The 288,358-nt window shown below is 43.2% G+C and overlaps 2 protein-coding genes across 3 annotated transcripts; one reads left to right on the top strand and one right to left on the bottom strand.

Moving 5' to 3' along the window:
- Positions 1 to 8,908: 8,908 nt before the first annotated feature.
- gjz1 (gap junction protein zeta 1) lies at positions 8,909 to 13,166 on the bottom strand. Its single transcript, XM_072269456.1, has 2 exons — positions 13,118 to 13,166; positions 8,909 to 12,046 (listed from the first exon to the last, which is right to left on the bottom strand). Exon 2 carries the CDS (start codon positions 12,044 to 12,046, stop codon positions 11,423 to 11,425), a length of 624 nt encoding a protein of 207 aa, XP_072125557.1. The 5' UTR covers positions 13,118 to 13,166; the 3' UTR covers positions 8,909 to 11,422.
- Positions 13,167 to 87,536: 74,370 nt separating this feature from the next.
- ndc80 (NDC80 kinetochore complex component) lies at positions 87,537 to 215,484 on the top strand. Of its 2 annotated transcripts, none has more exons than XM_072268277.1 (17): positions 87,537 to 87,633; positions 88,456 to 88,524; positions 89,897 to 89,962; positions 108,104 to 108,230; positions 118,235 to 118,407; positions 139,199 to 139,301; positions 140,991 to 141,089; positions 144,756 to 144,849; positions 151,359 to 151,465; positions 155,422 to 155,566; positions 169,244 to 169,449; positions 180,559 to 180,714; positions 185,049 to 185,138; positions 185,246 to 185,338; positions 206,142 to 206,281; positions 213,309 to 213,411; positions 215,017 to 215,484. In XM_072268277.1, exons 2-17 carry the CDS (start codon positions 88,469 to 88,471, stop codon positions 215,137 to 215,139), a joined length of 1,881 nt encoding a protein of 626 aa, XP_072124378.1. In that variant the 5' UTR covers positions 87,537 to 87,633; positions 88,456 to 88,468; the 3' UTR covers positions 215,140 to 215,484. The 2 variants fall into 2 exon arrangements, with proteins under 2 accessions (XP_072124378.1, XP_072124379.1); XM_072268278.1 differs by lacking the exon at positions 87,537 to 87,633 and adding an exon at positions 88,194 to 88,338.
- The last annotated feature ends 72,874 nt before the right edge of the window (positions 215,485 to 288,358 follow it).

Genomic DNA, 288,358 nt, shown 5'->3' with positions numbered 1-288,358 from the left:
AAGAGATTTTTTAAAGTGTATGGAGAGAGAAATTACCGTTTTTTTTGAAGAGAATATGTTAGAGGAGACTTCTAGTTTTATCAGATGGGATGCCTTCAAGGTGTATAATTAGAGGACAAATTATTTCTTGTACTGCAAGTATTAAGAGGAAAGCTAATAAAGAGAGAAGTGATTTAGCTAATCAGCTGAAACAGTTAGACCAAGAGTATGCCTTGGCTCCAGAACCTGCTTTATACAAAAGACGTTTTGAAATTAAAACTAAATATGATCTTCTTTTAACTTATCCAATTGAAACCCAACTCCTAAAAGATAAAAGTCAATTTTATATTCATGGAGATAAAGCAGGTAAACTATTGGCTGATCAAATTAAAACCTTTAGAGCTAAGCAACAGATTAAAGAAATATGCAAAGCTAATGGTGATAGGACAACTGATTATTTAGAAATAAATGATACTTTCAGAGAATTTTACTCTAAACTTTATAGTTCTGAATCTTCTAAGGATGATACTGTAATGAACAATATTTTTCTTTTTCAATCTTTTTATTAATTTCAGCATCATTAACATTACAGAAAATAGATACAGAGAAATTGGGATTACATTATTGATAAATAGTTTATACAAGTATGAACTCAATTGACACATAATTAATGAGCCTCCCAAAATCTTAAAAAGTACAAATATAATATAGGAAAATATAAAGTGAAAATATAAAAATATCATAAGAAAAGAAAAAATTATATGTACCCCAAAAGAAAAAAAAATCTAAACCAACTAGAAGAAAACTAAACTAAAGGAAAAAAAAAGAAAAAGAATGGGCTATTATGATACCTCAGTTAAAACCATTAGTGTCGTTAACTCTGCTCCTCTCCCCGTATATTGAAGTAGCAAAATAGAAGTGGAAAGGGCCAAATTACATCATGTGAAAGTATTGAATAAGTGGTCTCCAAATCTCTTCAAATTTAATAGAAGGGTCATAAATGACGCTTCTATTTTTTTCTAAATTTAAACAAGACATAGCTTGAGAAAACCATTGAAATGTAGTAGGAGGATTAATCTCTTTCCAATTCAATAATATAGATCTTCTAGCCATTAGTGTAACAAAAGCAATCATCCGACAAGCTGAGGAGATCAGATGACATTGTTCTATCACTGGTAAACCAAAGATTGCAGCAATAGGATGAGGTTGTAGATCAACATTCAAAACAGTTGAAATAATAGAAACATAGAAACATAGAAAATAGGTGCAGGAGTAGGCCATTCGGCCCTTCGAGCCTGCACCGCCATTTATTATGATCATGGCTGATCATCCAACTCAGAACCCCGCCCCAGCCTTCCCTCCATACCCCCTGACCCCCGTAGCCACAAGGGCCATATCTAACTCCCTCTTAAATATAGCCAATGAACTGGCCTCAACTGTTTCCTGTGGCAGAGAATTCCACAGATTCACCACTCTCTGTGTGAAGAAGTTTTTCCTAATCTCGGTCCTAAAAGGCCTCCCCTTTATCCTCAAACTGTGGCCCCTCGTTCTGGACTTCCCCAACATCGGGAACGATCTTCCTGCATCTAGCCTGTCCAATCCCTTTAGGATCTTATACGTTTCAATCAGATACCCCCTCAATCTTCTAAATTCCAACGAGCACAAGCCCAGTTCATCCAGTCTTTCTTCATATGAAAGTCCTGCCATCCCAGCAATCAATCTGGTGAACCTTCTTTGTACTCCCTCTATGGCAAGGATGTCTTTCCTCAGATTAGGGGACCAAAACTGCACACAATACTCCAGGTGTGGTCTCACCAAGGCCTTGTACAACTGCAGTAGTACCTCCCTGCTCCTGTACTTGAATCCTCTCGCTATAAATGCCAGCATACCATTCGCCTTTTTCACCGCCTGTTGTACCTGCATGCCCACTTTCAATGACTGGTGTATAATGACACCCAGGTCTCGTTGTACCTCCCCTTTTCCTAATCGGCCACCATTCAGATAATAATCTGTTTTCCTATTTTTGCCACCAAAGTGGATAACTTCACATTTATCCACATTAAATTATTTAAAATTAATATAAAAGATATCATCCCAGTATTTCTTCAGCAAAGGGCATGACCAAAACATATGAGTTAATGAAGCTGTCTCAGAATGACATCTATCACATACAGGATTCATATGAGAGTGATAACGAGCTAATTTATCCTTGGACATATCAGCCCTGTGTACTACTTTAAACTGTATCAATGCATGTTTAGCGCATATAAAGGAATAGTTAACTAACTGAAAGATTTTTTGCCATTTCTCTGTAGGTAAAATAAGTTTAAATTCCCTTTCCCAGTCGTTCTTAATTGAATTCGATACATCTGGATTTATTTTCATAATCATATTATAAATAATTGCTATTGAACCTTTCTGAAAAGGATTTAAATCTAGAATTCTTTCCATTATATATGATGAATATGAAATCAGAAAGGTAATAAGAACAGTATTTAAAAAGTCTGTAATCTGTAAGTATCTAAAGAAATGGGATCCAGGTAAATTATATTCATTAGATAATTGTTCAAAAGACATGAAACAATTATCCAAAAATAAATTAGAAAATCGTATTATAACTTTTGTTTTCCAGACTAGATAGGCTTGACCCAAAAAAGAGGGTTGAAAAAGAAAATTGGATAGAATAGGGCTTGCAAAAATAAACTGATTCAATCCAAAAAATTTTCAAAACTGAAACCATATTCGAAGAGTATATTTAACTATTGGGTTATCCATATGTTCATCCAATTTAGAAAAATCAAAGGGGAGTGGGGTCCCTAAAATAGAGCCCAATGAAAACACTGAAACAGATTTATATTCAAGATTAACCCATTGTGGACTTGAAACTGTGTCCCAGTTCCAATGGCCAGAATTTTAAATAACAAATATTATTTGCCCAGTAATAAAATCTAAAGTTCGGCAATGCTAAACCGCCCTCCTTTTTGTGCTTCTGTAAGTACCTTTTACCTAGTGTAGGATTTTAATTCTGCCATTTGTATGAAGAAATTTTTGAATCAACATTATCAGAAAAGGATTTTGGGATAAAAATTGGCAATGCTTGAAATAAATATAGAAACTTAGGTAAAATCATCATCTTGACAGCGTTGACCTGAACAATTAAAGACAACAGCATTGGTAACCATTTAGTAAACAAACATTTAATCTGATCAAATAAAGGAAAAAGAATTAGCCTTTAATAAATCCTTATGCTTCTTGGTGATTTTTACTCCTAAGTAAGTAATCAGTAACTAATCTAAATGGTAAGCATTTATAATTTGGAACCTGCATACTTAACAGAAAAATTTCACTCCTATTAAGATTTGGTTTGTAGCCAGAAAATTTACTAAACTTAGCCAACAAAGATAAAATTGCAGGAATGGATTTTTCTGGGTCAGAAATATATAGTAATAAATCATCTGCATATAATGATAACTTATGTATCTCATTCCCATGAATAATACCAAAAATATTTCATGAATCTTGGATAGCAATTGTTAAAGGTTCTAAAATGATTTCAAATAATAAAGGACTTAAAGGACAACCCTGTCTACTACCACAAAATAATTGAAAAAGGGAGATCTTTGATTATTAGTAAAAAACGAAGCTAGAGAAGTATGATATATCAATTTAATCCAAGATATAAATATCGGACTGAAATTAAACTTCTCAAGCATACTGAATAAATATGGCCATTCAACTCTGTCAAAGGCTTTCTCAGCATCTAATGAAATGACATATTTGGAGCTCTAAGTGAAGGAGTATAAACAATATTCATTAATCTCCTAATATTGAAAGATGAATAATGATTTTTAATAAATCCAGTTTGATCCTCAGAAATAATTTGAGGTAATACCTTTTCTAACATAGATGCTAATATTTTAGAAAAAAACCTTAGAATCTATGTTCAATAAGGATATCGGTCTATAATAGATTAGATTTAGATTAGATTAGATTCAACTTTATTGTCAATGTGCCGAGTACAGATACAAAGCCAATGAAATGCATTTAGCATCTGACCAGAAATGCAAAGAATAGTGTTATTTACAAAATAACTGCGAATAAAAAAAGTGCTACAGCACACAAATATAAAAGTACTGAGACAGTACAATATGGATGCAATACTGCTTAGCGATGTGATGTGAGGTTCAGTAGTGTCACAGCCTCAGGGAAGAAGCTCTTCCTGTGCCTGCTGGTGCGGGAGCAGAGGCTCCTGTAGCACCTACCGGATGGGAGGAGAGTAAAAAGTCCATGGTTAGGGTGAGATGCATCCCTGATAATGCTTTCCACCCTGCCCAGGCAGCATTTATGGTAGATGTTCTCAATGGTGGGCAATTGGGTGCTGATAATCCGCTGGGCAATTTTCACCACACGCTGGAGTGCTTTGTGGTCCGATGTGCGACAATTGCCATACCACACTGAGATGCAGCTGGTGAGTATGCTCTCAATGGTACAGCGGTAAAAGTCCGTCAGTATCCTGGGACAGAGGTGAGCTTTCTTCATGCTCCACAGGAAATAAAGGCGCTGTTGCACCTTTTTGATCAGGATGGAGGAGTTCAGGGACCAGTTCTAAATTAGCCCAATTGAAAAACAATCTAATAGTGAAGGTCCTCCTGCCCACCACCCAAAAAACCCCAGAACTAAGCCAAGAAAAGGCCAGAAAGCTAACTAACACTAAATCTACCCCCATTTCTCCAGAAGGGAGCTCACAAAATATAAGTTGGTAAGAAGACCACCTAAAATCCAAAACAGAAGAAAAGCTACACTACAACAACGAAAAAGACAAAAATTTAACAGATACAATAAAATAAAATACCTTCGCATTATATTTTCTGAAATAATAATAGAAAAGAGACACCAATACATATTATTAAATATTGAATATTTGTAAGGGAGAATAGTTAAATGAACAAGAAGGGTCATCAGGAAAAAGAAAAGTATTATGGGAAGAGGAACCCAAAAAGATGGCAGAATAAAAAAAAACAAAATGTACAGTATTGTGGGAAGAAGAAGACATCATGGTTATACGAAAGAAAGAAAAACACATGATATTCCCCCTCATAGAATAAAAGATTTAAAATTCAACTTATAACAACTGTTTCAGAGATCATAAATTTATAAATTAACAAATTAAAAGGAAAGAAGAAAAAAAATGAATCTGCTGATAAAGGAAAAATTACGTAAAATATGAAAAATACCAACGCTACCAATCAAAACCAGAAATCTTAAACTTATAAAGGTCAACCTTCATAAATGAATTCTCGGTTTTGAAAAAGATGAAAAATCAAAACCAATATTACAAGAGTCGTACATTAATTAGTTAATAATTCATCTCCTTCTACCTTAGGCCACAAACTTATCAATCACCCCACTGAGCTATTAACTTCAAACTTCCTGTGTAATCACTTAAAGAGTTAAACTGCATGTGCATGTAACGAAAGCTGTATAACTCATCTCCTTGTACCTTAGGCCATGAACTTATCAATCACCCCTGCTGCGGGCACTTTCTGGAGGTCCAAGATCCGTATGCTCTACGACCGCTGGACTAAGTGTGTAAATGTAGGAGGGGACTATGTTGAAAAATAAATATGCTAGGTTTTCTAAAATTGAGTCCTTCTACCTTAGGCCACAAACTTATCAATCACCCATCGTAGATAATTGGAGTTTGTGTTTTTCTGTCTCATCGAACAGGATCCGAAGCCTACAGTTTTAATGAAACAATAATTTTTGAATTATTCACATAACTCCAGAATACTCCCTAACATGCTCTCCTCTTGGGTTCTGGATGGAAATCTATCTCAGGAAGGCCAAATTTTAAGGAGGATCTAATTAAGTAGGGTAGAAAAAATGCCCTTCATTTCAGATTCTTCCTCAGTTACTAAATAATCATGTCTCTCTGTGTATCTACATCTACACTATCATCCCTAACTGGCTATTTACAAATCTAAGCAGGGATGGCAATAAAATGTTCCAGAAATGTGATCTCATTCTCTTCTTGACATGATTCTCACTGTCTCCTGTTCCTGCTTGAGGCTGCTGTCTCTGTGTGGACCATGTTGTCTGTTCTATGGATCATACATGTTCACTGTCCCTGTACTGCTTATATTATGTTTCCCTCTTCCTGAATCTCTGATAGGACATGCTCTACTCAGTGTGTCTATCCCCAGGCTGTTCCCTCACTGCTTGGACACACCCAGATATCTGCAGGAAGCTCCACTCCCTCAATCTCAAGAACCTTGGGCTCATTTCTCTCTGTCCTCGTTGTTTCACCCCCTGCACAGATAATGTAAGTCACCTCTCCAGTTGTGAGCAAGGGTAGATACAGATGTCCAATAACATATCACATTGCCGGCTTCCTAATAAACATCTTGCATACATCTGTACGTAATCACATATGCTCATCGAGATTGCCACCAGCCACTTGTATCACCTGGATGCTGTCCTCCTTAGCTCGATGATTCGGTTGACAGTCAAATCGAACAGAGAGAGTGTTGTCATTTTTACCTGTTCTGGTGAATAACTCTCACACCTTTTTCCCTTTTTAGAACACTGCCTCCAAATATGACCTGAGAGGCCACAGCTGTACTATATCATCTCCTTTCCCTTCTATGTCTATTCTGGCAGTTCCTTAATAGGTACCCTGTTTGTTGGCAAGCCCCGTGTCTTCACAGAAGCTACATCCACTACAAATACTTTATGACTTATCTTCCTCCTCTGGTCTATTTCACTGGCCCATGATACTACCACTGCTATCCCTAAATCTTAAACTGCCTGGTGGGCTGAGCTCAGGCCATCACTCAGCATTTTTAGAAAGACAGGATCATCCTTCTCTGGATTGTCCAATCCTGAGTACTCTTCATATGCTCAATATTTACACTTTATATAATCCATTGAAGGTTTAGCAGTTCTCTAAACCACTGATGTTAACATTCCCCAGTTATTCTTATCTCCCCCCAGTTGCTGCCTCATTTCCCCTTAAGGCAATGATATTTCTCTTCATTGCTGGCATTCCCACCATATATCATCCCACACTCCCTGTCTCACATATTCCTCGCGTATTTTACTTTTACCAACACATGTATATCTTTTGGCTGCATCTAGTGAATTTCTTCAAGCTTGCACCAGAATTCTGAATTGCCACAAGCAACTTTAAGCAAAAGCAGCTTTGAAAGAAAAGGCAAACAAGAGAAAATCTGCAGATGCTGGAGATCCAAGCAACATATACAAAATGCTGGAGGAAGTCAGCAGGCCAGGCAGCATCTATGGAAAAGAGTACAGTCAACATTTCGGGCTGAGACCCTTCAGCAGGACTGGTGAAAGAAAGATGAAGAGGAGAGTTAAAAGGTGGGGAGAGGGCAGGGGAAACACAAGATGATAGGTGAAACTGGGAGGGAGAGAGGTGAAGTAAAGAGCTGGGAATTTGATTGGTGAAAGAGATAATGGGTTGGAGAAGGGGGAATCTAATAGCAGAGGACTAAAGGCCATGGAAGAAAGAAAAGGGGGGAACGCCAAAGGGAGGCGATGGGCAGGAAAGGAGATAAGGTGAGAGAGGGAAAAGAGGATGGGGAATGGTGAAGGGTCAGGGGGTAGATTATTACTAGAAGTTCAAGAAATCGATTTTCATGCCATCAGGTTGGAGGCTACCCAGACGGAATATAAGGTATTGTTCCTCCAACATGAGTGTGGTCTCATCGCAACAGTAGAGGAGGTCATGGATAGACATATTGGAATAGGAATGGGAATTAAAATGGGTGGCCGCTGGGAGATCCCACTTTTTCTGGCAGATGGAGTGTAGGTGCTCAGCAAAGCGGTCTCCCAATCTACGTCGGGTCTCACCAAAATACAGAAGGTCACACCGGGAGCACCGAATAGAGTACTCCAACAGACTCCCAACAGTGTCATCTCACCTGGAAGGACTGTTTAGGGCCCTGAATGGTAGTGAGGTGGAGGCTAGGGGCAGGTGTAACACTTGTTCCACTTGCAAGGATAAGAGCCAGGAGGGAGATCAGTGGGGAGGGATGAATACACAAGAGATGCAGTTGAGGGCAGCGTTGCTGGTGGAGGGAGGGAAGCCCCTTACTTTGAATAAGGAAGACACCTTCTTCATTCTGGAATGAAAAGCTTCGTCCTAAGGGCAGATGCAGTGGAGGCGGAGGAATTGAGAGAAGTGGATGGCGTTTTACAAGTAACAGGGTGGGAAGAAGTATAGTCCAGATAGTTGTGAGAGTCTGTGGGTTTATAATAAACATCAGTAGATAAGCTGTTTCTGCTTCTACCTAGGGGTCAAGGGTTTCTGGGTGGTGGTAATGAATGCTAAGGGCTGGCTGGAGTTGTCAGGACTTTTAATCTGCTGTTGTCTGTCCTCAGAAGGTGTTATTCCAACAGATATACCTCTGTATAACCTCTCCATCAAATATTTCCACACTAATTCCCATATTAAGCAAAATATAAGGGATGACTAAAAAATAAACAGTACATACTTAAAACCACGGAGTACTTACTCAGAAATCTTCTACTTCTCTGTTGCTGAACTCATGATACCTGTTGTATATTAGTCTGTTACCCCAGAAGTTTAAAACTTACTCTTAAGACTCACAAGTATACTGCTCTCCATTATCCCAAATGAGAAATGTCTGGGACTTTATACACACGCACACACACACACACACACACACCACTTTTTTAATCTACCAGTTTAGCTCTCCACCATGTTCTTTGGTACTTCATGATCTGAACAGATCTAAGCGTGGTTGCTATTCTGAAAAAATACTGCTTAAGTCTCCTTAGGCTGCTTAAGTTGCTGGCCACACTGTGGGTCATCAATGTATCCCAGACAAGCCCCCAAATGTTGTGAGTATGGTTGAAGTCACTGGAGAGACACTGAAGCTGCTGATGTAGAAGTCTTTATTCATCACAACAAGCAGGCATTCTTCTAGAGACATTCATGGTAGAGTCTCACAAACTCAAAGTATGTTACATTTTTATACTCTTATGATCTATGTTAACAGTAGGTGATCCAATACAATTTCAATAGTTACAATGGCGTTGTTTACTTCAATACTTTGGGTTGACAATGCTTCCTTTGAGTTTCATATCTACAGTGAGAGAGCCCTCTGAATGTTCAAATAGCTTTGCTGGAACAAATTAATTGACACAGACATTATTAGTCTGGTCTGCAAGCTTCCTTGGACTTGTTTAGAAGGGTGCAAATTACTAATATTAAACCTATAGTTGCCTAGAGGAATGCAAGCCCATTAAGACTGCTGAACAGATCCTGACCCGGACCTCCAAATATCCAGACCTGCATCTCGTTTTTTTTGCACGACCTTACTTTCCATTTTTATATTTTCTATTTATGATTTATAATCTAAATTTTTAATATTTACTATCGATTTGTAACCCAGGGAGCGGGAAGCGCAGAATCAAATATTGCTATGATGATTTACGTTCTAGTATCAATGGTTTGACGACAATAAAGTATAAAGTATACAACCCCATTACCTTAACACCTAGCTCAGGGGTCCCCAACCTTTTTAAATATTTAACCGGTTCAATATTGATGATATTCTTGCGGACCGGCCAACGGGGGCGGGGAGTGTTCAAGTTCAACAGTGCGTGACAGGGAATGAGGAAAGGTGCAGCTGACTCATATCGTTTCATATCACCAAATCATATTGTTTCCTCGTGGCCCAGTAGCACATTATTGCAGCCCAGTGGTTGGGACCACTGACCTAGCTGATGCATATGCAAACATCCCACAGTCACCGTTTGCAAACCATATCTTTTTGTCTCCAGGTCAGCCTGTGCTTTTAACTTCAATTTACTGCTTGCAGTTTATAATAAGAACTGAAAACTGGTTCTTCCTTGAATTAATATCTGCTATGTTCACATAACTGCAGGATACTCCGTAACAATCCTTTCATTCCCGGGATCTTTCTCATGAACCTTCTCTGGACTCTCTCCAATGGCAGCAGATCCTTTCTTTGATAAAGGGCTCAAAACTGCTCACCATGCTCCAAGTACAGTCTAACCAATGCCTAATAACACCTCTGTGTTACTGTACTATATATCCTTGACTTCATATTCTAGCCTTCTCAAATAATGTTATTATTGTAGTTGCCTTCCGCACCACTGACGCAAACTGCAAGTTAGCCTTTAGGGAATTTCTCTTTCAGCAGACAATATCCCTGCTGACATTGGCAGAGCAACTTCTGTCAAAAATTCACAACCTCATTTCCCACATCCGGAAGGACATGTCAAGAGACACTAAAGATACCCGTAGCCACATTCAAATGGAGACTGTACTTAAGAGTCACCCTGCTTTGAGTTTCCACCCAGTGACAAAAGAAATACTCCACAAGGAGCAACGTGGTGCAAAACAGACAGAGAACACAAACTCTATGCTTATGATGTCGTATCAAATATACGTATTGATTGATTGTTGCCTTAGCAATAATGTTATATGCAATTCAGGCTATTTATTGGTGCTTTGTATCAATATCCAATCGATGCTACTGATTCGTTGTCAACTTTGTCCATGACACCATATCCAATGCTGATTGGTTGTCCGCCTTGCGCATGATGCAATATCCAAAGTCGTGCCGCCAACTCGTATTCACCCATTCTCCCCATGGAGTCCACTGATTGATAACTTCCTCAAGGACAGGTCACGTCGATCCCAAATTCGTTCGTGCAGGGCCTGTGAGCTGCTTGCAGAGGGGAATTGGGTGAAGACGATGGAAGGGGAGGGGGTGTGTGGGCTGGGAGGAGGTAGGAGAAGGAAATTGGTGAGTTAGGGATGGCAGAGGAGTGGGACAGGAGAAAGGAAATTGAGGGGGAGAGGAGGGGAGTAGGAGTAAATGAGAGGGAGAACTCAGAGAGGGAGGGGGTAGGAGGAAAAGATGCAAAGAAAATAGGAGAATGGAGGAAAAGATAGGACTGGGAGGGATAAAAGGAAGGAGGGAAACAAAGAGGAAAGTAGGGAGGGAAAGGGGCAGGATTAGGGAGGGAGCAAGAGGCAAAGAAAACGAGAGTGAGAGGGAGGGAGGGGTAGTAAAATGGAGAGAGAGGAAAAGAGGGAAAGAGATTGGGAAGGAGGGAGGACAGAAGGAGAGGGAAAGGGTGGGAGAGGAATTGGGAGGGTGGATTGAGGAAAGGAAAGGGAGGGCAAGGGGGAGAGGGAGAGGCATGGGTAGGGAAAGGCGGATAAGGAGAAGGAAGGCAGGGAAGAAAGGGGGAGAGCAAGATGGAGAGAGTGAGAGAGAGAGAGGTACAGAGAGAAGAAAGTTGGAGCAAGGGTGAGAGGAGGAGAGGGAGAGATTGAGGGTGAGGGAGGGACAGAGAGAGGGTGGGAAAGAGGGGTTGTGAGGGGGAGAAGGAGCAGAAGAACATCCCCAGCTCCCCTCCCTCAGGCCTGCCTCCCAGCCCGGCCCAGCAGCACAGCTCCAGCACAGAGCAGACCGGCCAGCAAGTTCAAGGCAGAGGTGAAGCCCAGGGCAGCCATGGCTCCCACCTTCTCAGCCCAGCCCTCCAGCCAGCAGTGGACAGCAGCATCAGAAGTGTTTATCCAGTCACAGATGGCAGGCAGCTGGCAATCCAGAGGCCAGGTCTGGGGCAACTGCACACCAGCCAGCAGGCCCAGCAGACTGGCCTCCACTAGGGCTAGCGCGAGGCTACAGCAGGCCAATGCTGCAGGAGGTGGAGAACCTCCATGGCCAAGAGAACTTCCCTCAATCGGTGGGGACAGCAGATAGAGACAGCCAACAGGGAGGACAACCAGCAGGAAGCCCAGGTCCCAAGCAGAGGCCATAGGGAAGGGAAAGTGGGCCTCAAAGCAGGCAGAGTTGCAGAAAGGGTCCAGTGTGACATTGCAGAGGAAGTGAGACCCGAAGTCAGTCCATGCACGGCCTGCCACTAGCAGGGAAGCGAGGCGCAAGCCCAGTAGGCCCAACCAGGGCGCCATCCCTTGCCGGGAGCCTAGCGAGGCCAGTGCGGCAGCTGCCAGCCGGCTGTAGGCCACGATAGCCACCATCTGAGAGGTGGTTGCGTGGGTGGGAGAGCGGGATGGAGGGATATCGGAAGGGAGAGAGGGGTAAGGGGGTGAGAGGGGTGGGGATGAAGAGTGGATAGGAAGAGGGAAAGAGACGAGGGGAAGGAGGTGAGGGAGGAACAGAGGGAAGATAAGAGAGATAGTGGTCAACAAGAAGGCTAACAGAACATTAGGCATAAAAGTCCCAGGCTGCATTTCAGACTTATGAGTAATGTAAAGGAAATGGAGTTTTCAGCTGAGGGAAAGAGACAGAGACGGGTTAGGAAGGAGGGTGCTGAGAGAGGTGCACAAGAGAGAGGGGAGACTAGAACCTCCCAACCTCGCCACAATAACAAAGCCCCAGGCTCTGTTTTGGGCCTACTTCCCAAGCTCAAGAGGTCTGAGAGTTGGAGATGAGGGAGGGGACAGGGGAAGGAGAGCAGGGCAGAGAAGATAGTGACCCGATGGCATTGATTGGGGAGGGAGGGAGTAAGTAGGGCCAGGGAGAGGGAGAGAGTGAACTCTGGGTAAGAGCAGACAGGGATACACAGACCCAGGCCCAGGGAGCAATGTGGGGCATTCGTGTTTTACGGGGAATAGGGAAGAGAGAGGGGTTGGAGAGAGACAAGGTTGGGGGGGTAAAGGAGAGAAGAGAGAAAAGGGGAAAGGGGTATGAGAGAGGAAGGGGAGGGAAAGTCATGGGGAAAGGGGGGCAAGGAGAGTTGGGGAGGAGGGAGGTGTGTGATAAGGAAAATAGGGAGGCACAGTCAGAGAGACTGGTACATGGTGAGAAGAAGGGGAGGGGAAGATGGGGATAGGCCAAAAATGAAATGAAAAGCAATGAGGGGGAGACAGGAATGGACAAGGAAGGAGAGATCACTGCCACTATACCCTATCACATTGAATCCTCTCACTTGCTCCTGCTGTTTGTACCCTTTCCCTCCCCCATCTCTCCCACACAACTCCCTCCATCTGCCCTCTCCACCCCTCCACCAGCCCTTCATTCAATCCCATCCCTGCTGCCGTCTGCACCCATGTTTTGCCCCAAGGCCTTCTCTTCACCCCCTGACTTACCTCTATCCAACTTCCCGATATTCTCCAGTCCTTGCTCTCATAGCCTGACCTCACTTCCTTCCTCTCTGATCTCCTCGCCTCAGCCCTTGGACCTAGACCACTTCTGCTCACTGTATAAACCACTTCCTTCTCCATAACCCTCACTCATCTGACTTACCCTGTCAGCCAGAGCTGGTCTGTCTGCTAGACTCTAGATCTTTCTCTTTCATTTCTCTCTCTCTCTCATCTCTCTCTCTCTTCAACCTCTACCCCTCTCTCACCCTCTTAATTTTCCCAACTCTCCCCTCTTGCTAACATTCTCCCTTTCTCACATCTCCTCTTTCTCAGTCCCCACTTGTGGTAAACCATGTATATATGTTGTAATTGGGTTACCTGTCTGGACACGCCGCTCTGCTGACTGCCCCTGTGGCTCCTCCCACAGACCCCTGAATAAAGGCAACTGGGCCTTGGGCCTCCTCTCAGTCCAGGGGCAGACACTCAGCATGCTGGCGGTCACATTTTACTGCGAATAAAAGCCTTTCAGTATTTACTTCCAGTCTTTTGGAGTTATTGATGGTGCATCAATTTTCACCTCTCCTTTTTTAAAAGAGTCCCGCGGGGTGAAGTGACTGACAATATTAACAACAAGTATATTTACAGGTCAAGTCTATCAGGCGGTCGAGTCCATCGCTGTGATCTACGTAGCACCGGTGGTGATTGCACCGGCGATGGCGGTTGTGCTGGCTCCGGCCTGACTTGAGGTGCCAGCACGTTAGGCGTTGGTAATCCCTCATGCATGTGCGTCGCACCCGGTATGGGAGTGTCGTGTGGTGTCTGTGTAGGGATTGGAGTGCGCGGTGTCTGGTAGGTATATACATCGGTGGATATGGAGTTAATAGTCACCATGCAGCCCGGAGCTCCTGCGGGCTCCAGGTCGCGGATGGAGACCGTGTCCTCCCGCCCATCAGGTAAAACCACGTAGGCATACTGGGGGTTCACATGAAGTAAGTGAACCCTCTCGACCATCGGGGAGTATTTATTGCTCCTCGCATGTTTCCAGAGCAGCACTGGCTCCGGGGACGTCAGCCAAGTTGGTAGGGTGGTCCCAGTGGTCGATTTTCTGGGAAAAGAAAAGAGCCGCTCATGAGGGGTGGCATTGGTGGCCATGCATAACAGGGAGCGGATGGAGTGGAGTGCCTCGGGAAGGACCTCCTGCCAGCGGGAGACCGGCAGTCCCTTTGACCTGAGGGCTAAGAGTGTGGCCTTCCACACTGTGCCATTCTCCTTCTCTACCTGTCCATTCCCCCGGGGATTATAGCTCATGGTCCTACTGGTTGCAATTCCCCTAGCCAGTAGATATTGGCGCAGCTCGTCACTCATAAACGAGGACCTTCTGTCACTGTGGATATAGCATGGGTATCCGAACAGAGTGAAGAGCTTGCGCAGGGCTTTTATAACTGATGTGGTAGTGGTGTCGGGGCAGGGGATGACGAAGGGGAACCGCAAGTACTCGTCGATAACGTTAAGAAAGTACACATTGTGGTCGGTGGAGGGAAGGAGGCCCTTAAAGTCAACACTCAGTCGCTCAAAGGGGCAGGTGGCCTTGATGAGTGGTGCCTTTTCAGGTCGGTAGAAGAGTGGTTTGCACTCTGCGCAGACTTGGCAGTCCCTGATCATCATCCTGATCTCCTCAAGGGAGTAAGGCAGGTTCTGGGCTTTCACGAAGTGGAAAAGCTGGGTGACCCCTGGGTGGCAAAGGTCTACATGTAGGGCATATAGCTGGTCGATCTGCGCACTGGCGCATGTTCCCCGGGGTAGGACATCGGAGGGCTCATTGAGCTTCCCAGGCCTGTACATGATGTCATAGTTGTAGGTGGAGAGTTCGATTCTCCACCTCAGAAATTTATCATTTTTGATTTTGCCCCGCTGCTGGTTACTAAATATGAATCCGACTGAGCACTGGTCAGTCAGCAGGAAGAACCTTTTGCCAGCGAGATAGTACCTCCAGTGCCTTATAGCTTCCACTATGGCCTGGGCCTCTTTCTCCACCGCAGAGTGCCGAATTTCAGGGCCTTGAAGAGTACGGGAGAAGAACGCCACTGGTCTTCCTGCCTGGTTGAGGGTAGCAGCCAGCGCGAAGTCGGAGGCATCACTCTCTACTTGGAAGGGAATGGCCTCATCCACCGCATGCATTGCTGCTTTGGCAATGTCCCCTCTTATGTGGCTGAAGGCCGCGCGGGCCTCGGCAGAGAGGGGGAATGTGGTGGAATTGACCAGGGGGCGGGCCTTGTCTGCGTAGTTAGAGACCCATTGCGCGTAATATGAAAAGAAGCCCAGGCACCTTTTGAGGTCTCTGAGCATGTTGGGAAGAGGGAGTTCCAACAGGGGGCACATACGGTCGGGGTCAGGGCCAATGACTCCGTTCTCCACGACACACCCAAGAATAGCAAGTCGGGTGGTTCTGAACACACACTTGTCCTTGTTATAGCTGAGATTGAAAGCTTTGGCTGCTTGGAGAAATTTTTGGAGGTTGTTGTCGTGATCCTGCCAATCGTGACCGCAGATGGTGATGTTATCCAGATATGGGACGAGGCCTTCAGTTGGCACTGGTCCACCATCCGGTCCATTGCCCTCTGGAAGGCAGATACAGCATTCATGACCCCGAAGGGGACGCGCAGGAAGTGATAAAGTCTGCCGTCCACCTCGAAGGCAGTGTAAGGGTGGTCCTCCCGGCGGATGGGGAGCTGATGGTAAGCGGATTTTAGGTCTATGGTCGAGTACACCTTGTACTGTGCTATCTGATTGACCATATCCGCGATACGGGGTAGAGGGTACGCGTCAAGCTGTGTGAACCTATTGATGGTCTGGCTATAGTCCACGACCATCCTATTTTTCTCCTCGTTCCGAACAACGACCACCTGCGTCCTCCAAGGACTTGTGCTTGCCTCAATGACCCCCTCCCTGAGCAGCCGCTGCACCTCCAACTTAATGAAGGCTCTGTCCCCCGCGCTGCACCTCCCGCTTTTAGTTGCCACAGGTTTACAGTTGGGGGTCAGGTTGGCGAATAGCAGTGGGGAGGGATCTTGAGGGTGGAGAGGCCGCAAGTGGTGTCGGTAGTGCGGCAGTTGGCATGGTGTTGGGTGGGATGTGCGGGTCGGTGTGTGTGTGTGGTCAGTAGCAGGGTATGTGACGTATCCCTACAAAACAGGGGATTTATGACAGTAATTGGTGGGAGGGCCCATCATACTTCATTGTCACGCTTTTCAGGTGGCTCTGGAAGTCGAGCCCCAATAGCACAGGGCACACAGTTGAGGCATGACCAGTAACGTAAAGCCTCGATATTCTGTGCCCTGCACCACGAGCGTCGCTACACAACCCCCCCCCGGATGTCTGTTGTATGCGACCCGGAAGCCATGGTGACCCTCTGACTTACCGGCCGTATCGCGAGTCCGCAATGCTGCACCGTGGCCGGGTGGATAAAACTCTCCGTGCTGCCTGTGTCAAACAGGCAGCTTGTCCTGCGCCCCTCCACCAGGATGTCCATCATTGACCTTGCGAGCTGGTGGGGAGCGCATTGGTCGAGGGTCACGGAGGCCAGGGTTGAGTCGCTGTCTTGGTCTGGCACGGTGGGATGCCCCGTGAGCACCCGTTGGTCGTAGGCGGTGGGAGGTGGCGCCGATCAAGATGGCTGCCCCATGTCTCGCACGTGGTGGTGGCGTGCAGGGAAGATGGCGGCAGGCAAGATGGCGACCCCCAATCTTGCACATGGTGGCGGCATGCAGGGAAGATGGCGGTAGGGAAGATAGCGACCCCCCCATGCCTCGCACACGGCGCTGCTCAATCCCGCTCGTGGTTTGGACTTACAGACCTTGGCGAAGTGGCCCTTCTTTCCGCAGCTGGAGCAGGTAGCTCCTCGGGCCGGGCAGCGTTTCCGGGGGTGCTCCTCGAGTCCGCAGAAGTAGCACTTCACGGACTCATGACTGGCAGCAGCCGAGGTCAATTCGCCGGCGGGTTGCGGGGTCTGTGGCACCCACGAGGCCATTGGAGGAATCGCGTGCCTGGAGAGCCTCGGAGTTGTACAGAGCGGCCTCCAGTGTGTCGGCCAGCTCGGTCGCCAAACATAAGGTAAGATCAGCTTTTTCCAGCAGCCGCTGCTGCACATACACTGACCTGGTCCCCGTGACGAAGGTGTCTCTCACTAGGAGCTCCGCATGCTGTTCTGCTGTCAGTTCTTGGCAGCCGCAGGTCCGCACAAGGGTCCGTAGTGCCCGGACAAACTCAGCACTCGATTCCCCAGGCCGCTGTTGCCGTGTCGCTAAGCGATGCCACACATAGACGGTGTTTACCAGCCGCAGGTATTGCCCTTTGAGTGCGCTCATCGCGCGTCATAGCTCGGCTGGTCTCTGATCATCGAGTAGACCCGAGGACTGACCTTGGAAAGGAGAACTCTGCGCTTCGCTGTGGAGTTGGTCACTTTAATCTCCTCTAGGTATGATTCGAAGCAAGCCAGCCAGAGTTCGAAAGCGTTTCCAGCTTCAGGTGTTTGTGGGTCAAGGTCTAAGTTGTTGGGACTCAAAGCATGTTCCATGCTTTAAAATTACTGCGACTAAAATTGATGCACCATCAATAACTCCAAAAGACTGGAAGTAGAGTAAATACTGAAAAGATTTTATTCGCAGTAAGATGTAACCTCCAGCATGCTGAGTATCTGCCCCTGGACTGAGAGGAGGAGCCAAGGCCCAATCGTCTTTATTCAGGGGTCTGTGGGAGGAGCCACACAGGCAGTCAGCAGAGCGGCATGTCCAAACAGTTAACCCAATTACAACATATATATATATAGTTTACCACACCACTCTCTATAATCCCCATTCTCTCACTCCCCCACCCTCTCAGGATCTCTAATTCCCCTCACTCTCTCAGCCCCCTGCCTCTCTCCCCATCCCTCTCTTTCATCCATCTCTCAACACACTTTACTCTTCCCTCCTATTTCTTATCTTCTCTCCTACTCACTCCCCCCCTTTTGTCTAATCTTCCCCACCCCACTCCCACAGTCTAGACCGAGAGGGTCTGGGTGTGTTCTTCATAAAGTGCAGGAGGCTGAGGGAGAAGCGAGATGAGACATAAACACTAGTGAGTGACCACCTGGAGAGAGGTGGGAACGAGCGGGTGGAGAGGGATGGAGGTAGGAGAAGGAAAGAAGGGAGGGAAGAGGGAGAGAGAGGGGAGTGGAGAGAAAAGGAGGGGGAGAGGGGGAGGGAGAAGGGAGGAGGGGCAAGGAGGGGAGAGAGGTGGTGAGAGGGGAGAGGGGGAGAGAGGGGGATGATAAGAGAGGGGGAGAGGAAAGAGGAGGAGGGGGAGAGGGGACAGGGGAGTGGGGGAAGGGGAGGAGGAGGGAGGAGCGGGGAGACAGGGAAAAGAGTGGGGAGGAAGAGGGGAGTAGAGGGAGGAGGGAGGGGAAGAGGGGGAGAGAGAAATGGAGAGAAAGGGGAGATAGTGGAGAGAAGGGAGAGAGGGGAGGGGTAGAGGAGAGAAGGGAGAGGAGAGAGGAGGAGGAGGGAAGGGGAGGGGAGGAGTGAAGAAAGGGAAGAGGGGGAGGTGGAGGGAGAGGGGGAGGGAGAGTGAGAGAAGGGGAAGAAGAGGGGGAGGGAGAGGGGAGGGTAAGAGGGGAAGAGAGGGGAGGGGAGGGGGAGAGGGGGAGGAGGGGATAGAGGTAGAGAGGGAAGGGAGGGAGGGAGAAGGGAAGGAGAAGGGAGGGGAGGGGAAGGAAGTAGAGAGAGGGGAGAAAGGGGGATAAAGGATGAGGTGGGGATGCGGTAGAGAGGAGAAGGGAGAGAGACAGGAGGGAGGAGAGGGGAAGGGAGAGGGGGAGAGGAGAGAGGGAGGGGGAGTGAGAGAGGGAAAGGGGAGAGGGAGGAACGGAGGGAGGTGGAGCGAGAGGAGAGACAGGAGGTGGGGGGAGAGAGAGAAGAGAGAGTTGGTGAGGGAAGGGGAAGGGGGAGACAGAGTAGAGAGAGGGAGAGAGAAGGGGAGAGGGGTGAGGGGGAGGGGGAGGGAGAGGAGAGAGGGAGGGGAGTGAGGGGGGGACGAAGGGAGGGAGGGGGAGAGAGAGGAGAGAGACAGGGTGAGGGGGAGAGAGACAAGAGAGAAGGGGTGAGGGGGAAGGGGGAAGGGGGAGACAGAGTAGAGAGAGGGAGAGAGAAGGGGAGAGGGGTGAGGGGGAGGGGGAGGGAGAGGAGAGAGGGAGGGAGAGGAGAGAGGGAGGGGAGTGAGAGAGGGAGAGGGATGAAGGGAGGGACGGGAGAGAGGGGAGAGTGACGGGGTGGTGAGGGGGAAGGGGGAAGGGGGAGACAGAGTAGAGAGGGAGAGAGAAGGGGAGAGGGGGTGAGGGGGAGGGAGTGGGAGAGAGTGGAGGGAAAGGGGAGGGAGGGGAGGGGTAGTGAGAGGGAGAGAGGGGGAAAGGGGGAGGGAGGTGGAGAGAAGGAGGGTAGGGAAGAGAGTGAGGGGAAGGAAGGAAGGGAGGGATGGACAGAGAGAGAGGGTGGGAGGGATGGAGATGGATGAAGGTGGGAGTAGGAAGAAGTGAATGAGGGAGGAAGCTATGCCTATCAGTTGTTGTTTAGGGGCAGAAGGAAGGGTTGTGGATTCTGAAACCACCCCATGCCCAGGAACTGACACCGTTGGGTGTAGGGTCAGCGGCTCCCTGACCAGTACGGTGAGTGTGAGTGAGAGTGTGAAGGGAAGGGAGGTGACCCATCGTGAGAGCCCACTCAGAGGAGGAGGTCAGGTTCTCACCTTGGAGGAGGCCTGAGATCCCAGCTCTGAGTATACGACCTGCCTCCCAGATCTCAGTCTGAATAAGGAGTGTGGGAGAGGACAAAGAGGATGGTAATACCTGACTCCTTCTGCCCCACCCCTCTATACTCTGTTCCTCTCACAAATAAGAAAATCTGCAATTGCTGGACATACTCTTTTCCATAGATGCTGTCTTGCCTTCTGAGTTCCTCCAGCATTGTGTATGTGTTCCTCTGTTGTCCGAGAGAAAAGTTCCAGCTTCGAACATGGGATGGAAATCAGGATTGAGGAGTGGTGTTGCTATTTAAAAGAAAACAGTTGTGGAAGGTCTCAGCCCGAAATATCGATCATTGAATCATTTCCATAGATGCTGCCTGGCCTGCTGAGTTCCTCCAGCATTTTGTGTCTGTTGCTGTGGAATTATTCGTTGCAATCTATTTGGTCCTAACCTGTTCAGATGGTGGTTGTACAATCTTTTTGGATGTAATCAGTTTGGCCGCGATCAACTTAATTGTTGGATCAATTTTTATGATTGTGATCTATTTGGTTGCCAGAGCAATCTATTTGGCTGTAATCTATCAATATTTTGAGATCGCGGTCAAAGTGATAATAGTAGCTATGAATTAAAATCAAATCAAAACAATGGCCAAAGTCAGGAAACTATGTGCAGAACCTCTGGTCACATGTGAACAGATAACTGGGGGTTTGAGCTCTGACCTAAATTAGATATTTAGATTTGATAATGTTAAAAAAATTCCAGAGGAAATACACCATCAATGTGAAGTGCCTCTTTGATGATATTGTGAAAGTATAGAGTGAGATCAGGAAACTGACTTCTGGTAAAACGAAGACCGCCAGGGGGTGGTAACTTTAATAACGCAGTTAAGAAAGTGCAAACGCACTGGCGGTAAATCAAATTCGTGAGTTTATGAAGCAAGTAAATAACTGAAATAGTCAATTAGGGAAAGAAAAAGAAATGCACATTAAGCTACAAAAACAGCATTTTGCGTTCAGTAAAAAGTCTAAAGAGCAATTTTCTGAACAGGTGAGAGAGCAACACAATAAACATAATGGACTCAAAGTGAAACGTGCGGAACTGAATCAATGGGACGGCAGAGCCAGGACCTTAAGTGGGCAGGCCTGACAGTGAACTTACTTAAGTCAGAACACTTATAAAGCAGAGAAAAGTACAGCAGAGAAGTGGGCCCTTCGGCCCATCTAGTCCGTGCCAAACCATTTAAACTGCCTACTCCCGTCGACTCGCACTAGGACCATAGCCCCCATACCCCTACGATCTATGTACCGATCAAAACTTCTTTTAAACATTCAAATGGAGCTCACCTGCGCTGACAGCTCATTCCACACTCTCACGACCCTCTGAGTGAAGAAGTTTCCCCTCATGTTCCTCTTCAACTTTTCACCTTTCACCCATAACTCATGACCTCTAGTTGTACTCCCACCCAACCTCAGTGGAAAAAGCCTGCTTGCATTTACACTATCTATAGCCCTCATAATTTTGTATACCTCTATCAAATGTCCTTTTAATCTTCTACACTCCAAGGAATAAAGACCAAACCTGTTCAATCTTTCCTTTTAAATCAAGTCTCCAGATCCAGCAAAATTCTTGTAAATTTTCTCTGTACTCTTTCAAGGTAGATGACCAAAACTGCACACAGTACTCCAAATTAGAGCTCACCAACGTCCTACACACCTTCAACATAACATCCCATCATGTGTACTCAATACTTCGAATGATGAAGGCCAATGTGCCAAAAGCCCTCTTAAAACTCTATGTACCTGTGACGCTACTACAACAAATTATGGACCTGCATTCCAAGATCTCTTTCTTCTACCACTCTCCTCAGTGCCCTACCATTCGCTGTGTAAGACCTGGTTGGTCTTACCAAAGTGCAACACCTCGCGCTTTTCTGAATTAAATTCTATCTGCCATTTTTCAGCCCATTTTCTCCAGCTGGTCTAGATCCCGGTGCAAGACATAATAGCCTTCCTCACTGTCCACTACACCCCCAATCTTGGTGTCATCAGCAAATCTGCTGATTCAGTTAACCACATTATCATCCAGATCTTTGATATAGACGACAAATAACAACGTGCCCAGCACCGATCCCTGTGGCACTCCACTAGTCACAAGCCTCCAGTCAGAGTGGCAATCATCTTCTACCACTCTCCGGTTTCTCCCACAAACCTAGTGTCCAATCTAGTTTACGATCTCATCTTGAATGTTGGTGGTGAATTTGTGGAATTTGTTGCCACATGCAACTGTGGAGGCCGGGTATTGGGTGTATTGAAGGCAGAGATTGATAGGTTCTTGATTGGACATGGCATCAAAGGTTACTGGGGTTGAGGAGGAGTTAAAAAAAGGATCAGTCATGATTGAATGGCGGAGCAGACTTGATGGGTCAGATGGCCTAATTCTGCTCCTATGTCTTATGGTCATATGGCCTTATGTTATTTTGCCTCAGTCTTCACTCTGAAAGACACTAGCAGTATAGTGGAAATTCCAGGTGTCGGGTATGAAGTGTGTGAAGTTACCATTACTAGGGAGAGTGCACTTGGGAAACTGAAAGATCTGAAGGTAAACAGAACCAGATGGTGTACACCCCGAAATTCTGAAAGAAGTGGCAGAAGAAATTGTGGAGGCATTAGTAATGATCCTTCAAGAATCACTAGGTTCTGGAATAGTCTGGAAGACTGGAAAATCGCAAATGTCATTCCACACTTCAAGAAGGGAGAGAACTCCTCCAGTTCCATACACACTTTTCCATTGTCACACTTGATTGGTCCTATTCTTTCACGTCTTATCCTCTTGCTCTTCACATACTTGTAGAATGCCTTAGGGTTTTCTTTAATCCTGCCCGCCAAGGCCTTCTCATGGCCCCTTCTGGTTCTCCTAGTTTCATTCTTAAGCACCTTCCTGCTAGCCTTATAATCTTCTAGATTCATATCATTACCTAGTTTTTTGAAGCTTTCATTAGCTCTCTTTTCTTCTTGACTAGATTTACAACAGCCTTTGTACACCACGGATCTTGTATCCTACCATCCTTTCCATGTCTCATTGCAACTTACCTACACAAATATCCCCTGAACATTTGTCACATTTCTTCTGTACATTTATGATGGACTGATTCATAAATTTGCAAATTACACAACTATTGGCAGAATTGTAGATTGTGAATAAAATAATTGAGTAGGAGAAGGATCATTTGGTGGAGAAGGAAATTGTAGATTGTGAATAAAATAATTGAGTAGGAGAAGGATCATTTGGTGGAGAAGGAAATTTTGGTGGAGAAATAACAGATGAAATTAAACCCCAACATGTCATTATCAGGCTTATTGCAAAATGCACAAGTACATGGGCTGAGTGGCTGAATTCTGCTCCTATATCTTATATCTTACATGTATATAGGCAGGTGCAATGAAAAATTTGAAGCAGCATCGTAGGCACATAGCATTAGATGAGCAGCAATACCTTCTAGTATGAGGGCTACTGCACAAGATTGAAGGGAGCAGGCGTAAGTGCTATTGCTATTACAAAGGAAAATGTGCTAGGCAAACTCAAAGGTCTTAAGGTGTATAAATCACCTGGGACAGATGGACTACTTCCCAGTGTCCTGAGAGAGGTTGCTGAAGAGATAACAGATGCATTGGTCATGATCTTTCAAGAATCACTTCATTCTAGCATGGTTCCAGATGGCTGGATGATTGCAAATGTCACTCCACTCTTTAAAAAGGGAGGAAGGAAAAAGAAAGGAAATTATAGGCCAGTTAGCCTAACCTCAGTGGTTGTGGAAGTGTTGGAGTCTATTATTAAGGATGAGGTTTTGGGGTACTGGGAGATCAATGATAAAGTAAGTCAAAGTCGACATGGTTTCTGCGAAGGGAAATCTTGCCTGAGAAATCTGTTAGAGTTCTTCGAGGAAGTAACAAACAGGGTGGACAAAGGAGAGTCAGTGGATGTCATTTACTTGAATTTTCAGGAGGCATTTGATAAGGTGCCCCACATGAAGCTGCTTAACAAGATAAAATCCTATAGCGTTACAGGAAAGATTCTGGCATGGACAGAGGAATGGCTCACAGGCAGGAGGCAGCAAGTGGGAATAAAAGGGGCCTTTTCTGGTTGGCTGTTAGTGACTAGTGGTGTTCCTCAGGGGTCAGTATTGGGACCACTACTTTTCACATTGTTTGTCAATGATTTGGATAAGTAAGTTGATAGCTTTGTGGCAAAGTTTGTGGATGATACAACGGTGGGTGGAGGGGTAGGTACTGGTGAGGAAGCAATGCGATTGCAGCAGGACATGGACAAATTGGAAGAGTGGGAAAAAAAGTGGCAGATGGAATACAGTGTTGGGAAATGTATGATAATGCATTTTGTTAAAAGAAACAATAGTGCAGACTATTATTAAATGGGGAGAAGGTTCAAACATCAGAGGTGCAGAGGGTCTTAGGAGTCCTCATGCAAGACTCCCAGAAAGTTAATTTACAGGTTGAGTCTGTGGTAAAGAAGGCAAATGCAATGTTGGCATTTATTTCAAGGGGAATAGAATATAAAAACAAGGAGATAAAGCTTAGGCTTTATAAGACACTAGTCAGGCTACGCTTGAAAGTATTGTCAACAGTTTTGGGCCCCATATCTCAGGAAGGATGTGTTATCATTGGAGAGAGTCCAGAGGATGATTCTGAAAATGAAGGTACTCAAATATGAGGAGTATTTGGCAGCTTTGGGCCTAAACTCACTGGAATTTAGAAGAATCCATGGGAATCTCATTGAAACCTACTGAATGTTGAAAGGCCTAGATAGGATGGATATGGAGAGGATATTTCCTGTGTTGAGTAATCCAGAACTAGAGGGCCCAGCCTCAAAATTGAGGGGTGACCTTTTGGAACAGAGGTAAAGAGGAGATTCTTTAGCCAGAGAGTAGTGAATCTGTGGAATGCTCTGCGGTGGTGGAGGTAAAGTTCATGGGTATATTTAAGGTGGAAGTTGATCATTTCCTGATCAGTCAGGGCATCAAAGGATATGGCAAGAAGGCAGGTGTATGGGGTGAGTTGATCCGGGATCGGCCGTGATGGAATGGCAGAGCAGACTCAATGGTCTGAATGGCCTAAATCTGCTCCTGTGTCTGATGGTCTCATGATCTTAAGTTGTAAAATTGGTCACGGGTACTAGCCTCCATAGTATCCAAGACATCTTCAAGGATGCTGCGCCGAACATGTGCTTACTTTAGAAATTACCATGCTGTAACATTACCTCTTGGCTCTTAAAGTCAATCCCACGGTAGATGAAGGCCAATGCACCATATGCCTTCTTAACCACAGTCTTACCATTAATACTATATTCTGCCATCATATTTCACCTACCAAAATGAACCAGCTCACACTTATCTCGGTTGAACTCCATCTGCCACTTCTCAGCCCAGTTTTGCATCCTATCAATGTCCCACTGTAACCTCTGACAGCCCTCCACACTATCCACAACCCCCCAACCTTTGTGTCATCAGCAAATTTACTAACCCATCCCTCCAATTCCTCATCCAGGTCATTTATAAAAATCACAAATAGTAGGGGTCCCAGAACAGATCCCTGAGGCACACCGCTGGTCACTGACCTCCATGCTGAATATGATCCATATACAACCACTCTTTGCCTTCTGTGGGCAGGTCAATTCCGGGTATTGATCCAAGGGTCAATACCCTTGGATCCCATGCCTCCTTACTTTCTCAATAAGCCTTGCGTGGGGTACCTTATCAAATGCATTGCTGAAATCCATATACACTGCATCTACTGCTCTTCCTTCATCGATGTGCTTAATCACATCCTCAAAAAATTCAATCAGGCTTGTAAGCACGACCTGCCTTTGACAAAGCCATGCTGACTATTCCTATAGTTATGCCTCTCTAAATGTTGATAAATCCTGCCTCTCAGGACCTTTTCCATCAACTTACCAACCACTGAAGTAAGACTCACTGGTGTATAATTTCCTAGGCTACCTCTACTCCCATACTTGAATAAGGGAACAACATCCACAACCCTCCAATCCTCTGGAAACTCTCCTGTTCCCATTGATGATGCAAAGATCATTGCCAGAGGCTCAGCAATCTCCTCCCTTGCCTCCCACCGTAGCCTGGGGTACATCTCGTCTGGTCCGAGAGAGTTATCCAACTTGATGCTTTCCAAAAGCTCCAGCACATCCTCTTTCTTAATGTCTATATGCTCAAGCTTTTCATTTCACTGTGTCATCCCTACAATCGCCAAGATCCTTTTCCTTAGTGAATACTGAACAAAGTATTCATTAATTATCTCCGCTAACTCCTCCAGTTCCATACACACTTTTCCACTGTCACACTTGATTGGTCCTATTCTCTCACGTCTTATCCTCTTGCTCTTCACATACTTGCAGAATGCCTTGGGGTTTTCCTTAATCCTGCTCGCCAAGGCCTTCTCATGGCCCTTTCTAGCTCTTCTAATTTCATTCTTAAGCTCCTTCCTGCTAGCCTTATAATCTTCTAGATCTCTAACATTACCTAGTTTTTTTAACCTTTCTTAGGCTTTTTCTTTCTTCTTGACTAGATTTTCAACAGCCTTTGTACACCATGGTTCCTGTACTCTACCATCCTCTTCCTGTCTCATTGGAACGTACCTATGCAGAACGCCATGCAAATATCTCCTGAATATTTGCTGCATTTCTGCTGTACATTTCCCTGAGACCATTTGTTCCCAATTTATGCTTCCAAGTTCCTGCCTGCTAGCTTCATATATCCCCTTACTCCACGGATTCTGTAACTTCTGCCCAATGGTAGCTGCAAAAAGTGCCATGTCCTGGGTGGTGGGGATTTTTGAAGATGGATGTTGCTTTCTTGAGGCTGCACTTCCTGTAGATACAACTGATGATGAGAAGGGAAGTGCCCCTGGTATACTCGGCATAGTTCACTACTATCTGCAGCTTCTTATGTTCCTGCCTCTTGGATTTGCTTACCAGACCATGATACAATCAGTTAAGTCATTGAGCGGGGTTGTGCTTGTGAGGCCAAATGAAAGGAAAATACGGCAGGACCCTTTGAGGCATCCATGTACAGAGGGATCTTGGGGGACCGGTCCATAGCTCCAGGAACGTGATGACACAAGTAGATAGGGTGGTGAATAAAGTGTTCTGCATGCAGTACTTGCCATCATCTGGCAGATATTGAAGTTGGCAAGTTGTGTTGCAGCAGTATAAATCTTTGGTTAGCGACACTTGGAGCTTTTTGTGCAGTTTTGGTCTCCGCAATACATGAAGGATGTGAAGTCTATGGAAAAATGCAGAAGAGGTTCACCAGGATGTTGCCTAGATTAGAAAGTATACACTGTCAGGAGGGGATGAATAAACCTGGACTGTTTACTGTGGAGTGTTGAATGCTGAAGGTAATCCTGATTAACTTGAGAAACCTGACAGTATAGGATGAGTCTTTTACTCAGGATGGGAATGCTAACTACTGGAGGACATAGGGTGAAGGAAAAAAAGGGAAAGTTTAAAGGAGATTCACTGAGCAAGTTTTTACATGGAGAGTGGTAGATGCTTAGAATGCACTGTCAGATGAAGGGGGTGGGAGGAAGCAAATGCAACAACGTATTGTAGGACATTCAGACAAAGTACATGAACAGATAATGGATCCAGGGATTATTGACTGTGATCATTTGGATTAGTTTAAATCAGCAACTGTCATGGTCCGCAATCCGGTTCACGGTCCAGTTCATGGACTAAGGACTCCAGGTCTTCCAGCTGTCCCTTGTTTGAGTTAATCATAGGCGCCTGATTCCCATCTTTGGGCTTGCAATATAAGTAGCCATGGGATTAAGTGTGGGTGGCTGGTTTGTCTTGTCAGTCCCCCTTGGAGTAACCTGCTGATGGAAGGCTAGAGAAACCATTTGTGATCTCTGGGCCTGGTTGGAGGACCACTGCTTCATGGAGCCTTATTGCCACTTGTTGGAGTAGTCTTTGTGGTATGGATTTGGCTGTTTCCTGGGCTTGCTGAGGGACTGCCAGCCACTCTGAGCTAGGTAGGGATCCGGCTGAGGTTGCTGGCTGAACTGAGACTTGGAGCTACCCTGGAGCAGAGATGGAACTGTCTGTTGTTCTTTAGAGTTTGTCTTTTCTTGTCCTTGCCTCTATGAGGTAAGTCAGGCTGTTTTGCCTTTGCCCTGTGGGGGGGTTCCTGTCTTGTCTTGTCTTGTCTTGTCTTGTCTTGTCTTGTCTTGTCCTTGGCTCTGTTGGGTAAGTCTGGCTGTTCTGTCGTTACCTGACGGAGAGACTTGTACCACCCTTGGTGTGCAGATGAAGTTGAGACCTGGCTTGTCTTAGGATAAGCCCTCGCTCTATGTTCATGTTCTGTCCTGTCTCATGTTAGTGTTGTGTTAAAGATGAATCCTGGCTTGTTGAAGAATAAGTCCTAGCTCTATGTTGATGTTCAGTTCCCAGTCTGTCTCTGAGTTTCAAGAACCCAAGCCTCGACGATCCCGCAGCCAGGCTCCAAGGAATCCTAGCCGCGACGATCCCGCAGCCAGGCTCCAGACCCAGGAACCCAAACCACGAGCCTTTAGACCCCAGCCACGTCCTGTCCTGAAGCCATGTCATGTCCTTGCCTGGTTCCGGGGTCCGAGCCTAAGGCAAGACCCAGGTTCTGGGTCCTTGTCCAGTCTCGGGCTCAGAGTCCAATCCTTGTTTCCTAGTCCATGGTTCCTAGTCCTGGACCTGCTTTCCAAGACCAAGTCTGCTTTCTTGTTCCTGCTCCTTGTCTATATCCTGTCACGTCCCTACTCTAGTCAAGTCCTGTTCTTTGTACTTCAGTGTCTGTGTTTTGCATTTGGGTCCGTTCCCAGCACCCCAATGTGACAGCAACATGGTTGGGATAGACCCGATGGGCCAAAAGCTCAATTCTTGTACCATCACAAACAAAAACACTTTTGCAGACGATGGAAATCCAAGTAGCGCACACAAAATGAAGGGTCTTGGCCTGAAACATCGACTGTTTATTTATTTCCTTAGGTGTTGCCTGGGCCTGCTGAGTTCCTCCAGCATTTTGTACTGTGCTACGTTCTGTCTCAAAGATCACTCATCAGAAATACCAAATAGAGAAAAGCATGTTGCAGTACAGAACAACCTAAAAGCCTTTCAAACACCACTATAATCTCTGCTTCCACCACCAGCCCTAGCAATGCATTCTAGGCTCCTAGCAGTCTGTTTAAAAACATGCCCTGTACCTCTCCTTTAATTGGGTGATCAGGTCTCTGGCACTGAGCCTGGTTCTGTGGTGCAGAAGGGAGAGAAGATGAAGAATGTGGAAATCATAGGGGATTCTATAGTGAGGGGAACAGACAGGAGGTTCTGTCAGCCTGACAGAGATACCCACATGGTGTGTTGCCTCCCTGCTGCCAGGGTACAGGATGTCTCGGATCTGGTGCAGAATATTCTGAAGAGAGAAGGTGAACAGCCAGAAGTCTTGATACACGTTGTTACCAATGACATGGGTAGAAAAAGGGAGGAGGTCCTGAAGAGAGAATTCAGGGAGTTGGATAGGAAGCTGACAAGCAGGACCTCCAGGGTAGTAATCTCAGGATTGCTGCCTGTGCCACGTGCTAACGAATGTAAGAATAGCATTATCAGGCATATTAATGTGTGGCTGAGACTGGTGTAGGCAGCAGGGCTTCAGGTTCCTGGATCATTGAGGCCTCTTCTGGGGGAGATATAACCTGTACAAAAAGAACAGGTTACACCTGAACCAAAAGGGGTTCAGTATCCTAGCAGACAGGTTTAATAGAGCTGTTAGGGAGGGTTTAAACTAACTTGGCAGGGGGTGGGAACCAGAGTGATAGGGCTAAGGAAGGGGAAAACAGAAATAAATCAAAGGTAGCGTGCAACAGAGATGATGGAAAGGACAGGTGGGATGAGGCATAATCACAACCGGTTACAGGGCTATAGGGGTGTGGTGCAGTTAAAACAGAAAGCAACAAATACTGGACAGAAAGTGTTATATTTGAATACATGCAGCATAAGAAATAAAATGGACAATCTTGAAATTCAGCTACAGATTGGCAAGTATGACCTTGTGGCCATCTCTGAAACTTGGCTAAAGGATGGCTGTCATTAGAATTTGAATGTGCAAGAATGTATGGTGTATCGGAAAGATAGGTTAGTAGGCAGAGGGAATGGTGTGTCTCTGTGTATAAGAAATAATATGAAATCATTAGAAAGAGATGACATGGGATCGTAAAGTGTAGAGTTAAGAAATGGCAAGGGTAAAAGGACCCTAATCACAGTTGTACACAGGCCTCCAAACAGCAGCTGAGATGTGGATTACAAATTACAGCAGGAGATTGAAAAGGCATGTCAGAAGGGCAATGTCATGATAATCATTGGGGATTTTAACATGAAAGTGGATTGGGAAAACCAGGCCAGTACTGGACCTCGAGAGAATTTGTACAATGTGTAAGGGATGGCTTTTTAGAACAGTTTGTTGTTGAGCCCACTAGGGGATCGGCTGTGCTGGATTGGGTGTTGTGCAATGATCCAGAGGTGATAAGAGAGCTTAAGGTTAAGGAACTCTGAGGGAACAGTGATCACAATATGATGGAGTTCACTTTGAAATTTGAGAAGGAGAAACTAAATTCCAATGTGTCGGTATTTCAGTGGAATAAAGGCAATTACAATGGCATGAGAGAGGAACTGGCCAAGGTTGACTGGAAAGGGACACTAGCAGGAAGTACAGCAGAGCAGAAATGGCTGGAGTTTCTACAAAAAATGAGCAAAGTGCAAGACAGATATATTCCAAATAAGAAGAAATTTTCAAATGGAAGAAGGACACTACCATAGCTGACAAGTGAAGTCAGAGCCGAAGTAAAAGCAAAAGACAGGGCATACAAGGAAGCCAAAGCTAGTGACAAGGTACAGGATTGGGAAGCTTTTAAAAACTTGCAGAAGGAAACTAAAAGTCATTAGGAAGGAAAAGATGGTTTATGAAAGGAAGCTGGCGACTAATATCAAAGAAGATATAAAAGCTTTTTTAAGTACAGAAAGGGTAAAAGAGTTGAGGGTAGATATAGGACCAATAGAAAATGATGATGGAGATGTAATGAGAGACGCAGAGATGGCAGGGGAACTAAATGCATACTTTGCATCAGTCTTCACAGTGGAAGACATCTGCAGTATACCGGACATTCAAGAGTGTCAGGGAAGTGAAGTATGTGCAGTGAAAATTATGACTGAGAAGGTGCTCAAGAAGGTTAATGGTCTGAGGGTGAATAAATCTCCTGCACCTGATGGAATTCACCCTTGGGTTATGAAGGAAGTAGCTGGAAAGATTGCGAGATATTAACAATGATCTTTCAAGAATCAATAGATCCTGGCATTGTACCGGATGACTGGAAAATTGCAAATGTTACTCCATTGTTTAAAGGGTGGAAGGCAGCAGAAAGGAAACTACAGATCTGTTGGCCTGACATCAATGGTTGGAAAGTTGCTGGAATCGATAGTTAGGGATGAGATTATGGAGTACTTTGAGGCACATAACAAGATAGGCCAAAGCCAGCATGGTTTCCTGAAAGAAAAATCCTGCCTGACTAACCTACTGCAATTTTTTAAGGAAATTATAAGCAGGATAGACAAAGGAGATGCAGTGGATGTGATGTACTTGGATTTTCAGAAGGCCTTTGACAAGGTGCCACACAGAAAACTGCTTAACAAGATGACAGCACATGGAATTGCAGGGAAGTTATTAGCATGGGTGGAGCATTGATTGATCGGCAGAAAGAACAGAATGGGAATAAAGGGATCCTATTCTGGCTGGCTGCTAGTTACCAGTGGAGTTCCACAGGGATCGGTGTTGGGACCACTACTTTTTATGATGTATGTCAACGATTTGGACTATGGGATTAATGGATTTGTGGCTAAATTTGCTGATGATACAAAGATAGGTGGAGGAGTGGGTAGTGTTGAGGAAACAGAGCCTGCAGAGGGACTTAGATAGTTTAGGAGAATGGACAAAAGTGGCAAATGAAACACAATGTTGGAAAGTGTATGGTCATGCACTTTGGTGGAAGGAATAAACGGGCAGACTATTATTCACATGGAGAGAGAATTCAAAATTCAGAGATGCCAAGGGACTTGGGAGTCCTTGTGCAGGATATTCTAAAGGTTAACATCCAGGTTGAGTCGGTGGTGAAAGGCAAATGCAATATTGGCATTCATTTCTAGAGGTATAGAATATAAGAGCAGGGAGGTGAATTGAGGCTCTATAAGGCACTCGTGAGACCACACTTGGAGTATTGTGTGCAGTTTTGGGCTCCTTATTTTAGAAAGGATAAACTGACATTGGAGAGGGTTCAGAGAAGATTCACAAGAATGATTCCAGGAATGAAAGGGTTACTGTATGAGGACCATCTGGCAACTCTTCTGCTGTATTCTCTGGAGTTCAGGAGAATGAGGGGGGATCTCATAGAAACATTCCGAATGTTAAAAGGCCTGAACAGATTAGATATGGCAAAGTTATTTCCCATGGTAAGCAAGTCTAGTACGAGAGCACGGCTTCAGGATTGAAGGATGTCCATTTAGAACAGATGTGGAGAAATTACTTCAGAGGGTGGTAAACCTGTGGAACTTGTTGCCATGAGCAGCTGTGGAAGCCAAGTCATTGGGTGCATTTAAGTCAGAGATAGATAGGTTGTTGATTAACCAGGGCTTTAAAGGGTATGGGGAGAAGGCAGGAGAGTTGGTATGACCGGAAGAATTAGATCAGCGATGATTAAATGGCAGAGCAGACTCAATGGGCTGAATGGCCTGCTTCTGCTTGTGTATCTTATGGTCTTATGGTCTTTACATAAGAACGTAAGAAATAGGAGCAGGAGTAGGCCATCCGGCCCATCGAGCCTGCCCCACCATTCAATAGATCATGGCTGATCTGTCCGTAAACTCAGCTCCATCTACCTGCCTTTTCCCCATAACCCTTAATTCCCCTACTATGTAAAAACCTATCTAACTGTTTCCTAAATATACTTAGTGAAGGAGCCTCAACTGCTTCCCTGGGCAGAGAATTCCACAGATTCACCACTCTCTGGGAAAAACAGTTTCTCCTCATCTGCGTCCTAAATCTTCTCCCCTGAATCTTGAGGCAATGTCCCCAAGTTCTAGTCTCGCCTACCAATGGAAACAACTTTCCTACTTCTATCTTATCTATCACTTTCAAAATTTCATATGTTTCTATAAGATCCCCTCTCATTCTTCTGAATTCCAGAGAGTATAGTCCCAGACAATTCAATCTCTCCTCATAGGTTAACCCCTTCATCTCTGGAATCAACCTGATGAACCTCCTCTGCACTGCCTCCAAAGCCAGTATATCCTTCCTCAAGTATGGAGACCAGAACTGTACACAGTACTCCAGGTGCGGCCTCACCAGTACCCTGTATAGTTGCAGCATGACCTCCCTGCTCTTGAATTCAATCCCTCTAGCAATGAAGGCCAACATTCCTTTTGCCTTAATAACCTGTTGTACCTGCAAGTCAACTTTTTGCGATTCATGAACAAGCACTCCCAAGTCCCTCTGCACAACAGCATGCTGCAATCTTTCATCATTTAAATAATAATCTGCTCTTCTATTATTCTTTCCAAAGTGGATGATCTTGCACTTGCCAACGTTGTATTCCATCTGCCAGACCTTGGCCCACTCACTTAACCTATCTGTATCCCTCTGCAGATTCTCCACATCTTCTGTACAATTTGCTTTTCCACTCAGTTTAGAGTCATCAGCAAATTTTGCTACGCTACACTCAGTCCCCTCTTCCAAATTATCAAAGTAAATGGTAAACAGCTGCGGGCCCAGCACCGACCCCTGCCGCACCCCACTGACCACTGACTGCCAACTGGAGAAACATCCATTTATACCAACCCTCTGCCTTCTATTGGTTAACCAATCCACTATCCATGCCAATACACTTCCTCCAACTCTATGCATCCGTACCTTATTTATAAGTCTCTTGTGCGGCACCTTATAGAACGCCTTCTGGAAATCCAAGTATATGACATCCACTTGTTCCTCTCTCTCCACTGCACTCATTATGCCCTCAAAGAACTCCAGTAAGTTTGTCAAACAGGACCTGCCCTTTCTGAGTCCATGCTGCATCTGTCTAACAAAACCACTCCTTTCTAAATGTTTTGCTATTTTTTCCTTAATGACAGCTTCAAGTATTTTCCTGACTACAGATGTTAAGCTAACTGGCCTGTAGTTGCCCATCTTTTGTCTACATCCTTTTTTAAAAAGTGGTGTGACATTTGCTGTCTTCCAATCCACTGGGACCTGCCCAGAGTCTAGAGAGTTTTGGTAAATAATTGCCAACGCATAACCTCCACCAATTCCCTCAGCACCCTAGGATGCATCCCATCAGGACCAGGGGACTTGTCTACCTTCAGGCCTTCTAGTTTGCTCATCATTATCTCTTTAGTGACAGTGATTTTATCGAGGTCCTCACCTCCCATTTTGTCCATAACATCATTCTTTGGCATATTAGATATGTTCTCTACCGTGAAGACCAACACAAAATAGTCATTCAATGCCTCAGCCATTTCCTTGTCACCCAATATCAATTTCCCCTTCTCGTCTTCCAAGGGACCTATATTGACTTTAGCCACCCCCTTGCACTTTATATATTTATAAAAACTTTTGCTATCTGTTTTTATATTTTGAGCTAATTTACTTTCATACTCTTTAATCTTTCTCCCTCTCATCTTAAAGCTCTCACCTCTAGTACTTTAAATTTCTGTCTTTCTACCCTATCTGTGCCTCTTACAATATTATAAATTTAAATCATCCCCCATCAGCATTCAACATTCCAGAGAGAAAAACCCAAGTCTAATCTGGACAGCATTCCAGTAAATCTCTTCTGCACCCTCTTCAAAGTCTCCACATCCTTCCTGTAATGTGGCAAACAGAGCTGCACAGAACATTCCAAATGCTATTTCACTGAAGGTTTATAGAGCTGCAATGTGACTTCTTGACTCTTATACTCGGTGACAAGACCTATCAAAAATGGTGCCAGACGTTCCCTGCAAATCTACTCATCACTTCTATTGCAATCATTCTACACCTTTACATCTAAATTCCTTGTCTCTAAGAATTTTGCACTGCACTTTATCTGTAGTTGTTACACTTAATTCTACATTGTTATTATTTCATCGTGTTCTACCTAAATACACTGTGTAATGATCTGATCTGTATGAACAGTTTGCAAGACAAGCTCTTCACTGTACCTTGGTACATGGGATAATAATAAACCAATTGTAATTCCAAGCGTGTAATCTATTTGTACTGTCTTTTTCAAATGCTGCTAAGAATTCAGTAAAAGTAAGAATGTCAAAAGGGGGCTTTAATATTAGAATCAGAATCAAGTTTAATATCATCGATATATGTCATGAAATTTGGTAACTTAGTGGCAGTAGTTCAATGCAATACATGAAAAAAAAAGTAGATTAGTTACTTCAGACTTCTGTACCTCCTTCCTGACAGTAACAATGAAAAGAGGGCATGTCCTGGGTGACGAGGGTCCTTAATAATGGATGCCAGCTTTCTGAAGCACCGCTCCTTGAAGATGTCTTGGATACTATGGAGGCTCGTACCAAAGATGGAGCTGACTAATTTAACAACTTTCTGTAGCTTCCTTCGATCCTGTGCAGTAGCTTCCCCCATATGAGACAGTGATGCAGTGTTACTTTATGCACTACACATACAAATTACACTGAACAAGAATGGCACTACATTTGGAAAAAGGATGGCAGCATTCAAAATTTTTCAGAAAATAAAATCAGATCAGTACATTGATTTGATTGATGGACTCAGTCAATTACTTACTATTGAAATTGCATTACAGCCTCAGAAATTATCTAATGCAGAATGATTGAAATGCAAGTTCACAGACAACTTGTAGAAATACAAATGCTCAGCTCCTACAGCCTCATGCTACAATTTGCTGTAAGTTTATTAACAAAATCAAGCATCATTATGCTATTAATGTGTCCCCATTGTTGTGTTCTTTGTACATACCATGGGTTACTAAGAACAAACCATATTCTGGAAGAATTAAAACTAGAACTTTTATTTACAGCAACCAAAACCAAACATGTTTTCACCATAGAGTTTCTAGATCATTCCTTCATTTCTGCGCATGCTCCGATCTCTGCCCAATCACGTTCTTACACGTGACACGTGATATCACCACAATTCACAATCTTCACTTCACAGTCACTGTTCTCTGCAACGAAAGGGCTTGGGGTTTGGAGAGGGTGTGCAAACTGTATGTGAAGCAAGTTGCAAGCAAGTGGAGGTTGGGACATTGCCTGAGGGAAATTGTTACATGCATTTCTGGTTGTTCCATTACAGAAAGGCTGTGGAGGTTTTGGAGAAGTTGCAGAAGAGGTTCACCAGGATGTTGCCTGAAACAGAGATTATGAACTATAAGGAGAGGTTGGATAAAATTGGGTATATTTTCTGGTGCATCAGAAGCTGAGGAGAGACCTGACTAAACGTTATGAAATTGTGAGGGGCACAGATAGACGGAATCTTTTTTTCCCCAGGGTTGAAATGCCAAATACTAGAGGACATTGCTTTATTGTGAGAAGGGAAATTTTAAAGGAGGTTTTCAGGAAATTTTTTTTTACACAGATTGGTGGGTGCACTGAATGGTGGGTACACAGAATGCACTGCTGGGGGTGATCGTAGAAACAGACATGATAGCAGCATTTAAGACAGGCAGTTGAACATCCAGAAAATGGAGGGATATCAATTACATTAGTTTAGTTTGCCTCCGTGTTCAGCTCAGACCTCATGGACTGAGAACATGTGGTTATGCTATACTGTTCTATGAATCTCTGGCAAAGAATACACGGACATATACATTCAGGAGCTCCAAGCACAGCTCCAACTCCACTGATTGTGAACGGGACAGTCAGCTACATAGGAAAGTTAGACTTTTTAAAGTATCTTCGAAAGGAAGAGAGGAGCACAATTTCATTAGGGGAAGATCCAGTCTGAATATAGAACAAGTTGATCAAATTGTTTTCAAAGAGGTAACAATCACTTATTGAAGAAAGTACTGCTGTTGATGGATTTCAGAAAGACCTTTGGTAAGAAACCAAATAGGAGACCCTTCCCAAAGGTTACATTCCAAAGATTCCTGTGCACATTGGCAAACTGGATCCATCATCAACTTGAAAATAGATGGCAGATGGTAATAATGAAGGGTTGTATTTATGATCGGAAGTCTGTGACCAGAGACATACCACAGGAGTCAGTCCTGGAATTGTTGACGCTTATTAACTGGATTCTGAAGACTTACACTCATTCCTCAATCATTTTTATTTACTTGTGGCCAAGGAGAACAGCATGGCCTCTGTCACCAGCCTGTTCTACAGTCTGAACACTGCTATTTTTATACAGAATAGACTAACAGTTACATATGTTGACCATTTGTCAGTTTCTATTGACTTTTAATGCCTGTATTGTAAATGAGCTTGCAAGTAAGGAACTTGAACATAAACAGTTTAACAAATGCCATCAAATACCATCTATAAATTTGCTAATGATACAATCATTGTTGGTAGAATCTCAGATGGAGACAAGAGAGTATACAGGAGTGAGATATGCCAACTAGTGGAGCGGTGTCGCAGCAACAACCTGGCACTCAACGTCAATAAGATGAAAGAGCTGCTTATGGACTTTAGGAAGGATAAAATGAAGGAATACAATAGGTACAGGAGTAGGCCATTTGGTCCTTTGAGCTAGCACCACCATTCACTGTGATCACGGCTGATCATCCACAATCAGTACCCTGCTCCTGCCTTCTCCCCATATCCTTTGACTCCGCTATCTTTAAGAGCTCTATCTAACTCCTTCTTGAAAAAATCCAGAGAATTGGCCTCCACTGCCTTCTGAGGCAGGGCATTCCACAGATCCACAACCCTCTGTATGGAAAAAGTTTTTCCTCAACTCCGTTCTAAATGGTCTACCCCTTATTCTTAAACTGTGGCCTCTGGTTCTGGACTCCCCCAACATCTGGAACATGTTTCCTGCCTCTAGCGTGTCCAATCCCTTAATAATCTTATATGTTTCAATCAGATCCCCTCTCATCCTTCTATATTCCAGTGTATACAACCCCAGTCGCTCCAATCTTTCAACATATGACATTCCCGCCATCCCTGGAATTAACCCAGTGAACCTACACTGTACTCCCTCAATAGCTAGAATGTCCTTCCTCAAATTTGGAGACCAAAACTGCACACAATCCATACCAATACATACCAATCCTCATAGAGGGATCAGAAGTGGAGAGAGTGAGCAGTTTCAAGTTCCTGGGTGTCAAGATCTCTGAGGACCTAACCTGGTCCCAACAGATCGATATAGTTATAAAGAAGGCAAGACAACGGCTATACTTCATTAGGAGTTTGAAGAGATTTGGTATGTCAACAAATACATTCAAAAACTTCTATAGATGTACTGTGGAGAGCATTCTGACAGGGTGCATCACTGTCTGTATGGGAGGGGGCTACTGCAGAGGGTTGTAAATTTAGTCAACTCCATCTTGGGTACTAGCCTACAAAATAGACACTCAGCAATTCAGAAACAGCTTCTTCCCCTTTGCCATCCGATTCCTAAGTGGACATTGAACCCATGAACACTACCTCACTTTTTTAATATATACTATTTCTGGCTTTTGCATGATTTTTAATCTATTCAATATGTGTATACTGTAATTGATTTGCTTACTTATTTATTATTAGTATTTTATTATTTTTTCTTCTATTTGATGTATTGCATTGAACTGCTGCTGCTAAGTTAACAAATTTCAGAACACCTGCTTGTGATAATAAACCTGATTCTGATTCTGCTTTGTAGAGTCTTTTGCCTTCAGTAGGACACTCTTAACAGTTTGCACTGTTCTTTCCACTTCACCCTTTGCCTGTGGGTACTGTGGACTGCTTGTGAACTTTGAACTTATCATCCCTAGTAAAGACTTTGAATTCTGAGCAGCTGAATTGTGAGCCATTGTGTGTCTTTGATTCCTTGCTTTGTCTGTGAGGGTGACAAGAGGGTGAGTCACATGGTTTAATCTGAGTCCAGTATTTCCACTGGCCACCTTGCTGGGTCTGCACACAAACACAGGTGTCATTTGTCTGGAGCACCACCAGGGACAGAACGCTGCCTTTTCAGATAGCTCCCTCACTATGGCTTAGTCTTCCAGCTGTGGGAGGACTATCTTCTCTCCCTCAGGCTCTCTCTCATCAGCAATATGTTGCTGCTGTATTGTTCAGTCCCTCTGTGTTAATGTAGTTACAATGGTCCTTCACACCTCCATATAATCTTACTAAATTGGCTCCAGTGGTTTCTCCCTGACACTTTCAGTTCCTATCTCCTCATGTTCTTCTGTTGTTGTCTTTGCTTCGTGATCTGCACACTCATTCTCTTTCTGAACTTTACTAGAAAACACCTGTTCTGTTGTTCTCCTCTTCATACTCTGTACACTCATTCCCTTTCTGCACTTTATTGGAAAGCACCTGTTCTGGTAAGCTTTTACTTTAATTGCTGCTACATCTGCAGGCAGCTCCACTACATTTAACATTTCTTGATTGCGTTTGGCTTCTACCCTTGGGACTACCTGACATGATTCACACAGATCATCCTGTGTCCTCTCCCTTCTTGGGTCTGATGTCTCTCTACCTTTTGTCTGTTGTTTTAGATCACCCATGGTTGCTGTCTCTGTCTTTTCTGTGTTATTTCTCCCTTTCCTGATAGCGCCTGTCTATCTCAAATACAGTTCCCTCATTGTTTGGGCACAACCAATTATCTGCAGGAAACTCCACTCCCTCACTCCCAAGAACCTGGGGCTCACTTCTCTGGGCTCTCATTGTTTCATCACCACACTGGTAATGTAAATCAGCACTGGTGAACAAGGGTAGATCTGTTATCAATACATGACCCTGTGTCCACTAACATAACACAATGCAGGCCCACTAATAACCCTTTTGTGTACATTTGTGAGTGACCAGTCCTGACCTGGATGCCACCTTCACTAGCTCTATAATCTGGTCACCAGTCAGATTGGATTGCTGTGGATTCTGCCCATTGTGGTGAGTGACACTCATGCTTTCCTCCCTTTTTAGGACACTGCCTCCTAATCTGGATCAATAGACCACAGCTGTAACATATTATTTCCTTTACCAAATCTATTCTGGTGCTCCCTTGTTATGTGTCCTAGTCTCTGGCACACAAAGTTAGTTGTCTGTTGTCTGTATCTTCACAACAGCTATATCCACTGTATGACTTCTCATCCTCCTCTGATCTATATCTCCGGCCCATGATATGCAATCGCAGGGAAGGTTGATCCCACAGCTATCCTCAAATCTAAAGCTACCTGGTGGGCTGAACTCCGGCCATCCCTCAGCATTTTCAGAAAGACAGGATCATCCCTCCCTAGATTGTCCTATCCTCAGTATTCTTCATAGGCTCAATTTTTAGAAACATAGAAAACCTACAGCACAATACAGGCCCTTTGGCCCACAAAGCTGTGCTGACCATGTCCTTCCCTTAGAAATTACCTAAGGTTACCCATAGCTCTCTAATTTTCTAAGCTCCATGTACCTATCCAGAAGTCTCTTTAAAGACCCTATCGTATCCACCTCCACCACCGTCACTGGCAGCCCATTCCATGCACTCACCACTCTCTGCGTAAAAAAAAAAAAAAAAACTTACCCCTGACATTTCCTCTGTACCTACTCCCAAGCACCTTAAAACTCTGTCCTCTCGTGCTAGCCATTTCAGCCCTAGGAAAAAGCCTCTGACTCTCCACATGATCGATGCCTCTCATCATCTTATACACCTCTATCAGGTCACCTCTCATCCTCCGTCGCTCCAAGGAGAAAAGGTCGATTTCACTCAACCTATTCTCATGAGGCATGATCTCCAATCCAGACAACATCCTTGTAAATCTCCTCTGCACCCTTTCTATGGCTTCCACATCCTTCCTGCAGTTTACACTCTATATAATCCATGGAAGGTTCATCAGTTTTCTAAACCAATGAAATTTTCATTCCCCAGTTACTCTTACCTTCTCCTAGTCACTAACTCACTTCCCGCTAACTCCCTTCACTGCTGCATTCCTGTCAGTTGGCCATATACCATTATACACTCCCTGGGCCATACCATCCCACATACTCCTCAGGTATTTTGCTTTTACCAGCACATGTACAGTGCCTATAAAAAGAATTCCCCCGCCCCCCAAAGTTTACATGTTTTATCGTTTTACAACATCGAATCATAGTGGATTTAATTTGGCTTTTTAACACTGATCAACAGAAAAAGACTCTTTTGTGTCAAAGTGAAAGCAGATCTCTACAAAGTGATGTAAATTAATTACAAATATAAAACACAAAATAATTGATTGCATAAGTATTCACTCCAAGTCAGTATTTAGCAGAAAGAGTCCTTTTTTTTAATTTAAAAAAAACAAATTAAATCCACTGTGATCCAATATTGTAAAACAATAAAGCATGGAATTTTCTAGTGGGATGGGGGGAGGTGAATCCTTTTAATGGGCACTGTATGTCCTTTGGGTGCATCTGGTGAATTTCAATAATTTCTTTGAGCTTGTGCCAAAATTCTGAACTGCCACAAGCAACTTTAAGCAGAATCAACTCTGACAAAATGCTACGCTTCTTCCCGAGGATGAAGGGTCTGCGCATGGTGGGAATCAGGGTTAAGGGCTGGCTGGAGTCGTCAGAATTCTCGACCTGCCATTGTCTGACCTCAGTTGGTGCTATCCCAACAGATACAGTTGTAAGGGCTTCTCTGTAATGTTAACTGCTGAGGTAATGGTTTCTCTGTAGCTGCAATGTTGGGGTTATGACCAGAGATAACGGGACTTTGATATTCAGTGGCTATCCAATGGGGAAAATGTTATTCTTTCTTGTGTATCTGAAAACTGTTGGTTTTGCGGACTTTTGCCAGAAGGCACGAGGGGAATGAAGAGAGGAGTTGCGACTTGAGAGAGTCGGTGGGCCGTCCAACCGGGTGGAATCTGGGCGGAAGTTCAGGGGTCGGCAACACTCAGAGGTGATTGAATGGTGGAAAGAAGACCTTGCTGAGTGATTTGTGCACAGACTGTTTAATAAGATTGGCGCCTTTTTCTTTTATATTTTGTTTCACTACTAACCACATAGTCAAAGTAAGAGTTATAAATCTTAATCATTTAACCGCCCAGAGCCCAGAAGAAGATGGAGAGATATTGTTATATTTTTTCCCTTTTTTTCCTTTCTCTCTCTTTTTTTCTGCTTCTGTCCCCCTCACTATAACTCTTTGCCTGCTCTCCACCTTCCTCTGGGCTCCCCTCCCCCGTTCTTTCTCCCTAGGCCTCCCATCCCATGATCCTCTCCCTTCTCCAGCCTTGTATTCCTTTTGCCAATCACCTGTCCAGCTCTTGGCTCCATCCCTCCCCCTCCTGTCTTCTCCTATGATTTCAGATCTCCCCCTCCCCCTCCCACTTTCAAATCTCTCACTATCTCTTCTTTCAGTTAGTCCTGACGAAGGGTCTTGGCCCAAAACATCGACTGTACCTCTTCCTAGAGATGCTGCCTGACCTGCTGCATTCCACCAGCATTTTGTGTGTGCTGAGAGAAGTCAGTGCAGGGGTTTTCTGGTAAAGGTGTACTTGGTAAGAGAGAGGTCTTCAAAAGTTAAATTTTGAGAGTACAAAGTTTGTATGTACTTGTCAGAATAAAAGGTAGGGGTAACAGGTTTAGGGAACTTTGGTTTTCAAGAGATATTGAGGCCCTAGTTGAGAAAAGGAGGAGGTATGTAGCAGTTAGGAACAAATGAAGCGCTTATGGAGTATAAGAAATGGAAGAGAAAGCTTAATGGGGATAAAAGAAGGCATGAGGGTGCCCTAGCAGACAAGGCGAAGGAGGATCCTGAGGGACTCTACCGATATGTTAAGAGCAAAAGGAATGCAAGTGACAAAATTGGTGCGCTCGAAGATCAGAATGATAATACAAGCATGGAGCTAAAAGAGATGGGGGAAATCTTAAATGAATTGTTTGCATTTGTATTTACTCAGAAGACGGACTCAGAGGCTATAGAAGTGAGGCAAAGCGGAATCAACTCATGGACCCAATACAGATTACAGAGGAGGAGGTGTTTGTTGTCTTCAGGTAAATTAGGGTGGATAAATCCCCAGGGCCTGACAAGAAATTGCCAGGGCCCAAACAGAATGGGTGAGGTACCGGAGAACTGGAGGACAGCAAATGTTGTTCTGCTGTTTAAGAATGGTTCTAAAATAAACCAGAAAATTATAGACGAATGAGTCTGACATCAGTAGTGGGAAAGTTAGTGGAAGGTGTTGTCGGGGACTGAATGTATGAGTCTTTGGATAGGCAGGAACTGAATTGGTATAGTCAGCATAGCTTCATTCCTAGCAGGTCGTGTCTGACCCAGCTTACAGAGTTTTTCAAGGAAGTTACCAGGAAAGTTGATGAAGGCAAAGCAGTGAATGTTATCTGTGTAAGGGTCTTTGCCCCACTGACCCCCTGTTGCCTAGGGTGAATAGCCGTCAACCCTGACAAACAGTGCAATTGCTTTGGTGCGGATAAGGTGTGAGTCGCCCAATGATCAGCCACGATACAAATATGAAACAATATACAAAGTGCGAGTAGAGAATTATACTTTATAGCAAATTTCTGGTGTTGGGTTAGTAGAAACAACTACAAGAAAAGGCACCACATAAGTAACTTATCAGTCTTGTACACATAACCTTCCGAGACTCCGGCCACCCTCTGAACCCCCGAGGTCCAGTGTCCACCGCCCTGGAACCGCCGTCCATTCCTCACATGTCTGTCCTCTCTGCTCGCCTCCCGAAAAGCCTGCGCTCCTCAACTCAGCACATATATACAAGATAACAGAACATGACTTCCATTGGCAAACAAATGAATACAATTTCCATTATCTCCCTGTATAACCCAAACATTGCAGTTACAGAGAACCCCCTTGCTCCGCAGTTAACATTTTCCAAGAAGCCATTTTAATATAACACTTCAGAGAAGCCATTTTGGTAATAAACAATCAACAGTTACAGTCCATCTAGTATACTGAGAGCCCTACTTCTGCATAGGCTTTAGCAAGGCATTTAACAAGTTCCCTTATGGGAGATTGGTCAAGAAGAGTCAGTTGTTTGGCATTCAAGAGGACATAGTAAATTGGATTAGAAGCTAGCTTTGTGGGAGAAGTCAGACAGTGGTAGTAGATGGTTGTCTCTCTGACTGGAGGCTGTGACTACTGGAGTAACACAGGGATCGGTGCTGGGTCATTGTTGTCTTGTCATCTATAATCAATGATCCGGTTGATAATGTGGTTAAATGGATCAGCAAATTTGCAGATGTCACCAAGATTGAGGATGTATCAAGCAGTGAGGAAGACTGTCATGGCATGCAGCAGGGTCTGGACCAACTGGAAAAATGGGTTAAAAACTGGCAGATAGAATTTAATGCAGACAAGTGTGAGGCGCTGCATTTCAGTAGGACCAACCAGGTTAGGTCTGACACAGTGGATGGTAGAGCACTGGGGAGTGAGGTTGAATAAAGGGATCTGTAAATTCCACTCCATGATTCATTGAAAGTAGTGTCCAAGAGAGATAGGGTTGTAAAGACAGCTTTTGGCACCTTGGCCTTCATAAATGAAAGTACTGAGTACAGGCGATGGGATGTTATGTTGAAGTTGTATAGGACATCGGTGAGGCCTAATTTGGAGTATTGTGTGTAGTTTTGGTCACCTACCTAAAGGAAGGATGTCAATAAGGTTGAAAGAGTCATCATCATCATCAGGTGCCATGCCCAGTTTGAGCTTTGACTGCCATGGCCCACACACTCCTGTTTCTGGTCAAATGGATCAATTCATTGGTATTCATTTTGAGTTCTCTGGCTGTAGTCTCCATCATCATTTGTCTTTGACTTCCTCTTGCTTTCTTCCCTTCAATCTTTCCCATAATTACCATGCATTCTAACTCCTCTTTCCTAATCACATGTCTAATGAAGTTACGTTGCCTTTTCAGGATCTCATACATTATTTCTCTTTTTGTGTTTACTCTGTTTATGATATCCTCTTTAGATATTCATTTCATCCATGATATTCTTTGCATCCTCCTCAAAAACCACATCTCTGCTGATTCAATTTGCTTTCTCATGTTACTAGATATTGTCCAACATTCTGAGCCATATAACATAACTGGATAAATGTAACGTTTCAGTACTCTGAGGCGGGTTGTCATGCCTAGTTTAGTATTAGTCAGTATATTCTTCATTCTCGTAAAGGTGTCTTTTGCCATCCCTATAATCTTTTGTTGTCCAAGTCACACCTGCCATCTGATGTCACCCAGCTTCCTAAATAGCAAAAGTTCTTTACTTGTTTCATGTCTTCCCCATTTATTCTCAGCCTTCAGATAGGATTCTCCTTCTTTTTGGATATCACCATACATTCTGTCTTTTTGCAGTTCATAGACCCATTTTTGCACTTTCTTCAACAATTATATCAACTAAGTTTTGTAGTTCTTCCTCCGTAATTGCAATGTAAGTGTTATCTGCATATCTGAAATTATTGATGTTTTCACCGCCAACTTTGATTCCCAAGATGTCTCATTTTTTGTAATATTGTCTCACTGTACATATTAAATAAATCAGGGGAGAAAACACACCCTTGTCTAACGCCTCTCTTGATTTTCGTAAACTGACTCACTTCACCATCTATTCTTACAGCGGCAGTTTGTTCCCAGTACAGATTTCTGATTAGGCAGAGGTCTTTCGAATCTAGATCTAGAGTTTTCTGTAATATTTCAAATAACTTATTGTGCTCTACTTTGTCATGTACCCTGTGATGGGTTAAAGAACCAGCAGAAATGGAAAACACCTTTGGAGTCTGGTATTGCTATTAACTAATGGTATTTATTAGTAACTATGCAATACAGTAATATAAAATCAGATAAATCAAATAGGTTAGTAATGATTGATTATATATATATATATGTGTGGAAATATGAAAACCAAGCTTGTTCAAGCCTAGGGGTAAATGGATACAGTCTTACGGTGATGAATAAAATTCAGTTCAGTTCATGGTATTGAGTTGAGTAGTGATGGAGAGAGAGAGAGGTGTTTGGTTCTTCAGGTGAGCTGATGCCGTCGATCTTCCCGTTGTCCTCCGAAACTTCCAAGTTAGTTAAACTTGACCAACTTAAGAGCACCGTCTTCAAGTGATAGTCTACCAACCCAGGCGAGGGTTAGACAAACTAGTAGACTCCACAGGGTCGCTCTTTCACTCACTAATAATCACAGATCGATCCCTCAGAATTGATCCTCAGTCCTACACTCGTAGGCACCTGAACAGGATAGTGGTAACTTCACCACACCCTTGTGCATCTGCGTGCCCGTGCCCTGTGAAACAAGCAATTACGCTGGTTTAAATACTGTTGCGCTGAACACCAGCTGTCCATCAAGTAGCTCCTCCCTTCTCTCTCTGTGTAGGAACTCAGGAGCTGGCAGTGTCCTTTCAAAAGTGTAAACACACTGCAGAGAAACCATAACACCATCTCCAAGCAAACTGTGAGCAGTCTTCGCCTCTCTCTTAATAAGAAGGTGTTTGTGTTGTACAACTCTCTCTCTCTCTCTCTCTTTTTAAAAGCACAGTTCATAGGGATAATTCAGGATCCCGTCACAACTTTATCAAATGCTTTTGTGTAGTCGATAAAACAAACAAACAAATCATTTTGCACTTGAATAGCTCGTTTTGATAGTATCCTCAACATCAATATTGCATTTCTTGTACCTTTGTCTTTCACAAAACCACATTGTTCTTTACCTATTTCAGCTTGTATCTTACTTTTAGTTCTTGTCATCAAAATCCTTAGAAGTATCTTGGTGATATGACTCATTAAACTTGGTCCTAAGTAATTCACATTCTATTGCTCCCGGTTTCTTAGGAAGAGTGATAAATACTGATTTTTTTCATCTATTCTGGTATTATTCCAGTCTCATAAATGTCATTGATTAAATCAGTAAGTTTTTCAATTCCATAATCTTCAAGGGTGATAATTTGTTCTTTTAGTAATTTATCAGGACCTGCTGCCTTTCCTTTCTTCATCTTATTTATTGCATTACGATCTTCAGATTTTAAAATACTTGGACCTTCAATGTTCTTAATTTCTGGTTTTTCACCTCGATCGTCTTCAAACAATTCCTGAATATACTAGGTCCATCTGTTCATAATCTCATCTTTTTCCATGATAATGGTACTGTCCTTTGCTTTCAAACATCCACGTGAAGAACAGAGGGGCTTTTTACCAGTGATATTCTTGATTCGTTGATGTAACCTTTTTGGATCAGTAATAGGGATTCTTTCTAGTTGCTCACATTCCTGGTTTAACCATTCTTCTTTGTCTTCTTGACATAACCTTTCAACTTTTTTATCTAAAGACTTATATTCTATAGGATTTGCTTTCCTCCATCTCCTTTCTTCCATTACATTTTTGATTTCATCTGTCATGCATTTATTCTTTGTGCTTTTTTCTTTTTTAGGAATGATTGACTTTGCTGATTCTACCAAGGCATCCTTTAGAGAGTTAAATTTCATTTCTGTATGATTGCTATCATCTTCAACAGATTCTATTTCTAGACTTTGAAATCTATTCCTTACTTCAATTGCAAATTTTTGTCTTAAGTTTTCTTCTTTAATTAATTGCAAGTAGTCAAGGGATTGTTCAGGTTTTGCTTCTTTAGTTTTTTAAGTTTTACTTTTACATGACATACTACTGGGTTATGGTCACTATTACAGTCTGCACCTAGATATGTTTTGCATTGAGTCACCAAGTTTCTAAATCTTTGGTTTACAGTAATAACGTCAATTTGATTTCTGGTGCTATCACCTGGGCTTTTCCAGGTCCACAAGTGTCTTGGATGGTCTTTAAAGTAGGTATTCATAATGACCTGATTATTCATCTTGCACCATTCTACCCATTTCTCGCCTCTTTCATTTCTTTCCCTGATTCCGAATTTTCCTATGGTATTTCCATCAGCACTTTGTCCTACTTTAGCATTTAGATCTCCCATGACAATAAATATATCTTGAGATTTGCATCTATTCTTTGCTTGTTCAAGCTTTTCATAGAATTTTTCTATATACTCATTTATTCCATCTGTTGTTGGTGCATATACCTGTATAATTGCTAAATCAAATGGTTGTCCTCTGAATCTAACAAGGAGCACTCTTTCTGATATTGCCCAATGTCCTAAAACACTTTTTGCCATGTTTTCATCCATAAGAATTCCTACTCCATTAGTATGGGATGTTCCACAAGAATAAACTAGTGTTTCACTTCTAATCTGACATGTTCCAGCACCTATCCAACGAATTTCACTAATTCCCATGATGTTAATCTTTAGTCTTTCCATTTCATTTATCACATTGTCCAATCTTCCTGCTTGATATAGGGTTCTTACATTCCAAGTGGCAATAATTTTATTTTGTGTTACTTGAATTTTATGAGCAGTAGCTTGATGGCGGTCCGGGATCCCCTGCTGACCAGAATCAATCCTACCGAGCGAAACATCTTCAGAATTGTCTTGAAGATCCTTTCGACTCTGTTGTTGTGTGATACATTTTGTGAGTTTGACCAAGGTTTTCTTAGCAAATAGCAACGCTAGTTTGCTATTGCCTACCATTGGGTGAGCTAAAGAAATCGCCATTTCTCTTCCCAAATGTTCATCCACCTATACTATAGCCTTTGACATTTGAGGTCGTAGCTCATTCGCCTTCTCTGTCATAAGTTCAGTTACTGAACCTGCTGGATCTGCCGCTGGCCTTCACTCGTATCCTGAGCAGGAACCCTTGCAGGTGCTACCGTTCTGGGTCAGAGTGGTCCTGGGAGCAATGAATGATGAAGGGTTAACTCCATTTCCCCCAAAGCTCTGAAGGTCCTCAATCAGAGCCTCATCACTGGTTGCAGTTTAGAGTCATACCCAGGACTGGTTGAAAGAGTGCAGAGAAAATTTACAAGGGTGATTTATAAGGAAAGATTTAATAGGTTAGGACTTTTTCCTTGGAACATAAAAGATTGAGGGGAGATTTGATAGAGGTATACAAAATTATGAGGGGTAAATGAAAGCAGGTTGGGTGGGACTATGACTAGAGGTCATGAGTTAAGGGTGAAAGGTGAAAAGTTTAAGGGGAACATGAGGAGAAGCCTGCACTCAGAGGGTTATGAGAGTGTGGAATGAGTTACCAGTGCAAGTGGTGCAAGCAAGCTCAATTTCAATGTTAAAGAGAAGTTTGGATTGGTACAAGGACAGTAGAGGTATGGAGAGATATGGTTCCAGTACAGGTCGATGGGAGAAATCAGTTTAAATTGTTCAGCATGGAATAGCTGGGCTGAAGGGCCTGTTTCTGCGCTGTATTCTCTATGACTCTATATGTTTGATAATAAATTTACTTTGAATTCTGAACATTACCATTGCTGCTCTTCCCACAGTGTTGGACAGATCAAAATACAGTATGCAAGGAGTGGATTTGATGAAGCAAGGACAAGGGAAGCAGACAAACCAGTGGTCAACGTTTCCTCCAATTTTGTGGACTCTGAACAGATTCTTGCTCTGGAATCATCTAATCAGAACAATTGAATGTGGGACAGGCTTCAGGTAATGACCTGCTAAACCTGAGACCATTTTTAGACAAGTAGCTATTTGTTATGAAAATACCGTGGATTCTGAACTGATTCTTGCTCTGGGACAATCTAATCAGAGCAACTGAATGTGGACGCAGGGAACTTCAGGTAATGACCTGCTAAATCTGAGGCTACGTCCACACTACGCTAGATAATTTTAAAAACGAAGCTTTTTCTCTTCGTTTTGACCCTCCATCCACATTGAAACGGCATTTTCATCCCCTGAAAATGGAGCTTTTCTAAAACACTCTCCAGAGTGTAAATTTGAAAACAATTGTTGCGCTTTGTAGTGTGGACGGGGTAAACGGAGAGATTTAAAAACACTGTCATGACAACACCACAACAATGCTTTTTCTGCTTCTGCTTGGTACCGCGCAAGCACTGCCGGACGGCTGTTATAACGCGCAGTCAGTGTGAACGGCGTGAGAGTGAAACTGTAAAGTGAGCTTTTTTGACTATTTACAAACGCTGTCATGACGTGCCGGAACAGATGGCCGCAGCACGGCATTTCGTTGTTTTCTTGAACGCACTCCCCCCCCCTGACACAACCTAACAATTTCAGAACAGACGGCAATGAGACTGAAGCCGGAAGAGTTAGAAATGTACTCACCAAATACTTTGACCCATAGCATACTGAATAAATAAGTATTCTCACTTTGCCCTGTTTTCTGTCCTTGCTTGTATGAAGGTGGTTTACCTACTTATGCAAGTACTTCTCTGGCAATAGATGTGTAACAGCCTAATACGTTATATGGAAATACAAGTTAACACTGATGCAGACATGTTTTATACATTTAACAAGGTGCTTTATTAATGCAACAGAGTTAGTCAATTTTTCAATGTTCATCGTCAGCCTGGTCATACTGTCCGTGAACTCCCTGTGGGTTGCCTCCATACACTCCAGTATTTGTTGTTTTTTTAGTTTTAAGTCCTGCTGCGCGAGAGCCAACAGCAATTCCTTTAAAGTTTTTCTAATCTATAACTGGACAAACGTGCACCAAGTATACCGTTTCCTTTTTGCTTGTTTTCTGTGTGTCCTGTACATGCCCAGTAGGAGGAGATTCGCCCAAATATCCGTTCTAATGTGGACGGAGATATTTTGAAAAACACTTGGCGTGGATGCCAAGAGACCATTCTCGGAAGATTAGCTACTTGTTATGTAAAATGCAAGACCTACCAAAGAAGCAATCTGTAATCTCGTTAGACTCTGGGTTGCCTCATTTAACTGGTTTGGACCAGTCAGAGTGTAAAGACACAAATACACAAGGCTGGGGTGGGCAGAGCCATGAAACAATGTTGGCTGTAGCCCTGTACAATGACCAGTAAGAAGGTGACCCAGGTAGGTCAAGTGACCTTAAGCCAGTGGGATAGTAATCCAACAGTTCAAATGATGAGGGACGGTATAAGGGTCAGGAGCTCCAAATACAGGTATGCAGTGACGATAACTCTCCAGTAACGATTGCGGATAAAGAGGTTCCCACAGACATGTGGAGATCGGGACTACGAGGAATGCCTCGCCAGCATAGAGTCCTTTCCCGGGTAATATCTTTTCTCTTTTTTGACTGTTCGTGGAGGGTCAGGGATTCCAGTAGGGTGCACACAGGTAGATAGTTTGTAAACCCACGTGCTTTTCAGTTGAAACAATAAAAGTTACTTGTCAGTAAATACAAATTCTCTGTGCTTCACTGATATTATTACAAGGGGTAATTCTTGTAACAACAGGTTCTTCTGCCAGCCCGTTTCCAGTAAAATAAACAAGTTCCATCACTTTTACAACAGGTAAATATCTGCCCCAGAACATTATTTAGTGTACATGAGTACTGTTTACTTATAAATACATGCAGGGCAATGATACACAGGTTAATGTATAGCCCATTGTATGCTTGTGAATGCTGGCATTTGTATTGCTGTGAATGTAAGTGTAAGACGGTATGTACATGACACCTTCGTCATTGTTAAGGAGTATTCTGGAGTTATGTAGTATAGCGGATATTAATTGAAACAAGAATCAATGTTCAGTTCTTATTGTAATTTGCAAGCAGTAAATTGAAGTTAAACTGACCCACAGACTAAAATATTGCATATGTAACAGCCAAATTTTAAAACAATGGGATTATGTTATCTGGCTTCCATTAGACCAGGCAACATGGGCTACGTTATTTACACCATTATGATTTGACTTGAGACCAGATGGATGGTGTCATTTGGCATAAGAATGGGCAGCCACTAGTTTTTGTGTACTTAGCCATTTTGTGTATTTAGAGATAGCGCTGCCTGCATTAATTTTGGGTGTCTGGCTCTCACGTCATCACATTTTTTTTAGAATATTAAGGCATCTGGGCCTTCAGAGGTATTTTATCAATTACAATATGGTTCCTCTACGTATCACAAATGAACCATTTGTCAATCAAAAATGTTGAAGTAAACAATGTCATTGTAACTATTGAAATTATATTGAATCACTTACTGTTACCTTTGATCTTAAAGGCATAAAAATGTGATGTACTTTTGGGTTTGTGAGCCTTTACCATGAGTGTCTCCATGAGACTGCCTGCTTGATGTGATGAATAAAGACTCCTATATCACAGCTTGTCTCTCCAGTGACCTCAAGGTTGCTAGAAGAAATTAAAAAAAGACTATTTTCTAACTGGAGAGAAAATTCAAAAATCTGAGAACTTGGGAGTCCTCATACAGGATTCCCTACGGGTTAATTGCAGCCTGAGTCAGTGGTGAAGAAGGCAAATGCAATGTTAGCATTCATTTCATAGGAGGACTAGAATATAAAAGCAAGGATGTAATGTTGAGGCTGTCTAAGACACTGGTGAGGCCTCAGAGTATTGTGAGCAGTTTTGGGCCCCTTGTCTAAGAAAGGATGTGCTGATATTGGAGGGAGTTCAAAGGAGGTTCACGAAAATTATTCTGGGATATGAGGAGTGTTTGATGGCTCTGGGCTTCTACTCATTCTTCTGAATTCCAGTGAGGGGAATCTCATTTGAAACCTATCAAATGGAGAAGAGGGGGGGTCTAGGACCAGAGGACAAGGTCTCAGAATAGAGGGCCATCCATTTAGAACAGAGATAAGGAAGAATTTCTTCAGTCAGTGGTATATCTGTGGAATTTCTTGCTACAGGCGGCTGTGGAGGCCAAGTAGTTGAGTACATATAAGGCAGAATTTAATAGATTCTTGATTAGTCAGGGTATGCAGGAATACAGGGAGAAGGCAGGAGATGGAGGCTGAGAGGGAAATGGATTAGCTATGATGAAACAATGGAGCACACTTGAAGGGCCAAATGGCCTAATTCTGCTCCTATATCTTATGGTGTGTGTCTGCCTGCCTGCCTGCCTGGCTGTCTGTCTGTCTATGGGTCTCTCATTGTGTGTTGTGATAGTATTGGTTTTCCTGTCTGCAAAGCTCCAAACTCAAAAGAAGATTTTAAGCCCTATCTGATATAGATATCTATGGATATTCCCACTTTATGGGGGTTATGCAATATAAATTTATTCTTGAAGGACTAGCTTGCTTCCATGTCTAGTCTCTGTGGCTGCAAATACCGACTGCTTAACTGATACACATACAAATTCAGACAACTAACTCTTAACACATATGTAACACTCGGAGGATTTCTAATTTATCGATTTCTGAATTGTAAAAGATTTACAAACTACAAAGTATTTCCAAACACAGGTACGATTCTTATGAACTAGAATAACATACTAACGAGTTGTGTGGACAAATGAGTCATCCGTCCACAAACTGAAAATTGAGGAAAGAATTAGAGCTCCAAGTCTGTTGGATGTGAAATTTGAAGGATGCCCAAGGCAAGATTCACCTTCAGAAACATTATTTGCTTTTGCTTCAGTGGGATCGAGAGATACTGTATTGACACGGGACCTTTCGTCCACTAGGTCTCTGACGACCTCATCCCAGCTTCCTGTACAGTTGCTTCAGAACCTTGAAAGCAATTAGGGATACACAGTTTCTTCTGAGGTGAACCCTCCGCCGCTGAAACCGGTTCTCCTCACCCAACCCACCACAAACATCGGAAGCTGAGCAATCAACTTCCTGTTTTCCTGGTGACTGTTCCACATGAGATGATGATGCTAGCAACATCACTATGGCACCCAATTTCAATCGGTACGGGTGGTGTTGGGGTCAGAGTGGGTGGGTAATGGAAATCGGGGTGATGTGAAGGAACCTGGGATGGGAAGTGGAGGACAGACAGAGGTACATGGGTAGATAGTATGAGCCCCTTTTGTGGCCGAAGACAATTGATGGACCTCACACACCACCTTCATACCCACTATATGACTCCATCGGTAGTAAAGACAGGAGGTGCTGCCTCAAAATTGCAACATTCATCATTAAGGATTCCCATCACCAGAGCCTCCCACCCTTTTTTATGCCATGGACCCCAGGTGGGGAACCCCTGCCCACCATCCCGACTCTTTTGCATTACGATCAAGCAGGAGGTACAGACGCCTGAAGTCCCACACTATCAGGTTCAAGAACAGCTACTTCTCTTCAACTATTCAGTTTATGAGCCTATTGGCACAACCTTAAACACAATAATTGAACAACATTTTGATCAAGTTATGTTGTTTCTAGGAAAGTAATGCATGTTTAAACATAGAACAGTACAGCATAGTACTGGTGAGGTCCACGACGTTTTTACAATGAACCTAATGCTTCCCTCACTCATACCATACATTTTTTTCTTTTATCATGTGTCAATCTAAGAATCTCTTAAGTATCTCTAATGTATCTGCCTCTACCACACTCTGTAAAAAAACAGTACCTGACACCCCCCCTTTTCTTTCCTCCAATAAAGTTAAAATTATGCCCTCTGGTATAGGCCATTCTCACCCTGGCAAAAAGCTGATGGATGTCCACTCTAATTCAGATTGCCTTGAAAAATTATTCAGCCCCCTCGACTACTTTCACTTTGCAAAGTGACATCTAGAAGATACCATGAAGGTGTGGAAGAAAGTCTTGTGATTAAAACTTAGTTGGCCTCAATACTAAATGTTACGATGGGTGTAAATCTAATACTGCACATCAGCCAGATTAAAGCATCAAATTCGGTCTGTGGTCAGGGACAAGAAGGTGTGACTATGAGTGAGGCAGGTAGTGGGATCCAAGAGACAGTACTAGAGGAGCCTCAGCCCTTGAACTTGTCCAACAGGTCTGAGATTCTTGCTCCCTGTGTGGATGAGAGTGGGGACTGTAGGAAGGATGAGCCGCCGTACTTCAAGGAGCCACTCAAGAGTGGGGGGAGATGAGAAATGTAGTGGTAATTGGGGATAGTATAGTCAGAGTTCTCTGTCGCAGGATGGGGCATCCCAAAGGCTATATTGCCTGCCTGGTGCCCGGGTTCAGGACATCTTACCTGACCTGCAGAGGAATTTGCAGTGGGAAGGGAAAGATCCAGTTGTCGTGGTCCATGTGGGTACCAATGATATAGGTAGAGTGAGAAAAGTGGTTCTGCTGAGGCAATTCAAGCAGCTAGGGACTAAATTAAAAAGCAGAATCAAAAGGGTGGTAATCTCTGGATTACTACCTGAACCACATGCAAATCAGCATAGGGTCAAGAAGATTAGAGAGTTTAATGTGTGGCTCAAGGACTGGTGTGGGAGAAGTGGGTTTGAATTCATGGGAAATTAGCACCAGGATTGGGGAAGGAGGGAGCTGTGCCATTAGGACCTGAACTGTGATGGGACCGGCATCCAAGTGAATTGCATAACTAGAGCTGTGGATAGGGCTTTAAACTAAATAGCGGGGTGGGGTGGGGGAGTTCAACAAATTGAAGTATTGATAAAGTAAAAAAAAGTGTGGATAAAGATAAAGTGAAAGCAAAAGATAAAAAAAGAAAAGTAGGAGTGGGGTAAAGAAATGTCAAATGCAAAAGAGTAAAAGATTACAAGATTTTAAAAGCATAATGAGTGTTAGTGCACTTCACTTGAATGCCTGTAATATTCGAAACAAAGTCAGTGAACTTGTGGCACAAATCAGAACAAAGAGGTATGATTTGGTGGCCATTATAGAGATATAGTTGCAGGGTGGAGAGGATTGGGAATTAAATACCCAAGGATATCAAGTAATATGGAGAGATAGGTGGGTAGCGCTTTTAATTAAGGATGAGATCAGGGTGATAGTGAAGGGAAAAAAATAACTGATGGGAGTTGTCGATTGGTCACCGAACAATAACATTACAGTGGCACAGGGAGTAAACAGAAATATCTGAGGCATGTAAGAATGGAACAGCAGTTATCATGGGAGACTTTAACTTGCACATAGATCGGGTGAATCAAGTTGGTCAAGGCAGTCTTGAGGAGGACTTCATAGAATGCATCCGTGAACAACATGTTACTGAACCTACAAGGGAATGTACCATCTTAGATCTGGTCCTATGCAATGAGACAGGTAAAATTAGTGATCTTGTAGATAGGGATCCTCTTGGAAAGAGTAGTCACAGTATGGTTGAGTTTCTCATACAAATGGAGGATGTATTAGTTCAATCTAAAACCAGAGTATGGAGACTACAGTGGAGACTACAATGGGATGAGGGAGGATTTGGCTAGTGTAGACTGGGAACACAGGCTACATGAGGAACATTGCAAGGCTTTCAAGGAGATTTTTCACACTGCTCAACAAGAGTATATTCCACTTAAAAGCAAGGGCAGTAGGGGTGGGGAGAGCCAGCCTTGTCATAACTAAAGAAATAAAAGAGGGCATCAAACTAAAAGCTCGTGCATACAAAGTCGCCAAGTGCAGTGGGAAACTGAAAGATTGGGAAAACTTTAAAAAGCATCAAAGAACTACTAAGTAAGCAATAAAGAAAGGGAAGCTAGGTTATAAAAATAAACTGGCTCAAAATATAAAAATGGATAGTAAAAGTTTTTATAATTATATAAAGTGGAAAAGGGTGGCTCGACTGAATGTAGGTCCCTTGGAGAATGAGAAGGGAGAACTGATATTGGGTAATAAGGAGATGGCAGAGGTTTTGAATGACTAGTTGGTTGCTCTTCACGGGGGAGGACACATCTAACATGCCAAAGATAGATGATATGGATGCATTGGAAGATAAGGACCTCGATACAATAGCTATCACTAATGAGGTGGTGCTGAGCAAACTTGTGGGCCTAAATATAGATAAGTCCCCTGGTCCCGATGGAATGCATCCCAGGCTACTGAAAGAAATGGCAGAAGTTATAGTAGAGGCTTTGGTGATAATTTACCAAAATTCTATGGACTCTGAGCAGGTCCTGGCAGATTGGAAAACAGCGGATGTCAAGCCGCTGGTCAAACAAGGATGTAGGCAAAAGGCAGGTTTATAGGCCAATTAGTTTAACATCTGTAGTTGGGAAAATTCTTGAAGCTATCACTAAGGAAGAAATAGCGAGACATATGGAAAGAAGTGGATCCATCAGCACACGCAACATGAATTCAGCAAAAGCAGATCCTGTTTGACCAACATACTGGAGTTCTTTGAGGATATAACAAGTGAATTGGATAGAGGGGAACTGATGGATATTATCTACTTGGATTTCCAGAAGGCATTCAATAAGGTGCCGCATAAAAGACTTATCCATAAGATAAGGATGCATAGTGCCTGCTGGTGACGTAGTGGCATCAGCGCTGGACTTCGGGTCGAAAGCTCCTGAGTTCGAATCCGGCTGACTCCCTTGCACTCTCTCCATCCGTGCTGGGTTGAGCGTTGAGCTAGCAACTTGACCTCGTAAAAGAAAAGCTGGAGAGGGAGGGGCTCTGCCAGGTTTCAGATGCCCAAGACACGCCGTACAATGAGCATACCAAAAAGATCGGTGTAAAAAGCTTGATATAATGGTGCCCTGATGACTCCATCAGGAGCTAAGGGTGCGCGCGCGTGCGCGCGCACACACACACACACACACAGTTGGGGGTGATGTATTAGCATGGACAGAGGATTGGTTAACCAATAGAAAGCAGAGAGCTGGGATACATGGGTGTTAAAATCAATGGTGAGTGGTGTGCCACAGGGGTCGGTGCTGAGCCCACAACTGTTCATGACATACATTTACGATTTGGAATAGGGGACCGAGTGTAGTGTATCTAAGTTTGATGATGATACTAAACTGAGTGGAAAAGCAAATTGTGCAGAAGATACATAGAGTCTGCAGAGAGATATAGATAGGTTAATTGAGTAGGCAAGGGTCTGGCAGATGGAGTACAATGTTGGTAAATGTGAGGTCATCCACTTTGAAAGGAAAAACGAAAGAGCAGATTATTATTTAAATGGTAAAGAATTGCAGCATGCTGTTGTGCAGAGGGACTTGGGAGTGCTTGTGCATGAATCACGAAAGGTTGGGGTGCAGGTGCAGCAGGCTATGGGAATGATTTTCAGCAGCAGTGACTAGAAATCTGGTCAGGATTGATGGGAAGCTAAATGTTGCTAAATACAGAGAGATCCTGGATAAAAACCTACTCGCTTCTGCCAAAAGCTTAAACTGGGAAGGAAGTTCATCTTTCAGCAGGACAACAACCCTGCCAAAGCAACCATGCAGTGGCTTCAAATGAAGAAAGTTGTTGTTCTTGAGCAGCCCAGACAGGGTCCTGACCTTAACCAGAATCAGAATCAGAATCAAGTTTATTATCACCAGCATGTGTCGTGAAATTTGTTAACTTAGCAGCAGCAGTTCAATATAGAAGAAGAAAAATATAGTAATAATAAATAAGTCAATTACAGTAGATGTATATTGAATAGATTAAAAATCATGCAAAAAAACAGAAATAATATATATTTAAAAAGTGAGGTAGTGTTCATGGGTTCAATGTCCATTTAGGAATCGGATGACAGAGCGGAAGAAGCTGTTCCTGAATCGATGAGTGTGTGCTTTCAGGCTTCTGTACCTCCTACCTGATGGTAACAGTGTGAAAAGGGCATGCCCTGGATGCTGGAGGTCCTTAATAATGGACACTGCCTTTCTGAGACACCACTCCTTGACGATGTCCTGCGTACTTTGTAGGATAGTCCCAAGAAGGAGCTGACTAAATTTACAATCCTCTGCAGCTTCTTTCGGTCCTTTGCAGTAGCCCCTCCATACCAGACAGTGATGCAGCCTGTCAGAATGCTCTCCACAGTACATCTATAGAAGTTTTTGAGTGTACTTGTTGACATACCAAATCTCTTCAAACTCCTAATGAAGTATAGTCGCTGTCTTGCCTTCTTTATAACTGCATTGATATGTTGGGACCAGGTTAGATCCTCAGAGATCTTGACACTCAGGAACTTGAAACTACTCACTCTCTCCACTTCTGATCCCTCAAGGAAGATTGGTATGTGTTCCTTCATCTTACCTTTCCTGAAGTCCACAATCAGCTCTTTCATCTTACTGATGTTGACTGTCAAGTTGTTGCTGCGACATCACTCCACTAGTTGGCATATCTCACTCCTGTACGCTCTCTCGTCACCATCTGAGATTCTAACAACAATGGTTATATCATCAGCAAATTTATAGCTGGCATTTGAGCTATGCCTAGCCACACAGTCATGAGTAGAGCAGTGGGCTAAGCACACACCCCTGAGGTGCACTGGTGTTGATTGTCAGCAAGGAGATGTTATCACCAATCTGCACAGATTGTGGTCTTCCAGTTAGGTAGTCGAGGATCCAGTTGCAGAGGGAGGTACAGAGGCCCAAGCTCTGTAACTTCTCATCAGGATTGTGGGAATCATGGTATTAAATGCTGAGATATAGTCGTTGAACAGTATCCTGACATAGATGTTTGTGACACCTTGTTGTCCAGGTGATCTAAAGCCATGTGAAGAGTCACTGAGATTTCATCTGCCGTTGACCTATTATGGTGATAGGTTCAACCTGATCCAACTTAGCTTTTTATGCTTGTCAATTTTCCCTGATTTTTTGGGTTCTACTGTGAAAAAAGGAGCAGGTAATTCACAAATAAAATTCTCAATTAAATTGATCAAAATCTCTGGTTGTAATACTCATTTATGTGAACAAAGGGTTGGGGTTTGGGGGTTTTACGTCATTATATGTTTTTCTTGTGATGGCTGCTCATTTAATGCTACGTGCCTGTGATGCTGCTGCAAATTTTTCATTGCACCTGTGAACATATGTGAGATATAAGACATAGGAGCAGAATTCGGCCATTCAGCCCATGAACTTGTGCATATTTTAATAAACTTGATGTTGATATGTCTGGTTTTAATTTCATGGGGGCGTGGCACTGTTGATCAGGGATAGTGTCACAGCTGCAGAAAAGGAGGAAGCCATACAGAGTCTCTGTGAGTGGAAGTTAGGAATAGGAAGGGGTCAATAACTCTACTGGGTGTTTTTTATAGACCACCCAATAGTAACAGGGACATCGAGGAGCAGATAGGGAGACAGATTCTGGAAAAGAGTAATAATAACAGGGTTGTTGTGGTGGGAGATTTTAATTTCTGAAATATTGATTGGCATCTCCCTAGAGTGAGGGGTTTTGATGGGATAGAGTTTGTTAGGTGTGTTCAGGAAGGTTTCTTCACACAATATGTAGATAAGCCTACAAGAGGAGAGGCTGTACTTGATCTGGTATTGGGAAATGAACCTGGTCAGGTGTCAGGTCTCTCAGTGAGAGAGCATTTAGGAGATAGTGATCACAATTCTATCTCCTTTACTATAGCATTGGAGAGGGATAGGAACAGACAAGTTAGGAAACCGCTTAATTGGAGTAAGGGGAAATATGAGGCTGTCAGGCAAGAACTTGGAAGCATAAATTGGAAACAGATGTTCTCAGGGAAACATACGGAAGAAATGTGGCAAATGTTCAGGGGATATTTGCCCAGGATTCTGAGTAGGTTCATCCCAATGAGACATGGAAAGGATGATAGGGTACAAGATCCATGGTGTACAAAGGCTGTTGTAAATCTAGTCAAGAAGAAAAGAAGAGTTTACGAGAGGTTCAAAAAACTAGGTAATGATAGGAATCTACAAGACTATAAGGCGAGCAGGAAGGAACTAAAGAATGAAATTAGGGGAACCAGAAGGGGCCATGAGAAGGTCTTGGCGGACAGGATTAAGGAAAACCCCAAGGTATTCTACAAGTATGTGAAGAGCAAAAGGATAAGACGTGAGAGAATAGGACCAATCAAGTGTGACAGTGGAAAAGTGTGTATGAATCTGGAGGAAATAGTGGAGGTACTTAATGATTACTTTGCTTCAGAATTCACTACGGAAAAGGATCTTGGTGATTGTAGGGATGACTTGCAGTGGACTGAAAAGCTTGAGAATGTAGATATTGTGACAAAAGACCGAGTTATCAGAAGATTGATGCCGATAAGAGAGACAATGGGGAAACATTCAAAATACTAATATGAGAGATGAGAGAGATTAATGAAAAGAGACACAGTTCCGAGTATTGTCAGACTGGTTGCTTTGAACCTGAACTGTTTGAAGTTTGATGGACAGGCGATACCCCAGCAGGGGGATAAAAGGAACAGGTTCGCTAAGGCAAGGGACACACCACGACACCATGAGATAACAAGACCCTGGAAGTATGGTGTGCCCCGCCACAAGTTGGTGGGAGTTTTGGAGGTTTGGTCGCGGGACCGACCATAGATGCACAGGGTGGAAAGGTACGATCAGCGGGAACCTGGTGTGTGTGTCCGCCCTTGCCTGGGTGCCGGGTTCACCGCAGAAGAACGATTGTATCCGGAACAGAGGGGTCACAGTCGGTGACCTCAGAAGACATTACAAAAGGCTCGCCCGAAAGCTAACTGCGAGGAATATCAAAGGTCTGTTTGAATCCGATTTGAATATCATTCGCTCGCTCTCTCTCTCTCTCTCTCTCTCTCTCTCTCTCTCCCCCCCCAACGGCACAACAGCGATTACTGCGAACTGAACTAAACTGAACTCTGCCTCACTTGAGACTGATCATTTTACCCCAAGACTGCGATAGAGCTTGATTGATCCTATTATCCTAGTTCTGTGTACATGTGTGTTTTATCCTTGCTAACCTGTTGCATTTATATCCTTACTATTAGAGTACCGTGTTACTTATTTCTTTAATAAAACTTTCTTAGTTCCAGTAATCCAGACTCCAACTAAGTGGTCCATTTCTGCTGGTTTGGCAACCCAGTTACGGGATACGTAACAATATTAAGAAAGAGGATGTGCTGGAGCTTTTGGAAAGCATCGAGTTGGATCAGTCACGGGGACGGGATGGGATGTACCCCAGGTTACTGTAGGAAGCTAGGGAAGAGATTGCTGAGCCTCTGGCAATGATCTTTGCATTATCAATGAGGATAGGAGAGGTTTCGGAGGATTAGAGGGTTGTGGATATTGTTCTCTTATTCAAGAAAGGGTAACTTTATAAATGTTTCGCACCTTCATTAATCCCTTGGTTCTGTAGGGTTTTTGAGGCTTCATTAAAACTTGGTAAACTTCCCGAATCTTTCAATAGAGCGTCAATCTCTCTAATATTAAAGAAGGATAAAGATCCTGCTCAATGTGCATCTTATAGACCAATATCTTTATTAAATGTTGATTCTAAAGTTTTTTCTAGGTTATTAGCAAATAGATTAGAAAAAGTACTTCCTTTTATTATTTCGGAAGACCAAACGGGTTTTATTAAAGGTCGTTACTCTTTTTATAATATTCGCACATTGTTAAATATTGTTTATACTCCCTCACAAAATGTTCCTGAGTGTGTTATCTCTTTAGATGCTGAGAAAGCTTTTGATAGAGTAGAATGGCCTTACTTATTTAAGGTGCTTGAAATGTTTAATTTTAGCTCGAAATTTATATCCTGGATTAAACTGTTATATCATTCTCCTGTGGCCTCGGTCCGTACTAACTCTCTAAGCTCACCTTTTTTCCCCTCTTTTTTGAGGTAATCGACAAGGGTGTCCTCTTAGTCCTTTATTATTTGATATTGCATTAGAACCTCTTGCAATTGCCATTCGAGAATCTCCAAATGTTACTGGGATAACTCGGGGCTTAAAGTCCCATAAAATATCACTCTATGCTAATGACTTACTTTTATATATTTCTAATCCCCAAAAATCCATCCCTGCTGTTTTAGAGCTATTAGCACAATTTGGTCTTTTTTCAGGTTATAAATTAAATCTTAGTAAGAGTGAACTTTTCCCGAATAATAAACAACTTTCCTTATATTATAACTTTCCATTTAAATTGATTAATAATTATTTTTCATATCTTGGGATTAAAATTACTTGTAAATACAAAGATTTATTTAAGATTAACTTTTTACCCTTAATTGACCATATTATTCAACTTTCATCTAAATGGTTTCCTTTATATTTAACTTTGATTGGTTGTATTAATGCAGTTAAGATGTTTTTTTTGCCAAAATTTTTATATATATTTCAGGCATTACCAATTTTTGTTCCAAAATCTTTTTTTGATAAAGTTGACTCCAAAATTTCTTCATTTATTTGGCAAAATAAAAACCCGAGACTGGGTAAAATACATTTACAGAAAGCTAAGAGAGATGGAGGTTTAGCATTACCTAATTTTAGATTTTATTATTCGGCAATTAATATTCGACATATGAAATTTTGGTTACTTGACCAGGATATACTATCCATTCCTAAATGGGTAGCATTGGAATTACAATCTGTTCAGGGTTATACACTTGGCTCTATTTTAGGTTCCTCTCTTCCTTTCGATTTGAAACGCCTTAAACAGGTATCTAACCCGATAGTTAAATATACCTTACGTATCTGGTTTCAATTCAGAAAATTTTTTGATCTTAACCAATTTGGGCTAGCGATTCCTATTTTAGGTAACATATTTTTTCCTCCCTCTTTTACGGATCGTGCTTTTCAAATTTGGAAGACTAAGGGTATTTCACGGTTTTTGGATTTATTTTTAGATGGTTCCCTTATGTCTTTTGAACAATTATCTAATAAATATAATTTATCAAGAATACATTTTTTTAGATATCTACAAGTTAGAAATTTCCTAAGTACTATACTTTCTTCCTTTCCAATGGTTCCTCCTACATACATTTTAGATACCATAATTAACCTTAATCCATGTCAGAAAGGTGCATCGGCTATGATTTATAATATTATTATGAAACTTAGGAAAGCTCCATTTGATAAGATTAGGGTAGATTGGGAACAGGAATTGGGGTCTATCATTTCCGTGGATGACTGGGGGCAGATTTTACAATTAGTCAATACTTCCTCTATCTGTGCTAAACATTCCCTAATTCAATTTAAAGTTGTTCATAGAGCACATATGTCCAAAGATAAATTAGCTCGCTTTTATTCTCATATTAATCCTTTTTGTGATAGATGTCCGGGGCAGATAGCCTCTTTAACTCATATGTTTTGGTTTTGTCCTACTCTGGAAACTTTTTGGAGAGACATTTTTAATATTATCTCCAAGGTATTGAATATAGATATCTCTCCTCACCCTATTACTGCTATCTTTGGACTACCTAAAATTTCCAGTAATCTTTCTCCTTCAGCCCGTAGAATGATTGCATTTCTTACTTTAATGGCGAAAAGATGTATCTTACAACATTGGAAAGAGCCTAACGCTCCAACTACCTTTTTTTGGTTTTCTCAGACGATATTATGCTTGAATTTGGAGAAAATTAGAAGCAATCTTTATGATTCCTCATTTAAATTTGAACAGACCTGGAGATCTTTTATTCAATATTTTCATTTAATGTAATACGTACCCTTCTTGTTTTTTTTTACTGTTTTTAATGGAGGTCGGGATTGAGGACGTGATTTTAAGTTTTTTAACTCTGTTTGGTTTCAAGTTAGCCCATTGCTTTGCTTTGCTTTTAGTTAGTTGCACGGTGGTTTTTTTTGGGGGGGGGGTTTGTTTCCTTTTCTCTATTGATATATATATATAAAAATTAGTATACTATTATGTTACCTTGGTACGTTATGTTTAAATTACATTGTTTGTGTCATTTTTTTTTGTATTAATATCTCCTGTAATTTTATTATATTCTAACAGTGTATTAATGCCTATATGGCTTACCTTTTTGTATACTTATTCAATAAAAAGATTTAAAAAGAAAGAAAGAGAGAAAGAAAGGGAGTAGGTATAGCCCAGGAAATTGTAGACCAGTGGGTCTTACTTCAGTGGTTGGTAAATTGATGAAGAAGATCCTGAGAGGCAGGATTTATGAACATTTGGAGAGGCATAATATGATTAGGAACAGTCAGCATGGCTTTGTCCAAGGCAGGTCGTGCCTTACAAGCCTGATTGAATTTTTTGAGGGTGTGACTAAGCACATTGATGAAGATAGAGCCGTAGATGGAGTGTATATGGATTTTAGCAAGGCATTTGATTAGGTAACACTCACAACATGCTGGAGGAACTCAGCAGGTCGGGCAGCATCCGTGGAAACAATCAGTCAATGTTTCCACGGATGCTACCCGGCCTGCTGAGTTCCTCCAGCGTGTTGTGAGTGTTGCTTTGACCCCAGCATCTGCAGAGTTGTTACGTACCCCGTAACTTGGTTGCCAAACCAGCAGAAATGGACCACTTAGTTGGAGTCGGGATTACTGGAACTAAGAAAGTTTTATTAAAGAAATAAGTAACACAGTACTCTAAAAGTAAGGATATAAATGCAATGGGTTAGCAATGATAAAACACACATATACGCAGAACAAGGATAATAGGAATCAATCAAGCTCTATTGCAGTCTAGGGGTAAAATGATCAGTCTCAAGTGAGGTAGAGTTCAGTTCAGTTTAGTATAGTTCGCAGTAATCGCTGTTGTGCCGTTGGAGAGAGAATATGCAAATCGGATTCAGACAGACCTTTGTTCTTCACAGTTAGCTTTCGGCGCGAGCCCTTTTAATATCTTCTGAGGTCATGGACTGTGACCCCTCCGTTCCGGATACGATCGTTCTTCTGCAGTGAACCCAGCACCCAGGCAAGGGCGGACACACACACCAGGTTCCCGCTGATCGTACCCTTTTCACCCTGTGCGTCTATGGTCGGTCCCGCGACCAGCCCTCCAAAACTCCCACCAACTTGTGGGGGGGGGGGCACACCGCACTTCCAGGGTCTCGTTATCTCGTGGTGTCGTGGTGTGTCTTGCCTTAGCGAACCTGTCCCTTTTATCCCCCTGCCGGGGTATCGCCTGTCCATCAAACTTCAAACAGTTCAGGTTCAAAGCAACCGGTCTGACAATACTCGGAACTGTGTCTCTTTTCGTTAATGTCTCTCGTCTCTCATTAACATTTGGAATGTTTCTCTCTTATCAGCATCAATCTTCTGATAACTTGGTCTTTTGTCACACCCCTATCCTTCAAAGGATTTTTACCGGGGTAAAAATTATAGGCATGAATACGTTATTAGATACACACAAATATACATGTTCATCAGCTATTTAGCTAATACAGAGAACTTCAAGTTGTCAACACCTTGACAGACAGTCAGCAATCACATTTGCCGTTCCTTTTATATGTGTTATTTTAATAATCCTCTAAGACCAGGCTCCAATTTAGCAAACTTCATAGTGGCCAAAAACACTAATGAGTTGTGATCAGTGTAACTTCTCAGTGGTTTTCGTCCCAGACACGGATAACAAAGGTCGTCCCACACCAACTTAGCATTCTTTGGCAAGGGCTTAGTAAGAGGGTGGGTAATATCCGCAAAGTTTTTTTTTTTGCAAAACTTCCAATAATACCCCACCATCTCCAAGAACCTTCTCAGGGCTTGTCTGTCGGGGTGGGGACTTCAGAGATAGCCTGTACCTTAGCTTGCATCGGAGCCAGCTGCCCCTGTTCTACCACAAATCCCACATAAGTGACCTTCGCGTGGCCGAATTCACTTTTTGCGAGGTTCACTGTCAGGCTGGCTTCAAACAGCCATTTAAACAGTGCCACACTGTGCTCCTCCCACGTGTCACTCCAGACCACTACATCGGCAATATATGCTTCTGCGTTCTTTAGCCCTTTTGTCACTGAATTAATCATCCTATAGGGGTGTTGCTCACTAGGCTGGCCTGATGTGACAACAACATCATGTCCCGGATCTTTGCATCGCCTCGGGACATCCGGACATATATGTGCGTGCCGTTTAATTAGCTCTCTTAGCGGGTCGCTTTGTTCGGGAATTAAGGGAGAGACCTTATCAGCAAAGCTGGCCAAAACAATAGACTTGTCCCATCTGGTCAGCACCATACTTACCTTTTCAAAATGGGTTTTCCCCTTATCAGGTGGCACACTAGCCTCATTAATTTTCATGATAACACCGACTAGGTCTATTCGCCTATCGTGGCAAGCTTTTAGCATATCAATAGGCTGTGTTGGCTCACGTCCACAATAGTCAATAGCATCCTTCCTCCTGTGCTGCCAGTAAAACTCTTTCATGATTCCGCCGACTGTTTTCCTCCCCCCAAAATGTCCACCGAGGGGTATATTGTGGGCCAGGTTAAGAATCTCATCCCCATAAATTTTTGGCACCACCCCCCATTCCTCATCTGCGGGCACGGTACTTGGTCTCCATTTCTTCCTTAGTACTCCCTCCTCCACACAATAGCCCACTGGCTCCCTTTTTAATTCTGCTTTGGAGAGAGCTGTCTCCGTCAAAACCATCAGCTCCTCGTCTCGCTCCTGTGCCTGTACAAATTCCTTCCTTGCTAATGATAAATCTACCTTAATTTCCATTTCACTACGCTGCTCCACACTTTCTAACCCCTTCTGATACAAGGCTGGTAAAAACGTCTCAGCCAAAGCTATATTTACTTCGGCAGCCTTTCTAGACATGCCCCGAGTCACTGCACAAATGGGATAAACCTGTGAGTCCATGGGCGGGGCCTCAATCCTGGCAGGCTGGCTTGTCAATCTTACTGCTGAGTACACCTCTCCGCCAGCGAGGTCATTACTGAGTAAGACCTCCACATCTTTCATCGGCAGTTCGGGCCTCACCCCAATCGTGACCGGTCCAGAGACCAAGTCGCTTTGTAGGTGTATCTGGTGCAAAGGTACTGCTTCAGTCCCTTCCCCAATGCCTTTTATGACCCTGACCTCCCCAGTCTCGGTCTCTGAACTAAAGTCTAAAACACTCCTTAAGGTCAGTGACTGACAAGCTCCCGTGTCTCTCCAGATCCGTACTGGAACTGGGTTTAACCCCTCCTTCACTGACTCCAATCCGGCCGAGGTAAACCTCTCGCACCCTTCCTGAACTTTATCAGACCTCTTCTCCCCCAGCGGTTTGTTTACCAGCTCAATACAGCCAGTCGGAACTGCCGTTTTTCCTTTCCCCGTTTCCTTCTTTGGGGCAAAGCACCTGGACGCAAAGTGTCCGGCTTTCCCACGATTATAGCATATGACCCCAGGAGACTTCCTACCAAATTGCTCCCGGTCTACCTTATCCTTCTCACTAGTCCCCGGCTTACTTTCTGACTTTTCTGGCAGACTCTCCCCACCGTCCTGACTACCCTTCTGGTAGCCTTTACTCGGGGCAAACTTCATTTTATGTGTCAACGCGTACTCATCCGCTAACTTAGCAGTTGTGGCTAAAGTGTCTGCCTCTTTCTCATCTAGGTAGGGTCTCATACCTTCAGGGACACAACTTTTAAACTGCTCAATCAGGATTAGCTGTAGCAGTCTGTCATAATCCCCATTGACCCCTTTCGAGGTGCACCAACGCTCACAATATGTCTGCATCTCACGGGCAAACTCTAAATACGTTGCTTCCTCGCATTCTGGAACCTCTGCCGGTATGCCTTCGGGACCAACTCATAAATCCTGAGTATCGCCTCCTTCACTACATCATACTTCTGGGCATCTTCTGCGGACAAGGCCAAGTAGGCTTGTTGGGCTTTTCCTTTAAGTACACTCTGAAGCAAAACAGCCCACTTATCCCTCGGCCAGACCTGACTTGCAGCAACTTTTTCAAAATGGAGAAAGTACCGATCAACATCGGTCTCGTCAAATGGGGGAACTAGCCTAACCTCCTGGGTCGCCCTGAACCCTCCACCTTGGTTCGGCATGGGCCCCTGCGCTGCCATCATCTTTAACTTCTCCACCTCAAATTCCCTTTCCCTCTGTTTCTCCAACTGCCTCTCTTCTCGCTCCAACTGTTTGTCCCTCTCTTCTCGCTCCAACTGTTTTATTCTCTCCTCGCGTTCTATCTGCTTCTCTTCTTGCTCCAGCTGTTTTACCCGGATCTTGTGCTCGAGTCTCAATTTTTCAATCTGCAGCTGTACTGCGTCTCCACCAGGTTTTCCAATAGATACCACCTCCAGCTCCACTTGGGGAAACACACCTTTAGATACATAATGCTCTATGAGAGCTCTGTGCATCTCCGCTCTCCTCATTGTCGACTTCCCCTTAACAAGATTCAACCGTTTGGCCACAGCTGCCAATTCCACTTTCCTGGCATCCTCTAATGCCTCCAAAGTCGGTGCCTTTAGAAATTCCTCAATCTCCATTTCTGCTGTTTGCCTTTTCTTTCTTTCGGGAATTTTAACCCAATCAATTTACCCAGTCCCAAATTTAGCATTCAAAATTGCGGACGAGAACCCCAATTATGTTACGTACCCCGTAACTGGGTTGCCAAACCAGCAGAAATGGACCACTTAGTTGGAGTCTGGATTACTGGAACTAAGAAAGTTTTATTAAAGAAATAAGTAACACAGTACTCTAAAAGTAAGGATATAAATGCGACGGGTTAGCAATGATAAAACACACATGTACACAGAACTAGGTTAATAGGAATCAATCAAGCTCTATCGCAGTCTAGGGGTAAAATGATCAGTCTCAAGTGACGCAGAGTTCAGTTCAGCTTAGTGCAGTTCGCAGTAATCGCTGTTGTGCCGTTGGAGAGAGAATATGCAAGTCGGATTCAGACAGACCTTTGTTCTTCGCAGTTAGCTTTCGGCGCGAGCCCGTTTAATATCTTCTGAGGTCACCGACTGTGACCCCTCCGTTCCAGATACGATCGTTCTTCTGTGGTGAACCCGGCACCCAGGCAAGGGCGGACACACACACCAGGTTCCCGCTGATCGTACCCTTTTCACCCTGTGCGTCTATGGTAGGTCCCGCGACCAGACCTCCAAAACTCCACCAACTTGTGGGGGGGGCACACCGCACTTCCAGGGTCTCGTTATCTCGTGGTGTCGTAGTGTGTCTTGCCTTAGAGAACCTGTCCCTTTTATCCCCCTGCTGGGGTATCCCCTGTCCATCAAACTTCAAACAGTTCAGGTTCAAAGCAACGGGTCTGACAATACTCGGAACTGTGTCTCTTTTCGTTAATGTCTCTTGTCTGTCATTAACATTTGGAGTGTTTCTCTCTTTGTCTCTCTTATCAGCATCAATCTTCTGATAACTTGGTCTTTTGTCACAGAGTATTTTGTGTTTTCATTTGATAAGTTACCCCATGCAAGGTTTATTGAGAAAGTAAGGAGACATGGGATCCAATCGGACCTCGCTTTGTGGATCCAGAACTGGTTTGCCCACAAAAGGCAAAAGAGTGGTTGTAGACGGGTCATATTCTGCATGGAGGTCGGTGACCAGTGGTGTGCCTCAGGGATCTGTTCTGGGACCCGTACTCTTTTTGATTTTTATAAATTACCTGGATGAGGAAGTGGAGGGATGGGTTAGTAAATTTGCTGATGACACAAAGGTTGGGGTTGTTGTGGATAGTGTGGAGGACTGTCCGAGGTTACAACGGGACATTGATAGGATGCAAAACTGGGCTGAGAAGTGGCAGATGGAGTTCAACCCAGATAAGTGTGAGGTGGTTCATTTTGGTAAGTCAAATATGATGGCAGAATATAGCATTAATGGTAAGACTCTTGGCAGTGTGGTGGATCAGAGGGATCTTGGGGTCCGAGTCCTTAGGACACTCAAAGCTGCTACGCAGGTTGACCCTGTAGTTAAGAAGGCATACGGGCCTTCATCAATCGTGAGATTGAGTTTAAGAGCCGAGAGGTAATTTTGCAGCTATATAGGACCCTTGTCAGACCCTGCTTGGAGTACTGTGCTCAGTTCTGGTCACCTCACTATAGGAAATATGTGGAAACCATAGAAAGGGTGCAAAGGAGATTTACAAGAATGTTGCCTGGATTGGGGAGCATGCCTTATGAGAATAGGTTGAGTGAACTTCGCCTTTTCTCCTTGAAGCGATGGAGGATGAGAGGTGACCTGATAGAGGTGTAGAAGATAATGAGAGGCATTGATCGTGTGGATAGTCAGAGGCTTTTCCCCAGGGCTGAAATGGCTAGTACAAGAGGGCATAGTTTTAACGTGCTTGGAAGTAGGTAGAGAGGAGGTATCAGGGGTAAGTTTTTTCTGCAGAGAGTGGTGAGTGCTTAGAATGGGCTGCTGGCTGCGGTGGTGGAGGCGGAAACGATAGGGTCTTTTAAGAGACTCCTGGATGGCTCGCATGTTGTAATACTCATTTATGTGAACAAAGGGTTGGAGGTTGGATGCTTTTACAGTCATTATACGTTTTTCTGGCTACTTATCTAATGCTACATGTCTGTGATGCTGCTGCAAATTTTTTAATACACCATTGCACACGTGGGAAGATACAGTGTGAGCGGATATTTGGGAATTGGAGGCGATTTGGGTGAGAGCAGCGTCAATGATGGAGGGAGGAAAACCCCATTCTTTGAAGAAGGAGGACATCCCTCATGTCTTGGAAAGGAAATCCTCATCCTTGGAACAGATGTACTGGAGACAAAGGAACTGAGAAAAGACAATAGCATTTTTACAGGAGACAGGGATGGAAGAGGTATAGTCAAGATAGCCATGGGAAAAAGTAGGTTTATAAAATATGTCATTCAACAGCTTGTTTCTGGAGATGGAGATAGAGAGACCAAGAAAGAGGAGGAACATGTCAGAAATGGACCAAGTGAATTTAAGGGCAGGGTGAAAGTTGGAGGCAAAGTTGATGAAATTGACAAGCTCAGCATGGGTGCATGAAGCAGCACCAATGCAGTTATCAATATAGTGGAGGAGGAGTTGGGGAGCCTGTTTGTTCATTTCAATAGATGCTGCCTGACCTGCTGACTTCCTCCAGCATTTTGTGTGTGATGTCTATCCTGCTCAATCCTTTGACGACATTCCTCATGATCTAAAACTCTGCCAGTGTTTGTGTCATTTACAAATTTGTTATTCAGCCCACTTTCTCTTTGGATTAAGTCTTTTAAATATAACCCAGATAACAAAGTGTCATGGTCCGGTCCGTGAAGTCCGCATTCCGGTTCATGGTCTGGTCCATCGATTCATATCTCAGGTTTTCCTGTTTTCCCTTGTCCTGTGTGTGCCTTAATTGAGGCACATGATTCTGATTTTGGGCTGGCTACATAAATCGCTCCTGGGTTCAGCTTCATTTGCTGGACTGTTCTCCCTCTTCTCCCAAAGCCTTGCCTGTATTGCTGTCAAGTTCTACTGTTGGAGCAAGACTGGAGCCTTGCTCTGTCTAGATAAGGAACTGTCTTTCGTTGTTTGGAACTGTCCCTGTGTCCATGCCTTCGCTAGGTAGGTCCGGCTTTTTGCTGCTACCTAGTGTTGGGAACTGTCTTGCCGAGTTCAGCATTCTATATGTGAGTCCCAGCCCTACATCCTGTTCCCAAGGAGGGGTCCCGGCTCTGTGTTCCGCGTTCCTGTCTCCCAAGGCCAAGGCTCCGCGTTCCGCGTCGCTGTCTCCCAAGGGCAAGGCTCCGCGTTCCGCATCGCTGTCTCCCAAGGCCAAGGTTCCGTGTTCTGCATTGCTGTCTCTCAAGACCAAGGCTCTGTGTTTCACGTCCCTGTCTCCCAAAGCCAAGGCTCTGTGTTCCGTGTTCCGTGTTCCTGTCTCCCAAGACCAAGGCTCTGTGTTCTGTGTTCCTATCTCCCAAGACCAAGTCTTAGCTTCGTGTCCTCATCCAGTTCTGGTCCCGCGTCCTGCCGCCACGTCCAGTCCTGTTGCCTTACCATGTCTTGTCCTCACCTAGATCCGGAGTCTGAGCCCGAGTCAAGATCCAGGTTCTGGGTCCCTGTCCAGTCTCTGGCTCGGAGTCCTTGTCCAGGTTCCAAGTTCCTTGTTCCTCATCCAGGTCCCGCTTTCCTAGTCTAGTCCTAGCCCAGGCCCTGTATCCTAGTCTCGTCCATGGCCTGTGTCTTGTCCAGCATCGTTTCTTCCCCACTTCCCTTGCTTTCCTGACACACCTAGTCCTGTTCCTAGTACGTCAGTGTCTGTGTCTTGCATTTGGGTTCGCTCCCAGCACGCTCGCATATGACAGAGATTATTTACAGATCTGTATAAATCAACAGTTGTCACAGAGCTCTAATCAAAATAACACATCTCCACCACCACCCTTTGTCTTCTGTGGCCAATCCAAATTTGAATCCAATCTATGAAGCTACCGTAAGCCCCATGTATTTTAATCACGTTTTCCAGCTCACCATGAGGGACCACTGAATTTACATATTTCTGCACAAGGTTGTGGGCCAAAGGCTTAGCCATAGTTATTCAAAATACAGACCAAATGATTTCAGAATGTTGAGGATGTTGATATGAAGATAGTACTAGAAAATGTCACTGATGTCAAGGTTTAGCCATAACCTTCTTGAACAACAGAGCGAGTTTGAAATGTCCTTTTCCTATTTTACACATTTAGGACAAATGGGTTAGGTAGAATACTACAGCACCGTAAAGGCCCTTCAGCCTCATTGTTATGTCACCCTTTTAACCTACTCTAAGATCAGTCTAATCATTCCCTCCTACATATCCTTCCATTTTTCTATCATCCACATGTTTATCAAAGAGTTTCTTAAATGTCCCCGATGTATCTGCTTCTATCCCCGATCCCGGCAGGATGTTCCATACAACCAGAACTCTCTGTGTTTTAAAAAAAAAAACTTGCTTCGGACATCCACCCTAGTTTTTCCTCCAATCACCTTAAAATTATGCCCCTTGGTACTAGCCACCTGCCTTGTGAAATTGTGTCTAGCTCAAACTAGATCTATGCCTCTTCCATCTTGTACCTCTCTTTCAAGTCACCTCTCATCCTCCTTTGCTCCAAATAGAAAAGCTCTAGCTCCTCAACCTATCCTCAGTTCCTCTGTCTTCAGTACTAGTACATCTCCTCTGCATCCTCTCTAAATCCTTCCTATAATGAGGTGAGCAGAACTGAATACAATTTTCTAAGTGTGGTCTAACCAGAGTTTTATAGATCTCGCAGTTCTTGAACTCAGTCCTCTGTCTAATGAAAGCCAGTACATCATATGCCTCTCTAATCACCCTACCAAATTACGCTGCAACACTGAGAGATCTAATGATGCGGACCCCAAGATCCCTCTGTTACTCCACATTGCAAAGAATCCCGTCATTAACCTGGAGACAGAGGCAGAGTTAAGATGGCGCTAAACGGCAACTCCTTTGCATGCATCTTCTGAAACAGCTCTATTTCCATCTTTAATATCTTTATTTTTCCCTTTCAGGGTTCTTTTGAAGACCCTGACCTGGAGTTACACGGTGACTTTGGTTTTTTGCGGGAATTGGACCCTGTTGTCGGGGTTTCAGGACCAGCATACCGAGGGGTAGGCCTGAGTGTTTGGAAGTCTAAGATCTCAGGGCTCTGGAGATGGGCGGATGGGGGGGTCGGTGTCACAACAGGAGACTTGTGTGTCGTCGGGTTGTTATGTCTCCCACTCACTGTGACAATGGGGGACACCTCCCTCTCCCTTATCAGGGAGCGAGTGAACCTGTGGGTTGCCAAATGCCGGATGAATTGTGATAATCCTTGGGGTAACTGCAAGGTCTGTGTCTTTGCTATCACTTAGCTCACGTTTGTGCTCGGTACCGGGTGAACTTTTTGCTTTGCCAGTGGGGGGAGGGGAGATATTTGCTCGTCTCCACTTATGCGCGGGAGGGGGGGAATTTTGGGATTCTCACGTTTAACTGTCCTTCATTCCATGGGGCACTTCTGTTTTTGTGGACGTTCTGCGAAAAAAGCATTTCAGGGTGTATATTGTATACATTCCTCTGACATTAAATTGAACCTTTGAACCAAATTTGATCTTCCAAAATGAATCACTACACTTCTCCAAGTTGAACTCCATCTGCCACTTCTCAGCCCAGCTCTGCATCCTGTCAATGTCACACTGTAACCTACACAACCTTCTACATATCCACAACACAACATGTTCAAGGACTCATGAGAAAGTCTAAATGAATACACCACGGTTGTCTCTGACTTTGTCAAAACAGCTGTGGACAAGTGTGTCTCCATAGAATTATTCAACGTCTTCCCCAACCAGAATCCCTGGATGAACCATGTCTGCTGAGGTTACAGATCAGTAGCATTCAGGTCTGATGACCAAGTAAGATTTGAGAGGTCCAAATATGATATCCAGAAAGCCATCTCACAGCTGAAGTGGCAATTCCAAGATGTTGCCTGGATTGGGGAGCATGCCCCATGAGAATAGGTTAAGTGAACTCGGCCTTTTCTCCTTGGAGCAACGGAGGATGAGAGGTGACCTGTTAGAGGAGTACAAGATGATGAGAGGCATTGATTGTCTGGATAGTCAGAGGCATTTTCCCAGGGCTGAAATGGCTAGCATGAGAGGGCATAGTTTTAAGGTGTGTGGAATTAGGTACAGAGGAGATGTCAGGGGTAAGTTTGGTAAGAGTGGTGAGCGCGTGGAATGGGCTGCCGGCGGCAGTGGTGGAGGTGGAAATGATAGGGTCTTTTAAGAGACTCCTGGATAAGTACATGGATCTTAGAAAAATAGAGGGCTGTGGGTAACCCTCAGTAATTTCTAAGGTAAGGACATGTTGGGCAGAGCTGTAGGTTTTCTATATTTCTATTTTTCTATGTTTCTAAATTAATTTGTAGGTCCCTTGAAAGGTAAGAAGAGGGAATTTATTTTGGGTAATCTGGAAATGGCCAGACAGTGGTGTATCTATGGAATCCATTCCCACAGATGCTGGGACTTGGTTAGTGTAAGGGGCTTGGATGGGGCTGAGTTTGTTAAATGTATCTAGGAAGGTTTCTTAAATCAATAAAGATAAGAAACCTTGGATGTCCAGAGAGGTGATGAATTTAGTCATGAAGAAAAAAGAAAAGTATGTAAAGCTTCGGAAGTCAAGATCAAACAAAGCGCATGAGTATAAAGAAGCCCAAAAAGAACGAAAGAAGGGAATTAGGAAAGCCAGGAGAGACCATGACAAATCCTTGGCAAGTAGGGCTAAGGATTATACATATGTCAAAAGGAAAATGATAACTAGGCAGAGGATGGGACCACTCAAGGATAAAGGGGGAAACATTTGCTTCGATGCAGAGAAAGTGAGTGAGGTACTTATTAATACTTTGCATCAGTATTCACCAAGGAAAAGGACATGGAGGACCAGGAGATCAGTGCTGAGTGTATAAATATATTAGGGTGTTTAGAGGTTGAGAAGAGTTGGGCCTCCTGATGAGAATTAAGGAGTAGAATTAGGCTATTTGGCCCATCGAGTTTGCTCCACTATTTCATCATGGCTGATCCCTTACATGTAGGTCCCTTACAGTCAGAAACAGGTGAATTGATCATGGGGAACAAGGACATGGCGGACCAATTGAATAACTACTTTGGTTCTGTCTTCACCAAGGAGGACATAAGTAATCTTCCGGAAATAGTAGGGGACCAAGGGTCTAGTGAGATGGAGGAACTGAGGGAAATGCATGTTAGTAGGGAAGTGGTGTTAGGTAAATTGAAGGGATTAAAGGCAGATAAATCCCCAGGGCCAGATGGTCTGCATCCCAGAGTGCTTAAGGAAGTAGCCCAAGAAATAGTGGATGCATTAGTGATAACTTTTCAAAACTCTTTAGATTCTGGATTAGATCCTGAGGATTGGAGGGTGGCTAATGTAACCCCACTTTTTAAAAAAGGAGGGAGAGAGAAACCGGGGAATTATAGACCGGTTAGCCTGACATCGGTGGTGGGGAAAATGCTAGAGTCAGTTATCAAAGATGTGATAACAGCACATTTGGAAAGCAGTGAAATCATCGGACAAAGTCAGCATGGATTTGTGAAAGGAATATCATGTTTGACGAATCTCATAGAATTTTTTGAGGATGTAACTAGTAGAGTGGATAGTGAAGAACCAGTGGATGTGGTATATTTGGATTTTCAAAAGGCTTTTGACAAGGTCCCACACAGGAGATTAGTGTGCAAACTTAAAGCACACGGTATTGGGGGTATGGTATTGATGTGGACAGAGAATTGGTTGGCAGACAGGAAGCAAAGAGTGGGAATAAACGGAACCTTTTCAGAATGGCAGGCAATGACTAGTGGGGTACTGCAAGGCTCAGTGCTGGGACCCCAGTTGTTTACAATATATATTAATGACTTAGACGAGGGAATTAAATGCAGCATCGCCAAGTTTGCAGATGACACAAAGCTGTGCGGCAGTGTTAGCTGTGAGGAGGATGCTAAGAGGATGCAGGGTGACTTGGACAGTTTAGGTGAGTGGGCAAATTCATGGCAGATGCAATTTAATGTGGATAAATGTGAGGTTATCCATTTTGGTGGCAAAAACAGGAGAACAGATTATTATCTGAATGGGGTCCGATTAGGAAAAGGGGACGTGCCACAAGACCTGGGTGTCATTGTACACCAGTCATTGAAAGTGGGCATACAGGTACAGCAGGCGGTGAAAAAGGTGACTGGTATGCTGGCACTTATAGCAAGAGGATTCGAGTACAGGAGCAGAGGGAGGTACTACTGCAGTTGTACAAGGCCTTGGTGAGACCACACCTGGAGTATTGTGTGCAGTTTTGGTCCCCTAATCTGAGGAAAGACATTCTTGCCATAGAGGGAGTACAAAGAAGGTTCACCAGATTGATTCCTGGGATGGCAGGACTTTCATATGATGAAAGACTGGTTTGACTAGGCTTATACTCGCTGGAATTTAGAAGATTGAGGGGCTATCTTATTGAAGCGTATAAAATTCTAAAGGGATTGGACAGGCTAGATGCAGGAAGATTGTTCCCGATGTTGGGGGAGTCCAGAACGAGGGGTCATAGTTTAAGTATAAAGGGGAAGCCTTTTAGGACGGAGATGAGGAAAAACTTCTTCACACAGAGAGTGGTGAATCTGTGGAATTCTCTGCCACAGGAAACAGTTGAGGCCAGTTCATTGGCTATATTTAAGAGGGAGTTAGATATGGCCCTTGTGGCTAAAGGGATCAGGGGGTATGGAGAGAAGGCAGGTACAGGGTTCTGAGTTGGATGATCAGCCATAATCATACCGAATGGCGGTGCAGGCTCGAAGGGCCAAATGGCCAACTCCTGCATCCCTCCTCATCTCTGTTCTAAAAGGACATCCCTTTGGTCTGAAGCTGTGTCCTCTGGTCTTAGATTCTCCCACCATAGTAAACATCCTCTCCTCATCTGACCTATCAAGAGCTTTAATTATTTGATAGGTTTCAATGAGGTCACCCCTCATTCTATTGAATTCTAGTGAATATGGGCCCAGAGCCATCAAACACTCTTCATATGACAAGATATTCAATTCTGGAATCATTTTCATGAACCTCAGTTGAATCCTCTCTAATTCCAACACTTCTTTTCTCAGATAAGGGGCCCAAAACTGCTCACATTACTCCAAGTGAGGTCTCATTGGTGTTTTATAAAGTCTCAACATTACATCCTTGCTTCTGCATTCTGGTCCTCTTGAAATGAATGCTAACATTGCATTTGTCTTCCTCACCTCAGACTCAACCTGCAAATTAACTTTAGGGAATCCTGCACAAGTACTCCCAAGTCCCTTTGCATCCCAGTTTTTTTGATTTTTCTCTCCATTTATGTGGACATGGTGGGAGGAGAAGATGGCAGCACGACGCAACTCGCAGTGGCCACTCCGGTGGTGATGTCTGTTATTTGTCAAGTAGGGTGCCGTGCATAATCCTGATTTGATGGAGACGGACATGAGAGCACGGAGGAACATCTGGTGAAACTTCTGAAATGCCTGCTTCGCTGCTGCTGCTGCTACTGCTACTGTGTGGTCCAGAATCTCCACAGGAGAAGGCTCTGAGTCCTCGGCTTTGCTTGTTGCTTGGTGGGCGGGGCAAGGATAAAGCGCTCAGCAGAGCATGGTGCTCAGAGAGGCTGTGTTGGAGGGGCTGGTCAGAGGCTCGAAGTTTTCAGACGGACTCAGAGTCTGCTGCGGTCGGGTGCTTCCAATGATGCTGCTGCGTGAGATGATGAGTCTATCAGGACTTTGAGACTTTTTTTTTTACCGTGCCCATGGTCTGTTCTTTATTAAATTACCGTATTGCTTTGCACTGTTGTAACTTAATGTTATAATTATGTGGTTTTGTCAGTTTTGGTCTTGGTTTGTCCTGTGTTTTCTTGTCATATCATTCTGGAGGAATGTTGTATCATTTTTTAATGCATGCATTTCTAAATGACAATAAATGAGGACTGAGTGTCCTCATAATCTAAAAAAAATTAGAAAATAGTCAACCCTTTCATTTCTTCTACCACAGTGCATGACCATACACTTCCTGACACTGTATTCCATCTACCATTTCTTTTCTATTCTCCTAATTGATCTGAGTCCTTCAGTAGCCTCTCTACTTCCTCAAAACTACCTGTCCTCCACCTATCTTCATATCATCTGCAAACTTTGCAACAAAGCCATCAATTCCATTATCCAAATGGTTGACATATAACATAAAAAGAAATGGTCTCAACACAGACCACTGTGGAACACCACCAGTCACCGGCAGGCAGCCAGCAAAGGCTTGTTTTATTCCCACTCTTTGCCTCCTGCCAATCAGGAACTGCTTTATCCATGCTAGAATATTTCCTGTAATACCATGGGCTCGTAGCTTGTTAAGCACCTTGACAAAGGCCTTCTGAAAGTCCAAGTGCACGACCGATTCTCCTTTGTCTATCCTGCTTGCTATTTCTTCAAAGAATTCAACAGATTTGTCAGGCAAGATTTTCCCGTGAGGCTGACTACGGCCTATTTTATCATGTGCCTCCAAGTACCCTGAGACCTTATCCTTAATAATTTACACCAACATCTTCCCAACCACTGAGGGCAGACTAACTGGCCTATAGTTTCCTTTCTTCTGTCTCTCTCCATTCTTGAAGAGTGGAATGACATTTTAATTTTCCAGTCTTTCAGAATTTAGTGATTCTTGAAATGCCTCCATGATCTCTTCAGCCACTTCTTTCAGAACCCTGGGGTGTACACCATCTGGTGCAGGTGACTTATCTACCTTCAGACCTTTCAGTTTCTCAAGAATCTTCTGTCTGGTTATGACAACTTCACACACTTCATGAAACTTGGCACCTGAAAATTCCATCATATTGCTCATGTCTTCCACAGTGAAGACTGAAGCAAAATGCTTATGTAGTTCATCCACCAAGTCCTTATCCCCTATTACTACCTCTCCAACATCGTTTTCCAGCAGTCTGATATCCACACCTTGTATCTGAAGAAACTTTTGGTTTACTCTTTAATGTTATTGGCTAGCTTACTTTTGTATTCCATCTTTACCTTTTCAATGACTTTTCTGGTTGCCTTCTGTTGGTTTTTAAAAGCTTCCCAATCCTCTAACTTCCCACTAATTTCGTTCTATTATATGCCCTCTCTTTGACTTGTATGTTGGCTTTGACTTCTCTTGTTAGCCATGGTTGTGTCATCTTTCCTTTGGAATACTTCTTCCTCTTTGAGATGTATATATCCTGTGCATTCCAAATTGCTTCCAGATATTCCAGCCATTGCTGCTCTGCTGTCATCCCTGCCAGTGTTCTTTTCCAATCAATTCTGGCCAACTCATCTCTCGTGCCTCTGTGATTCCCTTTACTCCACTGTAACCAAGATGCATCTGACTTTATATTCTCCTTGTCAAATTTCAAGGTGAATTCGATTATATTATGATCACTTGCCACAAAGGGTTCTTTCTACCTTAAGCTCTCTAATCAATTCTGGTTCATTGCATAACACCCAAACTAGAATAACTGATTGCATAGTGGGCTCAACCATGAGTTGCTCTAAAAAGCCATCTCATCAGCACTCTAGAAATCCCCCCTCCTGGAATCCAGCACCAGCCTGATTTTCCCAATCTACCTGCATACTGTCTCCCTTCATTGCTGGAGGGATTGAATTTAAGAGCAGGAAGGTTATGCTGCAATCTGGAGGGTACTGGTGAGGCCTCATCTGGAGTACTGTGTACAGTTCTAGTCTCCTTACTTAAGGAAAGATATACTGGCATTAAAGTCAGTGCAGTGGAGATTCACTATGTTGATTCCAGAGATGAGGGGGGTTAACCAATGAGGAGAGATTGAACCACCTGGGACTACAGATGCAGAAGTTCAGAAGAATGAGGGGAATCTTATAGAAACATATAAAATTATGAAAGGGATAGATAATATAGAGGTAGAAAAGTTGTTTGCACTGGTGAGTGACACTAAAATGAGGGATCATAGCCTCAAGATTGAGGGGGAATAGCATTAGAATGGATGTGAGGAGAAAATTCTTTTCCCTGAGGAATGAATCTGTGAAATTTTCTGCCTGGGAAGCAGTAGTGGCTCTCTCATTAAATATATCAGTCAAGGCATCAAAGGATATGGTGAGAAGGCAGGTTTTATGGGGTTGAGTGGGATTCGAGATCAGTCATGATGGAATGGTGGAGCAGACTCATGGGCTGAATGGCCTAATTCTGCTCCTATGTCTTATGGTCTTATATTGAAGAGACAGTTAGGTAGATTTTTGCATAGTCTGGGAATTAAAGGTTTGGGAAAAGGCAGGTGGGGGAAGCTGAATTCACAGCCAGATCAGCCATGATTTTATTAAATTAATTGGCCAGATAGGCTATTCCTACTCCTACTTCTTGTGTTCTATAACTCAGATTAGGTATAAAGTTGTGTACATGTTTTTTCCTGAATGTTGTTAACCAATGTTGCTGCAAGTAAGTTTTTCACTGCATCTGTGCACAGGCGAGTTTCTGTACACAACGATAAAACTCGACTTTGACAAAGAGTGTGGAGTGGACGACGCATAGTTAAATCTAGAATAAAGTACCTGGGTGTCTTTTCCAGTGAAGACAGAGACTAAATATGGCACAGATATCAGGTAGCCTTGTTCGTCTTTACAGCTGGAGCATCATTTTGCATTCAAGTTTCTTTCATACTATAAGAACACGAGCTTGTTTATTGAGTTTATCGAGCTGGAACACTCGAGCTGTTAAGTTTGCTGGATGTGAAATTTGAAGGATTTCCATGGCAAGATTCATCTTCAGAGACATTATAATTCCTGCCGATCTCATCTCAGCAACTCCCACAGGTGCTTCACAGCCTGTGAATCACCCCGATAGGGTGAGACCGCCGCTACAGAGACCCACTACCCTCCTCACAGACACGATCACCGGAGTTTGAGTTTCAACTTCCGAGCAACACACACATCTGCAGATTTTCTCGTGTTTGTGGGTTAACTCACAAACAAGAGAAAATCTGCAGATGCTGGAAATCCAAGCAACACACGCAAAATTCCGGAGGAACACCCACTGTACCTTTTCCTAGCACTTAGCGTGCGTTGCCTGCTGTCTGTCTGTCTGTATCTTGTTTTACGGCGGTTGGCATCCAGCTTAATGGTGCATTACCGCCACCCTCTGCTCCAGAATGTGCACTATACATTCTGAATCCCTTCACCCAATCTCACACACACACAGACACAAACCTACACTTCACCCTCCCATCTTTGACCATCCTAGTATCCTATTCCTGTTTATTCGTCATATTCTATAAAAAACCCCTGTACCCCTTAAAAATGCTAAAAATACCCGGACTTGTGCTCTCTCATCCATGCCCAGCAACCCTTTTAATGTGAATTCCTGCATCCCCAACTCCCTTAATTTATTTCTCATCATCTCTCTCTGTATCCCATACTTCCTGCAACTCAGAACTACATGTTCTACTGACTCCTCTTCCTGACATTCCTCACACAATCCTGTCTGGTGTTTCCCTATCATTTTCAATGTTTTGTTTAATGCACAATGCCCCAGCCTTAACCTAGTCCACACAATTTCCTCTCTTCTGTTTCCATTACCTACCCTAGTAACTGCAACACTCTTTTGTATTTAATATAAATGCCTCCCTTTCCCCTCCCTGTCCCATCTTTCTTGCCACATTCGGTTGACTTTTTCCCCAGATTACACACTTAACCTCTGCTTTACTGATACTAATGTGCATTTTCTTTCTTTAACGCCCTCTTTGCCAACTCATCCACCCTCTCATTCCCCTTCACCCCTACATGTGCTGGAACCCATAGAAATTTTACCTGACCTCTCTGATTTGCAATCCTTGTAACTAACTGAAGGACTTCATAAAGTACATCTTGCCGACTGTTTGTGTGAAAAGACCTTAAACTTGCTAGAACAGAGGATGGATCTGAACATATCAATGCTTTGACTTGTCTGGCTTTCTGCACCCATTGCAACGCAACCAACACTGCCAGCATCTCCACTGTAAACACTCCTAACTTATTAGATGTTCTTCTGCTGATTCCAATTTTTTTTGCTGGTATGACCACCCCAAACCCTGTCACTCCTGTTGCAGGTTCCTTCGCACCATCCGTATAAATGTGAGTATAATCACTATACTTTTCCATCACATGACAGTTAAATGCATTTACCAAATCTGTTTTATATCTTTCTTTCCTTTTTACCTCTAACAAATGCCAGTCTATGTCAGGCCATACAAGCTTCCATGGAGCTACAACCAGATAAACTACTGAAGGACTTATCCTCAGATCAAATACTCCACATTCTTTCGCGATATCATTCCCTACCCGACTAAAGGTATCCCTCTGAAACCTCCCATTTTCCCAGCACTCCTGCAACACTCCATTAGTAGGGTGAGAATCATTGTGCCCCTGCAAGTTAGCCCAGTAGTTTGCCATCAGTTGCATCCTTCTTAGTTCCAAAGGCATTATTCCCATTTCTACCTGTAGGGCTGACACTGGTGACGTTTTAAAAGCCCCACTGCACACTCTCAAGGCCTGAGTCTGAATCACATCCAGTTTCCTTATAAGAGACCTAGCTGCTGATCCATATACTATATTTCCATAATCCAATACAGATCTTACTAAAGCCACATACATTCTCTTCAAAGCTGAACAACTTGCTCCCCATTCCCTACCAGTCAAACATCTCATCACATTTATTACTTTTTTACATTTCTCCTCAACTTTCCTGATATGGTCTGCCCATGTTAATCGTGAATCAAATATAACTCCCAGAAATTTAAATGATGCAACCCTTTCTAATTCAACCCCATATATCCTTAACTTCTTCCCTACCTCAACCCTTTTCCTGGTAAAAAAATACAGATTGAGTTTTGTCTACTGAAAATCTACATCCCCAATCATAACCCCACTCCACCACTTCATCAATTGCTTCTTGTAGTTTCCTGATTATATGGTCCATGTTCCTGCCTCTTTTCTACAAGGCCCCATCATCCGCAAACAGTGATCTACCTATATCCACTGGTACCTTTGTGAAGACATCATTGATCATAATCATGAAAAGTAATGGGCTAATCACACTACCTTGAGGTGTGCCATTTTCCACTATGTACTGTTTTGATAATTCTGATGCAATCCGAACTTGAATTTTTCTACCAGACAAAAAATCTTTAATCCAATTAAAAACTCTCCCACCAACCCCCATCTTGTGCAGTTTAATTAATAATCCTTCCTTCCACATCATATCATAGGCTTTTTCAATGTCAAAGAACACTGCCACTACTGACTCTCTATTTGCCTGGGCCTTCCTTATTTCAGTCTCTAACATAATCACTGAATCCATGGAATTCCTTCCCTTTCTAAAACCACTCTGATAACTTGCCAGCATTCCCCTTTTCTCAAGCTCATATGATAACCTTTCTGTTATCATCCTTTCCATTATCTTACATATACTTGATGTTAATGCAATTGCTCTGTTGCTAGTGGGTTTTGACAGATCCTTGCCAGGCTTCCTTATTGGAATTACTACTGCTTCTTTCCATGCACTTAGTAATTTTCCCTCCTCCCACACTCTGATATAAAAATGCAGCAACTTCAAGAGCGCTCCTTCTCCTAGATTTTTTAGCATCACAGAGCATATTAGATCTTTCCCTGGGGAGGTTGGTCTCGATCTCTTTATTGCTCTCACCATTTCTGCTAATGTAAATGGATCATCAATTATATCATCTGTTCCTTCCCTCCTGCTTAACACACCTGGGTGTTGGCTCATTATTCTTTCCCTTCTTCAGACAAATTTCCTGAACTGTGTAGCAGTACGAATGACTTGGCCATGATCTCAGCCTTATCCCTACTGGAGACTGCAGTTTCCTCCTCAGATATCATTACTGGATATTCCCATTCCCTTCTATCTCCTCCCATCCTCTTAATCATTCCCCATATCTCTCCCACAGGTGTTGTTCTTCCTACCTTGTCGCAAAAACTCCTCCAACTTGCCCTTTTAGCTTGACGTATAGTTCTTCTCACCACTGCCTGTGCTTTCTTATATTGAACCAAATGCTGCATATTACGGGTTCTTTTAACTAGCCTGAATGCTCTATTTCTGTTTTTTTACAGCCTGACAACATTCCTCTGTCCACCATGGTACCAGTTTTCTATTCATCCTATTTTTACTCCTAGGTATAGATCCTTCTGCTGCCATGATAATTGCTGAAGTCACCTGACTGTTTAATTCATCTACATTTCCAGAAATATCAATCTTTGTCAACCCTTCTTCACTCAACTTCTGGAACTTACCCCAATCAGCTTTTTCAAACACCCACTTTGGGGTTCCGCCACCTGGTCTTACTTCAACTCTTTCACCCACTGAACACAAAACTGGGTAGTGATCACTGCCTACTGTTGAAGCAGTCCAAACTCCCCAGTTACTAATGCCAGCCAAGGTATTAGACACTAACGTAATATCTAACACTGACTCAGTTCCTGTTGTTATATCTATCCTTGTGCCGCTACCATCATTCATACACACCAAATCCCTTTCTTCCATCAAATCTTCAATTACCTTTCCATTTGGATCTGTAATCTGATCCCCCATGTTGTGCTATGAGCATTGAAATCTGCACACCACACTACTTTATGTGTTTTGTCCTTGTATCTTTAATAGGCTGTCCAAATCCAACCTTTTACATGGATTGTAGTAGTTAATTATAACCACTCCCTCCCCTCTCTCCCACACTTCCACCACTATGTATTCCTGATCATCTCCTTTTTCCAGTACCCTATATGGTATACCCTGCTTGATTAACAGATTAACATAGCACAACCCCCTCCTCCCCCTAGATTTCTATCTTTCCTTATCATTGTATACCCATATACCACAAAGTCTAAAGCTGATTTTAACCAAGTTTCCTGAATACACACTACATCCGGTTTTACAACCATTTCTTTAATAAAGTGCTTGAATTCCTGGCTATTGGCCAGTAAGCTCCTTGCATTCCATTGTAAAAGAATCACCATAATTAGTATTAACCAACACATGACACTTCCTGGCTTGACTGATTAGTGAGGTTCTCCCTCACTTCCTCCCATGTCAGTCCTACTAACCCTAAATAGTTTACTGCTGCTTTTACCACCAGCTGAATTTTGTCACTTTTTGACTTTACCTCAGCAGTACTATTAATCACTCCTGCAATGAATGTTACTAGAGCCTTTTTGTCTACATAAATCCTGTCATTTGTTCTTTGTTGCATCTCTCGTATCCCTATCGCTCCCTGTTCATTAGGAACATTATTCTGTTCTCTTGACATTCTTACAGCTTCTGCATAAGTGATCTTTCTTTTCACTCTTATTTCCTGAATTTTAGTCTCCCGTCTCACAACCGCACACCCACTATATGCAACATTATGAGCTCCTCCACAATTGCAGCATTTTGGTTGAACTCCTGTTCCGCACTTTCCATATTCATGATCACCCCCACATCTAGCACATCTCCTCTGCCTTTTACAGTTTTTAGCCACGTGTCCAAACCTTTGACAATTATAGCACCTCAGTGGCTTTGGCACATACACCCTTACTGGGTAACTCATGAAACCCAGGAACACCTTCCTTGGCACTCTTTCTTCTTCCAATTCAATCAATACTGATTCACTTTCCTTTTTCACTCTCTCCTTTGTTGTTTTCAGTCTTTGAACATTCATTACTTTCCCTCCTTTGATATTCCTCTTTATCTCCTCCATATTTATACTCATTGGTATCCCCCTGATCACTCCTTTACAACCACCGTTTTGTGCTCCCACCCTCCCAGTGTATTCCACCTTGCATTTTCCTATCTCTTTTAGCTTGAGTGCTTTCTCAAGTTGTTCCTCATTCGCACATCTTACCAATAAGTTGTCATCATAAAAGGACTTTTGCAAATACTATTTCCCCTACCTTATTTGTCAGAGTTGTTGTTAGCACAAACGGGTTAATTTTCTTCATATGTCCCTGAGCCTTCTCATTAAACCTAATTATGACAACACCTCCTCTCTGAGCTTGTTCATCTTCCTCACTTTCAGAGCTTTCTCCGCTATCATTTCTTATTCTTTTATTCCCTTTGTCTTGGTTTTTATTCATCCGACCCCTTACTACCTCCTCATTCCCTTTATTTCTCCCTTCACAATAATCCACCTCTCCCCAGCTGCCTACCTCTGGTCCCAAGTCTCTATCCCTCTCCTTCTCCACTTTCTTTCCCTCAACCCCACCTCTTATCTTGTCCGTCATTACCGGACCCACACGACCCCCTCCCAGCAATTTCCGTTCCTTCCCCACTCTCTTTCCCTCAACAGGTTCCAAAACACACTCACGCATCAAGCAAAACACAGCCAGCTTCCAGCCCAACCACTCCCTTTGCAGACGCTCCAGCCGTGCGTTACCTGCGTCATCAACTTCCGGCTTTGCTGGCGACTGCGCCTCACGTGACCTCAGCGCTTTGGTGACGTCATTGTAGCGCCCAATTTCAACCGTTTGCTGAAAGCGCGGGAGTGACTAAAGCGGAAAGACGGTCGGTGGACGGTGGGGGGGAAGGGCTGAGGGCGGAGGGGGGCCGGGAGGAGGGGTAAGACCGGGGGGGGGGCGTTCGAGGGAGGAGTAAGACGGGGGAGTTCGAGGGAGGAGGGGTAAGACGGGGGTTCGAGGGAGGAGGGGTAAGACGGGGGGGTTCGAGGGAGGAGGGGTAAGATGGGGGGGCGGCCGGGAGGAGGGGGAAGATTGGGGGGGGTTCGAGGGAGGAGGGGTAAGACCGGGGGGGGGGGGGGTTCGAGGGCGGAGGGGTGGGACGGGGGGGGTCGGGAGGAGGAGGGAGCAAAGAGGGGGAGTTCAGAATGGAAGGTGGAGGGGGGAGAAAGGAGGGAAGGGAGGATGGAGGGGAAAGGAAAGCTGTTATTATCAGCTGCTTTTCCATTTCATTCTTTATTATTGTCTCCTTTTTCTATTAAGTTTACTGGTCAGTGTGGTCACCCTTGTATACTGGGACAATGTTAGCCCATTTCCAGTTCTTTGGAATTTCACCAGTTTTCAATGGATTTTGAAAAATACATGTTTGGGGTTTTTGTATATAATCACAGACCTCCAAGTACCCTTGGATATATGTTGACTGGCTTTGGAGATTTATGAGCTTTCAACCTTTTAAGCTGAAGTAGGATCTCACTTTCTAAGACCTCTAAGTCAACCTTGTTTTTCTGTACACATATTCCTAACATCTTCGCAGGTGAATACTTCAGTAAAATAGGAGTCAAGAGTATCTGCTATGTCCTCAGCATAATTTCTCCAGCTGTCTTTGCATGATATTATCAGTCTGCCAACAGGGTGATTGCTCATTTTTCAGGTGTGTGCCTAAAATGAATCAGAACAGAACTAGTGAAGCTAACAGATATGGATTTGCTACACCTCAAAGGTAAGTTCAAAAACCTTTAATTAGTTTTGAAATTCTTGGTGGCATAGTTTTGGTTATCTAGGTCTCTTAAGTTGGGTAGTCTGCACTGATATCATTGATAACAGACTTGGCCAGTTTGCCATGAAGTTGATGTTAAGATAGAGATTTTAGTAGACAGGTAACATTGAGGAGGGTGGAGTTAATGATATTTGATAGTTCAAGAAAGGCCATGCACATAGGTAAAAGCTGACCCTTGCATTTGTTTATCTGATTTATTGTGAAAATTATGTTGCTAGTTTCTGCATGTTTTGCACACACTACTCATTGGGAAGTAGATCTTTTGCCACTGGGTGGAAACACAAAGTGGAGTGATTCTAGAGTATTGTAGAATTTCTCCACCTGAATGTGGTTGCAGGTGTCTGTAGGTGTAAAGTATCAAGCTATAGGGCTGATCAACACCACCACCCACTAACCTGCCACCCCACCCCACCCCACCCCACCCCACCCCTCAACATCATGAATGACTGCGATGCTTCACTCCCAGGTGAGCTAAACGCCTTTTATGCATGAGAGAATGAAACTACAGCTGTTCCAGTCCCTGCAGCATCCTATGACTTTAGATGGATGGCCAACATCAGAACTGCTTTCATGAGGGTGAACCCTCGGAAGGTGTAAGGCCCAGATGGTCTACCTGACAGGGCACTGAAAACCTGTGCCAACTAACTGGCTGGAGTGTTCAAAGACATCTTCCATTCTCACTGCTGCAGTCAAGTGTTCCCCCCCCCCCCCATGTATTTCTAATGAATCATCTTTCCTTTGTATGAAGAGGTATCACCTTGAACTTTTCTATGTTCACTTTAATTTGTAATATTTTCTAATCTAGCAGCCTGCAGTTTGTTTCTTAACTGCCATCTTCAAGTTCAGAATTGCACCTTTTAGAGGCCATAGAAACATAGAAAACCCACAGCACAATACAGGGACTTCAACCCACAAAGCTGTGCCGAACATGTCCCTACCTTAGAACTACCTAGGCTTTACCCATCGCCCTCTATTTTTCTAAGCTCCATGTAGCCATCCAGGAGTCTCTTAAAAGACCCTATTGTATCTGCCTCCACCACCGCTGCTGGCAGCCCATTCCACACATTCACCACTCACTGCGTAAAAAAACTTACCCCTGATATCTCCTCTGTACCTACTTGTACTAAATAAGGAAGGACTTGCCTGGAAGATATTAGCCACAATTGTTGCGTGTAGTTAACATTTAATGTGGATTTTAATTTTGGGATATAGCTTTATTTACCTTGATTGCCATTTGATTTAGCATTCAATTCTGCTTTTTATTTTGGGGATGTTAAGAATTTATATTTTGCTGCATTGTGCATCTTTCTTTCAGTGCACCACGTAGTGCATGGCTTGGTTCAGGAACCTCGGAAAGAAGAACTAGCTTCTTTGGAAGAAGGTAATGTCAGTGATTAACCTCATCCGGGAATGAGCTTTACAATATTTTTTTTCTATGTGACCTCAAATAAAGGTTAATACAGTTAAGAATGGAATTTTCACTATCGTTCTATCAAGTTTACCCCCCTCAATCAAGGTTATCATGTTCTGCATTGAGAGAGCAAGCTCAAAAGATGTGAAGAGCAGGAAATGAGCAACCAGAGGTTGAAAATGAAAAAGCTGATATGGTTAGACAGCGTATGTGGAAAGGTGACAGTGAATGCCTCTTCAGCTGAACATAATGGAAGGGCTGAAGAACAAGGTATCTGACTGAAGAGGGCAGTGGTCTATGGAAGAAGGAAGAGTGGATTCCTGCTTCTTCAACCTATGCACTTCCAGCTTCTTACTTCATTCGCTACCCGCCCACCTTTCCCCTCACCTGGTCTCATCTGTCACCTGCCAGCTTGTGCACCTTCTCTTTCCTTCACTTATTCTAACTTTGTCCCATCCTTTCCAATCCTGATGAAGGATCTTGCGGCAATGTTGAGTTTTTATTCCCCTCCATGGATGTTGCCTGACTTGCTGAGTTTCCCCAGCATTTTGTGTGTATTGTTAATGTTTCTGATTTCCAGAATCTGCAGAATCTCTTGTATTTATTATAAGACAGTGTTTATCTTGGCAAGTAATTAATTGACAAGTGATAGGACATTATGAATTAAGTGCTGGTAAATTGGATGGGATAAATACGTATGTGATCATCTTTAGACCAAGGGCCTGTTTCTGTGCTGTATGAGTTAGAGAATGTGGAAAAATTAGCAATCGGTAACTGAGGGTGAAGTGAAGAGGACAAAGATAAATGTCAGGTCAAAGGGATTGGAAAACAAACATGAAGGTGCTGCTTGCTGAGTGAATGGAGAAGGTCTGTTAATCTTAATCTCTGCAGGAATGTAAACAGATGGTGATGAGAAAATGGAGGGGCACAGAGTGCTGAAAAACAGCAACTCGGGATTGTTCAAAATCTGAAATAAAATATATGCTTGACAGGTAACATCAAGAGAAAAATGCCATCATTTGGTAATTTTGACATAGTTCTTCCAGTAGTTTGATTTTTGGGCCAATCATAGTGCACCTATACCTGTTTTAAAACAAAAGCTCCCATATCTTAATGGCATCTTTCTATTTTGTTTTATGCCATGATTCCAGTCTGTTCTCCAATTCCTGTGGTTCTGATGTGATAGCTTTCATATCACGGTTCTTGAAAGGTTTTCCCTTATTCCCGAAACGTCGACTGTGCTTCTTCCTATGGATGCTGTCTGGCCTGCTGCGTTCCACCAACATTTTGTGTGTGTTCCCTTATTTTTAACTTTGGGTTTGCTTCCATCATAGTTGTTGGGGCTCTCATCTGTATTTTTCATTTCTTGTTTTCCTCTTTGCCCTCTTCTTCCTCCCCCCTCCCCCACCCCGAACAAGGATAGTGTGCTCTCCTTGTTCTGTCTTATACCTGCAGGCCTTAATGTCCTTTTGTCCTTTCCCACCATCAGGGACCACAAATAGAAAAACACTGCCTATACTTCTAACGTGCTGTGCTGGTTTTACTGCTGGCCGTCTGTTCTCTGCATTGGAGAATCCGAATGTAGACTGTGTGAATACATGGCAGAACTGAGACTGGCAGGTGGAATTTAATGCAGATGTGTGAGGTGTTACACTTTGGGAGGACAAAACAGTAGAACAACATGGTGAGCAGTAGGGCTCTGAAGAATGGTAGAACAGAAGGATTTCGGAACATAGGTTCATAATTCTTTGAAAGTGGTATCACAAGTAGATAGGTTTGTAAGGAGAGCTTTTGGCACGTTGGCCTTTATAAATCAAAATATTGAATACGGAAGTTGGAATGTTATGTTGAAGTTGTACATGGTTGTTGAGGCCTAATTTGGAGTATTGCTTGCTGTTCTGGTTACCTGCCTACAGGAAGATGTCAATAAGATTGAACAAGTGCAGAGAAAATGTACAAGGATATTGCTGTGACTTGAGGACCTGAGTTATAGGGAAAGTTTGAATAAGTTGGGACTTTGTTCCCTAGAGCGTAGGAGAATGAGGGGAGATTTTATAGTCAATCAGTCAGTAAGTGCTGTCTCGAATCCGGGGTTGGCGGCTATGCACTTCCATCTTCGACCTTGCAGTCTTTTTCTGGCCTCAGCATAACTCAACCCAGCCCATTGCCTCACATTATCGTACCAAGTGGTTCCCTGCCTTCCTCTTTCCGTCTTTCCTTCTATCATCCCTTCCAATAACAATTTTTGCAGTCCACCACCTCTTAACAAGTGCCCGGCATATTCCAGCTTCCTTTTCTGCACATTCTTCAGCAACTCCTTTTCTGTCCTCGCTCTCTTCAACAACTCCTTTTCTGTCCTCGCTCTCTTCAACACTTCCATATTACTGACCTTCGTCACCCATCTAATTTTCTGCATTCTCCTTAAACACCACATTTCAAATTCCTCCAGTCGTCGTGGCACTTCCTCGCATAAGGTCCACGATTCGACTCCATACAACAGACTGCACCAGACGTAGCATTTCCAAGTTCTACAACGCAGCCCAAAGTCCAACCTCTTGCCACACAGCATGTCACTCAGGCTCCAGAACGTTGATCTTGCAATCAATTCTTCTTCTAATTTCTGTGTCACATTTCCCATCCTCTGTGACCATCTGTCCCAAGTACACAAACTTCTTGACTTGCTCTACGCCTATGCCGTTAATTTTGATACTGATTTTGGGGACTTCTTTCTTCCATGATCTCTTCCATCATCTTCGTCTTTTATTTTCATTCCAAATCGTTCACCTTCAGCATTTATCTTGTCTACTATTCTGAGTAACTCGTCCTCAGTCTCGGCTAAGAACACTGAATCATCTGCATACCTCAAGTTGTTCACCATCACTCCACCAATTTGGTCACCAGCTTCATCGTTCAACACCCTGAAGATTACCTCTGAGTAAATGTTAAATAATAAAGGGGAGATAACACAGCCTTGGCGAACCCCTTTTTGGATCTCAGCTTCCGGTGAATTCCCACCACTAGTTCTTATTAACTGCCTTCTGATGCCAGTGCACACTCGCAATCAGTCGAACATCTTTCCCATCCAGCCCCAGTGAGTTCAGGCAATTGACCAGTTGTTCATGATTGACTACATCAAAAGCTTTTTCGTAATCCAGGAAGCACATGTAAATGTCTTTTTTTTTTCTAGACCTCGTTCCACAATCATTCGCAAATTGAAAATCCCTTCACGAGTACCCTTACCCGGTATAAATCCACTCTGGCACTCATTAATTTCATTAAGAACTGTCCTTTTTATTCTGCTTAGAAGTATTAATAACAAGATCCTGGAGGCATGACTTATAAGGCTTATAGTTCTAAAGTCTGAGCATTTCGTGCTCTTACTTTCCTTTGGGATCATGACAAACTCTGGCACCACAAAATCTGTTGGCCACTTTCCTGTTGAGTAGATTGTATTGGAAAGCCTCATGATCTCCTCAACCTCCGAGTCGCCAAGGCATTTCAACATTTCAGCTGTAATACCATCTACACCACAAGCTTTACCAGTTTTTAACTTTCCAATGGCTGCTCTTACTTCTGCTACCAAAATTTCCAGACCTTCCGTGTTCTTCTCACTCACTTGATCATTTCTAGCATCGTAGTACCATCCCCTAATGTATTCCATCCATCTACTTTCCACCTTGTCATTCTCAAAGAGTATGTTCCTGTCCTTGTCTTGAATAATGCCAGTCCTTGATTGTTTCTTGTTCCTGTTGGTCATCTCTGCAATCTCCCTGTGCATATCCCTTGAATGATGCAACATGTCTATGGTCTCTATCTTTTCACACCATTTGATAAACCATTGTTCTTTAGCTTTTGCACATTCTGCTCTTATTTGTCGGTCCAATTCCTTGTACTTAGATGTGTCCTCCTTGTGCTTCCTTCTCTCTTCCATGAGCTTCAGAATGTGATCCGTCATCCAGGCTTGTTTAGCTACGCACCTTCTTTTGGGGAGACATTCTTCAGCTGCTATTTGCATATGGTCCTTCAGGTTTGACCACATGTTATCTGGTGTCTGCTCCATGTCTTCTATTCTCAGTCCTTTAAACCTATCTTGTACCACTACAGAAAAGCTTCCACTATACTCGCTCCTCTTCAGTAAGTCCATATCCAGCCTGGCTTTCTTGGTTGCAGCCTTAGTCTTTGTCTTTAGTGCAATCTTCACCCTAACAACCACCGGATTGTGATCTGAGCCTATATCAGCACCTGGGTAAGTCTTGGCCATCCTAATACTTCTCCTGAAGCGTTTCCTCACTGCAATACAGTCAATTTGTCTCCTTCCAGTATCCCCAGGCTTCTTCCAAGTGTATAATATTCATTTGGGTAATTTGAACCATGTGTTTGCTACCATCAGCTCATACTGTTCACAAAATTGTATAAACCTTCCCCCTCTTTCATTTCTCTCATCTAAGCCAATGATATCCTTGTATTTCATGTTGCCTACTCTAGCATTCAGATCTCCCATAACAAAAAGTACATCAGAGCTCTTTGCATTTTTTAAAGCAGATTCTACGTCCTCATAAAACCGTTCCACCTCTTCATCCTTGTGCTCACCTGTTGGTGCAGGCACTTAGACTATTGTAACATTGAAAGGCTTTCCTTTTAATTTTACCAATATGACCATCAGATATGGGCCAAAACCCATCCATTGCATTGCAGATTTTCTTCATAATAATTCCAACGTCATTGACATGGCTGTCTTCCAGAGTATATCATTGCAAAATCATTCTTGTCAAATGTTCCAGCCTCTGTCCAACGGACTTTGCTTACTCCCATAACATCTAGCTTCATTCGAGATATCTCAAGAATTGCATTATCAGCTTTCCCGCTTGATACATTGTTCGAACATTCCATGTCCCTAGCCGTAAGATACTTCCCCTAGTTTTCAGTTTATCATTAGCCAGTGCCACACGTCCTTTCAGATTTGGTGTGCTGCCTTCATTCCCAACAGGCCTACAATTCCCAAGGTCGTTATCTTCTTCCGTGTGGCTATGTACAGCAGAATCACTTGCAAGGGGTCCAGGTTCATCTGCACAACGCATGTCTCTTCTAACTAAGTGCATAGCATACAATTCGTAAGAGGGAGATACATGGTGAGGCTTTAATTTCTTCCACGCAAGATGGCCGTTGGCTCACAAGGAGCTCATCCGCCCTTTGTCAGGTCTTGTTTTTCAGTCCTGCTGGGTGTCCTCACACCCTCCTCACCAGACTGAGTCCAGTGGGGGAGCCGGTTTAGTCACCGACCACTCGACCATGAACAGGTTGTACTGGATTACGTGGTTACCAGTAGCCGGGATATGACAGCTGTTCGCTCGCTTGGCTCTGAGGAGAGCTTCTGCCTCGATGGCGTCTGTGTTTTTGGTCTGTCGTGCCCCGGGCGCTCGCCTCCCGAAATATACAAAATTATGAAGGGTGTAAGTGGAACCAGACTTTTTCCACTGAGGTTGGATGAGAATAGAACCATGGGTTAAGGATGAAAGATGACATGCTTAAGGGGAACGTGAGGGGAAACTTCTTCACTCAGAGGGTGATGAGAGTGTCGAATGAGCTGCCAGCAGAAGTGGTGGGTTCAGGTTTGGTTTCAACACTTAAGAGAAATTTGGAAAGATACATTGGGGGGGGACAGTGTATGGACAGTTATAGTCTGGGTACAGATTGATAGGACTAGGCAGAATAATAGTTTAGCACAGACTAGATGGGTCAAAGGTCCTATTTCTGTGCTGTAATGTTCTACCTCTCAGTTCGATCTGTAGAGGTGATCCTGATCTCACTATGCCACCCCTTGCCCCACCACCACCAAATCGGTTCTTGCACTTTTCCAAGGAACCCCAATGAAAGTTCATTTGACTCATTGGCTGACTGGCAGGAAATAGAGGGAGCCTTTTCTGGCTGGCCTCCAGTGACTAGTGGTGTTCCAAAGGGGTTGGTGTTGAGACAGCTTCCTTTTACTTTATATGTCAGTGATTTGGATGACGGACTTGATGGCTTTGTTGCAGATGGTAGATGGAGGGGGCAGGTAGTGTTAAGGAAGCAGGGAGGCTGCAGAAGGACTTGGACAGATGAGGAAGCTGGGAATACAGTGCATGTTGGTAGAAGGAACAAAAAGATGGACTATTTTCTAAAGGGGCAGAAAATTAAAAAAAAGAATAGAAGTGCAAAGGGACTTGGGAATTGTTCTGTAGGTTGAATCGGTGGTGAAGCTGGCAAATGCAATGTTAGCATTCATATCAAGAGGACTGGAATATAAAAGCAATGTTGAGGCTTTATAAGGCACTGGGAGGCCTCACTTGGAGTATTGTGAGCAGTTTTGGAAGCCTTATTTAAGAAAACATCTGCATTGGTGAGGGTTTAGAGGGGGTTCACGAGAGTAATTCTGGGAAAGAAAGAGTTATATGAGGAGCGTTTGTTGGCTCAGGGCCTGTACTCATTGGAATTTAGACAAATGAGGGGTTATTTCATTGAAAACTATTGAATGTTGAAAGATCTATATAGAATAGATATAGAGAGATGTTTCCTATAGTGAAGGAGTCTAGGACCAGAGGCATGGCCTTAATAGTAGGATGTCCATTTAGAATGGCGACGAGGAGGATCTTCTTTAGCTGGGGGTGGTGAATCTGTGAAATTTGTTGCCATGGGCAGCTTTGAAGCCAGCCCATTGGGTATATTTAAGGCAAAAGTTGAGAGGTCCCTGATTAATCAGGGCATGAAAGATTATGGGGAGAAGGAAGGAGAATGGAATTGAGGGAGAAAATGTATCAGCCTCACACGCAAAATGTTGGAGGAACTCAGCAGGCCAGGCAGCATCTATGGAAAAGTAAACGGGAGATGTTTCAAGCTGAAACCTTTATCACAATCCTGATGAAAGGTCTCAGTCCAAAACATGGGCTGTTTACTCTTTTCCATAGATGCTGCCTGGCGTGCTGAGTTCCTCCAGCATTTTGTGTGTGTTGCTTGGATTTCCAGCATCTGCAGATTTTCTCGTTTGCACATGGATCAGCCTCGATGGTTTAGCCTATTTCCGACTTGCTTGAGAACTCAATCTGGAATTTTGGAATTTCAAATAATCAGCATTTCTTGTATGTATCAGAACTAGTAAGCTATGATGAACTGTTAACTATTTATGATCATAAGACCAAAAGGTATAGGAGCAGTATTAGGCCATTTGGCCCATTGAACATACCATGCCATTTCATTAGAGCTGATCCATTTCCCTCTTAGCTACAATCTCCTGCCTTCTCCATAAGATATAGGAGCAGAATTAGGCCATTCAGCCCATCGCGTCTGCTCTGCCATTCCATCATGGCAGATCGTGGATCCCACTCAACATCGTATACCTGCTTTTTCACCGTATCTTTTGATACCCTGATCGATCAGGAAGTGATCAACTTCCACCTTAAATATACGCACAGACTTGGACTCCACCACAGATTGGCAGAGCTTTCCACAGATCTAGGACACTGGCTAAAAACAAATTCCTCCTTACCTCTGTTCTAAAGGTTTCCCTACAATTTTGAGGCTGTGCCCTCTAGTTCTGGATACCTTCACCATAGGAAACATCCTCTCCACATTCACGCTATCTAGACATTTCATCATTCGGTAGGTTTCAGTGCGATTTCCCTCCTCCCTCCCCCCCCCCCTCCCCCCACACCCAACATACATCTAAATTCCAGTTAGTACAAGTCTAACGCTGCTAAGCGCCCCTCATACCTTGACCCCTTCATTCCTGGAATAATGCTTGTGAGCCCCCTCTGGGCTCTCTCCAATGACAACACATCCTTTCTGAGATATGGGACCCAAAACTGTTTACAGTACTCCAAGTGTGGCCTGCTAGTGTCTTATAAAGCTTCAGCATTATCTTGCTTTTATGTTCTATTCCCCTTGAAATAAATGCTAACATTGCATTTTCCTCCTTTACCACAGACTCAACCTGTAAATTAACTTTCTGAGAGTCTTGCACAAGGATTCCTAAGTCCCTCTGCACCTCTGATGTTTGAACCTACTGCCCATTTAGGTAATAGTCCACACTATTATTCCTTTTAACAAAATGCATTATCATACATTTCCCAACACTCTATCTGCCATTTTTTTACCCAATTATACCAATTTGTCTAAGTCCTGCTGCAATCTGATTGCTTCCTCAGCACTACCTACCCCCCCCACCTATCTTTGTATAATCTGCAAACTTTGCTACAAAGCCATCAATTCCATTATCCAAATCATTGACAAACAATGTGAAAAGTAGCGGTCCCAATACTGACTCCTGAGGAGCACCACTAGTCACTGGCAAACAACCAGAAAAGGCCCTTCTAATTCCCACTCGCTGCCTCCTGGCTGTCAGCCAATCCATTATCCATGCCAGTATCATTCCTGTAACCCAATAGGATTTTATCTTCTTAAGCAGCCCCATGTGTGGCACCCTATTAAATGCCTTCAGAAAATCCAAGTAAGCGACATCCTCTGCCTCTCCTTTGTCCACCCTGCTTGTTACTTCCTCAAAGAACTCCAACAGATTTGTCAAGGAAGAATCCCCTTCACAGAAAGCATGCTGATTTTGACTTATTTTATCATTAGTCTCCAAGTACCCCGATACTTCATCCATAATAATAGACTGAGGTTAGGCTAACTGGCCTATAATTTCCTTTTTTTATTTCCTTACTCCCTTCTTAAAGAGTGGAGTGACATTTGCAATCTTCCAGTCCTCTGGGACCATGCCAGAATCAAGTGATTCTTGAATAAGTAATGCTTCTACCATCTCTTCAGCAACCTCTCTCAGGACTCTGGGATGTAGTCCATCTGGTCCAGGTGACTTATCCAATTGAAGACCTTTTAGTTTGCCTCACGCTTATTCTTTGTCTTCACTCCTGCTCTCTGACACTCACGGACCTCTAGCACACTGCCATTGTCCTCAATTGTGAAGATGGATGCAAAGTACCCAATAACTTTATCTGCCATTTGTTTTTCCCCCATTACTACCTCACCAGCATCATTTTCTAATGGTCCAATATCAACCCTCACCTCCATTTTACTCTTTATATAACTGAAAAACTTTTGATATCCTTATTATTGGTTAATCTGCTCTCATATTTCATCTTTTCCCTTATAGCTTTTTTGGATGCCTTTTATTGGATTTTAAAAACTTCCCAATCATCCAACCTCCACTCACTTTTGCTACATTATATGCTCTTTCCTTGGCATTTATGCAGTCCTTAACTTCCTTTGTCAGCCATGGTTGGCTACCCCTGCCATTTGAGAATTTCTTCCTCTGTGGGGCATATCTATCCTGTGCCTTATGAAGTAATTCCCAGAAACTTCAGTCATCTCTGCTGTGCTGTCATTCCCGCCAGTATACTCTCTGATCCACCTGGTAAGTTCCTCAGGAATTCCATTTACTGCATTGTGACACTGATACATGTGAGTTGTGCTTTTCCTTCTCAAATTACAGTATAAATTCAATCATATTATGAACACTGTCAGCCAACGGTTCTCCCTGTATCCTTTCATGCCCTGACTAATCAAGAATCTATCAACCTCTGCCTTATAGATACCCAATGACTATGCCTCCACAGCTGCCTGTGGCAACAAATTCCGCAGATTCACCACTCTGAAATTCCTCCTCATCTCTGTTCTAAATGGACACCTCTCTGTTCTGAGGCTGTGTCCTCTGGTCTTAGGCTCCCCCACCAAAGGAAACATCTGCTCAACGTCCACCCTATTGCAGCCTTTCAGCATTCAATAGCTTTCAATAAAATGCCCCCCTCATTCTTCTGAATCCCAATGTGTACAGGCCCAGAGCCATCAAATGCTCTTCATATGATTTTTGTCTGCCATACTCTGCCAGAGCCTTGGCGACCACTTTTCAAGTGGTGGTCTTGGAGGAAAGATTCTGTGAGTGGTCCCCCACATCCTCCTCACAGCGCAGTTTTTTTTTACGAGGCCGAGTTGCGAGCACGACACTCAACCTGACACGGATGGAAAGCATGGAGCGGCCCAACTAGGTTCGAACTCAGGATCCTTCGCTCCAGAGTCAGATGCTGATCGACTGTAGATTAGCATTTAATACCATCATTCCCACAATCCTGATTGAGAAGTTACAGAACCTGTGCCTCTGTACCTCCCTCTGCAATTGGATCCTCGCCTATCTAACTGGAAGACCACAATCTGTGCAGACTGGTGATAACATCTCCTCCTCACTGACGACCAACTCTGGTGCACCTCGGGTGTGTGCTTAGCCCACTGCACTACTCTTTATACCCATGACTGTGTGGCTAGGCATAGCTCAAATACCATCTATAAATTTGCTGATAATGCAACCATTGTTGGGAGAATCTCAGATGGAGACAAGGGTGTACAGGAGTGAGATATACCAACTAGTGGAGTGGTGTTACCGCAACAACATGGCACTCAACGTCAGTAAGATGAAAGAGCTGATTGTGGACTTCAGGAAGGGTAAGACTAAGGAACGCATTACCAATCCTCTTAGAAGGATCAGAAGTGGAGAGAGTAAGCAGTTTCAAGTTCCTAGGTGTCAAGATCTCTGAGGACCTAACCTGGTCCCAACATGTCGATGCAGTTATAAAGAAGGCGAGACAGCGACTATACTTCATTAGGAGTTTGAAGAGATTTGGTATCTGAACAAATACACTCAAAGACTTCTATAGATGTACCATGGAGAGCTTTCTGACAGGTGGTGTCTCAGAAAGGCAGTGTACATTATTAAGGGCCTCCAGCACCCAGGACATGCCCTTTTCTCACTGTTACCATCAGATAGAAGTTATTGAAGCCTGAAGAGGCACACTCAGCGATTCAGGAACAACATCTTCCCCTCTGCCATCTGATTCCTAAATGGACTTTGAACTTGTGGATACTACCCCTCTTTTTTAATATATATTTTTGTTTTTTTGCACAATTTTTAATCTATTCAATATAATAAATACTATTCTTTTGCACTTTTGGTCAGATGCTAATCGCATTTCATTTGCTTTGTATCTGTACTCGGCACAATGACTATAAAGTTGAATCTAATCTAATATGTATACTGTAATTGATTCTTATGATTATTTTTGTATCTATATTATGTATTGCATTGAGCTGCTGCTAAGTTAACAAATTTCATGACACATGCTGGTGATAATAAACCTGATTCTGATACACTGGAATATAGTTAGATGAGCTTTTCTGGTATTTTCCAATTTTAGTTGCAGTTGTACATGCTTTGTGTTTTAGGATACAGATAGATGCAAGTTTGGGGAGGATGTGGAACTTGATGGAAGTTCTAGAGTTTTGTGCATTAAATTTTACCTGCAGTACATGCATGCTGGTAGGATTTATCACCAAAACATGACAAAGAAGGAAACCAGTTGGTCATTGTCCATATTATGAGCTGTGTAGATGATGATGAAATGATAAAGCAGGATGTAGGTCATTTGCAAGAGTGGCCAGAGAAATGGTATTCGGATTAATTTATTAGAAATAGGTAAGGATAGACAGCAATACCTCCACCACAATAATTCCAAACTTTGGTGTTCCATATGGTTTTGTCCTCAGCCCCTACTCTGCTCCCTGTACACTCATGACCTGCATGGTCAGATTCTTTTTGTAACTCCATCTACAAGTTTGCCGGTGTCACTTTTGTGGGCTGCATCTGAAATAATGATGAATTAGAGTACTGGAAGGTGATAGATTAGTGACATGGTGTCATGACAACTTTCAATGTCAACAAAACAAAAGAGGTGGTCATTGACTTCACAAAGGGGAGCCATGCTTCTGTCTAAGTCAGTGGTGTTGAGTTTGAGAGGATGAGAGCTTCAAGTCCTAAGTGGCCTCTGCTGATCCAATTACTTTGATGTCGTTGCCAAGAAAACTCATCTACTTCTCACAGGAGGCTAGAGAATTTCCCTACTGAGTCTTAAAAATTATTTGGATGCACCACCGAAAACATTCTGTCTGAATGCATAATGGCTTGGTGTGGCAACTGCTCTGCACGTGACCGCAAGGAACTGCAGAGAGTTGTGTACACAGTTCAGCGCATCAGGAAACAGCCTCCCCTCTATGGACTCTGTCTGTACTTCTCACTGTCTCAGTAAAGCAACCAGCATATTCAAAGATCGTTGGCTTCTCTCTTCTTCCATTGGGCAGAAGATACAAAGGCCTGAAAGCATGTACCATCAGGTTCAAAGACAGCCATCCTGGTTTTCAGACCCTTGAACAAACCTCTTGTATGATAAGATGGACCTTTGGCTTCAGAATCTACCTCATTATGATCTTGCACTTTACCGTTTACTTGTTCTGCTCTTTTTCTGTAGCTTTTACACTTTATTCTGCATTGTTATTTTACCTCATTCTATCCCAGTGCAGTGAAGTATTCATCAGGGATGTGTTGCTTGCAGACGACGCGGCACTGGCAACACACTCTGAAGAGCAACTGCAACGCCTCATGGACAGCTTCTCAAGAGCCTGCCAGGACTTCAGCTTGACCATCAGCCTGAAGAAGACCAACGTGTTGGGCCAAGGCATTGAGCACCCCCCTGCCATTACCATCAAAAACTACGAGCTGGAGGTAGTTCACGAGTTCAAAACCTTGGCTCAATCATCACCGATAGCCTCTCCCTAGACCCCGAGATCAACAGACAGATTGGACGAGCAGCCTCAACATTCGCCAGGCTGACAAAGAATCTGGGAGAAGAGAAAGCTGACGACGCACACCAAGGTTGCAGTCTACAGGGCCTGCATCCTCAGCACACTGCTTTACGACAGCGAGACCTGGAGCTTCTACTCCAGACAAGAGTGGCGTCTCAATTCCTTCCACCTTCGCAGCCTAAGACGCATCCTGGACATCAAGTGGGTTGACCGAGTCACCAACAATGAGGTCCTGGCCCGCGCCCAGATACCCAGCCTCTTCACCCTGCTCCAACAATGCTGACGTCGCTGGCTGGGCCACGTATGCTGCACGTCAGATGGGAGGATCCCGAAAGACCTGCTGTATGGGGAACTGGCCTCCAGCAAGAGAGTACAAGGGCAGCCCCATCTTCGTTTCAACAATGTCTGCAAGAGAGACATGAAGTCACTGAACATGAGCATTGAGAGGTGGGAGGACATAACAAGCGATCACTCTTGCTGGAGGCTGGAACTACGCAGAGGTCTAAAAAAAAAGAAGAAAAGCTGAGGCTTGCTGCTGAAGAAAAGCGCAGTCGTCGGAAAACAGCACCAAGACAACATTGGAGGACAGCACCTTCAAGTGCAGTCGCTGCAGCCGACACTGTCACTCCCATGTGGGACTCTGCAGCCATAATAGATGCTGCTCTACCAACACAGACTGAAGCAAGACTTTCCAGGCGCAGATCCATGGTCTCGCGAGACTAACGAAACAGCAAAATCCCAGTGCACCATGTAATGATTTGATCAACATGCAAGACAAGTTTTCCCACTGTCTTGGTACATGTGACAATATTTAACCAATGCCAATACTTTATTCCCTGGAATGTACGATATTGAGGGATGACCAGATAGAGGTATATACAATAATGAGGGACATGGATGAGGTGAAAGTATAGATTTTCTTCCTGTGAGGGTATGCTTAAAAACTAGAGAGCATAGGTTTAAGATCGGGGCGAGAGATTTAAAGGAGACATCAGGGGCAGCTTCTTTACACAAAAGGTGTCATGTATTTGGGGTGAGCTGTGAGAAATGGAGGTTGAGGTGGGCACATGAGCAACTTTTATAAGCCATCCTGATGAGCATGTGGATAGGATGGGTTTCGAGCAGTGGTCCCCAACCTTTTTTACACGGCGGATAGGTTTAATATTGACAATATTCTTGCGGACCAGCCAACTGGGGGGGGCGGGGGTGTTCAAGTACGGTTAAACTCACCTCAGCATGTCTTTTACAGTTAGGGTTGCCAACTTTCTCACTCCCAATAAGGGACAAAAGTAGCAGTTAATGCTGCCTGGGCTGCTGCGTTCACCAGCAACTTTTATGTGTGTTGGTTAAATACGGACACTTGCGTTTACCCCGAGAAAGACTACAATGAAGCCTTGTGCGGGCAGATGTGCGCATGCGCGTACGTGCCGGATTTTTCCCACAAATCGGGTTTGGCTTAATCTTCCCGACTACACTGTACATACATGATTTCTATTTTATATAGGCTGTGTATTTATCATATCATTCCTGCTTTTACTATATGTTAGTGTTATGTTAGGTTTTATGTGTTACTTGGTAGGTTCTCTTTTGGGTCTGGGGAATGCTCAAAATTTTTCCCATTTAAGTTAATGGTAACTGCTTCTTTGCTTTAGAAACATAGAAACATAGAAAATAGGTGCAGGAGTAGGCCATTCGGCCCTTCGAGCCTGCATCGCCATTTATTATGATCATGGCTGATCATCCAACTCAGAACCCTGTACCTGCCTTCTCTCCATACCCCCTGATCCCTTTAGCCACAAGGGCCATATCTAACTCCCTCTTAAATATAGCCAATGAACTGGCCTCAACTGTTTCCTGTGGCAGAGAATTCCACAGATTCACCACTCTCTGTGTGAAGAAGTTTTTCCTAATCTCGGTCCTAAAAGCCTTCCCCTCTATCCTCAAACTGTGGCCCCTCGTTCTGGACTTCCCCAACATCGGGAACAATCTTCCTGCATCTAGCCTGTCCAATCCCTTTAGGATCTTATACGTTTCAATCAGATCCCCCCTCAATCTTCTAAATTCCAACGAGTGCAAGCCCAGTTCATCCAGTCTTTCTTCATATGAAAGTCCTGCCATCCCAGGAATCAATCTGGTGAACCTTCTTTGTACTCCCTCTATGGCAAGGATGTCTTTCCTCAGATTAGGGGACCAAAACTGCACACAATACTCCCAAGTGTAGTCTCACCAAGGCCTTGTACAACTGCAGTAGTACCTCCCTGCTCCTGTACTCGAATCCTCTCGCTATAAATGCCAGCATACCATTTGCCTTTTTCACCGCCTGCTGTACCTGCATGCCCACTTTCAATGACTGGTGTATAATGACACCCAGGTCTCGTTGCACCTCCCTTTTCCTAATCGGCCACCATTCACATAATAATCTGTTTTCCTATTTTTGCCACCAAAGTGGATAACTTCACATTTATCCACATTAAATTGCATCTGCCATGAATTTGCCCACTCACCCAACCTATCCAAGTCACCCTGCATCCTCTTAGCATCCTCCTCACAGGTAACACTGCCACCCAGCTTCGTGTCATCCGCAAACTTGAAGATGCTGCATTTAATTCCCTCATCCAAGTCATTAATATATATTGTAAACAACTGGGGTCCCAGCACTGAGCCTTGCGGTACCCCACTAGTCACCGCCTGCTATTCTGAAAAGGTCCCGTTTATTCCCACTCTTTGCTTCCTGTCTGCTAACCAACTCTCCACCCATACCAATACCTTACCCCCAATACCGTGTGCTTTAAGTTTGCATACTAATCTCCTGTGTGAGACCTTGTCAAAAGCCTTTTGAAAATCCAAATATACCACATCCACTGGTTCTCCCCTATCCACTCTACTAGTTACATCCTCAAAAAATTCTATGAGATTCGTCAGACATGATTTTCCTTTCACAAATCCATGCTGACTTTGTCCGATGATTTCACCGCTTTCCAAATGTGCTGTTATCACATCCTTGATAACAGACTCCAGCAGTTTCCCCACCACCGACGTTAGGCTAACCGGTCTATAATTCCCCGGTTTCGCTCTCCCTCCTTTTTTAAAAAGTGGAGTTACATTAGCCACCCTCCAATCCTCAGGAACTAGTCCAGAATCTAATGAGTTTTGAAAAATTATCACTAATGCATCCACTATTTCTTGGGCTACTTCCTTAAGCACTCTAGGATGCAGACCATCTGGCCCTGGGGATTTATCTGCCTTCAATCCCTTCAATTTACCTAACACCACTTCCCTACTAACATGTATTTCGCTCAGTTCCTCCATCTCACTGGACCCTCTGTCCCCTACTATTTCTGGAAGATTATTTATGTCCTCCTTAGTGAAGACAGAACCAAAGTAATTATTCAATTGGTCTGCCATGTCCTTGCTCCCCATAATCAATTCACCTGTTTCTGTCTGCAGGGGACCTACATTTGTCTTTACCAGTCTTTTCCTTTTTACATATCTATAAAAGCTTTTACAGTCTGTTTTTATGTTCCCTGCTAGTTTTCTCTCATAATCTTTTTTCCCCTTCCTAATTAAGCCCTTTGTCCTCCTCTGCTGAACTCTGAATTTCCCCCAGTCCTCAGGTGAGCCACTTTCTCTGGCTAATTTGTATGCTGCTTCTTTGGAATTGATACTATCCCTAATTTCTCTTGTCAGCCACGGGTGCACTACCTTCCTTGATTTATTCTTTTGCCAAACTGGCTTTATGCCATTTCAGCACGAAAGGTTTCATAGGAACGCTGTACCTTAGCGGGGGAAATATGGGACAAACCAATTTAGCCCAATATACGGGATGTCCCGGCAAATACGGGATAGTTGGCAACCCTATGTTCCAGTTGCACGACAGGGAATGAGGAAAGGTGTAGCTGACTCATATCATTTCCTCGTGGCCCAGTAGCACATGCTTTGCGGCCCGGTGGTTGGGGACTGCTAGTTTAGAGGGTTATGGATCGAATGCAGGCAGATGGGACTATATCGCTGTTTAGTTCAATACTTTGTCTGATGAACGGCCCCGTTGAATTATATTTTGTGTTTGTCCATCATCAGTGTTGATGAGGACCTCGAAACCATTATGATGGTGTTGAGACGAGCGCGTGATTTGGATTTAAGTGAGGGAGAGTTGCGCAGCATCAGCCTCACTCTCTCTTCCCGAGTCCCATCTGGCCCCAGCGGCATGAGAGTGGAGACGGCTGGAGATGGGACTAGGCGCAGTGGATGACCAGGATGTCTTGTGTCTTGTTGTGCTCTACGCGTTCCACAACACTTGCAGAGATCACCTTCTTGACCGTTGGACCTTCCATTGGTTTCGTCCGCTAAATCTGCCGGAATCTGTCTTCACATGCTGGAATAGACAACTCCCTATCTCAGTGAGGGTTATTTATATTTACAACAGAAGCACACTAATTCACGTGGATGGTCAAAATGCTTCTGACTACACCCATGAGGGATGACTGAGTACACGAACATCCCAGTTGTTGATACAACAAAAATGCCTGATGTGCTGATATTTTGCGAGTTTCTCTTGTAGCATCCCACCTCGTCGTCCAGGGGCTCTTGTTAGATAAAATCCTGTGCATGGATTTCATAGTTTTAACATGAGGAGAACCTTATACAGAAATAATACATTTGGAAACTCATCTGATTTTCAACCTTCCTGTATAAGATACTGCTTGGGCCATTGCGACACACAAAAGGCTGGTGGAACTCAGATGATCAGGCATCATCTATGGAAAAGTTGACGTTTTGGGCCAAGAGCCTTCAGGATTGAGAGGGAAGGAGTTGGGGAGGGGGGCGGTTTCTTGTATTAAAAGGTGGGAGGAGGAAGGTGAAAGAGGCCAGTTGGAAGGTGATAGATGAAGCCTGGTGGATGGGAAAGATCAAAGGCTGGAGAAGAAAGAATCTGATAGTAGAGTGGACAATAGGAGAAAGAGAAGGAGATCCAGCTTCCTTATTTTAAAATATAAGTAGCTAAGTATTTCAAAATTGACATGTTCTATCTATTTCTGTTTTTACCTATCTCCACACACCCTGAATTAAAATAACCCTAAGCAACACAAATTTTGAAGACTGGTGACAGCCCAAACTTCTAAAGTTTATAATTAAAGTCTTTTATTTTTAAAATATCATAAATTAATTCAAAATGTGATAGCTCTGAGTAAAGTGTTTATTTTAACATCAGGCAAACTATACTGACTTCATATGTTTAGCAGGCTTTGTTTATTGTAAAACAGATTTCCCTCTGTCATCAATTTTGTGAACAGTACATGAACAATATCTCATTAATCCTTTCTTGCACTATTTATCTGAAAAGATAGTAATTTTGCACTGTGGTGTTGCAGCAAAACATTTCGTGTCATCTCAGACAATGATAATAAATCTGATTCTGGAATTTCATCATTTTTGTTGCAGGACAAGTGGCATTGGAACTTTTTCTACTGATCTATATGGTGCCTGTGGAGGCTCAGAAAAGATAAAAGATCCCAGACCACTTCATGATAAGTCCTTTGTGCAGCAATGTATTCGGCAACTTTGTGAGGTATTTTAGCATGTAATACAGTGTAATTAACACCACAATATCTGCTCTATTTAGTTGGTAGAATTGAATTTGCTATCACCTGGTAATTCAAAGTGGATAAGTGTTTGATACACGATCCCTCTTGTATCAAACAACAAAGAGCAGACCTTTGTTGTAGCTGTCTGCTTCCAATGTTCTATCTGTGGTATCAATCCATTCTTCGTAAATGAGACAATGAGAAGAAACCTGTTTCTACAGAGTAGCATAGTGGTTAGTGTAATGGTTTACAGTTCCAGTGATCGAGGATCAATTCCACTGCTGTCGATGAGAAATTTGAGCACACTCCCTGATGCATGCATTTTCTCTGGGTCCTTTTTTTTTCTCTGTGATTCCAAATAGTTGGTGAGATCACTCTTGGTATTTTGAATGCAGTATTTGTTACCAAGCTATATGTCACTAAGCTGGAAAGAGCAGAAAAGAAGCTCGAGTATGTTACTAGGATAGGAGGGCTTAGTTTTAAGGCAAGTCTATATAGGCAAGGACTCTTTTTTCCTGTGGAGCATAGGAAGACGATGATGTGTGTGTGTGTGTGTGTGTGTATATATATGTCACGTACCGGGATGGGTTTAAAGAACCAGCAGAGATGGCAAACACTTTGGAGTCCGGTATTGCTATTAATTAATGGTATTTATTAGTAACTACGCAATACAGTAATATAAATGCACATGTATCAAACAGGTTAGCAATGATTTTATATGTGTGTGTGTGTATGTATATGTGTGTGTGTGTGTGTGTATGTATATATATATATATATGTGGAAATATGAAATTCAAGCTTTAAATCTAGGGGTAAATAGATAGTCTTACAATGATGAGTAAAGTTCGGTTCAGTTCGTGGTATTGAGTTGAGTAGTGATGGAGAGAGAGGGAGAGATTTGAGTCTTCAGGTGAGCTGACGCCATCGATCTTCCCGTTGTCCTCCGAAATCCTTTAGAAGTCACGGACTGTGACCACCACAAAGGGGACTGTTCTGTGGTGGAATTATCAACCCAGGCGAGAGTTGGACACACAGATAACTCCCCACCGGTCGCTCCCTTTTCCACACTGCGAGAGCCACTGATCGATCCTCCAAAACCCACCTTTTCTGTGGGCGCAACAAAACTCATTCAGTGTCCAAAACCATGTATCTCCAGGTCTAACATCTGACGTTCTATTTATCTCACCGTGCTGAATACTAGCTGTCCATCAAGCAGCTCCTCCCCTCTCTCTGTAAGAACACAGAAGCTGCCAGTGTCCTTGTAGAAAGTATAAACAAACTATGAGCAGTCTTCGCCTCTCTCTTTCTTTCTCTCTCTTTTTAACAAGGTGTCTGTGTTCCACAACTCTCTCTTTTAAAAGCACAGTTCATAGGGGTAATTCAGGACCCCGTCACACCCTCTTCCTTTTAGAAAAAATTTGACGCAGGTGACAACACAGGTTCAAATAGACTACCCTCCAATGATTTTTGAATCGAATCTCCATCAGCAGATAAGAGTAGGGGAACCCCCTCATCCCAGTTCTCCAACTATCCCCTGGAACGTTCTCGAAGTAAAGTTACTACCCTGGTCAAATTGAATTTCTTTGGGCAGACCCACCAGTGTGAAAAACTTACTGAGTGCTTTTACCACAGTCTTGGCCTTGATGTTTCTGAGAGGCACTGCTTCAGGGAACCTAGACACAGCACGCATAATTGTTAACACATACTGATGTCCAGCTGCAGTCTTTGGCAATGGGCCAACACAATCCACTATGATGCTGGAAAATGGTTCGCCAAAAGCAGGTATCGGCTTAAGTGGTGCTACTTGAATATCCTGATTAAGTTTCCCCTCAACCTGGCAGGTATGGCAAGTCCTGAAAAAATTCATAACATCTTTTCTTAAATTAGGCCAGTAGAATTACTTCATAATCCTGTTCACTGTCTTTCTCACTCCAAAATGTCCACCTGAAGGCACACTGTAAGCCATGTTTAAGATTTCAGCCCTGTAAACTTTCGGAATTACTACCTGATGTTCAGTGGCCCAATCCTCACTTGCAGGCACAGTGGCTGGTCTCCACTTCCTCATCAATACCCCATCTTTAAGATAATATCCTACTGGCTCTCTCTGAACCTCCTCTTCTGTGAGAGCCGTCTCCTTTAAAGCCACCATTTCTGAATCTCGCTTCTGTTCCTCTATAAATTCCATCTTCGATAAGGACAAACCTTTCTCATACACCTTACTCTCATCAGCTTTACTGCCCTCCTGCTGGAATATGGAAGGTAGAGAAGCCATCATCATACTTTAAGCCCCTGGTTTTGCTATCATGGGCCTCAGCAGACCTTCTAAACATGCTTTGAGTAACTGCGCATGTGGGATAAACATCAGTCTTTCTGTGTGAATTCTTAGCAGCAGCTTTGCTCATTAGTTGAATTGCTTAATCAACCTTACCTTGGAGAGGTGTCAACCTCCCCCCCCCCCCCCATTGTTTACTAAACTTAGCATGATCACCAGACTTATAACTACCATGTGCATACTATGGAAGAGGCCAAACAATCCACTTATCTTATTCTTATGACCTTTCTTCTGACCTGTCTCCATAGCAACATCTATCGATAGTCCCTCCTGGTCACAATAACACTTCAAGTTTTGTCTCTCCACACCCCAAACTTGAACAAACTCATCGTGAATAACATCATAACCTTGAAGGTGTTTACCCCCAAATGTCAAAACAAAATTCAAGAGAGTGGCACATACTTCCTCAGCAGGCCTTTGTCCTGCAAGCAGGGTCAAAGGTTGCACAACCAATCCAACCTTCACAGTACTTTATTCAAAAGTCCAGGAACAACACTTTTACCAATATTTTCAGTAACACTTACCTCATCAATTTTTATCTCATCACTAACTTTTACAACATTGCCTAATACAAGTGACTGAGAATTCTCAATTTCCAATGGTACCAAGGTTAACCCCTTATTCCCTGAGCCAAGACCATCTGACACAGAAGAACTGCATTCCTTTCCAACCAAGTCAGACACCTCAGACTTTAACTGAGCTTCAACACAAGGTTCAGTACCCTGTGAATCCACAGGTACTTCCACAACCTGAACACAGGCAATCGGGACAGCTGCTTTTATCACTTGCCCCAGTTTCAAATTCAAGCTCACCCTGAACCTCCCAGCTACTCTCTGGGTAACTCTAATCTGGAGTAAACTCAACCTCGTGGGTTAGAACAAACTTGTCTGCTGTCTTAGCAGACCCCTGCAGGGTGGCAGCATCCTCTTCATCTAGGTATGCCCTTACATCATAGGGGACACAACTTTTAAATTCATCAAACAAAACAAGCCCTTCCGAGCTATAAAAATCAGCAGAATCCAACACTGGATCTCTCAGCTGCCACATCTCCCTCTCGAACTATGTCTGTCTTTCTGCCTCTTCTCTCCCGAGCTGTTTCAGTTGCAACTCGTGCTCCATTTTTAATTTTTCCAACTGTAGCTGAAGCTCAGCCTCAGAAAGTACTTTACCTTCAGCAAACATTTTCAACATATCCTCAGTAAATTGCTTCGTTGAAATATAATATTCAATTATTTTTCTTTGAACTTCTACCTTAGTCATACCCTTCTTTACCGTCTTAAGTTCCAGTTCCTCAACGATTTTCTGCTACTCATCCTTTTTAGCTCTCTTCAAAACCACAGGGTTTGGCAATGCCAGAAATTTCCTAACATCCATTTCTGCTGTTTTCCCACACAACCAAATCAAAAAGGGTTTCCCCAATCAATTCAAACAAGCCTCCCACAATTTTTAGAATGGCTCCTACCAATTTGTTCATATCTCGGGCGCAGGCCCCAATTTTGATGGGACCCGGGACGGGTTAAAGAACCAGCAGAGATGGAAAACACTTTGGAGTCCGGTATTGCTATTATCTAATGTTATTTATTAGTAACTACGCAATACAGTAATATAAATGCAGATATATCAAACAGGTTAGCAATGATTTTTTATATATATATAGAGAGAGATATATATATGTAGAGATATAGATAAATAAAATAAATGGAAATATATGAAAACCAAGCTTCAAGTCTAGGGGTAAATAGATATCTTACGATGATGAGTTAAGTTCAGTTCAGTTCGTGGTATTGAGTTGAGTAGTGATGGAGAGAGAGGGAGAGATTTGAGTCTTCAAGTGAGCTGACGCCGTTAATCTTTCCGTTGTCCTCCGAAATCCTTTAGAAGTCACCGACTGTGACCACAACAAAGGGGGCCGTTCTTCTGTGGTGGAATTATCAACCCAGGTGAGAGTTGGACACACAAATAACTCCCGGTAACTCCCTTTTCCACACTGTGAGAGCCAATGATTGACCCTCCAAAACCCACCTTTTTTGTGGGCACAACGAAGCTCATTCAGTGTCCAAAACCATGTGTCTCCAGGTCTAACAGTTGACCTTCTATTTATCTCACCGTGCTAAATACTAGCTGTCCATCAAGCAGCTCCTCCCCTCTCTCTTTGTAAGTAAGAACACAGAAGCTGCCAGTGTCCTTGTATAGACAAACTGTGAGCAGTCTTTGGCTCTCTCTTTCTTTCTCTCTTTTTAACAATGTGTCTGTGTTCCATAACACTCTCTTTCTCTTTCAAAAGCACAGTTCATAAGGGTAATTCAGGACCCCATCACAGTATGCATGTGAAACCACGGTTTCCTTGGGTTGCGTAAGTCTAGGGAATACACACCCCGGTCCTGCTAGATCTGTGAGATTGGGATGGCTCTCCCATCCCATACCTGTTTGTGTGAATGCTGTGTAATTTGCTACCCTGTTGCAACTCGATGCTAAGAAATAACAGACAGTACACCGCATAAGATTAAAGGGATTATATTTATGAAGGTTAACTTAAGGTTAGTAAAGGAAAGAAAAAAGAAAACAATAAGGGCCCATTATAATTAAATAGTCAAATGTGCACAAGTTGGGGCTTAGCTCTTCCAAAGTCATATTCATCGATCCTCAGTTGACCTCTGCATCTTGCTCGATCAAATCACTGTCCCCCACCGGATCGAATACGACAGCTGGTTGTCTTCAGTGTCTTCTCTCTTCTTCTCCCACCGAACAAAGGCGCCAGCTCAAACTGGTGTCAGACACACAAAAAAAAAAACCCGCTCCCCTGATTGGATGGCTCACGTTCTAAAGTACTTGTTACCTCTAACCATAACCCAAACACTCTTTCTGCAGAAAGACCATTATGTTAGCAGTGAAACATTTACCAGGGCTTTACACTTGTGTATATATACAGTGGCATGCAAAAGTTTGGGCACCCCTGGTCAAAATTTCTGTTACTGTGAATAGTTAAGTGAGTAGAAGATGAACTGATCTCCAAAAGTCATAAAGTTAAAGATGAAACATTCTTTTCACCATTTTAAGCAAGGTTAGTGTATTTTTTTGTTTTGTACAATTTTAGAGTGAAAAAAGGAAAGGAGCACCATGCAAAAGTTTGGCCACCCCAAGAGATTTGAGCTCTCAGATAACTTACCAAGGTCTCAGACCTTAATTAGCTTGCTAGGGCTATGGCTTGTTCACAGTCATTGTTAGGAAAGGCCAGGTGATGCAAATTTCTTTTTTTTTTTGCATGTGCCTGCGTGCATATGAGTCTGTGTTTGCATGCGCGTGCGTCCGTGATGTCTTTTTCATGGCTTTTACAAGGCACGGAGCGAGAGAGAGACTGTGTGGCGCACCACTCCTCACACAGACATTTTCGCAGTATTTTCCCCTTTGTTTTACGAGGTTGGGTTGCGATCTCGGCACTCAACCCGGCACGGATTGAAAGCGTACTCGGGAGTGGACCCGACTGGTTTCGAACCCAGAAACCTCCACTCCCAGGTCCGGCACCGATGTCGTTGCACCACCAGCCGGCCCCAGGTGATGCAAATTTCAAAGATTTATAAATACCCTGACTCCTGAAACCTTGTCCCAAAAATCAGTAGCCATGGGCTCCTCTAAGCAGCTGCCTAGCACTCTGAAAATTAAAATAAATGATGCCCACAAAGCAGGAGAAGGCTATAGGAAGACAGCAAAGTGTTTTCAGGTAGCCGTTTCCTCAGTTCGTAATGTAATTAAAAAATGGCAGTTAACAGGAACAGTGGAGGTCTCAAGTTGAGATCTGGAAGACCAAGAAAACTTTCCGAGAGAACTGCATGTTGGATTGCTAGAAAGGCAATTCAAAACCCCCGTTTGACTGAAAAGACCTTCAGGAAGACTTAGCAGAGTCTGGAATGGTGGTGCACTGTTCAACTGTGCAGCAACACCTGCACAAATATGATCTTCATGGAAGAGTCATCAGAAGAAAACCTTTCCTGCGTCCTCACCACAAAATTCAACGTCAGAAGTTTGCAAAGGAACATCTAAACAAGCCTGAATCATTTTGGAAACAAGTCCTGTGGACTGATGAAGTTAAAATAGAAATTTTTGGCCGCAATAAGGAAAGGTATGTTTGGAGAATAAAGGGTGCAGAATTTCATGAAAAGAGCACCTCTCCAACTGTTAAGCACGGGGGTGAATCGATCATGCTTTGGGTTCGTGTTGCAGCCAGTGGCATGGGGGAACATTTCACTGGTAGAGGGAAGAATGGATTCTATTAAATCCCAGCAAATTCTGGAAGCAAACATCACATCGTCTATGTAAAAAAAAAAAATGCTGAAGATGAAAAGAGCAAACATGAGGAAAGCTGCAGATGCTGGAAATTCAAGCAACACACATCAAAGTTGCTGGTGAACGCAGCAGGCCAGGCAGCATCTCTAGGAAGAGGTACAGTCGACGTTTTGGGCTGAGACCCATCGTCAGGACTAACTGAAAGAAGAGCTAGTAAGAAATTTGAGAGGGGGAGGGGGAGATCGAAATGATAGGGAAGACAGGAGGGGGAGGGATGGAGCCAAGAGCTGGACAGTTGATTGGCAAAAGGGATACGAGAGGATCATGGGACAGGAGGGCTAGGGAGAAAGAAAGGGGGGGGGAAGCCCAGAGGATAGGCAAGGGGTATAGTGAGAGGATCTCCCAATGTCCCATTTCCATTCTGATATGTCTCTCCACGGCCTCCTCTATTGTAAAGATGAAGCCACACTCCGGTTGGAGGAACAACACCTTGTATTCCGTCTGGGTAACCTCGAACTTGATGGCATGAACATTGACTTCTCAAACTTCTGCTAATGCCCCACCTTCCCCTCGCACCCCATCCATTATTTATTTATATACACACATTCTTTCTCTCTCTCTCTCTCCTTTTTTTCTCCCTCTGTCCCTCTCACTAACCCCTTACCCATCCTCTGGGCCCCCCCCCCACTTCTTTCTCCCTAGGCCTCCTGTCCCATGATCCTCTCGTATCCCTTTTGCCAATCAACTGTCCAGCTCTTGGCTCCATCCCTCCCCCTCCTGTCTTCTCCTATCATTTTGATCTCCCCCTCCCCCTCCCACTTTCAAATCTCTTACTAGCTCTTCTTTCAGTTAGTCCTGACGAAGGGTCTCGGCCTGAAACGTCGACTGTAACACTTCCTAGAGATGCTGCCTGGCCTGCTGCGTTCACCAGCAGCTTATATTGTGTTGCTTGAAGATGAAAAGAGGATGGCTTCTACAACAGGATAATGATCCAAAACACACCTCAAAATCCACAATGGACTACCCCAAGAGGCGCAAGCTGAAGGTTTTGCCATGGCTCTCACAGTCCCCCGACCTAAACATCATCGAAAATCTGTGGATAGACCTCAAAAGAGCAGTGCATGCAAGACGGGCCAAAAATCTTACAGAACTAGAAGCCTTTTGCAAGGAAGAATAGTGAAAATCCCCCAAACAAGAATTGGAAGACTCTTAGCTGGGTACAGAAAGCGGTTACAAGCTGCGATGCTTGCCAAAGGGGGTGTTACTAAGTACTGGCCATGCAGGCTGCCCAAACTTTTGCTTCGGTCCCTTTTCCTTTTTTGTTATTTTGAAACTGTAAAAGATGGAAATAAAAAAATAATCTTGCTTAAAATATTATAGAAATGTGTCATCTTTCACTTCATGCCTTTTGGAAATCAGGTAATCTTTTACTTGCTTAGCTATTCACAGTAACAGAAATTTTGACCAGGGGTGCCCAAACTTTTGCATGCCACTGTATGTGCATGTATGTATACAAGACTATAAGACATGGGAGCAGAATTGGGCCATTTGGCTCATCTCGTCTGCTCCGCTATTCAATCATGGCTGTTTGCCCCTCTTCAACCCCATTCATGGACTTCACCCTGTAAACTTTGATGCTGTGTCCATTCAAGAACCTATCAATCTCTGTCTTGAACAGATTGAACAACCTGGTCTCCACAGCTAACTGTGGTAACAAATTCCACGAATTCACCACCCTCTGGCTAAAGAAAGATGCCACTCTATCCTGAGGCTGTGCTCCCTTGTCCTAGACTCCTCCACCATGGGAAACATCCTTTCCACATCTACTCTGTCTAGGCCTTTCAACAATTGAAAGTTTTCAATAAAATCCCTCCTCCTCCTAAATTTCTGCAGGTATAGACCCAGAGCCATTAAATGTTCCTTGTATGATAACCCTTTCATTCCAAGAGTCATCCCTGTGAACTGCCTCAGGCCCCTCTCCAATGCCAGCGCATCTTTTCTTCGGTGAGGAACCCCAAACTGTTCACAATACTCAAGTTGAGGCCTCATTGGTGCCTTATAAAGCCTCAGAACCACATCCCTGCTCTTGTATTCAAATCCTCTTGAAATGAATGCTAGCATTGTATTTGGTTTCCTCACCACCGACTCAACCTGCAAGTTAACCTTTAGAGTATTCTGCACAAGGACTGCTAGGTCCCTTTGCGTCATGCATTTTCCAACATTGTGTTTCATCTGTCACTCTATTGCCCATTCTCCTAATCTCTTAAGTCCTTCTGCAATCTGTGTTTCCTCAACACTACCTGCCCCTCCACCAATCTTCATATCATCTGCAAACTTGGCAGCAAAGTAATCTATTCCATCATCTAAATCATTAATATACAGCATAAAAAGAAGTGGTCCCAACACCGACCCCTGTGGAACACTGCTAGTCACTGGCAGCCAGCCAGACAGGGATCTTTTTATCCTTGCTACGTCCTACCAATCAGCTACTGTTAGTAACTTTCATGTAATACCATGGGTTCTTGATATGGTAAGCAGCCTCATGTGTGGGACCTTGTCAAAAGCCTTCTGAAAGTCCAAGTATACAATATCCATGCATCCCTTTTATCTATCATATTTATAATCTCCTCAAAGAATTCCAGCAGGTTTGTTAGGCAGTGTTTTCTCTTAAGGAAACCATGCTGACTTTGTCTTGTCTTGTCCTGTGTCATCAAGTACTCCATAACATTATCCTTAACAGTTGACTCCAACATCTTCCCAACCACTGAGGTCAGGCTAACTGGTCTATAATTTCCAGTATGCTGCCTCCCTCCTGAATGACTGACCTTTGCAATTTTCCAGTCTTTTGACACCATGCCAAGTCCAATGATTTTTGAAAGATCGTTGCTAATGCTTCCCCAATCTCTAGCTCTGCCTCTTTCAGAACCCTTAAGTGCAGTTCATCTAGTCTAGGTGGCTTATGTACCTGTAGGTCTTTCTCTTGGATGGAGAGAGGGAGGTGTGGGGGTAGAAATGGGTGGCAGGGAGATGGAGGGGCAGAGAAGGGTGTATACAGCAAAGGGGGTTACAGAGCGAGCAGGAGGGGGGTATAGAGCGATAGTGAGTTACAGTGAAATGGAGGGGTATATGGAGAGGGTCAGGGGAGTATAGAGACTGCCCCCCCTCCCCCCCACCCCCCCACCCCATATACTGTTCCATGTTCTATATTAAAAATATGCTTTGGTAATGTTCCTTGCAATGGTTAATTGGCAGTCTAAGTTTATGGATAACCCCAGTGCAAAGGGGCTAGTTTGAAAGGGAAAAAGCACATGGTTGCTGAAATTACTGAATGCTTGTTTCTCACATTTAAGAATTAAAAAAGCATTTGTGTTCAAGTTTCTAGGGGACAATGGTTATCCGCAATCTATTTCAGTGAAGAGTTTGCAATCACCCACATCAAAGGAATTTGTGAAGATATTCTCCTTTATGTTCAGCTTGATTGATTCATCTTACCAACTACCTGATTCAAAGTTTGAGGAAGAAATCCCTCGAATCTTCAAACTTCTTGGGTAAAGTTGAAAATGCTATTTATGTTTTTGTTAGTATACACATTTCCATGTAACCTTAGCCTGAATGCTCTTGGTATTTTGTCACAAGGTGATTTGAAATGATGTGACAATCTCTTAACACTGCAATAACAGCAAAAGCTGCTGGGGGAAAGCTGTGTCAAATATTATTGGTAGGGTATTACACACAGATAATGTTAGATGGAGGATTTTTCATCTTTAGCATGTCATGTGAAGTCATTTGACTTATGGTCATTGCTCAAACCAACATTCAGAGGACATTTCAAAGAAGACAGAGATAACTGTTCACCCCTCAGTTATGCTACTGAAAATCTGTTGACCTTTTTAGTTAGTTCTGTTACTGTTGTGAAATGCTGCTTGGGACAAATCATCTGTCATGTTTGTTAAAGAAAATAATAAGAGTCATACAGCATTGAAAATAGGCCCCATAGCCAAGCAAGTCCACACTGACCATTGCACGATCGTCTACACCTACTCCCCAACATTCTTATCTGTAACTCTGCACTTTCTGTCATTCACCTGCATGGGGAGGGGTTCAGCACTGCTGATTAAACACAATTAAATGGGAGCGCATGTTGGAATGAAAATATTACTTCTCCCATGAGTGTGCAAAAACTTGCCAAGGTGTGTTTAATGTGGGAAATTGTGTGGTCATGCATTTCTGTGAGAGGAATTAAAACACACTTTATTACCTAAATGGAAAGAGACTCCATGGCCTTCATTCTAGAGTAGGAACTGGTAGCTGGCTGTTAAGACCCCATCGTTAGTCTGAGGGATTTTAGCCCAGTTTTTCCTGTCTGCTCCTTAGCTAGAGTTACATTTACCTCCAAACTGACCTACTGTCCTTTGTAAAACTGAATTAGATCTTGAAGCTTGGCACCCCAGGGTTGTTTCATCAGCCATTGCTGTTTCTTGTCACATAGCAATCCCAAGTCAAATGATTGAGTTTGCCACAGTTACAGAATTTCTATGTACCCTGGATCAGTTACTTGGACCTAATTTTCTCCTATTGTTGTCTCTTCTGCCTTGTCTCTTCCATACTGCCCCTGTCTTGCCTAGCCCTATTTAATTCCCAAGTCTGGAGTTTTTTTTTAGAATTTCAGTTCATGTACCTTTACCCCTTCCATCTGTATTTAATCATACCCCTCCCATATCATAATCTAATTCTGTCACACTTGAGCCTTGTTAGCTCAAATCCTGACATGGCTCCGGTGAAAGATTGTGTGTGTGCAGAAAGTGTTCCTTTCAAATTTATTGGCAAATTCTCTTACACCTGGACTGGTTGTATAATAAGTTTTTAGAGATCAGCTTTCTTGTACTCAAAAGCTTCCCTAATGTGTCAGTTATAACCCTAATTTCTCTGAGGTTTTGTACATATTTTGCCTTGGGGTATTCCACCCAATTCTGTCCCATCAAAAGTAAAAAGCAGATGGTTTCTTCTCAGTCTCATCAGAGCCGTGCATTCTAGCTATTGTTTCTAAGTGCAGAAAGTGTTCCCGGATATTTCACAGTTCCCAGATATTGAGCAGTTTCTTTCATCACCCAATCACACACATACACAGTCCTCTAACTGCAGGAGGCGCCATCTTCGGCCTGCACAGACTCATGGATTTGGAAACTGAGCTCCAACTATCTGGTGGTCTCAATTCTGTGAATCTCGGTCTTTGGTGTTTGATCCAGGCTTTTGACTGGCCTTCAGGCTCAGGGATAATGGTGATGGATGAAGGCCTGAACTCCAGGCCATTCTAATGTGTTGCACTTTGTCAAAGGCCTTCTGAAAAGTAAACAACATCCACTGCTCACCTTTGTCTATCCTGCCAGTTATTATTCCAACAAATTTTCAGGCAAGGTCTGTCCTTAAGGAAACCATGCTGACTTGAGCCTATTCTACTATTTGCTTACAAGTATCTCAAAAATTTTATCCTTGATAATAACTAACAATTTTGCCACCCACTGAAATCAGGCTAACAGACATAATTTCCTGTCTTTTAATTCCCTTCTTAAAGAGTGGAGCGAAGGGATTTTCCAGTCCTTCAAAATCATTCCTGACTAGTATTCTTGCAAGATCAGTACTGATGCCTCTAGAATCTTTTCGGGTTTAGGATAGAGTAAAATATATGTAAGGTTAAGTATGGACCTTAGACACAAGAGTTTCTGCAGATGCTGGAAATCTTGAGCAAGACACAAATCTGATGAAGTCAGCAGATCAAGCAGCATCATTGGGTAGGGAAGTGGAATAAACATTTGAGGCTGAAGCCCTTCATTAATATGGACCTTGCTGGAGATCATTAAAGTAGAGCGGGGTAATTTATAAACGTATTAGACAGGAACAATGGAGAGTGAATTGGGAACAGCTGTTTTGGGACAAATCCACATCTGAGGTTAGAGAGTGTGCACAGAGTACGCCAGGGGTAGAAAGAAAGGGCAAGGTAAGGGAACCTTGGATGTTGAGAGTGATGGTAAATTTATTCAAAGGAAGCTTTAATAAGTTTTAGGAAGCTAAAGGGAAACACCTTCTGAGGATTGCAAATATTCCAAAAAGGAAGGAATTGGGGAAACCAGAAGGGGCCATGGCAAGTAGGATTAAAGAGAATCCCAAGATATTCTATACATCAAGAACAATAAGATACCGGGAAGTCAGTAACACCACTCTAGGATAAAAGTGCTTAGAGGCTATATTTATCAAAGGCAAAAAGGATAGGGAGATGAGTGTGGAGAATGCAAATATGGCAGGGCATTTTGAAATACAGGAGGTAGTGTTGAGTCTCTCAACATTAAGATGGATGGCTCTTCAGGGACTGATGGGACATTGCCAGGGTATTGACAAAAATAAGACCCATAAAGGAGGTGCCGGAATACTGATGACTAGCTAATGTTGTTCCATTATTCAAGAAAGGAAATGGGATAATCCTGAAAATATAGACTGATGAATCTTATCAGTGGTAAGGTAGTTACTGGAGGGGAGAAGGAAAGGATTTGTGAGCCAAATTAGAGACAGCTAACATGGATTTTTGCAGGGTAAGTTTATCTTAAATGATTGAACTTTTTAGGATGTGACTAGGGTAGACCTTGAATGTTGTCTATGTGAATTTTAGTAAGATGTTTAACAAGGTCCTTCATGGTAGGGTCAGGCAGAAAACTAAGGTGCATGGTGTCTAATTAATTGGATTGAGAGTTGGAATGCATAGCTGAGAGGGTAGTGGTCAACGGGGTTTATTCTGGCTGGAGGTTTGTGATGGGTGGTCATCATCAGGGATCATACTGAGACGTCTGCCATTTGTGCTAACTGTAAACGACTTGGATGAAAACACAGATGGTAGGGTTAATAAGTTTTCAGATGATATGAAGGTTAATGGTCTTTTGGATAGTGTGGAAGACTGTCAAAGGATACAGCAGGATTCAGATTAGTTGCAGATTTGGCTAAAGAAATGGAAGATGGAGTTCAAACTGGCCAAATGTGAACTATGTACTTTGGAAGGTCAAATGTAAAGGTACAGTACACTAAGATGTTTAACAGTGTTAATGTACAGACAGATCTTGAGGTCCAAGTCCATAGCTCTGAAATTGGCAGCACAGATTGACAGAGTGGTACGGAAGGTACATGGCTCGCTTCCTTTTATTAATTGAGGAAATGAGTTCAACAGTCAAAGTTATGTTGCCATTTCATAAACTGGTAGTTAGGTCATATTTGGAGTATTGCATTCAGTTAATCATACGAAGGATGTTGAGCCTTTGGAGAGGGTGCAGAAGAGATTTATCAGAATGCTGGTTTAAATGATGCAGAATTTTTTGGATGCATCCAGGAGATTTTCTTAACACAAAATATAGATAGTCCAACAATAGGAGAGCCCGTACTGAACCTGGGTTTGGGGAATAAGCCTGGCCAGATGATTGACCTTACAATGGGAGAATGGTTAGGGAACATTAATGGTGTATAGTCATTGTGCAAGCATAATGGATCGTTTTGTTGGGTATTTCATTACTAATTTAGTTTGGCACAACATAGTGGGCCAAAAGGGCATTTTCCAGTATTTACTTTTCTATATTCTAACCATGTTCATTTTCAATGACACCATCTATTTTAGTGTCATTGGCAAACTTGCGAACCATGCCATGTTCATTCTCATCCAACTCAAAGCAAAAATTAATGGGCTAGTGCTGACCCTTGTGGAACACTACCTATCATGAGAGTATTTTTTTGTTTGTTGTTTTTTTTATATATAAAGCCCTTTCTCTACCTATCAACAAGCCAATTGTGTATCCAAAGAGCTAGCTCTCCCTGGAAGGTTAGGAAGGTTCAATCATTAGGCATTACAGGTGTCCCCCCACCCCCACCCCCGCTTTTCATACGTTCGCTTTACGAAACCTCACTGTTACGAAAGACCTACATTAGTTCCCTGTTTTCGCTAACAGGAAGTGTTTTCACTTTTACGAAAAAGCAGCGCGTGGGGAAAAAAAAAAGCAGTGCACGCACCGAGCAGCCGCTCTCCCCCGAATTCGGAACAACATTCTTGCCGGCATTGCTTAACCACGTGCCTGTGAGCAGCTATTAGCAAGATGAGTTCTAAGGTATCGGAAAAGCCTAAAAGAGCTCGTAAGGGTGTGACACTTAGCATAAAACTAGACATAATTAAGCCTTTTGATCGTGGTGAACGAAGTAAGGACAAAGTGGGTTTGGCTTGTGGAAGTTGACGACGATGATGTTGAAGAGGTTTTGGCATCCCATGACCAAGAACTGATAGATAAAGAGCTGATGCAATTGGAAGAGGAAAGGATAACAATCAAAACTGAATGCAGTAGCAAACGGACCGAAAATGAAGTTGTCCAGGAATGAATGCAAAGCAACTGCGTGAGATTTTCACTGCAATGATAAAGTACGACTTTATTTTGAAAGGGTACGTCAGTTTAGGGCATATTTGCAGGATGGTTTGAGTGCTTACAAAGAACTGTATGATAGAAAAATGCGCGAGGCTCAGCAGTCAAGCATACTGTCGTTTTTCAAGACTTCCACGTCAGCCACAGCAGACGATGAACCTCAACCTTCGACATTGAGGCAGGCAGAGATATGAGAAGATGAGCTGCCTGCCCTAATGGAAACAGACGATGATGAGATGACACCCCAGTGTTCCACAACCCCAACGCCCGATCCGTGGACAGATACCGATCCACGGAGAATGCAGCGGTAGCCGGGAGGCACACAGCACATCTTTAAGAAAAAAGTCGAAATAAACAAGCTAATTAATTAGGTGCCGCCCGGCATGTAATTGTCGGCCCAGATCAGAGGCAATTGCCGATTGCGTCGCCTCTGATCTGGGCTGACATTTACGTGCCGGGTGGCACCTAATTAATTAGCATGTTTATTTCGACTTTTTTCTTAAAGATGTGTTGTGTGCCTCCCGGCTACCGCTGTACCCCTGCATGCTTCGCGGATCGGTATTGGTTTGCTGCCTGGAGGGTGGGGGCCACTGCACCACCCCAATCTCCGACAACTCAGCCTAACACAGCATAATCAGTGTGCTCTGCGCTGTTTTCCCGATTCCCGTAAGTGATACTACAGGTTTCCCCCGCCATCCGAAGGTACAGCGTTCCTATGAAACGGTTCGTAGCTGGAATGTCGTAAAGCGAAGAAGCAATTACCATTTATTTATATGGGAAAATTTTGTGAGCGTTCGCGGACCCAAAAATAACCTACCAAATCATGCCAAATAACACATAAAACCTAAAATAACAGTAACATATAGTAAAACCAGGAATAATATGATAAATACACAGCCTATATAAAGTAGAAATACTTTTCCACAATCATTGCTGGCACTATTCTCCAAAATCTCACGCAAGCGCTCTCAGCTGAAAATCTCATGCAAGCGCAGTTGGCAAAAACACTCTCCAGTAACCTTTAATCTATGAAGCTGCCAAATCATACCAAATAACACAAAAATACACAGCCTATATAAAGTAGAAATAATGTATGTACAGTGTAGTATCACTTACCGGAATCGGGAGGACAGCTTGCTGAGCACACTGATGATGGTGTGTTAGGCTGAATCGTTGGAGTTTGGGTGGTGCAGTGGCCCCCACCCTCTGGGCAACGAACCAATACTGATCCGTGGAGGATGCAGGGGTACTGTGGTAGCCGGAAGGCACACAGCACATCTTTAAGAAAATAGTTGAAATAAACATGCTAATTAGTTAGGTGCCACCCGGCACATAAATGTCGGCCCAGATCAGAGGTGACGCAACCGGCAATCGCTTCTGATCTGGGCTGACAATTATGTGCCGGGCTGCACCTAATTAATTAGCTTGTTTATTTCGACTTTTTTCTTAAAGATGTGCTGTGTGCCTCCCGGCTACTGCTGCATTCTCCGCAGATCGGTATCTGTCTTCGGCCCGGGGGTTGGGGTGGTGGGACATTGGGGTGTCATCTCATCATCGTCTGTTTCCATGAGGGCAGGCAGCTCATCGTCTCCTATGACTGCCCGCCTCGATGTCGAGGTTCGTCGTCTGCTGTGGCTGATGTGGAAGGCTTGCTTGACTGCTGAGCCTCGCGTATTTTTCTATCATACAGTTCTTTGTAAGCACTCAAACCATCTTGCAAATATGCCCTAAACCGACGTAGCCTTTCAAAATTAAAGTCGTACTTTATCATTGCAGCGAAAATCTCCTGCGGTTGCTTCATGTTCAGTTCCTGGACGACTTCACTTTTGCTACTGAATTCGGTTTCGATTGTTATCCTTTCCTCTTTCAATTGCATCAGCTTTTCACCTATCAGTTCTTGGTCATGGGATGCCAAAACCTCTTCAACATCATCATCGTCAGCTTCCACAAGCCAAACTCACTTTGGCCTTACTTCGTTAACCACGGTCGAAATGCTTAATTATGTCTAGTTTTACAGTAAGTGTTAACACCCTTACGAGCTCTTTTAGGCTTTTCCGATACCTTAGAACTCATCTTGCAAGCAGCTGCTGACGGGCACGTGTTTAAGCAATGCCGTTCCGAATCCGGGGGAGGAGCAGCTGCTCAGGGTGCCTGTCGCGCTGCCTTTTTTATCATGCGCTGCTTTTTTTCACGCGCTGCCTTTCTTCGTAACAGTGAAAACTCCTGTTAGCGAAAACAAGTAACTAATGTAGGTTTTTCATAACAGTGAGGTTTCGTAAAGCGAACGTTCGAAAAGCGGGGTCACCTGTACACTGTACATACATTATTTCTACTTCATATAGGCCGTATATTTTTATGTGTTATTTGGTATGATTTGGCAGCTTCATAGCTTAAAGGTTACTGGAGAGAGTGTTTTTGCCAACTGCGCTTGCATCAGATTTTCAGCGGAGAGCGCTTGCGTGAGATTTTCGCTATGGGGAGAAGTGCCGGCAATGATTGTGGAAAAGTATTTCTACTTTATATAGGCTGTGTATTTATCATATCATTCCTGCTTTTACTATATGTTACTGTTATTTTAGGTTTTATGTGTTATTTGGCATGATTTGGTAGGTTATTTTTGGGTCTGCGAATGCTCGCAAAATTTTCCCATATAAATAAATGGTAATTGCTTCTTCACTTTACGACATTCCAGCTTAAGAACTGTTTCATATGAACGCTGTACCTTCGGATGGCGGGGAAACCTGTAATATCGAAGTAATAAAATGGATTCAGCAGTGGCTGGATGGGAGATGCCAGAGAGTAGTGGTGTATAACTGTGTTTCAGATTGGAGGACGGTGTGTAGCGGTGTGCCTCAGGGATCTGTACTGGGTCCAATGTTGTTTGTCATATATATTAATGATCTGGATGATGGGGTGGTAAATTGGATTAGTAAGTATGCAGATGATACTAAGATAGGTGGCGTTGTGGATAATGAAGTAGGTTTTCAAAGCTTGCAAAGACATTTAGGCCAGTTAGAAGAGTGGGCTGAAAGATGGCAGATGGTGTTTAATGCTGAAAAATGTGAGGTGCTACATTTTGGTAGGACTAATCAAAAAAGACATACGTGGTAAATGGTAGGGCATTGAAGAATGCTGTAGAACAGAGGGATCTAGGAATAATGGTGTATAGTTCCCTGAAGGTGGAATCTCATGTGGATAGGGTGGTGAAGAAAGCTTTTGATATGCTGGCCTTTATTAATCAGAGCATTGAGTATAGGAGTTGGAATGTAATGTTGAAATTGTACAAGGCATTGGTGAGGCCAAATTTGGAGTATTGTGTACAGTTCTGGTCACTGAATTATAGGAAAGATGTCAATAAAATTGAGAGAGTACGGAGGAGGTTTACTAAAATGTTGCCTGGGTTTCATCTCCTAAGTTACAGAGAAAGGTTGAACAAGTTGGGTCTTTATTCTTTGGAGCGTAGAAGGTCGAGGGGAGACTTGATAGAGGTGTTTAAAATTATGAGGGGGATTGATAGAGTTGACGTGGATAGGCTTTTTCCATTGAGAGTGGGGGAAATTCAAACAAGAGGACATGAGTTGAGAGTTAAAGGGCAAAAGTTTAGGGGTAACATGAGGGGGAGCTTCTTTACTCGGAGAGTGGTAGCTGTGTGGAACGAGCTTCCAGCAGAAGTGGTTGAGGCAGGTTGGATGTTGTCATTTAAAGTTAAATTGGATAGATATATAGACAGGAAAGGAACGGAGGGTTATGGGCTGAGTGCAGGTCGGTGGGACTAGGTGAGAGTAAGAGTTCGGCACAGTCTAGAAGGGCCGAGATGGCCTGTTTCCGTGCTGTAATTGTTATATGGTTATATGGATCCTATGCAATCTCCTAACTTTCCATAGCATCCTGTTAGCAATACAATACTGCAAATCATATACATAATGTTACATGAGATTACAAGAGGGTGATAATAACATTTTGCAATCTATTAGTCTTTCTGCTGTTCCTTCATAAAGCAGCTAGCCTCTGTCTAGACATCATTCTATTAGTAATTGAGTTGCAAGCTACCCTTTAAATAGGTTCTTTCATCCAAGATGACTGTACGCAGAACTCCTCATACAGGAAATACCTGATAAAGTGGCCACTGAGTGTAATTGTATCCACTTCTACAGCTTCTTCTGGCAATTTGTTCCTTTCGTGCTGAAGGAAATTTTTCACACAGTAGATAGTGAGTTGGCATTGCAAACACACTTGGTCCTCAGTTATTCATAGTGATAATTGATAAGACGAGGGAATAATATATTTTGAAGTTTGCTAGCTGTATTATTTGATGGGCTCATAAATTGTGAGAAGATAGAATGGTACAACATGGGAACAGGCTATTTGCCCCACAATGTTGTGGCAAACTAAATAAATTAGAAATGAAATGGCCAACTAAACTAATCACTTATAACTACACAATGTCCGTATCCCTCCATTTTCCTTACATTCATGTCCTATCTGAAGGTTTTTTAAAAAGTCCACAATATATCTGCTTCTACCACCTCCCAGGCAGCACATTCCAGACAAGGAAGCAAATAAGTTTCAGGACACAGATCCCACAGGAAACATAATACAACATAGATCCAGTACCATGAAAAAGTATTCAGCCCCCATAACTATTTTCACATTTTGCTGTCTCATTTTTTTAAACTTGAAATATATTGAAGTAGGATTTTTTGAGCTAATCTGCAAAACATCGTGAATCATGTCAAATCAAAAGAAAAATTCCAAAGTTGTCAACAATTTACAAAAAATTATAAACCAAAATTGAGGTTGTACAAGTGTTCATTCCCTTTGTAATTGCTATGCTGTAGTCGCGCTGATACGCTACGAGTGAAAACAAGACACTGACTCGAGTAGGGTCGGGTTGAACCGTTTACTGTTTGAATCGGCGCGTGCTTAAGTACCCGCTCCCAGCAACCCCCGCTCTCTGCGGGGCGGAAGCAACGTCGGCCTCCGGGCCGAGGTCTGCCCTGCACTCAGATCCCTCTTAGTTGCCGCTGGCTGCGGGTTCGCCGGCGACTGCTGGAGCCGGTTCGCTTGCTGCGTGGGCGAGCCGCCACATGACCCCCCCACCCCCACCCCGAACCGGCGCTAGGAGGTGCAGAGTCCGCAGCCTGCACATTCTCAGTTCTTTTAGGTGGCCAGCCTTGATGTGGTGGGGGTGGTACCGCAACTGGGCGTTCAAGGTCCAGATGCACCGGTTTGAGATGGTCAATGGTAAAAGTCTCGTCCCGACCGCCAATGTCGAGAACGCAGGTCACTCCATTATGGCGAACCACCTTGTAGGGTCCCTCATATGGTCGCTGCAGGGGTGGTCTGTGCGTGCCTCGGCAAATGAAAACATACTTGCTCTATTGAAGGTCCCTGGGCACGAAAGAGGGTGTTGTTCTGTGGTGAGACTTCGGGACTGGAGCAAGTGTTCCAAGCCGCTCTCGGAGTTTAGTTAGGACCCCAGCAGGTGTGTCCTCTGGGCCACGGGGTGCTGGCACAAACTCACTGGAAACTGTGAGCGGGGGACAAGTTCGGCCGATGATGCGGCCAGGTCCTCCTTGGATGACGTGCGGATGCTAAGCAGCACCCAGGGGAGTTCGTCCACCCAGTCTGGCCCTCGGAGGCGGGTGGTAAGCAGTCGTTCGGTGGAACTGGGTTCTGAGTAGTTGTGCCAGCACAGACCACAGAGCCGATGTGAACTGTGCACCCCTGTCTGAAGTGACGTGGGCTGGGAGTCTGAACCGTGCCACCCAGTTGGTAATCAGGGCTCTGGCGCATGTCTCTGTGGCCGTGTCAGCGAGTGGGACAGCTTCCAGCCACCTCGTGAACCTGTCCACCATGGTGAACAGGTATCTCGCTCCTCTTGAAACCGGCAGTGGGTTGACGATGTCCACGTGGACATGTTCAAACCTCCTATGTTTCAGCTGGAAGGGTTGCAGTGGGGCCCTCGCGTGCCTCTGGATTTTGGACGTTTGACAGTGCGTGCATGTCCTGGCCCAGTGCCCGACCTCCTTGCGTAGGCCATGCCACACAAACCTGTCTGCGATCAGCTGGATGGTTGCCCGGATAGAAGGGTGGGCTAAACCGTGCAAGGTGTCAAAAACACAGCGCCTCCAAGCGGTTGGAACAATGGGCCGAGGTTGCCCGGTGGACACATTGCAAAGGAGCTTTGTACCTTCAGGCCCAATGGGTATGTCTTCGAGGCGGAGTCGTGAGACTGCAGTTCGGTACACCGGCATCTCTCCGTCCAGCCGTTGCGCCTCAGCTAACACTGCATAATTCACCCCCGGAGACAGAGAGTGCACTGATTGGACGGGGGTACATGACAGCGCGTCTGCCACCACGTTGTTCTTCCCGGAGATGTGCTTGATCGTGGTGGTAAACTCCGAGATGTACAACAGATGGCATTGTTAGCGGCCCGACCACGGGTACAACACCTTGGCAAACACGAAAGTGAGGGAATTGTCTGTGAAGACCGTGAACTCTCACCTCCAGGAAGTACCTGAAGTGCCGGATGGCAAGGTACAGGGCCAGCAGCTCCCTGACGAAAGTGCTGTACTTAAGTTCAGGGGGTCATAGGTGCCGGCTGAAAAAAGTGAGCGGCTTCCACTGGCCTTCGATGAGCTGCTCGAGCACACCGCCAACTGCCACATCGGAGGCATCCACAGTGAGGGCAGTGGGGACATCGACCCGGGGGTGGGCTAGGAGCACGGCATTTGCTAGCGCGTTCTTGGCTTATTCAAAAGCCGCCTTCGTCTCCTCTGTCCAGGTGACCTCTTTGACCTTGCCGGACATCAAGCCAAAAAGGGGCTGCATGAGCCGGGCTGCTGAGGGCAGGAAACGGTGGTAAAAGTTAACCATCCCAACCAACTCCTGCAAGCCTTTAACAGTGCTGGGCCTGGCAAATTGGTGGATGGCCTCAACTTTCGCCGGCAGAGGAACAGCTCCATGGCGGTCAATCCGGTGTCCCAAGAAGTCGATAGTGGATAGGCTGAACTGGCACTTGGCAGGGTTGAGAGCCAGGCCGTAGTCACTTAGGCGGCGGCAGAGCAGGCGTAGATGTGCTAGATGTTCCTGGCGGGAGCGGCTGGTGATAAGTATGACATCCAGGTAGATGAACAGAAAGTCCAGACCTTGCCCTACTGCATCCATGAAGCGCTGGAAAGTCTGCGTCACGTTTTTGAGCCCGAACGGCATCCTGAGGAACTTGAACAGGCCAAAGGGGGTAATGAGGGCCGTCTTAGGTACATCATCCGGGTGGACTGGGATCTGATGATACCCTCAGACCAGGTCAATCTTCGAAAAGATGCATGCCCTGTGCAGGTTGGCCATAAAGTTCTGGATGTGCGGTACCAGATAGCGATTGGACATGGTGGCGTCGTTCAGCCTCCGATAGTCGCCACACGGTGTCCACCCTCCCGCAGACTTGGGCACCATATAGAGTGGGGAGGCCCACAGGCTGTCGGAATGCTGCACAATTCCCATCTCCTCCATCTTCTTGCATTCCTCCTTCACGATGCGGAGCTTGTCGGGCGGTAACCTGCGGGCCCGGGCACGAAGGGGAGGTCCCTGTGCGGGAATGTGGTGCATCACGCCGTGCTTGGGGTTTGTTGAGGAAAACTGTGGCGTGATGATAGACGGGAACTCCGATAACACTCTGGTGAACTTGTTGTCGGAATGAGTGACGGAGTCCAGGTGCGGGGCCGGAAACCTGGTCTCACCGAGGGAGAAAGACTGGAATGTCTTCGCATCGACCAGTCGTCGTTCCTTCAAATCCACGAGCAGGCAGTGTGCATGGAGGAAGTCCACCCCTAGCAACGGCTGTGACACTGTGGCCAGAATAAACGTCCATGTAAAGCGGCTGGAACCAAACTGCAAGGGGATGGCTCTTCTGCCATAGGTGCACATGGTGCTGCTGTTGGCTGCCATAAGTTCCGGTTCTGTTCTTCTAGTTCAGGTATTGTGGCTCGTGGGGGGTAGGATACTGATTTCCGCCCCCCTTGTCCACTAGGAATCTTCGCCTGGAGAGCTTGTCCCAAACGTAGAGGAGGCTATCACAGTGACCAGCCGCCGTAGCCATCAGCGACAGCTGGTCCTGGCGTTTTCCCTGAAACGAGGATGGCTGTCAGCAGCAGCAGGCCCCGGAACCCCACCTTTCTTGATTTTAAAAAAAACACCAAGACTCAGAAGTGGTGCCATCTCTTGGTGTGAGTGTTCGGTGCTCTGCTGCTAGGGTGCGGGAGGGCTGGGCTTTCGGCCATGCTGCAGCACTAATTCCGATGGTGGTTCTGCCCATTTGGCGTGCCAAAGCACGTCCGTGCGGGCAGCCACCCGGCGTGGGTCTCTGAAGTCTTCATCTGCTAGCAGGAGGAGGATATCTTCTGGCATTTGCTCCAAGAAGATCTGTTCAAACAGCAAGCAAGGCTTATGGCTGTCTGCCACTGCTAGCATGTTGCACAAATCAGGGGAAGGGTACAAGACAATTTTAAAGGCACTGAACATACCTTTGAGCTCAGTGCAGTCTGTGGTAACTTCTACTTTAGAAAGGACCACTCGACAATTTCATGCCCAAAAGAACGACTTTATCCAGAACGGCAAAACCGATATACATATACAGAGGCTTTCACTAACTTGTACGGCATGGCAGAGAAACTATATACAGAGCACACCGGAAGTAAAAAGAACAGAAATAAACCACCCTGCACCCCCCCCCCCCCCCCCCATTATCCTAATTTAGTATTGTCTTACTTTTAATAATGCTCCATTACAACACAGTCCATCTTGAAAAAGTGGAAAAAATATGAAACCACAGCCACGCTGCCTAGGTCAGGTCACCCCTCTTGTAAGCAAGGCTACTGTGATGCCAACAGTCACTCTAAATGAGCTGCAGAAGTCAGTGGCTGCAATTGGTGATGAAGTTAATGGTTCCATTAAGGCTTCCAAGGCCTCGCACGAAAAGGGTATTTATGGAAGAGTGACAAGGAAGAAGCCCTGGCTATAAAAAAAAACATATTTGCCCATAAAGACTGCAAAACATCACTTAGAAGATATTCTTAAAATGGGGACGAAGATTTTGTGGTTGGATGAGACTAAAGTGGGGCTTTTTGTCCTCGCCAATAAATAGTGTGTGTGACTTAAATATAATACTGTGCATCAGCCTGGTAGCAGCTACCATATAAAGTATGGTGGAGGTAGCATCATGCTATGCGAATGATTTTCAGTAGCAGGGGCTGGAAATCTGGTCAAGATTGATGGGAGATGAATGCTGATAAATATAGAGATCCTGGATAAAAACCTGCTAGCCTCAGTTAGAAATGTTAAACTCAGGAGGAAGTTTGTCTTTCAGCAGGACATGACCTTAAGTCCTGACCTTAACCTGAAGGAACATATCTGGCAAAATCTCAGGACTGCTATCCGCTGCTGCTCCTCAACTAACCTAGCACAGCTTGAGCAATTTTGCAGGTGGAATTGCTGCTTCATATTGTGCTATCCAAAAAGATTACTGACTAATTGTTGCGAGAGGTGGTTCAGCTAAGTACTAAGCATGGGGGGGGGTAAATGTTTTTGAACTGCTGATATTTCAGCTGTTTAATTTTCAGTTTTTTATGCTTTACCATTTTCCCTGTTTTTTTGGGGGGCTCTACTGTGAAAATGGAGTATGTGATTCACAAGTAAAAATTATCAGTTAAGTTGGTCAAAATCCCTGGTCGTAATACTCATGTGAACAAATGGTTGGGGGCTGAATACTTCTACAAAGCACTGTAAAGACCTTTGAAACATTCAGTCCTTATGGACCACAATGCCCACCTAGCCTACCCTAATTTCCAGCACTCGACCCATATCCCTCGCAGACCAAGTGCTTCCTAAATGATGACATTGTACCTTCTTCAAGCACTTCTGCTGGCATGTCATTTCATATATTTGCGACTATCTGTGGAAAAAAATTGCTCCATAGATCTCTTAAACCCTCCCCTTTCACCTCAAAGCAGGGGTTCCCAACCTGGGGTCCACGGAGCACTCCGTTACTGGTAGGAGTCCATGGCATAAAAAAAATGGTTGGAAGCCTCTACCCTAAAGCTATGCTCCCCTTGCTTTGGGCTCCTCTACTCAGACTATTGGTAGCATCCACATTCCCTTTCATAATTTTAAACCTTTCTATAAGATCCTTCTCATTCTACATTCCAAAGAATAGAAACATAGAGCCCAATCTCCCCTATTACTAGTCCTGGCAACTCCTTTTGCCTGTTACAAAGCTGGAATTTAGGGCATCAATGAAGGTCCTCCATCTCTGGCAGCATTCATGGCTTCCTTCATTGTGATTGTAGCTTCCTCTCAGTTTACTGTCAGTCATATGTGTCCTGCATGGAGACTCAGGAATACTGTCACACTCAGCTATAGAAAGATCCTTCTTCGCTGTTTCTGTAACAGTTTCGTTTGACCAGTAAGGATTGTTAGCCCTGAGCTGAATCCCTGAACCTGGAGGACTGGTAGACCCACTCTTAGTCTGGCCTTTACCCTTTGTCCTGTTTGGCATGGGTGACCCTAGCAAGAGCCAAAGCATGAAGCCCTGACTCCAGCCAGCATAGCTGTCTGGACACTGAGACACGCAAGCCTCCAGACCACAACAAGGTTGTGGTCCTCATGGAGGAGTCCTGGCAACATTCTTTTGTATACTTCTACACTTTTTCCAGTTTGATCGCATCTTTCCTATAACATGGCAATCAAAACTGAACATAGTGCTTCAAATACAGCCTCACCAACATCTTGCACAACTGAAATGTGATGTCCCAACTCCTGTACTTATTGCCCTTACTGACAAAGGCCAGTGTGCTAAATGACTTTTCACCAACTTGTCTACCTATGACTCTGCTTTCAATGAACTATTGATTTGTACTCCCGGGTCCTTCTGTTCTGTTACATTCTTGAGTGTCCTACCATTCATAATACAAGCTCTATGCTGGTTTCATTTTCCAAAATCCATCACCGCACTTTGGTGTAGTGGACAATGAGGAAGGCTATCAAAGTTTGCAGTATGATGTTGCTCAGCTGGGAAAATTGCCTGAAAAATGTCAGATAGAATTTAATGCAGACAAGTGTGAGGCATTGGACTTTGGGATGATAAAGTAAGTAAAACTTGCATAGTGAATGTGCAGTCGAACAAAGGGATTTAGGACTACAGAGCTATAATTCCTTTCAAAGTGGTATCATAGGCTTATAAAGAGAGCTGTTCGTACACTGGCCTTCAGAAGTTGGGATGTTATGTTGATGTTGTACTAGATATCAACATAAGGCTGAATATAGTATTGTGTGTGTAAAATATACAAGGAAATTGATGGGACTTGAGGACAGGTTACAGAGAAAGGCTGAATAGCATAGGAGAACGAGGGAGATCTTATAGTGGTATACAAAATTGATACTATTGATTGGATGAATACATGAAGGCTTTATCCCTGTTGGATCTGGTGAGACTTGAACTAGAGACCTTACAGTAGGTTTAGGGTGAAAGGGGAAATATTTAACTGGAATCTAAGTGGAAGCTTCACTCAGAGACTGGTGCAAGTGTGAAACATGCCAGCAATAGAATTGGTAGATGCAAGTTCAGTTGTAACTTTTAAGAGAAGATTGGGGAAGTAAATGGATGGGAAGGGTTTGGAGGGATATGGTCCAGGTGAATGTACGTGTAGATGGGACTGAGCGAAAGATAAGGTTGGTATGGACTAGATGGCTGAAGGGCCTGTTTCTGTGCTATAGTAATCCATGACTATGACTCTCTGAAAGAAAAACAAGTGTACACGGTATTATTTAAATTGTATTACACTGCAATGTTGACGTACGGAGATTTTGTCATTGAAAGCATAGTGGGAAAACAAACAAAACTGCTGATGTTGGAGTTTGTAATTATTTATATTTAAAAAAAACACAAATACTGCTTGACTGGCTATTTTACCAGTATGAGTTTCTAGTAGGTAAATTATCAGGGCAGAAACAGTTCATGTTCTGCATTAAAGCCCCTTTATCAAAACTGAATGCATAGATGCAGGTGCCGTTAGGAAATAATAAGGTGAAAAAGCTTTCATAACAAGGATCTAAGAAAATCCACTCCAGGAATGTTTTTAACAGTTTGTTTACTTTGCCTGAGAAGCAATATGGTTGCCGTAAAGGGAGTGAAGAAAAGAGTATCCAGATTAATTCCTGTGATAACAGCGCTGCTATGAGGAAAGACTAGATCAATTAGTTTCATATTGACTGACAGTCATGACCTGAAGAATAGGCTATCCATTTCCAGAACATGGAACAGAATGGCACTGGACGTGCCATTCAGCCCACAATGTACTAATCTTGATGCCAATTTACAATAAGAGTCACCCTGTGTATCATGCATATTCATTCACAACCTTCATATTCATTGTGCTGATCTAAAAGCCTCTTAAATTCTATTAAACTTTCCGATTCTATTGTTACACCTATTAAGCATCTACTTCTCTGCGTAAATAACAGTTTCTAATGTCACCTTTAAACTACCCCCTACAAACTTTAAAAGCATGTCCTCTGGTATTAAAGTATCTATTCTATGCCTCATGATTTTTAAAATCTTTATCAGGCTCCCCTCAGGTTCTGACACTAGGGAGAAGAGTTCAAGTTTGTCCAACCTTTACTTGTCTCTCATACCCTTAATGCACATAAACTTGTGCACATTTTCCAGATATTCTTTTCCGTACAGGTGTCCCTCGCTTTTCGAACGTTCACTTTACGAAACCTCACTGTTACGAAAGACCTACCTGTTTTCGCTAACAGAAGGTGTTTTCACTATTACGAAAAAAATCAGCGTGTGCCCCGAGCAGCCGCTCTCCCCCGGATTCGGAACGGCATTTTCGCTGGCATTGCTTAAACAAATGCCTGTGAGCAGCTGCTAGCAAGATGAGTTCTAAGGTGTCAGAAAAGCCTGAAAGAGCTCGTAAGGCTGTTACACTTAGCGTAAAACTAGGCATAATTAAGCGTTTTGATCATGGTGAACGAAGTAAGGACAACGTGAGTTTGGCTTGTGGAAGCTCTCGAAGATGATATTGAAGAGGTTTTGGCATCCCATGACCAAGAACTGATAGATGAAGAGCTGATGCAATTGGAAGAGGAAAGGATAACAATCGAAACCGAATGCAGTAGTGAACTGAACATGAAGCAACTGTGTGAGATTTTTGCTGCAATGATAAAGTACGACTTTAATTTTGAAAGGGTATGTAGGTTTAGGGGATATTTGCAGGATGGTTTGAGTGCTTACAAAGAACTGTATGATAGAAAAATGCGCGAGCCTCAGCAGTCAAGCAAGCCTTCCACATCAGCCACAGCAGATGATGAACCTCGACCTTCGACATCGAGGCGGGCAGTCATAGGAGAAGATGAGCTGCCTGCCCTAATGGAAACAGATGACAACGAGATGACACCCCAGTGTTCCACCACCCCAACCCCCAGGCCGCAGACAGATTTGATGCAATCGGCAATCACCTCTGATCTGGGCGGACAATTACGTGCTGGGTGGCACCTAATTAATTAGCATGTTTATTTCGGCTTTTTTCTTAAAGATGTGCTGTGTGCCTCCCGGCTACCGCTGCACTGCTGCATGCTTCGCTGATCAGTATTGGGTCACTGCCCGGAGGGTGGGGGCCACTGCACCACCCAAACTCCGACTCAGTCGAACACACCATCATCAGTGTGCTCGGCAAGCTGTCTTCCCAATTCCCTTAAGTGATACTACACTGTACATACATTATTAATACTTTATATAGGCTGTGTATTTTTACGTGTTATTTGGTATGATTTGGCAGCCTCATAGCTTAAAGGTTACTGGAGAGAGTGTTTTTGCCGACAGCGCTTGCGTCAGATTTTCGCTACGGAGATCTGTGCAAGCAATCGTTGTAGAGAAGTATTTCTACTTAATATAGGCTGTGTATTTATCATATCATTCCTGCTTTTACTATATGTTATTGTTATTTTAGGTATTATGTGTTATTTGGCATGATTTGGTAGGTTATTTTTGGGTCTGCAAACGCTCACAAAATTTTCCCATATAAATAAATGGTAATTGCTTCTTCGCTTTACGACATTCCGGCTTACGAACTGTTTCATAGGAACGCTCTACCTTCAGATGGCGGGGGAAACCTGTAATGGGGCAACCAGAACTGTGCATAATACTCCAAGTGTGGTTTGACTAAAGTTTTGTATAGCTGCAGCATGACTTCCTTACACTTGTAGTGAACACTTGGGCCTACTATTAACTGTGTACTTTCTCCTTCTATTTGACCTCCCAAAATGCAACACCTTACTCTTGCCTGATTTAAACTCCATTTGGCATTTCCCTGCCATGTCCGTAAGTGATCCATATCTTGCTGTATTTTTCGACAGTCCTTTACACATCTGCTACTCCAGCAGTATTGATGTTATCTGCAAATTTACTAATCCACCTATCCACATTTTCTATCAAATCATTGATACATATTACAAGCAACAGGCCGCATCATCGATCTTTACACCTCTGGTCACAGACCTCCAACCAGAATAACAGCCTTCTACCTTTACTCTGTCTTCAACGGACAAGCCAATTTTGATCTCAAACTGCAATTTGCCCTAGGTCCCATGCATTTTCATTTTTTTGAATCAACCTAACATAAGACATAGGAACAGAATTAGGCCATTTGGCCCATCATTTCTGTTCTGCTGATTTATTATTTCTCTCTACCCCATTCTCTGCCTCCACCCCATAACCTTTGACGCCCTGACTAATCAAGAACCTATCAATGGCCACTTTAAATACACTCAATGACTTAGTCTTCATAGCTGTCGTAATGAATTCCAGAGATTCACCCACTTTCTAGCTAAAGAAATTTCTCTTCATCTCTGTTCTAAATGGATATCTCTAATCTGAGGCTGTGCCCATAGTTCGACACTCACCCACTATAGGAAACATTTTCTTCCATATTCAATATTTGATAGGTTTCAATGAAATTTCCCTCCCCTCACTTCTAAACTCAGGCAACATGAGGGACCTTGTCAAATGTCTTACTAAAGTCCATCTAGATAAGATCATAAGATATAGGAGCAGAATGAGGCCATTTGACCCTTCAAGTCTGCATCGCCATTTCATCATGGCTGATCCCATTTTCTTTTGGGATCAGCCATGATGAAATTCCGTTATCATTTTCTCATCAAATTCATCAAATTCCGTTATCATTTTCTCAAAAAGCTCGCTTAAGTTTATAAGCCCTACTCAAAGCCATGTTGACGGTCACTAAAGTGGCCTTGACTTTGCAAGTGTGCATGAACCTTATCCCTCAGTATATTAACCAGTGGCTTCCCTACTGACCTGAGACTCACTGGCCTATGATTTCCTAGATTACCTATATATCCATTCTTGAACAGACACATCATTTGCTATTCTGCAGACCCCAGGAGCGCTCCTGGTGCTTCTTAGGACGTAAAAATCCTTATTAAAGCCCCAGCAATCTCATTTTTTTTCTTTCATTATTCTGGGACTGAGGAGTTATCCACCTTAATGCTTTTTAGTACACTCAACACTACCTCCTGAATATCAAAAAATGTTTTAACTGACTCCAAGCACAAATTCCATTCTTTATCCTTAAGTGGACTTGACCTCTCCTTAGCCTCTCTTTTTCTTAATATAACTATAGCGTGCCTCTCCATAGATGCAGTCTCTTGTGCATCTCTTTATATTCACTGATGCATGGTTAGGGGATCTAATTACAAAATTCTGACAGCAGCGAAGTGTACTGTATTCAGAGAGAGTAATTCTGACTGCAGAGCTGTATAAAACAACATTGAAAATAGTGTGATGCTCAAAATTAATGACTACTTTTATTGTTGATTCAAGGTATCCCTTTCCATTGTCAAAAAGTTCAATGTATACAGTCGGAGCTCCACACACTTGGCCACAGATTCTTGGTGCATTAATTTGGTTAATAGATGTTGCCAAGGTAAGAATCCCTAGTAGCTGACAGTTGATCTCTTTTCTGGTTGCTCATTTTTTTGTTGTTGCTATTTTGATCAGGGTGGACTGGCTGTGTGGCCTGCAGTTCACCAATGACACCGGTAGATTTGAACTGAACATTCCTGGACTGATTTCATGACGTTGTGCTTTTATCTTTTATATTGTGTTCTTTTTTGCCATTTGCACGATTTTTTTGTGTGTTTGGGGGTTTGATGTTTTTCTTTGAACGGGTTTCATGGTTTTCTTTGTTTTGTGGCTGTCTGTAGGAAGATGAATCTCGGTTATATACTGCATACATACTTTGGCAATAAATGTACTTTGAGTCTTTGAAATAAAATGTACCATGCAGTTGATGATCATGTAGAAAATTGCGTCCCTTCCAGAGGATCAGAAGGGTTGGCTACTTGCGAGTGGCAAAATAGCTGATCAGGCAACTGCTGACTAAAGGAATTGCATGCAAATATTTCAACAAAACATCCCTTCTCCCAACCATTTTGAAGACCATTGATATCTCCATGGTCTTAATCAGAGCTTCAGAAAATCAAATCCTTGCCTTTCTGGGCTGTTTGAAAGAGCTGTGGCGTATTTTTCGTGTTCTAAGAGTCCCAAAGAAAGATTTTCCAAACAGATTCAATAAAATTTTATTAGCCCTTCAATAAGATTTGCAGCAAGTTTGTCTCCTGCCTCTTTCCATTTGTTCTTTAATACCTATAATTTACCCTAATTATGTATTCTGTTTGTGTTTCACTGTTATTTCCAACCTTTATTGTTCTGGTTCTAATTAACGCAATTGTCCAAGCATTTCTCTTCTGTCTGAAACTTATTTTCTTTAGTAAACAGAGAGGCATTTCTTCATTTCTCATTGCTTAGATTTTGTCTAATTTGTCTGTAATATTCTGTGTTGTTCTGCAGCAGTTGACTAAGCACTTGTTTATTTTTGTGTATCCTGACCTTGGTCTGTTCCTTGTCTTTTTGTAGCTTTTAGTTAATTTTGAACCCTGTTTCTAGCACTAGGGTCTTTGCCCTGACAGTCCTGGTGCTTATGCCCCATGGGGGCATAATGTTCCATAATCCCCTATTCTTTAGCCATAACATCCTCTTAATCTCTGCCATGATGAATGTGACTTGGGTAAAAGTCTTTAAGGAAATGTTCTTTAGTTTGCTTGTAGTTTGTGATACTCCTTAATAGAATCTCTTTTTCTTAAGCTGACTTTATAATATAGCACAGCAAGTTTTCTTTTCAACTCCATTGCAACTGTTGTGAAAAAAATTCTTATCTTAGTTTGAAGAAGGCTGTCTAACCACAACTTGCAAGTTCAACTTGGAGAGAATTGAAAGAAAGGCTGAGCAACACACCAGGCATCATCTGTGGAAAAGAGTACAGTTGACATTTCAGGCCAGGGATACCTACCCTGAAGAAGATTCAATCTTCTGTACTCATTTCCATAATTGCTTCCTGACCTACTGAGTTCCTCCTGCATTTTGTGTGTGTTGCTCGGATTTCATCTGCAGGTTTTCTCTTTGTGAAAGAAAGGCTGCCTGTTTCTGATCGATGGAGCTTCTTGGTTTTGGCAGGAACTTTAAGTTGCACAGTGCAGTTTAATCATCAGTAGAAATGTAATATGTGGATGCCGAAAATGGCCTGAACAGTTATTCTTGTTTTCTTTGTATACAGTTGACCAAGTCCATCAATCCAGATAAGATCCTGTTTGGCCCAGAAAAGGACTGGGATGAAGTGGAGAATGTGACTGCTGATGGTGTACATCATAATAGGGTAACCAATTATCAGTTCAAATGGTTCAACTTAATCTCAGAAAATGTATACAGTATACAACCTGAAATTTTTACTCTTCGCAAAGGTATTCATGAAACAAGAAACCCAAAGAATGAATGATAGTAATATCGGAGCCCCAAAGCCCCTCTCCCTCTTCCATGCACAAGCAGCAGCAGAAGTATCAATTCTTCCCCTCCCCCCACTTGCACCAGCAAAAGCACCCTCCCCACCACCACCACCACAATAACAAAGGCTCCCAAAGAGACCTTGATCTAGAGTCCATCAAAAATTACAGTTCATAACCCAGCACTTTGGTATCTCGGACAGACTTTCTCTCTCCATCGAGAGAGAGAGAGAGAGAGAGATTGCTCCTGCGATAATGAGAGTGGAGACCAGGAGCTTGCTTTTGCAATGTTCTCCGTGACTCCCTTATCCGTACGTCCATCCCCACAGTTCTCCCACCCAGCACTTATCCCTGTAAGCGTAAGTGCTACACCTGTCCCTACACCTCCTCTCTTGCCACCATTCAGGACCCCAAACAGTCCTTCCAAGTGAGGCAACAGTTCACTTGTGAGTCTGTTGGGGTCATCTATTGCATCCGGTGCTCCCGGTGCGGCGTCCTCTACATCGGTGAAACCCGACGCAGATTGGGGGGCTGCTTCGTCGAGCACCTCCGCTCCGTCCGCCACAACAGACAGGATCTCCCGGTAGCCATCCAATGTTACAATCTTCCTTGTCGCTTCTCCAACTGACATCTCCATCGAAAGAGAGAGAGATATCGCTGGAGTACAGGGGCCTTCTTCCCACATCAGCACACACCTCCTCCTGTCCTGATGTTTCAGTTAACTTCGACTTGTTTGCCCAATTTTCATCATTTTGAACTTAATTCAATAAATTTAGTAACATTTTACCAGTTGTGGTTCCTGCACTTCATCTAATCACACAATCCTGGATACTGACATGGAGTGAATCTCGTTCTATACTCACACATTCCAAGCTGCCTCTGCACCATCCATCACACGCTCCCAGGGCTCAGACACACTGCGAACTTCCCTCTGCACTAGCCTTTCTCAACCTTTTTGCCCTGGAGGAACCCTTGAAATAATTCTTAGGTTTTGGGAAACCCCTGCATAAAAATTATTATATCTGCAGCTCACAGTACGTTAGCATGACCAGTAAATTGTAGATATAATAATCCAAAAATAATTGTTAATGCTCTTGAGTAGAGAATGAATTTTTAGCCAATCTTTTTTGAAAAAAAACAGGTAGTTAAGCTTTCTTGAAATTAATTTTCAAGAAAGACATGTCAGACATGTCTGTAAAACACAGGGGCTAATAAAATACAAAAAGGAACGGCGTAATAAATAACTAAATGAGAAACCTGCAAAAAATATGAAAACCTGAGAATACAATTCACTTCTAACCTACACAATCCACCTTTTGCAACATTTACAACAATAGCAAAGTGGCAATCCAGCAACTGAATCACATTCCGTTTTTAAAAAAAAAAAAAATTCCTTCTTTGGAATGAAAATTTCCCTTCAATTTTCTACACCAATAGAGTTGGGGGAGGTAATTTGGGAGGGAGAAGCAGATGTCACAGCCCAAGTTGGGTGAGTCCATTCAATGCTTGGAAAATGCACTTCATCCTCCTCATCAGCCTACTGTTCACCCCTCCATGCAATATTGCACTTACTAATTATCAACCGTCTCCCCAATTTTGCATCAAAAACTGAGAATTGACACACCCAAATAAGCATGGTCCTACTGCACACTGCCATCGTGGGCTGAGAGTCCGCTAACGGGGCTGCTCGGTCACTGCCAGCGCAAGCACTGCACTTTGTGCTAAGTTCAGAAGATGTTTGTTTTTTTAAAATTTTTTTTTGCTCAGAACTTTCAATTTCCAGATACACTTACATTTACATTTCTCCCCCTCACAGATATCAGGTATCAGAACACCTCCATCAAAATATAGACATCACCACAACATCCTATACAAAAGCCCTTTTTAGTATAGCAAACAGGTTTACATCTATATACTGCAGAAAAGGTTGCCATGTTTTATGAAAACTATTTGTTTTTGAGTGTACCATACATGTCAAAATGTCGAAAGGAATGTATTCCATGATTAATTTACGCCAACCAAAAAGTCCAGGGGCCTTATCGGATATCCAACAAAGTAAAATGTTCTTCCTCACACAAAAAGTCGACATGTTAAAAAGCTTTTTCTGATGTGCGTTAATAATACACCTGCTGGGTAAGCCTAAGAGAAAAGACACTGGGCCCAGTTCAAGCTCCATCTTCAAAATCTTTTCCATTTCACCCAAAATATCACTCCAGTATGCCTGAAGTTTTGGACAAGTCCAAAAACAGTGGGTGAAAGTTCCAGTATTTACATTTAGAACACATTGGAGAAACTCCTGTCTTAAATTTTGAGAGACGATCTGGAGTCAGATGGGCTCTATGCAGAATTTTGAGTTGCAATGCTTTATTTCTATTACAAACTGAAATCATATTTGCATTATCACAGATGTCTTCCCATGTTTCAGCTGTAATTTCTACTCCCAGCTCTTTCTCCCAGACCCTTCCCAGCTGCTCAGCCTCTCCACAAGAACATTCCCTCAGGATGCTGTAAAAAGTACTAATAGAGACTTCACCCTTAGAACAAAACACCCTCTTTTCTATGTCAGAACTATAGAAATCAGTTAACAATGATGTTTTTTTTCTGTATATAATCTCTTATCTGAAAGAAACGAAAAAGATCCTTGTTGGGTATGTTCAATTTCTGCACTATTTGACTAAAAGACATCATCGTTCCTTCATCAAACAAATCTCTTAGATGGAAAATACCCTTAGCAGTCCAAAGTTTAAATCCAGAATCCATTATGTCAGACTGAAAATCTGGACTGCTGGTTATTGGAGCGAAGGGTGATATTTTTGCTGCGTTGCCCTCGATTTGTCGCACTGCCCTCCAAGCCCTGACTGTATTAATTGTTATTGGATTGCGACAATATTCCTTAACTAGTTTCATCTTATTGAGGAAAAGCAAATTAATAAGAGGGCATTTTGCTTGTGAAGCTTCAATGTCTAGCCAAATTGAGGAGGGGTCCCTGCAAACCCAGTCAACCACATAAGATAAAAAGGAACTTAATTGATATTTTTTGGTGTCTGGAAAAGATGATGTTTTTTATCACGATCTCTTGTGGAACCCCGTTTGAGAAACCCTGCTCAACACTGTCCCATCTCAAACTCCTAGTCGTCAGACACACTGTGAACATCCCTCTGTATTATCCCATAACACACACTTCAGGCATCAGACGTGCATTGAATCTCCCTCTATACTGTCTTATCACACACTCCAAGGGTCAGAGAAATGAAACTCCCTCTACACCATCACAGATGAGGGCTGGTAGAGAAACCTGGAAGGATGTCAGGTTTTGGCTTTGCATAAGTTTCGGTTAATGTTTCCATACTTTGATGTTTTGCTGCATTAACAGTGCCTTCAGTTCCTTAATGTAACCTCTGCCAAATTTGTTAAAATATATTGCGTCATGAGATATAATTCGGATTTGTTGATCTTTGTTTTATTCTTCCATTTAGATTGCTTGCCTTTCCCTTGGATAATGTGTTGCACAAAAATTTTATAATCTTAATTTTTCTATATAGCTGTTTCTTAGCTATGTGAGTAAGTGTTATTCACGTCACCTTGCTGGCATTGATGACCATGAAGACTTGGACTTGGAGAATTTGACTTTGCTAAGTGAGTATGACTCGGTGATTCTGAAACAAAATTCCTCTGACACCTTCTATCCTTGTCCTAAAAAGAGTTGTGTATTGTGGAAGTGTCTAGGATTTTTACTGTAGCTGTCACTGCTGGTAACCCAAATGAAACATAGAAAATAGGTGCAGGAGTAGGCCATTCGGCCCTTCGAGCCTGCACCGCCATTTATTATGATCATGGCTGATCGTCCAACTCAGAACCCTGCCCCAGCCTTCCCTCCATACCCCCTGATCCCCGTAGCCACAAGGGCCATATCTAACTCCCTCTTAAATATAGCCAATGAACTGGCCTCAACTGTTTCCTGTGGCAGAGAATTCCACAGATTCACCACTCTCTGTGTGAAGAAGTTTTTCCTAATCTCGGTCCTAAAAGGCTTCCCCTTTATCCTCAAACTGTGACCCCTTGTTCTGGACTTCCCCAACATCGGGAACAATCTTCCTGCATCTAGCCTGTCCAATTCCTTTAGGATTTTATACGTTTCAATCAGATCCCCCCTCAATCTTCTAAATTCCAACGAGTACAAGCCCAGTTCATCCAGTCTTTCTTCATATGAAAGTCCTGCCATCCCAGGAATCAATCTGGTGAACCTTCTTTGTACTCCCTCTATGGCAAGGATGTCTTTCCTCAGATTAGGGGACCAAAACTGCACACAATACTCCAGGTGTGGTCTCACCAAGGCCTTGTACAACTGCAGTAGTACCTCCCTGCTCCTGTACTCGAATCCTCTTGCTATAAATGCCAGCATACCATTCGCCTTTCTCACCGCCTGCTGTACCTGCATGCACACTTTCAATGACTGGTGTATAATGACACCCAAGTCTCGTTGCACCTCCCCTTTTCCTAATCGGCCACCATTCACATAATAATCTGTTTTCCTATTTTTGCCACCAAAGTGGATAACTTCACACTTATCCACATTAAATTGCATCTGCCATAAATTTGCCCACTCACCCAACCTATCCAAGTCACTCTGCATCCTCTTAGCATCCTCCTCACAGCTAACACTGCCACCCAGCTTCGTGTCATCTGCAAACTTGGAGATGCTGTATTTAATTCCCTCATCCAAGTCATTAATATATATTGTAAACAACTGGGGTCCCAGCACTGAGCCTTGCGGTACCCCACTAGTCACCGCCTGCCATTCTGAAAAGGTCCCGTTTATTCCCACTCTTTGCTTCCTGTCTGCTAACCAATTCTCTATCCACATCAATACCTTACCCCCAATACCGTGCGCTTTAAGTTTGCACACTAATCTCCTGTGTGGGACCTTGTCAAAAGCCTTTTGAAAATCCAAATATACCACATCTACTGGTCCTCCCCTATCCACTCTACTAGTTACATCCTCAAAAAATTCTGAGGTTCGTCAGACATGATATTCCTTTCACAAATCCATGCTGACTTTGTCCGATGATTTCACCGCTTTCCAAATGTGCTGTTATCACATCTTTGATAACTGACTCCAGCAGTTTCCCCACCACCGATGTTAGGCTAACCGGTCTATAATTCCCCGGTTTCTCTCTTCCTCCTTTTTTAAAAAGTGGGGTTACATTAGCCACCCTCCAATCCTCAGGAATTAGTCCAGAATCTAACGAGTTTTGAAAAATTATCACTAATGCATCCACTATTTCTTGGGCTACTTCCTTAAGCACTCTAGGATGCAGACCATCTGGCCCTGGGGATTTATCTGCCTTCAATCCCTTCAATTTACCTAACACCACTTCCCTACTAACATGTATTTCGCTCAGTTCCTCCATCTCACTGGACCCCCTGTCCCCTACTATTTCTGGAAGATTATTTATGTCCTCCTTAGTGAAGACAGAACCAAAGTAATTATTCAAGGTCTGTTTCTTAAATATTTTATTGTAAATTAGTGAAGTGTTGCTGAATCTTACTTTTTGTGGAAACAAGGAAGTGCAGTTTCCCTAGTTGTATCTAGATAGTAATTCAAATTGAAGTGACTAACGTAGAAGACAAAATAAAACTGAAATTTTAAAGAACTGCTATCTGTCAGCATGAAAATAAAAATGCCACAGTTACCCTTTGCAAATTCACTTTATGAAAAATTACAGAGTGGATAGACTGTTAAAGAACAATGGGGATTGAGAATTGACTTTGTGTGGGGCTCAATCAAACTCTGTGCCAGTGTTCAGGATTATTTATGTGGTTCACATCTCTGTCTAATACAGTAGGCCCTCCTTATCCGTGAGGGATTGGTTCCGGGACCCCTTGCAGATACCAAAAAACGCAGATGCTCAAGTCCCTCATTCAACCTGTCTCAATGCGGTGGACCTTAGGACCCAGCAGAACCCTGGATCTTATTTAACCTATCTCAGTGCGGTGGATATTAGGACCCGGTGGCGGAGCTCTGAATCAGCAGTGTTTCTGTTCACGAAAATAATCACAGTCACGATTGAAAATAAAGTGGAAATAATAAAGCGATCGGAAAGAGGTGAAACACCATCAGTCATTGGAAAAGCATTAGGCTACAGTCGGTCAACGATTGGAACAGTTTTAAAGGATAAAGTGAGAAAGGCCCTGCCCGATGAAAGCTACAATTGGCAATGCAGTGGTTTAATTATTGGGTTTTGGGTTTTTGATCCTTCACATCAACCTGGCACGGATGGAGAGCGCGCTTGGGAGTGGTCTGTCACTGGATCGATCTCGGGAACTTCTGTTCCCGAGCCCGGCGCTGAAACATACATTTCTTAAGTGTTTTATATGCATAGAAAGGTAAAATATATACTATATACTAAGGCAAACGTTTGACTAACTGGCGCTAAATAATACTGGATGTACCTGTTCAGACTTGCTTAGTAAGAGAACTTCCGGTTTTTTTCTGATCCCGATCCACGATAACCTATGCACATCCTCCCGTATACTTTAGATCATCTCTAGATTACTTATAATACCTAATACAATGTAAATACTATGTGAAATAGTTGTTACACTGCATTGTTTAGGGAATAATGACGAGAAAAAAAAGTGTACGTGCTCGAACAGCAAGTGCTGGAAGAGCACTTCCAGGTTTTCTCGATTCATGGTTGGTTGAATTCGCACATGCGGAACTCGCGGATAAGGAGGGCTGACTGTGTTTCCTCTAATGATTTCACTCTTGATTGTGTTGCAGCTCCTTGTAAAATGAGGTGAATCTTCAGTATAATAATTAGCTTCTGGAGCTGATTCCGGTTTGGTATGAACAATACCTGTATATTGCTGGAATAAATGGGGCTCTGCTCTCATCCCTACTAGAACCCCTTCCTTTCAAGCTGCAGGGTGAATTCTATTATATTATAAAACCAACAAACCCAAAGCCATCAAACGGTCCTCAACCATTAATCCTTTAATTCCCAGAATCATTCTCATGAGCCTTCTCTGGACCATCTCCAATACCAGCACAGCTTTTCTTTGATAAGGGGCCTAAAACTGCTCACAATTCTCCAAATATAGCCTTATAAAGCCTCAGCATCGCATCTTTATATTTATATTCTAGTCCTCTCATTGAATGCTAACATTACATTTGCTGTCCTTAGCACTGTCACGTACCCCGTGACGGGAATAAAGAAACCAGCCGAAATAGAAACCACTTTGGAGTCTAGTATTGCTATAAACTAATAATATTTATTAATAGCTACGCAATACAGTAAACTAAGTGAAGATACATCAAGCAGGTTAGCAAGAATTATATATATATATGTAAATCAGTAAGTGTGGAGAAATATGTATGAAAACCAAGCTTCCCTAAGTCTAGGGGTAAAAAGATACAGTCTTACGATGTTGAGCAAAGTTCAATTCGGTTCAGTTCATGGTATGTGGTTGAATGGCAGTGGAGAGAGAGAGTGAGTTGAGTCTTCAAGTGAGCTGTTGTTGTTGATTTCCTCGTCGTCCTCCGAAATCCTTCACAAGTCACCGACTGTGACTTTAACAACAAAGGGAACCGTACTTCGGTGTGGTTGAGCTGTCTACCCAGGCCAAGGTTGGACACATGGACAACTCCCCACCGGTCTTGCCTTTGAATTTTCACTGGCAGAGCAATTGGATCGATCCGCCTGATCAAACCTCCAAAACCCACTTTCTCTGCGGGCACAACAATGCTCACTCAGTGTCCCGATCATGTGTCTGAGGTCCGTATCATCTGACCTCCTATTTATTTCACCAGGCTGAGCATCCCCTATCATTCAAAGAGTCCCTCCTTCCTTTGTCTGTAAAGGAATGCAAGCAGGCAACAAGTCCTTGAAAGTAACATCAATAATGTCCTGTTGGTCACCATAGCAACTTTCGAGCTGCTCGATGCTGTCTCCAAACCCAACTCAGTAGAAATCCAAAGTTACTTCCAGTGCTTTAAAATGACAGTCCAACTGTCAATCTTCATCTCTCTCTCCTTTCCAAACAAACCATCAATGATAAATGTCTCTCTCTGTCTCTCTCCAAACAGTTAATAGGGGCACTCCTGGATCCCCTCACAGCACCAACTCAACCTGCAAGTTAATCTTTAGAGAACCCTGCATAAGGACTGCTAAGTCCCTTTGCGCCTCAGAGTTTTGAATTTTCTCCCTGTTTAGAAAATAATCTATGCCTTTATTTCGTCTACCGAAATGCATGACTACTACACTATTTTCCATCTGCCAGTTCTTTGGCCAGTTTCCTAATCTGCCTAAGTCCTCCCGCCAACTCCATTTCCTCAACACTACCCGCCCCACCATCTATCTTCATATCGTTTGCAATCTAGGCCACAGAGCCAATTCTGTCATCCAAATCATTGAGGTATAGTGTGAAAAGAATTGGTTCCAACACCAACCCCTGCTGAAAGCCACTTGTCACTGGCAAATAACCAGAAAAGGCCACTTTTATTCCCACTGTTTTCCCCCTGCCAGTCAGCCAATTTCTTATCCTTGCTAGTATCTGTCCTGTAATGCCATAGGCTGTTATTTTGTTAAGCTGCCTCATGTGCAGCTCCTTGTCACAGGCCTTCAGAAAATCCAAGTAAACAACATTCATCGATTTTTGTTTGTTTATCCTACCTGTTATTTCCCCAAAGAATTCCAACAGATTTGTCAGGCAATACTGTCCCTTAAGGAAACCTTTTACTTATTTTACCATGTGTCTCATCCTTAAGAATAGACTCCAACACCTTTTCAACCACTGAAGTTGGACTGACTGGCTTATAATTATCTTGTCTTCTGTCTCACTCCTTTAAAGAGTGGAGTGACATTTGCAGTTTTCCAGTCCTCATAACCATTTCAGAATCTAGTGATTCTTGAAAGATCATTACTAATGTCTCCACAATCTCTTCAGCTACTTCTTTCAGAACCCTAGGTCACAGTCCATCTGGTCCAGGTGACCTATCTGCCTTCAGACCTTTCAGTTTCCCAATAACATCTTTAGTAAAAACAACTACACTCACTCCTTCTGAAGCTCTCAAATTTCTGGCATACTGCTGGTGTCTTCCATAGTGAAGGCTGATACAAAATACTTATTAATCTCATCTGCCATTTCTTTGTCCCCCATTGCTATCTGTCCAGCGTTATTTTCCAGCAATCCAATATCCACTCTTGATATTATGGTCACTACCTCCAAATGGCTCCTTTACTTTAAGCTCCCTGATCAAATCTGATTCATTACAGAACACCTAATTCAGAATTCCCTTTGCCCTGATGAGCTCAACCATAAACTGCTCTAAAAAGTCATCTTGTGGGTTCTCTACAAATTCCTTTTCTTGTGATCCACCACCAACCTGATTTTTTCCAATCTATCTGCATATTGAAATTCCCATGACCATAATAACGTTTATGAATCTCCTGTGCTTTTAACCCTTTGATTTGTGCAGTTGTATATTGAGCAGTGTTGGCATGTGGCCAAGTGGTTAAGGCGTTCGTCTAGTGATCTGAAGGTTCAAACCTCAGCTGAGGCAGCGTGTTGTGTCCTTGAGCAAGGCGCTTAACCACACATTGCTCTGCGACGACACTGGTGCTAAGCTGTATCGGCCCTAGTGCCCTTCCCTTGGACAACATCGGTGGCGTGGAGAGGGGAGACTTGCAGCATGGGCAACTGCCGGTCTTCCATACAACCTTGCCCAGGCTTGCACCCTGGAAACCTTCCAAGGCCTAAATCCATGGCCTCATGAGACTAATGGATGATTATTATTATTATGATTATATTGAGCTATGTTTTTGCTAGTAGTCACAACTACAAAAAAAAACGATATTTGAACAAAATCAAAAAATGAAGCTCAACATATTTTGAAATGGGTCTTTAATCATTATTGATTGAGGCAGTAAGTGGAATTTATCACAGTTTATTGAAAAGCAATCTTGTAGTTTATGGAAGGAACTGCTGGAAACACTCAGCAAGACATGTGTCGTATGTGGAAAAGGAAACATTTCAAGTCCAAGGTGTTTTGTCTTTTCACCAGCTGAGTGTTTCTAGTGGTTTCTGTTTGTATTTCAGATTGTTGGCATTTTTAATTTTTTTCATTTTGCTCTACTTTCTAGAGCAGCATTTTGGGGTGGATGAAGCTCAATTTGAAGAAGTTGCTGCTGAGAACAGGAAGCTCTCAGAGGAGTTGAATAAGCTGGAGAAAGAAAAGCAAAATGAACCAGTTAGGTATTTTTATACTTTTTAATCACCTATATATTTCTGATTTTTTCATAAATCCATATGGTAGGTATTTGATTCTATCTATTCTAATCTACTATATTGCATAAACAGTTTTTAAATTTTACAGAAAAAGCAATCTTATAATGTAGGGTAGTTACAGCCAAAGCTGAATTAATTGTAATGAACAGGTATGCTGAAGTTCTAAGATAAACTTAATTGCAACAGCTGTAAAAAGTGGAAAAAAAAGTGTAAAACGTAAAAATTCCTTGAGATCCTTTGTCTACATTAAGAGTAAAAGAGTGGCTAGGGAAAGAGTGGGTCTCCTTAGATATCAGCAGGGCCTCATGTATTGAGACTCAGGAAATGAGTTGGATTTTTAATAAATATTTTTCCTTGGTGTTTAATCATGATTGCTCAAGAGATGAGGGAAACAAGTGGAGATACCTTGAAGAATATTACAATTAGCCTAACCTCAGTGGTTGCGAAAGTATTGAAGTCCATTACTAAAGATGAGGTTTTGGGCTACAGGTGTCCCCTGCTTTTTGAACGTTGGCTTTACGAAATCTCACTGTTACGAAAAAAGGCAGCATGCGCCCCGAGCAGCCGCTCTCCCCCTGATTCGGAACGGCATTCTCGCCGGCATTGCTTAAACACATGCCTGTGAACAGTAGTTTGCAAGATGATTTCTAAGGTATCAGAAAAGCCTGAAAGAGCTCGTAAGAGTGTTACACTTAGCGTAAAACTAGACATAATTAAGCGTTTCGATCGTGGTAAACGAAAGAAGGACAAAGTGAGTTTAGTTTGTGGAAGTTGACAAAGATGATATTGAAGAGGATTTCGCATCTCATGGCCAAGAACTGATAGATGAAGAGCTGATGCAATTGCAAGAGGAAAGGATAACAATCGAAACCGAATTCAGTAGCAAACGGACCGAAGGTGAAGTCTTCCAGGAACTGAACGTGAGGCAACTGCATGAGATTTTCACTGCAATGATAAAGTACGACTTTAATTTTGAAAGAGTACGTAGGTTTAGGGCATATTTGCAGGATAGTTTTGAGTGCTTACAAAGAACTGTATGATAGAAAAATGTGCGAGGCTCAGCAGTCAAGCAAGCCTTCCACATCAGCCACAGCAGACGACGAACCTCGACCTTCGACATCGAGGCGGGCAGTCATAGAAGAAGATGAGCGGCCTGCCCTGATCGACAATGAGATGACACCCCAGTGTCCCATCACCCCAAACCCCAGGCTGCGGACAGATACCGATTCGCGGAGAATGCAGCGGTAGCCAGGAGGCACCCAGCACATCTTTTTAAAAAAAAAAGCCGAAATAAACATGCTAATTAATTAGGTGCTGCCCGACATGTAAGTGTCGTCCCAGATCAGAGGCGATCAGAGTGGGGGTATCTGGAACTAGAGGGCACAGCCTCAAAATTGAGTGGCGACCTTTTCAAACAGAAGAAAGGAGGAGTTTTTTTTTTAGCCGAAGAGTAGTGAATCTGTGGAATACTCTGCCACAGACTGCGGTGGAGGTCAGGTCTGTGGGTATATTTAAAGCAGATGTTGATAGACACCAGATTGGTCAGGGCATTGAGGGATAATGGTGAGAGGGCAGGGCAGGTGTATGGGGTTGACTGGTACCGGGATCAACCATGATAAAATGGCGGAGCAGAGTCGATGGGCTGAATGGCCTAATTCTGCTCCTATGTCTTAAGGTTTTAATGGTTTACCAGAAAGGAGATTTTTTGCCTTTCAGTGAATTAAGGTGGCGAAATCCCTATGACCTGATCAAGTGCTTCCTTGGACTTTGGGGGAGACTAGAGGAAAAAAATATGTGGCGGTTTTGTGAAAATATTTGCTTGGACATTAGCCACTGGTGAAGTTCCCAAAGATTGGAAGGTTGGTCTGTTGTTTGAGGGTAGCATTGGCCAACAAGCAGCGGCCAAAGCCTGAGAAAGTTACTAGAGAAAATTTGACGGACAGGATCTTACTAGTACTTGGATAGACAGTCTTATTAGGAGGAGTCAGCACGGTTTTATGTGTGAAAAATCATGCTTGACAAAACTATCAAATTATTTTGAAATGGTAGCCAAAAGGGAATAGCAGAGTAGGGCAGTAGCTGTTGTCTATTAGGAGTTTAGCAAGACCTTCAACAATTTGGTGGGTTGGTCTGGATTAGTTAAGTGGATTCAAAATTGGTTCAGGTAGCAGAGGGTAGTGATTGAAAGCTCATTCTCAGAATGGGGGCTGGTGACCAGTGGTGTGCTGTAGGTGTCAGCGTTGGTATCCATTTTCTTTCAATATTTATATAAGTAATGTGGATGGCACAAAATTAGGAGGTGTTGATAGTGAAGAAGATTATTTTAGATTTCAGGGGGATCTTGATCAGGTAGGCAAGTGGGCTGAGGAGTGACAAAAGAATTTCGATTCATATATGCACAAAGTAATGCGTTTTGGAAAGGCAAACCAGCGTAGGACTGAAACTGGTAAGGCATTAATGGAATAAAGTGTCTTAAGTATACAAGTGCATTGTTCATTGAAATAGTGTCAAAGGTAGATAGGATGGTGAAAAAGGTGTGTAGTACACTGGCCTTTGTCAGTCTGGGCAATGAACATAGAAGTTGGGACATTATGTTGTCCTTCATGAGGCCACATTTAGAGTACTGTTTTATAAAAAAAGATATGGTTAAGCTTAAGAGTGCAGAAAAGCATGATGGTAGCGTAGTATGATGTTATTACACGTCTGGGTGTCCTGCAGTTTTGAGCTCAATTTTGGCATCATCTGTAAGGAATCTGTATGTTCTCCCCGTGGAATGCATGGGATATCCCCAAGTGCTCTGGTTTCCTTCCGCAGTCCAAAGATGTACTGGGTAGGTTCATTGAGCATTCTAAATTGTCCCATGATTAGGCTGGGGTTGTGGCTCAAAGGGCTGTGAGGTCACACTCCACACTGTATCACTAAATAAATAGAAGATTTATGATTTTGTCAGGATGAGATTGCTGATTATAGGTCAATATTCCATGTGGAGAACAGGGGAGTGGTCTTGTGAAAGTTTATAAAGATCATGATAATATAGATGGTAACAGTTCCCCAGGGTGGGAAATCTAAACTACATCTAGAGGGAAAAGATTTAATAAGTACCAAGGGGTCCACTTTTCATACAGGAGGTGGTGAGTATATGGCATGAGCTGCCAGAGGAAGTGGTTGAGGCAGGTACAATAGGCCCACTTAAAAAGAACTTGGATAGGTTCATGGAATGTCAGGACTGAGAATATGGGGCAGAACACAGGAAGCGAACTAGCAGGAAGGGCACTGTGGTTGACACAAATTGGTTAGACTGAAGTGCCTGCATCCATGCTATAGTACAGTACATATCTATTGTGAGCCCTGCCTACTCCTTATCCCAGATTTTTTCCTAGAAGCATACAAATGCATTATGTTTTCCAAGCCAGTACTTTGGATAAACAGTGCCTCACATCCACTTGTTTTTAAACATCCGTTTTTCAGTTTGATCCCTTACCATCAGGCAGGAGGCATCGTAGCATTAGGAAAAAAAGTTAGGATGGGAAACTACTTCTTCCCTCAGGCCATAAGAATACTAAACTCTGCCACCACCCTGGTCTCATTATGTATAAAGCGCCAGTAGTGTTTTACCGTTCACTTTTTAACTTATTTTGTATATTCACCTTATTATTTGTTAATTTATTTGTGGTAATACCACTTTAAGGGTTATGTATGTGAGTTTATATACTGTGTTTGAGCACCTTGGTCCAGAGGAATGTTACTTCCTTTGGCGGTATACGTGTGTAGAGTTGAATGTCGATAAATTGAACTTGAGTTAGTTGTGTAGGTGAAGATGGTTTCTCAACAGGAGTGAAAGAGTCCAGAACTGCTGGATAAATTAACACATTTCTCTGCTATTTGACTTAACATTTCTCTGCCATCATTTGATTTCAGGATAGAGTTCAGGCGCTAGAGAAAACCAAAGCAAGCCTGCAGGCAGATCAGGAAAAGTATAAGAGATACCTTGAAGAAATGGAAAACCATAAAGCTACCCTGGAACAGAGAGCAAAAGAAATTGAGGAAGAATTAGAAGCCACAGGTTTGCTTTATTCTCATATTGAAAGTTGGAGAGAATGGAAAAGTTACTGATATTTTGATGGTGTGAACTAATCGGTGTATGAATCAATACTGCAGAAGAATTGGTATGAAATTTAAACTTTTCTAACAGTTCTGGAATCGTTTCTGACTTCTGATGGAATTTTAGAATAACTTCAGGTCATAGGTAAAGTTACTCCTAACTTTAGACATTAGTGAAAATCGAACATATAAATTTATGGCTGAAAAACTGGTGCAGGAGACAGGGTTTGAGGTTCTTTGATCAATGAAAACTCTGGGGCAAGGGTGACCTATGCAAGGGGGTGGGTTGCACCTACTCTGAAAGGAATCAACATCCTGGCCAGGAAGGTCATTTGTGCTAATCAGGAGAGTTTAAGCTGTTTTGGCTGGAGAATATGAACCAGAACACTGGGTCAGATAGGAGGAATTGTGAGGAAGATGGATGTCATGAACGGTAAGTCTCTAAGGAAGAATAAGGAGTATGGGTTAAAGTGTGTTTATTTTAATTTTAGGATTATGAAGGGTGAGAATGATGATCTTAGAGCTTGGTTCAGTACATGGAACTATGATGTAGACATTACAGAGACCTGCTTGAGAGGTGGTCAGGAATGGATGCTTAATATCACAGGATTCTGATGTTTTAGAAGAAGCTGGGTGGGGAGGGGGAGATGACCATATTTTTGGTTGTCACAAGGGCAGGAATGGCTGCTGGATATTTCAGGATTGAGATGTTTCAAAAGGGACGGGGGTGGGGGGAGATATTAAAAGGTGGAATGGATTTGATAATCAGGGATAGTATCAGCTGCAGAAAGGGAGGATGTCGTGGAGGGATTGTCTACTGAATTAGTGTGCGCGTATGTCAGAAACAGGAAGGGAGCCAACACTCTACTCGGAGTATTCTATATAACCACCCCTGCTTCCCCCACCCTTACACCCCACCCCCAATAGCAAGATACACAGAGGGGAAAGGTGCAAAAATAACAGGGTTGTTATCATAGGAGAAATCAACTTCTCTAATATTGATTGGCACTTCCTCAGTAAAAAGGTTTAGACATGGCAGAATTTGTTAGGTGTGTCCAGTAAGATTCCTGACACAATGTATAGACAGGCTGACTGGAGAGGTCATACTGGATCTAGCATTAGACATTCAACTAGGTCAGCTGTCAGGTCTCTCGATGGGAGATCATTTCAGAGACAGTGACCACATCTCTCTGACCTTTACCATAGTCTTGGAAAGGGATAAGGGCAAATGGTATGGGAAAGTCTTTAAATGGGGGAAAGGAAAATTATGGTGATATTAGGCAGCAACTCAGCATAAAATGGGAATGGATGTACTTGAAAATGCACAACAGAATCGTTGAGGTTATTTAGGGAGCACTTGCATGGGATTCTGGATAGGCTTGTCCTGTTAAGATAGGAAAAGGGTGGAAGGATGAAGGAGCCATGTTGACAAGAAATATGGACATATGGATGTTTGACACGAGATATCTAGTCATGAGGAACAAAGAAGCTTAGTTAAAGTTTAGGAAGCAAGGATCAGACAGGACTCTTGAGAGTTGCAAGTTAGCCTGGAAGGAGCTATAATCCCCTTCCCTTTTAGTCTAGAAGGCAAGGGGGAATCATAGACCTGTGAGTCCTACTTCAGTGGTGGGCAAATTCTTGGAGACAAGATTTACGAGCATTTGGATAAGTATACCCTCATTAGGGATAGCATAGGTTTGTCAGTGAATTTTTTTGAGGATATGACAAAGCACATTGTGCAGTGGATGTGATGTATATGGATTTTAGTAAGGTGTTTGGTAAGATTTCACATGGTAGGCTATTCAGAAAGTCAGGAGATCCAGGGAAACTTGGCTGTGTAGATTCAAAAGTCTGCCCATGCAAGACGGTGTTTGTAGATGAAGTGTACTCTGCTTGGAGATCGGTGATTAGTGGTATTCTGCAGGAATCTGTTCTGGGACCCACTGATCTTTGATATTTATAGTTGACATGGATACACAAGTGGAATGGTTTATTAATAAGTTTGCAGATGCCATGAGAAATTGTGTTGTGAATAGTGTAGAAGAGTCTCTCTCAACCTTTTTGCCCTGGAGGAACCCTTGAAATAATTTTCAGGTCTCTGGGAACCCCTGTGTAAAAGTTGTTATATCTACAGCTCATTGTATTAGCGTGATCAGTAAGTTGTAGATAAAATACTCCAAAAGTAATTGTCAATGCTCTTGAGTGGAGAATAAATTTTTAGCCAACCTTTCTTAGCCGCAGTTCCTCAAAGACATGTTTTGTTTCCAGCTAGATAGGTATTTTATTGATCCCAAAGGAAATTACAGTGTTACAGTAGCATTGCAAGTGCACAGATATATATACATACACAAATGTTAGAAGGGAAGTAAAAAAGAATAAAAAATAGGTTACCTCAAACAGTCTAACAGGAGAGAGTCATCATTTCCCTGGCTATAGAGATTAATTATAGAGAGATAATGGCTGAGGGTAAGAATGACCTCATATAGCGCTCTTCGGAGCAGCACTGTTCTTTTAGTCTATTACTAAAGGTGTTCCTCTGTTCGGCCAATGTGGCTTGCAGAGGGTGAGAAACATTGTCCAGAATTGCCAAGATTTTCCCTAGGGTCCTTTGTTGTACCACAGCCTCCAGTATGTCCAGTTTAACTCCTATAACAGAGTCAGCCTTTCTAATCAGTTTATTGAGCCTGTTGGCATCACCTGTGTTGATGCTACTGCCCCAGCACACCACTGCGTAGGAAATTGTACTGGCGACAAAACATTAAATATATCTCGGCCTTTGCTTGTTTTGTGCAGCGCTGCAACTGAAAAAGTTTTATTTTACAAATCTTACAAATGCTGCAACATGACATTTATGGGTGAACTCTGTTGCCTCAACGCATGGATAGAGAAGCGGTTTATCACACAGAACCTCTTCAGTATCATGCGATATGTCATCAGTATGTTGACTTACTGTACTGTTTGAGAGTGAAACCTCATGAATTTCTCGTACTGCATCATGACCTAGCATTTTACCCATTATTATTTTACATGCTGATATTATTAGGTTCTAACTGTGGGACTTCTCCTTTTCTGGGTAATAAGTTCTGCTACTAAATAACTTGCTTCCTGAATCTTTTTTCTGACTATGACTGTAACAAAAACTTTACTTTATTTTGAGATCCCAGAAGTTGTTTAAAATCAGCTCTTTTGTGTGTCATATGGTTGTGATTTGTAGTTGTCTTTTTAACTTTGCTGGAGCCATTGCTGTATTTGAAAGTTATTTGCCGCAGACTAGGCACAATGGAATAGGACAACTTAGATCACTAGTCCACGTAAACCCATTGATAAGGAGCTTTCATTGTAAAGACAGAATTTTTTTGTGCCTGTTGTTCCACTAGTGTAGTGAAATGACTCAGAAGATGTAATTCTTCATTAATCTTATCAGAATTATCCGTAGGCCTAGAATCCTTCTCTTCAAAAATCGCCACTTTGGACCTCAGACATGTCTGTAAAACACAGAGGTTAATAAAATATTTAAAAAATGGCATAATAAATATCTAAACAAGAAGGCCCCCCAAAAATACAAAAACTTTACAATACAATTCACTTCTAGCCTACACAATCCACCTTTTGTAATGTTTAAGCAACAGCAAAGCAGCAGGCCAGCAACTGAATCATGGCATGTAAAAATTCCTCATCTAGAATGAAAATTTCCCTCCAATTTTCTACTACACCAGTAGAGTTGTTCACTCCCATAATCAATCATTGGCACGTAAGGGGAAGTTGGGGGAGGCAATTCAAGAGGGAGAGGCTGACGTCACAGGCCAGGTTGGGCAAGTCCATTCAATGCTTGGAAAACACACTTCAGGCTCCTTATCAGCCTACTGTCCTCCCCTCCATGCGATACAGCGCTCACCAATTATCAACGGCCTCCCCATCTCATCAAAACCTGAGAATGAATACACCCACAGTCCTACTGTGCACAGCCCACCACTGCAAGTGATAACATCGCGTGTCGCCCTAAGTTCAAAACGTGATGCTTATTTTCTTTAATCACAACCTCTCACGGAACCCCTAGCAACCTCCCGTGGCACCCCAATTGAGAAATCCCTGGTGTAGGAGGTTGTAGGTTATAATGAGACATTGACAGGATGTAAAACTTGCTGTGAAGTGGAAGATGGTGTTAAACCTGTAATATGATTCACTTTGGAAGGTCAAATTTAAAGGAAGAATACAGGGTTAATGGTGGGATTCTTAGCAGTGTGTTGGAATAGAGATATATTGGGGTCCACATTTATAGATCCCTCAAAGTTGTACAAATTGATAGGGTTGTTAAAAAGGCATATTGTGTGTTGGCCTTCATTCGTTGGTGGAACCCACTAGAGCTTCGGCTATTCTGGATTGGATGTTATGTAATGAACCAGAATTGTTTAGAGACCTTAAGGTAAAAAAAAACTCTTAATATGATAGAATTCACCTTGAAATTTGAGAAGGAGAAGCTAAAGTCAGATGTATCAGCGTTAGAGTGGAGTAAAGGGAATTACAGAGGCATGAGAGATGAGTTGACCAGAATTGATTGGAAAAGAAAACTAGCAGGGAAGATGGCAGAGCAGCAATGGCTGGAATTTCTAGAAGCAATTTGGAAGGCATAGGATATATACATTTCAAAGAAGAAGTATTCCAAAGGAAAGATGACACAACAGTGGCTAAGAAACGAAGTCAAAGCCAACATAAAAACCAAAGAGAGGGCATACAATATAGTGGAAAGTTAGATGATTGGGAAGCTTTTAAAAACAAACAAAGCAACTAAAAAAAAGTCATTATGGAAAAGTTGGAATACAAAAGTAAGCTAGCCAATAATATAAAGAGGATACCAAAAGTTTCTTCAGATACAAAGTATGAAAGAGAGGCAAGAGTGGATATCAGACAGCTGGAAAACAATGTTGGAGTGGTAGTAATGGGAAACAAGGATATGGTGGGTAAACTGAATAAGTATTTTGCAAACACGAGGAAATTTGCAGATGCTGCAAATTCAAGCAACACACACACACACACACACACACACACACACACACACACACACACACACAAAATGCTGGTAGAATGCAGCAGGCCAGGCAGCATCTACAGGAAGAGGTACAGTCAATGTTTCGGGCCGACCCTTTGTCAGGACTAACTGAAAGAAGAGCTAGTAAGAAATTTGAGAAGCGGGGAGGGGGAGATCCGAAATGATAGGAGAAGACAGGAGGGGGAGGGATGGAGCCAAGAGCTGGACAGTTGATTGGCAAAAGGGATACAAGGCTGGAGAAGGGAGAGGATCATGGGATGGGAAACCTAGGAAGAAAGAAAGGGGGAGGGGAGCCCAGAGGATGGAGAGCAGGATGGAGGGACAGAGGGAGAAAAAAGAGAAAGAAAAAAAGGGGAAAAAATAATAAATAAGGGATGGGGTACGAAGAGGAGGAGGGGCATTAACGGAAGTTAGAGAAATCAATGTTCATGCCATCAGGTTGGAGGCTACCCAGACGGAATATAAGGTGTTATACCTCCTGATATGTCTATCCACGGCCTCCTCATCAGAATGGGAATGGGACGTGGAATTAAAATGTGTGGCCACTGGGAGATCCTGCTTCCTTTGGCGGACAGAGCCTAGGTGTTCAGCGAAACGGTCTCCCAGCCTGCGTCCGGTCCCACCAATATATAGAAGGCTGCATCGTGAGTACCAGATGCAGTATATCACCCCAGCCGACTCACAGGTGAAGTGTCGCCTCACCTGGAAGGACTGTCTGGGGCTCTGAATGGTGGTGAGGGAGGAAATGTAAGGGCATGTGTAGAACTTGTTACGCTTACAAGGATAAGTGCTGGGAGGGAGATCGGTGGGACGGGATGGGGGGGACGAATGGACAAAGGAATCGCGTAGGGAGCAATCCCTGTGGAAAGCGGGGGGCAGTGGGGGAGATGTGCTTGGTGGGATCCCATTGGAGGTGGTGGAAGTTGCGGAGAATTATATGTTGGACACGGAGGCTGGTGGGGTGATAGGTGAGGGCAAGGGGAACCCTATTCCTAGTGGGGTGAGAGCAGATGTGTGTGAAATGGGAGAGATGCGTTTGAGAGCAGAGTTGGGTCAGGGGTCATGTAGTGTGTGGTTACCATAACTAGAGAGATGGTTCTTGAGGAAACTGAAAGGTCTGAAGGTAGATAAGTCACCTGAACCAGATGGTATTCACCTTAGAGTTCTGAAAGAGGTGGCTGAAGAGATCATGGAGGCATTAGTAATGATCTTTCAAGACTCATTTGATTCAAGAAGACTGGAAAATTGCAAATATCACTCCATTCTTCAAGAAGGGTGAGAGGCAGAAGAAAGGAAACTAGGCTAGTTCATCTGAACTCAGTGGTTGGGAAGATGTTGGAGTCGATTATTAAGGGTGAGGTCTCTGAGTACCTGGAGGCACATGATAAAATAGGCTGTATTCAGCATAGTTTCTTCAAGGGAAAATCTTGCCTGACAAATCTGTTGGAATTCTTTGAAGAAATAACAAGCAGGATAGACAATGGAGAATCAGTTCATGTTGTGTACTTGGATTTTCAGAAGGCCTTTGACATGGTGCCACACATGAGGCTGCTTAACAAGCTACAAGCCCTTGGTATTAAAGGAAAGATTCTAGCATGGATAAAGCTGTTCCTGATTGGCAGGAGGCAGAGTGGCATTAAAGTGAGCCTCCCTGGCTGGCTGCTTCTGACTAGTGGTGTTCCACAGGGGTATGTGTTGGGACAGATTCTTTTTATGTTATTTGTCAATAATTTGGATGATGGAATTGATGGCTTTATTTCAAGTTTGCATATGATATGAAGATGGGTGGAGAGCAGGTAGTTTTGAGGAAGTAGAGATGATACAGAAGGTCTTAGATTAGGACAATTGGGCAAGGGAATAGCAAATGGAATACAGTGTTGGGGTGTATGGTCATGCATTGTAGTAGAGGAAATGAAAGGGTTGGACTTTTTTAAAGGGACAGAAAATACAAAAAAAACTGAGGTGCAAAGGAATTTGGGAATCCTAAAGGTTAATTTGCAGGTTGAGCCTGTGGTGAGGAAGACATATGCAATGTTAGCATTCATTTAAAGAGGACCAAAATATAAAAGCGAGGATGTAATGTTGAGATTTTATAAAGCACTGATGAGGCATCACATGGAGTATTGTGAGCAGTTTTGGGTCCCTTATCTTCAAAAGGATGTGCTGATACTGGAGAGGCTTCAAAGGCAATTCATGAAAATGATTCCAGGATTGAAAGGCTTGTCATATGAAGAGCATTTGATGGATCCAGGAATGTATTCACTAGAATTCAGAAGAATAAGGGGTGACCTTATTGAAACATATCAAATGGTGAAAGGCCTTGATAGAGTGGAGAAGATGTTTTCTATGGAGGGAGAGTCTAAGACCAGAGAACACAGTCTCAGAATAGAGGGACATCCTTTTAGCGTGGAGATGAGGAGGAATTTTTTTTTTTTAACCAGAGTGTGGTGAATTTGTGGAAGCCTTTGGAGGCTAAGTCTGTATGTGTATCTAAGGCAGAGGTTGATAGATTCTTGATTGGTCAGGACATGAAGAGAAAAAGGGGAGAAGGCAGGAGATTGGGGCTGAGAGGAAAATTGGATCAGCCGTGATGAAATGGTAGAGCAGACTTGATAGACCAGATGGCCTAATTCTTCTCCCATGTCTTATGGTCTTAGCTTATAAAGATCAGTTGTAGATATAGGTGGAGAAGTAACAAATTGTTTAGTCCAGGCAAGTGTGTGGTGTTGGATTTTGAGAGATAGAGTACATTATTAATGGCAAAACCCTTAATAGTTGATGTATATAAGGATCTTTCGGTCCAAATCCATAGCTGCCTGAAACTGGCTTCAGAAGTTCATAAGGGTTATGGCATGCTTGCCTTTATTTGTTGAAGCATTACATTCAGGAAGTTATGCTGCAGCTTTATAAAGCTATAGTTAAGCTACAACTGGGCCATTGCATTAAGTTGTGGTTGCCACATTCGGAAGGGTGTTGAGGCCAGCTGATCAAGAGTTCCAATAATTTTTGATAACCTTCTTGATTGTGGCCCCTATTTTAGTATCACCTGTTGACTTGATGACCGTCACTTATGCATTCACATTTCAAAGACAGGGTTCTATTGTTTCTGAGGAGTGAGGGGAAGGAGTGGTCAGATTTGGAATGTCTAATTAGTCCACGTCCCCCAGGGAAGAGTGAGAATTGTGAGTTAGTATCCACCCTTACCTTTCTGGCGAATAAATGGAAAAATCAGATTCAAAGTCCCTGCTATGGTGGGCTCCACCTATTCTCTGGAATTACACCCACCCTTAAAGGGGAGGAGGAGTATGAGGCTTGGGCGGAGCGGACTGTCAGTTGTTAGATGAGTGGCAGTGCTCTGATGATGTAAAGTGACAGAGACTGGTTGAGAGTTTGAATGGGTGGGCCGCTGATGTTGTAAGAGCCGTCAGGTTACGGTATCCCATGATGACAGCTGTCAATTACCTACAAGGACTGGACAATGCTTTTGGCCCGATAGGAAGCCCAATGGAGTTCATGGTGGGGTCTCAGAACATGAGGCAGCTAAATTGCGTGCAGTGCAGAGGGGTCATTCAGGCGGCTGAGCTGGATCAGTTAAGAATGGACCAGTTAGCCAGGGGCGCCAGTCTCATGACCTGATTGCTTTGGGGTCTCTGACAGTCTTGTAAGACAGGCTCCCCCTCCATCTTTTGTTCAGCTGATCAGGGAGGTATGGGAGGCCTCCATCAGCAGGGTACAGTCCTTGGTAGTGGTCCCCTGCGGTGAAGTGACCACAGATAGCCTGCTCTGGAGAGCGGCAGAGGACACTGTAGCAGAGTTGAGATCTGAGATGTCGTGGCTGTTATCAGCGGGTGTGACTCCCCCTCAATATGATGGAGCTGATGGGGGGGGGCAGATTCCCCAAGGGGACAAACAATGCAGAGGGCTGCTGCAGCAGGTGTCATGCAAGAAGCAGAGTGAGCCCCTGTGTACCTAAGCAGAGAGAGTTGTTGGGAAAACTTCGTGAAAGTAGCGGTCCCAATACTGGACCCCTGAGGGATACCACTAGTGACTGGCAGCCAACCAGAAAAGACACCTTTTTTCCCACTTGCTGGCTCCTGCCTGTAAGCCATTCTGCTATCCATGCCAGTATCTTTCCTATAACACCATAAGATTTTATATCTTGTTCAGCAGTTTCATGTGGGGCACCTTATCAAATGCCTTCTGAAAATCCAAGTAAATGACATCTGCCTCTCTTTTGCCCTCCCTGTTTGTTATTTCCTTGAAGAATTCTAACAGATTTGTCAGGCAAGATTTTCCTTTACAGAAACCATGCTGACTTTGACTTATTTTTATAATTAGACTCCAAGTACCCTGAAGCCTCATCCTTAATAATAGACTCCAACACTTTCCCAGCCACTGAGGTTTGGCTGACTGGCCTATAATTTCCTTTCTTTTGTCTTCCTCCCTTCTTAAAGAGTGGAGTAACATTTGCAATTTTCCAGTCATGAAAGATCATGACCAATGCATCCATTATCTCTTCAGCAACTTCTCACAGGACTCTGGAATGTAGTCCATCTGGTCCAGGTGACTTGCCTACCTTAAGACCTTTGAGGTTACCTTGGACTTTTTCCTTTGTAATAGCAATGGCACTCACAGACCTCTGGAACACTGCTAGTGTCTTCCACAGTGAAGACAGATGCAATGTACCCATTAAATTCATCTGCCATTTTTTTGTCCCCCATTACTATCTCACCAGCATTATTTTCCAGTGGTCCAATATCAACTCTCACCTTGCTTTTACTCTTCACTTAACTGAAAAAACGTTTTACTATCCTGCTTTATATTACTGGCTGGTGTGCCCTTGTATTTAATCTTTGCCCTTATAGCTTATTTTAGTTGCTTTTGTTTTGGATTATAAAAAGCTTCTGGATCATCCAGCTTTCCCACTCATTTTTGCTGCCTTGTTTGCCCTTTCCTTAGTTTTTAAGCAGTCTTTAACTTCCTTTGTCAGCTACTGTTGCCTACCCCTGCCATTTGAGAACTTCTTCCTCTGTGGGACATATTTATCCTGTGCTTTGTGAACTATTCCCAGAAACTTCAGCCATCTCTGCTGTGCTGTCATCCCCGCCAGTATCCTCCTCCAATCCACCAAGGCAACCTCGTCTCTGTATTTCCCTTTATTTCATTGTGATACTGATACATATGACTCGTGCTTCTCTCGCCAATTTCAGTATGAATTCAATCATATTATAATCACTGCCTCCCAAGGGTTCCTTTACATTAAGCTCCCTGATAAGATCTGGGTTATTACACAACTCCCAATCTAAGGTAGTTTTCCCTGAGTAGACTCAAACACAAGCTGCTCTTAAAAAGCCATCTCATAGGCACTCAACAAATTCCCTCTCTTGCGAGCCAACACCAATCGCCTTGCATATTGAAGTCCCCCATTACAATTGTCATTACCCTTATTACATATCAGCCCCTTTGCAATCTCAACCCCACTTCTTGGCTACTATTTGTGGAGGCCTATATATGATTTCCACAATGGTTTTTTACCCTTGCAGTTTCTTAATTGTACCCACAAAGACTCAACATTCTCTGACCATATGTCACTTCTTTCTAACGATGTAATTCCATCTCTTACCAACAGAGCCACAGCAGCACCTAGGCCTTCCTGCCTGTCTTTTCAATACAAAGTTTATTCTTTGACATTAAGCTCCCAAGTATGGCCACCTTTCAGCCATGACTCTGACGCCCACAACGTCATACTGACCAATCTCTACCTTATTCCGAATGCCACCGGCTTTTAAATACAGTACCTTCAGCCCTACATTCTTCACCCTTTTGAATTTTGCTCCTGTGATACAATTTAACTCTTTGCTCTGTCTGCATTTGTACCCAATCATTGGTTTGTCCTTCCTTATATTCATGTTACACCCACCATCTACTTGTAAACCTGCTGTCTCATCCTCAGCTCTATCATATCAATTCCCACCCCTCCCGTCATATTAGTTTAAACCAATCCCAACAGCTCTGGTAAATCTGTCTGCAAGAATATTGCTTTCCCTCAGATTCAAGTGCAACCCATCTATTTTGTACAGGTCCCACCTGTTCTAGAAGAAGTCCCAATGATCCAGAAATCTGTATCCCTGCCCCTGTTCCAATTTTCCAGCCATACATTTATCTGCCACCTCATTCACTTCCAATCCTCACTGTTGTGTGGCACAGGCAGCAATCCTAAGATTACTACCCTTGATTTCCTGCTTCTCAGTTTTCTTTCTAAACCCCTGTATTTTTTCAGGACCCCCTCCCTTTTTCTACCCAAGACATTGGTACCAAAATGTATCACGACTTCTGGCTGCTCACCCTACCTTTTCAAGATATTGTGGATGCTTCCAGAAACATCGCTGATGCTGGCACCTGGGAAGCAAACTACCATCCATGTTTCCTTTCTGTGTCCACAGAATCGCCTGTCTAACCTCCAACTATGGAGTCCCCTATTACTGCTGCCATCCTGTTCAGTTCCCTACCCTTCTGAGCCACAGGACCAAACTCACTGCCAGAGGCACAGTCACTGTTGCTTTACCCACGTAGGTCGTCTCCCACCCCCCAACAGAACTCAAGATGGAGTAGTTATTGTTGAGGGACACGGTCTGGAGTGCTGACGTTCCCCCTTCCCTCTCCTAATAGCCACCCATTTATCTATCTCCTGTAGCCTTGGGATGACTACCTTCCTGTAGCTTTTGTCTATCACTGCTTTAATTTGCCAAACAAGCCGAACATCATCAAACTGCAGCCCTAGCTCCCTAACGTGGTCTCTAAGGAGCAGCATCTTGATGCACCTATTATAGGTGTGGCCATTGGGGAGGCTGATTGTCTCTCGGAAATCCCACATCTGACACCCAGATCAGCACACTGGGTCTGTAGACATCCCCTCCAATTCTCTCTAAAGTTAAGTAAGAAATTAGGAATGATCTCACCTACTTACCTTGCCTCCATCTGTTCTCGCTGAAGCCTTGTTGAGCCAAAGCCTTACTACAGTGACACAAGACTACATTGACGACAACCGCTGCCACAATGACCGCTCTGCTAGGTGGTACCTCTCTTTTTATAGAGACTGAGTTTTTAAAATCTCTTAACCAGACTGGTGCAGTGTGCCTCTTCTCTTCATCACCCCACCCGACCGCCTTCTCTTCCTAGTCACAAAGGCAGGCTCAATGCCAGAGACCTGACCACTGTGACTCCTCTTTTAGGTCAAACACCATACCCCCCCCAAATAGTATCCAAATTAATTTACCTGTTGCAAGGATGGCCACAGGGCTACTCTGCTCCGGTTCATTTAACCCTTTTCCCCTTCCTGACTGTCGCCCAGTTTCCTGTGTCCTGCACCTTGTGTGTAACTACCTCTCTTTCTGTCCTATCTATCACCTCCTCAGCCTACCAAGTGATCTGGAGTTCATTGTGTTCCAACTTCAACTCTTAAGGCAGATTGTTAGAAGCTGCATCTGGATCACTTATCACTGTTATGGTCTTCAGGGTCACTGGATGTCTGCTTGCCTTCCCTCATCCTGCAAGAGGAGCATCTCTTCTGTCCTAGCTGAGGAGATATAAAGAAGGGAAGGACAAAAGAAAACTTAACCTGGAGTTTTTATTTTCTTTGCTTTCTCTGACTGAAGCCTCCCTTCGCTGAAGCCTTGAAGAGCTAAAGCCACAAGATCACCACTCTGACTCTGTCCACTCAGATGGTGGCCACTGCGCTTGCCCCTGCCTTCCTTTAGTGTAATCTCACTAATCAATCCCAAATGCTGATTGGTTGCTGGTCAAAGCTCTTTTTCGCTGTTGCAACCCACTACTGCCTTTTCTACTCAGGCAGTGGACCTGGTTGAAATCTCCTTATTGAAATGAGTGAAAAAACGTGACTTTTCTCCAGATACAGAGGAAGAATCACAGGTATATGATAATTGTTGATTTAGTAATGGATGCAGGGACGTCTTCCCTTTATTGAACTGTGTTCCCATTGCTAAAGGCACAAGATAAGCAGGAAATTTGATTTGAAGCAATGAGTGAAGATATCTAAGGTAAAATGTTGGAAATAACTCATCAGGTTGTGATGGAAGGTCAATAAAATGTTGATGGTTTTGCTTTTCACTGCCAGGGGAAACTGCTGAGGCAGGTACAATTACAAGGTTTGTAAACCATTTAGACAGGTATGTGAACAGAAAGATATACACCAAAGGCACTGGTAGGACCAGCTCAGGTAGTTAGCTTGCTCAATTGGACAATTTAGTCTGAAGGGCCTGTTTCCATGCTGTCTGACTTGATGCTGCCCCAACTGCTGTGTTTTCAGAGCATCTGTAGTTTCTTGATTTCTCAATGCCTGTTCATGCCTCATTTTTATCTCTGTGTGTATGTAGATAATGTCCATCATCATCAGATAATGTCCACACAAGCCAAATTGTAGTAGCTCTAGGTATGCTAATCATTGGTGTAAGTGTTACAGTTGTTAATTAGAATTATATGCATTGTCTAATAGTTCCTCCTTTTCTTTTCCAAGCATCTAATTGTTAATATAACGGTTATGCAGTAGAACTTGTCTGCTTTTTGTTTTTATAGCATTGGAGTTGAATGTAGTTAAAGAAGAGAACAAACGATTGCAGCAGATCTATGACCGGCAGGAGAATTCAGCTGTAGATGCAATGAAGATGAATCGTGAGAAAAATGAATTGCATCAGACATTAATGTCACTGAGTGAAAATCTCGAAGATGCAGACAAAAGGATGTGGAAGGAAGAGATAAATGTGTCGAAGGCTAAGGAAATGGTGAGGAGATTGCATGATGCTCTTCAATGCAAGATTATATTCTTATTTAACTAATGGATTTTAGAATAAAGATGTTCAAAGCCAAATAGTGAGAGAAGACTGCGGTGTTCTGGAGTGTGCCTCTGGCTACGTGAAAAATAGCACTGCAAGTGATATGAGTCTCAGATTGAAAAGTTAGCCTTAATCATAATCAAGAAACAAATTTCTCACCTTTGATACAGTCCTACATGCTCCTTTTTTCAATTTTCTTATTGAATGACCTAAGTCTTGCCCTTCAATAGAAAATGAATAGTTTCTAGCTAACCTATTACTTGGACAAATAGTTTACTCTTAAAACCTATCTTCTGGGGTCAGTCTGAACCTGTCCAAGTGAGGTAAAACTCATCAAGACTCACAGAGCAAAATGACAGAGCTATTTTTATTAAATCTGCAAGGGTAAAAGGACCCTGATGGAAGTTATATACAGGCTTCCCAACAGTAATTGGGATGTGGACCACAGATTCCAATGGTAAATAGAAAAGGGTGATGTTATGATAGTCATGGGAGATTTTAACATTTGGTCATTTGGGAAAATCAGGTCGGTAATGGATCTCAAGAGTAAGTTTTTTTTTTGAAAGCCTACTAGGGAATGAGCTCTACTGGATTGGATGCTATGTAATGAACCAGAGGAAATTAGGGAGTTTGAGGTAAAAGAACCCTTAGGAGGCAGTAGATCACAAAGAACTGAGCTCAACTTGAAATTTGATAAGAAGAAAGTAAAGTCTGACGTAGTATTTCAGTGGAGTAAAGGAAATTACAGTGGTGTGAGAGAGGAGTGGGGCAAAGTAAAATGGAAGGAGTTGCTGTCAGGGACGACAGCAGAGCAGCAATGACATGAGTTTCTGGGAAAAATGAGGAAGATGCAGGATAGATGTATTCCAAAAACAAAGAAATACTCAAATGGCAAAATAGTACAGCCGTGGCTGACAAGGGAAAACAAAACTAGTATAAAAGCAAAAGAGAAGCATACAACAAAACAAAAATTAGGAAGATAGAGGATTGGGGAGCTTCTATAAACTTACAGAGAGCAAATAAAAGAATCATTAGGAGGAAAAAATGAAATATGAATGAAAGTTAGCAAACAATATCAAAGTGGATAGTAAAAGATTTTTCAAGTATGTTAAAAGAAAAGGGAAGAGAGAAGAGTGGGTGTAAGACTGCTAGAAAATGAGGCCAGAGAAATAATAACGGGGGACAAGGAGATGGCAGATGAACAAAATGAGTATTTGGCATCAGTCTTCACTGTGGAAGACACTAACAGTGTGCCAGATGTTGAAGGGTATGAGGGCAGAGAAGTGAGTGCAGTTACCAGTATTATTAAAAGGCTGAAAAACCTAAGGATACATAAGTCACCCTGACAAGATGAACTGTACCCTAGGGTTCTGTAGAGGTAGCAGCAGAGATTGTGAATGCATTAGTAATGATCTTTCAAAAATCATTGGACTTTGGCATGGTGCCAGAGGACTGGAAAATTTCAAATGTCACTCCACTCTTTAAGAAAGGAGGAGGCAGCAGAAAGGAAATTATAGACCAATTAGCCTGACCTCAGTGGATGGGAAAATGTTGGAGTCAATTGTTAAGGATGAGGTTATTGGCATACTTGGTGACACAGGACAAGATAGGACAAAGTCAGCATGGTTTCCTTAAGGAAGAATTTCGCCTGACGAACCTGTTGGAATTCTTTGAAGAGATTACACATAGGATAGATAAAGGGGATACAGTGGGTGTTGTTTATTTAGACTTTCAGAAGAACTTTGACAAGGTGCCACACATGAGGCTACGTACCAAGTTAAGAGCCCATGGTATTACAGGAAAGTTACTGGCATGGTTAGAGCATTGGCTGATTAGTAGGAGGCAGAAAGTGGGAATAAATGGATCCTTTTCTGGTTAGCTGCCAGTGACGAGTAGTGTTCTGCAGGGGCCAGTGTTGGGACCACTTCTTTTTATGCTGTACAGTCGGCCCTCCTTATCCACGGGTCCCGCAGATTCAACCAACTGCGGATCAGGAAAACCCGGAAGTTCCAACTCCAGCACTTGTTGTTTGAGCATGTACAGACTTTTTTTCTTGTCATTATTCCCTGAACAATGCAGTATAACAACTATTTACGTAGCATTTACATTGTATTAGGTATTATAAGTAACCTAGAGGTGATTTAAAGTATATGAGAGGATGTGCGTAGGTTACCACGGATCGGGATCAAAAAAAAACGGAAGTTCTCTTACTAAGTAAGTCGGAACAGGTACATCCGGTATTATTTAGCGTCAGTTAGTCAGACGTTTGTCTTAGTATATAGTATATATTTTACCTCATATGTATTTCAATAATTAAACCACTGTGTTGCTTAGTAATAACTGTAGCTTTCACTGGGGCAGGGCCTTTCTCACTTTATCCTTTAAAATTGTTCCTATATTGAGCAGGCTGGTGGCACAACGACATCGGCGCCGGACCCGGGAGCGGAGGTTCCCGGGTTTGAAACTAGTCGGGTCCAAGTACGCTTTCCATCCGTGCCGGATTGAGTGTCGAGACCACAACTCGACCTCATAAAATAAAGGGAAAATACTGCGAAAATGTCTGTGTGAGGAGTAGCGTGCCACACAGTCTCTCTCTCTCGCTCTGCGCCTTAGAAAAAGCCATGAAACATTCATCATCATGGATGCATGCACATGCAGACGTACATGCATACACATGCAGATGCACAAGCACAGACTCGCACGCACGCAGGCACATGCCAAAAAAAATATTGTTCCTATCGTTGATCGACTGTAGCCTAACGCGTTTCCAATGACCGATGGCGTTTCACCTCTTTCCGATCACTTTACTATTTCCACTTTATTTTCAGTCGTGTTTATTTTTGTGAACAGAAACACTGCGGATTCAGAGCTCCGCCGGGTCCTAAAGTCCACCGCACGGAGGCAGGTTAAATAAGGGCCGGGGCTCCACTGGGTCCTAAAGTCCACTGCACTGAGACAGGTTAAATAAGGGACTTGAGCATCCGCATTTTTTGGTATCGTGGGGGGTCCTGGAATCAATCCCCCGCGGATAAGGAGGGCCGACTGTGTATCAGATGGTGGAATAGATGGCTTTGTTGCCAAGTTTGCAGGTGTTAATGGTTAGGAAACAGGCTGCGGGAGGACTTGGACAGATTGGGAGAATGGACGAGAAAGTGGCAAATGGAATGTATGGTAGTGGGACTAAATGTGCAGACTAAATTCTAAACGGAGGAAAATCCAAAAAACTGTGATACAAATGGACTTTGGAGTCCTCGTGGAGAACGCTAATAGTTAACTTGCAGTGGTTTCTTTGGTGTAACTGGGCTGTGCAGGCTCTGGCTGAAAGGGCCTGTTACTGTGTTGTATCTCTAAAACTTGCAGGTGGTGAGGAAGGCAAATGCAATGTTAGCATTGATTTCAAGAGGTTTTGAATACAAGAGCAAGGATCTGATGCTGAGGCTTTATAAGACATTGGTGAGGCCTCAGCTTGAGTATTGTGAACAGTTTTGGACTCCTAAGAAAAGATGTGCTGGCATTGGAGCGGGATGAACGGAGGTTTACAAGGATAATTCCAGGGAATGAAAGGGTTATCATACAGGGAACTTTTGATGGCTCTGGGTATGTACTCGCTGGAATTTAGAAGAATGAAGGGAGAGCTCATTGAAATCTTTAAAATGTTGAAAGGCCTAGACAGAGTAGATGTGGAAAAGATGTTTCCCATGGTGGGGGAGTCTAGGACAAGAGGGTATAACCTCAGGATAGAGGGGCGTCCACTTAAAACAGAAATGCGGAGAAATTTCTTTAGCCAGAGGGTGGTGAATTTGTTACTCCAGGCAGCTCGGGAGGCCAGGTTGTTGGGTGTATTTAAGGCAGAGATTGATGGGTTCTTGATTGGACACAGCATCAAAGTTTATGGGAAGAAAGCTGAATAGTGGGGCTGAGGAGTGGAGAAAAAGATCAGCCATGATTGAATGGCGGAGAAGACACGATGGGCCAAATGGCCTAATGCTAGTCTAATTATCATCTAAATTTGAGCAGAAGGCACATATTTTAATAAGTAACAGCTTTCAACAAGGTTCCTCATGATAGGCTGATCCAGAAGATGGAGAATTGGTAGTCACCCTGGCCTTTAACTGGCAGTTGCCTTGTAATTTTGGATGATTTTGAACATAACTTTCTAGGGATCACTTGGGAGATTTTCCCCATGTCTATAGGAGGGCAGACTTAGCTACAGATCACATAATTTATCCTGGGCCATCTCATTTTATAAAGCAACAGTGACATTAATTGCAAATTGATTAATGCAGCCTCCCATTGAGTTTTATCAACTCGCTGTAAAACATTGATCTACTCAGTAAGAATGTTTCATGTTTGTCCATTAGCACACAAAAAAATAATTTGATTGAAGATTTTAATAGTGTGAAAAGTTTGTGAGGAGTTCTACTGCTGTAACTTTCATATTTTACCATTTTCTAATACTTTTGCAGATTGAACTAGTCATGCTGGTGTTATCTTAGTTAATTGTTAAGTTGCCTGTCTTTGACAGCAACTTGCCAGGTTAAAAGTATCAACACCCTTAAAAATTTCCTTGCAGCTCATGACCTTTTCAGAAAAGTTATTTGGAGCCCCTCCATTCTTCATGATGGAAATAAGTTTAATCAGTGTTTTGTCTGTGTTAATTTATCATGAATCAAGATTTAGGGTGGTACAGTAGAATAGTGGTTAGCATAACATTATTACTGCACCAGTGCCCCACTGATGTCTGTAAGGAGTTTGTCCATTCTCCTGAGACCACGTAGGTGTCTGTGGATGCTCTGGTTACCTCCCACATTCCAAAGACGTACAGGTTAGTAGGTTAATTGTTTTCTTTGGTGTAATTGGGCTGTGCAGTCTCTGGCTGGAAGGGCCTGTTACTGTGTTGTATCTCTAAAATAAGAACATACAAATAAAAACAAATTTCAAGAATTTCAAATGGCTATACATTTAGTATTTCCAAATTTTCATTTGCATTATCCTGAAAACTTACAAATTCTAGGAAGTGTATCACAGTCCATGTAATCTCATATTTTGATCTTTTGAGTCCAGGTGCCACTTGGTTCTAAGTTCTACATTGTAGTTCCCAGATCTTCAGGACTCCAGATGTGACCCTGTTTACAGGGTTTTTATTTTATCTCACTTTGAGGCTGGCATTATGTCGGGGTTATAATTTTGTTTTGTAAAAATCGGTGACACTTTAATGATCTATGTACATGAACCAGCTTTTTGCCTTGTGTCTTAAGTGACTTCGCAATACAGGTGTCCCCTGCTTTTTGAACGTTCGCTTTACGAAACCTCACTGTTACGAAAAACCTACATCAGTACCCTATTTTCGCTTTCAGAAGGTGTTTTCACTGTTACGAAAAAAAAAACTCAGCGCGCGATAAAAGGCAGCGCGCCCCGAGCAGCCGCTCTCCCCCAGATTCTCGCCGGCATTGCTCACACGAGCCTGTGAGCAGCCGTTTGCAAGATGACTTCTATGGTATTGGAAAAGCCTGAAAGAGCTCATAAGGATGTTACACTTAGGGTAAAACTAGACATAATTAAGTGTTTTGATCGTGGTGAACGAAGTAAGGACAACGTGAGTTTGGCTTGTGGAAGTTGACGAAGATGATGTTGAAGAAGTTTTGGCATCCCATCACCAAGAACTGACAGATGAAGAGCTGATGCAATTGGGGAAAAAAAAGGATAACAATCAAAACCGAATGAGTAATGATAAAGTACGACTTTAATTTTGAAAGGGTATGTTGGTTTAGAAGATATTTGCAGGATGGTTTGAGTCCTTATGAAAGAACTGTGTGATAGAAAAATACGCGAGGCTCAGCAGTCAAGCAAGCCTTCCACATCAGCCACAGCAGACGACGAACCTCGACCTTCGACATCGAGGCGGGCAGTCATAGGAGAAGATGAGCTGCCTGCTCTAATGAAAACAGGCGACGTGATGACACCCCAGTGTCCCACCACCCCAACCCCCAGGCCACGGACAGATACCGATTTGCGGAGAATGCAAAGGTAGCCGGGAGGCACACAGCACATCTTTAAGAAAAAAGCCGAAATAAACATGCTAATTAATTAGGTGCCATCCCACACGTAATTGTCGGCCCAGATCAGAGACGACGCAATGGGAAATCGGCACTGATCTGGGCCGACAATTACGGGCGGCACCTAATTAGCATGTTTGTTTCGGCTTTTTTCTTAAAGATGTGCTGTGTACCTCCCGGTTACCGCTGGACCCCTGCGTTCTTCACGGCAATGTATCGCTCAGCGGCCTGGAGGGTGGGGTGCCACTGCACCACCCAAACTCCCAACGACTCAGTCTAACACACTATCCTCAGTCTGCTCGGCGCTGTCCCGATTCCGGTAAGTAATACTACACTGTACATACATTATTTCTACTTTATTTTGGCTGTGTATTTTTACGTGTTATTTGGTATGATTTGGCAGCTTCATAGCTTAAAGGTTACTGGACAACGCTTGCGCCGTGTTTTTGCCAACAGCACTTGCGTGAGATTTTGGCTCCGGAGAACAGTTCGGTAATGATTGTGAAAAAGTATTTCTACTTTATGTAGGCTGTGTATTTATCATATCATTCCTGCTTTTACTATATGTTACTGTTATTTTAGGTTTTATGTATTATTTGGCATGATTTGTCAGGTTATTTTTGGGTCTGCGAACGCTCGCAAAATTTTCCCATATAGGTAAATGGTAATTGCTTCTTCACTTTACGACATTTCGGCTTACGAACCGTTTCATAGGAACGCTGTACCTTCGGATGGCGGGGGAAACCTGTATGCCTTAATTTTCAAATCATAACCTGGTTGTTCCCAGCTCTCCCTGTTTGACTGGAGATGCAAATTTTGAAGTAAAAACAGTGCTATTGGATTTGAGCTTGTTTGTTTGTTTTTTTTTGAAGCAACCTCCAGGACAATTAATGATTGGGTTGATTTCTATTTTCTTGTATATGATTGCAGAAAAGTTCTTCAAATGATCAGTTAAGCAGCTGGGTTGTTTCTCTGCAAATAGTGACTAAGTACATAGGATTGTTGGTTTTTTTTAAAAAATCAAATCCTTAGAAAGAGGTAACATAGGTTCAGAAGATGCAGAATCATTGTGAGTTAAGAAACTGCAAGGGTAAAATGACAGGCTTCCAATGTGGGCTACAAATTATAATGTGAAAAAGAAAAGACATGACAATGTTGAGATGATGATGGGGGATTTCAATAAGCCGGTAGATTGGGAAAATCAGGTCTGTGCTGGATCTCAGGAGAAGGAATTTGTAGGATGTCCACGAGCTGGCTTTTTAGAGCAGCAGGTGGTTGAGTCCACTGTGGGAATGGCAATTCTGGATTAAGTGTTAAGTAATAACCCAGATTTGATGAGGGAGTTTAAGGGAAACAAACCCTTTGGAGGCAGTGATCATAGTATTGTGAATTCATCCTGCAGTTTGAGAAGGAGAAACTAAAATGTATCAGTACTACAGTGGAGTAAAGAGAATTGGAGGCATGAGAGAGAAGATGTCCAAAGTTGATTGGAAGGGGCACCAGCAGGGATGATAGCTGAACAGTAGTGGCTGAAATTTCTGGGAGCCATTCTGAATGCACAGGAAAGATGCATCCCAAAGACGAAGTAGCATTCTAAAGGGCGGATGGGGCAACCATGACTGACAAGGGAAATCAAAGACAGTATAAAAGCAAAAGGTAGGGCGTATAATATAGCAAAAATTAGTGGGAAGATAAGAGGATTGGGGAGCTTTTAAAAAAACTTACTGAAGGCAACAAAAAAGCCATAAGGAGATGAAAGACAAAATATTGAAGGTAAGCTATCCAATAATATAAACAAGGGTACAAAAAGTTTTTTTTTAAGATTCATAGAGTAAAAGAGCTGAGAGTGGATATCGGACTGCTGGAAAATAAAATTAGAGAGGTAGTAAATGGGGAGAAAGAAGTGACAGATCAACTCAAGTATCTTGAATCAGTCTTCACTGGAAGACTCTAGCAGACTGTTAGAAATGCAAGCGTGTCAGGGGGCAGAATTGAGTGTCATTGCTATTAGTAAGGAGAAGGTGCTTGGGAAGTTGAAAGATCTGAAGGTAGGTAAGTCACCTGGACCAAATGGACTACACCTCAGGGTTCTGAAAAAGATAGCTGAAGAGATTGTGGATCTTTTAAGAATCACTAGATTCTGGAATGACACTCCAACAATAAGTACTCCATTTTTAGTACTGTCGGTGGGTGGGGTGGGGGTGGAGATGACCTGCCTGGGGGAAGCAACAGTGGCCACACCCATGGCACTGAGTCTAGCCCGGTGGCTCAGAGGGTAGGGAGTTGGTCAGCAGTAATAAGGGACTCTATAGTTAGGGTGACAGATAGGCGATTCTGTGGAGGTGATAAAGAAACAGCTGGTAGTTTGCCTCCCAGGTGCCAGGGTCCACGATGTTTCTGAATGTGTCCCAAATAACCTGAAAAGGGAGCATGAGCAGCCAGAAGTCATGGTACATATTAATACCAATGACATAGGTAGAAAAGGGGAGGAGGTCCTGAAAACAGAATGCAGGGAGTTAGGAAGGAAGCTGAGAAGCAGGATCTCAAGTGTAGTAATCTCAGGATTACTGTCTGTGCCACACAACAGTGATGATAAGAATAGAACGGGGTGACAGATAAATGTGTGGCTGGTGAATTGGAGCAGGGGTGGGGATTCAGATTTTAGGATAATTGGGATCTCTTCTGGAGCCGGTATGACCTATGCAAAAGGGACAGGTTGCACATGAATCCGAGGATGACCAATATTCTTGTGGATATGTTACAATAGCTGTTGAGAGTGCTTTAAACTAACATGGTAGGGGGATGGGAACCAGTATGATAGAGCTGAGGATGTGCCCGAAGGTTTACAAGTAGATGGTGGGTGTAACGTGAATGTAAGGAAGGACAAGCCAATGATTAGGTACAAATGCAGATAGAGCAGAGTGTTAAATTGTAACACAGAGCAAAATTGATAAGGACAAAGAATGCAGGACTTGAAGGTGCTGTATTTAAAAGCAGGTAGCATTCAGAATAAGGTGAATGAACTTGTGGCACAATTAGAGATTGTTTGGTATAACGTTGTCATCACTGAGTCATAGCTGAAAGAAGGCATAGCTTAACATCAAAGGATATACTTTGTATTGAAAGGACAGGCAGGAAAGCAGAGGTGGTGATGTGATTCTGTTGATAAGAGATGGAATTGCATCTTTAGAAAGGTGACAAGGTCAGAGAATGTTGAATCTTTGGGTGGAGTTAAACTGCAAGAGTAAAAATTACATTATGGGAATCATATATGTCTCCAAGTTGTTGCCAGGATGTGGGGTTGAGATTGCAAAGGGTGCTGGAAAAGATGTTTAATAATGGTAATGTTGCAATTGTAATGGGGGACTTCAATGTGCAAGGGAATTGGAAAAATGAGGTTGGTATCAGATCGCAAGAGAGAATTTGTTGGATGCCTATGAGATGGCTTTTTAGAGCAGCTTGTGCTTGAGCCTACTCGGGGAAAGGCTGTCTTAGATTGGGTGTTGTGTAATAACCCAGATCTTATTAAGGAGCTTAATGTAAAGGAACCCTTAGAGGGCAGTGATCTTAATATGATTGAATTCATGGAGCAATTTGAGAGGGAGGAACATAAGTCACATGTCGGTAATGGAATAAAGAGGAATACAGAGGCATGAGAGAGCAGCTTGCCCAGGGGGATACTGCTGAGAATGATGGCCGAGCAGAGGTGGCTGAAGTTTCTGGGAATAGTTTACAAGGTGCAGGATAGATATGTCCCAGAGTAGAAGTTCTCAAATGGCAGGGGTAGGCAACCGTGGCCGACAAGGGAAATTAGGGACTGCATAAAACCGGATGATTGGGAAGCTTTTAAAATCCAATAAAAGAGAACTAAAAAGCTATAAGAAGGGAAAAGATAAAATGAGGGCAACACACACAAAATGCTGGAGGAACTCAGCAGGCCAGACAGCATCTTTGGAAAAGAGTATAGTCGCCTTTTTGGGCCGAGACAGGCTGAAGAGGTCAACGTATAAGGAGTGCTTGGCAGCTTTGGGCCTGTATTCACTGGAATTTAGAAGAATGCAGGGGGGATCTCATTGAAACCTACCAAATGTTGAAAGGACTAGATAAGGTGGGTATCGAGAGGATGTTTCCTTTGGTGGGGTTATCCAGAGTTAGAGGACACAACCTCAAAATTTTGGAACAGAGGTAAGGAGGAATTTTTTTAGTCAGAGAGTAGTGAATCTGTCAAATGCTTTGCCACAGCCTGTGGTGGAGACCAAGTCTATGGGTATACTTAAAGCAGAAGTTGATAGTTTCCTAATCGGTCAGGCTATCAAAGGGTATGGCAGGAAGGCAGGTGTATGGGGTTGAGTGGGCTCTGGGATCAGTGCTGTTGGAATGGCAGAGCAAACTCAATGGGCTACATGGCCTAATTCTGCTCAAATGTCCAATGGTCGAATGGACTGGAAAATTGCAAATAGCACTCTTTAAGAAGGGAGGGAGGCAGAAGAAAGAAAATTATAGGCCAGTTAGCCTGACTTCAGTGATTGAAAAGATATTGTCTATTATTAGGGATCAGGTTTCAGGGTAATTGTAGGCACATGATAAAATCGGTCAAAGTAAGCTTGGTTTCCTTGAGGAGAAATCTTGCCTGACAATTCTGTTGGAATTCTTTGCGGAAATAACAGGCATGATAGACAAAGGAGAGTCAGTGGATGTTATTCATTTGTAGGCCAACTTATTGGGTATATTTAAGGTGGAGGTTGATAGATTCCTGATTAATCAAGGTGTCAAAGATTATTGGAAGAAAGCAAGAGAATAGGGTTGAGAGGGATAATAAATCAGCCACAATGGAATGGCAAAGCAGACCTGAATCTCTGATTCTGCTTCTATGTCGTATGGTCTTATGATTTGTGTACCCAAGTAGCATGCTAACTGTCTGTATCTGTTGAAACTTTTCATTGATATTAATCCTGTGATTGATCTATTGTTTAATCTCCTTTTGTTTTTGCCTTTCCTTTAGCTGGAAATCAAACTACAGGAATATCATACAACGGCTCGGAAGCTCAAACTAATCCCCAAAACAGCTGAAAATGCTCGAGGACGAGATTTTGAGATAAGTCTCATGGATATTGCCTCTGGGAAAGGGGATTTCTTACAAAAGACCCTAACAATAAGAGTAAAGCATTTTATAATACTTTTATATTGCCAAGTCTAACAAATGTGATTAGCATATATTACTTTGTAACATAGCAATAAGGGAATGATAAAAAACATTGAATCTGATGATTAATACAGAAGAGATGAATCACTTTATTTCTTTAAAGTAGTATGTGGAGCAGTTATCTCACAGTGTGTTTTATTACCAGAGAAATATTTTATAGGTAAGAGTTCACTGGATGAGTCCTTAGTCCAGATTTTGTTAGTTTTGCTCAGCATCATCTTGTTCTGTACTGAACAACTTTTCATCTACCACATACTGCCTTTTCTAGGTATTAGTTTATTAAACATTTCCCTGGAAAGCTTTCACTGTATTAACCCATTTCCTATCATAAGGAACCCAATGCTGTACTCAGTACAACAGATCTCATTGCCCTAGATAACTTAAGTAATCACCCTACTTTTGCCACCAGTTTTCCAAACAATGTGCAAAAAGATAGTGATCTTTCTTTACTATACTTGTCTTTATCATTTTGATGTCCTTTTTCTTTCACTTTTCTGTCTGAAAAAGAATATCTAGCAGAATGCAAATAAATCTCTTCTCTCTCTTTTGCAAATTAAAGTAAAAAATTGTTTACCCAAGCTATATTTCTGTCATTGGCAAAATGTATTTTACTTGTAAGTGGTCAGAGAGGTCATAAGTTAAGGGTGAAAGGTGAAATATTTAAGGGGCCTTGAGGGGGAGCTCCACTCACTCAGTATACCCGCAGAAATGGTGGGCGCAGGTTCGATTTCAACATTTAAGAGGAGTTTGGGCAAGTGCATAGATGTATGGAGGGCAATGGTCTGGGTGCAGATCGATGGTGCTGTGCAGAATAATAGTTCAGCATGGACTAAGTGGGCTGAAGGGCCTCCTGTGCAGTAATCTCTTTACTCCATTGACCTCCATGAATTCTTACACTACATACTGAATCTCCCCTTAACCTTCCTTCAGATAAGAAGAGTAACTTCAAACTTGACCAATCATTATCTGGTTCCATTCTACTAGTTCTCTGAACCTCTACAAAACTGTAACATTCTCACTGAATATAATGCACAGACATGAATTCAATACTCCAGCTGAGACCTCACTAATGATTTATTGAGGTTCCAGTTAAGATGGCACCAAGCTGCAGTCTCTGCTATTTCCTTCTTATTTCATAGGACTGAATTTGGGGACAGAGAAGGGTGTTCGTGATTAGGTTAGGATTTGGGGATAGTGGTTTGAGAAAGTTAAAGGTCAGATTTGTTTCTTGGGACGGGGATGTTAAGGAGACAGAGATCAGGCCTCTGCTCCGCATTTGAAGCCTAGTGATGGGGATGGCTGACAAAGGACATCTGGAACTAGGCCTTGATTTGCCCTTAAAGTCCAGCAATGTGTACATTGCTGCTCCACTCGTGTTCAAACTTCAGCGACGTGGACTTTGGGATGAAGGATATCTGGAGACTAGGTTTCCGCTCTGCACTCTACGGTCAGTGATGCAGACAGATGTCAGAGGACAACTGAGGATGTTGGGCTGTCCCAAGTTAGTCTCAGGAATAGAAGTCTGTGTGAGCAGGAGGCACGAGGGCTGGTCAGTTGGCAAGCCCAGAGACTGAGCCTGGAATTTGGTTCCTGTCATCGTCTAGTCCAGGGGTCAATACTGAAGATTGAAAGTTGATCTGGTCCAGAAGTTGAAGCCTAGAGGTCCCAAGGCTAGTCCTAAAGTTCCAATTTCAAAAGTAAATTTATTATCAAAGTACACTTGTCACCATATGCAATCCTGAGATTCATTTCTTACGGACATACACAATAAATCCAAGAAACACAGAAGAATCAATGAAAGACCACACCCAACAGGACAGACAAACAACCAACGTGCAAAAGACAACAAACTGCAAATACAAAAGATACCAAAACCTAATAAATGAGTATCAAGAACACGAGGTGAGGAGTCCTTGAAAGTGAAACAGGTTGTGAGAACAGTTTAGTGTTGGGGTCAAGTGAAGTTACCCCTCTGATACAAGAGCCTGATGGTTGATGGGTAATAACTGTTCCTGAACTTGGTGGTGTGGGTCCTGAAACACCTGTACCACCTTCCTGATGGCAGCAGTGAGAACGGAGTTGGGGGGTCCTTGAGAATGGGTACTGTTTTCTTCTGATAGCACTCTGTATAGATGTGCTCAGTAGGGGGAGGGCTTTTACCTGTGATGGACTGGGCCATATCCTCTACTTTTCATAGGATTTTCCATTCAAAGGCATTGGTGTTTCCATACCAGGCCGTGATGCAACCAGTGAATATACTCTTCGCCACACATCCATAGACATTTTAGATGTCATGCCAAATCTTTGCAGACTGAGGATGTAGAGGCGTTTCCACACTTTCTTCATATTAGCACTTCCGTGCTGGACCCAGAACAGATCCTTTGCAATGATAACACAGAGGAATTTAAAGTTGCTGGTCCTCTCTACCTATGATGCCCTGATGAGGACTGGCTCATGGACCTCCAGTTTCCTCCGCCTGAAGTTAATAATCAATCTCCTTGGTTTTGCTAACATTGAGTGAGAAGTTGTTGTGGCAGCACTCAGCCAGATTTTCAATCTCTCTCCTAATTGCTGATTCGTCTCCACTGCTGATTTGGCCAATGACAGTAGCGTTTTCAGTAAACTTAATTATGGCATTGGAGCTGAGCATGGCCTCACAGTCATAAGTATGACGTGAGTAGAGCAGAGGATTAAGCATCCAGCCTTGTGGTGCACCTGAGCTGATGGGAGTTGTGGAGATGTTGCCAATCCGAACTGAGTTCTGCAAGTGAGGTAATCGAGGATCCAATTGCACCCAGAGGTATTGAGGCCTAGGACTTGAAACTTATTGATTAGTTTTGAGGGGATGATAATATTGAATGCCAAGCTGAAGTTGATGAAGAGCATCCTGATGTATACATCTTTGTTGTCCAGGTGTTCCAGGGTTAAGTTGGAGGACTGTCAGTGATTGTGGGTGAGAGGGAGGAAAGAGGCTTGTTTTGCTGTTGTTTTGTTGCTTGTTGTGTTTTGTGGTGTTCTGCCAGGCATTGTGGGCATCCTATTTTGGTGCTGGAATATGGCAACACTTGCGGGCTGCTTCCATCACACCCTGGGCATGCTGGTTGTTAACACGAGCGACACATTTCACTGTATGTTCTGATGTACAGGTGATAAAGGTTGAGTGTATCTTCTTATCATTTACTCTGCAACTTGGATTGTTGTGTATTTAATTTACTGAAATAACACTCACGTTTTGACATTGCACAGATTATACACTTTTGCAGCTATTAGTTTAGATTTATCTGATCAAGGTTATAGGAGCTGACGTGGCACTGGTGGTCTAAATGGCCAGCTTTATGTAGATAATGAGATGTTTGTGTTGCAGACAGTGGGAAAAGTTGTCCAAGTAGGTTGTTAATCAGATGGGACTTTGGACATAGCAGTGCCAAATGGAAGCTAATCCCAAGAACTGCCAGGTGGTACATTTTCGGAAGACAAACAAGGAAGGATAGTAATTGGATAACTATGCATAATATTCCAAATGTGGCCTAAGAAATGTTTTACTAAGCTGTGAAGTGATCTCCTAGCTCCTGTATTCTATGCTACAGCTGATGAAGGCAAGCATCCTATATGCCTATTGTTGTACCCAGTCTATCCATCTATATTGCTGCTTTCTGGTCACTGCAAAATTTCACCCCAAGATGTCTCTGTACACAAATGCTCCTAACTCTTGATGCTTAGTCAGGATTTGACCTCCCAAAATACATTAAATTCCATCATCAACGCTTCATGCAATTTTCCTATTGTTTCTGTAATATTGTTAAATAATATGGCTTGTCATTCACAACACCACTAACTCTTGTGCCATCTGCAAATGCACTAATTATACCTCCTACATTCACATTCAAATTGTTAATCTATATCACAAACAGCAAAGGTCCAAGCACCAATTCCTATAACACACCATCAGTTGTTGTTTGTCGTTTATTTCCGATGTGTTTTTCTTACAATAACAACAATAATTAAATTGATCAAAGTTATTAAAAAGTGCAAGGAGAGGGTGGACATTGTTTCCAGAAATTAAGTGAGGAGGCATTTTGGTATAGATGCTACAACAGGAATGCTAAGTGATAGAGTGTGTCTTCAAGCAGGACAATTGTGTGTTAAGAAGCAAATTTAAAATATGGGAGTACACTGAATTAGTTACAATTCAAGATGGCATTTTTGGATTTTTTAACTGGACTGAAAGGTCAAAAGAATTCTGTTATAATAATCTCTTAGTTTCATGTGACCTGTCATTATTTCTGCAGCATGACCTAGTGGCACTATTAAAGGAGCAAAATAAAGAAATTCAACATTTGAGAAATAAGCTGATGAATGTGCAAGAGGCCAATGAACAAGTATGAAGATCATTATTGCTATAAATTCAGTGAAGCACTCTTTATACACAATTTGGCTGGATGTGTTAAATGGGAGTTTTCTGCTGAACATAATTTTTCTCATCTAGGTTCAGGCCATGATAGATGACAAAGCAAATGATTTAAAAATGTTAAGAGAACAAATTCGTAAAGTGGATGAAACCATGGAACAAGAAAAGGAGGTAATTTGCTTCAGTTATGTGGAGATTTAAAATGATTGAACTTGTACCTTTAATGTTCCATTATGAGAGCACTTACTACCAAGCTCAACAGTAGCTTTTATTCCGCTGTTAAAGACGTACTTTTTGTACAATGAAATGGGCTTGATGTCACAATCTACTTGTTTTTATCTTGCACTTTATTTTGTAGCTTTTATACCTTATTCTGAATTGCTATTGCTATTCCTTGTCCTACCTCTACATTTTGTGTAATAATTTTGCTTTGTATGAACAGTATGCAAGACAAGCTTTCCATTGTATCTTAGTACATGTGACAATAATAAACCATTACTAATTTTCAAGAAGGGAAATATGATTGTTGTGTATGTGGCCTGGCTACACAACAATGCTATTAATAAAAATGCTGGCGACGGGAGCTAAGTTTCATGGTTCTTTACTGGTAGAAACCTAACTCAGAACACATGCGTACAGATCAATACGCACCTAATAGCGCATGCTCAATATGCACCTTATAGCGCATTCAACGACATGTTACTACAACATAAAGTAGTCCCCTATTATACTGTAGGCTATACAGTACACTCCCCTTTTATTTTAATAGTGTATCAACTTTTTTTTTTACTGGGGGCAGTATGCTAAACAAATGTTTACCCCTAACATAGGAACGCCTACCATTTGTTTACTTAGTAACTTAATAATATCAAATTATAACAAGGTAACGTAATAATATCAAATTATAACAGGCCTTTCTTTTTTACTTTTGGTCTAAGAGACTCTGGGGAGGTCTCCTCTGCCTCTCCGAGTAAAGTCTGACTTGAAAAGTTTGCTTCGGGGAATGAGTCTCCACAGGTACCTCAGGTGGGTCCTCAGCACTGATGACAGGCTTATCCATGGAGGAGGCTGATGTGGTCACAGCAGGAGTGTTTGCTTCTATGTCCGGGGAGTCCAGGCAAGGTGTTGTTCTGTTTTTCACCTGAGCATTCAGGAATTGATCCACATGACGTGCTTCTATGTCATGAGAGTCCGGGCAAGATGTTTTTTTCACCCGAGCATCCAGGATTCGGTCCACGTGCTGTCTCCATACGTTCTCTCCTACCTGTACACTATGCGTCAGTGGCCTGTCTATGGCGGAAATTATACCTGGCTGCCACTTTTTAGTCCGGTAATCACATGCAAGAACTGACTGTCCCACACTGAAGCTCCGTGTTCACTTAGCATTCTAGTGTTTGAACTGTCTGTTCTCCACATCACGCCGTACATTTCGTTTGAGAAGATCCATGCGGGACCTCAGGTTCCTGTTCAAAAACATCATCACTGGAGTCTGGTTAGTGGTTGCATGTACTGCATTACGATAGGCAAGGAGGAAGCCGTCCATCTTGTGTTGTAGTGGTTGATTTTCGCTGTCCCTTGCCTTAAGGGCTTTCGTGTATGTCTACAAATCTTTCTGCCAAGCCGTTTGTGGATGGATAGTAAGGAGCCGATGTAAAGTGCTTGATTCTATTGTTCTTCACAAAACTTTGCACTTCTTCAGAGACAAATTGTCGTCCATTGTTTGTGCAGATTTGTTCTGGTATGCCACTCCTGGCGAACATGGTCCTCAGCACTGTAATGGTCTTTTCCGATGTGGTTGTCTTCATTTTGATGACCTCTGGCCATTTGGAAAGTGCATCAACGGCGATTAAAAGGATAGAGTCCATGAATGGTCCAGCAAAGTCGATGTGCACTCGTTGCCATGGTGATGAGGGCCACTCCCACAGATGGAGAGGGGCTTGTGGTGGTGTGTTCTGGATCTTTTGACATCCTGGGCAGTTCTTGGTCACATCCTCAATCTGTTTATCGATTCCCGGCCACCATACATATGCATGGGCAAGACCTTTCATCTTCACAGTACCCGAATGCCCCTTGTGCAGTTCCTCCAGCACTCTGGTGCGTAGCTTGGGAGGAATCACAACTTGTGAGCCACACATTAATGTTCCTCGACTTACTGACAACTGCTCCCTCCTCGTTGAGAAGGCTGGAAACAGTGTGTTACCCCGCGCTGGCCATACCTTTACCGTGATGTCATACACCTTTGACAACGTAGGGTCATTGCGTTTTTCCCTTTCAATGAGGCTGTTTGTTACTGGTAATTGTTCAACTATTGTTATGTGAAAGAATTCTGCCGAATCCATTTGCGTCGTTATCCTGGAAGTCAGCAGTGGTAAACGTGACAACCCATCTGCGTTGCCATGTTGCTTGGTCCCCTTGTGTTCAGTGTCATACCTGTGACCTCCTAAGAACAGCGACCATCGCTGCAGCCTTTGTGCTGTCATCACTGGAACACCTTTTCTTGGATTGAAGATTGACTTGAGAGGTTGATGGTCAGTCAACAGGGTAAACTTTTGTCCATACAGGTAGTGACTGAATTTCTTGACTCCCCACACGAGGCTTAGGGCCTCTCTGTCAATCTGTGCGTAGTTGCGTTCAGCTGAAGTTAGCATTCTTGAGGCAAAGGCTATTGCTCTTTCTGAGTCATCTGGAAACTTGTGCGATAACGCAGCTCCTATCCCATGGGGCGAGGCATCACAAGCTAGTCGGATTGGTAAGGAGGGGTCATAGTTCGTGAGTCCCATTCTAAAGTTATGAGTCTTTTAGTTTCTTGAAATGCTTTTTCACAGTTCTCAGTCCATTTCCACTGTGTTTCTGTCTGTAATAGTGCATTTAGTTGGTGTAGGACTGTGGCTTGGTTAGGCAAGAACTTGTGGTAATAGTTCACTTGTCCAAGATGTGTCTCAGCTGAGAACACATTTTTGGGTGGTGGTACCTTAAGCACCGCTTCTATCTTGAGGATGTGTAAACCATCCTTGTTGAGCACATGCCCACAGTATGAGATTTCCTTTTTGAAAAATTCACATTTCTGTCGATTAGCTCTGAGCCCATATTCTTGTAACCTGGTGAGCACTTGTTTAAGGTGAGACAGATGTTCGTCATCATCTTTGCCAGTGACAATGATATTATCCAGGTAACACTGAGTCCCTGGAATCCCCTGCAGGACCTGGTCTATTGCCCTTTGCCAGATTGCAGGAGCTGATGCTATCCCAAACACCAATCTGTTGTACTGGTAGGGTCCTTTGCGTGTATTTATTGTCAGGTATTTCTTAGATGTTTCACCTATTTCCATTTGGAGACCAGGCTGGGTCAAATCGATTTTTGTGAAATGTTCCCCTCCTGACAGGGAAGCAAAGATGTCCTCAATACGAGGTAGAGGATACTGTACTGTGCGGAGAACTGGGTTAACAGTCACTTTAAAGTCACCACATATGCGCACCTTGCCTGGTTTTCCTGGTTTTGTGCTGGAGGTTTTTCTTCATCACTGGAACAATAGGCGTGGCCCATTCACTCCAATCCACCTTCGACAGGACCCCAGTCTGCTCCAGATTTTTCAGCTCAGCCTCTACTGTAGGACAGATTGCATATGGCACTGGTCTGGCTTTGTGAAATTTTGGATGTGCATTGTCCTCGATCTCAGTCTTTGCCTTCATGTGTTGAAGTGTTCCTATTCCTTTCATGAACACTTCCTCAGAGTCAGCAAGTACTTGCGACAGTCGCTCAGCTGTAGCCTTGCTGCCCTCCTTTACTGGCACATCTAGTGCCTTAATGGTGTGCCAATCCAACTGAATTTTCCTGAGCCATTCACGTCCCTGCAATGGTGGTCCTCCATTTCTCAGTACATAGAGGTTAAGTTGCTGTGTTTTACCTCTGTGGGTCACTGTCACTTTAATTTGCCTTTGGGGATGCACTTTCTGTCCTGTGTAAGTCTTTAGCAGTAGTTTATTTCGTTTCAGAGGTATGTGCGAAAACAGTTGTTCATAGTCGTGTACAGAGATCACTGTTAAAGCTGAGCCTGTACCCAACTCATTTTCAGACTCATGCCTGCCACTCGTGGAGTGATCCATATTACTCTTCGATCATCTGTCTCTTTCACGCTGTGAAGTTGCAGACAAGACAATTCACTTTCGTCTGAGTCGTTTTCATCAGAACTGCCTTCTTTCATTTTGTTTAAATTATTGTATTTTCCTTTCTGGGGTTTCTTGTTTCTCTGTATTCTGTCCCTTTTCTGCTGTTTACTAGCTTTGCAAATGCTGCCAATATGGCCCTGTTTGCCGGAGTTTCTGCGTTCTTTGTCTTTAAACACTCAGGGTCATGTGACATGTTCCCACAACGGTAACATTTCTTTCCTTCATTTCTGCTCAGTGACATTTTATTCGTAGCATATTCCAGAGGTTTTTGTTGTATCTCTGAAGCACCTCATGTGGCTGTTTCTAATGATATTGCAATGTTCAGTGTCTTCTCTAAGGTAAGGCCTCTTTCACACAGGAGCTTCTTCAGTGTGGTTTCACAGTGCATGCCACACACTAATCTGTCCCTCAATACGTCCGATAGACCAGCTCCAAATTGACAATGTTCTGATGATTTGTGCAATTCAGCACAGTATGGTGGCATTACTGGTCAGGGATACTATTACAGCTAAAGAAAGGGTGGGTAATGTAGCAGGATCCTCTTTTGAGTCAGTGTGGGTAGAAGTCAGGAACAGGAAGGGAGCAGTTACTCTATTGGGAGTATTCTGTAGGCCCCCTGGTAGCAGCAGAGATACCAAAGAGCAGATTGGGAGGCAGATTTTAGAAAGGTGCAAAAATAACAGGATTGTTATCATGGGTGACTTTAACTTCCCTAATATTGATTGGCACCTGATTAGTTCCAATGGTTTAGATGGGGCAGAGTTTGTTAAGTGTGTCCAGGATGGATTCCTGTCACAGTATGTTGACAGGCCAACTAGGGGAAATGCCATACTAGATCTAGTATTAGGTAAGGAACCGGGTCAGGTCACAGTTCTCTCAGTGGGTGAGCATCTGGGGGACAGTGACCACCGCTCCCTGGCCTTAAACATTATCATGGAAAAGGATAGAATCAGAGAGGACAGGAAAATGTTTAATTGGGGAAGGGCAAATTAGGCTATAAGGCTAGAACTTGTGGATGTGAATTGAGATGAAGTTTTTGCAGGGAAATGTACTATGGACATGTGGTCGATGTTTAGGGATCTCTTGCAGGATGTTAGGGATAAATTTGTCCTGGTGAGGAAGATAAAGAATGGTAGGGTGAAGGAACCATGGGTGACAATTAAGGTGGAGAATCTAATCAGGTGGAAGAAGGGAGCATACATGAGGTTTAGGAAGCAAGGATCGGATGGGTCTATTGTGGAATATAGGGTAGCAAGAAAAGAGCTTAAGGGGCTGAGGAGAGCAAGAAGGGGGCATGAGAAAGCCTTGGTGAGTAGGGTATGGAAAAACCCAAGGCATTCTTCAATTATGTGAAGAATAAAAGGATCACAAGAGTGAAGATAGGACCGATTAGAGATAAAGATGGGAAGATGTGCCTGGAGGCTGTGGAAGTGAGCGAGGTCACTTCCACAATGAGAGGAAATTTGATGACGGTGAGAACAATATGAGTGAAGTTGATGTTCTGGAGCATGTTGATATTAAGGGAGAGGAGGTGTTGGAGTTGTTAAAATACATTAGGACGAATAAGTTCCCAGGGCCTGACGGAATATTCCCCAGGCTGCTCCACGAGGCGAGGGAACAGATTGCTGAGCCTCTGGCTAGGAGCTTTATGTCCTCATTGTCTACGGGAATGGTACCGGAGGATTGGAGGGAGGTGAATGTTGTCCCCTTGTGCAAAAAAGGTAGTAGGGAGAAGAGGGTAATTATAGACCAGTGAGCCTTACGTCTGTGGTGGGAAAGCTGTTGGAAATGATTCCTAGAGATAGGATCTATGGGCATTTAGAGAATCATGGTCTGATCAGGGACAGTCAGCATGGCTTTGTGAAGGGCAGATCGTGTCTAACAAGCCTGATAGAGTTCTTTGAGGGGGTGATCAGGCATATAGATGAGGGTAGTGCAGTAGATGTGATCTACATGGATTTTAGTAAGGCATTTGACAAGGTTCCACATGGTAGGCTTATTCAGAAAGTCAGAAGGCATGGGATCCAGGGAAGTTTGGCCAAGTGGATTCAGAATTGGCTTGCCTGCAGAAAGCAGAGGGTCGTGGTGGAGGGAGTACATTCGGATTGGAGGGTTGTGACTAGTGGTGTCCCACAAGGATTGGTTCTGAGACCTCTACTTATCGTGATTTTTATTAACAACCTGGATGTGGGGGTAAAAGGGTGGGTTGGCAAGTTTGCAGACAACACAAAGGTTGATGGTGGTGTGGATACTGTAGAGGATTGTCGAAGATTGCAGAGAGAGATTGATAGGATGCAGAAGTGGGCTGAGAAGTGGCAGATGGAGTTCAACCTGGAGAAGTATGAGGTGGTACACTTTGGAAGGACAAACTCCAAGGCAGAGTACAAAGTAAATGGCAGGATACTTGGAAGTGTGGAGGAGCAGACAGATCTGGGGGTACATGTCCACAGATTCCTGAAAATTGCCTCACAGGTAGATAGGGTAGTTAAGAAAGCCTATGGAGTGTTAGCTTTCATAAGTCGAGGGACAGAGTTTAAGAGCTGCAGGGTAATGATGCAGCTATAGAAGACTCTGGTTAGGCCACACTTGTCCAGTACTATGTCCATTTCTGGTTGCCTCACTATAGGAAGGATGTGGAAGCATTAGAAAGGGTACAGAGGAAATTTACCTGGATGCTGCCTGGTTTCGAGAGTATGCATTATGATCAGAGATTAAGGGAGCTAGGGCTTTATTCTCCGTAGAGAAGGAGGATGAGAGGAGACAAGATAGAGGTATACAATATTTTAAGAGGAATAGATACAGTAGACAGCTAGCGCCTCTTCCCCAGGGCACCACTGCTCAATACAAGAGGACATAGTCATAGTCATGCTTTATTGATCCTGGGGGAAATTGGTTTTCGTTACAGTTGCACCATAAATAATAAATAGTAATAAAACTATAAATAGTTGAATAGTAATATGTAAATTATGCCAGGAAATAAGTCCAGGACCATCCTAATGGCTCAGGGTGTCTGACCCTCCAAGGGAGGAGTTGTAAACTTTGCTGGCCACAGGTAGGAATGACTTCCTATGACGCTCTGTGTTGCATCTCGGTGGAATGAGTCTCTGGCTGAATGTACTCCTGTGCCCGACCAGTACATTATGTAGTAGTTGGGAGACATTGTCCAAGATGGCATGCAACTTAGACAGCATCCTCTTTTCAAACACCACTGTTAGAGTCCAGTTCCATCCCCACAACACCACTGGCCTTACGAATGAGTTTGTTGATTCTGCTGGTGTCTGCTACCCTCAGCCTGCTGCCCCAGCACACAACAGCAAACATGATAGCACTGGCCACCACAGACTCGTAGAAAATCCTCAGCATCATCCGGCAGATGTTAAAGGACCTCAGTCTCCTCAGGAAGTGGAGATGGCTCTGACCCTTCTTGTAGACAGCCTCAGAGTTCTTTGACCAGTCCAGTTTATTGTCAATTCGTATCCCCGGGTATTTGTGATCCTCCACCATGTCCACACTAACCCCTTGGATGGAAATATGGCTTTAAGGTAAGGGGTGGGAAGTTCAAGGGGGATATTATAGGAAGGTTTTTAACTCAGAGAGTAGTTGGTACGTGGAATGCACTGCCTGAGTCTGTGGTGGAGGTAGATACACTAGTGAAATTTAAGAGACTACTAGACAGGTATATGGAGGAATTTAAGGTGGGGGGTTATATGGGAGGCAGGGTTTGAGGGTTGGCACAACATTGTGGACCAAAGGGCCTGTATTGTGCTGTACTGTTCTACGTTCTAATATTCTGAAATGCTTTCATTTTTGCTTTATGATTCCATTTGTGAAATTTAAATCTTTCAGCAATGACGAGTGGTTTGGGATTTAAATGCTGTTGGAGAGTGACTACTAATTGCTTGAACGTTTTGTCAGCTGGCTTTTCAGAGGTTAACAAGCTCCATAGCAGCCTGTATGTTTTTGCTCCCATAATACTGAGTAAGACGCTGGCTTTCTTTAGCATCACAATATAACTCCACTCTTTCAACGTAAGTTGCCCAGTCTTCAATGCTACTATCAAATGCTGTAATGGTTCCAATCACCGTCATCTTTGTTATGTTAATTTAGCCCCATTCTCCCTTTTTTGACTCACGTGACCTTTTTGCTACCGCCACGAGCGTACTCCGTCTAGATGTGTGTGTATCGCTCCTTTTTATCTCTCTTTTGGGGCAGATAGACCCTCAGCCCCTAGGGGTCAGCGCCGGCTGTGGCCTCGGCAGAATGTTCTGCGGATCCGACTGTGTCGCTTGGTCTCTTAATGTTCCCGACCCTGGCTGTGCTCCTGCTTCCTTAGCTCGTACCTTGCTGTCTTCCTCCGACTTTTGTTTTCAATTAAAACACAGCGTTCCAATACAATGTCGGTTCATTAACCTCGTTGCCACTTTGTTGTGTATGTGGCCTGGCTACACAACAATGCTATTAATAAAAACGCTGGAGATGGGAGCTAAGTTTCATGGTTCTTTACTGGTAGAAACCAAACTCAGAACACACGTACAGATCAATACGCGCCTAATAGCGCATGCTCAATATGCACCTAATAGCGCATTCAACAATGTGTTACTACAACATAAAGTAGTCTACTGATGTCTACTATAAGCTTACTGACTCTTACAGCTACCTGGACTATTCCTCTTCTCACCCTGTCTCTTGCAAAAATGCCATTCCCTTCTCGCAATTCCTCTGTCTCCGCCGCATCTGCTCTTAGGATGAGGCTTTTCATTCCAGGGCAAGGGAGATGTCCTCCTTTTTTAAAGAAAGGGGCTTCCCTTCCTCCACCATCAACTCTGTTCTCAAATGCATCTCCCCCATTTCATGCACATCTGCTCTCACTCCATCCTCCTGCCACCCCACTAGGCATAGGGTTCCCCTAGTCCTCACCTACCACCCCACCAGCCTCCGGGTTCAACATATTATTCTCCGTAACTTCCACCACCTCCAACTGGATCCCACCACTAAGCACACCTTTCCCTCCCCACCCCCTGTCTGCTTTCTGCAGGGATCGCTCCCTACGCGACTCCCTTGTCCATTCGTCTCCCCCATCCCTCCCCACCGATCTCCCTCCTGGCACTTATCCTTGTAAGCGGAACAAGTGCTACACATGCCCTTACACTTCCTCCCTTACCACCATTCAGGGCCCCAGACAGTCCTTCCAGGTGAGGCGACACTTCACCTGTGGGTCGGCTGGGGTGATATACTGCGTCCGGTGCTCCCGATGTAGCCTTCTATATATTGGCAAGACCCGACGCAGACTAGGAGATCGTTTTGCTGAACACCTATGCTCTGTCCGCCAGAGAAAGCAGGATCTCCCAGTGGACACACATTTTAATTCCACATCCCATTCCCATTCTCATTCTGATGTATCTATTCATGACCTCCTCTACTGTAAAGATGAAGCCACACTCAGGTTAGAGGAACAACACCTTATATTCCGTCTGGGTAACCTCCAACCTGATGGCATGAACATTGACTTCTCAAACTTCCGCTAATGCCCCACCTCCCCCTCGTACCCCATCATTTATTTATTTATTCTCCCTCTCCCTCTCCCTCTCCCTCTCCCTCTCCCTCTCCCTCTCCCTCTCCCTCTCCCTCTCCCTCTCCCTCTCCCTCTCCCTCTCCCTCTCCCTCTCCCTCTCCCTCTCCCTCTCCCTCTCCCTCTCCCTCTCCCTCTCCCTCTCCCTCTCCCTCTCCCACACACACTTCCCCCCTTGCCCATCCTCTGGGTTCTCTCCTCCCTCCCCACTCTCCCTTCTCCCTGGGCCTCCTGTCCCATGATCCTTTCATATCCCTTTTGCCAATCTCCTGTCCAGCACTTGGCTCCATCCCTCCCCCTCCTGTCTTCTCCTATCATTTTGGATCACCTCCTCCCCCTCCCATTTTCAAATCTCTTACTAGCTCTTCCTTCAGTTAGTCCTGACGAAGGGTCTCGGCGAAATGTCGACTGTACCTCTTCCTAGAGATGCTGCCTGGCCTGCTGCGTTCACCAGCAACTTTGATGTGCGTTGCTTGAATTTCCAGCATCTGCAGAATTCCTCGTGTTTGCCTTATTATAATGTAGGCTATACAGTACAAGGATTAATACTGTAAATTGTGAATCTCAATTCAGTGGTAAGGACGTTACTGGAAAGGAATGTGAGAGGTAGGAGTTGCAAGCATTTGGAAAATCATGGGCTAATTATAGACAGTCAACATGGCTTTATCAAGGGCAAGTCATGTCCTGCTTACGTGGTTCAGTTTTATGAGGTAAACTGGAATCCATGTCCATAGCTCCTTGAAATTGTTTGCACAGTTTGATAGGGTAGGAGCAAAGGCATTATAGCAGGCTTGCCTTTATTACTTAAGGCACTCATTTCAAGACACAGGAGTTATTTTGCTGTTTTATAAAACTCAGTTTAGACTGCATCTGGATTATTCCCTTCATTTCTGGTCACTTCATTAGTGGAAGGATGTGGAGGCTTTGCAGAATGTACAGATGAATCTTGCAAAATGCTGCTTGGATTAGAGGGCATGTGCCAGAAGGAGAGTTTAGAAAATCTTGGGTTGTTTTCTCTCGAGGAAAAGAGGTTAAAGAGAGATCTTTTAGAGTTTTATGAGATTATGTGACGCATAAGACAGCTAAAATGGTTTTCCCAGGAATTAAGTATCTAATACTAGAGGGCATGAATTTAAGACCATGAGATAAGATGTAGGCCACTCGGCCCATCGAGTCTGCTCCGCCATTCAATCATGGGCTGATCCAATTCTCCCAGTCATTCCCACTCCCCTGCCTACTCCCCATACCCTTTGATGCCCTGGCTAATCAAGAACCTATCTATCTCTGCCTTAAATTCATCCAATGACATGGCCTCCACAGCCGCTTGTGGCAACAAATTCCATAGATTTACCACCCTCTGACTAAAGTAATTTCTCCGCGTCTCTGTTCTAAATGGACATTCTTCAATCTTGAAGTTGTGCCCTCTTATCCTAGACTCCCCTACCACGGGAAATAACTTTGCCATATCTAATCTGATCAGGCCTTTTAACATTCGGAATGTTTCTATGAGATTCCCCCCTCATTCTCCTAAACTCCAGGGACTACAACCCAAGAGCTGCCAGACGTTTCTCATACAGTAACCCTTTCATTCCTGGAATCATTCGCATGAATCTTCTCTGAACCTTCTCCAATGTCAGTATATCCTTTCTAAAATAAGGAGCCCAAAACTGCACACAACACTCCAAGTGTGGTTTCATGAGTGCCTTATAGAGCCTCAACATCACATCCCTGCTCTTATATTCTATACCTCCAGAAATGAATGCCAACATTGCATTCGCCTTCTTCACCACTGACTCAACCTGGAGGTTAACCTTTAGAGTATCCTGCACAAGGACTCCCAAGTCCCTTTGCATCTCTGCATTTTAAATTCTCTCTCCATCTAAATAGTCTGCTTCTTTATTTCTTCCACCAAAGTGCATGACCATACACTTTCCAACATTGTATTTCATTTGCTGCTACTTTGCCCATTCCTCTAAACTATCCAAGTCTCTGCAGGCTCTCTGTTTCCTCAAAACTACCCACTCCTCCACCTATCTTTGTATCATCAACAAATTTAGACACAAATTCATTCATCCCATAACCCAAATCATTGACATACATCGTAAAAAGCAGCGGTCCCAAAACCGACCCCTGTGGAATTCCACTGGTAACCGGCAGCCAGCCAGAATAGGATCCCTTTATTCCTACACTCTATTTTCTGCAGATCACCCAGTGCTCCACCCATTCTAGTAACTTCCTTGTAATTCCATGGGCTTTTATCTTACTAAGCAGCCTCATTCAAAAGCTTTCTGAAAATCCAAGTACACCACATCCACTGTATCTCTTTTGACGACCCTGCTTGTAATTTCCTCAAAAAATTGCAGTTGGTTAGTCAGGCAGTATTTTCCTTTCAGGAAACCATGTTGGCTTTGGCCTATCGTGTCATGTGCTTCCAGATACTCCATAATCTTATCCCTAACAATTGATTCCAACAACTTCCCAACCCCTGATGTCAAGCTAACTGGTCGATAGTTTCCTTTCTGCTGCCTCCCACCCTTCTTAAATAGCGGAGTAACATTTGCAATTTTCCAGTCATCCAGTACAATGCCAGAATTTCTCGATTCTTGAAAGATCATTGTTAATGCCTCCTCATTCTCTCCAGCTACTTCCTTCAGAACCTGAGGGTAAATTTCATCAGGTTCAGGGGATTTATCCACCGTCAGACCATTAAGCTTCCTGAGCATCTTCTCAGTCTTAATTTTTACTGTATATATTTCACTTCCCTGACACTCTTGTATGTCCGGTATGCTGCAGCTGTCTTCCACTGTGAGGACTGATGCAAAATACGCATTCAGTTCCTCTGCCATCTCTTCATCGCTCATTACAATATCTCCAGTGTCATTTTCTATTGGTCCTCAGACTACTCTCGACTTTTTTTTTTACATTTTATATACTTCAGAAAGTTTTTAATATCTTCTTTGATATTAGTCACCAGCTTCCTTTCATAATTCATATTTTCTTTCCTAATGACGACCTTAGTTTCCTTCTGCAAGCTTTTAAAAACTTCCCAATCCTCTTATCTTCCCAATAGCTTTCGCTTCCTTGTATGCCCTCTCTTTTGCTTTTACTTTGGCTCTGACTTCACTCGTCAGCCACAGTAGTGTCTTTCTTCCATTCGAAAATTTCCTCTTTGGAATATATCTGCCTTGCACTTCCCTCATTTTTTTGCAGAAACTCCAGCCATTGCTGCTCTGCTGTCCTTCTTGTGAGTGTCCCTTTCCAGTCAACTTTGGCCAGTTCCCCTCTCATGCCATTGTGATTTCTTTTATTCCACTGAAATACCGACACATTGGAATTTAGTTTCTCCTTCTCAAATTTCAAAGTGAACTGGATCATATTGTGATCACTGTTCCCTAAGGGGTCCTTAACCTTAAGCTCTCTTATTGCCTCCGGATCATTGCACAACACCCAGTCCAGCACAGCCAGTCCCCTAGTGGGCTCAGCAACAAGCTGTTCTAAAAAGCCATTCCTTAGACATTCTACAAATTCTCTCGAGGTCCAGTACTGGCCTGGTTTTTCCCAATTCACTTTCATGTTAAAATCCTCAATGATTATCATGACATTGCCCTTCTGACATGCCTTTTCTATCTCCTGCTGTAATTTATAATCCACCCTAACCTTGAGGTGAGAGGGGTAAAATTAAATGTAGATGTACAGGGCAATTTTGTTTTTCAAATAATGTTGGATGCTTGAAATGCACTGCCTTAGGTGCTGATGTGCAGTAGAGGTGATACATATACATAGATGCATATGGTGTAGGCAGAAGCAGTTAGTTGGTAGACTTGGAGAGGTTTAAAACTAATTTGGGGAGGGGTGGGAATCAGGGTGGGCTGCTGGTGTACAGTATTTGCAGCATGCAGAGACACTGAGCAAGGAACAGGAAGGTGGGGAGTGGCATTGCCAATCAGTGATAGTATGACAGGTGCAGAAAGGGAGCACATTGTGGAGACCTTGTCTATTGAGTCAGAAACAGGAAGGGAGAAATTATTCTATTGGGATTATTCTTTCTTTTTTTTTATTAATATTATTTTTTTATTGAGTTGTCAAACTTGGTTACATGGAATAATAATATCTACCCTCCCCCCTCCCCTTAACCCTTCCCCCGGATACATACCCCTACCCAAAAGAAAGAAAGAAAGACTGCCTGGATATTGGAAGGTCTCCACATGCTCCATGGGATTCGAAATAAATTTAATATATTTATTTGTTTCTTTCCCCAAAGGACCAACATCTTTCTTTCTTTTTCAATCTTTTTATTAATTTCAAAATATAGAAACAAAACATAGCAATAATACAGATAATATGAGATGTATTGTTACATTTAAAAAAAGAGTAATTGCAAAACCAAATAGTGGAAATTACCAAAACTCCCATACATGTAGAACTGATCACGGATAATATAAAGCAAAAAAAAGGAAAAAGACAAAAAAAAGAAAAAAAAAACCCATCCCAAAAGAAAGAAAAAACAACTAAACTAAACTAAAAGACTTGGGCAAAACTAACAACTTAAAAATGGAAAAGAAGAAAACCTCAGCGTCGACGCCTCCATTCCCCTCCAACAACAGTACAGAGAAATAAAACCAGTTTGGAAATGATCAAGTTACATCAAATGAAAATGCTGAATAAATGGCCTCCAAATTTTTTCAAACTTAATAGAAGGGTCATAAACTGCACTTCTAATTTTCTTCAAATTCAGACACACCATAGTTTGTGAAAACCAATGAAATACTGTAGGAGGGTTGATCTCTTTCCAATTCAACAAGATGGACCTTCTAGCTATTAAAGTAAGAAATGCAATCATCCTTCGTGATGAAGGGGTTAAATTATTTGAGTCCATCATTGGTAGTCCAAAGATAGCAGTAATTGGATGAGGTTGTAAGTCTATATTTAGGACCGTTGAAATAATATCAAAAATATCTTTCCAATATTTCTCCAACAAGGGACATGACCAAAACATGTGAGTTAAAGAAGCAATCTCAGACTGGCATCTGTCACATATTGGATTAATATAAGAGTAATAACGAGATAGTTTATCTTTGGACATATGAGCCCTGTGAACTACTTTAAACTGTATCAACCTATGCTTAGCACATACAGAGGATGAATTCACCAACTGAAGAACTTTTTCCCATTTTTCAGTCGGTATATTAATCTCAAGTTCTCTTTCCCAGTCAGCTTTAATTTTATTAGAGGCATCAGGACATAAATTCATAATTATATTATATACAATTGCTATTACACTTTTCTGAGAAAGATTTTTTCCAAAGTGTCCATTGGATATGGGTGTGGAAAATTAGGAGAGACAGTAATTAAAAAGTTTCTAATCTGTAAATATCTAAAAAAGTGAGATCTGGGTAAGTTATATTTATTAGAGAGTTGATCAAAAGACATAAAACAGTTATCCAAGAATAAATCGTGAAAAGATATTATACCTTTGGTTTTCCAATCAAAGTAAGCTTGATCCATCATAGAAGGTTGAAAAAGAAAATTTGATATAATGGGACTTGCTAGAATGAATTGATTAAACCCAAAAAATCTTCGGAATTGAAACCATATACGTAAAGTATGTTTAACTATTGGGTTATTCATTTGTTTATATGATTTAAAAGAAGTAAAAGGAAGTAAAGTTCCTAAAACCGAACCCAAGGAAAACCCTTCTAATGAATTAGATTCAAGATTTACCCAATGAGGGTTTAAAGATGCGTCCAAATCTTGTAGCCAAAATTTTAAATATCGAATATTAATTGCCCAATAATAGAATCTAAAATTTGGGAGGGCAAGTCCCCCCTCCTTCTTGGATTTCTGTAAATATCTCTTACCTAACCTAGGATTTTTATTCTGCCAAATATATGAGGAAATTTTTGAATCTACGTTATCAAAAAAAGATTTTGGGATAAAATTTGGAACCGATTGAAATATATACAAAAATTTAGGCAAAATGATCATCTTAATAGCATTAATCCGACCAATCAAAGACAGAGATTGGGGACCATTTGGTAAATAAAAGTTTAATCTGATCAATTAAAGGTAAAAAATTAGCTTTAAATATATCTTTATATTTTTTGGTAATTGTTATCCCTAAGTATATAAATGAATCAGTAACCAATTTAAATAGTAAACGTCCATAAATAGGTACATGCTTATTTAAAGGGAATAATTCACTCTTACTAAGATTCAATTTGTAACCAGAAAAGTTACTAAATTGAGCTAACAGATCTAAGATAGCAGGAATTGACTTCTCCGGGTTAGAGATATATAACAACAAATCATCTGCATATAATGATAGTTTATGTATTTCATTTCCACGGGTAATACCAACAATATTTGGCGAGTCACGGATAGCAATTGCTAAAGGTTCAAGAGCAATATTAAATAGTAAAGGACTAAGAGGGCAACCTTGCCTAGTACCGCGAAAAAGACGAAAAAATGGAGATCTATAATTATTTGTACAGACCGAGGCTACCGGGGAGTAATATAACAATTTAATCCAAGATATAAATGTCAAATTAAAATTAAATTTCTCAAGAACATTAAATAAATAAGGCCATTCAACTCTGTCAAAGGCTTTCTCAGCATCTAATGAGATAATACATTCCGGGGTAGTAAGTGAGGGGGTATAAACAATATTCATTAACCTCCTAATATTAAAAGATGAATAGCGATTTTTAATGAATCCGGTTTGATCCATGGAAATAATTTGAGGTAACACCTTCTCCAGTCTAGTAGCTAGAATTTTTGGAAAAAATTTTCTATTGAGATTATTCAATAGACCCTACAATAGCAACAGAGACATTGAGGAACAGATTGGGAGGCAGATTTTGGAAAGGTGTAATAATAAGAGGATTGTCATGGGTGACTGCAATTTCCCTAATACTGATTGACACCTTTTTAGTGCAAAAGGTTTGGATGGGGTGGAATTTGTTTGGTGTGTCTGGGTCTGACTCAATATGTAAACAAGCTGAAGAGAGGAGAGGCCTTACTGGATCCGGTGCAAGGCAATGAACCAGGTATCATATCAGATCTCTCAGTGGGAGAGCGTTTCAGAGACAGTGACCGCAACTCCCTGATCTTTGCTGTAGCCTTAGAAAGGGACAGGAACAGACAGTATGAGTAAGTTTTTAATTGGGGGAGAGAGAAATTATGCTACTAGGCAGGAACTTGGGAGCATAAATTAGGAAGTACTTGTGGAAATGCACAATGGAAATGTGGTGGTTGTTTACAGAGCACTGTATGGGGTTCTGGATAGGTTTGCTCTATTGAGGCAGGGGAAGGGTAGTAGGGTGAATGAACCATGAGTGACAGTAGACAATAGGTGCAGGAGTAGGCCATTCGGCCCTTCAAGTCAGCACCGCCATTCACTGTGATCATGACTGATCATCCACAATCAGTACCCGTTCCTGCCTTCTCCCCGTATCCCTTGACTCCGCTATCATTAAGAGTTCTATCTCACTCTTTCTTGAAAGCATCCAGAGAATTGGCCTCCACTGCCTTCTGAGGCAGTGCATTCCATAGATCCACAACTCTCTGGGTGAAAAAGTTTTTCCTCAACTCCATTCTAAATGGCCTACCCCTTATTCTCAAATTGTGGCCTCTGGTTCTGGACTCCCCCAACATCAGGAGCATGTTTTCTGCCTCTAGCGTGTCCAATCCCTTAATAATCTTATATGTTTCAATCAGATCCCCTCTCATCCTTCTAAATTCCAGTGTATACAAGCCCAGTCGCTCCAATCTTTCAACATATGACAGTCCCGCCATCCCGAGAATTAACCTCGTGAACCTACGCTGCACTCCCTCAATAGCTAGAATGTCCTTCCTCAAATTTGGAGACCAAAACTGTACACAATACTCCAGGTGTGGTCTCACCAGGGCCCTGTGGAACATCTAGTCAAGAGGAAGAAAGAAACTCAAGGTTTAGGAAGCAAGGATCAGACCGGACTCTAGAGAGTTACAAAATAGCTAGGAAGGCATTGAAAAACAGACTTAGTAGAGCTAGAAGGTGCATGAGAAGACCTGGGTGAGTTGGATTAAAGAAATATCCAAGGTGTTCTATATGTATGTGAAGAACAGGAGGATGATTAGAGTGAGGGAAGAACTGATCAGGGATAGAGGAGGAAATAAGTCCATGCAGTCAGAGGAGATGGGGGGTCCTTAATGATTACTTTGTTTCAGTATTCCTCAGTGAGAGGAACCTTGCCATAAAACAGGCTAATACGCTGAACCATATCTATGTTAAGAAAGAGGATATGCTGAAACTTTTTCGAAAGATTAGGTTGGTTACATCCCTGAGACTGGACACGATATACCCAGCTTGCTGCGGGAAGCAAAGGAAGAGATTGACATGCTTTGGTGGTTATCTTTGCGTCGTTACTGGCTACACGAATAGTACCAGATGGCTGGAGGGTGGCAAGTATTATTTTTTTGTTCAAGAAAGGGAATAGGGATAACACTGGGATTTATAGACCAATGAGTCCTACTTCAGTGTTTGGCAAGTTATTGGAGAAGATTCTTAGAGACAAGATAATTAGGGAGAGTCATCATGGCTTTGTTGAGGGGCAGATCATGCCTCACGAGCCTGATGGAATTCTTTGAGAATGTGAAATTGATGAAGGTAGGACCGTAGATGTGATTATATGGATCTTAGTATGGCTGTTGATCAAGTTCCTCATGGTAGACTCATCCAGAAAATCAGGAGGCATGGGATTCAGGGAAACTTAACTGGGTGGATACAGAGTAATGTTGCACCTCTATAAAATCCTGATTAGGCTACACCTGGAATATTGTGTTCAATTCTGGTCGCCATTATAGGAGCGATGTGGAAGTTTTACAGAAGGTGCAGAGGGAATTCACTAGGATGCTGCTTGTATTACAGAGCATGTCTCATGAGGATAGGTTGAGCAAACTAGAGATCTTCACTTTGGAGCAAAGGAGGATAAGTGGTGACTTTAAAGAGGTGTTACAAGAGGCAGATACCTTAGGGCATTTGAGATTCTTAGATAGGCAAGTGGATGATAGATAAATAGAGGACTATATAGGAGGGGAGGCTTAGATTGATCAAAGTAGGTTAAAAGTGTTGACTATTCATCAACAGATCTAGGTTAGGCAACTCACTACGCAACTCTTAATTAATCAAAGCTCATACTCTATTGTCTCTGCACAGACAACAGCATAGCTATGTTAACCCCAGGCTATCAACTTAAAGCATAAATTCTACTGCTCTCTCTGTACCAAAACTTACTCGGGCCACTTTTCCAATTTATAACACCGAAAACGAGATCTCCTATTGGCCAGATGATCAATCCTTTCTTCTTTCAACCCCTGGATGGGGTTTCTTCCTTGCAATAGTTGGTCTCTAGAGTTCTTGCTCCTTTGCATTTGAAGCTCCTTACTTTTAAACACTTAGCAATTCAAAAGTTGTGCTTCAATCTTGTTGGCTTTAGGTTATCTGACTAAACTATATCAGATTCCCATTGGATGTAGTCCAAGGGCTACATAACTTTGTGCCTTTAGGTGACTTCTTTTTTTCTATTCAGCTCTGGTTCAAACCAGATAAACCGGGTCACCCAGACACTGGGCTGAGATTGCAAGATTATTTCTGCATAAGGGTCTTTGTCCCACTGACCCCCCGTTGCCTAGGGTGAATAGCCGTCAACCTCGCCAACAGTGCAATTGCTTTGGTGCGGATAAGGTGTGAGTTGCCCAATGATCAGCCACGACACAAATATGAAACAATATACCAAGTGCGAGTAAATAATTATACTTTACAGCAAATTTTTGGTGTTGGGTTAGTAGAAACAACTACAAGAAAAGGCGCCACATGAGTAACTTATCAGTCTTGTGCACATAATATTTTAATACGTTGGAGCTCATGCCTCTGCTTTCATCCACAGCGTCCTTCCAAGACTCCAGCCACCTTCCAAAACCCCGAGGTTCGGTATCCACCGCCCAGGAACCCCGTCCGTTCCTCACACGTCTGTCGTCTCCACTCACCTCCCGAAAAAGCCCGTGCTCCTCAACTCAGCACACATATACAAGATAACAGAACATGACTTCCATTGGCTAACAAATGAATACATTTTCCATTATCTCCCTGTATAACCCAAACCTTGCAGTTACAGAGAGCCCCTTGCTCAGCGGTTAACATTACTAGAAGCCATTTTAATATAACACTTCAGACAAGTCATTTTAGTAATGAGCGATTAACAGTTTACCTAGTATACTGAGAGCCCTACATCTGCAAACCTGCTGTTGTGCACAATAAACAGCTTATCTGAGAATGATCTCAGGTTTAGCAGATCAGTAGTGCAAACTCCTTGTGTCCATGTTTAATTGCTCTGATTAAATTATCCCAGAGCAAGAATCAGTTCATCTAATAATTCTCAAAATGGAAGTTACAGAGCAGCTTCACAAAATGGCAGCCTTCATTCCTTCAAGCACACAGCAAGAACAAAGACAATTGGTTTGTCTACTTCCACAGTCCTTTAACCATTCGAGTTTGATGTTTTCTGCATTTTAATTCCTGCATGGCCAATGAAATGTTAGCATAACATTGTGGGCCAAATGGTCTGTACTTTGCTGTGTTCAGTTTTCCTAGATGATGATTTATTTGATTATTGTCTAGAACATAGTTAAATAACATCACCTGTAGTTTCCTGCCTCCATTTTTGAAGAAGGTTTTACCTTGTCAGTGTTCTGGTATCTTTCTGGGTTTTAGCGAATTCTAAAAATTTTTTAGCAATGGATCTGTTATCTCTCTGGCCACTTCCTTTAAAACACTAGCGTGCAGTCCATCAAGTCCTGATGAGTTGTCTGTTTTTAGTCCACTAAATTTCTCTTGTTGGGACTAGTGAGTTATGGGCATGGTATGTTGATGCCAGAAGTGTGGCAATATTTGCGGCTGCCCCCACCAGCACAGTCTGGGAACTATGTTGCTTGATGATGCAAACGGTACATTTTACTGTTTCAATGTTTTTGATGTAAGTGTGACAAATAAAACCGAATCTAATCTTAGAGGCTATTTCTGGGTGTTCGTGGACCATCTCCACCTGTCCTGTTACTTAAAATGAGTGGCATCGATTTACAATAAAGTGCTGTGAAACAGTTAATGACATGCAAAGTGAATATCGACAGGATAAAAATATATGCAAAGCCAACTCTAAACTTGATTTGGAAAAAATGAAAATATAAATTGAATTACTTGCAGGAAGATGATCGAAAAATGGCAAAGCAAGTTGAAGAGCTTGAATCTCTGGAAAACAAAAAACGGTTTTTGCAGAAGACCTCAAAGACCATGAAGGAAGAATTAGATGAAGCAGTTGGACAACTGAAAGCAGCTAAATACCGGTTTGTACGGGTTCATTTTTCATAATATTGGGACAGGTGGTTTAGTCAATATAATCTATAATAAAAATGTAATTTCCATTTAAGATTTCAGTTTCTCAGTTTTCTGACTTTATTTAGGGTTATATAATTGATTAAGATTATAAGCTCAAAACTAGTTAGAACAGACTAGGAGCATTGGCCTGAGAATCCCTGCAGAAGTCCCCAAACAGAGTTCTGTTGCTGGAAGTGGTAAGATTCAAGCATGTGTTCAAAGCCGCCTTGATGAAATGCAACATTCCCACAGTTCCTTGGGAACCTCTGGCCCAAGAGCGCTGAAGGAAGAGATCCTTGGAGGCCATGCATTGGGAGCACACAGAAGGCATGCTTGAGCAGCAGAAAGTGTGCACCCCTTCTGAGATTAATCAAGTGTAGTCCCATCAGCCACTATCTGCTCCATCTGTGGAGTCTGCAGTTCCCACACTGGCCTTGTATGCCACCTCTGAACCCACAATAGTGGAAGCAAGTTGTCCTTGAACCTGAGCTGCTGCCTAAAGAGGTCTAAATGCAGCTTGATGCGTTGTCATTGACACCATCCATGGCTTTGCTAATTGGAAGTAGACCAATAGGGCTCTACTTATCTGGATAGGATTTGTCCTATTTATTGTGAACTGGATGTACTGTGGTGTTTTTCTAATATTTTAAAATCTTATATACACTTGTATATCAATGTCATGAGATTTATAGTACACACAAAAACTTATGCAAAGCAATTTGTGGCACATCTTCCCCTCACTTGAATTTTCCAATTGTCTGTACAAGATTAAGGCTTTCTTCCAGTACGATCTTGCACAAGTCTTGACTGTCAGAGCTTAACCTTGCATTAGGGACTTAGCTCCCAACTCATCGGTACGGCACAGGCCATTCCCAAAGCACTTGTCCAGCAACAGAAGCATGAAAGGCATTAAAGCAGAGATTCCTTCTCTCCTCCCTGTTAGTTAAGTATCAAATATGTCATTTCATTTGAATATTTCTGAATTCAGTTACTCAGTAACCTTCAGTTTCTCAAGAACTGTATAAAAAAAAAACACAGTCGTCATTGAAAACATGCACATACACATTAATTAAATCAAAACTTTGTGCTTAGTTTACCAATTCAGGAGGGGAAATTTGCAAAGGTTAATGCCGCCCAATAGATTTCATGGGGAGTCTTGTGAATAATAATGATCAGCTTTGGGGTGGAAAACAGTAGCTGAATAGTTTGTAGGTATTTAAGTCTGATATAGGGTATGATATAAATGATATTTATGAAACTAGATCAGCATGGAATAGGAGAAATACTATAATCCTCAGAAATTTTAATGTATAATTGACCTCACAGATAAAATGGATTCTAACAATGTAGATAATGAATTGCTGGAATGTATCTGGGAATGATTTCTGCATCATTATGGTAAGGGATTAGCAGGCTTTTTCTTTACAAGTACTGGGCTAGAAATAGGAAGATCGTACAGTTTAACACATGGCTAAGGAGAGAAGGAGGATAGCCTTCAGATTTTTGGATATTTGAGTTCTCTTCCAGGGAGGGTGGCTAATATGCTATTGGCAAGGTTTGCTAGAAGTGGGTGGGGGCGGGGAGGTTTAAACTAGAGTTGCAGGGAGATGTGAACTAGAGTGCCAGAACAGATAGTGGATGGATGTGGAGACATGTTGTTGAGACCTCAGACAAAGCCGGGAATCAAAAGGAGTTGAGATGTTATGTTTCTTTTTCTTTCTTTTCAAATCTTTTTATTATTATTATTATGTTATGTTGAAGTAGTTTGAAGTATTGTTGAGGCCTTATTAGGAGTACTATGTGCTCTTTTGGTCACCTACTTCCAGGAAAGATTGAAAGAGTACAGACAAAATTTGCAAAGATGTTGCCAGGACTCAGAGGATATCATTTATAAGAAAAGAGTGAGTAGGATAGTTTATTCCCTAGAATGTAGAAAATTAAGGTGAGTTTTGATAGAGGTATACAAAATTATGAGGGTAAATGCAAGCAAGCTTTGATAGTCTACCTCATTGTCCACTACACCCCCAATCATGGATTCATCTGCAAATTTGCTGATCCAGTTAACCACATTAGCATCCAGATCCAGTCCTCTCAAAATGAATGCTAACATTGCATTTGCCTTCCTCAACAGAGACTCAACCTGCAAGTAAAACTAGGGAATTTTGGGAATCCTGCACAAGGACTTCCAAGTGCCTTTGCAACTCAGATTTTAAAATTTTCTCCCCATTTAGAAAATAGCTTATGCTTTTATTCCTTCTGCCAAACACTTCCTGGCTGTATTCCATCTGCCACTTCTTTGCACATTCTCTTAATAAGTCCTTCTGCAGAAAGCCTACTTCCTCAACCACCTACAAAGCCTCTATTCCTTCATCAAAATTGTCAACATATCACGTGAGAAGAAGCAGTCCCAACACAGACCCCTAAAGGCAATGCTATGTCTATGCTAGTATCTTTCCTGTAATACCAAGGGCTCATAGCTTGATAAGTAGCCTCATGTTGGCGCTTTGTCAAAGGCCTTTTGAAAATCCAAGTGCACAACATCCACCAATTTTCCTTCGTCAATCCTGCTTGTTATTTCCTCAAAAGTAACAAGGGGGGGTTGAGAATATCATGAGATTAGTGTAAATGGGTAAGTGAAGTTCAGTACTGACTGGAAAGAGTGCAGAGGAAATTTACAAAGGTACTGCTGAGTTATAGAGAGGTTTAGCTGGTTGAGACTTTTCATTAAAGTGTTGGAGAATAAGCGGTGTATAAACTTGAGCGATATAGATAGGGTGAACGTAGCCAGTCTTTTTCCAACGTTTGGAGAATCAGGAACTAGAGGATACAGGTTTCAAGTGATGGGAGTGATTCAATAGGAACCTGAGGGGCAAGTTTTCACCCAGAGTGGTTGGTAAATGGAATGAGCTACCAGAGTAAGTAATTGAGACAGGTACATTAAGAACATTTGAAAGAGACATTGACAAGTACATGGATAGGAAAGATTAAGAGTGATATGACTAAACACACACATATGGGACTAATTTAGGTGGGAATCTTGATTGGCATGGGTCAAAGGTGCTTTTTTTGTGTATTACGACTGACTCAATAGCCTATGCTATATAAATCTGATTTTTTTTTTCTATAACCTTAGTTAACAATTTAAGACTAAATGGGAGCAGCTGAGTTTCCTTCTTTCAGATAATTCCCCTCCTCCCACAGGTGCCTTTTGATCCACTGAGTTCCCACAGTGTCTTATGTTTCTGCATTTGCAGTCTCTTTTGTCCTCCAACCTATCCAATCTCTTAAAAATGGAACGTACAGTCCAAGTAACAAATTGGCGAATCTGCTCTGCACTTTCTCCAGTGCAATCACAAACACCCATGTTAGGATGGCATTTGTTGACTATAGTTCAGTGTTTAACACCATCGTTTCCACAACCCTGATTAATAAACTACAGAGCCTGGGCCTCTGTCCCTCCCTCTACAATTGGATACTCAACTAATCAGAAGATCACAATCTGTGCAGATTGGTTATAATATCTCCACCTTGCTGATGATCAACACTGGCACACCTCAGGGATGTGAGCTGAGCCCACTGCTCTACTCTCTCTATAAAGATTTTTACTCCTCATGTAGGCGAAGGATGTAAGTAATAAAGTCAATTAGATTAGGAGTTTGAGAAGAGTTGGTTTGTCACCTAAAACACTCAGAAACTTCTACAGATGTACTGTGGAGAGTATTCTGACAGGCTGCATCACTGTCTGGCATGGGGGGTGGGGGGAGCCTACTGCACAGGACCGAAAGAAGCTACAGAAATCAGTCAGCTCCGTCTTGAGTACTAGCCTCTGTAGTATCCAAGACATCTTCAAGGAGCAGTGCCTCAGATAGGATTTGTCCATGATTAAAGGACATTCATCACCCAGAACATGTTTTCTTCTCATTGGTATTGTCAGGCACACAGTCTGCAATTCAGGAACAGCTTCTTCCCCTCTGCAATCTGATTTCTAAATGGACAATAAACCCAAGAACACTACCTCACTTTATTTTTGTAATATATATTACTTCTGTTTTGCACTATTTTTAATTTAACTTTAATATACATAAATATATTTGGTGTAATTGATTTACCAATTATTTTCTATATTATCATCTACTGTACTATTGTACTGTTGCACTAAATTAACAAATTTCACAACATATGCCGGTACTAAACCTGATTTTGATTCTTATGATGTCTTGATCAGAGCTGTACATAGTACTCGAGGCTTGACCTAACCAATGTTACAAAGTTGGAATATGACTTTGTCTTACTTTCTGTGACACTGCCGATGAAAGCACACATCCCCATATGCCTTGATCATTTTATCAATCTGTGCTGCCATTTTAAGGGATTTATGGACTTGTACGTCAAGGTTCTTGTGTTCACTTGCTTCCTTGTTTCATCTTCTAATATTCATCTTCCTGATAATCAGTATTATTCAATGGCTTAAGACAATCCTTGCTACCCACAGGACAGGATTTTTGTCTTCAATGATCTGGATGATAAAGTGGTAAATTGGATCAGCAAATTTGCTGATGATACAAGGGTTGGAGGTGTAGTGGACAGTGAGGAAGGTTTTCAAAGTTTGCAGAGGGATTTGAACCAGCTAGAAAAATGGCAGATGGAGTTTAATACAGACAAGTGTGAGGTAATGCACTTTGGAAGGACAAACCAAGCTAGAACATATAAGGTAAATGGTAGGGTGATGTACTGATGAGTGCAGTAGAACAGAGGAATCTGGGAATACAGATACAAAATTCTCTAAAAGTGGCATCACAGGTAGATAGGGTCATGAAGAGAGCTTTTGGTACATTGGCCTTTATAAATCAAAGTATTGAGTATAAGAGTTGGAATGTTTTGAGGTTGTATAAGACGTTGGTGAGGCCGAATTTGGAGTATTGTGTCCAGTTTTGGTCACCAAATTACAGGGAGGATATTAAGGTTGAAAGAGTGCAGAGAAGGTTTACAAGGATATTGCTGGGACTTGAGAAACTGAGTTACAGAGAAAGGTTGAATAGGTTAGGACTTTATTCCCTGGAGCGTAGAAGAACGAGGGGAGATTTGATAGAAGTACAGCTGTCCCCCATTTTCCGAACGTTCGCTTTACGGCACCTCACTGTTACAAAAGACCTACATTAGTTACTCGTTTTCGCTAACAGAAGGTGTTTTCACTGTTACAAAAAAAGGCAGCGCGCACCCTGAGCAGCCAAGGTCCTCCCCCGGAACTGCATTCTAGCCGACATTGCTTAAACACGTGCTTTATCTCAATTTATTTTGTGCATCCATTAGCAAGATGAGTTCTAAGGTATCAGAAAAGCCTAAAAGAGCTCGTAAGGGTGTTACACTTAGCGTAAAACTAGACATAGGTGTTTCGATCGTGGTGAACGAAGTCAGGACATTGTCCGCACGTTGAACTTGCCTGCGTCCACCATTCGCACTATTTATACGCAGAGAGAAAGAATTTTGAAAGCTGCCAATGTTACTGTTGGTTCTGCTCTTAGCAAAGTGGTCTCTGTTAGTCGGCATCCAATAATGGATAAAGTGGAAAGTCTATTGCTTGAGTGGATTGATGGGTGTGCAAAGTGTGGTGTTCCGTTAAGTTTTCTTATACTTATGGAGAAATCAGTCAGTCTTTTTAATAAGCTGAAACAGAAAGCACTGGACGATGATTATGAAAGTGTTGCGAAAGTGGAATTTAATGGTAGTCATGGGTGGTTTGATGAGTTTCTGAGGCAAGGGCAGCTTCATAGTTTAAGCAGTGGTCCCCAACCTCCGGGCAGCGGACTGATACATTGCTGTGAAGAATGCAGCAGTAATCGGAATGCACCCAGCACATCTTTAAGAAAAAAGCGAAATAAACAAGCTAATTAATTAGGTGCCACCTGGCATGTAGATGTCGGCCCAGAACAGACGCGATTGTCGATTGCGTCAGGTAGTTATTCATATAAGCAAGTGTTTAACTGTGACGAAACTGCAATTTATTGGAGTCTTCCCGATTCCGGTAAGTGAAACTACACTGTACATACATTATTTCTACTTTATATCGGCTGTGTATTTTTGTGTTATTTGGTATGATTTGGCAGCTTCATAGCTTAAAGGTTACTGAAGAGAGTGTTTCTGCCAAGAGCGCTTCCACGAGATTTTCGCTGCACTAGACAGTGCTGCAGAAAAGTATTTCTACTTTATATAGGCTGTGTATTCCTGCTTTTACTATATGTTACTGTTATTTTAGGTTTTATGTGTTATTTGGCATGATTTTGTAGGTTATTTTTTGGGTCTGGGAACGCTCAAAATCTTTCCCATATTAATAAATGGTAATTGCTTATTCACTTTACGACATTCCAGTTTACGAACCATTTCATAGGAACTCTCTACCTTCGGATGGCGGGGGAAACCTGTATATAAAATTATGATGGGTATCGATAGAGTGAATGCAAGCAGGCTTTTTCCACTGAGGCTAGGGGAGAAAAAAAACAAGAGGACATGGGTTAAGGGTGAAGGGGGAAATGTTTAAAGGGAACATTAGGAGGGGCTTCTTCACACAGAGAGTGGTGGGAGTGTGGAATGAGCTGCCAGAGGAAGTGGTAAATGCAGGCTCACTTTTAACATTTAAGAAAATCTTGGACAGATGCATGGATGAGAGGTGTATGGAGGGATATGGTCCAGGTGCAGATCAGTGGGACTAGGCAGAAAAGTGGTTTGGCACAGCCAAGAAGGGCCAAAAGGCCTGTTTCTGTGCTGTAATGTTCTATGGTTCTAACTTGTATTCCTACCTTCTACATTCATATCCAAACATCACAAACATCAAGGATGCCAGCACTGGTCCTGCATAAGAGACCCAAGAATTCTCTTGGATTCTTAATGTTATAAATGTTCTGCTCATGGGGAGTTGGGGGAATGAACTATTTCACTGCCAGATTCTGGGACAAAGTTACTTCTCTCTAAAAGGTTGTGCTACAATGATTTGCTTCCCAGGGCTGATGAAGTGGAGCTGAAGACCACAGAAGCAAAGAGAAAAGTGAAAAACGACTTGCACTTTGCCTTGGAAACAATGATCCAGCATGTTACCATTATAGAGGTGAGGATCTTAAAATCCATTTAGGTGGTAAGAAAAATGTGTATGAGAAAGGTCTGTAATTTATACCTCTAAACCAAGTCATGGCCTTTTCAATTATGTCAATTAATTTCAGCTGACTGGGCTGGAACCATTTGAATGGCTGTGGGTGACCAGACTGGTATACAATATTATAGAAACTATAAATAGGGTAGGTGATAAGAATTTTTTTCCTTTTCTGCTAGTATTTAAAGCAAAGGGGAGACAGACACCATAGCGTGTTCCATAGAGATCTCAAAGAGTGTTGATTTCGGAAGACGGGTCTGTGACAAATTTTCTATACTAGTTTTTGAGAGGACAATGTCAGAGTATTTGTGCATTTGGTAAAAGACCATATAGGGACAGAGATTGGCGTGCATTTTAAAGGTCCTTTCCAAATTACAGATGTAAAAGGAGGGCTTAATTCCTTGTGCTTAACTTATTACAGCATATTGTAATTCTAAGGCCTTCCCTGCAGGATGGATTATTTTATTTTTGTTTAGAGATGCTGCACAGTAACAGGTCCTTTCGGCCTGGCAAGCCCATGCCAAACAATTAACCTTCTAACCCATGTGTTTTCGTGATGTGGGAGAAAACTGGAGCACCACAGGGAGAATGTACAAACTCTTTATCAACAGTGATGGGAATTGACCCCGGGTCACTGATGTGTACATATTTGTGGTGAATGTAAGAAAAGAGGATAGGTCAATTAAATGTGTAAATGGATGGTATGGGAGGGAGAGCTTTAGATTTTGGGATCTCTGGGATTGTTTCTGGGGAAGGTGGATGTGTACAAAAAATGCTGGACCTTGGACACAATGGATATGTAGATAATGGAGGAGCATGAATCAAGTGTGGGCAGAAGAGAATTCATTGGTTTAATTCTGCATTGTTTCAGTGAAGACACTGTGGGCTACAGGGCTTGTTTCTGTGCTGTATTGTTCAGTTCCGACACCTCATAAGGCTGTATTTGGGGTGCATTCAATAAACAGCTGTACCTGGAAGGGATGGTTTGAAATTGCTAGAATAAATAAAAGGACAATGATATTTTTAAAATCTCTAGTTTTTGCGTACCCAGCAACAGAACTAAAGTGATAGTGATGTGCACCTCCTTCCAGTGCATGGCAATCCAGTCGTTTCATGGTTTTGTGAACTAATGACTAGCGTTATGCTCCATGTTTTTTTTTTTATCATGCGGCATCTTTGATGGGACTGATTTTGTGTTCTCAATAGTGATTTCACATGATAGCCACTGAATAATATTGCCATAACTTGGGCTACTTATCCATCTACAGACATATTACACATGCTATTCTGCTGGCCATTTTTCTACTGGGTTTAAGAACTTCCCAGCTTGCGTGCAAGTCACTTGTGCTCACCAGTTAGCAGAGTCAGGGCACTCCACTGGTCAAACTTGATACTGCGATTAGAATCTGAAATGCATTGGGTGGGTGTTTGTCTACAGGTGACTTTGGTTTCCTATGGCTTTAAACTTTGGGCCATGACTGTTCCTGATTTAAAGGTGAGATATTCATTTGCAATGCTTTCCTTTAAGGATTCACTTTTTAAAAAGTGTTTTGTTTCATTTAGAATTACCTTGAAGATTATCAAAGATGTGCTGCAAGAGACCATGAAGAACTCTTGAAAGAAGACTTTTTAAAGGATCTTCAGTGCATAACTGAATCATGTAAAGAGAAGAGTAATTCTCTGTGAGCTTTGGCCAGTTAACATTGTACAGTTTTTATTAAGAAATAAATTCACATTGTTGCAGTTGTAGGTTGTCTTCTGGCTGGTCAAAGAATTGTTAGACGCAGTAGAAAGTACATACTAATCTAACTTCTAAATAAGAAATGTATTCCCAAGCTTATCAGCAAAATTATTCAAGTAAATCCATAGGATATCCTGCAAAAAGAGCTTTGTAGCCTAGACTGTTTATTCTATTCAAGTTCCTATTGATCCATGAGGTGCAAGACAGGAATAAGCACACAGAATATGTTAAAAATTATTGTCGTAAAATTCATAATAAACTAGCATCAGATGAAATGCACTCATTCAAAATTCTGTCTCTTGTTTACAGCTTATTTTAAGAACTTTTATCATTAAAATAGAATTAAATGCTGGAAACCCATTGGGCGACAACTGCGCAGAGAAAAATTTTCCATTTCAGTCAATCTGTCATCACGACTAAAGTTACAAATCAAATCCATTCATAGAGAAGTGGCGAGAACAAAGGGAATGCTTTTGAGTTTGGACTGTGCCCAATCGGTAAACGGGATTCATTAGAAAAAGTGAATAAAAATAAGGCAGGTGCAAGTGGAGTCAGTGTTAAAGTGGAGAGGCTGTGGCTCATCAGGCTTGGGCGAGGTAAGTATCTGGTAAGTTTCTAATTTTTTATTCATTCCTCTTCTGTTAGGGCACAGTTAGTGCAGTGAGAATGATCAGATCCATGGCATCCTAAAGGGGGAGGATGAGCAGCGAGAGGTTTAGGTACATATTGGCACCGATGACATAGGTAGGAAAGGTGAGGAGGTCTTGAAGAGAGATTTTAGGGAGCGAGGTAGAAAGCTGAAAAACTTCCAGGGTAATCACTGGATTGCTGCCTGTATCACATGCCAGTAAGGGTAAGAATAGGAGCATTTGGCAGGGGTCAGATTTCAGGATGATTGGGACCCCTTCTGGGAAAGGTACAACCTATACCAAAGGGATGGGTTACACCTGAACCCGAGGGGGACCAATGCCCTTGCGGGCACGTTTGCTAGAGCTGTTCCTGAGGATTTAAACTAATTTGGCAGGGGGATGGGAATCGGACATATAGTACCGAAGCTGGGGTAGTTGGTTTACAACAGAGGCAGTGTGCTTTGAGATTGCTAGCAAGGACAGGCTAATGATGGGGCAAAATTGCAGTCAACAGGGTGAATTACAATGGAAAAGGGGGACAAAATCAAGAAGGGTGATGAATACAGGACTGAAGTTATATTTGAATGTATGCAGTATACAGAATAACTAGGTGAACTTGTAGCAGAGCTACAGATTGGCATGTATGACATCGTGGGCATCACTGAATTGTAACTGAAAGAAGATTTATAGCTGGGAGCTTAACATCTAAGAATACACATTGTATCTAAAGGACAGGCAGGTGGGGTGGCTCTTTTGGTAAAGAAAAAATGAAATCAAATCCTTGGAAAGAGGTGACATGGGCTCGGAAGCTATAGAATGATGGGTAGGACTATGAAACTGCAGGGGTAAAAAGACTGCTAGGATTTATATACAGGCCTCCAAACAGTAGCCAGGATATTGGCTACAAATTGCAATGAAAGATGGAAAAGGCAGGTAAAAAGGGCAATGTTATGATAGCCATGGGGTTTTCAATATGCAGGTAGATTGGAAAAATCAGGTTGGTACTGGATCCCAGGATTGGTAATTTGTGGAATGCCTACAAGATGGCTTTTTAGAGCAGCTTGTGGTTGAGCCCACTAAGAAATCAGCTATTCTGGGTTGGGATTTGTGAAATAAGCTAGATTTGATAAAAGATCTTAAGTTAAAGGATTCTTTAGGCGGAAGTGATCGTAATTTGATAGAATTCACCCTGAAATTTGAGAGGGAGAGGCTTAAGTCAGATGTATCAGTATTACAGTGGAGTAAAGGGAATTACAGAGGCTTTGGAGAATTGGTTGATGTGTACTTGGATTTTCAGAAAGTCTTTGACAAGGTGCCACACATGAGATTGCTTTACAATCTGTGAGCCCATGGTATTACAGGAAAAATTCTAGCATTGATAAAGTAGTGGCTGATTGGCAGGAGGCAAAGAGTAAGAATAAAGGGAGACTTTTCTAACTGGCTGCCGATGAGTAGTGGTGTTCCACAAGGGTCTGTGTTGGCGCCAGTTCTTTGTTATATGTCAGTGATTTGGATGATGGAGTTGATAGCTTTGTTGCAGAGTTTGTAGTTGATATGACGATAGGTTGAGGGGTAGGTAGTTTTGAGGAAGTAGAGAGGTTACAGAAGGATTTGCACAGGTTAGGAAAATGCGCAAAGAAATGACAGATGGAATACAGTGTCGGGAAGTGTATTGTTATGCACTTTGGTAGAAGAAATGAAAGGGTTGGCTATTTTCTAAATGGAGAGAAAATACAAAAAACCTGGAATTCAGGAGAATGAGGAGAGACATCGAATAGTGAAAGGGCTTGATTGGAGTTGATTTGGAGAGGATGTTTCTTATAGTGGGAGAGTCTTAAGACCAGAGGACAGTCTCAGAATGGAGGGGAGGGGAGTCCTTTTAGAATGGAGATGAGGAATTTCTTTAGCCAGAGGGTGGTTCTTTGCCACAGGCAGCTGTAGAAATCAAGTCTTTATGTACATTTAAGGCAGAGGTTGATAGATTCTTGACTGGTCAGGGCATGAAGGGATACAGGGAGAAGGCAGAAGACTGGGGCTGAGAGGAAAATTGGATCAGCCATGATAAGACCATAAGATATAGAAGCAGAATTTGGCCATTTTGTCCAAGTCTCCCCTGCCATTTCGTTATGGCTGATTCAATTTTCCTCTCAACCTGCTCCCTTTACTACTCTACTCTAGTACCCTACTCTACTAAACAGGTACAACAGCTCACTCATACCTCAAGAGGCAAGAATCAACTAAAAAATCACTAAAAGCACCTTTTCTGAGGTAAATTGTGTTAAATTATCACAGCAAAGAGGGTGCAACCAATGGTAAGGGAAGTTTGGGGGACGAATTGGGCCAATGTATTGCAGAATCAATGCAAATGGAGTGAGCCATTCGGAGAGGAGAAGTTAGGGCAGAAGGAGATTCAATGTCCGTACAACTGGACCAGTTGCAAGGTTGGGATCTCCCTGGGCACCAAGAGAAGCTGGGGCTGGGGCAGGGGAGTTCTGATGCCCATAGGACTGGGCCAGGTGTGAGGTCGGTTTGCTTTGGGTGCCAAGCTGATTTGAAGAGCTTAAGTGCAGCTTCAGGCCGTGCGGTGGATTTCTGGGCCTGGAGTGAGTCGCTGGGTGGTGTGGTCTAGGCCCTGAGGCCTTCGCAGCAGCTGGGTCCTAGTGCGAGGTACGATCTGCTATTCAGATAATTTAAACACTGTCCCAGATCAGAGGAGAGCTGATTTTGCTCACTGTGCATGATGTTCACTCCTCACTCCAGGGCACCTGAACCTTCCACTGTTGTGGTTCCCAGGTACAATGCAAGGTAAGATCTGTTGTCTGGTCAATTTAAATGCCAGCCCAGGTAATCTGAAAAGACGAGGTGTCAGGATCCAAGGCGAGAACCAATTTCACTCACTCTTCATGATGGTCACTCCTCTTTCCATGGTGCTGAGGCTATGGAGACTACTCTGGCTGCTGTGCTCCATGCCTGCTAATTTGATGAACTGATAAGCAAGGCTTGGGCCTATTCTGGGCTGTTCCAGGGTATGAATCTGAAGTCTCAATTTGGTTTGGAATGTTGTTGCTTGCTTCAATTGTTTGCATGATTTGTTTTTATTTTGCCTTTCTCTTAAGCATTGTGTGTTGGTCTTTTATTTATTTACTTTTTAAAATTGGGTTCTTTCAGGTTTCTTGTTTTGTGGCTACCTTTAAGCAAGCAAATCTCAAGGTTGTTTAATTTATACATTCTTTGATAATAAACACACTTTGAATGCGAGAGGAACTGGCCAAAATTAATTGGAAGGGAACTCCAGCAGGGATGATGGCAGGCTGCGATGGGTGGACTTTCCAGGAGCAATTCAGAAAGTGCAGGATAGATGCATCCCAAAGAAGTAGCATTTTTGTGATGGAACTGTGACTGACAAGGGAAGTCAAAACCAACATATAAGCCAAAGAGAGGGCATATAATTGACTAAAAATTAGTGGGAAGTTAGAGGATTGGGAAGCTTTTAAAAACCAACAGAAGGCAACTAACCTCCTAGAGGACCACACCCTGTGGTTATGTTGGCTGGAGTAAAGGCCTTGTGCTTTGACTTTTGATAGGGATATCCATGCCAACAGGTTGAAGGGTAGAGGCCAGATTAAGAGTGGTCCACCGGTCTTCCAGGTTCAGGGATTCAGCTGAGGGCTAACAACTCTAATGAAGAATCCTATATCTGTGTGTGATAGTATTCCTAAGTCTCCACCCAGGACTGATAGTAGTGACAACAGAGAGAACGCTATTGGCACGATGAAGGAAGCCCTGAATGCTGCCAAGATCAAGACCAAAATTGTTTTTTTTAAATGTACAAGCCACATACACAACTGGCAAGCTAGCAGAAATAACTAGAAATGTGTTACAACCTTCCTATACTGATCATCAATGAAAGCAGATGAACAGGTTCTGGGAGACTAAACGCAGCAGCTAGTGGAAACAGTTTTATACTCGGGAAGGGAAGGTGGTCAGCGACATGATGGTGTTGCTGTCATTTTGAAGAAAGGCATTGAGAAATGCTTGCTGGAGTGGAAACCAATCAACAGTAGACTGAAGTTTCTGGCATTGAAATAGGCTGCGGTGGATAAGTTAAGATCAGAGGTGAGGACCGACAACAACCCACTCGCCCATATCCTGACCTCAGTGAAATTGGATGGTACAAGTCATCGCTGGTTGGCGACGTCTGCTTATGATTTCAGCCTTCAATATCAGCCGGGTAGTCAGAACACTGATGCGGATGCATTGTGCTGATGTTCACGTGAGATGCTGGATATGGCCAGAGAGTGGGAGAGCGTTCCTGCCTCTAATGTTAAAGCAATGTGTCACTTTTCCACACTGGGGAAATCAGAGGGAAAGTTATAGCCTGATAGAGTTGTGGATCATTTGGGAGCTAATAGTCATGCCATTGCACAAGCTTATTGAAACTTGACTGCTCTGGATATGAAGCAGTTGGTCACCTTGAGCCCTGTGGAATTTGCAGCAGCCCAGCGAGATGGCCCTTGTAAGTGCCATTTGATCATCTTGTCAAAGAGGATATGGCCCAAGCTGAGCAGACAAAACCCCCTACCAGACCCCTAATGATGAAGGAAGGAAACAAACTAGAGTTGGGGGACAAGGTTTTATACTGTCTCCTCCAGACAGGTGTCAGTGTTCCCAGTTTATTTTGCCAGAAAATTGTACTAAAGTCACCAGCATGATTCCTCTAGTTTTTTGGAGTTTGACAAGATCTACGGATTGGTCTGAATTTGGTTCTGTTGGCCTCAAATAAAGCTTGGGGTTGAAAAGGACTGTCAGTCATGTATACAATGTATTTGGATGAAGACGCTGCCAATGAGAGTTGGTCCATTATCTCATTTACAGAGCAGAGGACCACTTGAGTTAGTGTGCAAACACAAGGAAATCTGCAGATGCTGGAATTTCAAGCAACACACATAAAAGTTGCTGGTGAACGCAGCAGGTCAGGCAGCATCTCTAGGAAGAGGTACAGTCGACGTTTTGGGCCGAGGCCCTTCATCAGGACTAACTTGAGTTAGTGTGCATGGATTTCCTCTCCACCTGCCTGATTCCCAAAACGATGTGAATATCTTGTTCATCACAGATCACTACACCAGATATGCTCAAGCCCACCTGAAGGATCAGAGAGCATATCCAGTTGCCAAAGTGTTATGGGAGATGTACTTTGTTCATTATGTCCTCCTAAGAATGACCCACAATGATCAGGAAAGAGATTTTGAGCATCAGCTCATACATGAGTTACTGAACATACTTGGAGTCGAAGTCAAGGACCATGTCATATCACCCTCAGGATGATCCTCAGCCTGTAAAGGTTCAACCGGACATTGCTAGACATGCTTGGAACACTGGATGCCAACAAAAAGAACAAGTGGAGCCAGCATATTGGGCATGACACACTGCTACAGCTGTACACAGAATGAAGCTACCGGCTACTCACCATACTATTTGGTGTTTGGATGCAAAGCAAGATTACTGGTAGATCTGTTTTGAAACTGGTGGTGAAAACTTGCCACAGAAGGCATATAACCATTACAGCATGGAAACAGGCCATCTCAGCCCTTCTAGTCCGTGCCGAACTCTTACTCTCACCTAGTCCCACCGACCTGCACTCAGCCCATAACCTCCATTCCTTTCCTGTCCTATAGCTGTCCAATTTAACTTCAAATGACCACATCAAACCTGCCTCAACCACTTCTGTTGGAAGCTCGTTCCACACTCTCTGAGTAAAGAAGTTTTCCCTCATGTTACCCCTAAACTTTTGCCCTTTAACTCTCAACTCATTTCCTCTTGTTTGAATCTCCCCCATTCTCAATGGAAAAAGCCTATCCACGTCAACTCTATCAATCCCCCTCATAATTTTAAACACCTCTATCAAGTCCTCCCTCAACCTTCTACATTCCAGAGAATAAAGACCCAACTTGTTTAACCTTTCCCTGTAACTCAGGTGATGAAACCCAGGTAACATTCTAGTAAATCTTCTCTCTACTCTCTCTATTTTGTTGACATCTTTCCTATAATTCAGTGACCAAAACTGTACACAATACTCCAAATTTGGCCTCACCAATGCCTTGTAACAATTTCAACATTACATCCCAACTCCTGTACTCAATTGTCTGATTTATAAAGGCCAGCGTACCAAAAGCTTTCTTCACCACCAAGTATCTCAAGTATGTGTCCGACACGAGGAAAGATCTGCAAAAATCTGAGGTTGCAGCTGTTTCTGCTAACAATCAAAATCAAGGAAACAAATGATCAAAAGATTCGGTTCTCTCAACTGATGCCTGGAGGTAGTTTTAATAAGAAATCTGGGGCTACCAGGGAAGCATAAGTTGGCCGACCATTGGGTTCCTATGCCTTACATGGTGGAGATCCAGATGCCAAATTTGCCAGTTTTGTGGTGAAGCCAGAGGATGGAAATGGCCCTGTCTAAATTCTCCATCAAAATCACATTTTACCCCTAGGACAGGAAGTGCATGTTGACCTAGAGCCTGACACAGACCCAGAACTCTGCACAGAAGGAGGAGAACAAAAAGCCAACAAGCTGACAATAGTGTGATTTCGGTGAATACTGTAGAATCAGGGGATGAGAAAATGAGTGTGTGGTATGCTTTACCTTATGCAAACTCCCCAAGAATTGATGAAGGGATGTTTGAATCTCTCAGCCCCGACTCAGATATAGTGGGAAAGACTACCATGGGACACAGCCTCAAGATTTGGGGGAATAAATTTAGGATGGAGGTTATGAGGAACTGCTTTTCCCAAAGAATGGTGAATCTGTGCAATTCCCTGCCTAATGAAGATGTGGAGACCACCTCAGTAAATATATTTAAGACAAGGTTAGATAGATTTTTGCATAGTAGGAGAATTAAGGGTTATGGAGAAAAGGCAGGTAGGTGGAGATGAGTCCATGGCAGATCGACCATGTTCTTATTGAAAGGCAGAACAGGCTGCACAGGTCAGATGTCCTACTCCTGCTCCTATTTCTTATGTTCTTATGTCAGGCAGTGAGGGGAAACTGGGCTCCAATACAGTTGGGGATAAAGTTGAGTTCAGTCAGGTGGCAGGGAGACCTGAATCACCAGAAGGTATGAGTGATAGACAGGTAAAGGCATCACCTAATATGCAGGAATGGTAACAAGGGGTGGCTGAAACTGAATAAGCTGAAGATGACATAAGGAAACCCCCTGACAGTCTGGCGTATGATGCACCAGGGAAACAAAGTATTACATCCATCCCAATAGTGAGATATGTTATCTTCCTTTTACAAATGGATTGGGGATCCTGAAATCACCAAGTACATTTGAACACTGTTATTAATAATAGTTTAATAAGTTCCAAGGTCATGTGGACATGACAGTTTTCGTGGAGGGAGAATGTAATACCCTGGGTAAGATTTCTACTGCTATGTTAGGATTTATTTTTTATTTTAGCAGTTTTCTGTAAAAGCAGTGTGTGCTAGTAAGGGTGTTTTGGCTTTGGCTAAAGATGAGGAGCCATGTTGACCAACTTTGGGTTAGAGTTAAATGAGGAAATCTGAAGATGCTGGAATTTAAAGTAACACACATGAAAATTGCTGGTGAATGCAACAGGCCAGGCAGCATCTATAGGAAGAGGTACAGTTGACGTTTCAGGCTGAGACCCTTCATCAGGACTAACTCCCAGTTAGAAGGGTCTCGGCCCGAAACGTCGACTGTACCTCTTCCTATAGATGCTGCCTGGCCTGCTGCATTTACCAGCAATTTTTATATAGTGTTAGGATTAGGTTGAGATTATTCGGGCAGTGGGCGAATCAGTTCTCTTGTGCTTTTTGATCTCGTCACTTGAGATTCAGTGTCACGCAACCCTGCCAATTTCATCTGGCCCACGCCTTCAGTCCAACACTTGCCTTTCTTGGATCTTGCCCCTCCTGACACAGGTCATCGGGTTTGTGGGGGTGTGGCCAGGGTTAATCGGAGTGTGCCTGGGGTTAGTGGGGCTGTGCCCCCTTGGGCCGCAGGATTAGGTTTGAGGGTAGGGCTGGCAGATGTATATGTTGGGTTGGGAGAGATCAGGTTGTGGAGTTTTGTGGGGTGAGCATGTAGGGCTCTGGTGGAAAGGGTAGTGTAGTGGCTGCGGGTTTGTGGGGGTGTAGCCAGGGTTAATTGTGGTGAGCCTCAGCTTAGTGGGGGTGTGTGCCCCTTTGAGCCTTAGATTAAGGTTTCAGGGTAGGAATGGCAGATGTATGTGTGGGGATGGGAGAGGTAAGGTTGTGGAGATTTGTGTGGTGAGTGATGAGGTGCTATGGCAGATAGGGTAGTGTAGTGGAGCCAGTTTAATCTGGTCCATGCCTTTCCGACACCACTTGGTTTAACGAACCAGGTGTGCACTGGGACACATCATCAGTAATGCAACACCAGGTCATTGGGTGTTTCAGGTCTTTAATCCGCCTCCCTCTGCTAGAAATGGTTAAAACTAGTGTATAATAGGATACTTGCCCATTCTGGAGCAGCTAGGCTTAAGACTGCTGATGTGTGTCGAGAATAACCTTGGATGATAAGTTCAGTACCAGGAACACCAATTAATAAGATACCAGGCACCTGGATGCCTGCTAACAGGGAACAAAGAGGACTGTTAATCTCATGCTAAGAGAATAATTGACATGTTTTTTGAACGTTTGATCTTGTACTGACCGTGGAATGCCAAACAAAGTTATGTGAAGTTGTTTGTCTTGCTGTATAAATATGAGTTCTGTATAACCTAGAACTCAGGGTTCTGGTGGCGCTGGAGACTGCTGCAGACTTTCCATGATATCGTGTTAATAAACTCTTAAAACGAAACTTGAAGCTACTCTGGTGTTCTTAGTGTTTCCACGACAGAATATGGCGATGAGGATGGGATCTCCATTGAGCGAGATCCGAAGAAAGGCTAACTAAGGGGGTCGAGTTAAACAAGGAACTGCCCCAGGTGAAATAGGGGTAGAGTCCGGATTAAAACAAGGGACTGCCCTAGCTGAAAGGGGGGTAGTGCCCAAATGGAACTGCTCTAGCTGAAAGGGGGTAGTTGCCAGAGACACCCCTGGGAGGAGGGAATGTAATCGGTAGCCTAGCGTCCGGCCGGTGACTCAGAGTAAGCCAAGACGCCTGCACAGCTGAGGCTGGAAGAAGACCTAAGAAGGAAACAAGCCAGGGCTGCGAGGAAAAAAAGAGAAGGAAAAGAAAAACATAGCTACGGGGAAAAAAGTAAGAGGAGACTTCAAGGTTTGTAGATGAAGATTCAGTGAGCACTCATTGTGTACAGAGCGTGGATAAAGAAACTTTGTGCTGTCTTAACTGAAATTAAAATCCTAAACCGGAAAAACGGGAAATGCCAGCAGTTTTTGGCTAGCGCTGATCCTGCTAATAAACCAAAGAGTTCCAGAGGTAAGATGAAGGCTTTGAACACTCAACTGCAGGTAGGAAAAAGACCACCAAAAAGATTAAGAAGATAAAACTGCACCACCAGCAAATAGGAGACCTCTTAGTCCTGCCTGGATCCCCGGCAGATATGGTGATCAGGGAGACCGGAGATGATCATTATGCAGTAATGTTCAGTAGTGATTTGTATGAGTGGTCACATGGGGTTGGCCGAATGGGGAAAGTTTTAATTTGAGACTAATCCAGCACTGGGAGGACACCACCCGAAATGGGGACGGCACCCAAATTAGGATGCTGATTACATGTAAAGACGTTTTAAACGATGTAAGAAGGTGGCTAAAAGACACCAGCCTCCAAAGAAAAAGGAGGTTAAGCAGCCTGAAACAGCGAAGGCTGGGGTTGAAACGAAACCTGACACAGGAATTTATCCCCAACTCCCCGTTGGCACCCAATAGTAAAATAGACTATTTAATAATGACGACGACTGCCTTGGGACGACCCGCACCCAGTCACAACCCCCATGCCAGAAGTTCAAGCACCTGACACCCCCAGGGGAGCAGACAGCACTGTAACAAGAGAAGGGTCCTAGGACAGAGGAATTGAAGCTGAGGGAGCTGAAGGAAGTGTTAGCAGTACTAAAGATGACTCAAAACAAAACACCCGTAAAGGCAGACAAAAAAAAGGGGTGGGAAAAGAGAAAAAGAGAATGGAGGATAAGCTTTTATCAGACACCTTCATTATATGTAAAACAGCCCCGCTTCCCCGGCTGGGTCCGCAGACCCTTTGTAAATTAGGGGCAACGCTGCACTGTAAAGCTGAAGGTATATACATGGAGCTTCCTCAAATTAGGGACCCTCAAATGCTAAAATTAATGAATGGGCGAGAAAAGGACAGTTCAGAACCCATACTATACTGTTTGCAGCTGGATAGTAATCTCTGTGCTTGGCAAGTTCAGAGACTGTATGACACATTGATAAGACGAGCCAACCTCTACACGCAAAATCTGCAATACTTGATTAATCGCAGCCGAGAAAAGAAGAAGCTCCATTGCGAGGTCTATTAAACTTTACAAACTGACCCGCACTATGATCAGGCTGTACACCCTATCTAAACGGTAAAGCTGAAGGCAACACTGTATGTGTATTTTGGTCCTGAGGGATTAGGGCTCCTGATAGACCTAGTGAAAGATCAGGAAAAACAATTCTGACTAGGGGACTCCTCAATGCCTCACTTGACAGTGGTCATAAAACCACCAGTGAAGCCTAAAGATATCGAGGCGATGATAAAACGATTGGTGAAAGAAACCAAGGCTGTTTATACTATAACTCTGGCGGTACTGGGACAAGAAGCCCGAATAGAATTTTTTAAGGAAAAGGAGGGGAGAATTATGTTAAAGTCTGAGAGCTGGGAAACAACCTTCCAAGAGCAACAACCACCAGCAGAAGACCCTCTACTTCCCCCTAGAGCATTAGAGCGGCTACCAGGGAACCTATGGGCCCAACATAACAATCATGTGGGAAAGGCCCAAATAGCTCCGGAGCAGAAAGTTACTCTAAAAAGGAATGTGCCACTGCCCTGTATTAAACAGTACCGTATAGCTACTGAAGCTGAAGAAGGTGTCGCTCCAGTAATTGACTCATTATTGCAGCAAGGGGTGCTGGTGAAGACACAAAGCCTGTGTAACGGGCCGGAGAAATGAGTGACGTTTTGTGCAGGACATAAGAGATAGTCATCCCTATCACTCGGCTGGTGCCGGACACCAACATTATGCTTACTTCTACACCTGCGGGAGCTAGTACCTTTTCTGTAATCGATCGGTGCTCAGCATTTTTCTCCATACCTTTGCATGAGGATAGCCAATATTTATCTGCCTTTACTTATAAGAATCAATATACGTGTACACGTCTACCCCAGGGATATACCAAAAGCCCCGCAGTTTATGCTGCAGCAGTTAAAAATGATTTGGCCGAATGCCAGCTGACTGAATATTCCACGCTGATTCAGTATGCAGACAACATCCTGATAGCTTCTGCTACAGGGCCACAATGTCTGACAGATTCTTTAACACTCCTTGAACGTTTGGCGAGAAGGGGGCACAGGGTGTCTGTGTAGAAAATGCAGTTTTGCCAAGAGACCTTGGATTCAGTAAAGGTTGGCGAAGCTTGGGAAGGGATCGAATAAAATCAATAAAGAAGGTCCCAGTCTCCAAAACAAAAAATGACATTCTTTCTTTCCTGGACATGGTAGGGCACTGTCAACAGTAGATTCCTGAATACCGGGAGAGGGATGCAGTAATGTGTTCTGCTACATTGAAAACAGAACCCCTCATCCAGGAATGGACACCTGAAAGGGAGAAAGCCTTCCATGGCCTAAATGTAATGGTAGATAAATCTATTCCTATTGTATTGGATCACCGGTACTGTGATAGTACCCCATGCCATAATGCTACTGTTGAATTCAGCTGCTACTCAGCATTTTACTACAGCCAGGAGGACAGGTTATGAGGTGATTTTTCTCTCTTGATCCAGCTCTACATACAAAAGATCTCCAGCTATTAATCCAGCTACTTTTGTTCCGTTACCATCTGCACAGTATGATGGGGATGACCACGACTCTTTGCTCACAGTGGAAACCACTACTACTCCCCCACCAGATCTGAGAAGTGAGCCTATTGATACCCCTGATTTAATCATTTTCACAGTTGGTTCTTTGCACTGCCCAAGAGATGATCTGTTGCCGGCAGGGTATGCTATAGTAACTCCCCACGAGATAGTAGAACATGACAATGATAAAGTAGCCTTGACAATAGGAACATCAGCGCAGGCGGCAGAACTCTGTGCTGTTACCCGAGCCTACTTGCATTTTGGCCTAAGGAAAAGCTGCCAATATTTATTCCAACTCACGTTATGCGTTTGAGATAACACACCACCTTGGGCAATTGTGGAAAAATAGAGGATTTATCACCTCATCAGGGAAAGCAATTAAACATGCCTCCTTCACACTGAACCTTTTGGAAGCTATACAATCGCCAGGCACAGACTTTAGTAATAATTAAGTGCGAGGCACACACCTCAGCCGAGAATGAGGTCTCCAAGAGAAATTGGTTTGCAGACATGGTAGCAAAACAGGTGGCCCTTCAGCGACAACCTGTGCTATAGACCTCTCGGATTGAATCAGGAGGGAAGGAGCTCCCTGTGTGTATTTAAAAACGCAAACACGAGGAAATCTGCAGACAACACATATCAAAGTTGCTGGTGAACACAGCAGGCCAGGCAGCATCTCTAGGAAGAGGTACGTCGACTGTACCTCTTCTTATAGATGTTGCCTGGCCTGCTGCGTTCACCAGCATTTTGTGTGTATTCCCTGTGTGTATTGACGTCTAGCAGTTCCAGGAAGCCCAAAATCTTGCCTCACAGCAAGAGAAATGTGCCTGGAGCAAATCTGCACGTTATCAGAATACCGGGCTATGGCATCACCCAGATGCAAGATCACAAGACAAAGGAGCAGAAGTAGGCCATTCGGCCCATTGAGTCTGATCCGCCAATCCACCATGAGCTCGACTATTCTCCCATCTAGTTCCAATTTCCGGCTCTTTCCCCCATATCCCTTGATACTCTGACTAATTAGATACCTAGCGATCTCCTCCTTAAACACCCTCAATGATTGGGCCTCCACAGCTGTATGTGGCAACGAGTTTCACAAATCCACAACCCTCTGGCTTAAAAAATTTCTCCTCATCTCTGTTTTAAATGGGTACCCTCTAATTCTAAGACTGTGGCCTCTTGTCCTGGACTCACCCACCAAGGAAAACAGGCTTTCCACATCTACTCTGTCCAACCCTTTCAACATTTGAAATGTTTCTATGAGATCCCCTCTCATTCTTCTATACTCTAATGAATACAGTCCAAGAGCCGACAAACACTCCTCATATGTTAACCCTTCCATTCCAGGAATCATCCTCGTAAATCTTCTCTGAACTCTTTCCAACATCAGAACATCCCTTCTAAGATAGGGGGCTCAAAATGGCACACAGTATTCCAAATGAGGTCTCACTAATGCCCCATAGAGCCTCCTTACTGTTATACACTACTGCTCTTGAAATGAATGCAAACATAGCATTTGCTTTTCTTACCGCTGATCCAACCTGGTGGTTAACCTTTAGGGTATCCTGCACGAGGACCCCCAATTTTGCACTTTGCACTTCCGATTTTTGAATATTCTCCCCATCTAAATAATAATCTGCCCGATTATTCCTTCTTCCAAAATGTACAACCGTACATTTCTCAACATTGTATCTCATCTGCCATTTCTTTGCCCACTCTCCTAAACTGACCAAGTCTCTCTGCAACCTTTCCGTTTCTTCAACACTTCCTACTCTTCCACCTATCTTGGTGTCATCTGCAGATTTAGCCACAAAACCATTTAATCCATAATCTAAATCGTCGATATACATTGTAAAAAGAAGCGGCCCCAACACCGACCCCTGCGGAACACCACTAGTAACCGGCAACCAATCAGAATAGGATCCCTTTATTCCCACCCTTTGCTTTCTGCCTATCAGCCAATGCTTCACCCATTTCAATATCTTTCCTGTAATTCTATGGGCTTTCACCTTATTAAGCAGCCTCTTATACGGCACCTTATCGAAGGCCTTTTGAAAATCCAAATACACAACATCCACAGCCTCTCCCTTGTCAATCTTATTCGAGATTACCTCAAAAAATTCCAACAGGTTGGTGAGGCAGGATCTTCCCTTCATGAAACCATGCTGGTTTCGGCCTATCTTGTCATACACCTTGAGGTATTTCATAACCTTGTCCTTGAGGATTGACTCCAATAACTTTCCAACTACCGATGTCAGACTAATAGGTCTATAATTTTCTTTTTGCTGCCTCCCTCCTTTCTTAAACAGCGGAACTACATTTGCTACCTTCCAGTCCTCCGGAACCATGCCAGAGTCTATTGATGCCTGGAACATTATTTCCAATCCCTCCACAATCTCCAAAGCCACCTCCTTCAGAACCCATGAGTGCACCTCGTCAGATCCGGGAGACTTATCTATTCTTAGTCCATTTAGTTTCCCAAGCACTTTCTCTCTCGTAATCTTGACTGTACCTAATTCTATCCCCTGAGACCTCTGGCTATCAGGTATGTTGCTGATGTCTTCCACTGTGAAGACTGATGCAAAATACTCATTAGTTCCTCTGCCATCTCTTTGTTACCCATTATAATTTCTCCAGCATCATTTTCAATCAGTTCTATATCTACCTGTGTCACTCTTTTACTCTTCATATATTTAAAAAAAACTCATAGTATCCTTTTTAATGTTAATTGTCAACTTCCTTTCATAATTCATCCAAATAATCCTTTCACTTTCCTTATTTCTTGTAGGAATTTCATCCAATTCTGCTCTACCATCCCTCCATCTAGCTTACTTTTCCAACCTACTTGGGCCAGTTCCTCTCTCATACCACTGTAATTTCCTTTGTTCCACTGAAATATCGATACAAGTATCTCCTTTTCAAATTTGAAACTGAACACAATCATATTATGATCACTACTTGCAAGGCCGAGTAGTGTGCCCGCATAGTTTGTTTTTGCCTCTGGCTCGCCTGGCACATGGCCAGTGTGAGGGGATCAGATCCCCTCATATATGGAAAAGCATGGACATATTTCAGGTAGTCATCATGGCTTTGTATGTCAATGGACTCAGCTGTGCATAGTTCAATTGGAGATACAGGTGGAGAAATCGCAAGCAGAATTTGATCCAGACAAGCGTGAAGTGGGCCGAAGGGCCTGTATTGTGCTGCAGGTAGGTTTTCTAAGTGTTGCACTTTGCAAGGTCAAAATGTAAGTGGAAAGTAGACAGTAAGTGGCAGACCTCTTTGGAGGTTTGATGTACAGAGGGATTTTAGGGAGGCTGCAGCTGAAGATGAGATGGTAAAGAAAGCATACAGCATACTTCCCTTCGTCACTTGGGGTGCTCAGCATAAAAGTTGGCAAGTCATGCTGCAGCTGTTGAAAACTTTGGTTTGAGGTGTCTGACTTGGTTGGAAAGAAATGCAGTTCTTTTGTGTCAGATGGTTTTGGTTCAGTGAATAGGGGGTTAACCTTGGTACCAGTGAAAATTGAGGATTCTCAGTCACTTGTATTAGACAGTGTTCCAAAAGTTAGCGATGAGATAAAAATTGATTAAGGTAAGTGTTATTGGAAATAATGGGGAAAGTGTTGTTCCTGGACTTTTGAATAAGGTATTTGTAAAGGTTGGATTGGTTGCACGACCTTTGACCCTGCTTGCAGGACAAGGGCATGCTGAAGAAGTATGTCCCCCACTGTTGAATTTTTTTGGACATTTGGAGGTAAACACCTGCAAGGTTATGATGTTATTCACGATGATGTTGTGGATAAGAAGGAAGTTTGTTATGGTTTTGAGATGCCATTGGTGGATGATGTTCTGGAAACGAGTCGGAATGAAGGTCGTAGAAATAGGATACATGGATTATTTGGCCTCTTCCACAATGTACACATGATAGTTATAAGTCTGGTGATGGTGCGAAGTTTAGTAAACAATATTGGGAGATTGATACCTCTCCAAGATAAGGGTGATTTAACAATTCGACTAATGAGCAAAGCTGTTGCTAATGAACCACACAGAAAGACTGATGTTTATCTCACATGTGCAGTTACTCGAAGCATGTTTAGGAAGTCTGCTGAGGCCCGTGATAGCAAAACCAGAGGTTTAAAGTATGATGATGTGTCACAGACTTCTCTACCTTCCACGTTACAACAGGACTTGGAGAGTAAGGTGTATGAGAAAGGTTTGTCCTTATCGAAGAAGGAATTTACAAAGGAACAGAATAAAGATTCTGAAATGGTGGCTTTAAAGGAGACAGCTCTCACAGAAGAGGAGGTTCAGAGAGAATCAGTAGGATATTATCTTAAAGATGGGGTGTTGATGAGGAAGTGGAGACCAGTCACTGTGCCTGCAAATCAGGAAGTGGTTCCGAAAGTTTACAGGGCTGAAATTTTAAACATGGCTTACAGTATGCCTTTAGGTGGACATTATGGAGTGAGAAAGACAGTGAACAGAATTATGAAGGAATGCTACTGGCCTAATTTAAGGGAGGATGTTGTGAATTTTTGCAGGACTTGCCATACCTGCCAGGTTGAGGGGAAACTTAATCAGGTTATTCAAGTAACACCACTTAAGCCAATATCTGCTTTTGGTGAACATTTTTCTGGTGTCATAGTGGATTGTGTGGGTCCATTGCTAAAGACTGCAGCTGGTCATCAGTATCTGTTAACAATTATGTGTGCTATGTCTAGGCTCCCTGGAGCCATGCCTTTTGGAAACATCAAAGTCAAGACTGTGGTAAAAGCACTCAGTAAGTTTTTCACACTGGTAGGTCTGCCCAAAGAAACTCAATTTGACCAGGGTAGTAACTTTACTTTGAGAATATTCCAGGGGATAGTTGGAGAACTGGGAGCTAAACACATTGTGTCATCTGCATATCACACAGAGTCGGAGGGAGCCTTGGAATGGTTCAACTCCACTCTTAAGACCATGATTAAAACATATTGTGTGAAAAATGGGGAAAGCTGAGATGAGGGGTTCCCCTACTCCTATTTGCTGTTGGAGATTCGATTCAAAAATCATTGGAGGGTAGTCTGTTTGAACCTGTGTTTGGTCACAGGCCAAAAGGACCTTTGACCCTATTCAGAGAACTGTGGTCTGATTTGGAAATATGGGTCAATGTGCAGAAAAGATTTAATAAGGTTTGTGACCTTGCAAAGGAAAGTTTGCAGAATGTTCAAATTAAAATAAAGCACTTGTTTCATTAGGTAGCACCTGTGGGTACTGTTATAAAAACAAATGAAGTCGTGGATTCTGATAATGGGGTGAAAAATCATTTTTACCCACTGAATCTAGTATCAACAAGATTTAAGAATTACATTGTTTTGAAAAATATTACTTATAAGGTCCATCAGTTGGAACCCACACCACAAAAACAAGTGAAGGAATTAATTAGCAAGCATAAAGATTTATTTCTTGACATTTTAAGACGGTGTACAGCTGAAAGGCATGACATCATTGTAAATTCAGCCCAGCCCATCAGAGAGCATCCTTACAGAATGAACTTAGAGAAAAGTAAAATGGTTGAACAAGAAATTGGAAACAAGAAGGAACAAGGGAACAGAGTGGATGACTGTATTGATAGAGTGGAGAAGGCTAAATACCTTATAAAGATTGACTTGTTAAAAGGATACTGGGGTGTTCCTTTGACAGAGAGGGCTAAAGAGATATCAGCATTTGTGACACCATCTGGACTGTATGAGTACAATGTTTTACACTCCTGGATGAAAAATGCTCCAGGGACATTTCAAAGAATGATCAATTCTGTGATTAGAGGTATAGAAAACACAGGGGCTTATAACAATGATCTAGTAGTCTGGAATGACACATGGGAAGTTCATATTGCAACGGTAGAAAAACTGTTTGACAGACTTTGCAAGGCCAATCTTACTGTGAACCTCGCTAAAAGTGAGTTTGGCCATGCCACAGTTACATATCTGGGTATGTGGTAGGCCAAGGCCAACTGGCTCCTGTACAGGCCAAGGTTCAAGCTATTGCTGAGGTTGCTGTTCTAACAGGCAAGAAAGCTTTGAGAAGATTTTTAGGAATGGTTGGGTATTATCCTAAGTTTTGTAAGAACTTTGCAGACATCGCTCTCCCCCTAACAAAACTTCTAGGGAAGAGTGAAAGGTTTGTATGGAGTGATCTTTGCCAGGAGGCATTTGAACATCTGAAACCCATCCTGTAGTATCATCCTGTGCTCAAGGCACCTGATTTTTTTCCAAGCCATTTTCTATAGCAACAGACACCAGTGACAAAGCTGCTGGGGCAGTACTGTTACAGAAGGGAGTGGAAGACAGTGAACACCCAGTAGCTTATTTCGCAAAGGAATTTAATGGGCACCAGAAAAATTACTCCACTGTTGAAAAGGAATTGCTAGCATTTATTCTGGCTTTACAACATTTTGAAGTCTACGTTTGTCCTGCCCAGAAACTACTGGTGATTTACATGGATCACAATCCGTTGGCACTTCTAACTAAGATGAAGGATAAGAATAGAAGGTTATTAAATTGGAGTCTGATATTGCAAGGATATGACTTAAAAATCAGACATGTGGAAGGTACTGACAACATTATAGCTGATTAGTTATCCAAATGTTAATTTAGAAATTGTACACGTTTTGCTCTGTCATCTGATGAGACACAGATCAGTTTGTTTATATTTTCCCCAATGACATCGCTTGCTTGTACATTCTTACAGACAGAGAAGGGGGGAGCAGTTTGAAGACAGTTGGTACTCAGTACGGGGAGATAAATAGAAGGTCAGATGATAGACCTGAGACACATGATCTTGGACACTGAATGAGCTTCGTTGTGCCTACAGAAAAAGTGGGTTTTGGAGGATCGATTAGGTGGATCGATCAGTGGCTCTCTCAGTGTGAACAGGTCGTGACCGGTGGGGAGTTGTTTGTGTGTCCAACCCTCACCTGGGTTGATAGCTCCACCACAGAAGAATGGTCCCTTTGTTGTGGTCACAGTCAGTGACTTTTAAAGGATTTCAGAGGACAACAGGAAGATTGACGGCGAATGCTCACTTGAAGACTCAAATCTCTCCCTCTCTCTCTCCATCACTACTCAACTCAATACCACAAACGTAACTGAATTTTACTCATCATCATAAGACTATCTATTTACCCCTAGAATTGAAGAAGCTTGGTTTTCATATATTTCCACACTTACTGATATACTTAGTTATATATAACCATTGCTAATCTGTTTGATTTATCTGCATTTGTATTACTGTATTGCATAGTTACTAATAAAGACTTAGTTAATTGCAATACTGGACTCCAAGGTGCTTTTCATTTCTGCTGGTTCTTTAACCCGTCACAGGGTACGTGACACCATCATGAAAGATGTTCTGACGTCGGTCTCTTAGACAGATCACAGGGTCACCGAACGCTGCAGGGATTTGCACAGATGTAGCTTTATTCTCCTTTTCAAAGTGTGTATAATCAGCATTGAGCTCACCTGGGAGGGAAGCATCACAGCCATTCATAATGTTAGGCTTCGCTTTGAAAACCCTGACAGAGCTGACGTGCATCTGATTCCATCTCTAATCTCTACCAGAATTGTCTTTTCACCCTTGAAATAGCAAGTAGTGAGATCTAGTCATTAGCACACTATGAATCTCCTGGTTCATTCACAGCTTTTGGTTTGTGTATGTCTAGTATGTTCACTCATCCACAGGTCTTGACGAAATCATTGACAGCTGTAGTGTATTCATTCAAATTCGAAGATGAGTCTGGTCCACTGACTCAAAGCAGTTGTGTAGTCACCCTTCCACCTCCCTTGACCATCTTGGTCCTCACCACTTGAGCTGCTGTCTTTAGTTTTGGCCTATACACTGGGAGGAGAAGTACATCCAGGTGATTGGACTTTCCAAAGTGTGGGTGGAGGACAGCACAATAGGTATTCTTGATGATGGTATAACAGTGGTTAAGTATTTTGGGTCCTCTGGTTCCACAGGTTATATGTCAGTGTTAGTTCTTCAGAGACTTTTTCAAACTGGTCTGGTTAAAGTCCCCCATAAGGATAGGGAAGGCATTGCAGTGTGCTGTTTCTTGGCTGCCAGTTATGGTGCTGTTGCAAGGACGTGGCGGTGGAATGAACCCAAGTGCTGAACAGGGGCGCAGAGGCCGAGTCGGGAGGCGATACGGTCATAGCGAGCGTGGAATTGGTATCCAAGAGGGTCTTTACCAGGAGTCATAGAACAAGGTTACTCATACACGAGTCGACCAACGAACTGGCAGCTCCTTGTTGTGATCACAGGGTCTTTATCCTGCAGTTTCTGATGGGAAGCAGGTGTGTGTCATTAGTGGAAACTGGGAATGATTGGAAATTAAATGAGGTGATTGAGGCCCAATTCCTGTGGTAAATAGCAAGGTGGAGATTGCTGGAAAGGACCATGACAGGTGCACAGCTCCTCCTCAGCCTACCTGGCAGAAACTCCCTAAGCAGATAAAATGCCAGTTAGATGTTCCTGGTAGGGTGAGGCGCACTGGCAAAACTGTGCACCGTGATGAGTTAACCTTACAGCAGTCATTCCAATGGGGCGGTTACGCAATAGGGAAATAGATGTTGTCAGGGGGCATTCAAGATTCTTGGGTGGGGGTGCAGAAAGTGGCACCCTAACTTTAGGCACGAGACCTGACTGACGGTGAATAGAGCAGGCACTTCCAAAAAAAAAGATGAGGCACTGGAACACAGGAAGAACTATAGCTCTGCAGGCGGAGAGCACTCGTGTCTGAAAATTGGCAATCTAATCTGACTTTACCAACCAAACAGACATTATTGGGGATGCATATGTTAGCAGCCAGGGTGCCCAACAGTTCCCCTTGACTTGCACCATGGAAAGTGTTCATGCAATTTAACAGTTTGTCAGTCAAGTACATCCTCTCAACTTTCCCTACAGATCTACGGAAAACAAGTCACACAATGATACAGTGCTGGCCACAACGAAACAGTGAAATAGAGCCAATCAGTGAACCTGCCAACCACGAGGATTCCCGTTGAGATGTTCAAAGCAATCTCAGCTTCATATGCACAATCAACTCTGATCTTTGGGGATTATGAGACGTTACGGTGATTGGTCAATTGCGTGAACTACAATAGTATAAGGGCAGCTTGCTGAACACCAGCGCTGTACTGACTAACATTCAGATTCCAATCTGAATCCTTGTCAACATAACTTTCACTGTTGTGGCAGGCTTCATCTTTGCCTTGCTGTTCCTTTGCGTGCCACTACCATTGTTCCATCTGTATCAACTCTCTGCCATCATCAACATCCGATAGGCATTCCCAGTTTGTGTTAATTTTTTATTTTAATATAGCCCCGTTACTGACGGATAAATGTGTATCTGTATGAGTCTGAAGGTGGTGCAGCCTTGAATTCTAATCCTGCTAAGTTCACATCAGATCAGCGATGCCCCATGTGTCTCATGTGTAATACTGTACTGTCCAATGAAGCCATAAAACCATCAAGTTTACAAGAACACTTCTGCAAAAGACACCCTGAAAAGGCTACTCAGTTCCAGAAGATGAAAGAAGCATTTGAAAAGTGTTGACACTTGAATCATTTGCCAAGAAAGCTAAAATGACCTTGATAGTGGTCTCATTGCTACTTATAACATTTCCAAAATGATAGAAAAGTGTGGAAAATGTCATACAATTGGTGAAAGTTTAATAATGCCTGCTTTATCAGAAGTGCTCACCCCAGTTCTCAAAGTGGATACTAGTATTTTAACTCAATGGAGAATCAATCTACGATGAACTCAAAATGTATTATGAGGATAAGAGTATTCTGATTAGACAGGTTGCCATGCTGGTTTAATGGCACTTATGAAAAAAAGAAATTCCAAGTCTGTTTGCAATCCATTGTGTAATTAATCCTCAACATCTCGACTTAAATGAATCTGAAAAAAACTGAACATAAATGAGCTATAAGCAGTGAGGAAAAGGTCTTGTAAAATTCTCCAGAAAATCCATCTGAACCCGGAGCTTTCCTCAAAGGTAATGAGCGCACAAGCTCAGCAATTTCCTCAAAAGAAATAGGTTGTTCCAACAGCTTTCTATTGTTGGTAGAAATTGTAGGAATGTTTAGTTGATCTAAAAATTGTTCATTATAGTGTCATCCTTAGAAGATCTAGAACTATGGAGCTTAGAGTAAAATTCTCTAAAAAATATCATTTATTTCTAAATAATCAGTTGTCCTATCACCATTAGCTTTGCATATTTCTTTAATCTGCTGTTTAGCTATGAAAGTTTTAATTTGATCAGCCAATAATTTACCTGTTTTATCTCCATGAATATAAAATTGACTTTTATCTTTTGGCAGTTGGGTTTCAATTGGATAAGTTAAAAGGAGATCATATTTAGTTTAGTTTCAACACGTCTTTTATATAAGGCAGGTTCTGGAGCCAAGGCATACTCTTGGTCTAACTGTTTCAGCTGATTAGTTAAATCATTTCTCTCTTTATTAGCTTTTTTCTTAATACTTGCAGTATAAGAAATAATTTATCCTCTATTAAACACCTTAAAGGCATCCCAAATGGTAAGCTAGAAGTCTTCTCTAACGTATTCTCTTCAAAAAAAAAGTAATTTGTCTCTCCATAAACTTTAAAAAATCTTCGTCATATAACAAGGTTAGATTAAATCGCCAAAATCTATTTGTTTGAAGAAGACCAGGGAGATTTAAAGATAGAAACACAGGTGTGTGATATGAAACAGCAATCTCTTTATATTCACAGGATTGAACTGATGGAATCATTTGGCTATCAATAAAAAAAATCAATCCTGGAATATGTATGATGGACATGAGAGAAAAACAAATATTCTTTGTCTACTGCATGAAAAAAGTGCACAGCATCAACAATACCACATTTCATTAAAAAAAATTGATAAACACGGCTGATTTATTTGGCATCATTGGGTTAGAAGATGAACGATCTAAGACAGGATCTAAGCAACAATTAAAGTCTCCACCCATCACCAATGAGTACAGACTTAGATCTGGCAAAAATGAAGTAAAAAACGCTCAAAGAAACCTGAGTCATCTATATTCGGAGCATACACATTGGTAAATGCCATTAATTTGTTGTTTAGTTTCCCTGATACTATAACAAAACGCCCATTAGTATCAGTAATTACTTTATAGTTATAGTTCTTCCTGTGGACTTTGGGAAGGGGAAGTTGAGGAAACACACACCAGTCCTTATGGAGTGAACAGCAGTAGAAAGGTCGAGCAGTTTTAAGTTCCTGGGTGTCAGCATCTCTGAAGATCTATCCAGAATCCAACATATTGATGCAATTACAAAGAAGGCACGACAGTGGTTATGCTTCATTAGGTGGTTGAGGACAATTGGTATGTCACCAACGACACTCAAATTTCTACAGGGACACTGTAGAGAGATTTCTAACTGGTTGCACCACCTTCCAGTATGGAAGCATCACTGCAAGATATCGAAAAAAGACACAGCCAGCTCCATCATGGGCTCCTCTGCATCAAGGACACCTTCCAAAGGCGATGCCTCAAAAAGGTGGCATCCATCATTAAGGACCCCTATCACATGCCCTCTTCTCATTACTACCATCAAGGAGGAGGTGCAGGAGCCTGAATACACACACTCAATATTTCAGGAACACCTTCCATACCACCATCAGATTTCCGAATGAACAATGAACCCATGAATACTAATTCACTATTTCTACTTGCTCTCTTTTTGCACTACTTGCTTAGTTTAATTGTCTATATATTGTAACTTATAGTTTATTAAATTATTATGTATTGCAATGCACAGCTGCTGCAAAACAACAAATTTCATGATGAACACCATAGATAAAACCCAATTCTGATTCATTTCAAAAAGTTCAGAGGAGGCTTGGAGTTGCTCAGGATTTCCTTCGGATTGGATAGGCTGGATGGCTATCCATTGGAGTTTAGAAGAGAGAGAAGAGATATAATTAAAACAAATAAGACCCTGACAGCTCTTGACAGAATAAATTGAGGAAAGGATGTTTCTTTTGTGGGAGAATCTACAACTGGGGACCACCATTTAAAAACTAAGAGATTAGATTTTTTTCTCTGAGAGGATTGGGAATTTATGGAACTCCCTTCATTAAAGAGAAGTAGATGTGCAAAGGTCTTAGGTACATAAATATATAGCTACCGTGCCTTAGACTTTTGCATGGCACTGTAGTAATTTTATGTATTGTTCTGTACTGCTGCCACAAAAAAAATAACAAATTTCATATCATATCTGAGTGATGATAAACCTGATTCTGATACGGGTCTCTATTGTGGACTGAGAGTTTGAATGGGGTAGGGAGAGGGGAATCAAGGTTGGGAGAAATGGAAGGGAGAAGAGGGGGAGCGAGAATCACCAGAGAGACATTCTCTAATGATCAATAAATCAATTGTTTGGAACAAATGAACTAGTCTGGTGTATCAGGGCTGGGTGTGTCTGCGTCCTCTCCACCCCACTGTACTCTTTCTCTGCTCCATCCTTGCCATCTTTTGCTCCTGATTGATTCATAAACTTGCTCTCGGCTCCACATTAGCAAGTGTAGTACTGTGCAAAAGTCTCAGGTGCCCTAGCTATATCCATATATGTACCCAAGACTGTTGCTCAGTACTGTACAAACAATAAGCAAAACAGTGAAATGTTACAACAGGTAAACCAAATGTAGAGTTAACCTTAAGAACTGATTATCCTATTCCTGCTCCTAACTTGCATACTTGAAAGAAATAATAAATTATTTTAATTTAGTCCACAATAAATTATTTTAAGATTTCACAGACATTCTGTGGTTAAAATTCTAATGTAAAACAATGTATGAAATGAATATATAAAAATACAATTCTAAAACCCTGTTTATATCATGATAAGTGTTGTAAAATTAATGTTTATTCTAAATAAATTACTAAGCACATATACAATGTGCTTAAAGTGAAGAAATGTTTAGTTTCATTAAATTTCAGCAATATTTAAAAGCAATCAAGATAAGGACATAGATAGGAAAGGCTTTGAGGGCTGTGGCCCAAATACAAATGGGATTAGCTTGTTGGACAACACAACTAGCATCGAGGAGATGGGCCGAAGGGCCTGTTTCCAAGCTGTACAACTCTGTGACCCTGTGAACAAGGCTGTTGCATGGTTGTCAAACTAGAGTGGTATCCATTTCTATTTTTATAAAGCTGTTCCTGTGTACAGAAACATTAACAATTTATATAGAAGGCAGAGGTATGTTTGGAACAGAAATCTGAAGAAGGAATTTAGTCACAGAACAATAGCCAGTCTTTTCTCTTTACAATCTCTGACTCTCGATCAGCATTTTCCTCGCATCTTTTCCCTTAGTTTTAAATATTTAACATTTAGATTTATTTCTAAATGAATGGGCTTTTTTATTCTTTAGACAAGGTTTCAATGAGTTTCAGCCACTCCCAATGAAACTTTCTGGGATGTGCATACTCTCTCTGAACATGCTGGACAGGAGAAAATATCACTTTGAAACATAGTCCAGGAACAGGCCTCGGCACTAAGGTCAATGACAACCACCATGCCAATGTAAACTAATCCCATGTACCTGCATATGATCTACATCCCTCCATTTCCCTGGATGTACATGTGCCTGCTTCTATGCACCTGAAAGAAATGTTGTCATTTTATTTGCTTCCATTTCCTCCCCTTGTACTTACCACACTCTTTGTAAAATAAATTGCTTCACCAATCTCTTTTAAATTTTACACTCTGGCCTTAACGCTATTCAAAATTTAAGATAGTTTATTGTCATTCATCAGAGCGCAAGTATAAAGGAAAATGAGAGAAAAAGAATGCATTGGTACTTGGGATCCAATGCAGCATAACAAACCACACACAATAAGTATAAAAACACATAAATATATATGATCAACTTGTATACACAGAGTTCAATTCTAAAATAATAATATTTAGCCCACCAATTTTGTGATGCCAGATTGAACAGGGCAATCCTGCTGTTGTAAATAATTCTCGGGTATTACATGTGTAGCAGGAAGTTTGATAAATAAATCGTGTCAATTTATTTCCTGCTGTATTTTAAATTTCTGTATGTACACAAAGTGATGCCAGGACTATGCCCTCCAGTATTTGACATTTATACCCTCGGAAGAAGACTCTGTCTGCTCTGTCTAGTCTCTCATGATCTTATAAACACGTCCACGTGGCTTCAGAAAAAAAAGCCCAAATTTATTTAACCTCTCCTCATAGAACATAGCACTCTTCTGCACCCCTCCAAATCCTCCACATCCATCATGTCATGTAGCGATGTGACTGAACCAAAGTTTTCAACAGCTGCAGCATGACTTGCCAACTTTTATGCCGAGCATCCCAAGTGACGAAGGGAAGTATGCTGTATGCTTTCTTTACCATCTCATCTTCAGGTGCAGCCTCCCCAATATCCCTCCGTATATCAAATCTCCAAAGGGGTCTGCCACTTACTGTCTACTTTCCACTTACATTTTGACCTTGCAAAATTGCAACACTTAGAAGACCTACCTTCGGCCCACTTCACACTTGTCTAGGTCAAACTCTGCTTGCCATTTCCCCACCTGTATCTCCAATTGAACTATGTACAGCTGAGTGCTTTGACACATGATGACTATCTCCAAGATGTCCATGTGTTTCCAGATATGTGTGGATCCAATCCAGAAGAATAATTCTCTTACCACCAATGTAAAGCTTACCATGTGGCAGTTTCCTAGTTTATCCCTGTTTCTCAACAAAGTAGCAACTTTCGTTATGTTCCCGTCCTCTGCAGATCCAGATTATTTCAAGTTCAAGTTTAATTGTCACTCAGCTATACACATGTATACAACAAACAAAACATGATTCCTTCAGAACTAGGCTGCAAAACACAGTACACAGAATTACAAAATAATATTAGCAAAATAACATTCAAATAAAATTATCAACAGAGAGAGGGAAAGGAAGATTTTCACAGAAAGGATAGTGGGAGCTTGTTCCTTCTCAATTCTGAGTAATAAGATTATAAAAATTTTTTTTGCAGTATGTGTTGGAATATGAAATGCTCTATCTGGTATATGGAGGCAGTAAGTTCACATAGAACAAACATAATATAAAACACTACAGCATAGTGGGGACCCTTCGATCCATTATCTTATGTCAACCCACACAGATGTACTCCATGAACAATCTAACTCTTCTCCGACACAGCCCATCACCCTCCATTTTTGTTATATCCATGTGCCTAGCTAACAGTGAGACCTCCGTCGGTCAGGGTCGACCACGGATGTTGCATCCTAGCTGTCTAGCTATGCAAGCCAGTACAGTACGATATGGAGAGCAAGCTGTTGCCCATGTAGCAAGCAGCCCCCCCCCCCCACGCATCTGATGAACCCAAAGACCGGAACAGTTTGGTTCCAGCAGTGTTTCAGGAGTTGCCAGTCAGCATTGAATTCAACAAGCCTTAGGGACTCCATCTCCGAGTTTTCCCTTGGGTTTACTGTCAAAGCCTTCCCCGTGAGTGGTTCTAACCACAAGGCAGTGGAGGTTTAAGATTAGAGTTTTCCTTCTCCTAAGTGGGCTGCCAACCACAGCTGATGAGCCCCATCTGCCTGAAGCAACTGGTAAACTTGCCCCTTCCTTTTCCTGTCAGTACAAACAATTCTGCCACACGTGAAGGCCAGGAGTTGGATTTGGTTGTCAGAGGCTATTTGAGTCACGCACCATTGGGAGCGCTTAATAGGTAGTGGGAGCTTGCCCCATTACCATAACTTAGCTAACGGTAATGTTGCAACTCTGTAAACATCTGGTTCGATCACACTTGGAATATTGTGTTCAGTTCTGGTCACCTCATTATAGAAAGGATGTGGAAGTATTAGAGAGAGTGCAGAGAAGATTTACCAGGATGTTGCCTGGATTAGAAAAGATGTCTTAAACATCTTTTGAATGTCCTTATTTCACCTCTCTTTACTATCAGTCCAGCAGTGTGTTCCCAGTACCTGCCACTCTTTGAAAGAAAAAATTCCCTCTGAGATCTCTCTGAAACTTTCCTCTTCTCACCTTAAATGGAAGTCCTCTGGAGTAGATATTCTAATTAACTTAGATCACTTTGTAGAGATCTGTTTTCATTTTGACGCAGAAGAGTCTTTTTCTGTTGATCAGTGTCAAAATAAACATACACGGCAAAATCTCTGAATCCTCTGCCAGGGCAACACAGGCCATTCCCAGGGATGGAGACGTGCTGCTCTTGGCATCGTCTGGATATGTTGGTATTGCAAACAGTGCATGGCACCTGTTCAGTCTGCCAATCTATCCAAGCCCACCAGACAAAGCTTTGAGGCAACACTTCCATTTTGACCGTGCCTAGATGACCACCATGTAGGTCCTCCAACGCTTTATCACTCAGTTTGGATGGTACAACTTTTGATCCCTACGTAAGGCAACACCCATCAGGGGCAAGTTCGTCTCAGTGCTGGTACAATAGGAAAACTGGAAATTCTGCGGCATATTCCAGCCACTTTAGGTTGCCATTTGACCTGATACAGAGTGGGGTATGTTCTGGTTTCCTTTTGCATTATCCCTGCCGTAATAGGGGGACTTTCTATTTGCATTCCGAAGGATACGTTAAAGGAGTGTTTCTTTTGTCAATTTTTCAGGTATTTTCTTTTCCAAATCCATCAGCATTTCCATGATTAGTCAACACTGATCTTGTAATTGTGTCCTCGAAGAAACAGAGCCGGTCTCTGCAGTCGTGCTGCTGCTGTTTCTGGAACACCCTTCAGTGGATTGAAAATGAACACCAGTAGTTGATGATCAGTAATGAGGGTAAACTCTCTCTAATACAAGTACTGGTTGAAATGTTTTAAACCATAAACCAGATTCAAGGCCTCTCTGTCAATCAGAGCGTATTTTTTTCTCTGTAGCAGCAAAAGAACATAATGCAAAGGCTATGGGGCATTCGCTTCCATCTCTCATAACATGAGACATAGAACATAGAACATAGAACAGTCCAGCACAGTACAGGCCCTTTGGCCCACAATGTTGAGCTGACCCTTAAACCCTGCCTCCCATATAACCCCCCACCTTAAATTCCTCCATATACCTGTCTAGTAGTCTCTTAAACTTCACTAGTGTATCTGCCTCCACCACTGACTCAGGCAGTGCATCCCACGCACCAACCACTCTCTGAGTAAAAAACCTTCCTCTAATATCCCCCTTGAACTTCCCACCCCTTACCTTAAAGCCATGTCCTCTTGTATTGAGCAGTGGTGCCCTGGGGAAGAGACGCTGGCTGTCCACTCTATCTATTCCTCTTAATATCTTGTATACCTCTATCACGTCTCCTCTCATCTTCCTTCTCTCCAAAGAGTAAAGTCCTAGCTCCCTTAATCTCTGATCATAATGCATACTCTCTAAACCAGGCAGCAGCCTGGTAAATCTCCTCTGTACCCTTTCCAATGCTTCCACATCCTTCCTATGGTGAGGTGACCAGAACTGGACACAATACTACAAGTGTGGCCTAACCAGAGTTTTATAGAGCTGCATCATTACATCGCGACTCTTAAACTCTACCCCTCGACTTATGAAAGCTAACACTCCATAAGATTTCTTAACGACCCTATCTACCTGTGAGGCAACTTTCAGGGATCCGTGGACATGTACCCCCAGATCCCTCTGCTCCTCCACACTTCCAAGTATCCTGCCATTTACTTTGTACTCTGTCTTGAAGTTTGTCCCTCCAAAGTGTACCACCTCACACTTCTCCAGGTTGAACTCCATCTGCCACTTCTCAGCCCACTTCTGCATCTTATCAATGTCCTTCTGCAATCTTCGACAATCCTCTACACTATCCACAACACCACCAACCTTTGTGTCGTCTGCAAACTTGCCAACCCACCCTTCTACCCCCTCATCCAGGTCATTAATAAAAATCACGAAAAGTAGAGGTCCCATCGGTCCTTGTGGGACACCATTAGTCACAACCTTCCAATCTGAATGTATTCCCTCCACCATGACCCTCTGTTTTCTGCAGGCAAGACAATTCTGAATCCACCTGGCCAAACTTCCATGGATCCCATGCCTTCTGACATTCTGAATAAGCATACTGTGTGGAACCTTGTCAAATGCCTTACTAAAATCCATGTAGATCACATCCACTGCACTACCCTCATCTATATGCCTGGTCACCTCCTCAAAGAACTCTGTCAGGCTTGTTGGACACGATCTGCCTTTCACAAAGCCATGTTGACTTTCCTTGATCTGACCATGATTCTCTAAATGCCCATAGATCCTATCTCTAAGCATCTTTTCCAACAGCTTTCCCAGACGCAAGGCTCACAAACACAAGGCTCACTGGTCTATAGTTACCCGGACTATCCCTACTTCCTTTTTTGAACAAGGGGACAACATTCGCCTCCTTCCAATCCTCCGGTACTATTCCCGTGGACAATGAGGACATAAAGATCCTAGCCAGAGGCTCAGCAATCTCTTCCCTCACCTCATGGAGCAGCCTGGGGAATATTTCATCAGGCCCTGGGGACTTAGCTGTCCTAATGTATTGTAATGTAATGTAACATCTCCTCTACCTTAATATCAGCGTGCTCCAGAACATCAACCTCACTCATATTGTCCTCACCATCATCAAGTTCCCTCTCACTGGTGAATACCGAAGAGAAGTATTCATTGAGGACCTCGCTCAGTTCCACAACCTCCAGGCACACCTTCCCACCTGTATCTCTAATTGGTCCTATCTTCACTCCTGTCATCCTTTTGTTCTTCACATAATTGAAGAATGCCTTGGGGTTTTCCTTTACCCTACTCGCCAAGGCCTTCTCATGCCCCCTTCTTGCTCTGCTCAGCCCCTTCTTAAGCTCCTTTCTTGCTTCCCTATATTCCTCACTAGACCCATCTGATCCTTGCTTCCTAAACCTCATGTATGCTGCCTTCTTCCACCTGACTAGATTCTCCACCTCACTTGTCACCCATGATTCCTACCATTTTTTATCTTCCTCACTGGGACAAAATTATACCTAACATCCTGCAAGAGATCCCTAAACATTGACCACATCTCCATAGTACATTTCCCTGCAAAAACTTCATCCCAATTCACACCTGCGAGTTCTAGCCTTATTGCCTCATAATTTGCCCTTCCCCAATTAAAAATTTTCCTGTCCTCCCTGATTCTATCCTTTTCCATGATAATGTTAAAGGCCAGGGAGTGGTGGTCTGTCCCCCAGATGCTCACCCACTGAGAGGTCTGTGACCTGACCTGGTCGTTACCTAATACTAGATCTAGTATGGCATTCCTGGAATCCATCTTGGACACACTTAACAAACTCTGCCATTGGAATGATTCAGGTGCCAATCAATATTAGGGAAGTTAAAGTCACCCATGATAACAACCCTGTTACTTTTGCACCTTTCCAAAATCTGCCTCCCAATCTGCTCCTCGGTATCAGGGGGCCTATAGAATACTCCCAATAGAGTAACTGCTCCCTTCCTGTTCCTGACTTTTACCCATACTGACTCAAAAGAGGATCCTGCTATATTATCCACCCTTTTTGTGGCTGTAATAGTATCCCTGAACAGTAATGCCACCCCTCCTCCCCTTTTCCCCCCTCTCTATCCCTTTTAAAACACTGAAATCCAGGAATATTGAGAATCCATTCCTGCCCTGGTGCCAGCCAAGTCTCTGTAATGGCCAATGCATCGTAATTCCATGTATGTATCCAAGCTCTCAGTTCATCACCTTTGTTCCTGATGCTTCTTGCATTGAAGTACATGCACTTTAGCCCTTCCTCCTTACTACCTTTACACCGTTTATTCTGCTTCTCTTTCCTCAAAGCCTCTTTATATGTTAGATCTGGCTTTACTCCATGCACTATACTTGCAGTTCTCACATGACCTTCATCCTCCTGCACCTCACTATCTGCTCTAACACTCTGGTTCCCCTCCCCCTTCAAATCTAGTTTAAACCCCCCAGAGCAGCACTAGCGAACCTTCCCGCAAGGATGTTAGTCCCCCTCCAGTTCAGGTGCAATCCGTCCTGTCGGAACAGGTCCCACCTTCCCTGGAACAAGGCCCAATTGTCCAGAAACATGAAGCCCTCCCTCCTTCACCAACTCCTTAGCCACATATTTAGCTGCATTATCTTCCTATTTCTAACTTCACTAGCACGTGGCACAGGTAGCAATTCAGCGATTGCAACCCTGGAGGTCCTGTCCTTCAACTTTGCACCTAACTCCCTAACTTCTCTTTGCAAGACCTCCTCCTTCTTCCTATCCACGTCAATTGTCCCTACATGGACCACGACATCTGGCTGCTCACCCTCCCTCTTGAGAATACCGAGAACTTGATCTGAGATATCGTGGACCCTGGCACCAGGGAGGCAACAGACCATCCGGGATTCTCAATCTTTTCCACAGAACCTCTTAACTGTCCCCCTAACTATCGAATCCCCTGTCACTACTGCTCTCCTCTTTTCCCTCCTTCCCTTCTGAGCTGAGGGTCCCGTCTCGGTGCCAGAGACACAACCACTGCAACTTGTCCCTGGTAGGTCGTCCCCACCAACAGTATCCAAAACGGTATACTTATTATTGATGGGAATGGCCACAGGGGAGCTCTGCTCTTTCTGTCTATTCTTCTTCCCTCTCCTGACAGTCACCCAGCCACCTGCCTCCTGACTTTTAGGGGTGACTGTCTCCCTGTAACTCCTGTTTATTTCTGCCTCTGCATCACAAATGATCCGAAGTTCATCCAGCTCCAGCTCCAGTTCCCTAACTCGGTTTGTCAGGAGCTGCAGCTGGATGCACCTTTTACAGGTGTAGTCATCAGGGACAATTGTGCTCGCCCTGACTTCCCACATACTGCAAACAGAGCACTCGACTGCCCTAGCTGCTGCCTCCACTACCTACTCCTAAGTTATTAGACTAATTAAAGGAACTTACCTGGCCTTACCTCACTGGGAGCAAGCTCGTCCTCAGCCTCTGCTTGCCGAACCCTCTCGAGCCAAAGCCTTCCTACTCTGTCTCCCACAACTCCGTCGCCTGCTACTATGACACCCGCTCCATTAATCTGTTCGCTTTTTAAATTCTCCCGCTGTCTCACGGGCCGACTTTCATGACTCCAACTACATCATAAGGCAAGCTTCACTGGGTGATGTAGGTCATAATGTGTGAGTACAGTGTCTGACATCACCATTTCCTTTGCCTTTTTGAAAGCCACCTCACATTGCTTTGTCCATTGCCATTTCTTCCCAATCTGTAGTGTCACGTACCCTGTGACGGGGATGAAGAACCAGCAGAGATGGAAAACACTTTGGAGTCTCATATTGCTATAAACTAATAATATTTATTAGTAACTATGCAATACAGTAAATTAAATGTAAATAAATCAAACAGGTTAGCAATGATTATATGTAAAAGTAAGTGTGCAATATATATGTATGAAAAAAACAAGCTTTTTTAAGTCTAGGGGTAAAAAGATACAGTCTTACGATGTTGAGTTAAGTTCAGTTCAGTTCAGTTCGTGGTATTTAGTTGAGTAGTGATGGAGAGAGAGAGAGAGAGAGAGAGAGAGAGAGTTGAGTCTTCAGGTGAGCTGATGCCGCTGATCTTCTCGTTGTCCTTCAAAATCCTTTACAAGTCACCGACTGTGACTTTAATTGTGACCGGTTTTCCTGTGGTGGAGCTATCACCCCGGCAAGGATGGACACATAGACAACTCCCCACCAGTCAACCCCTTCTCCTACGTTGGAATAGCAATTTGGATCTATCCGCCTGATTGATCCTCCAAAACCCACTTCCTCTGCAGGCACAACAATGCTCATTCAGTGTCCAGATCATGTGTCCTGAGGTCTGTATCATCTGACCTCCCATTTATTTCACCAGGCTGAGCATCACCTGTCATTCAAAGAGTCCCTCCTTCCTTTGTCTGTAAAGGAGTGCACGCAGGCAACATGTCCTTGAAAGCAACATCAACAACCAGCCTTTGGTCACCATAGCAACCTTCGAGCTGCTCGATGCTGTCTTCAACTCCAAACTCAGTAAAAATCCAAAGTTACTTACAATGCCTTAAAGTGACAGTCCAACTGTTAATCTTCATCTCTCTCTCTCTCTCTTCAAAAGCAACATATCAGTGGTAAATATCTCTGTCTCTCTCTCTCTCCTTTACAAACAAACCATCAATGATAAATGTCTCTCTCCAAACAGTTAATAGGGGTACTCCTGGATCCCCTCACAGTAGTAATGAGTTCAAAGGCTGGACCACAGTAGCCAGCTTCAACAGCAACCTGTTATAGTAATTGACAAATCCTAAGAAGGACTATATCCTTTAGCCTTGGGCCATCCACCACTGCTTGAATTTTTCTCAGCATGAGTGTGTAAATCTTGTGTGTCAATGGTGTGACACAGCAGGTGATGCTCAGTTTGAAGAACTCACATTTGTGCTTTACTCTGATCCCATAATCTTCTAATCATTTTAACACTGTCTTGAGATTTTGGAGATGCTCCTTGTCATCCTCATTGATAACAATGATGTCATCCAGGTAACAATGAGTGCCTGGACAGCCTTGTAGCACTTTGTCCATGGCTTTCTCTAAGAGTGCAAGTGCTACTTCAAAAATAAGCCTATTATAGGGATAATGTCATTTGTGAGTTTTTATGGTGAGAAGCAATTTCTTCTTCCATCTCTTTGTGTAGGTAGACATCAGCTAAGTCCACTTTACTGAAATGTTTTCCTCCAGAAATGTTTCAAAGATATCCTCTATTCTGGGCAGAGGGTATTGATGTACTCTCAATACTGGGCTGATGCTGACCTCAAAATCACTATAGATCCTGACAGAGCCCTTCGAAGCCATGTCTGAAGTACGTGTCCGATATGAGGAGAGAGTTGAAAAGGGCGTACGAGTCGGCTGAGGCGGCAGCCACCAAGCAGAACCAGCGGAACAAGAAGAGGTATGATAATAAAGTAAAGTTCGTCCAGCTATCGCCGGGAGACCGAGTCCTTATCCGGAATTTAGGATTACCTGGTAAACACAAGTTGGTGGACCGTTGGGCAGCCACCTCCTATGTGGTAGAGAGTCAGATGCCGAATCTCCCTGTTTACCAGGTCAGACCCGAGGGCGGGCAGGGGCCTGTCAAGGTACTCCATCAGAATCACCTGTTGCCTCTGGGTCGCGAGGTGAAGATGGACCCAGAGTCCGAATGGGCCCTATTACGAGGACTCTGCAAGGGCGTGGGGCGAGGGAAGAGCCCGCTGCGAAGAAGACGGGGCCGGTCCCCACCTCGAGAAGGGATACGTCATCGGAAGATGATGATTCGGACGTGTGGTACCTGCTTCCGTTCGCTGATTCCCCGGTGCCGGGAGAAGAGACTCTTGGCCCTTCCATCACTGAGTCAGGGGAACCGAGGGAGGGTGTTGCAGAGCCGCCTGTATTACAGCCGGCATTGGGGGAGGAGAGGGTGGAGGCAGAACCCGAGCCAGAGGGCTCACAGGTGCTGAGGGGTCCCAGTGAGGGGGACGGTCCGACAGATAGGTTCGGGGGGTCACCTGGGGTGTCTGAACAGGGAGAGTCAGCGGAAGAAGTCCAGAGGCCTCAGAGTAGGCATCCCCGGACAGACTAACTTATACGGGGCCGGGAGAGCGGGGTGTGACCTCTACTGCCCTGGGAAGTTATGTCACTGCTTTATGCACCTGGGTTGGGTTTTGTGTTTTACAAAGAGCACTGGTGAACTCTGTTAACGTCATGAGGGCATGACTTTTATTGGTGGGGGAGAGTGTACGGGGTCTTTCTTTTTGTTAAATTTAAAATGGCTTCTCTTGTTATGTTATACTGGGGAATGCTGAGAAAGTCTCTAACTAGACAGTTGCTTGGGTTATTATAGACAGCAGGGTGCTATTAACCAATGGGTGGTCATGTATCGTTTTGTTTTCGGATACAATGCTGTATCATATGACTGGGTACGGGGGTTTTGGTGGGGAGTCGGAGGAGAGACGGGCAGGACGGTGGAGAGACAGGGAGTCGGAGGAGAGACGGGGAGTCGGAAGAGAGATGAGGAGGACAGTGGACGGGGTTTTGGCGGGGTGTCGGAGGAGAGACGGGGAGGACGGTGGAGAGACGAGGAGTCGGAGGAGAGAAGGGGAGTTGGAGGAGAGACAGGGAGGACGGTGGAGAGACGGGGAGTCGGAGGAGAGACGGGGAGGACGGCGAACGTGCGGAGAGGCTCCGGTCAATCACTCTGGGTGGTCTCGAGCCATGAGTCGACAGAATTCGGGTGGTCGTCCAGAATCGATTGAGCTCCAACAGTAGCGCGCGAAGAACTTGGACTTTGATGTGTTGGCGCCTTTTTTTTCATTACTTTCCTCTCTGTATCAAATGTATATTAATGTCATAGAATTAGTAATATCTATAAAGTGTATGTGTTAAAATTTACTGGGTGTGCTGGCTGATGATTGATGTTTGGGATTGATTCAGGCGGCAACCGACACTGTGGGGAGTGTTGAGGCAGGTGCTGGGTGGGATTTCTCCTAGACATATACGAGCCAATATAACGGAACGTTACACATACGTAAGGCTCCTTTTCATTGACTACAGCTCTGCCTTTAATACCATTGTTCCAAATAAACTGATTCCTAAGCTCCGGAACCTGGGCCTTAGCACTCAGATCTGCAGCTGGATCTTCAACTTCCTGACAGACAGGACCCAGGCTGTAAAAATAAGAGACAAGCTCTTCTCTACAATCACTCTGAGCACCAGTGCCCCACAAGGTTGTGTACTCAGCCCCCTGCTGTACTCACTATACACCCATGATTGTGTAGCCAAGTTTCCATCAAACTCAATATATAAGTTTGCTGATGACACAACAATTGTAGGCTGTATCTCGGGTAATGATGAGTTTGAGTACAGAGAGGAAATTAAGAACCTGGTGGCATGGTGCGAAGACAATAACCTATCCCTCAACGTCAACAAGACCAAGGAATTGGTTGTTGACTTCAGAAGGAGTAGCAGACTGCACAACCCAATTTACATTGGTGGTGCGCAAGTGGAACAGGTCAAAAGCTTTAAGTTCCTCGGGGTCAATATCACAAATGACCTGACTTGGTCCAACCAAGCAGAGTCCACTGCCAAGAAGGCCCACTAGGGCCTTTACTTCCTGAGAAACCTAAAGAAATTTGGCCTGTCCACTAATTTTTATAAATGCACCGTAGAAACCATTCTAGGGTGCATCACAACCTGGTATGGAGGTTGTCCTGTCCAAGACTGGAAGAAGCTGCAGAAGATCATGAACACGGCGCAGCACATCACACAAACCAATCTTCCATCCGTGGACTCACTTTACACCGCACGCTGTCGGAGCAGTGCTGCCAGGATAATCAAGGACACGACCCACCCAGCCAACACACTTTTCATCCCGCTTCCCTCCGGGAGAGGGCTCAGTAGCTTGAAGACTCGTACGGCCAGATTTGGGAACAGCTTCTTTCCAACTGTGATAAGACTGCTGAACAGATCCTGACCCGGATCGGGGCAGTACCCTCCAAATATCCAGACCTGCCTCTCGGTTTTTTTTTTGCACTACCTTACTTTCCATTTTTCTGTTTTCTATTTATGATTTATAACTTAATTTTTTAATATTTACTAATTTTTGCTATATTTAATATTTAATATTTGTAATCCAGGGAGCTGGAAGCACAGAATCAGATATTGATGTAATGATTTATGTTCTAGTATGAACTGTTTGGCGACAATAAAGTATAAAGTATAAAGTAAAAGTACATACATGGTAAATGGTAGGGCATTGAAGAATGCAGTAGAACAGAGGGATCTAGGAATAATGGTGCACAGTTCCCTGAAGGTGGAATCTCATGTGGATAGGGTGGTGAAGAAAGCTTTTGGTATGTTGGCCTTTATTAATCAGAGTATAGGAGTTGGAATGTAATGTTGAAATTGTATAATGCATTGGTAAGGCCAAATTTGGAGTATTGTGTACAGTTCCGGTCACCAAATTATAGAAAGATGTCAATAAAATTGAGAGAGTACAGAGGAGATTTACTAAAATGTTGCCTGGGTTTCATCTCCTAAGTTACAGAGAAAGGTTGAACAAGTTAGGTCTTTATTCTTTGGAGCATAGAAGGTTGAGGGGGGGGCTTGATAGAGGTGTTTAAAATTATGATGGGGATTGATAGAGTTGACGTGGATAGGCTTTTTCCATTGAGAATGGGGGAGATTCAAACAAGAGGACATGAGTTGAGAGTTAAAGAACAAAGGTTTAGGGGTAACATGAGGGGGAGCTTCTTTACTCAGAGAGTGGTAGCTGTGTGGAATGCGCTTCCAGCAGAAGTGGTTGAGGCAGGTTTGATGTTGTCGTTTACAGTTAAATTGGATAGATATATGGATAGGAAAGGAATGGAGGGTTATGGGCTGAGTGCAGGGCGGTGGGATTAGGTGAGAGTAAGAGTTCGGCACAGACTAGAAAGGCCGAGAAGGCCTGTTTCCGTGCTGTAATTGTTATATGGTTATATGGTTATGTGGTCTGTGGTCTATAGTCTATGACCTAAGCTCTAAGGACTGTCCTCTGCAGTCTGTGGTATATATTCTCAGGCCTAAGCTGCACACTCTGTGCTCTACGGCATGTGGTCTGTGGTATCTGGCCATAGCTTCATGGTCTGTACTCTATGGTTTGTGGTATATGGTCTCTTGCCTAAGCTCTACAGTCAGTGCTCTATCATCTATTGCCGATGGTCTCTGGCCTAACCTCTGTGGTCTGTGATCTCTGTTCTCTGATGTAATCTCTACAGTCAGTGCTCTATGATATTTGGTTGATAGTCTCTGGCCAAAGTTCTACATCTGTAGTCTATGGTCTCTGGCCTAAGCTCTATGGTCTGTATTCTACGGTCAGTGGTATATGGTCTCTGGCCTCTGTTCTAAGGTCTGTACCTATGGTCTCTGTCCTGAGCTCTACAGTACAAGCTCTATGGTCTGTCATCTATGGTCCCCGGCCTCAGCTCTGTTGTCAGTGATCTTCTGCCTGTGGTCTATGGTACCTGGCATAAGCTCAACGGCCTGTAGTCTATCATCTCTGGCCTAAGCTCTACGGTCAGTGCTCTATGATCTGTGGTCCATGGAATCTGGGCTATGCTCTATTGTCTCTGCACAAGTGTCTGTGTTCCATGACCTCTGGCCTAAGACCTACAGTACATGCTCTATGGTCTGTCATCTATGGTCTCTGGCCTCTGTTTATGGTCTGTGATCTATTGTCTCCGGTCTAAGCTCTACAGTCTGTGATCTTCTGTCTGTGGCCTAAGCTTGATGGTCTGTGCTCTATGGTCTGTGTCTGTGGTCTCTAGCCTAAGCTCTGTTGTCTGTGGTCTATGGCCTCTGGCCTAAGGTCTCCAGTGTGTGTTCTATGGCATCTGGCCTAAGCTCTACATTCTATGGTCTATTGTCTATGAGTTCTATGGCCTTCAGTTTATAGTCTCTGACCTAAGCTCTATGGTCTGTGATGTATAGTTTCTGGCCAAAGCTCTATGGTTTGTGATCTACGCTCTGTGATCTATGGTCTCTGGCCTGAGCTCGATGGTCTGTGGTCTATCATCTCCGGCATAAGCTCTACGATCCTAAGCTCTACAGTACATGCCTATGGTCTGTCATCTATGGTCTCTGGCCTTGCTCAGTTTTCAGAGCAAAAGAAAGCCAGTGCCTCATCCAATGTAAATGCTATGTGCTAGGTTACTGAATACAACTTTATTTTGGGTATTCGATGGTTCTGAGCACTATTCAAGCATTTTCTATACAGTTGCAGTTCAACCTGAATGGTTAACTCAATACTCATAGAAAGTAAACCATTCAGTTAAAAAGAGCATTCATTTCAATTTTGCTCGAAAGTACTAAGTGCTAACTTGATGTAAACCTTTCAATTTTACTTCCCATATGATTTAGAGTTGTCTACAACCAGTTTTATGTGTGTGCTGCTTAAGTTACTTTGAGTAATATCACCTTTTGCACAGAAGAGACATTTAGTGTTTTCAGATCAAAAGAAAGCCAATGCCTGTTCCAATGTAAATGCAATGTAGTAGGTTCATGCATACAGCTTTAGTTTGGGTTTTCCATGGTTCTGAGCACTATTCAGACAGTTTCTGTACTGTTGCACTTCAACCTGAATAGTTAAGTCCATTTTCATAACACAGAATGCACACAATAGAGAGTAACGCATTCGGATGAAAAAAGTATACAGTTGAAGTCAGAAGTTTACATACGCCTTAGCCAAATACATCTAAACTCAGTTTTTCACAATTCCTGACATCTAATCCTAGAAAACATTCCCTGTCTTAGGTCAGTTAGGATCATTATTTTAAGAATGTGTAATGTCAGAATAATAGTAGATCTATTTCAACTTTTATTTCTTTCATCATTTTCCCAGTGGGTCAGAAGTTTACATACACTTTGTTAGTATTGGTAGTATTGCCTTTATATTATTTAACTTGGGTCAAATGTTTTGGATAGACTTCCACAAGCTTCTCACAGTAAGTTGCCGGAATTTTTTTTAAATTCCTCCAGACAGAACTGGTGTAACTGAGTCAGGTTTGTAGGCCTCCTTGCTCACACACACTTTTTAAACCTGATATAAACGTTTTAATTTTACTTGCCAAATCATTTAGACTCCTTTACAAACAGTTTTATGTGTGTGCACCTTAAGTTACAGAAGTGCCTTTCAGTAATATCACTGTTTGAACAGAATAGAGCTTTCGTGTTTTCAGAGCAAAAGTAAGCCAATGCTATGAGCTAAGTTCCTGAATACAACTTTATTTTTGATATTAGATGGTTCTGAGCACTACTGAAGGAATTTCTGTACAGTTGCACCTCAACCTGAATAGTTAAATCCATATTCATAACCCAGAATGCACAGAATAGAAAGTAATTCTTTCAAATGAAAGAGTATATATTTCAATTTTTCTCAAAAGTACTAAGCTCTGACTAGATGTAAACCTTTTTAATTTTACTTACCATATGATTTAACATTGTCTGCAACCAGTTTTATGTGTGTTCTCCTTAAGTTACAGCAGTTACTTTCAGTAATATCACTTTTTGCACGAAATAACGCTTTAGCGTTTTCCGAGCAAAAGAAAGCCAATGCCTGTTCCAAAGTAAATGGCATGCTGGAGGTTCATGAATTCAGCTTTAGTTTGTGTATTCCATGGTTCTGAGCACTATTCATGCAGTTTCTGTACAGTTGCATCTCAACCTGAATAGTTGTCCATACCCATAACACAAAATGCACACAATATAAAACAACACTTTCAGATGAAAAGAGTGTACATTTCAATTTTTCTCAAAAGTACTAAGTGCTAACTAGATCTAAACCTTTTAATTTTACTTACCGTATGATTGAGAGTTGTCTGCAAACAGTTTTATGTGTGTGTTCCTTAAGTTACAGAAGTTACTTTCATTTTTCAGAGCGAAAGAAAGCCAATGCCAGCTCTAATGTAAATGCTTTGTGCTAGGTTCCTGAATACAACTTCATTTTGGGTATTCCATGGATCTGAGCAGTAATCAAGCATTTTCTGTAGAGTTGCACCTCAACCTGAATAGCTAAGTCATTATTCATAACACAGAATGCACACAATTTTGCTCAAAAGTACCTAAGTGCTAACTTTATGTAAACCTTCCCATATGATTTAGAGTTGTCTGCAACCAGATTTATGTGTGTGCTCCTTAAGTTACAGGTTACTTTCAGTAATAACACCATTTGCACAGAATGGAGCTTTAGCGGTTACAGGCAAAAGAAAGCTAATGCCAATTCCAATGTAAATGCTATGTGGTAAGTTCCTGAATGCAGCTTTATTTTGGGTATTCCATGGTTTGGAGTAGTATTCAAGCATTTGCTGTGCAGTTGCACCTCAACCTGAATAGTTAAGTCCATACATCACACAAAATGCAGACAATAGAAAGTAATGCATTCAGATGAGAAGAGGTTACATTTCAATTTTGCTCAAAAGTATTAGGTGTTAACTTGATGTAACCGTTTTAATTTTACTTGCCAAATGATTTAGACTCATTTGCAAACAGTTTTATGTGTGTGCACCTTATCACTCTCCGTATTGTGTATCACACCAGTTCACACTCTCTTCTGTGTGTAGTCCCAGCTCACTCCCTGTACTGTGTAAATTCCCAGCTCACTCCCTGTACTGCCCAGAGTCCTGACTCACTCCCTGTTCTGTGAATATTCCCAGCTCCCTTGCTGTACTGTATAGAGTCCCAGCACATTCACTGTACTGTGCAGTGTCATGGTCTGGTCCGTGAAGTCCGTATTCCGGTTCGCGGTCCGGTCCATCGACCCTTGCTCCAGGTTTTCCTGTCTACCCTGTTTCTGTTCTTATTGAGCTAATTGAGGCAGCTGATGCGCATTGGGGCTGGCTGCATAAATACCTTCAGAGACCAGGGTGTGGTTGCTGGATTGTTCTTGTCCTTACTTCTTATATCCCTTGCTCTGCCTTCTGTTTCCTCACCTGAAGCCCTGCCTTGTCTTGCCGGTAGCTCTCGTCTCGCCTGATGTTCTTGTCTTGCCTTGCTTTGCCAGAAAGCCTTGCCTTGTCTTGCCGGTAACTCTTGCTTCCTCTCACCTGCAGTCTTGTCCTGGAGCCACCCTGAACCTAGCTCCCTTCCTGCCCCTTGACTCCACCCAGGTAAACCAGGTCATCTCGCCGTTTCCTGGGGTTGGTTCTGTCCCTTCCTGTCCCTTGCCTCTGTCGGGTGGTGATCCGCGCCCTGTCCAGGGGATCCGCGCCCTGCCCAGGTGAACCGTGTCCTGCCCAGGAGGAGCCTGCCAAGCTTCGCCTCAAGTCTCCTGCCTCCAGCCTCCAGCCTTGCCTCAAGTCTCTTGCCTCCTACCTCCAGACTCCAGCCTCGCCTCAGTCTCCTGCCTCCAGCCTCGTCTCGCCTCCTCTCCTGCCTCCAGCCTCGCCTCCTCTCCTGCCTCCTGCCTCGCCTCGAGCCTGAAGACTCCAGCCTCTAGCCTCAAGCCTGAAGATTCCAGCCTCGTCCTGCCTGCCTGCCAAGCCTCGTCCTTGCCTAGTTCTGGGGGCCGAGCCAGAGGCAAGACCCAGGTACTGGATCCTTGTCCAGTCTCTGGCTCGGACTCCAAGCCCGGGCTCCTAGCTCTCTTGTTCAGTCCTGTTCCAGGTTCCTGGTTTTCCCGTCCATGTCCTTGCCATCGCCTTGTATCCTAGTCCTGTCCCTAGTACTTCAGTGTCTGTGTCTTGCACTTGGGTCCGTTCCCAGCCACCACCCTATGACATGCAGAGTTCCAGCCCACTCTCTGTACTGTGCAAAGACTTAGCTCAGTGCCCATTCTGTGTCAAGTCCCAGCTCTTTCCATGTTCTGTACAGAGTCCCAGCTGGCTCTCTGTACTGTGTAGAGTCTTATGTCATTCTCTGTATTGTTTAGAACCATAGAACACTACAGCACAGAAAACAGGTCCTTCGGCCCTTCTAGTCTGTGCCAAAACTTTATTCCATTAGTCCCATTGACCCGCACCTAGTCCATAACCCTCCAGACCTCTCCCATCCATGTACCTATCCAATTTATTCTTAAAACTTAAGAATGAGCCTGCATTTACAATGTCAGATGGCAGCTCATTCCACACTCCCACCACTCTCTGAGTGAAGAAATTCCCCCTAATGTTCCTCCTAATCTTTCCACTTCCACCCTAAAGCCATGTCCTCTCATTTTTATCTCTCCTAATCTAAGTGAAGCCAACTTGCATTTACTTTGTCTATACCGCTCATTATTTTGTAAACCTCTATCAAGTCTCCTCTCATTCTTCTACACTCCAAGGAATATAGTCCTAACCTGTTCAATCTTTCCCTGTAACTCAACTCCTGAAGACCCGGCAACATCCTAGTAAATCTTCTCTGCACACTTTCAATCTTAGTGATATCCTTCCTATAGTTAGGTGACCAGAACTGCACACAATACTCCAAATTTGGCCTCACGAATGTCTTATACAACCTCCCCATAACATCCCAACTCCTATACTCAATACTTTGATTTATGAATGCCAGGATGCCAAAAGCCTTCTTTACCATCCTGTCTACCTGTGACACCACTTTCAGGGAATTAGATTATGAAGACACATAGTCCCCTTTTATTGTCATTTAGTAATGCATGCATTAAGAAATGATACATTATTTCCTCCGGTGTGATATCACAAAAACACAGGATAAACCAAGACTAAAAAAACTGACAAAAACCACATAATTATACATATAGTTACAACAATGCAACAATACCATAACTTGATGAAGAAGTCCATGAGCACAATAAAGTTCAAAGTTTCTCAAATGTCCCACATCTCACGCAGACGGGAGAAGGAAGAAAAACTCTCCCTGCCATGCCGACCACAATCCGACTCTGAGTCATCTGAAAACTTTGAGCTCTGATCAGCTCTCCAACACCGAGTACTGAGCGGCATCTCTGTCCGAACGATTCGACCTCCTTCTTGGTCGCCAAAAGCAGGCAAGGCCAGGGATTTTGAGGCCTACCCTCCGAAAGATTCCCGACCACACAGTAACAACAGCAGCAGACGGACATTTCAGAAATTTCTCCAGATGTTCCTCTGTGCTTTCATGTCCATTCTCCATCAAATCAGAATTGTCCACGGCCCCTATTTAACAGATACGACATCATTTTTCACTGGAGAGCTGCGCTCTCTGTACTGTGTCAGATCCCAGCTCATTCTCTGTATTGCATAGAGTCCCAGCTAACACTATGTTCTGTGTAGATGCCCAGCTCATTCTACTCTGTGTAAACTCCCAGTTCACCCTCTGCACTGTGCAGAATCCCAGCTCACTGTCTGTACTGTGTAGAATCCCAGCTCGCTCCCTGTTCTGTGTGGAGACCCAGCTCACACTTTGTACTGTGTAGGGTCCCAGCTCATTCTCTGCACTGTGCAGACCCCCAGCTTGCTCTCTGTACTGTGTCAGATCCCAGCTCATTCTCTGTATTGCGTAGAGTCCCAGCTAACACGATGTACTGTGTCGAGTCGCAACTCACTCCCTGTTCTGTGTAGAGTCCCAGCTCACTCTCTGTACCACGTAGAATCCCAGCTCACTCCCTCTTCCATGTAGAGACACAGCTCACACTTTCGACTGTGTATATCCCACCTCATTCTCTGTAGTGTGAAGACTTCCAGCTCACTCCTTGTTCTGCATAGATTCCCAGCTGACTCTTTGTACTGCCCAGGGTGCCAGCTCACTCTCTACACTCTCGAGTCCCAGCACACTCTCTGTACTGTGTAGCATCCCAACTCACTGTCGGTTCTGTGTCGAATCCCAGCTCACTCTCTATACTATGTAGATTCCCAGCTAACACTTTGTACTTTGTAGAGGCCCAGCTCATTCTGTTCTGTGTAGACTCCCAGTTCACCCTCTGTACTGTGCAGACTCCCAGCTGACTGTTTTGAGACTACTGGCCGACCCTTGCCCTGCCTCAACGGATGTCGGTGCGGCTCAGGTGTGTGGATCGACTCAAGCTGAGCTGCTCGTCGGGCCCAGGCTCCGCAGCCTTACCCGAGAGACGAATCCACACAACTTGAGCTGTCTCTCATCGACACCCACAATCCCATTCAGGGATGCAGGCAGGAGGTACCTTTATGGGTTGTTGCTCCACACCCTCGGAGGTGAGGGGGGTCCCTAATGGAAGTCCCTTTACAAGAGAGTCCTCCCCATGCACCTTGGGGATCTCGGCTGGAGGGTGCTGCACAAAGCGGTGCCCTGCAATAAGTTCTTTAGTCTGTACACGGATCTCCCAGCCTCGTGTCATTTCTGCGGGCTGGAGGAGACCGTGTACCATATGTACGTGGAGTGTGTGAGGCTGCAGCCCCTTTTGGCCTACTTGCGTGGGCTGCTTCTCGCCTTCTGGTTGCATTTCAGTCCCACCCTATTCATATATGGTCATCCAGTAAGGAGGGGGGCACAGAGGGATGAGGATGTCCTTGTCAACTTGCTCCTGGGGCTGGCGAAAATTGCCATCCGTGGCTCCTGGAAAAGGGTGGCAGGAGGTTCTCCCCGGGCGGACTGCCTGGCTATGTTTAGGGGGTATGTTCGTACTCAGGTGAACATTGAAAAGGAATACGCACAGTCCACGGCGACCGTAGAGGTGTTCCGGGACCGTTGGGCTCCGCGGGGTGTAAATGCCATCATTGATGAGGATGGCAATATATTGGTTTAACATGTATTGTCTGTTTGTAGTGTAGTAAATATGTTAGTCACTGGTTTTGTAAATATTGTATAGCACCGACATTTGTAATAAAGAATTTTGTAAAAAAAAACTCGCTGCCTGTTCTGTGTCGAGTCCCAGCTCACTGTCTGTACTGTGTCAAATCCCAGCTCACTCCCTGTTCTGCGTGGAGACACAGCTCACACTTTGTACTGTGTAGGGTCCCAGCTCATTCTCCGCACTGTGCAGACCCCCAGCTCGCTCTCTGTACTGTGTGGAGTCCGAGCTCACTTTCTATAATGTGTTGAGACCCAGCTCATTGCCTGTTCTGTGTCAACTCCCAGCTCATTCTCTATTCTGTGTGGAGTCCCAGCTCTCCCTCTGTACTGTCGAGTCCCACAGCTCTCTCCCCGTACTGTGTCGAGCCCCAGCTCACTACGTGTTCTGTGTAGATTCACAGCTCACTCCGTGTTCTGTGTAGATTCTCAGCTCACACTATGTACTGTATAGAATCCCATGCGTAGAAACCCCACTAACATGATGTATTGTGTCGAGTCCCAACTCACCTTCTGTACTGTCGAATCCCAACTCACTGTCGGTTCTGTGTCGAATCCCAACTCACTGTCGGTTCTGTGTCGAATCCCAGCTCACTGTCGGTTCTGTGTCGAATCCCAGCTCACTGTCGGTTCTGTGTCGAATCCCAGCTCACTGTCGGTTCTGTGTCGAATCCCAGCTCACTGTCGGTTCTGTGTCGAATCCCAGCTCACTGTCGGTTCTGTGTCGAATCCCAGCTCACTGTCGGTTCTGTGTCGAATCCCAGCTCACTCTCTGTACTGTGTAGAATCCCAGCTAACACTTTGTACTGCGTAGACACCCAGCTGACACCATGTATTGTGTCGAGTTCCAACTGATACCCTGTTCTGGAAGGGAGTCCCATCTCACTCTCTGCACTGTGCCGGGACCCAGCTCGCTCCCGGCTCTGTGCCGGGACCCAGCTCGCTCCCGGCTCTGTGCCGGGACCCAGCTCGCTCCCGGCTCTGTGCCGGGACCCAGCTCGCTCCCGGCTCTGTGCCGGGACCCAGCTCGCTCCCGGCTCTGTGCCGGGACCCAGCTCGCTCCCGGCTCTGTGCCGGGACCTAGCTCCTTCACTGTACTGTGCAGACTCCCAACTCACTCCCTGTTCTGTGTAGATTCCCACTGCTCTCTCTGTTCTGTGCAGAGTCCCCACTCTCTCCATGTTCAGTACAGACTCCCAGTTCACTCTCTGTACTGTGTAGAGTCCCATCTCATTCTCTGCACTGCTTAGAGATCCAGCTCACTCTCTCTACTGTCGAGTCCCAGATCACTCCCTGTTCTGTGTAGAGTCCCAGCTCAGCCTTTGTACTGTGCAGCATCCGAGCTCACTGCTTGTACGGTGTAGACTCCCAGCTCATTCTCCGTCTGTGTAGGTTCCCAGCTAACACCTTGTACTGTGTAGACGCCCAGCTCATTCTGTTCTGTGTAGACTCCCTGTTCACTCTCTGTATTGTGCAGACTCCTAGTTCACTCTCTGTCCTGTGTAGAATGAAACCTGCAGTCTTCTGATCATTCCGATATTCGATAGCTGGAATTAGTGGTTTTATCCTTTAGGCTACACAGCTGAAAGTACTGTCGGCCAGTTAACACAATTATTGCACACAGTACCTATCGTTTTCCTAAGATCTCGATCCTGGAACTTCTGCCCCGGCGGCACGTGGAAGCTCTATCACCAGGATTATTGCAGCGGTTCATGAAGACCAGCATCTTCTCGTTAGCAGTCAACCATGCGCAATAAATGCGTTCCTTGCACAAAGAGGGAGGTGGAGAAATGAACGTTTTGGAAACCATTCACACAGATAATCAGTTAGCGGAATTTCCATTGCTATGAGTGCTTGTGAATTTTTTTGAAGAATATGTGGCCGGATGAAGGTCCATTTGTTGCTTGGGAGATTAAGTATAAATATTGTTTCCCCCGCTATCCGAAGGTAGAGCGTTCCTATTGAAACCATTCGTAAGCCGAAATGGCATAAAGTGAAGAAGCAATTACCATTAATTTTTATTGGAAAATTTTTTTAGCATTCCCAGACCCAAAAAAACCCTACAAAATCATACCAAGTAGCACATAAAACCTAAAATAACACTAACATATAGTAAAAGTAGGAATGATATGATAAATACACAGCCTATATAAAGTAGAAATACTTTTCTGCAATCATTGCAGCACTGTCAAGCGTAGCAAAAATCTCACGCAAGCGCTCTGGGCGGAAGCTCTCTCAGCGGAAGCGCTCTCTCCAGTAACCCGTAAGCTATGAAGCTGCCGTCACCTCAAAACCCAATCAAACCACCCATGACTACCTTCAAATTCCACTTTCGCAAAAATGTCTTTCATTTATATTGGAAAAATGTTTGCGTGTTCCCAGACCCGAAAAATAACCTACCAAATCATACCAAGTAACACATAAAAATACACAGTCTATATAAAGTAGAAACAATGTATGTACAGTGTGGTTTCACTTACTGGAATTGGGAAGATAGCAAGAACACTGATGATGGTGTGTTAGGCTGAGGTTGAGGAGGTGGGAGGTACAGGAGACTGGTCACTAATGTATTCTATGTCTGCCTGCCTCGATGTCAAAGGCCGAGGTTCGTCGTCTGCTGTAGCTGACAGTATGCTTGACTGCTGAGCTTCATGCATTTTTCTGTTATACAGTTCTTTGTAAGCACTCAAACCATCCTGCAAATATGCCCTAAACCTACGTGCCCTTTCAAAATTAAAGTCATACTTTTCTGCAATCATTGCAGCGCTGTCAATCGCAGTGAAAATCTCACGCAGGTTCTTCATGTTCAGTTCCTGGACAACTTTACTTTTGGGCCGTTCGCTACTGCATTCGGCTTCGATTCATATCCTTTCCTCTTGCAATTGCATCAGCTCTTCATCTGTCAGTTCTTGGTCATGGGAGGCCAAAACCTCTTCAGCATCATCTTCATCAACTTCCACAAACCCAGCCTCCTTAGCTAAAGTCACTATTGCCATATTTATTGTTGTTGGTTCGAAGCCTTTAAAATCGCTCACTGCTTCAGGACACAGTTTCCTCCAAATGCCATTTCTCATCGAGACTGTTAGCCCGTCGAGAGCATCTCCAATGTTGGCGATTGCCAATTTTAAATTGTATTCTTTCCAGATCTCTTGCAAAGACATTTCGGAGTTGCCCTCTCTGTCAATGGTACTTACAATAAAACGCGTCACATTTTGCGTATAGCAAGCCTTAATTGTGGCTATTAGGCCTTGGTCACACAGCTGCAGCAACGATGTCGTATTCGGCGGTAAGAACGCAACACGAATGTTACCACCATACTCAGTAATGGCAGGCGGATGAGCAGCACAATTATCGACAATCACAAGACTCCTATTATCGAGGTTATTTTCTCTACAGTATTTTTTTAACAAAAGGACTAACGTATCTGCTCATGTACTCAGAAAAAAAGCACTTGGGTATTCCAACTGCTTGGATGTGAACGGAACACAACAGGAAGTGTTTTCTTATCAACACCTTTAAGTGCCCTCTGGTTTTCTGAATGGTACACGAGCATCACCAGTGGCATTAATAATAGGCATTAGGGTAAACCTGTCCTTTGATGCCTTGTGTCCCTTAGCCTGCTTTTCTTCCATCGAAATAAATGTCTTGCTCGGCAATTTTTTCCAATAAATTGCAGTTTCATCACAGTTAAACACCTGCTTATACGAATAACCACCTTCCGTAATTATTTTCTTCAGTTCTACTAGGATCTTTTCAGCAGCTTCAGTATCAGCCGAAGCACTCTCTCCAGTAAACGTTAAACTATGAAGCTGCCCTCGCCTCAGAAACCGATCAAACCACCCATGAATACCTTTAAATTCCACTTTCACAACACTTTCATTACCATCGTCCAGTGCTTTCTGTTTCAGCTTATTAAAAAAAATGACTGATTTCTCCTTAAGTATAAGATAACTTAATGGAACACCACGCTTTATACACCCATCAATCCACTCAAGCAATAGACTTGCAACACACATAAAAGTTGCTGGTGAACACAGCAGGCCAGGCAACATCTATTGGAAGAGGTACAGTCAACGTTTCAGGCCGAGACCCTTTGTCAGGACTAACTGAAAGAAGAGCTAGTAAGAGATTTGAAAGTGGGAGGGGGAGGGGGAGATCTGAAATGATAGAAGACAGGAGGGGGAGGGATGAAGCCAAGAGCTGGACAGGTGATTAGCAAAAGGGATATGAGAGGATCATGGGACAGGAGGCCTAGGGAGAAAGAAAAGGGGGAGAGGGGAAAAACCCAGAGGATGGGCAAGTGGTATAGTGAGAGGGACAGAGGGAGAAAAAGGAGAGAGAGAAAAAGAAAGTGTGTATATAAATAAATAACGGATGGGGTACAAGGGGGAGGTGGGACAGTAACGGAAGTTTGAGAAGTCAATGTTCATGCCATCAGGTTGGAGGCTACCCAGACAGAATATAAGGTGTTGTTCCTCCAACCTGAGTGTGGCTTCATCTTTACAGTAGAGGAGGCCGTGGATAGACATGTCAGAATGGGAATGGGACGTGAAATTAAAATCAACTGTCCAGCTCTTGTCTCCATCCCTCCCCTCCTGTCTTCTCCTATCATTTCGGATCTCCCCCTCCCCCTCCCACTTACAAATATCTTTCTAGCTCTTATTGCAGTTAGTCCTGACGCAGGGTCTCGGCCTGAAACGTCGACTGTACCTCTTCCTATAGATGCTGCCTGGCCTGTTGCATTCACCAGCAACATTTATGTGTGTTGCTTGAAATTCCAGCATCTGCAGATTTCCACATGCAAGCAATAAACTTTCCATTTTATCCATTGTTGGATGCCGACTAAAAGAGACGACTTTGCTACGAGCAGAACCAACAGTAACATCGGCAGCTTTCAAGATTCTTTCTCTCTGCGTGTAAGTAGTGTGAAGGGTGGACGCAGGCAAGTTCAACGTCCTTACTTCATTCACCACGATCAAAACGCTTAATTACGTCCTGTTTTACGCTAAGTGTAACACCCTTGCGAGCTGTCTTAGGCTTTTCCGATACCTTAGAACTCATCTTGCTAACGGATACACAAAATAAATCAAGATAAAGCACAGATGCTCACAGACACGTGTTTAAGCTATGGCGGCTAGAATGCAGTTCCGGGGGAGGAGCTTGGCTGCTTGGGGCGCACGCTGCCTTTTTTCGTAAAAACAAAAACATTCTTCGGTTAATGAAAACAGGTAACTAACGTAGGTCTTTCGTAACAGCGAGCTGTTGTAAAGCGAACGTTCAGAAAACGGGGGCCACCTGTATGTATGCGCTATTATATAGACATCCGTTAGTCTCGTGAGACCATGGATTTGTGCCTTGGAAGGTTTCCAGGGTGCAGGCCAGGGCAAGGTTGTATGGAAGACCAGCAGTTGCCCATGCTGCAAGTCTTCCCTCTCCACGCCACCAATGTTGTCCAAGGAAAGGGTACGAGGGCCGATATAGCTTGGCACCAGTGCCATTGCAGAGCAATCTGTACTTAAGTGCCTTGCTGAAGGACACAACAAGCTGCCTCAGCTGAAGCTCGAACTAGTGACCTTCAGATCACTAGACTGACGCCTTAACCACTTGGCCATGCTGTTAGATAGTACAGCAACAGTGTTGATGGACCAACGGATTTCGGTCAGAGTTCAGAGATCGTTGAAAGCCACTGGATATGTTAATAGGGCGGCACAGAAGGCGCATGGCACACTTGCCTTTACCAGTCGGGGTATTTAGTTCGAGAGTCAGAGAGTTATGCTGCAGCTTTATAGAATACGGATTTGGCCTTATCTGATTCATCTCTTCATAGGTTAGGGTCTTTTAAGAGACTCTTGGATAGGTACATGGAGCTTAGAAAAATAGAGGACTATGGGTAACCCTAGGTAATTTCTAAGATAAGGACACGCTTGGCACAGCTTTGAGGGCTGAAGGGCCTGTATTGTGCTGTAGGTTTTCTATGTCTCTGTGACTTCTAGCATTCACTATTGATTGGTTTACCAGGGCGCCGGCTAGAATAGTACAAACAAAGCTTGAAAAATCTTGGGTTGTTTCTTCGAATGGAGGAGTCTGAAGGGAGAATTGATAGAATTTTATGTTTCTTAATGGTATAGATAGACAGAGTCTTTTCTTCAATGTTGAAATGTCCAAAATATCTTATTCGAAAAGTTTTAATTAATTCCTGCTCGGAGAATTGCCTTCAATCCCACACAGCCATGGTGACTTCCCGGCTGAATGAGCTGGAGGCTTGAAAGCCTAAGTAAATTTCCGAGTAGTGCCGATATTTTCGCACAATTACTTCTCTACAATGAAAATTATGCAGAAACTCATATACTCGTAAACAAATGTGCTGCATTTGTACTCGTAAAGAAATGTACTCTTAATAATTTCTCCATTGGCTCCTCCCACTTCCTCCAAACTAAAGGTATAGCCATGGGCACCCGTATGGGTCCTAGCTATGCCTGCCTTTTTGTTGGCTTTGTGGAACAATCTATGTTCCAAACCTATTCTTGTATCTGTCCTCCACTTTTCCTTCGCTACATCGATGACTGCATTGGTGCTGCTTCCTGCACACATGCTGAGCTCGTTGACTTCATTAACTTTGCCTCCAACTTTCACCCTGCCCTCAAATTTACCTGGTCCATTTCCAACACCTCCCTCCCCTTTCTAGATCTTTCTGTCTCTATCTCTGGAGACAGCTTATCTACTGATGTCTACTATAAGCCTACTGACTCTCACAGCTATCTGGACTATTCCTCTTCTCACCCTGTCTCTTGCAAAAATGCCATCCCCTTCTCGCAATTCCTCCATCTCCGCCGCATCTGCTCTCAGGATGAGGCTTTTCATTCCAGGAACAGGGAGATGTCCTCCTTTTTCAAAGAAAGGGGCTTCCCTTCCTCCACCATCGACTCCTGCCCTCAAACGCATCTCCCCCATTTCATGCACATCTGCTCTCACTCCATCCTCCCGCCACCCCACTAGGGATAGGGTTCCTCTTGTCCTCACCTACCACCCCACCAGCCTCCGGGTCTAACATATAATTCTCCGTAACTTCCGCCATCTCCAATGGGATCCCACCACTAAGCACATCTTTCCCTCCCCCCCCACCCTGCTTTCCGCAGAGATCGCTCCCTATGCGACTCCCTTGTCCATTCGTCCCCCCCATCTCTTCCCACTGATCTCCCTCCTGGCACTTATCCTTGTAAACGGAACAAGTGCTACACATGCCCTTACATTTCCTCCCTCACTACCATTCAGGGCCCTGGACAGTCCTTCCAGGTGAGGCGACACTTCACCTGCGAGTCGGCTGGGGTGGTATACTGCGTCCAGTGCTCCCGATGCGGCCTTCTATATATTGGCGAGACCCGGCGCAGACTGGGAGATCGTTTCGCTGAACACCTACGCTCTGTCCACCAGAGAAAGCAGGATCTCCCAGTGGCCACACATTTTAATTCCACGTCCCATTCCCATTCTGACATGTCTATCCACGGCCTCCTCTACTGTAAAGATGAAGCCACACTCAGATTGGAGGAACAACACCTTATATTCCGTCTGGGTAGCCTCCAACCTGATGTCATGAACATTGACTTCTCAAACTTCCGCTAATGCCCCACCTCCCCCTCGTACCTCATCCATTATTTATTTATATACACACGTTCTTTTTCTCTCTCTCCTTTTTCTCCCTCTGTCCCTCTCACTATACCCCTTGCCCATCCTCTGGGCTTCCCCCCTCCCCTTTCTTTCTCCCTGGGCCTCCTGTCCCATGATCCTCTCATATCACTTTTGCCAATCACCTGTCCGGCTCTTGGCTCCATCCCTCATCCTCCTGTCTTCTCCTATCATTTCGGATCTCCCCCTCCCCCTTCCACTTTCAAATCTCTTACTCACTCTTCCTTCAGTTAGTCCTGACGAAGGGTCTCAGCCTGAAATGTCGACTGCACCTCTTCCTAGAGATGCTGCCTGGCCTGCTGCATTCACCAACAACTTTGATGTGTGTTGCTGCATTCATGATGTCTAAAACTACCATAATCGCTGAGCTTCCTTTCTCTGTTAAAAGGTGAAATCCTTCAGAACAACTTCTTTCTGTTTTTTGTGTTTCAGACTTAGCTTTTGTATTTAATATATATGTGACAAGGATTACCTTTTCCAGGAAAACGTCAGAGTGGATGATCATTCCTTCATGACGCCCCTTGGAAAGTGTAATATGTTGAGAGGAAATATAAATATAACTTAATACATATTAACAAGGTGGGAATAGGAAAGTTGCTACACACTCTGGGGCGTAATGTGATTAGGTAATGGATCAGTCAATATGCAAAGAAACTCAAACTGTGTCACCTTCTCTGGTCGCTAAGCTTCTGCCAAGGAATGAAATTTTGTTTGTATTGTACTGGGATTAAAATTTCTCATTCCCTTCATAACATACGAATGTTCATTTTGGCTCTTCACTTGTGTGTTCGGAAGCATCCCGAGGAAAAGTAGACAAGTTAAACGCATACCCGAACTGATGTCTCGTGGAAAATGGCACATAGAAGGAAGTAAATGGGGGACTATGTGAGAGCAAGAGGTTATGACCTTAAACAGCTGTGATGTTTCTGCCACTGGACCGTAGAGTCATCAGCCGGGTCCATCCGTCTTCAGACGTTTCATCCCCTAACCCGGAACATCCTCAGGATGGTGGGACAGCAGAAGGTGATCAGTCTTCTACCGCTGATGGTCAGACATCCAGCCAAAGCCAACTGGACGTTCTCTCTGCTGCTTGGGCCATGGTGTTAACAGCTCTCTTCCTGGTTCTCCCTTGTATCCCTAAAGCTGTCATCATCTTGCAGCATGACATGGTGGGAAATCCTCTTGCCCCCACTTCGACAGAGAAGTTCCATGTCTGCCAGCCTTACCATCTGCAGTTCGTCACCAGGTCTTCGTACCTCGCAAGCTTCCTCTCGTGAGCATCTTGGCATCGGGTCTGCCATGGTACTGTTAGCTCTATCACCACGAGCTTCTTTGCACTCTCTGACAATAGTAGAACGCTTGGTTGAAGTGTGGTCTCTACTACAGGTGGGAACACCAGCTTCTTTTCAAGATCAACGTTCATCTCCCAGTCCTTTGCCATGCTCCGGATACCGTCTCTACGCTTGTTTGTTGCTGCAGCATGTTCCCCGGTCCTTCCGGCTGTCATCATACCATTTCCCTAGGTACTTGATGTTAGACGGGATTTCTTCATCCTGGATCTTCAAGGTGAACTTCTGGGTAAGTTGGCCTTTCTTTACCACCAAACACCTTGATTTGGCAGGTTTAAATTTCATTCGCACCCATGTGGCTATCTTGTCCATTGCCTGGAGTACCCATCTGGCCTGGATATGTGTTGTGGTTGTAATTGTAAGATCGATGTTGGAGTAGGTTAATTCGTCCATGCAACATTGTGGGCCGAGGGATTTGTACTGTTCTAAGTTTTGTGTTCTCCTGTATGTTCTGTCCTGTATCTGTGTTAAGTAATCTTTATCGGTGAAAAAACTAAAGGTTTGTTATTATTTATATGGTCACAAGCAAGAGAAGACTTCAGATGCTGGAAATCCGATCAACACACACAAAATGCTGGAGGAACTCAGCAGGCCAGGGAGCACTTATGGGAAAAAGTACAGTCAACATTTCTGGCTGAGACCCTTCAGCAAGACTGGAGAAAAAAAATGCTGATGAGTAGATTTGAAAAGTGGAGGGGGGAGAGAGAAATGCCAGGCAAAAGGCGAAACTTGGAGTGGGAGGGATGAAGCAAAGAGCTATGAAGTTGATTGGTGAAAGAGACAGAAGGCCATGGAAGAAAAAAAAGGGGGAGCACCAAGTGAGGCAATGGGCGGACAAGGAGATAGCATGAGAGAGGGACAAGGCTATGGGAAATAGTGAAGCGGGGAGAGGCATTACTGGAAGTTTGAGAAATTGAGAAAAATTATTTATATGGTGCCAGGTGTGGAAAAGCTGGCCTACTAAGAGATGGACTGATAAAGTCATATGCATATTTGTTGGAAGATTTGAATAGAGGCTCTGATTTCTTACTGCTGTTACATCAGGGCCTTTAAAGACCACACCCGGCAATGCAATGTAACTATTACAGCAGTAAAGAGGGTATATGTATATTTGCATTCATTGTTCGGGATGTAGAGTATAATTGACAGAATGTCATTATGCGTTTTTAGATTTTTTTTAGATTATGAGGACACTCAGTCCTCGTTTATTGTCATTTACAAATGCATGCATTAAAAATGATACAATGTTCTTCCAGAAAGATATCAGAGAAACTCAGGACAAACCAAGACTAAAACTGACAAAACCACATAATTATAACATATAGTTACAACAGTGCAAAGCAATACCGTAATTTAATAAAGAGCAGACCATGGGCACGGTAAAAAAAAGTCTCAAGTCCTGATAGCCTCATCATCTCACGCAGACAGTAGAAAGGAGAAACTCTCCCTGCCATGAACCTCCAAGCACCGCAAACTTGCCAATGCATTGGAAGCACCCGACTGCAGCCGACTCTTGAGTCCGTCCGAAAACTTCGAGCCTCCGACCAGCCCTTCGACACCAAGCATCAAGCACCATTTCTGCTGAGCACTTTGACCCTGCCCCGGCCGCCGAGCAGCAAGTGAAGCCGAGGACTCGGGGCCTTCCCCTCCGGAGATTTCAGACCACACAGTAGCAGCGGCCGTGAAGCAGGCATTTCAGAAGTTTCACCAGATGTTCCTCTGTGCTCTCACGTCTGTCTCCACCAAATCAGGATTGTGCACGGCACCCAACTTGACAGATTACAGATATCTTTCACTGGAGTGGCCGCTCCCGAGATTTATATAAAATCTAGGTTAGATGATGAAGAAGACGGAGCCAGCAAACAAGGCGACCAAGGGTGATATCCTTCTGATAGTTCACAAAAATACTTATTTTATGCCTTCTTTCAAATATGATTCAGCTACAAATTGACAACTTGATTATGTGTTTTCGGGGCCATTGAGCGATCTGTCGCTTTACTGTTTCCAAAGGAGTTCAGTGATGTTTCGAGCGAAATGTGTGGCCTTGAGGCCAAGAAGCCTGAAGGCAGGGCGTGAGCCCACCATTGACCCCATTTGTCGCCGATATTGCCATTAAAAAGTCGATGAAAACTGAACTCAATGAGGACAAGAGCGGAAGGCTAGCGAGTGTTCAGTGCCGCCTGCTTGCATGTGATCGGTCTTTCTCCCTCTCGCTCGATGCTGCTAGAGGATGGTGACAGAGTTTTGGGTCTTTGGTAAAGTTTAATTGACTGGACTCTATAGTTCAATTTATGATGTGTTTCTGCTTTCTAGTTGCTCCTTTTCTGTCGCGATATTATATGATTTTGATCGGGCAGAGTGGCTCTCCAGCCGGCAGGCAATGAACATCAGAGCCACATTTGATGAGGTATACAGTATCCTTTTCTGTTCTTCTGTGTCTATATTGTACTGATCAAAATGAGTGGCGGCTGGCTGTGAGATGCATGACCTTACAATTTTATATATAATTTGGAAAGATATTTTTATGGATTATTTGTATTTTTTTTCTTTAGGTAAGAATATGTTTTATCGCCTGTCAAAAATTCGGGCACTCTTTCAGGATTTTTATGAAATTTGTTAATATGTATTAATAGGGACAGATGAAGGCAAGAGATTTTTATACCAGTAATTATGAATATTATCACTGCTGGAACTTTTCCACATGGGTATTTTGGATGACCAATTTTAGCATATCCATTGTAACTTCAGGTGCTTGCATGCCTTCAATTGCGTGACCACATTCTTTATCCTCCCTAATCCAGCTTCCTTTTTAATTGTACATCATGCTGTTTGACCAGATAATAGGATCAAGAGTTCATTATCTCCATGTTTGTTACTAAATCTGTGCTGGCGTTGGTGAATTTATTTTCATTGTACTGTTTCAACCTTTTTCATTCTCTCTGAACCAATATTTGTGTTTCCTTTCTCTGGCGTATTTCATGTATCTATTTAGTCTGGCTTTGTATACACCAAACTTTTGTTTTCATGTATCTGAAAATTCTATAGTGCTGTTGTCAGGTTGATCTAACTTGCATGGACTTCATCTGCTTAGCTTTTCTCTCAACTTTCTTGATCAGCTTATCAATGTTATACTCCATTCCATCCTGACTATGCTGCGCTTAAAAAAAAGTTTACCTCTTATCTGTGCCTCCACCTGTTCTCGCCAAAGCCAATTAAGGCAAAACCTTCCCACTCTTGATAGGGAGAAGCATGGGTCACATGATCTATGATTCCAGGAGGAGAGAGAGGTTTAGGGGTAGGAGCTAAACAACTACAGATTCGGGGTTAAAGTTTGGAGACCGTAAGACCATGAGACATTGGAGCAAAATTAGGCCATTCAGCTTGTTGACTCTGCTCTGTCATTCATTCATGGCTGATCCTGGATCACACTCAGCCTCATACACCTACCTTCTCATCATATACTTTCATGCCATAACCAATCAGGAAACTATCAACTTCCCCCTTAAGTATACTCGTGGACTTGGCCTCCACTGCAGTCTGCGGCAGAGCATTTCACAGATTCACTACACTCTGGCTATAAAACTCCTCCCTATTTCTGTTCTAAAAGGTCATCCCTCAATTTTGAGAAAGTGTCCTCTACTTCAGGATACCCCAAATATAGGAAACTTCCTCTCCACATCCACCAAATATAGTCCTTTCAAAATTTGGTTGGTTTCATTGAGATCCCCATGCATTCTTCTAAATTTCAGTGAGTACAGGCACAAAGCTGCCAGCGGCTCTCTTTTGGATCGGGACTACAGAGCGTCGTGGGAGCTGAATTCTGAAGGAAGGCGTTTTTTTTAAAAACTTCTTCGAGTGCAAGAAGGACAAGACTGCGCAGGTGCGTGACATCAACAGGACAGCGCCGGGAGTTTAAAAAGGAGACCACCCTATACAGCGGGCAGCGGAGTGAGCAGTAGCAGAGTGTAGGGCTTTGGCTTCAACGGGCTTCGGCGGTAAACGGGAAGAGGCGGGAGTGAAGCACCAACTCTTTTTTCTTCTCCTCCCCTCCCCCTTTCGCTAATCGGCCCAGACAGACAGGAACAGCAGGTCTCACACAGCTAACGGTTTAAAAAGTTTGTTTGTTTGGCAAGGTAAGTGGGTGAGTAGACTTATTTTTCCTGTTTCATTCCTGTAGAATTAGATAGCATGCCTGCAGGATTAGTGCTTTGTTCAGGGTGTCAGATGTGGGACTCCTGGGAGACCTCCAGCCTCCCTGATGGCCACACCTGCACCAGGTCCACCAAGATGCAGCTCCTCAGAGACCCTGATAGTGATCTGGAGCTGCAGCTTGATGACCTACTGCTTATCAGGGAAAGTGAAGAGGTGATAGACAGGAGCTACAGGGAGGTAGTCATCCCTAGGCTACAGGGGTCAGAAAACTGGGTCACTGTCAAGAGAGGAAGGGAAATGCCCGGATAGTGGAGAGCACACCTGTGGCTGTCCCCCTCAGCAGCAAATATCTTGTTCTGGATGCTGTTGAGGTGGATGACCTGACAGGGGACGCCCACAGTGACCGGGTCTCTGGCACTGAGCCTGGTGCTGTTGTGCAGGAGAGAAGGAGGGAGAAGAGAAATGCGGTAGTCATAAGGGATTCCATAGTCAGGGGAACGGACAGGAGATTCTGTGAGCCTGATAGAGATACCCGCATGGTGTGTTTCCTCCCAGGTGCCAGGGTACGGGATGTCTCGGATCGGGTCCTGAATATTCTGAAGGGGGAGGGTGAGCAGCCAGTTGTCTTGGTACATGTTAGTACCAATGACATATATAGGACAAAGGAGGAGGTCCTGAAGAGAGATTTCCAGGAGTTAGGAAGGAAGCTGAGAAGCAGGACCTCCAGGGTAGTAATCTCGGGATTGCTACCTGTGCCACGTGCTAGCGAGGGCAAGAATGGTAGGATCAGGCAGATGAATACGCGGCTCAGAGATTGATGTAGGGGGCAGGGCTTCAGATTCTTGGATAATTGGGATCTCCTCTGGGGGAAGTATGACTTGTCCAAAACCTGAACCCGAAGGGGACCAATATCCTGGCGGGAAAGTTTAATAGAGCTGTTAGGGAGAGTTTAAACTAATTTGGCAGGGGGATGGGAACCGGAATGACAGAGCGGAGGAAGGGGAAAACAGAAATAAATCTAAGATAGTGAGCAGTAAAGATGTCAGGAAAGACAGGCAGGTGATGGGGTAAATTTGTAGCCATTGGGATGAGTTGCAGTGCAATAAAGTTGCAGTGAAATCAAAGCAAAAAGTATCAAATACTGGTCTTAAGGCATTATACTTAAATGCACGCAGCATTAGGAATAAGGTGGATGATCTTGTCGTACAGCTACAGATTGGCAGGTATGATATTGTGGCCATCACTGAGACGTGGCTAAAGGATGCATGTCTCTGGGAGCTGAACGTCCAAGGATACACGGTGTATCGGAAGGATAGGAAGGTAGGCAGAGGGGGAGGCGTGGCTTTATTGGTAAGAAATGATATTAAATCATTAGAAAGAGGTGATATAGGATCGGAAGGTGCAGAATCTTTATGGGTTGAGCTAAGAAATTGCAAGGGTAAAAGGACCCTGATGGCAGTTATTTATAGGCCTCCAAACAGCTGCAGTGATGTGGACTACAAATTACAACTGGAAATAGAAAAGGCTTGTCAGAAGGGCAGTGTTATGATAATTGTGGGGGATTTTAACATGCGAGTAGATTGGGGAAAATCAGGTCATCACTGGATCTCAAGAGAGAGAATTTGTAGAATGCTGCGAGATGGCTTTTTAGAACAGCTTGTTGTTGAGCCCACTAGGGGATCAGCTGAACTGGATTGGGTATTGTGTAATGAACTGGAGGTGATTAGAGAGATTGAGGTGAAGGAACCCTAGGGAAGCAGTGATCATAACATGATTGAATTCACTGTGACATTTGAAAAAGAGAAGCCGAAATCTGATGTGTCGGTGTTTCAGTGGAGTAAAGGAAATTACAGTGGCATGAGAGAGGAACTGGCCAAAGTTGACTGGAAAGGAACACTGGCGGGAAAGACGGCAGAGCAGCAGTGGCTGGAGTTTATGCGAGAAGTGAGGAAGGTGCAAGACAGGTATATTCCAAAAAAGAAGAAATTTTCGAGTGGAAAAAGGATGCAACTGTGGTCGATCAGAGAAGTCAAAGCCAAAGTTAAAGCAAAGGAGAGGGTGTACAAGGAAGCAAAAATTAGTGGGAAGACAGAGGATTGGGAAGTTTTTAAAACCTTACAAAAGGAAACCAAGAAGGTCATTAAAAGGGAAAAGATTAACTATGAAAGAAAGCCAGCAAATAATATCAAAGAGGATACTGAATGCTTTTTCAAGTATATAAAGAGTAAAAGACAGGTGACAGTAGATATAGGACAGATAGAAAATGATGCTGGAGAAATTGTAATGGGAGATAAGGAGATGACAGAGGAACTGAATGAGTATTTTGCATCAGTCTTCACTGAGGAAGACATCAGCAGTATACCGGACACTCAAGGGTGGCAGGGAAGAGAAGTGTGCACAGTCACAATTACGACAGAGAAAGTACTCAGGGAGCTGAATAGTCTAAAGGTAGATCAATCTCCTGGACCAGATGGAATGCACCCGTGTGTTCTGAAGGAAGTAGCTGTGGAGATTGCGGAGGCATTAGTGATGTTCTTTCAAAAGTTGATAGATTCTGGCATGGTTCTGGAAGACTGGAAGATTGCAAATGTCACTCCGCTATTTAAGAAGGGGCAAGGAAGCAAAAAGGAAATTATAGACCTGTTAGCTTGACATCGGTGGTTGGGAAGTTGTTGGAGTCGATTGTCAAGGATGAGGTTACAGAGTACCTGGAGGCATATGACAAGATAGGCAGAACTCAGCATGGATTCCTTAAAGGAAAATCCTGCCTGACAAACCGATTACAATTTTTTGAGGGAATTACCAGTAGGCTAGACAAGGGAGATGTTGTATATTTGGATTTTCAGAAGGCCTTTGACAAGGTGCCACACATGAGGCTACTTAACAAGATAAGAGCCCATGGAATTACGGGAAAGTTACATACATGGATAGAGCGTTGGCTGTTTGGCAGGAAACAGAGAGTGGGAATAAAGGGATCCTATTCTGGTTGGCTGCCGGTTACCAGTGGTGTTCCACAGGAGTCCGTGTTGGGGCCGCTTCTTTTTACGTTGTACATTAACGATTTGGATTATGGAATAGATGGCTTTGTGGCTAAGTTTGCTTATGATACGAAGATAGGTGGAGGGGCCGGTAGTGCTGAGGAAACAGAAAGTCTGCAGAGAGATTTGGATAGATTGGAAGAATGGGCAGAGAAGTGGCAAATGAAGTACAATATTGGAAAGTGTATGGTTATGCACTTTGGCAGAAAAAATAAATGGGAAGACTATTATTTAAATGGGGAAAGAATTCAAAGTTCGGAGATGCATCGGGACTTGGAATCCTCGTACAGGATACCTTTAAAGTTAACCCCCAGGTTGAATCAGTAGTGAAGAAGGTGAATGCAATGTTGGCATTCATTTCTAGAGGAATAGAGTATAGGAGCAGGGATGTGATGTTGAGGCTCTATAAGACGCTGGTGAGACCTCACTTGGAGTACAGTGGGCAGTTTTGGTCTCCTTATTTAAGAAAGGATGTGCTGACGTTGGAGAGGGTACAGAGAAGATTCACTAGAATGATTCCGGGAATGAGAGGGTTAACATATGAGGTACGTTTGTCCGCTCTTGGACTGTATTCCTTGGAGTTTAGAAGAATGAGGGGAGACCTCACAGAAACATTTTGAATGTTGAAAGGCATGGATAGAGTGGATGTGGCAAAGTTGTTTCCCATGATGGGGGAGTCTAGTACGAGAGGGTATGACTTAAGGATTGAAGGGCGCCCATTCAGAACAGAAATGCAAAGAAATTTTTTTAGTCAGAAGGTGGTGAATCTATGGAATTTGTTGCCACGGGCAGTAGTGGATGCCAAGTCATTGGGTGTATTTAAGGCAGAGATTGATAGGTATCTGAGTAGCCCGGGCATCAAAGGTTATGGTGAGAAGGCGGGGGAGTGGGACTAAGTGGGAGAATGGATCAGCTCATGATAAAATGGTGGAGCAGACTCGATGGGCCCAATGGCCGACTTCTGCTCCTTTGTCTTATGGTCTTATGGTCTTACTCCCCATATGTTAGCCCCTTCATTCCTGGAATCATCCTCGTGAACCTCCTCTGGACTCTTTGCAATGGCAATGCATCCTTTCTGAGATATGGGGCCCAACACTGTTGACATTCCGCCAAATGTGGCCTGGTTAGTGCCTTATAAAGCCTCAGCATGGTCTCCTTGCTTTTATATTCTATTCCCCTTGAAATAAATGCCAACATTGCATTTGCCTTCTTAATTTACAGATTCAACCTGTAAATTAACCTTCTATGAGTCTTGCACGAGGACTCCTAAGTTCCTCTGTACCTCTGATATTTGAACCTTCTATCATTTAGATAACATTCTGCACTATTGGTCTGCTTACCAAAACGCATTGGTACGTTTCCCAACACTGTATTTCATCTGCCACTTTTTTCCCCATTCTTCCAATTTGTCTAAGTCCTGCTGCAATCGCATTGCTTCCTCAGCACTGCACACCCCTCCACCTATCTTTGTATCATCCACAGACTGCCACAAAGCCAACGATTCCATTACCCTTCCTTCAAAGTACAGTATATACTTGGTATTGAAAGGACAGACAAGAAGGCATAGGCAGTGGTATGGTTCCATTGGGAAGAGATAGAATTATGTCTTTTGAAAGAGGTGGCATAGGGTCAGAGTATGTTATATCTTTCTGGGTGGAGTTAAGAAATTGCAAGGGTAAAAAAATCATCACGGGCACCATATGTAGGATTCCCAACAGCAGCCAAGATGTGGGATTAAGATTGCAAAGGGACCTGGAAAATACATGTAATAAGGGTAATTACACAATTGTAATAGGGGACTTCAATATGCGAGGGGATTGGGAAAATTAGGCTGGTGGCTGAACATGAGAGAGGGAATTTGTTGAATGCCTATGAGATGGCTTTTTAGAGCAGTTTGTGCTTCAGCCTACTCAGGGAAGGTTATCTTAGAAAGGGTCTTCTGTAATAACCCAGTTCTTATTTGGGAATGTAATGTAAATCGGTGTTCAGAGAGGCGGGACTGCGCAGGTGTGTGATGTCGGGCAGTGAAGCGCGGAAGATTTAAAAGGAACAGAGCCTTCTACAGCGGGCAACATAGTTTGCGGGCTGCGGAGTGAGCCGTGAGCAGAGTGAAGGCTTAAGGGCTTCGGTTCAACGGGCTTAGGCGGAAACGGGTGAGGCGAGGAAGGCTTGGCATTCATTTTTTGTTGTTATTTGAGGAGAGGGGCAGTATGAGTGTGAGGGCAGCTTGTTGTTCTTGGTGCCGGATGTTGAAGGTCCTGGAATCTCCAAGCCTCCCGGACGTCCACATCTGTGCCAAGTGCGCCGAGATGCAGCTCCTAAGGGACCGCGTAAAGGAACTGGAGCTGCAGCTCGATGACCTTCGTGTGGTCAGGGAGAGTGAGGAGTTGATAGAGAGGAGTTACAGGCAGGTGGTCACACCGGGGCCACGGGAGGCAGACAAGTGGGTCACGGCTAGGAGGGGGACGAGGAAGAGTCAGGTAATAGAGAGTACCCCAGTGACTGTGCCCCTTGACAATTGGTACTCCTGTTTGAGTACTGTTGTGGGGGGGACAGCTTACCCGGGGGAAGCGACAGTGGCCGTGCCTCCGGCACAGAGTCTGGCCCTGTAGCTCAGAAGGGTAGGGCAAGGAAGAGGAGGGCAGTTGTGATAGGGGACTCGATAGTAAGGGGGTCAGATAGGCGATTCTGTGGACGCAGTCCAGAGACCCGGATGGTAATTTGCCTCCCTGGTGCCAGGGTCCGGGATATTTCTGATCGCATCCAAAATATCCTGAAGTGGGAGGGTGAGGAGCCAGAGGTCATGGTACATATAGGTACCAATGACATAGGTAGAAAAAAGGAAGAGGTCCTGAAAGGAGAATATAGGGAGTTAGGAAGGGAGTTGAGAAAAAGGACCGCAAAGGTAGTAATCTCGGGATTACTGCCTGTGCTACGCGATAGTGAGAGTAGGAATGCAATGAGGTGGAGAATAAATGAGTGGCTGAGGGATTGGAGCAGGGGGCAGGGATTCAAGTTTTTGGATCTTTGGGACCTCTTTTGCGGCAGGTGTGACCTGTACAAAAAGGACGGGTTACACTTGAATCCTAGGGAGACCAATATCCTGGCAGGGAGATTAGCGAGGGCTACTGAGGTGACTTTAAACTAGAATGGTTGGGAGGTGGGAATCAAATTAAAGAGACTAGGAGAGAGGAGGTTAGTTCATAACAGGGGGATGGGAACAAGTGCAGAGAGACAGAGGGGTGTAAAATGAGGGTAGAAGCAAAAAGTAGTACGGTGAAAAGTAAAAGTGGCAGGCCGGAAAATCCAGGGCAAAAATCAAAAAGGCCACTTTTCAACATGATTGTATAAGGGCTAAGAGTGTTGTAAAAGCAAGCCTGAAGGCTTTGTGTGTCAATGCAACGAGCATTCGTAACAAGGTGGATGAATTAAAAGTGCAGATTGTTATTAATGATTATGATATAGTTGGGATCACAGAGACATCGCTCCAAGGTGACCAAGGATGCGAGCTCAACATTCAGGGATATTCAATATTCAGGAGGGATAGACATGAAAGAAAAGGAGGTGGGGTGGCATTGCTGGTTAGAGAGGAGATTAACACAATAGAAAGGAAGGACATTAGCCGGGAGGATGTGGAATCGATATGGGTAGAGCTGCGTAACACTAAGGGGCAGAAGACGCTGGTGGGAGTTGTGTACAGGCCACCTAACAGTAGTAGTGAGGTTGGGGATGGCATTCAACAGGAAATTAGAAATGCGTGCAATAAAGGAACAGCAGTTATCATGGGTGATTTCAATCTACATATAGATTGGGTGAACCAAATTGGTAAAGGTGCTGAGAAAGAGGATTTCTTGGAATGTATGTGGGATGGTTTTTCGAACCAACATGTTGAGGAACCAACTAGAGAGCAAGCCATTTTAGACTGGGTTTTGAGCAATGAGGAAGGGTTAATTAGCAATCTTGTCCTGAGAGGCCCCTTGGGTAAAAGTGACCATAATATGGTGGAATTCTTCATTAAGATGAAGAGTGACATAGTTGATTCAGAAACAAAGGTTCTGAACTTAAAGGAGGGTAACTTTGAAGGTATGAGACGTGAATTAGCTAAGATAGACTGGCAAATGATACTTAAAGGGTTGACGGTGGATATGCAATGGCAAGCATTTAAAGATCGCATGGATGAACTACAACAATTGTTCATCCCAGTTTGGCAAAAGAATAAATCAGGGAAGGTAGTGCACCAGTGGCTGACAAGGGAAATTAGGGATAGTATCAATTCCAAAGAAGAAACATACAAATTAGCCAGAAAAAGCGGCTCACCCGAGGACTGGGAGAAATTCAGAGTCCAGCAGAGGAGGACAAAGGGCTTAATTAGGAAAGGCAAAAAAGATTATGAGAGAGAACTGGCAGGGAACATAAAAACTGACTGTAAAAGCTTTTATAGATATGTGAAAAGAAAAAGATTGGTTAAGACAAATGTAGGTCCCTTACAGACAGAAACAGGTGAATTGATTATGGGGAACAAGGATATGGCAGACCAGTTGAATAACTACTTTGGTACTGTCTTCACTAAGGAGGACATAAATAATCTTCCAGAAATAGTAGGGGACAGAGGGTCCAGTGAGATGGAGGAACTGAGGGAAATACATGTTAGTAGGGAAGTGGTGTTAGGTAAATTGAAGGGATTAAAGGCAGATAAATCCCCAGGGCCAGATGGTCTGCATCCCAGAGTGCTTAAGGAAGTAGCCCAAGAAATAGTGGATGCATTAGTGATAATTTTTCAAAACTCTTTAGATTCTGGACTAGTTCCTGAGGATTGGAGGGTGGCTAATGTAACCCTGCTTTTTAAAAAAGGAGGGAGAGAGAAACTGGGGAATTATAGACCGGTTAAGCCTAACATCGATGGTGGGGAAAATGCTAGAGTCAGTTATCGAAGATGTGATAACAGCACATTTGGAAAGCGGTGAAATGATCGGACAAAGTCAGCATGGATTTGTGAAAGGAAAATCATGTCTGACGAATTTCATAGAATTTTTTGAGGATGTAACTAGTAGAGTGGATAGGGGAGAACCAGTGGATGTGGTATATTTGGATTTTCAAAAGGCTTTTGACAAGGTCCCACACAGGAGATTAGTGTGCAAACTTAAAGCACACGGTATTGGGGGTAAGGTATTGATGTGGATAGAGAATTGGTTGGCAGACAGGAAGCAAAGAGTGGGAATAAACGGGACCTTTTCAGAATGGCAGGCAGTGACTAGTGGGGTACCGCAAGGCTCAGTGCTGGGACCCCAGTTGTTTACAATATATATTAATGACTTAGATGAGGGAATTAAATGCAGCATCTCCAAGTTTGCGGATGGCATGAAGCTGGGCGGCAGTGTTAACTGTGAGGAGGATGCTAAGAGGATGCAGGGCGACTTGGATAGGTTAGGTGAATGGGCAAATTCATGGCAGATGCAATTTAACGTGGATAAATGTGAGGTTATCCACTTTGATGGCAAAAACAGGAAAACAGATTATTATCTGAATGTCATTAAAAGTGGGCATGCAGGTACAGCAGGTGGTGAAATAGGTGAATAGCATGCTGGCATTCATAACAAGAGGATTCGAGTACAGGAGCAGGGAGGTACTACTGCAGTTGTACAAGGCCTTGGTGAGACCACACCTGGAGTATTGTGTGCAGTTTTGGTCCCCTAATCTGAGGAAAGACATTCTTGCCATAGAGGGAGTACAAAGAAGGTTCACCAGATTGATTCCTGGGATGGTAGGACTTTCATATGATGAAAGACTGGATCGACTAGGCTTATACTCGTTGGAATTTAGAAGATTGAGGGGGGATCTTAGTGAAACGTATAAAATCCTAAAGGGATTGGACAGGCTTGATGCAGAAAGATTGTTCCCGATGTTGGGGAAGTCCAGAACGAAGGGTCACAGTTTGAGGATAAAGGGGAAGGCCTTTTAGGACCGAGATTAGGAAAAACTTCTTCACACAGAGAGTGGTAAATCTGTGGAATTCTCTGTCACAGGAAACAGTTGAGGCCAGTTCATTGGCTATATTTAAGAGGGAGTTAGATGTGGCCCTTGTGGCTAAAGGGATCAGGGGGTATGGAGAGAAGGCAGGTACTGGGTTCTGAGTTGGATGATCAGCCATGATCATACTGAATGGCGGTGCAGGCTCGAAGGGCCAAATGGCCTACTCCTGCACCTATTTTCTATTTTTCTATGTTTCTAGGTAAATAAACCCTTTGGAGGTGGTGATCATAATATGATTGAATTTTTGCTCAATTGGAAATAGAGAAGCATAAGTTATATGGATCATTATCACGATGGAATAAAGGGAATTATAAAGGCATCAGAGAGGAACTTGCCCACGTGGATTGGAGGATGATACTGATGGGGATGGTGGCAGCGCAGAGATGGCTAAATTTTCTAGGAATATGTCCCACGGAGGAAGAAGTTCTTAAGTGGCAGGGATGGGCAACCGTGGTTGACAAGGAAGTTAAGGACTGCATAAAAGCCAAGGAAAGGGCATATAAGGTCGCAAAAGTGAGTGGGAAGTTGCATGCTTTAAAAATGCAACAAAAAGTAACTAAGAAAGCTATAACAAGGGAAAAGATGAAATATGGCAGACAAACCAATAAGAATTTTTCAGTTATATAAAGAGTAAAAAGGAGGCGAGAATTGACAGTGGACCAATGGAAGATGATGCTGATGAGGTAGTATTGGGTAAAAGAAATGGCAGATATACTTAATGGGTACTTTGCATCTGTCTTCACTGCGGACGACACCGGCAGTGTGCCAGAGGACCATGAGTGTCAGGGAGTAGGGGTGGGTGTCATTGCTGTTACAAAGGAAAAGGTGCTAGGCAAAGGTCTTAAGGTGGATAAGTCACCTGGGACAAATGGACTACATCCCACAGACCTGAGAGAGATTGCTGAAGAGGTAATGGTAATGCATTGGTCATGATCTTTCAAGAATCACTTGATTCTGGCATGGTCCTGGATGACTGAAAGATTGAAAATGTCACTCCGCTCTTTAAGAGGGAGAAAGGCAAATGAAATGAAATTGTAGGCCAGTTAGCCTAACTTCAGTGCTTGTGAAAGTGTTAGAGTCTATCACTAAGGATGAAGTTTCAAGGTACTTGTAGACTAATGATAAAATAAGTCAAAGGTAGCATGGCTTCTGTAAAGGAAAATGTTCCCTGACAAATCTGTTAGAGTTCTTGGAGGAAGTAACAAGCAGGATAGACAAAGGAGAGGCAGTGGATGTCATTTACTTGGGTTTTCAGAAAGCATTTGATAAGGTTAAACATGAGGCTGCTTAATAATATAAAATCCTAGGGCATAGATAGTAGAATGGTTGGCAGGCAGAAAGCAGTGAGTGGGAATAAAAGGGGCCTTTTCTGGTTAGCTGCTAGTGGTGTTGCTCAGGGGTCAGTATTGGGACTGCTGCTTTTCACATAATTTGTCAATGATTTGGATAAAGGAATTGATGATACAAAGATAGGTGGAGGGGTAGATAATGATGAGGAAGCCATGCGAATGCAGCAAGAGGGTTTTTTCAGCTGACAGAAAGCCCCTCCCACCTACTGCTCTGTTGTAGTACATATTTGAAGAAGCAAAGGGGAAAGAATATGGGGTCATAAAGATGAAAGTTCACTCAAAATTGTCCCTGAGGGGAATAGAAAGGCTGATGAGTTAGCGAAGCAAGGTGCTTTAAATGGGCAGGAACGGCAGCCACAAATTGGGGAGAAAGGAAGGCAGAAGGAACAACATGTTAAGGTTATGGATTTACCCAAGGAGCAGAAGAAAGATAAAGAATTTTAAAAATTAATAGGAGTAGGGTCAGAAATGTATAAAGAGCACAAGGATGTACATGTTAGGGATGGAGTAGACCTATATGAAGGAAAGTTTGTTCAACCCAGAGGGAGGAAGAAATCAGATGATCCACTGGTAAAATAATTTATGGAGACGCCAGGGAGCCAAAAGCACCCTGGAAAAGATAAAGGAGGTGTGTTAGTGGCCTAGGATGAAAGACAACATGGAGCTCAATATGTGACAATGTGCCATGATTGGAATTGCTTGATTTGTACACAATATAATCCTGACAGAAATGTAAAGAAAGGAGCCCTCCGACACACCAGACCAGTGGAAGGGTTTTGGACAAATTTGCAGATAGATTATGTTGGACCTTTGCCACCCACCACAGGAGGGTACAAATATATTCTTGTAGCAGTAGATACTTTCACCAAGTGGGTGGAAACTTTTCCAACTAAGACTAACACAGCCCCTATTGGAAAAGGTCTTTACTCATTGGGAACTACCACGGAGTACTGAGTCGGATCAGGACACACATTTTACAGCCCAGATAATGCAAGATGTCATGACACATTTAGGGATTAAGCAGAATTTTCATATGCCCACAGTCACAGTCTACTGGAATTGTGGAAAGGATGAAACAAACATTAAAAAATATGATGCCAAAATGGTGCAACAACATGGAACAACATGTCAAGGAGATTTGCCTAATGTACTGATGATGAGAAGGAATACCGTGGCACCATCAACAGGTTACACCCGGTATAAACTCATGACCAGAAGAGACATGAGAGGGTTGGAGGAGTTGATAGAATTAGATTTGTCAGAACCCAAAATCGATGGAATTGAGTCAGAAAAGTGGGCACAACAACTGGTAGAGACAGTGAAAGAGGCCAGTTATGTGACAGCCCACCACATAGGAAAGAAGAAGCAACAGAGTAAAGCCTACTTTGACTCAAAAGTCAGCCTCATAGAATTAAGTCCAGGACAAAGAGTGATGATTAGAATGCACCAACCCCCACCTCATTTTTAAATCCAAGGTTTGCAGGGCCCTACAAAATTATAGACAAAGCAAGCCCTTCAGTGTACAAAGTTTTATCTCCAGATTAAAGTGGATGGTACCATATCAACCAGCTGAAATTGGTAGGGAAGAAACAGGAATGTTATCACCATCGGCACATAACAATTGATGTACATGATGGTCCCATTTTTGGAGACTTGACAATACACGATAGTTCTGATTTGGAAGATTTAAGTTTGGAACAGTTCTTCCAAAAAGAAGGCAACAGATCTGACCAAGCTGGAGTTATTCCATTTTCTCAGTCTGAGAATCAGGCTTTTTTGTAAAGAAAATAAAGAGAAGAAATACATTGGTTCCTGCCTCCCTTATCCTGAAACAAAATTGGGTGAGAAAAGACGGTCGATTTGAGTCCAAAGACAATTGGGAGCCTAGATTGGATAGGTCAGAATCAGAATCGAAATCAGAATCAGGCTTTTTATCACCGGCATGTGACGTGAAATTTGTTCACTTAGCAGCAGCAGTTCAATGCAATACATAAACTAGCAGAGAGAGAAAAAAGTAATAATAATAATAAATAATTGGAAATATCGCTATTTCTGACCATGCAGCAGTATATTTAAATATTAAGCCCAAAGATAATTCAGCACGATCTAGACTTTGGAGCCTGAATCCTTTCATTCTAAAAGATAATAAATTTATAGACTACTTTACTTCCGAATTCAAAACTTTCCTATCTATTAATTCCAAATCAGCCAGTAGTCTGTCGATGCTCTGGGAAACCGCTAAGGCCTATGCAAGGGGATTAATTATCTCCTACTCTGCTAGTAAGAAGCTGCAGAACAGCAGCACCTAGTGGAAGCAAGGTTTGCCGCAGCTGAAAAGAATTATATTAATAAGCCTTCTGCAGCCAAGTTACAGAATATCACAGCCCTACGCTGTACTTAAACAAGCAGCCAAAAGAAAATTGACATTTGCTAAACAACGATTGTTTGAACATGGTGAAAAACCAGGTAGGTATTTGGCTTATTTAGCTAGAAAGAAAAATGCCTCTCAGACTATTGCTTCAATTAGGGATGGGACAGGATTCCTCACTAGTAATTCTAAAATGATTAATGTTGTGTTTAAGAGTTTTTATTCTAAATTGTATCAATCT

The sequence above is a fragment of the Mobula birostris genome, chromosome 9, assembly GCF_030028105.1.
Source record: "Mobula birostris isolate sMobBir1 chromosome 9, sMobBir1.hap1, whole genome shotgun sequence".
Lineage (NCBI taxonomy): Eukaryota > Metazoa > Chordata > Chondrichthyes > Myliobatiformes > Myliobatidae > Mobula > Mobula birostris.
Note: the sequence above shows the minus strand (reverse complement) of the source record. Positions and strands in the feature narration are given on the sequence as shown.

Excerpts from the sequence above, each read along its gene's own strand:
- gjz1 (XM_072269456.1), bottom strand. The coding sequence starts at position 12,046 with ATGGTGGCTATCGTGGCCTACAGCCGGCTGGCAGCTGCCGCACTGGCC.
- ndc80 (XM_072268277.1), top strand. The coding sequence starts at position 88,469 with ATGAATCAGAACAGAACTAGTGAAGCTAACAGATATGGATTTGCTACA. Across the intron at positions 139,302-140,990 it reads GGTTAATAGATGTTGCCAAG|TTGACCAAGTCCATCAATCC; the intron begins GTAAGAATCCCT and ends CTTTGTATACAG. Across the intron at positions 141,090-144,755 it reads ATGGTGTACATCATAATAGG|CTGTTTCTTAGCTATGTGAG; the intron begins GTAACCAATTAT and ends TTTTCTATATAG.